Source organism: Tasmannia lanceolata, unplaced genomic scaffold (assembly GCF_043159265.1).
Source record: "Tasmannia lanceolata isolate RefF3 unplaced genomic scaffold, GAP_Taslan_0.1 ptg000007l, whole genome shotgun sequence".
Classification (NCBI taxonomy): Eukaryota; Viridiplantae; Streptophyta; class Magnoliopsida; order Canellales; family Winteraceae; genus Tasmannia; species Tasmannia lanceolata.
This window is the reverse complement of record NW_027518684.1, coordinates 7250290-7533177: the sequence shown is the minus strand read 5'-3', so window position 1 is coordinate 7533177 and position 282888 is coordinate 7250290. Positions and strand designations below refer to the sequence as shown.

At 38.6% G+C, this 282888-nt stretch overlaps 21 protein-coding genes, 1 long non-coding RNA gene, 1 other non-coding gene and 1 pseudogene across 55 annotated transcripts in view; 11 read left to right on the top strand and 13 right to left on the bottom strand.

Annotated features, from left to right (window-relative positions):
- Positions 1–6315, bottom strand: part of LOC143881686 (uncharacterized) — an 8313-nt gene extending 1998 nt beyond the window's left edge. The window contains exons 1-4 of one of the 2 annotated variants that reach the window (XM_077384936.1): positions 6099–6315; positions 5324–5474; positions 4153–4374; positions 1–312 (exon numbers count right to left, since the gene is read on the bottom strand). The exon at positions 1–312 is cut by the window's left edge and continues 109 nt beyond it. In XM_077384936.1, the coding sequence (XP_077241051.1) occupies positions 1–128 (128 nt within the window). In that variant the 5' untranslated portion in view covers positions 129–312; positions 4153–4374; positions 5324–5474; positions 6099–6315. The remainder of the gene's footprint in view (positions 313–4152; positions 4375–5323; positions 5475–6098) is intronic. The other variant, XM_077384935.1, reaches the window with a different exon arrangement.
- A 4556-nt stretch (positions 6316–10871) lies between these two features.
- Positions 10872–13796, top strand: LOC143880892 (patatin-like protein 2). Of its 3 annotated transcripts, XM_077383873.1 has the most exons (7): positions 10872–11045; positions 11289–11470; positions 11569–11752; positions 12074–12235; positions 12351–12653; positions 13246–13476; positions 13773–13796. In XM_077383873.1, the coding sequence occupies exons 1-7, from the start codon at positions 10899–10901 to the stop codon at positions 13794–13796; spliced, it is 1233 nt and encodes a 410-aa protein (XP_077239988.1). In that variant the 5' UTR covers positions 10872–10898. The 3 variants fall into 3 exon arrangements, with proteins under 3 accessions (XP_077239988.1, XP_077239987.1, XP_077239986.1); XM_077383872.1 differs by lacking the exon at positions 13773–13796 and having other exon boundaries at positions 11578–11752; positions 13246–13595; XM_077383871.1 differs by lacking the exon at positions 13773–13796 and having other exon boundaries at positions 13246–13595.
- Positions 13797–26954: 13158 nt separating this feature from the next.
- Positions 26955–30859, top strand: LOC143881684 (patatin-like protein 2). The gene is made up of 6 exons (XM_077384933.1): positions 26955–27178; positions 27375–27556; positions 27655–27838; positions 29199–29360; positions 29487–29789; positions 30320–30859. The coding sequence occupies exons 1-6, from the start codon at positions 27032–27034 to the stop codon at positions 30563–30565; spliced, it is 1224 nt and encodes a 407-aa protein (XP_077241048.1). The 5' UTR covers positions 26955–27031; the 3' UTR covers positions 30566–30859.
- A 10787-nt stretch (positions 30860–41646) lies between these two features.
- On the top strand, positions 41647–44925 carry LOC143881685 (patatin-like protein 2). The gene is made up of 6 exons (XM_077384934.1): positions 41647–41860; positions 42108–42289; positions 42387–42570; positions 42923–43084; positions 43227–43529; positions 44594–44925. Exons 1-6 carry the CDS (start codon positions 41714–41716, stop codon positions 44837–44839), a joined length of 1224 nt encoding a protein of 407 aa, XP_077241049.1. The 5' UTR covers positions 41647–41713; the 3' UTR covers positions 44840–44925.
- A 2981-nt stretch (positions 44926–47906) lies between these two features.
- LOC143881285 (uncharacterized) lies at positions 47907–49276 on the top strand. The gene is made up of 3 exons (XM_077384271.1): positions 47907–48247; positions 48581–48698; positions 48782–49276. Exons 1-3 carry the CDS (start codon positions 47907–47909, stop codon positions 49274–49276), a joined length of 954 nt encoding a protein of 317 aa, XP_077240386.1.
- A 5437-nt stretch (positions 49277–54713) lies between these two features.
- On the top strand, positions 54714–58502 carry LOC143881683 (patatin-like protein 2). Its single transcript, XM_077384931.1, has 6 exons — positions 54714–55078; positions 55323–55504; positions 55603–55786; positions 56139–56300; positions 56427–56729; positions 57941–58502. Exons 1-6 carry the CDS (start codon positions 54932–54934, stop codon positions 58184–58186), a joined length of 1224 nt encoding a protein of 407 aa, XP_077241046.1. The 5' UTR covers positions 54714–54931; the 3' UTR covers positions 58187–58502.
- A 269-nt stretch (positions 58503–58771) lies between these two features.
- Positions 58772–83647, bottom strand: LOC143881682 (protein CASP). The gene is made up of 19 exons (XM_077384930.1): positions 83325–83647; positions 80165–80275; positions 79694–79872; positions 79206–79355; positions 72529–72617; positions 72266–72375; positions 72000–72094; positions 71559–71614; positions 70024–70189; positions 69234–69326; positions 66395–66523; positions 66051–66170; positions 65872–65952; positions 61189–61296; positions 60812–60955; positions 60639–60740; positions 60204–60283; positions 59207–59299; positions 58772–59082 (listed from the first exon to the last, which is right to left on the bottom strand). Exons 1-19 carry the CDS (start codon positions 83410–83412, stop codon positions 59025–59027), a joined length of 2052 nt encoding a protein of 683 aa, XP_077241045.1. The 5' UTR covers positions 83413–83647; the 3' UTR covers positions 58772–59024.
- Positions 83648–85548: 1901 nt separating this feature from the next.
- Positions 85549–88508, bottom strand: LOC143881680 (pentatricopeptide repeat-containing protein At5g44230-like). Its single transcript, XM_077384926.1, has one exon. It carries the CDS (start codon positions 88303–88305, stop codon positions 86362–86364), a length of 1944 nt encoding a protein of 647 aa, XP_077241041.1. The 5' UTR covers positions 88306–88508; the 3' UTR covers positions 85549–86361.
- Positions 88509–89984: 1476 nt separating this feature from the next.
- LOC143881681 (uncharacterized) lies at positions 89985–99917 on the bottom strand. Of its 3 annotated transcripts, none has more exons than XM_077384929.1 (7): positions 99506–99917; positions 96197–96355; positions 96057–96075; positions 95906–95983; positions 95625–95743; positions 93162–93253; positions 89985–91116 (listed from the first exon to the last, which is right to left on the bottom strand). In XM_077384929.1, the coding sequence occupies exons 1-7, from the start codon at positions 99637–99639 to the stop codon at positions 90308–90310; spliced, it is 1410 nt and encodes a 469-aa protein (XP_077241044.1). In that variant the 5' UTR covers positions 99640–99917; the 3' UTR covers positions 89985–90307. The 3 variants fall into 3 exon arrangements, with proteins under 3 accessions (XP_077241044.1, XP_077241042.1, XP_077241043.1); XM_077384927.1 differs by having other exon boundaries at positions 96057–96123; positions 99506–99912; XM_077384928.1 differs by having other exon boundaries at positions 89985–91118; positions 93176–93253; positions 96057–96123; positions 99506–99912.
- Positions 99918–102104: 2187 nt separating this feature from the next.
- On the bottom strand, positions 102105–119692 carry LOC143881678 (ubiquitin receptor RAD23d-like). 2 transcript variants are annotated; one of them, XM_077384922.1, is made up of 12 exons: positions 119533–119692; positions 116345–116506; positions 112214–112267; positions 109797–109879; positions 109598–109687; positions 106445–106622; positions 103745–103894; positions 103600–103665; positions 103472–103519; positions 103153–103262; positions 102675–102753; positions 102105–102415 (listed from the first exon to the last, which is right to left on the bottom strand). In XM_077384922.1, the coding sequence occupies exons 1-12, from the start codon at positions 119596–119598 to the stop codon at positions 102299–102301; spliced, it is 1203 nt and encodes a 400-aa protein (XP_077241037.1). In that variant the 5' UTR covers positions 119599–119692; the 3' UTR covers positions 102105–102298. The 2 variants fall into 2 exon arrangements, with proteins under 2 accessions (XP_077241037.1, XP_077241038.1); XM_077384923.1 differs by lacking the exons at positions 102105–102415; positions 102675–102753 and having other exon boundaries at positions 103242–103378.
- Positions 119693–124586: 4894 nt separating this feature from the next.
- On the bottom strand, positions 124587–126255 carry LOC143881679 (zinc finger protein CONSTANS-LIKE 16-like). Its single transcript, XM_077384925.1, has 2 exons — positions 125165–126255; positions 124587–124955 (listed from the first exon to the last, which is right to left on the bottom strand). The coding sequence occupies exons 1-2, from the start codon at positions 126182–126184 to the stop codon at positions 124716–124718; spliced, it is 1260 nt and encodes a 419-aa protein (XP_077241040.1). The 5' UTR covers positions 126185–126255; the 3' UTR covers positions 124587–124715.
- Positions 126256–136706: 10451 nt separating this feature from the next.
- Positions 136707–142904, top strand: LOC143881677 (protein FLX-like 3). Of its 4 annotated transcripts, none has more exons than XM_077384919.1 (5): positions 136752–136864; positions 141176–141386; positions 141505–142039; positions 142319–142464; positions 142570–142904. In XM_077384919.1, the coding sequence occupies exons 3-5, from the start codon at positions 141513–141515 to the stop codon at positions 142710–142712; spliced, it is 816 nt and encodes a 271-aa protein (XP_077241034.1). In that variant the 5' UTR covers positions 136752–136864; positions 141176–141386; positions 141505–141512; the 3' UTR covers positions 142713–142904. The 4 variants fall into 4 exon arrangements, with proteins under 4 accessions (XP_077241036.1, XP_077241033.1, XP_077241034.1 ...); XM_077384920.1 differs by having other exon boundaries at positions 136759–136864; positions 141179–141386; XM_077384921.1 differs by lacking the exon at positions 141176–141386 and having other exon boundaries at positions 136707–136864; positions 142573–142904.
- Positions 142905–146260: 3356 nt separating this feature from the next.
- HMT-1 (Homocysteine S-methyltransferase family protein) lies at positions 146261–152727 on the top strand. Its single transcript, XM_077384917.1, has 7 exons — positions 146261–146496; positions 148470–148526; positions 148799–149004; positions 149177–149306; positions 151704–151907; positions 152030–152101; positions 152266–152727. The coding sequence occupies exons 1-7, from the start codon at positions 146326–146328 to the stop codon at positions 152407–152409; spliced, it is 984 nt and encodes a 327-aa protein (XP_077241032.1). The 5' UTR covers positions 146261–146325; the 3' UTR covers positions 152410–152727.
- Positions 152728–154357: 1630 nt separating this feature from the next.
- On the bottom strand, positions 154358–162735 carry LOC143881675 (histidine kinase CRE1-like). Of its 7 annotated transcripts, XM_077384912.1 has the most exons (13): positions 162366–162734; positions 161970–162136; positions 161731–161892; positions 160841–161074; positions 160577–160746; positions 159438–159656; positions 158617–158803; positions 158476–158527; positions 157483–157712; positions 157096–157194; positions 156201–156892; positions 155214–155720; positions 154358–154977 (listed from the first exon to the last, which is right to left on the bottom strand). In XM_077384912.1, exons 3-13 carry the CDS (start codon positions 161881–161883, stop codon positions 154713–154715), a joined length of 2808 nt encoding a protein of 935 aa, XP_077241027.1. In that variant the 5' UTR covers positions 161884–161892; positions 161970–162136; positions 162366–162734; the 3' UTR covers positions 154358–154712. The 7 variants fall into 7 exon arrangements, with proteins under 7 accessions (XP_077241027.1, XP_077241026.1, XP_077241024.1 ...); XM_077384911.1 differs by having other exon boundaries at positions 160841–161071; positions 161731–162136; positions 162366–162735; XM_077384909.1 differs by having other exon boundaries at positions 161731–162136.
- Positions 162736–171230: 8495 nt separating this feature from the next.
- On the top strand, positions 171231–180213 carry LOC143880890 (zinc finger protein 7-like). Of its 3 annotated transcripts, none has more exons than XM_077383870.1 (2): positions 171231–171461; positions 179088–180213. In XM_077383870.1, exon 2 carries the CDS (start codon positions 179273–179275, stop codon positions 180020–180022), a length of 750 nt encoding a protein of 249 aa, XP_077239985.1. In that variant the 5' UTR covers positions 171231–171461; positions 179088–179272; the 3' UTR covers positions 180023–180213. The 3 variants fall into 3 exon arrangements, with proteins under 3 accessions (XP_077239985.1, XP_077239984.1, XP_077239983.1); XM_077383869.1 differs by having other exon boundaries at positions 179051–180213; XM_077383868.1 differs by having other exon boundaries at positions 171232–171461; positions 179178–180213.
- An 8946-nt stretch (positions 180214–189159) lies between these two features.
- On the top strand, positions 189160–191871 carry LOC143881674 (putative xyloglucan endotransglucosylase/hydrolase protein 27). The gene is made up of 4 exons (XM_077384908.1): positions 189160–189448; positions 189550–189650; positions 190222–190430; positions 191185–191871. The coding sequence occupies exons 1-4, from the start codon at positions 189271–189273 to the stop codon at positions 191690–191692; spliced, it is 996 nt and encodes a 331-aa protein (XP_077241023.1). The 5' UTR covers positions 189160–189270; the 3' UTR covers positions 191693–191871.
- Positions 191872–193638: 1767 nt separating this feature from the next.
- On the bottom strand, positions 193639–199043 carry LOC143881673 (uncharacterized). 4 transcript variants are annotated; one of them, XR_013251981.1, is made up of 6 exons: positions 198927–199043; positions 198528–198645; positions 195261–198438; positions 194599–194782; positions 194397–194508; positions 193639–193889 (listed from the first exon to the last, which is right to left on the bottom strand). It is a non-coding gene; the product is annotated as an uncharacterized LOC143881673 (long non-coding RNA). The 4 variants fall into 4 exon arrangements; XR_013251982.1 differs by having other exon boundaries at positions 194599–195446; positions 197119–198438; XR_013251983.1 differs by having other exon boundaries at positions 194599–195446; positions 198366–198438.
- On the top strand, positions 197205–198336 carry LOC143881672 (cell division control protein 2 homolog A-like; annotated as a pseudogene).
- Positions 199044–203759: 4716 nt separating the features above from the next.
- LOC143881671 (transcription repressor KAN1-like) lies at positions 203760–212039 on the bottom strand. 2 transcript variants are annotated; one of them, XM_077384906.1, is made up of 6 exons: positions 210569–212039; positions 210236–210312; positions 209678–209723; positions 209288–209459; positions 204890–204977; positions 203760–204053 (listed from the first exon to the last, which is right to left on the bottom strand). In XM_077384906.1, exons 1-6 carry the CDS (start codon positions 211404–211406, stop codon positions 203940–203942), a joined length of 1335 nt encoding a protein of 444 aa, XP_077241021.1. In that variant the 5' UTR covers positions 211407–212039; the 3' UTR covers positions 203760–203939. The 2 variants fall into 2 exon arrangements, with proteins under 2 accessions (XP_077241021.1, XP_077241020.1); XM_077384905.1 differs by having other exon boundaries at positions 204890–204980; positions 210569–212038.
- A 5353-nt stretch (positions 212040–217392) lies between these two features.
- Positions 217393–217498, bottom strand: LOC143882369 (U6 spliceosomal RNA). The gene has a single exon (XR_013252209.1). It is a non-coding gene; the product is annotated as a U6 spliceosomal RNA (small nuclear RNA).
- A 17954-nt stretch (positions 217499–235452) lies between these two features.
- Positions 235453–245779, bottom strand: LOC143881669 (inactive poly [ADP-ribose] polymerase RCD1-like). 9 transcript variants are annotated; one of them, XM_077384903.1, is made up of 9 exons: positions 245622–245779; positions 243824–244926; positions 243459–243700; positions 243272–243357; positions 242793–242945; positions 242596–242691; positions 238358–238459; positions 237439–237551; positions 235453–236487 (listed from the first exon to the last, which is right to left on the bottom strand). In XM_077384903.1, the coding sequence occupies exons 2-7, from the start codon at positions 244822–244824 to the stop codon at positions 238451–238453; spliced, it is 1587 nt and encodes a 528-aa protein (XP_077241018.1). In that variant the 5' UTR covers positions 244825–244926; positions 245622–245779; the 3' UTR covers positions 235453–236487; positions 237439–237551; positions 238358–238450. The 9 variants fall into 9 exon arrangements, with proteins under 9 accessions (XP_077241018.1, XP_077241014.1, XP_077241016.1 ...); XM_077384902.1 differs by lacking the exon at positions 235453–236487 and adding an exon at positions 236800–237036; XM_077384899.1 differs by lacking the exon at positions 238358–238459 and having other exon boundaries at positions 237439–237554.
- A 1310-nt stretch (positions 245780–247089) lies between these two features.
- On the bottom strand, positions 247090–270660 carry LOC143880889 (gamma-tubulin complex component 2-like). 4 transcript variants are annotated; one of them, XM_077383867.1, is made up of 22 exons: positions 270389–270660; positions 270231–270283; positions 269958–270006; positions 269300–269434; positions 269071–269202; positions 264173–264256; positions 263985–264083; positions 263700–263791; positions 263380–263452; positions 263147–263299; positions 262815–262934; positions 262587–262640; positions 251698–251781; positions 251514–251588; positions 251243–251413; positions 251028–251153; positions 250816–250923; positions 250644–250706; positions 250456–250530; positions 249035–249237; positions 248776–248936; positions 247090–247806 (listed from the first exon to the last, which is right to left on the bottom strand). In XM_077383867.1, exons 1-21 carry the CDS (start codon positions 270461–270463, stop codon positions 248810–248812), a joined length of 2151 nt encoding a protein of 716 aa, XP_077239982.1. In that variant the 5' UTR covers positions 270464–270660; the 3' UTR covers positions 247090–247806; positions 248776–248809. The 4 variants fall into 4 exon arrangements, 3 of the variants coding, with proteins under 3 accessions (XP_077239982.1, XP_077239981.1, XP_077239980.1); XM_077383866.1 differs by lacking the exon at positions 247090–247806 and adding an exon at positions 247822–247989; XR_013251811.1 differs by lacking the exon at positions 247090–247806 and adding an exon at positions 248550–248679 and having other exon boundaries at positions 248726–248936; positions 270389–270659.
- A 1152-nt stretch (positions 270661–271812) lies between these two features.
- On the top strand, positions 271813–277539 carry LOC143881668 (Formyl transferase). The gene is made up of 5 exons (XM_077384895.1): positions 271813–272344; positions 274452–274563; positions 274798–274974; positions 276456–276582; positions 277238–277539. Exons 1-5 carry the CDS (start codon positions 271960–271962, stop codon positions 277352–277354), a joined length of 918 nt encoding a protein of 305 aa, XP_077241010.1. The 5' UTR covers positions 271813–271959; the 3' UTR covers positions 277355–277539.
- A 1372-nt stretch (positions 277540–278911) lies between these two features.
- Positions 278912–280971, bottom strand: LOC143880888 (uncharacterized). The gene is made up of 2 exons (XM_077383864.1): positions 280441–280971; positions 278912–279594 (listed from the first exon to the last, which is right to left on the bottom strand). Exons 1-2 carry the CDS (start codon positions 280832–280834, stop codon positions 279089–279091), a joined length of 900 nt encoding a protein of 299 aa, XP_077239979.1. The 5' UTR covers positions 280835–280971; the 3' UTR covers positions 278912–279088.
- Positions 280972–282888: the final 1917 nt, after the last annotated feature.

Genomic DNA, 282888 nt, shown 5'->3' with positions numbered 1-282888 from the left:
GTGAATTTTTTCCCTATTTTTCCTATGGGCTGGCCAAATTTATTAAACACTACTCTCTTCCTTTGACTCCTAGGGCATCCCCATGTATCTTTGCAGTAAGTGGGACCACGTCTCTTCCAAGACCTCATCGACGAGGAGGCAACATCCTGTGTCTCAGGAACAGAGGAGGGCTATGTATGCAAGTGCCCGACCTGGTCATCCAGATCCTCGGTCTGCTCATCCCCCTGTCCTACCTGGGAATCATCATGTGTATCTTGGGCCTGAGAATGTGAGGGTGGCATAGTGAGATTGCGTTTCCTCATGTCTGATCACCTGTACATGATTAACAATTGAGATTGATATCTTAAATAATAAGCATACAACTATTGCAAATTGATAACAATTTAACGATTTGACATTTAAGTGGAGATGATCATGTATCCATCAAATTTCAAAAGATAGCAGGTGTAAGTATTTTAGTAAACAAAGCCTATAAGTTTAAGAACATTAAGAATAGAGCAACATTTAATGATTCAAAACTCCCAAATATGATACCCCCTCAACCATTTCTTAGAAAAAGAACAGGTACAAGTGTTCCACTACACAAAGTCTACAAATGTAAGAACATTAAGAAAAGAGCGACATTTTGTCAAAATTCAAACAAATCAACCATCAAAGCAGTACACCAAATAGAGAAAGAGATATGATCCCGTTTATTTATCGTTGGCAAAGGGACTCTCATCGCCGTCACTAGCATCTGAATCTGTATCACATTCTTCATCATCTGGTATTGCCTGGGTCAATTGTTCCAACGGTTCATCAATTTCTGTCCTTACTATATTTATTCGTTCCCAGCTATTTACGTCTTCCAAATTTTGGATTTCTGCTGCCTCGGTCTGGACATCTCCCTCATCATTGTTCCCATGTACCTCATACAAGTCCCTACGTTTTGTCTTCACAACCACATGCCAGTCTTTGTTACCGGGGTGATCTTGCACTTAGAATACTTGCTCAGCTTGAGATGCAAAGACAAAAGGCTCATTTTTATAAATATGACGTGTCATATTTACAACTGTATAACCGAACGCATCTATTTTTATTCCCCTGTTCGGCGTTACAACATCAAACCAATCACATTTTAAAAGCAACGCCTTCAGGCGTCCAAAGTAGTTAAGTTCAATAATATCTGTTAAAACACCGTAATAACTAATATCTCCGGCTATTGGATTCTGATCCCTGGCACAAACTTTTTGTATTTGCAGTGACAACAGCTCCACAATTCTGTGTTTTCCTTTTCTGTTCGCGAGCCTTCATGTGAAAGCGGAAACCTTTACTAATAAACCCTTTGTATTTCCTAGCGACGGGCGCTGGCCCCCCAGCTAACCATCTAAGCTTTTCTGATATATGCTCACTCCTTGTCCGCTGCAAATTTTGAACCTATTCAAAATTTGATAATGATTAGCAAAGACCAACGTGTATGCTAAATAGTGGGAAAATATTCTTCTAATGATACTGCGGCTAACGAGGTAGTGGGAAAATATTCTTCTAATGATACTCCTCCCCTTTCCAAGCATCCCTCACTCCTACGGTTCTACCACCGACTGCTGCCATAGTTCAATCACGAGTCAAGATAAAGGTTCTAAATTTCAGTTTCGATCGCCACGAATACGGAAAAGAGACAAAAAATGAAAGCTCGGATCTCCGTCATAGAGATCAATCATCAAAACCTTGTCTAGGCAAGTAGTTTAAGAGAAAGAACTAACCCGATATGGAGGGGGAGAATTCCACACCCTCCTAGCAGGTGAGGAGGTAGAAGGAATGAGTAACTGCCGGGAAAGGGATCAGACCAAGACACGCTTGTGATCTCCTTGCCTCCTAATAAAAATCGAGTCCCAGCCTCTTATGACAGAAACTGCCATGTCGAGCTCCTGATCAAACAAGTTCCAGCAAAAAGAACCTTTCCAGATCACCATGTCCTCCTAGCGAACATAGGACTTACCAACACTAGCCTCACAGTCAAAGACCACTCTGAAGAGACTAGGGAATTCAGCCTTCAATGGGCGATCCTCGCATCAAAGATCATGCCAAAAGCGAATGCACGAGCCAAATCGCACCCCAATCTTATACTTTTTTTTAAATTAAGTCCATGGATCTCATAACGTCTTTTACACAGAGTCATGCCTTGGGACCTAAAAGTGTCCTCTGACTCTCAAACTGTAAAATCCAGAACCAAACTTCCCAACAATCATCTCCCTCCAATGTTCTCCCTCAAACCCCCAAATCCGCTTACCAAAAAGGCAATGTTCACATCACTGAGACTACGGATATTGAGATCCCTCTCTTCCTTAGTGTTCCAAAGGAAGTTCTTCTAAAGCTGATCCAGTCTGTTAATGACACTCACTACTCACAAGGATATAATAGAGAGATAAGGGGCATATTAGCTAAAATTGATTTGATAAGCATAATCCACCCCACAAAGGTAGCCGACTTTTCTTCCAAGGGGAGAGCTTCTTCTCAACCCTCTCAATCATCGGACCCAAAGACCCTTAAGTAAATGACAAAGGGGCAACCATATATAGGAGTTAGGGATCGAAGTAACCTTGCATTCAAAGATTCGAGCAAACTTTTCAACCTCTCCACTGCTCAACCATACGCACATCACAGAAGACCCGGGGAAATTTATTCTTTGATCCAATGCTGATTCTCTGACCTGATATTGCCTCGTAATACCTCATAATAGCCTTAAGGTGAAAAACTTTCTCGTCAACGCTACTTAAGAGAAGAGAGTGATTAGCATACTGCAAGTGGGTAAATCTCAACGACCCAAAGGACTCACAGGTGATCATCATATCAGTATACTTATCTGACAAGATGAACATGTTCAAAGACACGTTACCGTGTGAAGGGGAGTGTTAAAGATAACACATATGTTGACATGGTGCATACACAAGGGATCTTATAGTGACAAATTCACATAACTTCTTTAGACAGTAGAAGAGATGGTTATCATCAGTCATTCAATAATTCCTCTGCAGAAAAATAGGGGCCTAATCCGCCTCACTATTTTCAGTAAGAGTTGAGCACCATTATTAGTTTCATCATTATGATGTCAATCTACGTATCTTGATGCAAATGAACTTGCTCATCTCAATGTATTCAAGCATGCTTTCGATGACATGAGAACCAAGCACATGTTTCTCATGAGGGTTTGACTCAACTCAAATGACACATGGCTAAGTGCTGGCCGTGCAAACTAAATAACTATTTTGGCCATTAACATAGGCGCAAAAGGGCCAAAACAAGGACAAAATAGACGATCTGAGAATTTGATTTTTGTTTCCTTTCTAGTTTAAAATTTTTTAAGTCAGGTTTTGTAAGCACGCACTAAACCTGCCAGAGTACCCAAGAATCCAGTTTGACCCCCAATTAAGTTTGTAACTAACATTATTTAATTAAACAAATTTTCAATAATAATTAGACAGCGATGAAAGAACTTATAACTCAAGTCAGCATCATTAGTTCTAGATAGATACTTAAAAAATGCAGTTACAAGCTCCTTGCCACTAACACAAAATCTCTCTTGCTATATGAGACAAATCCTGCCTTGGGTTTTGGAAAGTGAATGGTCCAAAATGGATCTGAATTTCTTTTTTGTTTTGTTTTTTTGAATGGAAAATGGATCTGAATTTCTTGTTACTTCCATTATACTAAATTGAGACCAATCAATGAAGGTCACAAGATAACACAGCGATGCAAGTACTTAGAACTCACGTCAGCATCATTAGTTCTAGACAGATACTTATCAAATTCAGCCACAAGCTCCTTGCCAGTAACAAACGAATGCTTATTACGCAACTCAACTAAGCCTTTGTCCCAAACTAGTTGGGGTCGGCAAACTATTGCTTATTACTATTTCTTATTATTATTTGGTCAAAACTGAAAATCTCTACAAAAATAAAAAATAAAAAACTAGACCTCGTTTTATCCTTTCTTCAAAACAAGGCAGGTGCTCTTGGGGGCATCGTTTCTTATTTTAGAAACATGTCCCGGGAGAAACAAATAATCCTCCAAAAAGCATATTAAATTTATCATGCTCATTTATGTCATGTAGATGCACAAATTGCCTTTTAATGCAAATTATCAATTGCTGAAAAGAACTTAGATATGACGTACCTCAGTATACACAAAGTAAATAAGTTCTTCCACTCAAGGTCCACCAATTGTCCATTCTCTACCTCCCAAGTCATAAAAAATGATGAAAATAAATTTAAAACTCACCAACAAGAGTCTCCTCAAAACATCGATTCTTGTCGTGATGTGCAGTGAAAACATGAACATTGTGCCCATGGGATGCAAGTTGAACTGCAGCATCGACAATCAACCTTTCAGCACCGCCTATGTATAAACATCATACATTTTAGCACCAGAACGACAAGTCTTTTCACAACAAAATTTTATCAGAGCGAAAAAAGTATCCTGTCTAAATCCAAAATGACTATCTTCTTATCATAATCCCCAAGGGTCCATTTGGATGCACACAATATACAAGGGAAAGGAATATATATTCACATTTCTTTACTTTCCTTCCTCCTAATTAGAGAGGAAAGTCAAAACGTGCAAAACGGATTGGATTTGGAAAATATACAGTCAACAAGGACTGTCACGTGAACAAGGTTTTAAATTTTGGTTTCGGGGTTAATTTTGGTCCCCACCGAAACCGAAATTTCAGCAGAAATCCCAAAATTTGGTAAAGGGACTTGAAATGTCTGTTTTTTGGGCCGAAATTTCAGGTAATTTCGGCTGAAATTTGGTAAAGGATTAAAAAATTAATATTTTTTCCGAAAATTCGACTGAAATTTGGTACATTTCACCAATTTCGGATTTCGGCCACTTCGGTTTTGGTCTAGACTGAAGTCCGAAATTTCAGATTTCGGCCAAAATTTAAAACATTGCATGTGAATATTAAATGGCAAGCAAAAAATGCTAAGAAATGGAAAATGTGTCCATTAAACCACTTTTTGGTGCATCCAAGGCATATAAAGATGAAAATTCCAATCTGAATTCAGATAATCTAATCCCTATCAATCTCTAAATTAGAAGGGTCACATGTCACGACTGTCTTATCAATAATTAAAGCGTCATAGCTAAGCATTTGTTTGAATGTACACTCAAATTACACTTTGGGCCTCTTCAAATTGCATTTTACCCATCAATGTAATCTAAAAAGTCTAATTTTACTCTGGAACCAGATATGTTTCAAAGTACAATCATACAAATATACCATAATCCAAAATCAGTAAATCACAAGACCAACATAGAGAGAGGAATAGGAAGGAGATTAAACCTATTCCCAGATCTGGATGGATGATAGCAATCTTTAGCTTTGAACTTGCCATTTTCCCCATTATTTTGCTTTTCTTTCTTTCCACGTGCTAACTTTCTAGGTTTGCTGAAATAGCCTCATCGATATAATTTCCTTTGCCAACATTTCTTACCTGAGAAAGAGAGAGAGACCAAATAATTGAAAACCCTAACCCTAACCAAAAGGTGGTCATTCATGCAAATTCAAGACACAGGATCCCGTCTTCGTTAAGATAAGAAAAATCATACAAGAGACTCGATTCTCATTTTGCAATCAAGATTCAGAATGCATATTTTTTCGTGCTTGAGCTCGATCAAATTCGAGCTCTGTGTTTATCTTGATTTCGACACAGATTTTGGGTGAGCTATTGCTCTGTTTTTAGCTTGATTTCAACACACATTTCAGCACAGTTACTGCCCAATTTTCACTTGGTTTTTAGGGTTTAGGGGTTTAAAACTATGCATATATCACTTTTTTAAAGTAGGCCCAGATTTCAGTTTGTATTAAACCAGTTGTTCCTACTCATTTTGATCATGTTTCTGCAACCATGTTAGCTTTTCCCCTGTTTTTAATCGTGTTTCGTCATATACATTTTTTTACACATTTCTCCAACAAGTCGTGACACAACTTGTGTTTGAATACAATAGGCGTCTTAGTATTTAATGGGTTTGTAACTTAGGGTTTCAAAATAGAAAACCAGATAACACCAAAAAAGAAAAAAACAGACTACAAATGAAATAAACAGAGAAGCAATTACCACTTTGAAGAGAGATCTCGGGTTTCACATCTCAATCAAAAAAGCAAAGAAAAACAAAAGGAGAAGAAGATGGAGAAGATCTAGGGTTTCGCGAACCCGATGATGATAAAGAAGACGCGCTCGCTGGTGCGAACATAAACCCTCGACTTGGAAGAGAAACCTAGGATGCGTTAAGTCGAATTCGACTATAATTTTTTCACCCCCGTTTAGGATTATGCGCCCCCCCCGCCCCCCTCCGTTTCACGTGGTTTGACGTTAAAAAGCAATAAAGTTTGCCACATTTTCACGCGAACAGCGGGGCGCAAGGCAACCCAACTGCGCTCGAGGCAGAAACTCTTTCCTTAGAGAATTTATATGATGAAGGGCCACGTAAAGGTGGTACAATGGAAGTATCACCCTTAGAAAGAAGCTGTTGTTGTTGGATACAATATCGAGGATGGGATGATGAGTACTGTTAGTCCGGGCCTTTCATCATATAATCTCTATTCTTACAATCATTTACCCTAATTTTCTTATGCATTTCGGTTTGATTGATTGAAAAAATATGTTAGCCTTAAATTGGTTCTTTGAGAGTTTTGCTAAGCTATCCACCTTAAGTGCCACACAAATCTACAAATGAATGATTGGGGATAGGCATGTGTGGCTCAATGATTTTGAGGCTTTGTTTCTCAACCTTGAGGTCACAAGTTCAATCCCAGCTTACCCATAAAAAAAAAATCTACCAAGATGGAAGGCCGAAAAATCAAGGGCATTGAATTTATTATTTATTCAATCACGAGACTAAAATTAAAAAGACAAGTTGAATGAAAATATATAAAACATGCCACAGGTGTCGTGGGATGTCGCCTGCGTGCAACAACACATGCTAGTATTTTAATAGCATTTTAAATTATTTTTAAGATGACTTGACTTAAGTAATTATCAAATCATAAATTATGTTAACAAATTGTAAAAAACACACCGTTCCTTTTCGACAAAAATACATTCATTTAGGCTATGTTTGGCAACCATGAAAAATTATTTCACGGAGCATTTGTAGGCCCGATTATGTGAGAGTGGCAGAGGAGGGAGAGGAAGAGAATTGAGTTGGCACAAGTAGGCAGCGTCAAGAATTCTTAACAACTAGTGAAACATTACCTATTAAGGGCACGTTTGGCTATCATGAATTATTTTTCATGATAAACTAGTGTCTCGAGAGGAGTATGGCAGGTGAAGTGGCTAAAAATAGTGTCTCCTAGTTGAGAAGTGGCTAAAAATAAGGAAAATAGTGTCTCCAAGTTGATAAGTGGCTAAAAATTAGAAAACAAAAAACTCTACACAAAATTGGATCTGAATTTTTCCTCATTTTTTGCTACTTCTCCCTCTAATCTCAATCGTGCCCCTCAAATCTATGGGGAAAAAAAATCCTACCGGACATGGCCTTAGGAATTGATTTCTTATTTTCCTAATTTTTAGAAGCTTTTCATGACCTCCTCACTCCCACACTTTTTGACGTCAAACACATTAAAAGTGGGGCCTATCATCCCAGCCATCATCACTCTAAAATTATTGCAAAATTAAGTTTCCAATACATCTTAACGAGTGCCTTAAGGGCATGAAATTCTTCTCATTTTCTTTGTGAATGTAAATGGAAAATCACGTAAATCTTGTCATGTTCTGTGTTTATGCTTTATTCTTTTTTATCGGGTTCGTATTCAAAAAAAAGAAACACAAATAGTAAAAGGGTTTTGCTAACGAGTGCCCTAAGGGCACCGGTTAAGGTGCATTGGAAAAGAAATTTTCCAATCATTTTACACATACTTTCACACTTTTACACCTGTTTTGAGATTTCTTTATAAAACATGTGTAAAATTTCTTTCCCAATGCACCTTAACCGGTGCCCTTAGGGCACTTGTTAGCAAAACCCTTTTAGGAATTTCTAGTTAGTCAATTAAAGTCAACCTCAGTATTATAAAAGTAGAACGTGTGTGATGCATGCTATTATTTTAATAGCATTTTCCACACAAAAAATAATGCGAAAATGCTCACCGATCTTAAATTTTTTTTAAGATACATGATTTACATAATTAACAATTTTTTTTATAGGTAAACTGGGCGACTTGAAGGTTGAGAAACTAAGCTTCAACCATTGAGATAAGACCAGCCCTATACATAATTAACAAATTATAAAATATATGAGCAAGTAGTCTATATATAAAATTCCACTTGCCATCCACTTTTAAGAAAAATGTATTTGTTTAAATAGTTAGATTCCACTCCATTCATATTGAAGGAGCTTTTTGGGAACCGCAATAGCCTTTGACCGCTGCTTAAATAATAAAAGTCAATATAATCTAGTGCAATTATCAAATCATAAATAGATGCTTATGTTCACTAACAAAACAAGGGATGCATTCAAGGATTAATTTTCAGACGAATGTCATAGTTAGGCTGGCAGTTGACCTGATTACATCGGCAAATTCTGCCCCATGGCCTTTTTTTAGCGAAACTTTTCTTCTCCCGGAAAACGGGGCCTTTTCACTTTCCACTACACTTTTAAAAAACTCACCTCCTGTTTTTTCTGGCCTGACTTTTCTTCTACCGCTTGGAAAACGTGGCTTTCGTAGAGCCTTTGCTCTTTGAATGTGAATTATTGTATATTTCTATTTTAACAACTGTTAAGGAACGTACGCCTAGGGCTGCAACTCGGGTCTGGTCGGGTCCGGTTTTTTTTCCGAAAACCCACGATTCCCAAACCTGGCCCTACCCATGATAAATCTCGGGTCGGTTCGGGTCAGGTCGGGTTTTTTCACGTTGACACAATTTTTTAAGGAAAATTTTTGTTTCGCAAGGCAACTCAACTCATAGAAGCAGAAATTACACTCACATTACACTTGAATCAAACAATGATGTAATTACACTCACATTACACTTGATCGAATCAAACAATGCTGTAATCAAACAATGTTGTAATTACAATCAAACAATGCTGAATCAAACACTTGAATCAACTCAACTCATAGAAGCAGAAATTACACTCACATACAATAACAGTGGGTGCGTGGGTTTTCACTTTTAACTTTTAACTAATAATAGAAAAAAATGTACATACTATAGGGGTGGACATGGTTCCGGTTCGAACCGAGGAACCGAACCGAACCGGCACATTTGGTTCGGTTCGGTTCGGTTCCATTTCTATATGGTTCGGTTCCGGGTTTGGGATCCCGGAACCGAGAACCGAATTGGTGTGGGCCTCACTGTATTTTTTTTAAGGTGTTCTTGCATGTAGCGTAAACACCATATAAAAGAGCATTATTTTTTATCAAGATACTGATAACAGCTTAAGGATAAAGGATCATCCAACAATGATTAACCAGGAAAGTTGAATAGGGCGGTTCTTTCTAGGGAAATGATATTTCCAACCCTTTTTGTTTTTCCTTTTTTTCCCTAGAAATGAATACACGTTCATGGCATTGGGCTACTCTTTTTCTGAGAAAAATAGTGATTTTCAGGAAAAGACAAACAAAAGGTGGTGGAACTTCTGAGAAAGAGGGGTCTCTTTTTATGTCTTGTTTCCTCCCATTGGTGGATTGGTGTAATACATGGGACCAATTCCAATGCAGGGTGGGTCACCTTGCTCCCTCCAATAGTAATGTACGTCTTGGATGGTTAGTGAAGGGTGGCCCACTTGACATTTAGCGTTAATTGAAATCGATTGGGTCCGCCCACGCTGATAGGATTCGCCTATAAAAGAGATCAACGGTAACGATCAATTTTTAAGTCCCATACATTTATGTGCAATCAAGACCGTTGATCTTGTAGAACATCGTGCCCACATGATCTTGTTCTCATGCCAAGTAAGCACCCCTTGTATACGAAAATCAATGTTCTAGATTTTGTTGGTGGAGCCTTAAGCAAGGCATGATTGATCAAGGGCCTACAATCATCCAGTTAAGGTGTTTGGATCAACGGATCAGATTGTTTTCATTGGTACAAGGAATGTGAACCATTTATCTTCAATTGATATCACCTATCATTTTAAATGGCCCCTACAGCCTCTACCTGTACGGATCCATAGTCAATGCAAACCATCTCTTATGGTCCTTCCCAACCGAACCGAACCGAACCGATTATATATGGTTCTGGTTCGGTTCGGTTCCACACATATATGGTTCGGTTCTGGTTCCAATTTCAGGGAACCGATTATTCATGGTTCAGTTCTGGGTTTAGCCCAAAACCGAACCGAACCGAACCATGTCCACCCCTACATACTATAACTTATGTAACTCGGGTCGGGTCGGGCCCCTTCAAACCCGGCTTGACCCGAGATTCATGCGGGCTTTTGAATGCTCAACCGGGCTCAACCCGAAACCCATGAAACCTGAACCCAACCCAGGCTATTTTCGGGTCGGGTCAATGCGGGTCGGGTAAAACCCGGCTCGAGTTGCAGCCCTACGTACGCCCCTAGTCACGTCCGGGTCGATGCTGAGTTCTCATTCGAGTGTCCAAGTTTTGTCCTCCAAGTCCTTCGTAACTCCTTTGACACATTAAAATAGAAAATTGACTCAGCAACATTTAGCCATAAATTATCAAAAGAAGTGAACTCGCACGATGTACAATTCATTTAACTTATCCCATTTTTGGACCAAAAGAAAAAAGAAAAAAAAATGAGATTATGGATTTATAGGTCATCATGACAAGTTCTATTTTATTTTTAGCTGAGATACTTCTCTATATAAAGAGTAGGTTGATGCACCATTTTACACAGACCAATCTTGAGAGAGAGAGAGAGAGAGAGAGAGAGAGAGAGAGAGAGAGAGAATGGGCAGCTTAGCGAATCTCCCACCGGCCGTAGAGAATCCCCCACCCGCTGTCGGGGAGATGGTGACTGTGCTTAGCATAGACGGAGGTGGTGTGAGAGGCATAATCCCTGGAACCATCCTTGCTTTCCTCGAATCCAAATTACAAGTAACTAGCAATCTATATTTCTCTTATTCTTTTTTTTTCAATGATCGACGATCAAAGATGATGATTTGTTCGGTCTCATTCGTCTATTTTATAAAGCCTTGTTCTGTTTCATCTTTGGTTCTAAGTAGATAAACTTTAGTATACCTAGAGTAATCATCTATAAAGGTAATATAATACATTTTCCCACATCTAGATTCAAGTGATTTAAAGTTTCATAAATGGCATGATTTGTTGTTATTATAGGAACTTGATGGACCGGACGTTCGGCTCGCCGACTACTTTGACGTGATTGCCGGAACGAGCACTGGCGGCTTGGTGACCGCCATGCTTACCGCCCCGGACAAAAACAACCGCCCGCTCTATGCTGCTAAAGACATTAATAACTTCTACTTAGAACACTGCCCCAAGATATTTCCTCAGAAGCGGTGCGTTTATCAATACACCCTCCCTTTAATTCACGTGTTTGCATGTATTTATTTCTACCTAGTTTTACAAGGATTTTGATTGAAAATCTTGGGTGCAGCTTCTTGAGTTCAGCTAGAAACTTGTTGGGTGCACTCTCTGGACCTAAATATGATGGCAAGTACTTGCACTCTTTGGTTAGAGAGATTCTAGGGGAGACTAAGTTGCACCAAACCTTAGCAAATATTGTAATTCCAGCTTTTGATATTAAGTATCTTCAGCCAGTCATCTTCTCCACCTACAAGGTACTAATATACATTCCAACCTTCATATTTCAGTGTTTGATTTTGAATCTCAAATTCTCTCCCGTGTCTATTCCTATGTCCCCATAGGAAGGCTCTGAAAATTCTACGATTTTGGTATTTAGGATATATAAGGTCTTGTTTGCCCACCTTTTGGGTGTCATTCACTAGAACCAATAGTCATTTCGGTGTCCCACATGGGGCCTATTTCCTCACCAATAACAGACTCTCTCTATTGGTTATCCCACAGTTGATTTCTTTCTTTTTTTTGTCTCAATGCCACATATGTTCAACTCTAATGTTAGCTTGTTATATAAATTTCAGGCAAAAAATGAAGTGTCTAATGACTTGTACCTCTCCGACGTATGCATCGGTACATCGGCGGCCCCAACATATCTTCCAGCTTACTTCTTCCAAACCCATGATGCCAAAGGAAATGTGAAGGATTTCAATCTAATTGATGGAGGAGTCGCCGCAAATAATCCTGTACTTAAAATCATGTTTGCTATGTTATCATGGCTTTCTTCCATTCGATGTACAATTTTAAGTCATTGCAATAAAGACAATATGGAAATTTATGTATATTTTTCTGTTTATGTAGGCATTAACGGCAATATCGGAAGTAAGCAAAGAAATATTAATGAATAACCAAGATTTCTTAGACATAAAGGCTACGGATTATGGGAAGTTCCTAGTGTTATCTTTGGGGACGGGGTCAGCAAAGCAGGAAGAGAAGTATAGTGCAAATATGGCGGCCAAATGGGGATTTTTTGGATGGCTTTATAACATTGGGGCTACTCCTTTGATTGACTCTTTCTCACAGGCAAGCGGAGACATGGTTGACATTCATATCTCTGTTCTCATCCAAGCTCTCCACTCCGAGTGCAACTATCTTAGAATCCAGGTCTCTCTCTCTCTCTCTCTCTCTCTCTCTCTCTCTCTCTCTCTCTCTCTCTCTTGTTTTGTGTCTGACTTTTCAGCCAATTTTTTTCCACAGTCATTAAATTTATCTAATGTGGCTCTTCTCTTGGGAAAAAGTTGGCCGCGAAATGGCTTTCCATCGAAATTGCTTAGCAAATCCCAAAAAAGTTTTATATATGGCTTCCACGAAATTGCGTAGCAAATCCCCTTTCTGAATAATCAAAGTTTCAAAGTTTTGAGTTTTATAAACCTTTATGGCAATGTCTAAGCCATTTTGAGGCCCCTCTTTTGCTGAATTTGTCTTAGAAGTTTAATTCAAATGAAGTAGCACTTCTCTTCTTAAAAAGAGGTGCTGCGGAATTGCTTTATGCGAAATTGCCTTTATCGAAGAAAAGCCAATAATATGTTTTCAAGAAGAAATAAATTAAACGTATAACATGAAAAAAAAATGCAAATTTTTGCTGACATAAGTTCTATCATTTGGGTATATAATGCTGTCTTTAGCTCGAATGATGCTATTTATTTTCTAATTAATTCATACTTAATTAGTCAATGAATCTTTGCTCGAATAACAGGATGACACATTGGTTGGCAATGCATCATCGGTCGATATATCCACGACAGAGAACCTATTAAATTTGGTGGAGGTGGGCAAAAATCTTCTGAAGAAACCAGTGTCTAGAGTGAACTTGGAGACAGGCATTTTCGAAGAAGCAGGAGGACTGATTGGAAATGGAACCAACGAAAAGGCCTTGATTGGTTTCGCAAAGCTTCTATCCAAGGAACGCAGGCTCAGGCAAAAAAATGTGTCTCCTGCCTGATTCCAACGTTCTAAAGATTGCATTATATGCTTAAATAAAATGTATGAGAGAAAATCCATGGATCATTGAAGATTGACCATTCATTAGTAGGTGCGATATGATTATTGTAAGAGAATAACATCAGATCATCATTTGATTGATTAGCTTGTAGTTCATAAAACCAGATTTCGTTTGGTGGTTAGGTTCAAGGTTATCTTTTTCAAATATTATTATTTTTATCTATCTCCTTGAGTGTTCTGTTCTGTATTAACTCATAAGAGATAATTGCATGGTAATCCAAGATTGTTGAGAAATTATTTTCTTAACAATTATAGTCAATTCTCAGTTTTTTAGCACTATACTTGTGCCACATGTCTTGTGTGATTTGTTAATGATTATAAGAATTTTGGGAAGAAACTTATTTCCCTTAGCTTCGTGTCGGGTCTAGATAAAATGGGCACATAACAATTTTTACGCCCATTTTTGCCACATAGAATCGGGCATAAAATTTGTCTTGCACCCATTTTACCCATTTTACGGCCGGCAGAACACGTTATTGCTGAGAATGGTTGAAGAAGACTGAGTTATTCTCGACCATGCATTACAGACATTGAAGGAAAAGAAGGAGAAGCCAAATGAAAAAGGAACTCACTGATTCTGTCTAGGGGAGAGAAAGGTTCCTTAACGTGCAAAAGATTTAAAAGAGTGTCCTTCCCCCACAGGGAAGCAGTAAATACCACTTAATAAAGGAATGAGCTGTATCCTTCATCGTTATTTACATGACTATGAGGAGCTCTGCTCAAAGCACATTATCACCATTCTCACTTGAATTAGTTGACTTAAGTAATTCACAAATCATAAAATATGTTAACAAATTGTAAAAAACACACAGTTCCCTTTCGACAAAAATACATTCATTTAGGCCATGTTTGGCAAACCATGAAAAATTATTTCACGGAACATTTGTCGGCCCGATTGTGTGAGAGTGGCAAAGGAGGGAGAGGAAGAGAATTGAGTTGGCACAAGTAGGCAGCGTCAAGACTTCTTAAAAACTAGTGAAACATTACCTATTAAGGGCACGTTTGGCTACCATGAATTGTTTTTCATGATAAACTAGTGTCTCCAGACATGGCCTTAGAATTGATTACTTATTTTCCTAATTTTTAGGAGCTTTTCACTCCCATCCTCACCGGGCCCAACAAATGTTCTAGGGAATATTTTTTTTCATGCTGGCCAAACATGGTAAATAGTTTTCCTCTGCTTGGGAGAGGTCTCCATTCCTTTTTGTCAGCATTAACAAGAGGACCGGTTCATTCTCTCAACGTGTCTAATAGAAGAGAAGCAACGCGAAGCAAGACTGACTGGTTTGGTAGCTAGCTATATTATAGAAAATAACTAAAGTATCCCTATTTGAAGGGTCAATTTTCAAAAGAATGCCATGACATTCACTGGAAATTTGTGAAATAGGGGCATTTTGATAATTTCAAATGAAAGCAAATAGAGGCAGCTAATGCCTGTTGCTCTAGCCTAATTACTTCTTTTCTTGGAAAACGTGGCTTGCAAGGAGGTGGCCTACAAAAGAAATGAGAGGTATACACATGTTTTTTGAGACTTTTTTTTTTATCAAAATATGTGCAAAAGTCTCAAAACATGTGTAAAATTAAGGGGATGTTTTTTTCGCCCCCTATTGAATGATACACCCCACTGTTAACGTGAATTGTGGGCAGAATTTAACATTTTTTGACGTCAAATCATGTTAACAGTTGGGCCTATCATCCCAGGGGATCATAACCCTAAAATTATTGCAAAATTAAGTTTCCAATGCACATCTTAAGGAGTGCCCTAAGGGCATGAAATTCTTCTCATTTTCTTTGTGAATGTAAATGGAAAATCACATAAATCTTGTCATGTTCTGTGTTTATGCTTTATTCTTTTCTATCCGGGTTCGTATGAAAAAAAAAAAGAAAGACGAATAGTAAAAGGGTTTTACTCACGAGTGCCCTAAGGGCACCGGTTAAGGTGCATTGGAAAAGAACTTTTCCAATCATTTTACACATACTTTCACACTTTTACACCCATTTTGAGATTTCTTTATAAAACATGTGTAAAATTTCTTTCCCAATGCACCTTAACTGATGCCCTAAGGGCAGTCGTTAGCAAAACCCATACTAAAATACTGTTTTTAATATCTCCCATTTGTTCTTAAGTGCTTTAACCAAACATTTGGTATCCTCCTAATTGAAGGATGTTTGAGATGGGGCTCATCCTTTTACAATATTTCTCAAGATTCATCTTCCTGTCATATCTTCAAAATCATCTCCACTGCTGTATATAGAACGAGTTGGTGGATAGTTCCTAAGCATTCAAGATAAAAAGTTGGGGGTAAGATACCTCGGACCATTACCGGAGTTTCGTGGTATGATACGGTCGATTGAATTAAGGGATATGGTTGGGGGAGAGATTAACGAGTCTCACAGGAGTGAATCTTCGAAGAAGTCACTCTGAGAGTTGGCTAGATTGAAATCGGGGGCTAACTATGGGGATAAGAAGAGTGAGGGAGGTAAGAAGGGTTCTCCATTGAGTAGTGTCAAGTTAGGGAGAAAGGGGAGAAAGTACGTGAAAATTAGTTCCTTATGAAGACGTTATCATGGAATGTAAATGGATTGGGCTCTTTGGCGAAGAGAGCTCAAGTGAAGGAAATGGTTAAAAGATGTAAACCGAGTCTTGTACGTCTACAAGAAACCAAATTAGAGGTTATAGATAAGGTTACTGTTCGGAATATTGGTCTCAGAGGTTAGTGGAGCTTTTCTTTTGTGGGATCAATAGGCCTTTCTGGGGGGATTTTGGTTGCTTGGGAGGAGTCTTATTGGAAGGTGGTCGAGGAATGGAAGCGTAGTTTCTCCTTGTCTGTCGTTCTGGAAAGGGTGGAAGACGCCGTGAGGGTTGTTTTCTCTGGGGTCTATGGGCCTTCTCTAAGGGTGGAGAAAAAGGTTGTTATGGGGGGAGTTAGATAGGATTAGGGTGCGATGGTCCCATCCTTGGTGTCTAGGTGGAGACTTTAATGAAATTAGAGTTGTGTGTGAAAGGGTGGCTTGCACGAGGTCCAATAGAAATATGGTCTTGTTCGCTGATTTCATTTCTAGGCATGAGTTAATCGACCTTCCATTATCTGGGGCTTGGTTCACGTGGAATAGAGGGGAGAGTCATAGTAGGATTGACCGCTTCCTTGTGGATGAGCTTGGCTCCTGAGGTGATACAAAAAACCTTGGTTCATTCGGTTTCGGATCACTGTCCTATTCTTATGGATCCGAGGTTAGAATCTTAGGGCGCCCCGCCTTTTCGATTTGAGATAGCATGGCTCCAGGACCCGAACATGGAAGAAAGGTTGGGAAAATGGTGAGCCTCTGAAAATTTTGAGGGGCCTGCAGACGTAAGAATAGGAAGAAAATTGAGATTTGTTAAGAAGATGTTGAAGGAATGGATTAAGGAGAAAAGAGTGTCTGACTCTTGCAGAAAGAATTGGTTGGAAAGTAGGATTGTAGATCTAGGCGCTTTAGAGGAAGAGGGATTGGGGAACATGGTTTCTAGGGAGGAGCTGGGGCTTTTTCGGGAAGAACATAAAAGTATTCTTCTACATGAAGAGATATTCTGGAGGCAAAAGTCAAGGGTCAAGTGGCTGAAGGAAGGTGATAAAAATACTGCTTACTTTCATGCTATTGCAAGTGCTAGAAGGGGTAATAGGATTGTCTCATTGATGGTGGATGGGGAGGTGGTTTTCGGAAAGGAAGATATTTCGAGTGCTATATTGAGCTTTTATAATGCCATATATACATCAGATGGTATATCGAAGCCTATTCCGAAGGGTGTGGATTTTAACCATTTAGAATGTGACCAGAGTAGGTAATTGGAGGATCCGTTCGAGATCGAAGAGATTGAGAGGGCTGCTTTTTCTTTGGGTAGAGATAAGGCTCCCGAGCCTGATGGCTTTTGTTTGGCATTTTTCCAATCTTGTTGGGAATATGTCAAGGGAGACCTTGTGGTGTTTTTTCATGAGTTCCATCAGGGTATGGAGTTGGATAGAGGTACGGGGGCTACTTTCATAGCTCTAATTCTTATGGTGGAAGGTGCTAGTATGATAGCGGAGTTTAGGCCTATCATTCTTGTGGGATGCCTTTATAAGGTTTTGGCTAAAGTTTTAGCGGAACACTTAAAGAGGGTACTTCCATCAATCATATCGGATTATCAATGTACTTTCATAGAAAAAAGACAAATCTTGGATTGCTCCTTGATTGCAAATGAGGCTATTGACTCGTATTGCAAACTTTGTAAGAAAGGCATACTGTGTAAGTTGGGCATGGAGACAGCTTATGATAGAGTGGATTGGAGATGTCTGGATTACTCCCTTGAGCGTATGGGTTTCGGATGTCTATGGCGTTCGTGGATGAAGAGTTGTGTGTCATTTGCTTGGTTTTCTATTCTCATTAATGGATCTCCAAAGGGTTTCTTCAAGTCGTCTAGAGAGCTTAGACAAGGGGATCCTTTATCCCCTTTCTTGTTTGTCATTGTGGCGGAAATCCTTAGTAGGTTACTGGCGATGGGAAGTGGCCTTGATCTTTTTAGAGGGTTCAGGATCGGCTTGGAGGAGGTGGAGGTTTCCCACTTGCAATTTGCTGATGATACATTATTATTTTGTGAGCAGGAGACTGGGCAAGTGAGAAACTTTAAAGCCATTTTGAGATGCTATGAGCTCATTTCGGGCCAAAAATCTAATTTCCACAAGTGTAAAATTTTTGCTTTGAATATTCCTGAGGAGAGGGCTCAGGAAATTGCTGTGATTCTGGGAGGTCAGTTGGACTCGTTGCCTTCCTTGTATCTGGGCCTTCCGTTAGGGGTTCGTAGACCGAATAAAGATCTGTGGGATCCTATAGTTGAGAGGATTAAGAGAAGATTGGGTTCACGAAAAATGAATCTTGTTTCTCGTGGTGGTAGGCTTGTGCTGGTTAAGGCGGTATTGTCCAATATACCTATATACTTCATGTCTTTATTTAAATGCCCTGTGAGTGTCTCCCTTAGGATTGAATAGATCCAGAGGAGATTTTTGTGGGGTGGGAATGAGAATAAGAGAGGTATTGCTTTGGTCAAATGGGAGGAGGTTTGTGTCCCCATTAAATTGGGTGGTTTGGGTTTAAGGAGAGTTAGAGATTTTAGTCATGCGCTCTTGGATAAATGGTTATGGAGATTTGGGGAGGAGCATGATTGTTGGTGGGTCAAGGTCATCAGTAGTAAGTATGGATGCGATATGGGGAGATGGGAATCCTTGGACTTGTTTGCAAAAAAAGGGTTGTCGGTTTGGAGAGACATTCTAAAAATGTCTTTTCTTTTCAAGTCAAAGGTTAGATTTAGAGTGTATAGAGGTGATAGAATATCATTCTAGCAGGATGTGTGGTGTGGGGATGTGTAATATGGCTTCAAATAGCGAGGCCTTTGTTAGCGATTGCTTTGAGTTGAATGAGGGTGTTCTTGTGTGGAACCCGGGGTTTAGAAGATCATTTTTTGAGTGGGAGATAGAATTGGTCTCTAGCCTGCGAGCCCTTCTTGAGGGATGTTATATTAAAAGGAATGGGGAGGATAAAAGACTTTGGACTGAGGAACCTTCTGGGACTTTCTCGGTTAAATCTTTCTATGAAAGTATTATGCAAATTTCTAACCCTTCATGTTTGACAAAGGTATGAAAATTTCATTGCCCACCTAAAGTTTGTATCTTTGGTTGGGCGGTTTGTCGTGATATAATACAAACCATTAATTTTCTGAGAAACCGTGGTATGTGGCTTATTATCATTGCCCACTATGTCTGCAAGATGGGGATATGTGGATCATTTGTTTATGCATTGTTCGTTCACTAGGATCATATGACGATTCATCTTCATGAGATTTGGGATTTGTTGGGTTTTTTCTAAATCTATTCCGTCGCTATTGCACCTTTGGGGAGGGGTTCCTTGGAAGGAAAAAGGAAAAACCTTGTGGAATTTTTGTTTACTAGCCATGTGGTGGTCTATATGGAAGGAGAGGAACTCTAGAGTCTTTGAGGGGAAAGCCATGAATCCTCATTGGATTGACTTGAAGATCAACGCCTTGGTTATATCTTGGGTGAGATGCCTCCCCTCCTTTCGGTTTGTATCGGCTTTTGATCTTTGGGAAGGATGGAGGGAGGTGTGCTTTAGTGTTGAGGGGAGAGATCTTATTTTGCAAAGATGGGAGCCCCTGCTCAAAACATGTACGAGGTTAATTTCGATGGTGCTAGTTCCGGCAATCCAGGAGTGGGAGGGGTTTGTCACAATGATAAGGGGGATGTTGTGTGGGCATACTATGGATCTATTGGTGTGTCTGATTCCTCAGAAGCGGGAGTGAGGGCAGCACATTTTGGCATTTTGGATATTGATAGAAGGTTGATGGATCTGACCATTGTTGAGGGAGATTCATTAAATGTGATTCTGTGGACCCCGATCCGAGAGAGAGGTGGGGGACAAACCCCCAGCGGCCTCTGGATCATCCACGCGTGGAGGAGATCTCTACCAAGGAACTCTCGAAACGGATGCCACCCTCATAGCATAGCACGAGTGACGATATAAAAAGAATGAGATACCTCTTGATCCAAAGATAAATCCTCAAACCAAAACGTACTTGAAATAAACTCAGAGTCGCCATCCATGGATAGGCCATGGAACCCAAAAAACAAATCCTCTGTGTAATGGATAACCGGAAATATATATGGGCCCATGCCTGATTACGAATGGAGAAGGTCCGAAGAGCACCCTAAATTCGTCCGAGTGCAAGCACTTGGTCCCTTATGCCATTTATTATTAACCTTGAAGAGTTTTCGGCGAAAATCATGTGAAATTGGAACAAATATCCCCAAGAAAATGTCTACCTAATCATGCATGACTTGGGGATGGAATAATAAGCATACACAAAATAAATGAAAGAAGTGTCACCTAAGCATAGCTAGGTTATGAGTGTCATGCCCAATGAGTGTTTAAGTTCTGGTGAACAAACACATGCATGCTACAGCTAAAGGTATAAGGTCTGCACAGGAAAGTAAGAAAACACAACAAAATACACAACATGACAAAACAACAAATCCTAGGACTCTAAACGATTTAACCCGAGTCTTCGGATGGTCTGATGTTCATCCAAAGAAGCTTACGTATCCCCGCCTCCCCAAGAATCAGAGTCACTTAGTTCTTCGCACCTATTCTAAACTATGATGCCTAAGACATCTAGACCTCTATCCTAGACTCGATCTAAAAGACCGAACTAGTTATTAAAGCTTCTTATGTGATTATTTAAATTCCAATGGATTGTGAATTTTAGGACACCCTATATGCCCTAACTAAATGCAGGTTAGCCCTAAGCTAATGCAGGTGGTTCCTACAACCTATGTGTAACTAGGTTGTGTTTCCTACGAAAAACAAAGGGCGGACTAACCCATCCTATTCTAGTCATCAGTCGGCGATGTGGATCGCCAACTGACCGGATGGAGGCGTTCCTATAACTCTAGGACAAACCCCTAACTCTAAAACAAGCACATAACAAACAAACAAACACCAAGGACAAACCCCTAACTCTAAAACTCTCTATCTAGGACAAACCCCTAACTCTAGAGGAAGAGCTTCTTGAAAACAAGGTTTTAAAGTTTTACTCAAAAAGAAGATTTTCGATACTATTTACAAAAGTCTGGTTAGACTTGGGATGAAGATCCGAAGCTGCACTACGTACCTCGTGAAAGAGGATTAAGCCAACGTAGTTCGAAACGAACTTTCCTAAACTACTCCAAAACATAACACATTACACTTTTTTAAGGTTTTTGATGTTTTCAAATGTTTTTGATGTTTTAAATTTATGTTGTTTTTGAGTTTTCAAATATTCCAATGTTTTTGGATTTTAAAGCTTGTTCAATATTTTTGGATTTCGAATTTCAGATGTTTTGGATTTTTAAAATGTTTTAAGTGTTTTTGGATTTTAAAGTATTTTCACCCTTTTGGTCAAAAATCTAAGGAAATACACAAAACAACACCCTGGGCCAAACCCTAGGGCTAACAGGGGAAACCCCTAAACCTGGTAAACTAATGCCAAAGACAAGGAATTAATAGAATCTCAGGAGGCAAATCTCTAATGAGACTATGCTAGTTTCTAATAAAGTAGAGTGACAACAGCTTCAAGGAGAAACTCCTAACTAATGCTACTAAAGAAGGGGGCAAATGAGTCAGAGACTCTCTAATAGCACTATTAGAAATGGAAGTAAATGAGTCAAGGACTCTCTAATAACACTACCAAAGCGATAAATCAGTCAAAGACTCTCTAATGATCCTACCAAAATAGGGCTACCGAGACAATGTATGTCTCTTAGTGTAACTCATTATGAGACCACAATGGTCTCCTAAATGAAGGGCTCTTCTATCTAAAAGATATCTAAAAAGACTGTGTTAGTCTACTAAATAAAGAGGGGAGCACTACTTGGACTGAGCAAGTCCCCTAAGAAAATGGGCTTGGGCTAACGCCTTCATCGCCATTATATTCCACGGATTAAATGAAAGGGTAATAGGACAATGAATGCAATCCCATTAATAATTATGATATAATAAACACATCTGATGCACAACATGTCAACAAATCTTGATGAAAGAAAATAGTAATTCATATTATAAGAGAAATTATGTATACGACCATAACCATTAAACACAGGTGAACTCAGAAATTGAGATTTTCTATTGACTTTAAGCTAAAAAAATGGACTCTAAGAACCCTTAACATTTCAACACTTGAATAAGCATTACAAAATTTAACAGGTTACAATACATGCTGTAATATGGCACACCATCTATCACCAACAAGAAACTGAAATTTTATGCCTCAAATTCAACTCAATATTCTTAAAATTCTTTGTGACTGGAATCAGTTTGAGGAACAACAGATCATAAACAAAAATTGAGACCTAAACAAGCATTTTACATGCTCATAGAGTATCACTGCTGCCCTGTTTCTTTAAGCAGGAAGAATATATAGGGAAAATTACAGCACAAAAAAATCATGTCCACACTTCAATTCAATTGTAATATATCATCAACCTTTCAGGCATTCTCACACATTATGCACCAAAGACAACACCACAAAGAATCCCCGAACAAACCATTGTCCATATCATGAATCATATGACAAAATTATTTATTCATACGAGGTGGGGATTATATATTTATGCAAGGTTGTAGTTCAAACCAAAATTCATCCACAACAGAAATATCCCAACCACTTCTCCTTATTTTCTCCTATGAAGCACTGACCCTACAATCGGCCCTTGCAATTTATTTTGAAATAACCAAAGCATAAACTCCCACCCCGTAGCCATTTGAGCAAAAGAAATGAATTATTGGTCAAGAATTCCACACAAAGCTCATATGTGCTCATTCACATCTCAGAAGTTTACATTCAAGCAAAACCTTCCTTCGAAATGCATCATAAACTAGTAAAACTTTTGTAGTGATGAAAGAAAATCACACAGATTTGATTTCGGAAATCTAAAACAATAAGTTCATCATTCAATATAAAATCAAGAAGAAGTACTTTCCTGAACTGTCTGGATATGCCAAAACATTGCAGGCCAATATCTGCTGAAATGTATGAACTGAATAGGGAAGGAGATTGTCACTCTACTCATGCTACTTTCACACAAATATTCCATCTTTCCTTTATGGGAATTTCTCATTTAAAATTAGTGTTCAAACTTAATTAACCTTTTCAAAACAGAATATTAAGCCTTCTCTATTTAAATGAATTGCAATACCTCTATGCTCTTATTTTAAGATAGCTAAACATGATTTCCATATGATTACCTTTGATATTCACAAGGCTATCAAGAAGACTTAACAGTTCTCACAAATTTCATAAGGAAATGAATGGGTCCAACACTCACATTTTAATATTCTATGAACCATTCATACATTATCACATTCCACAAGAGTTTCTCAGAAGTCATTCTGAAAAAGAAATACAAACAGGTTGTGTAATAGCTGCAACAAAGTTAAATTGATAACCACATATTTAGTTTTTTACAGAGTTGCATCAGGTTATTAATCAAGAAAAATGAAGGGGAATCACAAAAGTATTATTATAAATGACAATTAAGGGTGTTAGTCTCCAAGGGAAAAACTCTAAGGAACAAACCCACAGATCACTGAAATAACATAAGAAAGACCAGCTAAAAGAAACATGCCATTCTTGGACTTGCTAAGGATTAGCTTTCCAATTGAAAATCTACATTTAGACTACAAACAACTGACATCCACTACATTCTTAACAGACTATGAGATCATGAATATATGACACACGTATTAACTTTATTAAAAATGTGAGCAAACATGAGAACAACACATATTATGGATAAACACATACCAAATGAACTCGGCATGGACATTACCATTACATACACATACATACATAAGCACAGGCTCACAGATATATACACACGTACTTACACACGGTCTCGTACACCTTGAAAGCTAAATGTAGATCACCAGGTAATCTGATGATGCGTTGAATGCTATATTAGATCTGTACGATTTAATGAATAGAGATAACAGAAAAGGTTTAAATCATGGAATTTTTTTAATAAAAATTAAATAAATCCCGAAAGGAAATGATAAGATCTTACAGAGACATAGCTAGATCTACTCAAATACGATCAAATTCGAAGATTCATAAATCCCCAGGAAGTAACAGAAAACAAATCCTATTATGAACAAACTAGATCTACATTTATTTAATAGAGGAAAAGAAAGAAAAAAAAATGAAAAATTAATTGGACTTACAGACGATGAAGAAGCCGAAGATTTGATCAATCTAGCTGAAGAAGAAAATGTAATGACTCCTTTTCTTCACCTTTTCTTAGAACCGATGAACACTCCTGATCTCTTTGCTTGAGAAGGTAATGATCTAGGGCTTGGTGTCACACATCATAAGATCCAGAAGAAATTCTCAAATTAAAACCAAATCTATCTAGGCAACAAGCAGATTTGAGTGTAGAACAACCAGATATGCATATAGCAAAAATTAAAACCAGCTGAAATGATCAGATGCTAATGAAATTATTGGAATCTGGAAGAGGTCATGTTCAACTCCAATAGAAAATAAGTTCAATTTTAACAGAGTTGAGCTGGTTTGAACGACGAAGAAATGCTCCAATCTAGACCGAGAATAGCAAATTTAGCCCATCACAAACAAATTGATACTCAAGGGCATTTAGATCTGAAATTTGATGCTATCAGAGGGACAGATCTAGGGTTCTAATGGATAAGGATTTGAAGGTTTGAGAGTTCAAGGGTTTGAAGGAAATAAAGAAGAATAGGATGGCTGTGAAATTAAGATGGTGGCTAAGGAAGGTTGAAGACGATGGTGGATGAAAGTATAAGCTGGAAAATGGCCAGATTCCGGCAAATGTCACCGGATTTGTAATGAATTTGGCCAGATCTGAGCCAAATCCGAACGGAGAAGAAGGTATGAAAGGGGAAAAATGAAAAATGCTATTTCTAGAAAAACTTACACAGATTTAAGGTGATAGGATTGAAGCGTAAATGATCTAGGAAGATGATCGGAACATGGCCCGAGCTCCGGTCAAACACCTTGGAGAAGAAGATCAGAAATCTCTCTCTCTCTCTCTCTCTCTCTCTCTCTCTCTCTCTCTCTCTCGCTCTCTCTCTCTCTCTTTCTGTAAAAATGAGAAAATGAGCTCCTCCTCTTATTTTTATTTTATTTTCTGCTTTTATATAAAGAGGGGCACTGACCGATATTAGCACTACCATTTTTAATAGGCTCACCACAAAATTTATGAGCGCATGATTACGCATATTGTGATAGGCGCACAAACGAGTCGCGTCTTATTCCAAATTTGCTCTGCACCGCTCCAGGATAATTCACCCTCCTTATATATTTACACCGCGATGCCGCTCAAGGTTTGTTCACTGGAAAAACGTGCTCGGATCTCGACGAAATTTTGCAGGGACTCGGGTGGGACCCTAACCTAGCTTAGGGTGCAATTTGGAGTTCCAATTCCATGATTTGATAGGGTTTTTGCTTGATAATGTTAATTAGGGCTCGGTCAAAATGGGGTGTCTACAGATTCGTTGGCTGAAAGGTGGGGTGGCTCCTCCGTGGAGATTTCTTTCCATTTTTGATGAGATTGAGGACCTAACTGCGGGGTCCACTACCAGCTTTTAGCATGTTAGAAGATCGGCAAATGATAAGGCGGATGCGCTAGCTAGGCGTTGTGTTTCCGGTGGTTCTATTATGTGGTTCGACCACCTTCTTCCATGAGGAGGGGTTTTCTCTGTATTTTGTTTTTTCTTCATTCCTGTTTATTTCTTGCTTCTTTTTGTATATATGGGTGGTCCATCTCAGCCTCCATTTTTTTGCTATGATATATATTTATTGCCATTCCAAAAAAAAGGCATTCAAGATATAAACGCACAAGGGGTTAAAACATGTTTTGAGGCTTTTGATTTCATTCTTTTTTTTACGAATTTCTAGTTAGTCAATTAAAGTCAAACTAAGTATTATAATTGTGTTCAGATGTTTTTTGTCTTCGGGAGAATTTATTATCTAGGATTTTTTCATCTTGATGCATGATAACTTTTTGGTAATTTTAATAGCTTCTTTAGAGCTGGTTAAATACTATGTTGGACAAAACTTGCCCTTAATAAAACATGACCCATGTCTATGTTGTTTAGAGTTGTCTAGGATCATAAGATGGATGGCCAAAAAGTCAAGGGATTGGACTAAATAAAAGTAGAACACGTGGGATGCATGCAATTATCCTGGAAAACGTGGCATTCATGGGGCCTTTGCACTTTAAATGTGAAATATCTATATTCATGTTTTACACTATACTTTTAAAAAACTCACCTCCTGTTTTTTCTGGCCTGACTTTTCTTCTTCCGCTTGGAAAACGTGGCTTTCATAGAGCCTTTGCTCTTTGAATGTGAATTATTGTATATTTCTATTTTAATAACTGTTGAGGAACGTCCGCCCCGAGTCACGTCCGGGTCGATTCTAGTTTACCTTGGCTGAGTTCTCATTCGAGTGTCCAAGTTTTGTCCCTTTGACACATAAAATTGACTATGTCACTCGTTGACACGCGTTCAGAGAAAAATTGACTCAACAACATTTAGCCAAAAATTATCAAAAGAAGCGCAACTCGCACGATGGACCATTCATTTAACTTATCCCAGTTTTGGGCAAATCCCCACTTTCTACTACCAAAAGAAAAAAGAAAAAAGAAAAAATGAGATTATGGATTTATAGGTCAACATGACAAGTTCTATTTTATTTTTAGCTGAGATACTTCTCTATATAAAGAGTAGGTTGATGCACCATTTTACACAGACCAATCTTGAGAGAGAGAGAGAGAGAGAGAGAGAGAGAGAGTTTTTTCTTGTGGTAAGAGAGAGAAAGAGTTCTAAGAGGTTTTTCTTGGAGAGAGAGAGAGAGAGAGAGAGAGAGAGAGAGAGAGAGAATGGGCAGCTTAGCGAATCTCCCACCGGCCATAGAGAATCCCCCACCCGCTGTCGGGGAGATGGTGACTGTGCTTAGCATAGACGGAGGTGGTGTGAGAGGCATAATCCCTGGAACCATCCTTGCTTTCCTCGAATCCAAATTACAAGTAACTAGCAATCTATATTTCTCTTATTCTTTTTTTTTCGATGATCGACGATCAAAGATGATGATTTGTTCTGTTTCATCTTTGGTTCTAAGTAGATAAACTTAAGTATCTATAAAGGTAATATAATACATTTTCCCACATCTAGATTCAAGTGATTTAAAGTTTCATTAAATGGCATGATTTGTTATTTTTATAGGAACTTGATGGACCGGACGTTCGGCTCGCCGACTACTTTGACGTGATTGCCGGAACAAGCACTGGCGGCTTGGTGACCGCCATGCTTACCGCCCCGGACAAAAACAACCGCCCGCTCTATGCTGCTAAAGACATTAATAACTTCTACTTAGAACAGTGCCCCAAGATATTCCCCCAGAAGGGGTGCGTTTATCAATACACCCGCCCTTTAATTCACGTATTTGCATGTATATATTTCTACCTAGTGTTATAAGGATTCTGATTGAAAATCTTGGGTGCAGCTTCTTGAGTTCAGCTAGAAACTTGTTGGGTGCAGTCACTGGACCTAAATATGACGGCAAGTACTTGCACTCTTTGGTTAGAGAGATTCTAGGGGAGACTAAGTTGCACCAAACCTTAGCAAATATTGTAGTTCCAGCTTTTGATATTAAGTATCTTCAGCCAGTCATCTTCTCCACCTACAAGGTACAAATATACATTCCAACCTTCATATTTCAGTGTCTGATTTTGAATTCCAATACTTTGAATATACCTTATATTTGTATCTCAAATTCTCTTCCGTGTATATTCCTATGCCCCCATAGGAAGGGTCTGAAAATTCTATGATTTTGGTATTTAGGATATATAAGGTCTTGTTTGCCCACCTTTTGGGTGTCATTCACTAGAACCAATAGTCATTTCGGTGTCCCACATGGTAGGGGTGGTTATTCGGTTAAAACCGAACCGAAATAACCGAGAAGGTGGAACCGAACATATTTCGGTTACTCGGATTTTGGAACCGAAACCGAAACCGAATTTGTGAGAACCGAACAGAACCGAGTAACCGATTAAAAGCAAAAAACTAGATGAAAAAAAAAAACATAAAACCCTAAAGCATGGTTATTAACATTTGTCAGAGGTTTCAAAGAAAATATATGAAAGCCTTAACCTCTAATAGATGAAAACCATAATAGATTGAAAACCTAAACCAAAATAGATGAGATGCATGCCCCTAAACCCTAAACCCCTAAACCTATAAACCATAAAACGAAAAAAATAGCTTCACAAATAGATGAAAATAGATGAAACCCTAAACAGATGAAAAATAGATGAACACTACTAACCTATGAGAGAGAGACAGAGAGGCGACAGGGAGAGTCGAGGGATGTTGATCCACACTTCTTCTTTTTCCTCTTCTTCTTCTTCTTTTTCTTGCCGATGGTTGTCATATGGATGAACTGGTGGAGACGGCGGTCCGGCGGAGTCGAAGATGAGGCCGTCCGGCGGTAGAGAGGAGAGTCAGAGAGGAGAAAAAACCCTAGCTGCTTTTGGGTTTGGTCTTTTGACTCTTTTGCACTACGATGATAAAAGGGAAAATCGAAATTAGGTTTTGATTTTTGAAAGACTAAAAATTAGGATCGTTATTTTTACAAGGGACAACCTCCTTGCATTGAATGATATGTACTGTATCATAAACAGGGGCTGTCCCAAGTGAAAATGGGGTTAGTGGATATCAAGTTAAGCAACTCATTAATTTCGGTTTTAGGTTAAACAGAATTTTTTTCCTCCGGTAACCGAAACCGAAAACCGAAAACCGAAATTTGGATTTTTTATAACCGAAACTGAACCGAACCACTCTGAAACCAAACCGAATTGACCGACCGAATTCGGTTCGGTCGGTTAATTCGGTTTTAACCGATTAATGCGCACCCCTACCACATGGGGCCTATTTCCTCACCAATAACAGACTCTCTCTATTGGCTATCCCACAGTTGAATTTTTTTTTTTTTTTGTCTCAATGCCACATATGTTCAACTCTAATGTTAGCTTGTTATTTAAATTTCAGGCAAAAAATGAAGTGTCTAATGACCCGTACCTCTCCGACGTATGCATCGGTACATCGGCGGCCCCAACATATCTTCCAGCTCACTACTTCCAAACCCATGATGCCAAAGGAAATGTGAAGGATTTCAATCTAATTGATGGAGGAGTCGCCGCAAATAATCCTGTACTTAAAATCATGTTTGCTATGTTATCATGGCTTTCTTTCTTTCGACGTACAATTTTACGCCCATTTTAAGTCATTGCAATAAAGACAATATGGAAATTTATGTATATTTTTCTGTTTATGTAGGCATTAACGGCAATATCGGAAGTAACCAAAGAAATATTAATGGAAAACCAAGATTTCTTAGACATAAAGGCTACGGATTATGGGAAGTTGCTAGTGATATCTTTGGGGACGGGGTCAGCAAAGCAGGAAGAGAAGTATAGTGCAAATATGGCGGCCAAATGGGGAGTTTTGGGATGGCTTTATAACAGTGGGGCTACTCCTTTGATTGACTCTTTCTCACAGGCAAGCGCAGACATGGTTGACATTCATAACTCTGTTCTCTTCCAAGCTCTCCACTCCGAGTGCAACTATCTTAGAATCCAGGTCTCTCTCTCTCTCTCTCTCTCTCTCTCTCTCTCTCTCTCTCTCTCTCTGACTTTCAGCCGATTTTTTTTCATAGTCATTAAATTTAATCTAATGTGGCTCATCTCTTGTGAAAAAGTTGGCCGCAAAATGGCTTTCCATCGAAATTGCTTAGCAAATCCCAAAAAAGTTTTATATATGCATACTATAATGCAACTATACATGTAGGCTTCAAAGCTTTATTTTCAAAGTCTTTTTGAAGGGATTTTTTCGGCAATCTAGAGTAGAGAAAATACATTTTGCAGCTGACTTTTGCAGGAGAGAAAAGCCACGCAGGCTCACTTCTAGCATATTTTTTCTTATTCATTTAATTGATCTGAGGAGGGGGTTCTCCCATGCAAAACTCGGTGCAAAATGGCTTCCACGAAATTGCCTAGCAAATCCCCTTTCTATCATTTGGGTATAGAAGGCTGTCTTTTGCTCTAATGATGCTATTTATTTTCTAATTAATGCATGCTTACTTACTAAATAGATCTTTGCGTGAATACCAGGATGACACATTGGTTGGCAATGCATCATCGGTCGATATATCCACGAAAGAGAATCTATTAAATTTGGTGGAGGTGGGCAAAAATCTTCTGCAGAAACCAGTGTCTAGAGTGAACTTGGAGACAGGCCTTTTCGAAGAAGCAGGAGGACCGATTGGAGATGGAACCAACGGAAACGCCTTGATTCGTTTCGCAAAGCTTCTATCCAACGAACGCAGGCTCAGGCAAAAGAATGTGTCTCCTGCCTGATTCCAACGTTCTAATGTTACATTATATGCTTAAATAAAATGTACGCGAGAAAATCCATGGATCATTGAAGATCGACCATTCGTTAGTTGGTGTGATATGGTTATTGTAAGAGAATAAAATGAGATCATCATTTGATTGATTAGCTTGTAGTTTAGTAAACCAGATTTGATTTGGTAGTTAGGAACTTAGGATTAAGATTATATCTTTTTCAAATTTTATTAGTATCTATCTCCTTGAGTGTTCTGTGTTAACTCATTAGAGCTTATTGCATGCTAATCCAAGATTATTGAGAAATTCTTTTCTTAACAACTATAGTCAATTAAATGATTGCACAACAATTAAAAATAATTTTTTTATTTTTATTTCCCTTAGCTTCGTGTCGGGTCTAGATAAAATGGACACATAACAAATTTTACGCCCATTTTTGCCACATAGAATCGGGCATAAAATTTGTCTTGCACCCATTTTACGACCCTTACATCAAAAGAAACATGGGAAGTGTTCTTGAATCAATTCCTATTCGTTGATTTCTACTGTTTTAAAGTGAATATTTCAAGAAACGGCCGGCAGAACAGGTTATTGCTGAGAATGGTTGAAGAACACTGAGACTTATTCTCGACCATGCATTACAGACATTGAAGGAAAAGAATGAGCAGCCAAATGAAAAAGGAACTCACTGATTCTGTCTAGGGGAGAGAAAGGTTCCTTAACGTGCAAAAGATTTAAAAGAGTGTCCTTCCCCCACAGGGAAGCAGTAAATACCACTTAATAAAGGAATGAGCTGTATCCTTCAACGTTATTTACATGACTATGAGGAGCTCTGCTCATAGCACATTATCACCATTCTCACTTGAATTAGTTGACTTAAGTAATTCACAAATCATAAAATATGTTAACAAATTGTAAAAAACACATTCATTTAGGCCATGTTTGGCAAACCATGAAAAATTATGTCACGGAACATTTGTTGGCCCGAGTGTGAGAGAGTGGCAAAGGAGGGAGAGGAAGAGAATTGAGTTGGCACAAGTAGGCAGCGTCAAGAATTCTTAAAAACTAGTGAAACATTACCTATTAAGGGCACGTTTGGCTACCATGAATTGTTTTTCATGATAAACTAGTGTCCCGAGAGAGGTATGGCAGGTGAAGTGGCTAAATATAGTGTCTCCGGGTTGAGAAGTGGCTAAAAATAAGGAAAATAGTGTCTCTAAGTTGGCTAAAAATCAGAAAACAAAATACTCTACACAAAATTGGATCTGAATTTTTCCTCATTTTTTGCTACTTCTCCCCCTAATCTCAATCGTGCCCCTCAAATCTATTGGGAAAAAAATCCTACCAGACATGGCCTTAGAATTGGTTACTTATTTTCCTAATTTTTAGGAGCTTTCCATGACCTCCTCACTCCCACCCTCTAAAGTCTCCAACTCCTCACCTGGCCCAACAAATCTTTTAGCGAATATTTTTTTCATGCTGGCCAAACATGTCTGCAAGATGGGGATCTGTGGATCATTTGTTTATGCATTGTTCGTTCACTAGGATCATATGGCGATTCATCTTCATGAGATTTGGGATTTGTTGGGTTTTTCCAAAATCTATTCCGTCATTATTGCACCATTGGGGAGGGGTTCCTTGGAAGGAAAAAGGAAAAACCTTGTGGAATTTTTGTTTACTAGCCACGTGGTGGTCTCTATGGAAGGAGAGAAACTCTAGAGTCTTTGAGGGGAAAGCCATGAATCCTCATTGGATTTACTTGAAGACCATCGCCTTGGTTATATCTTGGGTGAGATGCCTCCCCTCCTTCCGGTTTGTATCGGCTTTTGGTCTTTGGGAAGGATGGAGGGAGGTGTGCTTTAGTGTTGAGGGGAGATATCATATTTTGCAAAGATGGGAGCCCCTTGCTCAAAACATGTATAAGGTTAACTTTGATGGTGCGAGTTCCGGCAATCCGGGTCCAGCAGGAGTGGGAGGGGTTTGTCACAATGATAAGGGGGATGTTGTGTGGGCATACTACGGATCTATTGGTGTGTCTGATTCTTCAGAAGCGGAAGTGAGGGTGGCACATTTTGGCCTTTTGAATATTGATAGACGGTTGATGGATCTACAATTGTTGAGGGAGATTCGTTAAATGTGATTCGTTGGCTGAAAGGTGGGGTGGCTCATCCGTGGAGATTTCTTTCCATTTTTATGAGATTGAGGACCTAACTGCGAGGTCCGCTATCGGCTTTTAGTATTTAACCAGCTCTAAGTATTATAATTGTGTTCAGATTTTTTTTGTCTTCGGGAGAATTTACTATCTACGCATGATATTTTTTGGTAATTTTAATAGCTTTTTTAGAGCTGGTTAAATACTAAAAGACAAGGAGAGTTTGTATCAACATCGAAATAGAGCAGTGCAAATATCAGGAGCCTGTATATAATACAAGGGATTCGCTAGGCAATTTTGTGGAAACCCATTCCATGGGATTCGCTAGGCAATTCCGGTGGTTCTATTATGTGGTTCGACCACCTTCCTCCCTGAGGAGGGGTTTTCTCTGTATTTTGTTTTTTCTTCGTTCCTGTTTCTTTCTTGCTTCTTTTTGTATATATGGGTGGTCCATCTCGGCTTCCTTTTTTTTTGCTATGATATATATTTATTGTCATTCCAAAAAAAAAGGCATTCAAGACATAAACGCGCAAACGGTTAAAACATGTTTTGAGGCTTTTGAGTTCATTCTTTTTTTTTAGGAATTTCTAGTTAGTCAATTAAAGTCAAACTAAGTATTATAATTGTGTTCAGAGATTTTTTGTCTTCGGGAGAATTTACTATCTAGGATTTTTTCTTCTTGATGCATGATATCTTTCTGGTAATTTTAATAGCTTTTTTAGAGCTGGTTAAATACTAAAAGACAAGGGGAGTTTGTATCATCATCGAAATAGAGCAGTGCAAATATCAGTAGCCTGTATATACTACAAGGGATTCGCTAGGCAATTTTGTGGAAACCCATTCCACGGGATCAATTTTTTTGTTAGAATACAATCCGTTTAATTATCCTGTTTTTCTACTTAATTAGAACCGTTCTTTGCGATTTTCACTATGGTATCCGCCCCTAATAAAACATTACCTGTGTCTCCGCCCCTAATAACACCAATGGATCACAAGATGGATGGCCAAAAAGTCAAGGGATCAGACTATATTATTTATTAATTAGATAAATGACCTAGAATTGAAAAGGAAGATATAAAAACATTGAAAGAAAGTAAAACGGTGCCACAAACAAAAACTACATTCGGCGAGTTAAGATCGTTCATTGCCTCAGTGTAGAACACGTGCTATGCATGCTATTATTTTAATAGCATTTTCCACACACAAAAAAAATGCAAAAAACTCACCGATCTTAAATTATTTTTAAGATAGATGATTTGCAAAAATCAGTAGGCTGTGGTTCTTGAAAAAGGTGATAGATTATAGCCTTGGAATATAGGTTCCCCTTCTCTTGTTGTAGAAGAGAGCAAAAAAAAAAAAAAAAACATGAGCATTGAACACAAAAGTGAGAAGACGAGAGAGGAGTAGCAGATCTAACGGAAGATTTCTGGGAGACTGGCAGTGTTTCCATTGCCATTACAACAACTTTGAATGGAGGCAAAGATGCAGAAGATGCCCGCTATTTAGATCGACTCGGTGCCCTTCACTAAGTACATCCCGGAATGTGGGGATTAGTTCCCCTGGGGAGCGGAGTTCCAGGGGGATTGCCGGACAAGTCTCGGATTTTAGACACCAAAACTGGCTCTGCCCTCCCTGTCAATACCTTAACTTCAGTTGGCAGAAGGAATGTCGTTGGTGTCATGAGTGTAAATCCTCCCTGAAGTGGCTTCCTAGGTCCAGTTTCCATTAGGAGGCTTACATTAATGATGAGAACGATCTCTGGCCCGACTCGGGTAAAATATCTTGCAACAACAACTCGGGGTTTCAATCTTTATCTATTTCAGGCAAGGAAGTGGAGAATCGTATGGGTTCCCTAAGGGCTTGCTTGTTAGGGAAAAAAAGAACCGTAACGAATCGTTGCAGGATCTCTGGACTTGGGCGCAAATGTCTAGGGATATCCCCTCTTTAAATTGCCCTTCTATTTCGTTGCCAACTGAGGTTCTTTTTATGTTTGAATCTGAGTCTCAAGCCCTACATATTCTTGCTATGGGATTTGTATCCCTGGGCAATCATTTGCTCTGCCTCTCACCGTGGAAACAGGATTACATCCACGGAGAGGAGGCCTCTTGGGCTCACTACCATGGAATCCCACTGCACATCTGGGCTGTTTCAACGGTGGAGGCGCTAGGGGCTCTCTATGGTAGAGTTGTAGAAATTAAAATGGAAGGTAGCCATCAGAACTGTATGAGTTTTGTTTTGGCTAAAATTATAGCCCCCCGTTGGCATTTTCTTCCCTCCTGTATTAAGCTTAAAGTCTCAGATCAGATCTACACTGTGGGGATCGAGCTTTCGAAAGCGGTCCCTGATTGAATCTTCCCTGGGTCAGATCGTTATCTGTAGGAGGAACAGTCTCGGGTGATTGGGGGTTGCCTGTCTTTTGAGCCGTTGAACACTGGGATTTCAAATTTCAAATGTCCAGATCTGCAGGGTGGGGTTCATGAGAAAGACCTTTTCGTCTGCCCCGAAAAGTCGCTGCTTTGTCTGGTAGCTCCTAAACCCAGAATTTCTGCTCATAAGCGACAAGTAGCCTGGTTGAGCACGTCTACATAGTCAACTGACATGCACCCAAGATCCAAGAAAATGTTTGGCTATAAAAGGCCTGCTAGAGTCTATAATGGTTTAAAGTCGGCGGCAAAGTGGCCTCAGTCCCATCACAATAGAAAGATGAATCACATGGTGAATGCACTGGCTTCGATCTCTAGATCAAGGACGAATAGGTTGCTTAAGATCCTAAGATCTTTTGCTAAATCGGGTAGGATTGGCCCATCCCACGATTAATCTTCCGTGGTCATAAGTGAAAGGTCAAGGAAATGTTACCTCTTTTGATGTTCCTGCCTTTAACTCCCATCTTGGGAAGGTACGCAGGTTTCCCTGGATGGGATGGCTCGAATAAATGTAATTATTACTAGTCTCTATTAAAGTTTCTTTGGGATACTTGGTTTGGCTGTATCCAAGTTACTAAAGAGGGAGGGTCAGGAGTTTATGCGCTAGGAATTATCCTCTTGTCCAGGGGGGGAGGAAGAGGAGTCTTTACATGGAAATCATGGTGCTGAATTTAGTACTTCATAAGATAAGAAGAATGGTTTTTGATGAAGAGTTAGCAATCACTAACATGTTCATGATATCTCTGGAACTTTGCTGGAGGATAGGAGACGGCGGAGTAGACTATGGGAGGCTTCAAGAGAGGCGGCCATCTCTTACCTTGACGCAGGGAGCATGAGAGCGGCAACACAAGATGAAAGATCAACACAACAAGCGACTAAAATAATCTCGTGGGGGCTTGAAAACCCATGCCACGGTTTGGAGAAAAACTCCAATATAAAACGTGAAAGGAGCGAAGCTCCTTCACCCACGTGAACAAGCCAATGCTCTCTTCACAAGAGATGTCCCAAAAATAAACTTTATTCAAATCTCCCTTATTTCCTCATGCCATTACATTATATAAAAAAGGCCAAAACCTAAAAATAGCAACCCTAAATTCTTACCTAACTATTATTCTCAATCTTCTAACTAAAGCAACATAAATAAAAGGAAGAAATATCTCTAAGATAATACTAAAATAGTAATCCCGTATTAGACACTTACCATATCCTAAAACTGGCTATAACTTAGCCAAATCAAGTCCAAATAGCGTAATCTTAGGCTCTTTAGATAGGTAATCGGAAAACCTTTCTAAAAACACAAAAAATAAGCTAAATAGACAAGGTTTGACGTCCTAAAAAAATACTAAAAATAAAATGACAAAAATAAGAAATAAAAAAAATAAAAGATTTGATCAACGCCGCGCGTTCTGCATCATACCTAGAGGGAGAAATTGAAATTCGATCATCCCCTGGCCTACTGGAAAGAAATCCGGATGCAATTCGCATGGGTTTGTCGTCTCCCCTCTTTCAAAGCTTTCTGAATGATCTTTGGAAATGTTCCTATTAATTGACTTTGGGGGTATGGAGGTGGTGATGCAGAATGTGCGGCGTGGATCAAATCTTTTATTTTTTATTTCTTATTTTCGTCATTTTATTTGTGGTATTTTTTTGGGACGTCAAATCTTGTTCTTTTAGCATGATTTTGGTGTTTTTAAAAAGGTTTTTCGATTACCTATCTAAAGAGCCCAAGATTACGCTATTTGGAGTTGATTTGGCTAAGTTAAAGGCAGTTTTAGGAAATGATATAGTTATATTGCGGGATTACCATTTTAGGAAAGTTTTAGTCATGTTTCTTCTTTTTATTTATGTTGCTTTAGTTAGAAGATTGAGAATAATAGTTGGGCAAGAATTTAGGGTTGCTATTATTAGGTTTTGGATCTTTATATTATGTAATGGCATGAGGAAAGAAAGATAGATTTGAATAAAGTTTATTTTTGGGATATCACTTGTGAAGAGAGCATTAGCTCTTTCACGTGGTGAAGGAGCTTCGCTCCTTTCACGTTTTATGTTGAAGTTTTTCTCCAAACCGTGGCATGGGTTTTTATTAGAGAATAAAATCAAATCAAGATCAAATCTTCTTGGGCTATATTGAGTGGTTGGATTGGATTAGGCAAGTGAATTTGATTAGGTTAATCTCGATCTTTCCCTAGTTATCTTATTTTCTTGCTATGTTTATCATTTGAGTGTTCTATAAAAAAAAATGCTCCTTTGCTTATTCTAAGTCATTCAAGAATAATAGAAATTCTCTGATTTTATCATGGTATCAAAGCCAACGATCCTGCGCTGACCACAACGCTAGCGAATCCGTCCTCCGGCGGACGGCAGATCTAGCCGTCTGCATGGCCACCATCCATCGAATGCTCTCCGCTGCAAACCTCCATTTAGTTTTCTCCAAATCAGCAACCCTCTATTTTCCCCCTTTCTTCTCATAGTTCTCATCATTTTTTTTTCACTTGTTGCTGTCGACTCTAATAGGCTTTTCATCAAGCACCTTCAATGCAAAAACCATCATCCAACATTGATGGCCGGCAGCCTAGTTTCTTCAACCTTTGGCAGAATGGCTGCGGTGCCTTAAATCTGAACCCTTAAAATTCTCACCAGTTTCTTCTCCTCCACCATCCCTCACAATTTGTAGAGCTATTCTATAGCCCTTTACACCCATGGTTTTCACTTGGTCTTTGGTGTGTTTGCTCATTCAGTCAGAGAAGAAGAGGAGATAATGGCGGTGATTTCCATCCCCAACTTTGCTTCGAACATTCCTTTCGTTTGTGTTTTTCAAACCGCACACCACAACATTGATAATGGCACCCCTATATTCCATTTTCTTATAGTCTTGTGTGCCAATGCTTTCAAAAAAAAAAAAAAAGGCCTCATCACCCTATTTTGTTCCAACAACACTTTCTCTAGTTGCCACCCCTTTTACAATTCTTTAGAATGCCTCTCACAAATCTTATGTGACAGAACCCCAAATTGATAACCACACTATTATATCTACACTTTATCTCTGCATTGTCCAAATGACAAGAAGTTTCCCGTTGTTATTTGCTGTCCTCCATCTTAAGTCACTAGTTGTCGCTTCTCATCCTTCTTCCTTAACTTTTTGAGTCGTCCCCTTAATCTAGATTTCCATTTTCTTGTTTTGTCTTATTTCAGTTGAGGTGCTGAAGTGCGTATTTGAATTGAGAATTTCAACTCCTTTCGGTTGAGGTGCTTCATTTCTTTTGAAGTGCGTGTATGAAAGAGAGTTTCCAATACCATGAGGATCGATAAAAATCGACCCATGTTGTCTCCTATCAAGGCCCATTCTTGCCAATTCCGGCATTGTATGGTCCATGGTGACCATTTCCAGAAGGTTCGGTATTCAAAACCGTAGATTCAGGTGTATCATCAAACTCTTTCATCATCAGAGGATCTTCATCAGTGTTCAGTACATCAGAAGATTTGATGGCGTGCATCAAATGTCCAATTTCATTTTTTTTATATTGGGGAATTTCTTTGTAATTAAACGTATGTCGATTTTTCAATCCACATACGTTTGAGGGGGGCATATTAGAGAATAAAATCAAATCGATCTAATTGGGCTATATTGAGTGGTTGGATTGGATTAGGCAAGTGAGTTTGATTAGGTTAATCTCCTTCCCTAGTTATCTGATTTTATCAGTTTTCAAGTCCCCACGAGATTATTTTAGTTGCTACATGTGTTGATCTCCATCTTGTGTTGCCACTCTCACGCTCCCTGCGTCAGTTGGTATCAGAGCTCAAGGGATCTCCAACGAATGCACGACGGGATGAAGAAGTCGTTGCGCCTAACGTCGCCCAGCCTGATCTAGTCGCGGAGAACGAAGAACAACTGGTGAAGACTTTCACACAATTAGCACTACTCGAAGCCTGCATCCATGAGAAGACGGACGTGGATTTGAGAGTGCCTTCGACAGCCCTTTTCATTGCACTATGCTTAATGTAAGGGATTAGAAAAAAATAATAATAATAAAGGGGGAATGAAGAATAGAAGATTGATGCGGTGCCGAAAATCAGATTTGGAGAACGATGGCCAAAACTCGAGGTCGAGTTTCTTCAAGCGGGCGTGAATGATGCAGAACGTGCGGCGTGGATCAAATCTTTTATTTCTTATTTCTTATTTTCGTCATTTTTTTGGGACGTCAAATCTTGTTCTTTTAGCATGATTTTGGTGTTTTTAGAGAGGTTTTCCGATTATCTATCTAAAGAGCCCAAGATTACGCTATTTGGAGTTGGTTTGGCTAAGTTATAGGCAGTTTTAGGATATGGAATAGTTATATTGCGGGATTACCATTTTAGGAAAGTTTTAGCCATGTTTCTTCTTTTTATTTATGTTGCTTTACTTAGAAGATTGAGAATAATAGTTAGGCAAGAATTTAGGGTTGCTATTCTTAGGTTTTTGATATTTATATTATGTAAGTGCATTAGGAAAGAAAGATAGATTTGAATAAAGTTTATTTTTGGGATAGCATTTGTGAAGAGAGCATTGGCTCTTTCACATGGGTGAAGGAGCTTCGCTCCTTTCACGTTTTATGTTAGAGTTTTTCTCTAAACCGTGGCATGGGTTTTCAAGCCCCCACGAGATTATTTTAGTTGTTACTTGTGTTGATCTCCATCTTGTGTTGCCACTCTCACGCTCCATGCGTCAGGTGGAGACAGCTGATGGATGAAGGCTAAAATGACTATATTATTTGGCGTGATTGGGGAAGTCAGGCGGGATTCCTGGTCCCTAATGTAATTATTATAGTATCAATAAAAATATGTCATCTTTCAAAAAAAAAAATATCAGTAGCCTGCATATACTACAAGGGATTCGCTAGGCAATTTTGTGGAAAGCCATTTCACGGGTGACTTTTGCACGAGAGAAAACACAGGATCAATTTTTTTTTGTTATAATACAGTCAGTTTAATTATCCTGTTCTTTTACTTAATTAGAACCTTTCTTTGCGATTTTCACTATGGTATCTGCCCCCAATAAAACATGACCCATGTCTATGTTGTTTAGAGTTGTCTACCACCAATGGATCACAAGATGGATGGCCAAAAAGTCAAGGGATTGGACTAAATAAAAGTAGAACACGTGGGATGCATGCTATTATTTTAATAGCATTTTCCACACACAAAAAATGTGAAAATGCACACCGATCTTAAATTGTTTTTAAGATAGTTGATTAACATAATTAACAATTTTTAATAGGTAAAGTGGGATCGAACCGGCGGCTTCAAGGTGGTTGAGAAACAAAGCCTCAACCATTGAGATAGGACCAACCCTATACATAATTAACAAATTATAGAATATATGAGCAAGTAGTCTATATATAAAATTCCACTTGCCATCCTCTTTTAAAGTCCTTTAAATACTACACGACAAACAAGTGAGCGCATGTTTATCAAAAAGTTGGAGCGCTGAAATCATTTCCCATTATAAAATATATGAGCAAGTAGTATATATATAAAATTTCACTTGCCATCCTCTTTCAAGAAAAATATATTTGTTTAAATAGTTTTGTCCTACCTTCCCGAGATCCTTTCACCTTACAACTCCATTCATCTTGAAGGATAACATCCTCCAATCTTATCTAAGGAGATGTTCTTCTTTTTTTCTCTCTTCTTGTATTGTAATGGGTTAGAGGTAAGGTTTTATGCCCTACTATAATAATAATAATTATTATTATTATTATTTTCTTACTAATAAATTTAAGATTAAATTTTGGGTTTAGAAAGGCAAAATATATATAGGCTAACGGATTTTATAATTGCAGAAACTCATATAGTCCTTTCCTTTTTAGTTGGCTTCCGGGAGCTTTTGGGAACCACAATAGCCTTTGACGCTGCTTAAATAATAAAAGTCAATATAATTTAGTGCAATTATCAATAATAAAAGTCAAGTTAAATAGATGCTTATCTTCATTAACAAAACTAGGGATGCATTCAAATATTAATTTTCAAACGAATGCCATGATTACATCGACAAATTCTTCTCCTGGAAAACGTGGCTTTCATGGGGCCTTTGCACTTTAAATGTGAATTGTCTTATATTCATGTTTTACTCTACACTTTGAAAAAACACCCCTCCTGTTTTTTTCTGCCCTAACTTTTCTTCTCCTGGAATGTGAATTAAAATTGACTCAGCAACATTTAGACATAAATTCGCAAAATTAAAGAAGTACTCCATTTAACCTATCCCATTTTTGGGCCAATTCCCCCTTAGTAGTACTACCAAAAAATGAGATTATGGATTTACTGGTCAGCATGACAAGTTCTTTTTTATTTTTTAGCTGATAAATATTGACAACGAATAAGAAAAGAATGGGAATGTCTACTATTCTCAATAGAGCCTTGAGATACTTCTCTATATAAACAGCAGGTTGATGTACCATTTTACACAGACCAATCTTGAGAGAGAGAGAGAGAGAGAGAGAGAGAGAGAGAGAGAGAGAGAGAGTTGTAAGAGTTTTTTCTTGTGGTAAGAGAGAAAGAGAGAGTTGTAAGAGGTTTTTCTTGTCGTGAGAGAGTGAGAGAGAGAGAATGGGCAGCTTAACAAATCCCCCACCGGCCTTAGAGAATCCCTCACCCGCCGTCGGAAAGATGGTGACTGTGCTTAGCATAGACGGAGGTGGTGTGAGAGGCATAATCCCTGGAACCATCCTTGCTTTCCTCGAATCCAAATTACAAGTAACTAGCAATCTATATAAATTTCTCTTATTCTTTTTTTTCGATGATCGACGATCAAAGATGATGATTTGTTCGGTCTCATTCGTGTATTTTATAAAGGCTTGTTCTGTTTCATCTTTGGTTCTAAGTAGATAAACTTTAGTTTACCTAGAGTAATCATCTATAAAGGTAATATAATACCTTTTCCCACATCTAGATTCAAGTGATTTAAAGTTTCATTAAATGGCATGATTTGTTGTTATTATAGGAACTTGATGGACCGGACGTTCGGCTCGCCGACTACTTTGACGTGATTGCCGGAACGAGCACTGGGGGCTTGGTGACCGCCATGCTTACCGCCCCCGACAAAAACAACCGCCCCCTCTATGCTGCTAAAGACATTAATAACTTCTACTTAGAACAGTGCCCCAAGATATTTCCTCAGAAGGGGTGCGTCTATCAATACACCCTCCCCTTAATTCACGTATTTGCATGTATTTATTTCTACCTATTTTATAAGGATTCTGATTGAAAATCTTGGGTGCAGCTTATTGAGTTCAGCTAGAAACTTGTTGGGTGCACTCTCTGGACCTAAATATGACGGCAAGTACTTGCACTCTTTGGTTAGAGAGATTCTTGGGGAGACTAAGTTGCACCAAACCTTAGCAAATATTGTAATTCCAGCTTTTGATATTAAGTACCTTCAGCCGGTCATCTTCTCCACCTACAAGGTACTAATATACATTCCCACCTTCATATTTCACAGTGTCTGATTTTGAATTCCAATACTTTGAATATACCTTATATTTATATCTCAAAGTCTCTCCCATGTATGTTCCTATGGCCCAAGGAAGGGTCTGAAAATTCTATGATTTTGGTATTTAGGATATATAAGGTCGTGTTTTCCCACCTTTTGGGTGTCATTCACTAGAACCAATAGTCAATTCGGTGTCCCACATGGGGCCTATTTCCTCACCAATAACAGACTCTCTCTATTGGGTGTCCCACAGTTGATTTTTTTTTTTTTTTTTCTCACTGCCACATATGTTCAACTCTAATGTTAGCTTGTTATATAAATTTCAGGCAAAAATTGAAGTGTCTAATGACCCGTACCTCTCCGACGTATGCATCGGTACATCGGCGGCCCCAACATATCTTCCAGCTCACAACTTCCAAACCCATGATGCCAAAGGAAATGTCAAGGATTTCAATCTAATTGACGGAGGAGTCGCCGCAAATAATCCTGTACTTAAAATCATGTTTGCTATGTTATCATGGATTTCTTTCTTTCGACGTACAACGGGCGTAAAACAAATTTTACGCCCATTTTTAAGTCATTGCAATAAAGACAATATGGAAATTTATGTATATTTTTCTGTTTATGTAGGCATTAACGGCAATATCGGAAGTAACCAAAGAAATATTAATGAAAAACCAAGATTTCTTAGACATAAAGGCTACGGATTATGGGAAGTTGCTAGTGATATCTTTGGGGACGGGGTCAGCAAAGCAGGAAGAGAAGTATAATGCAAATATGGCGGCCAAATGGGGAGTTTTGGGATGGCTTTATAGCAGTGGGGCTACTCCTTTGATTGACTCTTTCTCACAGGCAAGCGCAGACATGGTTGACATTCATATCTCTGTTCTCTTCCAAGCTCTCCACTCCGAGTGCAACTATCTTAGAATCCAGGTCTCTCTCTCTCTCTCTCTCTCGTTTGGTAAGTAAGCAATGAGATACTAAATTAATGAAAAGTCGTCATGGCTGTTTAAAACGTCTCTATCTCAAATGAAAGAAAAGTCCAAAAACCGATAATAGCAAAAAAGCCGTACGATATAAAAAATTATAGGTTTTAAAATGCGTTGTAGCATGGGATTTATAGTAGCTTTTGACAGCTGCATAAATGATAAGAGACAAGGAGAGTTTGTGTCATTATCAAAACATGCTAGTGGAAAAATCAGTGGCCTTTATAAAATGTTATATAAAAAGTTTTAGGGATTTGCTAGCCAATTTGGGAGAAGGCAATTTCGCGGCTGGATTTTGCATTTGAGAAGAGCCACCTCAGATGAATTTAATGAATAGGACAAAATCTGCCAAAAGTCAACCTATGTGGCTATTCTCAAATGCAAAAGCTAGCCGCGAAATGGCCTTTCTGCGAAATTGGCTAGCAAAGCTTTATTTTCAAAGTGTTTTTGAAGGTATTTGCTGGGCAATTTCGAGAAAAGCCATTTTGTAGCTGACTTTTGCAGGAGAGAAGCTCACTTTTTAGGAGATTTTGTCTTATTGATTTAATTGAGCTGAGGTGGTTGTTCTCTCCTGAAAAATTCAGCTGCGAAATGGCTCTCGTGAAATTGCTTAGCAAATACCCTTTTTGAATAATCAAAGTTTCAAGTCTTGAATTTTATAATGTTACATGTGAATGTCTAAGCAATTTCGAACAAAGCCATTTTAGTACCCCTCTATGGAAAGAGAGAAAAGTCACCTCATATCTGAATTTGTCTTGTTCAGTTAGTTCGTACCAAGTAGCACTTCTCTCCTTAAAAAGAGGTGCTGCAAAATTGCTTTTACGAAATTGCCAAGAAAATCCCAAACTTGATGGAAGAAAAGCCAGTAATATGTTTTCATAAAGAAATAAATTAAACGTATAAAATGAAAAAAAAAATGACAAATTTTTGCTGTCTTTAGCTCGAATGATGCTATTAATTTCCTAATTAATTCATGCTTAATTACTAAATGAATCATTGTGCGAATAACAGGATGACACATTGGTTGGCAATGCATCATCGGTCGATATATCCACGAAAGAGAACCTATTAAATTTGGTGGAGGTGGGGAAGAGTCTTCTGAAGAAACCAGTGTCTAGAGTGAACTTGGAGACAGGCCTTTTCGAAGAAGCAGGAGGACCGATTGGAGATGGAACCAACGACAAGGCCTTGATTCGTTTCGACAAGCTTCTATCCAACGAACGCAGGCTCAGGCAAAACAATGTGTCTCCTGCCTGATTCCAACGTTCTAAAGATTACATTATATGCTTAAATAAAATGTATGAGAGAAAATCCATGGATGATTGAAGATTGACCATTCATTAGTAGGTTCGATATGATTATTGGAAGAGAAAAAAATCAGATCAGCATTTGATTGATTAGCTTGTAGTTCATAAAACTAGATGACTAGTGAAACCTTTTCTGTATTAAGTATTAACTCATTAGAGATAATTGCGTGGTACTCCTAGATATTTGAGAAATTCTTTTCTTAACAATTATAGTCAATTAAATGATTGCACAACAATTTAGAATAAAAAAATTATATCAATTGCGAGAGTAACTTTATTTTTTGCTCTCTCAATTCTCAGTTTTTAGCACTATACTTGTGCCACATGTGTTGTGTGATTTTTAATGGTTATAAGAATTTTGGGAAGAAACTTATTTCCCTTAGCTTCGCGTCGGGTCTAGATAAAATGGGGACATAACAAATTTTACGCCCATGTTTGCCACATAGAATTGGGCATAAAATTTGTCTTGCACCCATTTAACGACCCTGCATTACAGACATTGAAGGAAAAGAATGCGAAGCCAAACGAAAAAAGGAACTCACTGATTCTGTCTAGGAGAGAGAAAGGTTCCTTAACGTGCAAAAGATTTAACAAATTGTAAAAAACACACCGTTCCCTTTCGGCAAAAATACATTCATTTAGGCCATGTTTGGGAACCATGAAAAATTATTTCACGGAACATTTGTTGGCCCGATTATGTGAGAGTGGCAGAGGAGGGAAGGAAGAGAATTGAGTCGGCACAAGTAGGCAGCGTCAAGAATTCTTAACAACTAGTGAAACATTACGGGCACGTTTGGCTATCATGAATTGTTTTTCATGATAAACATAGTGTCTTCAAGTTGAGAAGTGGCTAAAAATAAGGAAAATAGTGTTTCCAAGCTGAAAAGTGGCTAAAATTCAGAAAACAAAAACTCTACACAAAATTGGATCTGAATTTTTTCTCATTTTTTGCTACTTCTCCCTCTAATCTCAATCGTGCCCCACAAACCTTCTAGGGAATATTTTTTTCATGCTGGCCAAACATGGTAAATAGTTTTCCTCAGCTTGGGAGAGGTCTCCATTCTTTTTTGTCATCATTAACAAGAGGACCGGCTCATTCTCTCAACGTGTCTAATAGAAGAGAGGCAACGCGAAGCAAGACTGACTGGTTTGGTAGCTAGCTATATTATAGAAAATGACTAAAGTATCCCTATTTGAAGGGTCAATTTTCAAAAGAATGCCATGACATTCATTGGAAATTTGTGAAATAGGGGCATTTTGATCATTTCAAATGAAAGCAAATAGAGGCAGCTACTGCCTGTTGCTCTAGCCTAATTACTTCTTTTCTTGGAAAACATGGCTTGCATGGAGGTGGCCTCCAAAAGAAATCAGAGGTATACACATGTTTTTTGAGACTTTTTTTTATCAAAATATGTGCAAAAGTCTCAAAACATGTGTAAAATTAAGGAGATGATTTTTTTCGCCCCCTATTGAATGATACACCCCACTTTTAACGTGAATTGTGGGCAGATTTTAACACTTTTTGACGTCAAATTTAAAAGTTGGGCCTATCATCCTAGGGGATCATAACCCTAAAATTATTGCAAAATTAAGTTTCCAATGCATCTTAAGGAGTGCCCTAAGGGCATGAAATTCTTCTCATTTCTTTGTGAATGTAAATGGAAAATCACATAAATCTTGTCATGTTCTGTGTTTATGCTTTATTCTTTTTTATCGGGGTTCGTATGAAAAAAAAAGTAAGACAAATAGTAAAACGGTTTTGCTCACGGGTGCCCTAAGGGCACTGGTTAAGGTGCATTGGAAAAGAACTTTTCCAATTATTTTTCACATACTTTCACACTTTTACACCCGTTTTGAGATTTCTTTATAAAACATGTGTAAAATTTCTTTCCCAATGCACCTTAACTGGTGCCCTAAGGGCAGTCGTTAGCAAAACCCATACTAAAATACTGTTTTTAATATCTCCCATTTGTTCTTAAGTGCTTTAACCAAACATTTGGTATCCTCCTATTTGAAGGATGTTTGAGATCGGCTCATCCTTTTACAATATTTCTCAAGATTCATCTCCCTGTCATATCTTCAAAATCATATCCACTGCTGTATGTAGAACGAGTTGGTGGAGAGTTCCTAAGCATTCAAGACGAGCATTCAAGATAAAAAGTTGGGGGTAAGATACCCCGGACCATTATCGGAGTTTCGTGGTATGATACGGTCGACTGAATTAAGGGATATGGTTGGGGGAGAGGTTAACGAGTCTCACAGGAGTGAATCTGACGCAGGGAGCGTGAGAGCGGCAACACCGAGATAGAGATCAACACAAGCAGCAACTAAGATAATCTCGTGGGGGTATGAAAACCCATGCCACGGTTTGGAGGAAAACTCCAATATCACGTGAAAGGAGCGAAGCTCCTTCACCCACTTGAAAGAGCCAATGCTCTCTTCACAAGTGATATCCCAAAAATAAACTTTATTCAAATCTATCTTTCTTTCCTCATGCCATTACATTATATAAAAAGCCAAAACCTAAGAATAACAACCATAAATTCTTGCCTAACTATTATTCTCAATCTTTTAACTAAAGCAAGATAAATAAAAAGAAGAAACATGACTAAAACTTTCCTAAAATAGTAATCCCGTAATATAACTATACCATATCCTAAAACTGCCTATAACTTAGCCAAATCAACTCCAAATAGCGTAATCTTGGGCTCTTTAGATAGGTAATCGAAAACCTTTCTAAAAACACCAAAATCATGCTAAAAGAACAAGATTTGACGTCCCAAAAAAATACTACAAATAAAATGACGAAAATAAGAAATTAAAAATAAAATATTTGATCCACGCCGCACGTTCTGCATCAGAATCTTCGAAGAAATCACTCTGAGAGTTGGCTAAATTGAAATCGGGGGTTAACTATAGGGATAAGAAGAGTGAGGGAGGTAAGAAGGGTTCTCCATTGAGTAGTGTCAAGGTGGGGAGAAAGTACGTGAAAATTGGTTCCTTATGAAGACGTTATCATGGAATGTAATGGATTGAGCTCTTTGGCGAAGAGAGCTCAAGTGAAGGAAATGGTTAAAAGATGTAAAACGAGTCTTGTATGTCTACAAGAAACCAAATTAGAGGTTATAAATAAGGTTACTGTTCGGAGTATTGGTCTCAGAGGTCAGTGGAGCTTTTCTTTTGTGGGTTCAATAGGCCTTTCTGGGGGAATTTTGGTTGCTTGGGAGGAGTCTTATTGGAAGGTGGCCCAGGAATGGAAGGGTAGGTTCTCCTTGTCTGTCGTTCTCGAAAGGGTGGAAGACGTGGTGAGGGTTGTTTTCTCTGGGGTCTATGGGCCTTCTCTAAGGGTGGAGAAAAGGTTGTTATGGGGGGAGTTAGATGGGATTAGGGTGCGATGGTCCCATCCTCGGTGTCTAGGTGGGGACTTTAATGAGATTAGATTTGTGTGTGAAAGGGTGGCTTGAACGAGGTCCAATAGAAATATGGTCTTGTTCGCTGATTTCATTTCTAAGCATGAGTTAATCGACCTTTCATTATCTGGGACTCGGTTCACGTGGAATAGAGGGGAGAGTCATAGTAGGATTGACCACTTCCTTGTATGTCCGCTGTGGATGAGCTTGGCTCCCGAGGTGATACCAAAAACCTTGGTTCATTCAGTTTCAAATCACTATCCTATTCTTATGGATCCAAGGTTAGAATCTTGGGGCACCCCGCCTTTTCGATTTGAGATAGCATGGCTCCAGGACTCGAATATGGAAGAAAGGTTGGGAAAATGGTGGGCCTCTGAAAATTTTGAGGGGCCTGCAGACGTAAGAATAGGGAGAAAATTGAGATTTGTTAAGAAGATGTTGAAGGAATGGATTAAGGAGAAAAGAGTGTCTGACTCTTGCAGAAAGAATTGTTGGAAAGTAGGATTGCAGATCTAGGCGCTTTAGAGGAAGAGGGATTGGGGAACATGGTTTCTAGGGAGAAACTGGGGCATTTTCGGGAAGAACATAAAAGTATTCTTCTACATGAAGAGATATTCTGGAGGCAAAATTCAACGGTCAAGTGGCTGAAGGAAGGTGATAAAAATACTGCTTACTTTCATGCTATTGCAAGTGTTAGAAGAAGGGGTAATAGGATTGTCTCATTGATGGTTGACGAGGAGGTGGTTTCCGGAAAGGAAGAAATTTCGAGTGCTATATTGAGCTTTTATAATGCCATATATACATCAGATGGTATATCGAAGCCTATTCCGGATGGTGTGGATTTTAACCATTTAGAATGTGACCAGAGTAGGAAATTGGAGGATCCGTTGAGGATCAAAGAGATTGAGAGGGCTGCTTTCTCTTTGGGTAGAGATAAGGCTCCCGGGCCGAATGGCTTTCGTTTGGCATTTTTCTAATCTTGTTGGGAATATGTCAAGGGCAACCTAGTGGTGTTTTTTCATGAGTTCCATCAGGGTATGGAGTTGGATAGAGGTACGGGGGCTACTTTCATAGCTCTAATTCTTAAGGTGGAAGGTTCTAGTATGATAGCGGACTTTAGGCCTATCAGTCTTGTGGGATGCCTTTATAAGGTTTTGGCTAAAGTTTTAGCGGAACGCTTAAAGAGGGTACTTCCATCAATCATATCGGATTATCAATGTGCTTTCATAGAAAAAAGACAAGTGAGGCTATTGACTCATATCGCAAACTTTGTAAGAAAGGCATCCTGTGTAAGTTGGACATGGAGAAAGCTTATGATAAAGTGGATTAACGATGTCTGGATTACTTCCTTGAGCGTATGGGTTTCGGATGTCTATGGCGTTCGTGGATGAAGAGTGGTGTGTCATCTGCTTGGTTTTCTATTCTCATTAATGGATTTCCAAAGGGTTTCTTCAAGTCGTCTAGAGGGCTTAGACAAGGGGATCCTTTATCCCTTTTCTTGTTTGTCATTGTGGCGGAAATCCTTAGTAGGTTACTGGCGATGGGAAGTGGCCTTGATCTTTTTAGAGGGTTCAGGATTGGCTTGGAGGAGGTGGAGGTTTCCCACTTGCAATTTGCTGATGATACATTATTATTTTGTGAGCAGGAGACTGGGCAAGTGAGAAACTTAAAAGGCATTTTGAGATGCTATAAGCTCATTTCGGGCAAAGAATCTAATTTCCACAAGTCTAAACTTTTTGCTTTGAATATTCCTGAGGAGAGGGCTCAGGAAATTGCAGTGATTCTGGGATGTCAGTTGGACTCGTTGCCTTCCTCGTATCTGAGCCTTCGTTTAGGGGTTGGTAGACCGAATAAAGATCTGTGGGATCCTATAGTTGAGAGGATTAAGAGAAGATTGGGTACGTGGAAAAGGAATCTTGTTTCTCGTGGTGGTAGGCTTGTGCTGGTTAAGGCGGTATTGTCCAATATACCTATATACTTCATGTCTTTATTTAAATGCCCTGTGAGTGTCTCCCTTAGGATTGAACAGATCAAGAGGAGATTTTTCTGGGGTGGGAATGAGGATAAGAGAGCTATTGCTTTGGTCAAATGGGACGAGGTTTGTGTCCCCATTAAGTTGGATGGTTTGGGTTTCAGGAGAGTTAGAGATTTTAATCATGCGCTCTTGAGTAAATGGTTATGGAGATTTGGGGAGGAGCATGATCGTTGTTGGGTCAAGGTTATCAGTAGTAAGTATGGATGCGATATGGGGAGATGGGAATCCTTGGAATTGTTTTCAAAAAAAGGGTTGTCGGTTTGGAGAGACATTCTAAAAATGTCTTTTCTTTTCAAGTCAAAGGTTAGATTTAGAGTGTATAGGGGTGATAGAATATCATTCTGGCAGGATGTGTGGTGTTGGGATGTGTCCTTCAAGTGTAGATTTTCAAGATTATTCAATATGGCTTCAAATAGCGAGGCCTTTGTTATTGATTGCTTTGAGTGGAATGAGGGTGTTCATGTGTGGAACCCAGGGTTTAGAAGATCATTTTTTGAGTGGGAGGTGGAATTGGTCTCTAGCCTGCTGGCCCTTCTTGAGGGATGTTATATTAAAAGGAATGGGGAGGATAAAAGACTTTGGACTGAGGAACCTTCTGGGACTTTCTCGGTTAAATCATTCTATGAAAGTATTATGCCAATTTCTAACCCTTCATGTTCGGCAAAGGTATGGAAATTTCATTGCCCACCTAGAGTTTGTATCTTTGGTTGGGCGATTTGTCATGATAGAATACAAACCATTAATTTTCTGAGAAACCGTGGTATGTGGCTTATTGATCATTGCCCACTATGTCTGCAAGATGGGGATCTGTGGATCATTTGTTTATGTATTTTTCGTTCACTAGGATCATATGGCGATTCAACTTCATGAGATTTGGGATTTGTTGGGTTTTTTCAAAATTATTCCGTCGCTATTGCACCTTTGGGGAGGGGTTCCTTGGAAGGAAAAAGGAAAAACCTTGTGGAATTTTTGTTTACTAGCCACGTGGTGGTCTATATGGAAGGAGAGGAACTCTAGAGTCTTTGAGGGGAAAGCCATGAATCCTCATTGGATTTACTTGAAGATCATCGCCTTGGTTATATCTTGGGTGAGATGCCTCCCCTCCTTCCGGTTTGTATCGGCTTTTGATCTTTGGGAAGGATGGAGGGAGGTGTACTTTAGTGTTGAGGGGAGAGATCTTATTTTGCAAAGATGGGAGCCCCCTGCTTAAAACATGTATAAGGTTAACTTTGATGGTGCGAGTTCCGGCAATCCGAGTCCCGCAGGAGTGGGAGGGGTTTGCCACAATGATAAGGGGGATGTTGTGTGGGCATACTACGGATCTATTGGTGTGTCTGATTCCTCAGAAGCGGAAGTGAGGGCGGCACATTTTGGCATTTTGAATATTAATAGAAGGTTGATGGATCTGACAATTGTTGAGGGAGATTCGTTAAATGTGATTCGTTGGCTGAAAGGTGGGGTGGCTCCTCCGTGGAGATTTCTTTCCATTTTTGATGAGATTGAGGACCTAACTGCGTGGGCTGCTATCGGCTTTCAGCATGTTAGAAGATCGGCAAATGATAAGGCGGATGCGCTAGCTAAGCGTGGTGTTTCCTGTGGTTCTATTATCTGGTTTGACCACCTTCGTCCCTGAGGAGGGGTTTTCTCTGTATTTTTTTTTTTTTTTCGTTCATGTTTCTTTCTTGCTTCTTTTTGTATATATGGGTGGTCCATCTCGGCCTCCTTTATTTTGCTATGATATATATTTATTGCCATTCTAAGAAAAAAAAAGGCATTCAAGATAAAAACGTGCAAGGGGTTAAAACATGTTTGAGGCTAATTTTTTTTTTTTTAAGAAAATTATAAGATTTAGGTTAATTTAGGATGTTATTGTATATTAACAGTTCCACTAGGTACTTGAATAGAGTTGATTGTCTAAAAAAGGGATTTGCTCGGGCATTTTGGGGCTGACTTTTGCACGAGAAAACAGCCACCTCTAATGAATTAAATGAATAAGACAAAATCTGTTCGAAAGTGAGCTTATGTAGGCGTTCTCTAGTGCAAAAGTCAGCAAATATCTGAATTATTTGACCTTTCATCTAGAGGGCCTTGCTTAGGATTCAGCCAAGGAAAGCCAGACTTTTGATTTTTGTAATCCTTCATCATGATTTCTTTTGAGACATGAGTAAGGGACGGTTTGGATACGCGGATTTTAGAATCTTGGATTCCTCAAAATCCTGGATGGGACACAAATGAAGAAGGATACCGTCCGTTTCCCTTCTATTGATTGTTGATGCGTAAAAGTAGACCATATTTTTACAGGTAAGCTATGATCAAGCCTTGACCAATTGAACTAGTGGCTTGACCTGTGAAAAGTAACTTTCTGACCCATTCTATTTTGATTGGTTTTTATACAACTTATCATTAAGAAAGGTATAAGTCGAGGCTATTTATTGAATGATCCAAGCCAACTATGGGGTCGTGCATCAAAATCCACTTCCATGGGACAATTCTAACTCTCTAATTTGTGGGTGCAAGTACAAATTACTAAGGAAACCATCTTAGATAAAAATAGCCAGCCGAGCATTAGCGTTTGCTAAGAGATTTGAGTGGTTTAGAGTGACGACGGACTTATCTCCGGTGTCAAGACATATGCTACGATCTCTTGTGTACTCTGTAGCCTCTCCTTGATTTTCAAAGATAAAGCTAATCATCATGTCTATCGTTTAGCGGCCTTCAAACGGTCTATCCGTTGCCTATTGATTCAAAGCCTCATCATGATCTATTTTTCTACACGCCCCAACTCTCGTAAACTCAGATTACCGAGTCCCGAGTTAACTCTTTCTTTATCTTTCTTTCCTTGGCTTTTGTTCTGTTTGGGCCAACTCAAAGCAGCTACTCCCGGCGGCACCCACCCGCCGGGTACTCTCCAGTGCGAGTACCTTTGTTCCTCTTCCTGAAGGGAAGCAAAGGATGTCGATGGGGTCAAAACCAAAGCAGATGGGCCCATTGATAGATACAAAGCCAGGTTCCCACCAATCAATAGCCATAAATTAAATGGTGAAAATCATCCAAACGAGGTTTATGGAGGGGTTAAAACATTTTTTTGTTAGAATACAATCAGTTTAATTCCTGTTCTTCTACTTAATTAGAGCCTTTCTTTGCGATTTTCACTATGGTATCTGCCCCTAATAAAACATGACCCATGTCTATGTTGTTTAGAGTTGTCTAGGATCACAAGATGGATGGCCAAAAAGTCAAGGGATTGGACTAAATAAAAGTAGAACACGTGGGATGCATGCAATTATTTTAATAGCATTTTCCACACAAAAAAAATGCGAAATTTTTTGCTAATTAACAATTTTTTGTAGGTAAACTGGACCCTTTTCTCATGTGGCATAATTAACAAATTATAGAATATATGAGCAAGTAGTCTATATATAAAATTTCAAGAAAAATATATTTGTTATATATATATATATATATATATATATATATATATATATATATATATATATATATATATATATTAAACTACACCTGCTAGGCCCCTTTTCTCATGTGGCATTTTTGGTAACTGCACCCAATCCCTACTCAATCGGACCCACCAAAACTACCTCCTTCCACCAATCTTGCCGAGCACTTCCACGTGGCAGAGCTCCAGCTCAGCTCCACGTCAGCCCTTACCCGCCTCTCTGCTCTCAACCTTATAAATTCTTCTCCTGGAAAACGTGGCTTTCATGGGGCCTATGCACTTTGAATGTGAAATATCATATATTCATGTTTTACACTACACTTTTAAAAAACTCACCTCCTGTTTTTGTCTGGCCTAACTTTTCTTCTCCTGGAAAACGTGGATTTCATGTGGCCTTTGCACTTTAAATGTGAAATATCGTATATTCATGTTTTACACTACACTTTTAAAAAACTCACCTCCTGTTTTTTCTGGCCTGACTTTTCTTCTTCCGCTTGGAAAACGTGGCTTTAATTTCATAGAGCCTTTGCTCTTTGAATGTGAATTATTGTATATTTCTATTTTAACAACTGTTGAGGAACGTACGCCCCGAGTCACGTCCGGGTCGATTCTAGTTTACCTTGGCTGAGTTCTCATTCGAGTGTCCAAGTTTTGTCCCTTTCACACATAAAATTGACTATGTCACTCGTTGACACGCGTTCATAGAAAAATTGACTCAGCAACATTTAACCAAAAATTATCAAAAGAAGTGCAACTCGCACGATGGACCATTCATTTAACTTATCCCATTTTTGGGCCAATCCCCACTTTGTACTACCAAAAGAAAAAAGAAAAAAAATGAGATTATGGATTTATAGGTCAAAATGAGAAGTTCTATTTTATTTTTAGCTGAGATACTTCTCTATATAAAGAGTAGGTTGATGCACCATTTTACACAGACCAATCTTGAGAGAGAGAGAGAGAGAGTTGTAAGAGTTTTTTCTTGTGGTAAGAGAGAGAGAGAGAGAGTTCTAAGAGTTTTTTCTTGGAGAGAGAGAGAGAGAGAGAGTTGTAAGAATTTTTTCTTGTGGTAAGAGAGAGAGAGAGTTCTAAGAGGTTTTTCTTGGAGAGAGAGAGAGAGAGAGAGAGAGAGAGAGAGAGAGAATGGGCAGCTTAGCGAACCCCCCACCGGCCGTACAGAATCCCCCACCCGCTGTCGGGGAGATGGTGACTGTGCTTAGCATAGACGGAGGTGGTGTGAGAGGCATAATCCCTGGAACCATCCTCGCTTTCCTCGAATCCAAATTACAAGTAACTAGCAAAATATATTTCTCTTATTCTTTTTTTTTCGATGATCGACGATAAAAGATGATGATTTGTTCGGTCTCATTCAAGTATTTGTTAAAAACTTGTTCTGTTTCATCTTTGGTTCTAAGTAGATAAACTTTAGTATATCTAGAGTAATCATCTATAAAGGTAATATAAGACATTTTCCCACATCTAGATTCAAGTGATTTAAAGTTTCATTAAATGGCATGATTTGTTGTTATTATAGGAACTTGATGGACCGGACGTTCGGCTCGCCGACTACTTTGACGTGATTGCCGGAACAAGCACTGGCGGCTTGGTGACCGCCATGCTTACCGCCCCGGACAAAAACAACCGCCCCCTCTATGCTGCTAAAGACATTAATAACTTCTACTTAGAACAGTGCCCCAAGATATTTCCTCAGAAGGGGTGCGTTTATCAATACTCCCTCCCTTTAATTCACGTATTTGCATGTATTTATTTCTACCTAGTTTTATAAGGATTCTGATTGAAAATCTTGGGTGCAGCTTCTTGAGTTCAGCTAGAAACTTGTTGGGTGCAGTCTCTGGACCTAAATATGACGGCAAGTACTTGCACTCTTTGGTTAGAGAGATTCTAGGGGAGACTAAGTTGCACCAAACCTTAGCAAATATTGTAGTTCCAGCTTTTGATATTAAGTATCTTCAGCCAGTCATCTTCTCCACCTACAAGGTACTAATATACATTCCAACCTTCATATTTCAGTGTCTGATTTTGAATTCCAATACTTTGAATATTCCTTATATTTATTTCTCAAATTCTCTCCCGTGTATATTCCTATGCCCCCTAGGAAGGGTCTGAAAATTCTATGATTTTGGTATTTAGGATATATAAGGTCTTGTTTGCCCACCTTTTGGGTGTCTTTCACTAGAACCAATAGTCATTTCGGTGTCCCACATGGGGCCTATTTCCTCACCAATAACAGACTCTCTCTACTGGGAGTCCCACAGTTGATTTTTTTTTTTTTTTTGTCTCAATGCCACATATGTTCAACTCTAATGTTAGCTTGTTATATAAATTTCAGGCAAAAATTGAAGTGTCTAATGACCCGTACCTCTCCGACGTATGCATCAGTACATCGGCGGCCCCAACATATCTTCCAGCTCACAACTTCCAAACCCATGATGCCAAAGGAAATGTGAAGGATTTCAATCTAATTGATGGAGGAGTCGCCGCAAATAATCCTGTACTTAAAATCATGTTTGCTATGTTATCATGCCTTTGTTTCTTTCGACGTACAATTTTACGCCCATTTTAAGTCATTGCAATAAAGACAATATGGAAATTTATGTATATTTTTCTGTTTATGTAGGCATTAACGGCAATATCGGAAGTAACCAAAGAAATAGTAATGAAAAACCAAGATTTCTTAGACATAAAGGCTACGGATTATGGGAAGTTGCTAGTGATATCCTTGGGGACGGGGTCAGCAAAGCAGGAAGAGAAGTATAGTGCAAATATGGCGGCCAAATGGGGAGTTTTGGGATGGCTTTATAACAGTGGGTCTACTCCTTTGATTGACTCTTTCTCACAGGCAAGCGCAGACATGGTTGACATTCATCTCTCTGTTCTCTTCCAAGCTCTCCACTCTGAGTGCAACTATCTTAGAATCCAGGTCTCTCTCTCTCTCTCTCTCTCTCTCTCTCTCTCTCTCTCTCGTTTGGTAAGTAAGCAATGAGATACTAAAACAACGAAAAGTCGTAATGGCTGCATCAAACGTCTCTATCTCAATTGAAAGAAAAGTCCAAAAACCGATAATAGCAAAAGGCCGTACGATAAAATATTAATAAATTTACTCTTATTTGCAATACCATGTTTTGATATTGACACGAATTCACCTTGTCTTTTCCTTTTTAATGACTGAGAGCTTTATGGGATTTGTAATAGCAGCTCACTGTCGGATCAAATGTAAAAAAAAAACATATAAAAAAACGCTTAATTCTATTTCTAAATCATTGCAAGCTTCTAGTGGACAATAATAAATCATTGTATTTAAGGACTAAACATCTCAACTAACAAAAGCCTCTAATAATATGGGATCTGCTAGGGACCATCCCAGAAGGCATTTCGCAGGCCAACTGTTGCATGAGAGAGCAGCCACATAGGCACACTTTGAATAGATTTTGTCTTATTTATTCAATTCATGCAAAAGCCGGTCCCTGAAATATCTTCTGTACACACCGAGGCAGTTGGCTCTTCGGCATAAAGCCACGGGTATGCTCCCTGTTGACGAGTGTTCGAATCCCGCCTCCGACTTACCTGATACACGTGGTGTGTGTGTCATTGCATGTATCCGTAGGGACTAGTCCTACTTCCGAAGGGGGTGGGGACATCCTACGTCATCAAAAAAAAAAATATCTTCCGTAAAGGTCCCATATTGGAAATTGTTAGCGTCCATCCAGAAGGCATTTCACAGCTGGGGTGGTCTGACATGTGAGAGACCAGCCTTGAAATGCCTTTTGCGATGGACCCTAGCAAATCTCAATTAGATAATAGATATTATTAACTTTGTCTCTCTATCCGACTTCCACTGTGTGGGGTAGGGTTGGTATATAATGTGGACCGCTTGCCAACCAACAAAACAACCTAACCCTTATCAGAAAGAAAAGGGGGAATGATATATTCGTAGCTTTGTCCCATCTTATGCCACGTGTAGTATACAAGATCAACGGTCTCGATTGCTAATTTCCATATGTGGGACCAATAATTTTGCTAACTTAAGTTCTATGATTTGGGTATAGAAGGCTGTCTTTTGCTCGAATGATGCTATTTATTTTCTAATTAATGCATGCTTAATTACTAAATAGATCTTTGCGTGAATACCAGGATGACACATTGGTTGGCAATGCATCATCGGTCGATATATCCACGAAAGAGAATCTATTAAATTTGGTGGAGGTGGGCAAAAGTCTTCTGCAGAAACCAGTGTCTAGAGTGAACTTGGAGACAGGCCTTTTCGAAGAAGCAGGAGGACCGATTGGAGATGGAACCAACGGAAACGCCTTGATTCGTTTCGCAAAGCTTCTATCCGACGAACGCAGGCTCAGGCAAAAGAATGTGTCTCCTGCCTGATTCCAACGTTCTAATGTTACATTATATGCTTAAATAAAATGTATGCGAGAAAATCCATGGATCGTTGAAGATCGACCATTCGTTAGTTGGTGTGATATGGTTATTGTAAGAGAATAAAATGAGATCATCATTTGATTGATTAGCTTGTAGTTTAGTAAACCAGATTTGATTTGGTAGTTAGGAACTTAGGATTAAGATTATATCTTTTTCAAATTTTATTATTATCTATCTTCTTGAGTGTTAACTCATTAGAGCTTATTGTGTGATTTGTTAATGATTATAAGAATTTTGGGAAGAAATTTATTTCCCTTAGCTTCGTGTCGAGTCTACATAAAATGGGCATATAACAAATTTTGCCACATAGAATTGAGCATAAAATTTGTGTTGCACCCAACATCAAAAGAAACTTGGGGAGTGTTCTTCAATCGATTCCTATTCGTTGATTCTTACTGTTTGAAAGTGAATATTTCAAGAAACGGGCAGAACAGGTTATTGCTGAGAATGGTTGAAGAAGACTGAGACTTATTCTCGACCATGCATTACAGACATTGAAGGAAAAGAATGAGAAGCCATATGAAAAAGGAACTAGGAGAGAAAAAGGTTCTTTACCGTGCAAAAGATTTAAAAGAGTGTCCTTCCCCACAGGGAAGTAGTAAATACCACAAGATAAAGGAAAGAGCTGTATCCTTCATCGTTATTTACATGACTATGAGGAGCTCTGCTCAGAGCACATTATCACCATTCTCACTTGAATTAGCTGTTCCTATATAAAGTATAAACAAATAAAAAATCTTCGAGGTATAATCAGAACTTTTGTAGATCAGTTTAAGTTACCGGACTACAACAAATTCGGCAACGTGATGTTTGCAGCTTTTTCCTCATGGACAGTGGTTGTGCTGCACAAAGGAAGGATGGGTAATGATATTTAAAATGACAAGATTTAAACTAAAATAAATGACAATGAGAAGAAAAAAAACTGACAAATTAGAATAAACAAATAGTTGCAACAGGTTCTTTTACCTGAGATAGCTCAAAGAAGACATTCTGTATAGACAAGTGAACACGAGGAGATGCAATCCAATGGAGTAAAAGAAGATGAAAGTCCGAGCATATCTGGAGCAAGACAGTGTTAACTCAGTCATCACAAGCCAAACCAATACTGTAATAGATTCATGCCTATAGCTGTCTCAGACTAAATAGGAGCGAAGGCAAGAAAAATTCGATTGACTGTTTCCTGATTTTTTGCCGCTTCTCATCAATGGAGACACTTGTTCCCTGTTTTTGGTTTCCTGATTTTTAGTAGTATTTTTATTTGAAGTAAAGGGTTTTCCCCAACCAACCACTGAAACATTTCTTACCTCTGGAAGCTCAAAGCTCATGCCATATTGGAAACTATCTTAACTTTTCCTTTATTTTTATAAATTCTTTGTATGGTCAATGATTTTTTCACTCCCCCTTAGGATTATGTGCCCCCCTTTTAACGTGATTTGACGTCAAAAAGCTTTAAGTCTGCCCACAATTCACTTTACATGATATATTAAGAATAGAACAGGCCCGGCAGCCACGATGGTCAGGGCTACAAGAGAAGCAATTAAGAAAATACCCTGAATACAAATTTGTGCTTCTAGATAAGATTGGGTAAACTACAACGACCTCATGTGTTGGAAATAATCTAAACTATGAAGACCTCATGCATTGGAAATAATCTCCCTTTAGGGTAGTGAGTCATTGTTTTTGTTTGTGTTTCTGAAGATACCTCAGCCTCTTGTGCTTTCTTTTTTCCTTCTCTTTTTCAATAATCTCCCTTTAGGGTAGTGAGTCATTGTTTGTGTTTGTGTTTCTGAAGAAATAAAATAGATAACATGCATGCAGACACGAATATTGGAATACATCTCAGCATCACATTTATTTTACCTTTAATCTCCTTAATCAGAGAAAGCTATAAAATAGATAACATGAGGGATGTATTCATACTGTCCAACTGTATTCACATAAAAGAAAGGCAGTGAACGCATACTTGTTGCCAAGAAGAAAACGACCGCTGCTGAGTGTGATTTTATCTCTAAAGCCGAGTTCCTTATACCTTTGATCCCTTTCCTGATTCAGATTATAACACTTGATAAGTCCAGAATTTCTAATCAATAAGCATAGAATGACACACTACATAGTAACAGTATCCATGCAAGAAGGGAGGTAGGGCAAGAATGCATCAAAACATTGAAGGTAACCACACAAACAAAGTGTTAATAAAATGAAGGAAAATTTTTTAAAATGGTATTATTAACACAGAGCTTGATTTTGAGAAAAAATGAAACTCATTTTTTTTTGGGTAGGTAAGCTAGGATTGAACTTCTGACCTCAGAGATGAAAAACAATTGAGCTAGAGGCTCAACCCTGGAAATTCAATTGAAGTGTAAAGCAGAAAACAAACACAGAGCTGTAGAATGAATACCTTCTTTGAGAAAGCAGCAAAAGGATTTATGTCATCCTCATATATTTTCTTGTACTTGGATTCAACATCGGAACTGAAGCCACTTTCAACATCTTCGGCATACTGAAAATGATCACAGTGTTGAAAAACCAGCACAAAGCGAAAATATAACCATAAGAGTTGCAAGAAGGCACCTTCTTTCGTCCTCTAGAAACTAGCTTTTCATTACTATAATCCTGGACATAACGGATCTTTTCATAAAGCTTCACATTATCAGCTTTAGTTTTTTCCAGTTCTACTGTTAGCGACCCTATCTTCTCTTTCAACCGCCGCACTTCCTGGTAAATTTGAAAAAATGAATAAAAATGAGAACCAAGGAGAGAAATTTCATAACCGAAATAATGGGGATGGAATTGAAAAGTAAGGATAAAAAAACCATTTCCCATCTATTTGATATGTAAAATAATATTGGCATTGAAGTTGAGCCTTTGCCCAAGTGATGCCCTCACGCATTTAGGAAGAGGTAAGGACTGGGGCCAAAGAAGAAAAGGCAATAATATTGAAGTTGTACCTCTTCTGCTTCACGTAAGCGTGCCCGGAACCGATCTCGTTGATTGCAAATCACCTTAAGCATTGAACTTTGATCATGATCTGTGGAAGCATGTTTCTGATCTGCATTCTGATAGGCAATGCAACAGAGAATGCATGAATTCAAACAATACCTGGGTAGAATAAATGTTTATAACCATTCACAAAAAAAAGTACAATAAATGTTTATAAATCTGTAGTAAACTTTGGATCATGCTTAAAACATAAAAAACTTTACATTGTACTGTACACATGAAGTGCTCTTGTGCATGGACATTATAACAAGTCAAGTACTGTAATCTCAATGTCAAATAAGCTAATCCTTTCTTTTCTTTTTCTTTTTAATTCTTTACTGGAAGAGATCTTCTCAGATCAATAGCCAGCACATTTATGCCCCTGACTGGAACCCTTAACTCTTAAGGTTCAGCTCATGGTATCAATACCACGGCATCACTAAATTCAGCTTAACCTCATTCTGTCTTACTTGAATTCCTTTAATTTTATGGAATATCGATAGTACTGGAAATATGAAACCTATAAAAATAATTCAATTGATTCTGCAGGATCATAAACTTCACATGCTCGTTCCATTTGAAAAAAGGAAGGATCCCAAAGAATCGATCTTTCTTTTAGTTGCTGAATCTCTAATGGACCATATACACTTACTCTCCCCTTCAACGAGCTCAACTCAACTAAGCCTTTGTCCCAAACTAGTTGAGGTCGGCTAAAGAATCCTTTAGAAAATTTTCATGAAGAAGGTGAAGCAGTCTACCTAGCTCAAATTGACTAGGTCTAATCCTGACACTAGTTGGGTTCGTTTATATGGATCATTTTCTTCCACTCTCTCCTATCCAAGGCCATGTTCTCTCTTATGTTCCTGGTCATCAAGTCTTTCCTCACTATTTCTACCCAAGTTGTTTTCGGTCTGCCCCTTCCTCTTTCTACTCCATCAACTTGGCACGAATCACTTCTTCCCACTAGAGCATCCAAAGGCCTACGCTGGCTATGTCCAAACCATCTTAAGCGGTGCTCTCTCATCTTCTCCTCAATTGGTGCCACTCCCACCTTTTTATGGATGTCTTCATTTTTAATTCTATCTAACCTTTTGTGGCCGCACATCCATCTAAGCATTCACATCTCCACTACACTCATCTTATGCACATGCTTGGTGGCCCAACATTATGAGCAGTAAAGCATGGCTGGCCTCACAGCTGTCTGATAAGTCTCCCTTCAACTTGGTAGGTATTTTACGGTCGCACAGAACTCATGAAGCATGCTTCTACTTCAACCAACCTGCTCTTATTCTGTGGTTAACATCCTCTTCAATCTTTCCTTCCTTTTGTAGGATTGAACCCAGATAGCGAAAGATATCCCTCTTAGGTATTTCCTGTCCAGTCATACTTACTACATCCTTGCCCCGCCTCCTTACATTACTAAAGTTGCACTCCATATGCTCTGTCTTAGTCCTACTCAGTCTAACAACCTTTGGATTCCAAAGTAATTCCCCATAACTCTAACTTAGCATTAGCTCATGCTTTGGTTTCGTCAATTAATACCATGTCATCTGCAAATAACATACACCACGGCACCTCATCCTGGATACCCTCTGTGAGTTCATCCATAACTAGCGTAAAAAGATAAGGGCTTAGAGCTAATCCTTGGTGCAATCCTACTGTAATTAGAAACTCATTAGACGTGCCATCCGTAGTTTTGACACTAGTGACTGGTCCATCGTACATATCCTTAATCACATCAACATATTTAGCAGGCACTTTTTCCTTTCAAGGACCCACCACATAACACTCCTGGGAACCCTATCATACGCTTTCTCTAAATCAATGAAAACCATATGAAGGTCCTTTTTATTTTCTCTAAATCTCTCTATTAACCGCCTAATGAAGAAGATAGCTTCCATAGTCGATAGTCCAGGCATGAAGCCAAACTGATTCTCTGACACCTTAGTCTCTTTTCTTAGTCTATGCTCAATTACCCTCTCCCAAAGCTTCATAGTGTGACTCATATGCTCAATTACCCTCTCCCCTTCAATCAACTATGGCCTAAAATATTATTCAAAGGAAATATGCAAGTCCCAACTCAATGTCAACTGCCCCTTAATCTCTATACTGTGTTCAGTACGCCCAAGAGCTATGTGGTAGCCGGCATCCAAGGCTGCACTTATTCAAAGAAAATATGCAAGTTCCAACTCAATGTCAACTGCCCCCTAATCTCTCTACTGTGTTCAAGTACGCCCAAGAGCTACGTGGTAGCCAGCATCCAAGGTTGCAATTATTCAAAGCAAATAGGCAAGTTGCAACCCAATGTTGACTGCCCCTTAATCTCTCTACTGTGTTCAAGTACGCCCAAGAGCTATGTGGTAAAATATCTAGAAAAATTTTACACCGGTAAAATTTGAAGTTTCTCATATTGGTTTCAGAAAAACTTTTCCCAGAAATAAGTTAAAGATCCACACAATTTCAAAGGGCAAAGTACTTCATGAAAAATAAATTGAAAAATATAAAAATAAAATTCTAAAGGGCAACTTTTTGCACACTTTACGTCAGATAGATATATTTATAAAAAATGCCCAAACAAGGAAACAAAGTGATTTGGATGTGCAATTCCAACACTCAATCATAGGGTGAACTAGTTGAAGTTTCTCAATATATATATATATATATATATATATATATATATATATATATATACGCTACTCGGTCTTGTAGCTAAACTTATCTACGCGGTCGGGTTAATAGGGAAAAGTGTTGCTACTCGGTCTTGTTGTTAAGCTTATCTACTCGGTCGGGTTAAATACAGTGGGGTCCCACATTGTTTGGGTGATCCAAACCATTCATTTGAAAGCCCCTTACCTAGATAGGGTGTCCACAAAAAATCAGACCCATAGGATGATCCTAGCCCATCCAATAGTGGAGGGAAAATGGGCAGATTTGTGGACAAATTGTGTCTGTCCATTTTTTCCCATTCTTCCCTCCACTGTTGGATGGGTTAGGATGATCCTATGGATCTGATTATTTGTGGACACCCTATCTAGGTAAGGGGCTTTCAAATGAATGGTTTGGATCACCCAAACAATGTGGGCCCCCACTGTATTTAACCCGACCGAGTAGATAAGCTTAGCTACAAGACCGAGTAGCAACACTTTTCCCTATATATATATATATATATATATATATATATATATATATATATATATGAGGAAAAGGATTGTACGCTCGAGTGTACCTAACATTAGGTACGCTCGAGTGCCAAATCACATGGGTCCCACATTTTTTTTGGTCATCTAAATCATTAATTTGCAAGGCCCCATCATAGATAGGGTGCATACCAAAAATTAGCTCCATAGGATCATCCTAACGCATCCATTTGTGGAGGTCAAAATGGACAGACACTGTTTGTCCACAAATCTGCCCATTTTGCCCTCCATTTTTGGAAGGGTTAGGATGATTCAATGGTGCTGATTTTTGGTACACACCCTATCTATGATGGGGGCCTTGCAAATGAATGGTTTAGATGACCAAAAAAAATGTGGGACCCATGTGATTTGGCACTCGAGCGTACCTAAGGTTAGATACACTCGAGCATACAATCCTTTTCCTCTCTCTCTCTCTCTCTCTCTCTCTCTCTCTCTCTCTCTCTCTATATATATATATATATATATATATATATATATATATATATATATATATATATATATATATATATATGTATGTATGTAACCGAATTCAATTTCTCAACCAACTTTGAAAATGTTGAGAAATTGAATTCGGTTACATTTGATGATGTGGATCTATTCAGGGCCCTTCTCCCGCCCTTCCATAAAGAGGGCCCTTGCATTTATCATTCCTCATATATATATATATATATATGGGAAATGATAAATGCACCCCTTTTCATCACTTGGGACACCCAGCTGCATTGTACGTGGCAATCAGGTCACTTCATTCCTTAAATGAGAAATACATCATCCACTTTGTAGTCCCAAGGAATGAAAATGGGCGCATTTATCATTTCCCTATATATATATATATATATATATATATATATATATATATATATATATATATATATATAAGTATAAATATGTATGTATGTACATATGGACATGTGGTTATATGTCATTGAGGTTTACTATACTGATTTTTTTTAATCTGAGGTGTTACTATACTGATAATGCAGTGTTACTATACTGATAAAGTGATAATGCAGTGTTATCAGTTCCCTATTCTACAATACATAATACATTACTTGCATTGCAAAATAATTTATATTGTGGCTGTAAGTGAAGACGTACTCAATCAAGTATCCACATAATGCACAATTTGGAAAAGCTACCGTGGATGCTCAGTAACCGCGTCAAAAAATGACACATGTATAGTCATTAGGCTGTTAAAAGTATAAGCAACCGCGTCCAAAAATGACACGTGTATAGTCATTAGGGTGTCAAAAGTTGGTTGTTCTTGCATAAGATTATAAGTTGAAGCTTACAAAGCAAATGTATAATGCAACATACTAACAAAAAAAAGCAGTGTAATTTTTTAAAGCATCAATTAGCACGTATATTTAGAAAGGTTGGGAAAAGAAATGTACAAGAACTTTCTTATTGACATGTGAGAATTTAGAAAGGAAGTAGGAGAAGAAAGAAGAATACCTCTGACATTTCAGATACCCCCACTTCTTGAAGATCCCAGTCATCCAATAGAGTACCTTTTCGATCAGAAGAGCTGTAGCCCTTTATCAGAAGAAAAAACACATATGAGGCAGGTAAATGATGATGAAACCAGATTTCTTAAACAATGTTTAACTACTCAGACAGTCATGCGTCCAAACCTTTAATATATCATCTTCAAGCTTTGCAATTAACCTTTGCTGCTCATCCACTTTAGCAATTAGTTCTGATTCCTTAGTTTCAGCAGCCTCTAGAAAACATGTTTTCTCTGAAATTTGAACCTTAACAAAGGAAGTAGAAATTTTACATTAAGACCAGTAAATGTTCAGCGACCCATAAAGGGGGGAAAATGCAGCCCCCAAAAATGATACGTGGTATAGTATCTAAAGCTCCTGTTTCCTTGTAGTTGTATCTCTATGGAAATTCAGTTATGCATAGTAGAGAATAAAATGATAGATAAACAGAGGTCAAAAGGGACATTCAAGGATCAAAACCTGCTCCATACCTTCAACTGTGTTAGCTCGTGTTCCATTTTCCGGTTCTTGTTGAGAAGAAGCGACTCTAGTTTGCTCATTTCTTCTTCACTAGAAGCTAGCTCCCAATCTTCAGCCTCGATAGAATTATATCCCACAGCCTATGGATATGGACATTGGATAAATCAATATGAATATATAAAAAATAATAATAGGCAGCTTAAGAAGCAATAATAGAATCATCACGCATTTAGAATAGCAGGCACGAGATTATATTTAAGCTTAAAGTTCAATTTTATTAGAGCATTGGCCTTGGAAATAGGTAGTAATATCATCAAGCTAAAGCATAAAATAAAAAGACTTTCAATCTGTGATATTCAACAAGAGTCCCACATATCCTAAGCATGATATTCAATTTTTAAAAAATGGAAGTATCCATGCATTATCCTGTAGTGTCAGTATCACATCGTGCTGGACACCGACACGCGGTACCTTGGGTCTATCAATGTATTTTAGCTTTCAAAGTTGAATTGATTAAATTGATCAACTTTATAAAAGATAAGACAACACAGGACACCCATATACGTAGATAAAATTTTTAGAAAGAATATATGAAGAGAGAGTATGATAGGGTTCCCAGGAGTGTTATGTGGTGGGTCCTTGAAAGGAAAAAAGTGCCTACTAAATATGTTGGTGTGATAAAGAATATGTACGATGGAGCAGCGACTAGTGTCAAAACTACGGACGGCACGTCTAGGGAGTTTCCAATTACAATAGGACTGCGCTAAGGATCAACTCTAAGCCCTTATCTTTTTACACTAGTTATGGATGAACTCACAGAAGGTATCCAGGATGAGGTGCCGTGGTGTATGTTATTTGCAAATGACATAGTATTAATGGGCAAAACCAAAGCAGGAGTTAATGCTAAGTTAGAGTTATGGAGAGCTACTTTAGAATCCAAAGGTTTTAGACTGAGTAGGAATAAGACAGAGTATATGGAGTGCAACTTTAGTAATGTAAAGAGGCGGGGCGAGGATGTAGTAAGGACAGGAGGTACCTATGAGGGATATCTTTTGCTATCTTGGTTCAATACTACATAAGGAATGAGAGATTGAAGAGGATGTTAACCACAAAATAAGAACAGGTTGGTTGAACTGGAAGCATGCTTCAGGAGTTCTGTGCGACCGTAAAATACCTACAAAGTTGAAGGGAAAGTTTTATAAGATCGTTGTGAGTCCAGCGATGTTGTACGGCTCATAATGTTGGGCCACCAAGAAGCAACCTTTGCATAAGATGAGTGTAGCGGAGATGCAAATGCTTAGATGGATGTGCAGCCACACAAGGTTAGATAGAATTAAAAATGAAGACATCCGTAAAAAGATGAGGATGGCACCAATTGAGGAGAAGATGAGAGAGCATTGCTTAAGATGGTTTGGACATATCCAACGTAGGCCTTTGGATGTTCCAGTGAGAAGAAGTGACTCGTGCCAAGTTAATGAAGTAAAAAGAGGTAGGGGCAGACCGAAAACAACTTGGACAGAAACAACGAGGAAAGACTTGATGGCTAGGAACATAACAGAGAATATGACCTTGGATAGGAGAGAATGGAAGAAAATGATCCATGCAGACGAACCCAACTAGTGTCAGGATTAGACTCAGTCAATTTGAGCCGGGTCGATTCTTTCACCTTCTTCATGAAAATTTTCTTAAGGATTCATTAGCCGACTGAACTAGTTTGGGACAAAGAATGAGTTGAGTTGAGTTGAGAATATATGAAGAGAGCATAAGCTATTTAAAATGCATGGAAAATGTTCTAGAGAACTGAAATGATGGTCCTGGCTGACTTTTTGGCCTCCAAGTGGAGGGAAGAACGATAAATGAGGATGTGTAAAACTCCAGGGTTATCTTGATTTTGAACCCTAGTCGTGGATGGGCCATCTTCTATTGGCCTAGTAGACTGATACTTCTGTGTTGCTCTCTTGTAGAAAATTTTTAAAGTCTAGTGCCTCCCCATGGTTTTCCTCTTCATGATGGTTTATTCTCTCCCACCACGACCATGAGGTCTTTTGCAACCTTGGGAGATCAATGCAGTTGTTCCATCATAGTCCATATCTCAAACATTGCTAATTTTTCTCAAATTCCCATATGTTAGGGTTTGGGTGATCACCATTTCATATACATCTAGAAGGTTTTGCAAAGAGGGAAAGAGAGATTGATTCCACAGGAAAAGGAGTAGAATTTGAGAAACAGAAACTGTAGGTAGGTTATAGATTGTTTACATAGACTGATTAATAACTAAAAAAAATACCAAACTATGAAGGAACTGGTATAAATGTAAGGTAATCGAGTAACAGAGCAAACCCGAACCACCCACTTAAATAAAATAAAATAATTATATGACATATGTATGTATGTATCAATCAATGCCGCGACCTGGCAGTTCTCTAATGCACAACAAATCACCAAAACATATAGAAAAGATATTCATAACTCAAAACTCAAAAGACGGTTGGAAGTGGAAGGAATGAGATTGCTTGGACCTCACACCCCATTATACAGCATGAAGTGATGATTTGCCCATGTGTAATTCCTATACATTTTCTCTTAGCCTGCTCTTAAAGACATAATTTTGCCTTTAATTAACAAATCTATACATTTCATTTGTGCAAAAACAAAGAAATGTCTACTATGTGCAATCACCATGGAAAACATTCTTATTCTCAGTACAATAGTAGCAAGATGCATTAAGAGATGTTGAACTTCCATTGACATCTACAGCGTTAGAAATATTCAGGAAGTGGGGACACAAAACTGATGCATTAAGGCAAGCTATTTCAGGAGTTGATAACAGACTATAAGGGAGGAATGAACCTGCATAATTTTGACTTTTTTACGCAGGTCCTCAACTAATTTTGTGGTTGGCCTTGCCAGGAGCTCTTTCTTGATGTCCTCAAGAGCAACATCCTGTAAATTAAAAGATAAAGAAAGAGTAAGGAATCTGCGATCAGTAACAAACTATTATGACCAGATGCAGATACATGGATAGGAGAGCAGAGACATAATTCACATATTTTTAATCCAGGACTACGGATAGGCAAATATGTGTGTTAGTTGACTTAGTTCTAGGTGAAGCGAACAATTAGACACTGGGGTACACTTAAAACTTCTGAGTTTCGACAAATTTCTATTATGTTGCTATTTTATAGAGGTTTCATCCATGTCATCTCCAGTCATAACCACGTATCAAGTGAGATGTACAGATGTGCAGTGAAACGGCTTTTGAAAAATGCTGAATTTCACTGGATGCATCCACACGTGAGTAGTACAATGGGTATTGGATATAAGTGCTTAGTCAAATTGTACCACTCCATTGCCGTCAAATTCTAGGTTACTAAGTTACTGTAAAAATGAGTAAGAGATCAACATCCTATAAAAACAGACACAGAATAGGGCAGTGATAAATCAACCCCCAAATATCTTAAATCGACCCCCTATGTGTCTTTCTCTCTCCTCTGGGTTAGAGAGAGAAAGAGGAGAGAGAGACACATAGGAGGTCGATTTAAGATATATGGGGGTCAATTTATCACTCCTCACAGAATATTGTACTATTATATCCCAATTCAGTAAATGCATGATAAAGCAGCGAAGATAAATATGGCACCTTTTCATTGAGCAATGCATTCAACTTCTTGATATCATTCACGTGTTGCTCTCGCTCATTTGACAAAGTTGTTTCCATATTATGAAGTTCCATGTTCAACTCCGAGATGATTTTCTCTTTGGCGCTCAAAGAATTCTCAAGGACATTATTCGAATCCAAATTATCACTGTAATAGATGCAGCCCATAATTAGCTAAAAAACAATAACTCTGATTTATCAATGGCAGAAAAAAAAAGTTGTCTAGTATCTCCAAAGTTGGCAAAACAACAAAAACAGTTAGGGCGGCCGAGTCCATGAAGCTCCCGCCAAAACAAGAAAAACAGTTAATGAAGAAAAATGCTTGCATACAGTCAGGTGGTAGAAACATCATAATTTTAACACTGCTGATCTATAGATCAGTGTTTCAAAATGCGTATGCGGGTCAGAAAGCAGCCAAAGAAAATCCTAGTCGATTCGGCAACGTGGTTGAGTACTCAGTTGACGCGATCTTAACTTGGGAGAGTCAAAGGAGTTTTGATTGACGTTGGGGGAGTCCACAGTGGCACGGAGGAGTTTTGAAACTATGTTATAGATCTTGGCGAAATAGACTCTCTTTTTTTAACTGTATCTTGGCGAAATAGATGATAGCAATGAAAGGTTGGTTGAAAATTTTGAGAATTCAATATTTGAGGATGATGCGAATTCAAAGGTTGGGCCACCAAGAAGCAGTATGTGCATAAGATGAGTGTAGCGGAGATGTGAATGCTTAGATGGATGTGCGGCCACACAAGGCTAGATAGAATTAAAAATGAAGACATTCGTAAAAAGGTGGGGGTGGCTCCAATTGGGGAGAAGATGAGAGAGCACCGCTTAAGATGGTTTGGACATATCAAATGTAGACCTTTGGATGCTCCGGTGAGAAGAGGCGACTCGTGCCAAATTGATGGAGTAAAAAGAGGTAGGGGCAGACCGAAAACAACTTGGGTAGAAACCGTGAGGAAAGACTTGATAGCTAGGAACATAATAGAAAACATGACCTTGGATAGGATAGAATGGAAGAAAATGATCCACGTAGAAGAACCCAACTAGAACCAAGATTAGAGCTGGGTAGATTCCTTTTACCTTCTTCATGAATTTTTTCTAAAGGATTCATTTAGCCGACCCCAACTAGTTTGGGACAAAGGCTTTGTTGAGTTGAGAATATTAGAGGATAATGGCCTCACCTTAGAAGATACTGACGTTGCATAGAGACCTCGCAAGTTGAGAGCTCAAAAGGCCAAGAAGATGTAGAATGTGTGGCCCATCAAGAAATGGTTCAAAACAAGGAGGATGAGAAGGTCGACTCTAAAGAAACAAAAGAGGATGACACATATGTAATAGAACTAGGCAAAAGTCTCTGCTTCTGATTCTTTGAAGAGAAAAAGCTACAGTATACATAAATCAAATTTGTACTCAAATAGATTTAATAAAACTAGATACCAAATATAGAGCCAGGCAGATCTAGATACCAAATATAGAGCCAGGCAGATATACACCATTACAATGGAGTACTTCACCTTTTATTACTACCATTTTCTTCATTTGTCGACTGTAATTGCGAGCGAAGGAGACCCTGGACAGAAAGTTTAATGTAAAGTGAGAGCACCAAATTGCCAATAAGTCACTTATTAGTTATTACGTAAGCTTTAGGATGAACAAAATAGGCACCAAATGACTAATGTACTTGAAGTCTATACTAAAAACATGTAATGTTCGTAGTCACTAAAATTGAACTATTAAAATTGTAACATGCAGTATGAAAGAGTTGCCCTGCTCAACAACATAAAAATTAACATTCAATGAGAAGTTTGGGGTAGATACACAACTGTAAAAAAATGTCAGGATTCACGAATCATGACCCCTTATAAAAATTATCAAATATAGGGAGAATGACTAAGCCAAATGCGTGAAAGCATGACGGGACCCTATTAAAATAAAATATGGATTCCGGTACACACCTTCTCCCTTTCTAGACTAAGTAGCCTTGTCTGAGCTCGTTCGACCTCATCCATAAGGAGATTGACTTCTGTTTGCTTTGATGCTCTTTCCTCGTCTGAAATGGATAAAAATCAAATCAAGTTATACAAGAAATGTTTTGAAAATTGAAACTTCTCCAAGAGAATGTACTGTATAGACTACGGATCACTGCCACTGTCAGTACCTGGAATGACAAGTGCCAATATGAAGTAGTAAACTACATTTACATTCAAAATTAATACACCACCTGATTGAGCACGAACTTCAAACAACTGACTCTGGGCAAATTCATGTAACTTTTGCATGTTTGACACACTTTCTTTAGCTTGTCGCAGTTGATCCTGCAAGGATTGCTCCCTGTGGCACATAGATACCAGTTCTATAACAGGAAAAAAAGGATGGCATATAATATGAAACAGGTTTTTCTCTCTTGCTCATGTGTACACAAAAGGATATTAAGGCATGAAGGATTTTTTTTTTTAAATCAATGTTATCAAGGAAGAAGAACACCTCTCTTTTAGGACCTCCAGTGTTTTCTGATTCTCTTCTGCCAAACTCCGTTGCTTGATCTCCACAATCTCCCTCACTTTTTCTTCCATCTAAAACTCATTGAGAAAAGGATACACATTAAAAAAGGACAAATGGTTGCAGATCTCGAAGGAGTGGATTGGAATTGGAATTTTCATTTTGAATATATATGAATGGCATACATGAGGTTTTTTATTTTGTTTATTAAATTTATGCACTATGGAATATGGATTGGAATGATATTATAGTGAGCTCGAGCACAAATAAGCTTATCTGAGCTCAAGCGTCAAAAACTGATGTGATGTGGGCCCACATTAGGGTGATCCAAAGCATTCATTTGAAAGGCCCTTACATAGATAGGGTGTGTACCAAAAATAAGGTTCATAGGATCATCCTAACCCATCCAAAAGTGGAGGGAAAATGGACAGATATTGTTTCCCTCAACAAATAGAAGGGTAATGATGATCCTAAGCACCTGATTTTTTGTGGACACCGTATCTATGTAAGGGCCTTTCAAATGAATCCTTTGGATCACTCCAAAAATGTGGGCCCACACTGTTTTTGAGCTCGAGCTCAGATAGCTTATCTGAGCTCTAGCTTATCTGAGCTCCAGCTCAGAAACAGTTTTCCCTACATATATATATATATATAGTGAAAGAGAGAGAAAGAGCGGCGGCCCAGTGCACGAGGCTCCCGCCATTGCGAGTTCTGGGGAGGGCTAGATGTACGCAGCCTTACCCCTGCTTTGCAAAGATGCTATTTCCGTGACTCGAAGCCGTGACCACCAGGTCACAATGGAGCAACCTTACCGTAACACCAAGGCTCGCTCTTATATATATATATATATATATATATATATATATATATATATATATATATATATATATATATATATATATATATGAGGAAACTGTTGGTGAGCTTAAGCTCACCAAACTTATGGTGAGCTAGCTTGCCCAATCACATGGGTCCCACATTTTGGGGAGTGATCCAAACCATTCATTTGCAAGGCCTTATCATAGATAGGGGGTGTACCAAAAATCAGCTCCATAGGATCATCCTAGCCCCTCCATTTGTGGAGGACAAAAATGGGGCAGATTTGTGTCTGTCCATTTTTGTCCTCCACAAATGAAGGGGTTAGGATGATCCTATGGAGCTGATTTTTGGTACACCCCTCATCTATGTAAGGGACTTTCAAATGAATGGTTTGGATCATCCTAACAAAGTGGGCCCCCATGTGATTGGGCAAGCTAGCTCACCATAAGTTTGGTGAGCTTAAGCTCACCAACAGTTTCCTCTATATATATATATATATATATATATATATGTATATATATATATAGAGAGAGAGAGAGAGAGAGAGAGGAAAATGATTGTGAGCTTGAAGCTCATATAGCTTATATGAGCTTGAGGGCCCAAACACATGGGTCCCACATTTTTTGTGGTGATCCAAACCATTCATTTGCAAGGCCCCATCATAGATAGGGTGTGTACCAAAAACCAGCTCCATATGATCATCCTAACCCCTCCATTTGTGGAGGACAAAAATGGACAGACACAAATCTGCCCCATTTTTGTCCTCCACAAATGGAGGGGCTAGGATGATCCTATGGAGCTGGATTTTTGGTACACCCCCTATCTATGATAAGGCCTTGCAAATGAATGGTTTGGATCACTCCCCAAAATGTGGGACCCATGTGATTGGGCAAGCTAGCTCACCAACAGTTTCCTCTATATATATATATAGAGAGAGAGAGAGAGAGAGGAAAATGATTGTGAGCTTGAAGCTCATATAGCTTATATGAGCTTGAGGGCCCAAACACATGGGTCCCACATTTTTTGTGGTGATCCAAACCATTCATTTGCAAGGCCCCATCATAGATAGGGTGTGTACCAAAAACCAGCTCCATTGGATCATCCTATCCCCTCCAAAAGCGGAGGGCAAAAATGGGCAGATTTGTTGCAAACGGTGTCTGTCCATTTTGCCCTCCACTTTTGGATGGGTTAGGATGATCCTATGGAGCCGATTTTTTGTACACACCCTATCTATGTAAGGGCCTTTCAAATGAATGCTTTGGATCATCCTAACAATGTGGGCCCACATGTGTTTGGGCCCTCAAGCTCATATAAGCTATATGAGCTTCAAGCTCACAATCATTTTCCTCATATATATATATATATATATATATATATATATATACACGAAAAAGTGTTGCAACTCGGTCTTGTAGCTAAGCTTATCTACTCGGTCGGGTTAAATGCAGTGGGGGCCCACATTGTTTGGGTGATCCAAACCATTCATTTGAAAGCCCCTTACCTAGATAGGGTGTCCACAAAAAATCAGACCCATAGGATGATCCTAACCCATCCAACAGTGGAGGGGAAAATGGGAAAAAATGAACAGACACAGTTTGTCCACAAATCTGCCCATTTTTTCCTACATTGTTGGATGGGTTAGGATCATCCTATGGGTCTGATTTGTGGACAAACTGTGTCTGTCCATTTTTTTTCCCATTTTCCCCTCCACTGTTGGATGGGTTAGGATCATCCTATGGGTCTGATTTTTTGTGGACACCCTATCTAGGTAAGGGGCTTTCCAATGAATTGGTTGGATCACCCAAACAATGTGGGCCCCCACTGTATTTAACCCGACCGAGTAGATAAGCTTAGCTATAAGACCGAGTAGCAACACTTTCCGATATATATATATATATATATATATATATATATATATATATATATATATATATATATATATATATATATAGAGAGAGAGAGAGAGAGAGAGAGAACAGTTCCTGCGCTCGAGCGCAGGAAACATCGCGGGCCCACATTTTTGGGGTGATCCTAAGCATTCATTTGAAAGGCCATCATGGATGAGGTGTGTACAAAAATTCAGCTCCATTGGATCATCCTAACCCTTCCATTTGTGGGGTGAAAAAAAGGGCAGATTTGTGGACAAACAATATCTGTCCACCCCCCCCACCCCACAACAAACCCTAAGATGATCCAATGGAGCTGATTTTTGGACACACCCCATCCATGATGGGGCCTTTCAAACGAATGCTTAGGATCACCCAAAAAATGTGGGCCCACCCTTGTTTCCCGCACTCGAGCGTAGATAAGCGCAAGAACTGTTTACTTACCCATATATATATATATATATATATATATATATATAAAGTGAGCGTACTCGGTCGAGTAGATAAGCTTATCTACTCGGTCGGCTAAAAACAATGGGGGGGGGCACATTTTGGGTGATCCAAACCATTCATTTGAAAGGTCCTCCTTACCTAGATAGGGTGTCCGCTAAAAATCAGCCTCATAGGATCATCCTAACCCATCCAACAGTGGAGGGAAAAATGGGCAGATTTGTGGACAAACTGTGTCTGTCCATTTTTCCCTCAACATTTGGATGGGTTAGGATGATCCTACGGATCTGATTTTTTGTGGACACCCTATGTAGGTAACGGCCTTTCAAATGTATGGTTTGGATCACCCAAAAAAATGAGCCCCCACTGTTTTTAGCTCGACCGAGTAGATAAGCTTATCTACTCGACCGAGTACAGTCACTTTTCCGTGTGTGTGTGTGTGTGTGTGTGTGTGTGTGTGTGTGTGTAGAGAGAGAGAGAGAGAGGAAAAGGAGTGTGCGCTCGAGCGCGTATAAGGTTATATGAGAACCCAAACACATGGGTCCCACATTTTCTGTGGTGATCAAAACCATTCATTTGCAAGGCCCCATCATAGATAGTGTGTGTACAAAAAATCAGCTCCATTGGATCATCCTAACCCCTCCAAAAGTAGAGGGTAAAAATGGGCTGATTTGTGGCAAACGGTGTCTGTCCATTTTGCCCTCCACTTTTGGATGGGTTAGGATGATCCTATGGAGCTGATTTTTTGTACACACCCTATCTATGTAAGGGCCTTGCAAATAAATGCTTTGGATCATCCTAACAATGTGGGCCCACATGAGTTTTGGGCCCTCGACCGCACCTAAGCTTGGTGCGGTCGAGCGCACAATCTTATTCCTCATATATATATATATATATATATATATATAGAGAGAGAGAGAGAGAGAGAGAGAGAGAGAGAAAAGTTTCTCTAGTCGGCCGACTAGAGAACCTTCTCTAGTCCGCCAACCCAAAACACAGTGGGCCCACAATGTTTGGATGATCCAAAGCATTCATTTGATAGGCCCTGACATAGATAGGGTGTGCCCAAAAAATCAGTTCCATAGGATCATCTTAACCCTTCGATTTGTGGAGCTAAAAATTGGACAAATTAGTGAAGTTTTATACCCATCCATTTTAACCTCCACAAATCGTAGGGTTGGGATGATCCTATGGAGCTGATTTTTTGGGCACACCCTATCCATGTCAGGGCCTATTAAATGAATGCTTCAGATCACACAAAAACTGTGGGCCCGCACTGATTTTTTGGCGGATGGACTAGAAAACTTTTCTAGTCGGCCGACTAGAAAAATCAACCCCATTATGAGGAAAGTGTTTCTAGTCCGGCCGACTAGAGATCATTCTCTAGTCAGCCACCCAAAAACACATGGGTCCCACATATTTTGTGGTGATCTAAAGCATTCATTTGATAGGTCTCATCATAGATAGGATGTCCACAAAAATTCAGCTTCATAAGATCTTCTTAACCCTTCGATTTGTGGAGTTAAAAAATGGACAGATTTGTGGCGGTTTATAGCCGTCCATTTTAAGCTCCACAAATCATAGGGTTGGGATGATCCTATGAAGCTAATTTCTTGTGGACACCGTCTCTATGATTTGTGGAGCTTAAAATGGACGGCTATAAACCGCCACAAATCTGTCCATTTTTTAACTCCACAAATCGAAGGGTTAAGAAGATCCTATGAAGCTGAATTTTTGTGGACATCCTATCTATGATGAGACCTATCAAATGAATGCTTTAGATCACCACAAAATATGTGGGACCCATGTGTTTTTGGGTGGCGGACTAGAGAATGATCTCTAGTCGGCCGGACTAGAAACACTTTCCTCTATATATATATATATATAGTACTAGATCGACCCAGATTGGCGCTCCAAACCGACCCGCGACCCCAAATAGCAAACCGATTTAGCCCACACTCATCGTACCACGTACCGGACTTGATTGCTACAAAAAAGGTTGCCTTAGGCATGTTACAAGTCAACACAGGAAGCTTTACAACTTCCTCTACAGTTGATGGGGACCTTGTGCTCAAATGCCTAATGGTGAAGTTGGCTTGATACCATCTTAATAGCCCAAACCACAGATTGGCTGTTAAGGACTTAATTACTTGAATGGGTCTAAAACTGGATATCCTGCTTGTATAGGAACTGAAAGTGGAGATAGAAGTTAAGGGTGTTTCCAAACCATACTGTTGGAGTCTACAGTGATGATTATTTACAACGGACAGTAAGTACATATGGAATGTGGAACAATACGAATTAAGGGAAACCAAGTTTTGCAAACACCCAATCCATTTTTTTATTTCAATAGGCAAATTATAACGGCTAAGTCTCTATCATCCTTGCAATGGAGTGATAGAGAACTTGTAGGAGTAGCTGCAAGATGTAACAGATAAGTTCGACAATCCCATGCGTCGTAGGCTATTAAAGAAAATACGAGTGGAATAGAATGGCAAGACATTTATATGTTCATCTCCATAATGGAATTGGTAAATATCCCCTTGCAAGGGAGCAAATTCATGAAGCCCAATGGTCAAATCCCACCCCTTCTATTCAGAATTGATCAGTTTCTTCTTCAAATATACTAGGAAGCACTTGCAGAATCTTGTCAAAGGATCCTCACTAGATCTATCTCTGGTCACTCATTGATCCTTCTGGAATCTAAAAGGATTAAGGAAAGAAGCGTCATTCTGTTTAAATTCGTGTAGCGTTTTCACCTGTCATTTAAGGCATGTATGTCTAGTTAATGAGCCGGAAAAAATTTCAGCACTAGTTTAGATTTTGCGTCATTATGCAACTCGAGGACCTTATGTGGGAGCTACCTAAAATGGCAAAAAATAAGTTTTTGGTAAACTTAGTGAGGAAAGTGATGATATACTATAAATTTTTTAGTCCATACTCTCATAAGGAATTGTCTTGACTCTCCCTGTAGAGTGTGAGTCCAGCTTAGAAGCAGTTTATTTAGCCGTCAATAGTTGCAGTGATGAAAAAACGGATGCTTAAAAAAATGTGACGGAACAACTAAAGTAAAATAATTGCAGGCCTTTAACATGTTCTTTTTTGAAATTATTATTCTGCAAAAAAAAAAAAAAAAAAATAGTTGCAATTTCAAACTTTCAATACTTACATTTATTCCTTGTTTATTACTTTATAAATACGAGCTATGATATGCATTACCTTTTCCAATTTTCAGAAAATTTATCTATTCATCGCCATTATCATCTTTTTTTCCAATATTCACTAATTTCTATTGAATATTTTTCTTTCAATTCAAATGCATGCGAAGGCCAGTACTACCAGTCGTATTAACAGACCAGTAAAATCAAATCCCAGGTGCTACAGCGAAGGTCACAATTCGTGTAAATGGTAACTAAAGAAGCAACAATCATATTAAGATCACTCTAAGTATCAGAGCAATGCAAGAAACACAAAACTTGAAATGAATGGTTATTGTGCCATGCTAACCTGTTGTTCAAGCTGGCGGTTGCGGTCTTCCAGTCTTCTTATTGTAGCCTGTTGATTCTTTAAATGGGCAGCTTCGGTCCTGAACTCTTCAAGTTCAACCTTCATCTTTCGGTTCTCAGATTCCAGTTCGGACAATTTCAAATCTTGCTCCTACATCAAAAATAATAAATAAAAAACAGCACAGAAAGTGAACAAGAAAAATGAACACTTGTCACATGAACTACGTATGAACTATGAAGTGAACACCAAACCAGGTCAGTTTCACTTTCTTGATAGAAATACTATAATTAGACAAATCCAAGGAAAGGGACATGGCAGAGGCAGAGCAAAGAGTCTCTCGCCTCCAAATTTAACTCAGATGGAGCAAAAGGTGATTGTATTAAAAAAAATGAGAAACAGCTAAGGCTTAGATTAAACACAAGACCAAAAAGTAAATGCAAGACCTTTTAGTGCAACCTCCTAAATGCAGCCTGATGGCCGGTACTTACAGAAATTGAAGCAATAGCCGGATAAGGATCTGGAGCCTCGTAAAGCTTTTGGTAGATATTGAGAAAAGCATTCTCTCCAAACTTTGCTCTCTTTGTAAGATTGTCAACCTCCTCTTGATAACCCTTGAGCAAAGAATTAAGTAGATTTAATTTCTCATCTGCAGAAGCTTTCTTGAAATCTGTCCACAAGAAAATAATAGATCTCATAGGCATGCCTTGCTTTTCACTATGACAATCATAACTTTGAGAAACAACACTAAATAAAATAAATTAAATGCTGCTTTTGGTTAAAAATATTACTCAAAACCATTCAAAAATAAATAATTCAATGCCACAAATCTATGTGGCGCGATACCACGCTTAACAAAGAAACTACTGACACATTTACACGCAAATGGTAGTAAGTCACACACACAATGGCTTGCTAAAAGTCAAGCCCAGAGTCCAAAGAGTATAGTGCATGTAACATACCTCGAGTACTCTCTGCAAGCTTCCGCCTGTTTTTCTGGCTGTTTTCCTGATTTTCAGCTATCTTAAGCCCTTGCTCATCCAACCCACTCCTTTCCTTCTCTAAATCAAAGTCTGTAAACAATGAACAGGAGCAAATTCATTACGCATTTAACAGAGTTGATCTTTCCTGGAAAGAAACACTACATAACCATTAGCACGCAGTATCACCCGGAAAGGTTTGATGTTGTTAGTGGAATCTCAAATAAATCATAGGAGATTCTACAAAGAAAAAGTAAACTGGAAGGGGACACAAATCAGCATACATCCATATATAAGTTGGCTCCAAACAAGAAACTTTTTGGTTTTTTTGAATGGTAACATTATTATGCTCCAAACATAGGACATTATCAGATGTGGAAGACCTATAGCCAAAAGTTCATATGGGAGAATCCTCTCCCGGTCCAATTAAGTTTGCTAAGATGGGAATTAGGCACCACTTGCTTTAACTCCTTAGGAGGTGGTAGTATTTGTAAAATCTCCCTTGACCATAGTAGATTCTAACGATAGAGTCTAACGATAGAGAAGCAGTCAAAGAGACAAATCGTGGAGTTCAAGCTCAAAATTCAGTTCCTTGCATTTGATTAATAAAAAAATACAGGTTACACACACATATCAAAACACGGATGCGGACGAAGAAAATCCTAGTCGACTCGGCACAACGCGGTCGAGTACTTGGTTGAAGCAGTCATAATTCGAAGAGTCAAAGGAGTTTTTACTAAGGACAATGTGGAACGTGGCGGCAAAATGCGGAACGCGGCGGCAAAACGCAGAATGTGGCCAAGGTAAAAGTGAGTCGACTCGGGGGAGTCCACGATGATGCAAGGGAGTTTTAAAACTATTAAAGTATAAAAGATTGAATAACACCATCTCCAGCGGCTTAAGATTTTGGAGTAACTGGTGGTTTCACATGGTATCAGAGCAAAGGTCCTCAGTTCAAACCTCCTTGATAGTAAAAAAAATCTGCATGCAATGGCCAAACTCAAAAAAGAGTAGGCCAACCCTGAGAAGAGGGTCCACACAGAGGGGGAGTGTTAAAGTATAAAAGATTGAATAACACCATCTCAAACGGCTTAAGCTTTTGGAGTAAATGGTTGCTCTCTCTCTCTCTCTCTCTCTCTCTCTCTCTCTCTCTCTCTCTCTCTCTCTCTCTCTCTCTCTCTCTCTCTCTATATATATATATATATATATATATATATATATATATATATATATATATATATATATATATATGTATGTATGAGATGCTCTTACTCCCATTACAATTATCATAGACAAATGTCAACAGCCAATAAAACTGGATAAGGGTAGGGCTGCAACTCGGGACGGGTTGGGTCGGGTTGAGGCCAACCCGACCCGATTTCCAACCCGACCCGAGGAACCCTTTTTTCCAACCTGAACCCGATCCGAGTTCAACCCGACCCAACCCGAATTTTAAGCTTAGAAAAAAAAATTCATAAAAATGTCGGGCTGCCCAAACCCTCAACCCGACCCAGCCCGGATTTTTTTTCGAGTTGAACCCGACCCGAGTTGCACCCCTAGATAAGGGTAAACATTGCCAAGGTATACAAGCAATTCTCTAACTTTTGATGTTGGCTAAATAACAGATTCCATAAATCCAGCTTCCACTAGCAAAAATGGTTTCTACGCGTATGGCCAATGTAAACATGGTTTTAAATTTTCACTGAAACGACATAAATTTTTCTATTTCCATCCTCGGCCCTCGCTGAAATGTATATCAAAACTGAAACGCATACAAAAACCAAAACCGGAAGTGTATTAGTGGTATACTATATTCATGTGTTACATAATTATATTTATAAGAATTGCATGTGAAATGTGATTTTTGTATGACTATGATGCATATATATTTATATAAATTACATGTGAAATGTGGTATGTACTGAATTATCAGGCATGCATGACATCGTATATCACAGGTGTTTGATTTTGTTAAACTATTATGGATGATTGTCTTGCTTATGTGATGGTTTCTAAGTCAGTATTTGTGCTTATTTTAGTATCTTCTTAAGTATCATCTTAAAATTCTATCATTTACATATGTTTTCATAATTTAATGAAATTTCCAACCAAAATGGAAACATTTCCGTTTCTGCAGTGACCTAAACTAAAATCGAAACCGATATTTAAAACCGTGGATGTAAACACTGCTACCATTTTTTTTATTTTTTATTTTTTAATGGCTTAAACACTACTACCATTGGAACTCCTATACGTTTGAAGGCTAGTGAACAATGGACCACAAATCCTACTTCCACCCACATTACCATCACATGGGAGGTCAAAGGCCTTCCCACCTAACCCCCCGAATAACTTGGAATCAGCACAAGGAATAGGTTTCGTCTTAGTCCATTGGAGAAGAATAACATCAGAGGCTACATGTCTAATAGTTCAGAGGCAGAGCATTCATACCTCTACCATCCAATAGACAAACTTCATTGAAATCCAAGAGAGAAAGAATATAGAGAGAGACCCTTCACCAATTCCCACTTCCTATCAGCCTAGTGGGGTTTAACATTATTAACCCACAATAACATTTACAGAGAGAGAGAGAGAGAGAGAGAGAGAGAGAGAGAGAGAGAGAGAGAGAGAGGACCCCTGTTCATCCCAAATAAAGACCGCTCTGCCAAACTAGTCAAGGAAATTCTGAAAAATCAGGATCAATCCTTGCTCATAAACCCTAATTCTCCACTAAATTCGTCTAAATTTTGCCAATAGATAGAACTTTCCATCCTCTCGCTACCGACATATTTTTTGGAGAATGAACTCTACAACAAAAGGAATTGGAACCTTACAAATAGTTCGAAAAAAAAAAAAAGTTTAAACTAATTATGATCTGGGATAATGAGATATATTTCAAATCAATCCCTCTTCTTTTCATCTGATTATGCTCTCAACAGCCAGATATCACTTTGCCACCAGATTAAAATAATATCACTTCTGGCATTGAATTTGTAGCATCATTCACATATTGACTAGGTTTCGGATTAAATTTCCAATACATTATGAATGTCCAATAGCAATTTCGAAATTTAAGGAGATCCAAAAATAGGGATGATTACTGGAAAAAGATAAAGAAGAAGAGAGATAAGAGAATGAATACCTCTCCAGAAATTCTCCACAACAGCGATTGGAGAAACAGAGGTACCTTTCTCTCTTTCGGATCCAACAACACCTTGACCGGCCTCCATGGCTGAGACGTATGGATCTGCAACAACTGAGTTGCAAAATTTATGAAAAATAATATGTGGAGATAGACGTGTTCGATTTCTAGGGTTTTATTTAACCTAGAAATCAACCTCGCACAGATATATATGCGCTATGCGAAAATGAAGTAGAGTGAATTCGAGAGTCTCTGCTCGTTTTTAGATCTCTGGCCCTTAAAAGTCGAGGAAATGAAAGAGAGGGGTTCCGTTCCATCAGTCGCGACAGAAAGGCTATATATATGGAGGAACGTGACGCGCGCATCTTGTCTTACGACTGGCCGTTTGAGTGATATGGAACGTCGGCTAGGTTGGGGCCCAGAGCGAACTGGCTCGATTATCGGTGAGGAGAATAATGACCCTCGATTAATGGACTTTTGCCATAGATGCTCTATTTGTATGCCCTTATCCGGGCCGAGTGGACCCACGGATCAAATTGAAACTGGTCGCTACTTTGGGACCCGGACCTAGAAATTACGGGTGGGCCGGGTCAACCCGTGGGTCCGGGTCACTTCTTGCCGGGTCTAGCCATCAGCCATCATGCTTTCACATCTGCCATCCTCAACACCCACTCTGTGAGTGCTTTCACTCTAATCATTTTTTCAGGTAGCCCTTTTCCACATGGCACCCATTCCGTGACATGCGTGGTGGGTGGTTTTGATACCAAATGTAAGGTACTTTAACCAACATGCCAAAGGCTCCAAAGCTGATGGAACACAATGGGCTAAGCCCTTTAAATCTGTTCCACACTAGACTGGGTCCCACCTAGTCTCGTACTTAGGCTGACCCCACTCAGGACAAAAACAAAATATGATCTACGGCCATCGGGAAATAGATCTTAGATCTAAATAGATTTTGCATTGGTTCCGTGCAACAAACCACCTCTCTCACATCGAACTATTCTTTTGCGCCGTATCTACCGAGGAGAGAGCTTCCAGCTGGTATTAGTGATTAGTGGCTCTCAATCGCCAAAAGTCCATCACTAGTAATAAAAAACTTAATCCTACACTGTAGGCCCTGATTGGATTGCAAAAAATTCCGGAAAGGAATAACTTTTTTGAAATTTCATGCTTTTCCAATTTTTATTGCACATGAAAAATTGACTTGAACCACCTCAGTTAGAGTTTTATGTACAGAGACATTTAGTTGATAATGATATCCCTAAAATTTATCATTTTTTCTTTGAATTATAGAAATTAAAAAATCCTAAGAAAAAGTTTTCCTCGGGAAATGATTTTCTTGCAATCCAATCAAAGCCTTAGGGACTCACAATCGGTTCTCAACATCCAAAACGAGAAGGGCCTAAGCCGGCTAACTTTTATTTTCTTTCCATTCTTTCCAACAAATTTCTAAAGATGTTATTTTAATTTGCTCATCTTTTTTCTCTTAATAAATCATCACAGTTAAATTTCAAAAAGAAAATGAAGAAGATATTGACGAAAGGAGAAAGCGGATAGAGTAAAAGCAAGGATGTGGGGTCTTTACTTTCGTGTGAAACCCCAACAATCTCCCCCTCCACACGGGAGCAATGTGAGTGATTTTCTCCATCCTCAAAGGTAAACCAAAGTTATCACACCTCGGCTCTGATACCACTCATCGCGATCTAAGTAAGTTACAAGCCCTTCCACATCCATTCACTTTTCCAATGTGGGATCTTTGCTTTCCTATGGAATCCCAACATTTCTCACTTTTATAATGGGGAGAAGAGGCTCGTTTTGTTGTCTATTGAAGACTAAAAGGAGCAGAGCCCTTTTGCCTTAAAACACCTGTCTGTTCAAAACCTCAAACATTAGACGGCTAATCAGGGTTTATGAAGACTAAGTTTTTTGTACATTTTTTTTGAACGGTAGCCAATTTTATTGCAGAAAAAAAGGGGACTGGGAGGTCAAGATACAAAATATAGAGATACAAAAGAAAGAAAAGACAATGCAAGAGGCAACAATAGGAGTTACGGAGGAAGAGATCAAACAAAGCCAAAGCTTCTTTAGATACTCCATCTCGAGCAAGACTATCCGCCACCTTATTGGCATAACAACAAACATGCTTGAACAAAATGGAAGAGGACCCATCCAATCAAACATCGCATCAAATGCCCTTCAAACAATTATTAGATAAAGCTAAATGAGGAAAAATAAAAATTTCCATAAAATGGAGAATCTGGAGTCTTTTCGATTTTTTCGATAGATTTCACCCGAATCATCGTTCTAACAGGATGAAACGGAATGGAATTATGGTATATATGTTCCGTTCAATTCCTTTGTACTGTTTTGCAAAATGGTGTGAAATGTTTCAACCGTTCTGGACAAAATATAACTAAGCTAACAGATGTAAAGCCGTAGCACAAGTACAGATAGCAAATGGAAGCCAGTAAAATGCTCTCAAATCTATCCTCTAGGTTAGAGGAAAAGAATTACTAATATTCAGTGATAGCACTCCTTCTCTACCTAATGTAAGTGCTCATAGGAATACATGGACCCAGAGATGATCTCTTCGCCAAAGCAACTGCATTCGACGAATCTCTTTACACCAGCAAATTCCTGATTAAGTTTCCCTCACAAATGAGAACAGTCCCACCTTCTGTTTTGTTCCATTCTTAACTCCAATCGGTCCCAAATACGTGTTTATAATTCCATCTTGTTGATTTCTAAACAACATCACTATACCCATGGGACCCTCTTGAATTTTCATCAAAATTAAGATTTCTGAGTGATGTGAAGAATGATTTGTATCATAATGTAATGATGCTTTCTTCTATATCCCCTCATTGTGATTGATTACACTTTCTTTAAAGTGGTAACCAATTTCATTAGAAAGAGAATAAAGTAGTTCTTGATTACTCATTCTCAATAATGTGATAGAAGGCCAGTTGAGAATGATGACACAGCTTTCGTAAGAATGCTACGCAAGAGTTGATTGTTTCTTCTCTTCCTTTCACTATCATTCAATGATGAAATTTGAGTATATAGCATCTCCAGACACGTTCATATCTTCAAAGAGCAAATGCAAAACAGCGTAGATTTTGTTGAAATCTTTATGTGACATGTCTCCCATGACAAACTCATGAACTACAAAATCCAACTCCATCCAGCTAGAACCTCGATTTTTCCTCACTCTGCTCTCTCTTATCATTGCTCTCACTTTAGCAACATCATCCCATCTCTTTGCATCAGCATATATGTTGGAGAGAAGAATATAGTTACCAGAATTATCGGGCTCGGTCTCAAATAAATGCCCGGCTGCAATTTCAGCCAGCTCCACATTGCAATGAACTCTACATGTAGCTAAAAGAGCTCCCCACACACTTGAATGAGGTTTGATTGCCATATTGCATATAACCTTATGTGCCTCTTCAAGGAAGCCCGCACGGCCAAGAAGGCTGACCATGCAAGCATAGTGTCTTTCTGAAGGTTGAATACCAAAATCTTCAATCATAAGTTCAAAGAACCTCTTGCCCTCATCCACAAGGCCCACATGGCTACAAGCACTCAACACACCAATAAAAGCTACCCCATCAGGTTTTATATCCGCCCTTAGCATTTCGTCGAAAAGAGCAATTGCCTCTTGACCCATACCATGATTGGCGAAAGCCGTGATCATAGTACTGTAACAAACCAAGTCCTTCGTATTAGCTTCTTGAAACGTTTGAAAGGCCTTTTCAACACTCCCACACTTCGCATACATGTCTATCAAACTAGTGGCTAGTCGTGGATTGTACAACTGAGCATGTTCCACATATTCACGAAATATCCCTTCGGCACTACCTAGAACTCCTAGTTGTGCACAAGTTGAGGCAATCACTAAGATAAAAGTCTCATCGGGCTCAATACCAGTCTCCTTGAAATGCTCAAACAACTTCAAAGCATGACTGGGCTGTCCATGTTTAGCATAACCAGAAATCATGGCAGACCAAGAGACCAAATTCCTCTCTGGCATATGATCAAATAAACACCTTGCATTCTCAATATCTCCAATTTTAATGTACCCATCTAACATCATAATCCATGACGTGGCATTTCTCTCGGGCATCCTATTAAACAAATCTCTAGCCGAATTCAATTCCCCAGCTTTACATAAACCAGAAATCATTGCATTCCAAGACCCAATATCATGTTTAGGCATTTCTTCAAAAACACGAAAAGCAGAGGCAATATCCCCCACGTCCAAGTACCCAGAAATCATCACATTCCATGACGCCAAGTCTCGGACAGGCATTCTATCAAACAATGCCCGTGCAACCTCCATATTGTTAACCTTCACGTACCCACAAATCATCGCAGTCCAAGAAACCACATTCCTCTCAGGCATTTCATCAAACAACTCACGTGCAACATCTACTTTACCATTATTACAATAACCCGAAATCATAGAATTCCAAGAAACAACATCTTTCAAACACATTCTATCAAACACTTGGCGGGCAATATCAACTTCCCCACATCTTGAGTATAAATCAAGTACTGAATTATTCACCGTCGGATCAGAATCAAACCCAGATTTTAACACGAGCGCATAAACAGATTCCCCGTCTCGTAATCTCAATTGTCGAGCCAAGGCCTTGAGAAGGGACGAGAGAGTGAAGTTCAAAGGTGGGATGGATTGACTCTGCATAAGGCGGAAAAGGGCAAAAGCGTCATCGTAGAGACGATTTTCGACGTGGCCATGAATCAATGCCGTCCATAGAAAGGCATTTGGTTGGGGAATTTCGTCGAACAATTTGCGGGCGTGATCTATGGCGCCAAGACGAGCGTAGATTCGAATGATTTTGTTGAGGATAATGTCGGAGGAGGAGATCGAACCGTCGATTAGTAGGGAGGCGTGGATAGATTTTAAGGAACTGAGGGTCTTGCAGGTGTGGAGAAGAGACGTGACAGATCGATTCATCTCATGGCGTCAACAGATCTGAGGGTCTTGCAGTTTAACAGCTTTTTGTTGGATTTCGAAAACGTGGTTCGGTCATTTCTTTTCCCTGGAACGCTAATTTGGTCATTGAGGATTTCTTCAAGGCAAGGACAGTTAGGATGGCTGATACTGGCACTACCATATTTTGATAAATAGCACCATTTACATTGTTTTACACTGATAGGCTTTTAATGGCTTGTTACTAATAGGGGTTCAACTCCGGCCAGGTAAAATTTTAAAAATATACGGTGGAACCCACATTGAAAAAAGATCCAAACTAGGGGTGCAAGTTTGGCCATGTGAGCCCTGACCTGCCCTGGCCCTCCCTGAGCCCGAACAGGTTCTAGGCTGGATTTTCCAACCCTGAAGGTGGGCCAGGGTTCATGTTTTAGGCCTGACTCAGGATCGGTCGGGTTCAGGGTTGATACCACGGGTCAGGCCAGGGTCGGGCTGACCCGACCCTAAGTTTTCTATTATAGAATTGAGCCATCTGTGCATGTTTCTTTTGTTAATGTTTTCTATTATCTTGGATTGATGTTTCTGTAGATTATTATTATTAATTGTCTCTGCTGCCGGTCATGTTGTTGAATTTATATTGTCTTATTTTGTTCCCTCTCTGTTTATTGATCATTTGGTTCTATATGATATGTGGATGCTTTATTTTTGGCATTCTTAATAGGTATTTGAACTAGGGTCAATCAGGGCCAGCCCCACCTGGCCTGGGCCAATCAGGGCAGGCCAGGGATGCACTGAGCCCTCCAGGGCAAGCATTGGGTTGAGGTTTCTTTGGCCCTGACTTAGGATTAGGGCGGGTCAGGGCCATGATAATGGGGTCCAGGGTTGGGCTAGGATTTTGAAAAACCCGGCCCTCTTGCAGCCCTAATCCAAACCATTCATTTTTACGGCCATAAATCGTAAGTAGGTTGTGCTCCAAAAACCATCTCCTAGCACTCCTATCTATAAAAGGGGAGCACCACTAGACCCTTGTTTTAAGAATGGATCAAACCGGCCTTTTCAACCTAACTCGATCAGAACCGGCTACTTTCTTGGTCCGGTTTGATCAAGCCTCCTTTAGAAAAAACCAATTGAAACCGCGAGGCGGTTTCACCTCCAACCCCTCAACCAGAAATCAGCCTTTCAGTCTTTTAAAGGTTTTTAGAATTTGGGTTGAGCTTTTACCATAAAATCAGGTTGGGTTTGGGTTGATTCTACTTCATTTTTTAGCATAGCTCAACCTGACCCGGGCCAAGTTGCACCCCTACTGAGACTAGATGGCATGTAGGCCATGTTTGGATTGCAGGAATTTTTTGGAAAAGAAAAACTTCACCAAAATCTCATGCTTTCTCATTGTTTGATTACACATTAAAAAAGCCACTTCAATTCAGTGACCTTTAATTTATAATCATATTCCTAAAAGTTATCATTTCCCACTAAATTGTGGAAATAAACAGAAAATCCTCGAGAAATGTTTTGTGTGCAATCCAAAAACGGGACCTAAGGAACGCTTCTGATCAGTTATAGTTGAGGAAGTTAAAGGGGGCTAAAACCATAAAGTGCCCAATGTCTCTGGATCTACTGATCAAATCTTGACTTGCATGCAATTGATCCAAATAGTATGGTAAAGAGAGCTTTGAATCAGCCCTAAAGCAGACAATGAAAAATCTCACAAAATTACCCATCACCATTTCAACATTCATACTCAAAAGCAACCTTCAGTATGTCCTGTTGAGATGAGTCTTTGCAACAAAGCTTCTAGTGAATGCTTCATCAGATCAGCCCAACAGTAGGAAACAAAACTTTCAAAAATTTAACATCACCATTTTTAGCATCCCTATTCATTACAGCAACAACAAAAAATAAATAAAAATACCTGAGATATTTGAACACATCCCTCATTCTTCCTCTGTTTCCTTGGTCCTCCCAGTCACATGTATGGTTTCAGTTGTGTATGACTTGAATATCATCAGAAACAAACTTAAACTGATCAGCTATCAGAGATGTCAACAATATTGTCTCTATCGGATCCTTCAAAACAACCCCCAATACTTCTTTTTCCATACCCATCTGAAACATCTGGCGAGTCTTGAGAAGTCGCAGAATAATTAATGCTTGCGTCTGCCACACACACTTGGGGCCTCTGGCATGTACTTGGATGCTCAATTTCACAAGCTATGTAACCTATAGCAGATCTATCCTCCCCTTCAGTGTTCAGCGTGTGGCTCACAGGTGTTGAAATATTTTTGAAGTTACAACTTGTATGTGAGGCATTGTTCATAGCTTCAACCTTGGGGGCATCACCTGTTGGATTCTTCAGTAGCTTTTGATTTCTTCTCCTTTCCGTCCTCTTGTTGCGTAATGGCTCCATTTCTTCCTCTTCCTCTTCATTTGCATACCATTCTTTCCACTCAATTATCACGGTGTAACTGTTCTCTTGTTTTCTCCGTACATTACGTCCTATACGAGTATATCTCCTTTCTATACGAGTAGATCCTCGCTTCTTCCTAGGAACATGCATTTTCTCAAGATCGGGTGTTTGTACATGATCCTGTGTTTTTCCTTTGGTAGCCTTCAAACTATCGAGGGCACGCCTGTTTTGAATGCCATCCCCGGATGGAGAACTGCTGCCCGAATTCCTATTTACACCACTCTTAATTGGGTACACGTCATCCACTTTTTTTGATTTCTGGGTATCCGATTTATCCTCAATATGTAATGTTTTAGAAGCTTGTCGAGCACTCCTCCTAACTGTATGGGTTGACTCTTTTGACTTGGCCCCATCAAACTCTTGCTTACCTGAATCATGAAGCAAATTAATTAGAAGCCACCAGGAAACAAAGACAACTAATTTTGGGGGAATGCTTCAATAGTGCGTGCTTGTTCCAGTGCCTGTCCTATTGGTGAGCGATGTGAAATCCATACCAATAACAGGGATTTCCTATATCATTTCGCAAGGACCCATCCCGCTTCCACCAATAGAATGGACGCTCTCGAATTGCAACAACCACGTGTTATGTTATCTGCCTTTTCCCCCTGATTTGTATGTTAGGAGTTTTTTCAATTAAAAAGATACATGTGCCTTCCAGTCCATCATTTGGCAACATCCTATAATATTAAAGTCAAAGAATTCTGGCTTTATCTTGGGGACTCTACTACAAGAATGACGAAAACTTTGGACCCAGACTGGAATAATTTTAATTTTTCATATCTTAGGTTACTGTCCAATATGAGCCCAAAGAATATCAAGAAGAAAATTCCAATCCTATGCTTTATTTGTCCTGGAATAGTAAATGGCAGCATTAAGTACAGTTCTCGTAACTAATCAATACTAAAATTGAAACAAAATGCTTCAGATAATCAGAGATACTATGAATTATATATCTTTGCAGATCCAACAGATACTTTATATAGATGACATGCATTGATACGATTTGATCAGTCCATTGAAGATGATTAAGAGAATCAACGCTTTCCTCGGTTCCTAAAAAACATGTTAGGCTTAGGCCCATATCTCAATTGAAAAATGTTGTGTTACAACCATAAAATTGTGGGTTCAAGCTCACTTACCAACCAAAAAAAATATTAAAAAAAACATGCGGCTGGATGTTTTCCCAATAACCAGCCCACCTTGACTTAGATGATATTAAAGAGGGTAATCAAACTGGATTTTGCTTAATGATGACATCCAGGGATAACATTGTGAAGAACATTTATTTTTGAAGAACATATTTTATGTATGCAGAATTCAACAGAGATGGTGAGCTGGTTAATCATGGAAGCAAAACACTCCAGAAGTCGGTAGTACAGCCATGCAGACCATAGTCAGATCTAAATAGTTTATTTTGGGTAAACTTAAAATAATCAGGATGAGTGCTCATATTCAGATCACAAAGACTTGTTTAATGGTTACGTAGATGAGTTTAAGAGAGAAAATTTTAAATCAATTCCATCTAAAATTATAACATATTTTGATAGTAGATATCCAGGGAACAATTGATCTATATCGATAAATTTCTGGCATGGAAACTGATTGGGGAAATTAAATAATTCAAAGCATGTTCTTCAGCCCTTTTCCAGTTTCCATGGATATCCACAAATTTCCATGCACACATTAAGTTGCTTATGGCATGCATGGTCCAAGTCCAAATGGGCGAGACAGCTGATAAGTGGTCTTATTCCTTGTCCTAGTTCTGTTAACTTTAATTTCGGCAATAGGTGGATATAAACTGCACTTGAGCATGAGCTCATTTCATACATGAGAAGGTTAGTAAAAGCCTGATCAATATACCAGATCTTAAAAACAGGGCAAGTTAGAATTCCGGCCAAGCCACAAGGAAAAGATAGAATTGATGTTGTAACTAACAAATAAATGACATAACTTTTCTATACACAACCCCATTTCTACAGTTTTGGGGGATTCAATTGAGAAGTAGCATAATTTTTCAATCATTCGAAGCTAACTATAGAGAGAATTGGATATCAGTAAGACAATGCAGAGGATCTTTTACGTATCTCAAGTTAGAATTCCTGCCAAGCCACAAGGAAAAGATAGAATTGATGCTGTAACTAACAAATAAATGACATAACTTTTCTATACACAACCCTATTTCTACAGTTTTGGGGGATTCAATTGAGAAGTAGCATAACTTTTCAATCATCCTAAGCTAACTATAGAGAGAATTGGATATCAGTAAGATAATGCAGAGGATCTTTTACGTATCATTAACTGATTTTAAAAAAATACATAGTGAATAACCATGTCTCAGGGCTGAAGGTTGAAGCAACAAAATATATAGAAACGGAGGAAATGGATAGCACTCATAAGGTATAAGACTTTAAACCATGGTTTTCATCTTTTGTACTCCTGCTGCTGTCTTTATACCCAGGTGGCTCCACTATCTTCTCGTAACTACCAGTGCATGACATCTCGTGTCTGTAAGAAACAAATGCAAAAACACCAAGCTTGAAGTTTATAATTCAGCAAATATTTTTTGGGAAAAGAAGAGGGGCAATTCTAAACCCAGTTGTAGTAACCCAAAAGAAGTATGATACAACATGCTAACGTCAATAGTGGGCCATATAGGGCTCCATTCATTGCAAAAAACTGTCAAGTTGGGCCACTATATCTTGCAGCCAAAATATCTTGGTCACTGAAATGCATTTCCACTTGAAGATTTACATGAATAAGTCTACATGATGACCCCTTCTTGATTCAGTCATGTTGACAATGAAGAGAAAGTATATAAGCTAAAGTAAGCCCTTTATGGATTGAAACAGTCCACAAGAGCTTGCTTTGATAAGTTTAGTGGAGCTCTTAAGAGAGTTAGGCACTTGTGGATCCAAGCTGACTACACTTTATTTATCAAGCGTAAGTTTGGCAAGATCATTGCTCTCATCGTGTACGTGGATCAAATAATGGTCACAACCACAGGTAATGATAGCGAGGAAGTGCAGATTTGAAAAAATAACAAGGAACATAGTTTGAGGTGAGACATCTTGGTTACTTGAAGTATTTTATTAGAATTGAGGTAGCTCAATCTTAAAAAAGGATCTTTACGCTTCAAAGAAAGTATGTTAATGATCTATTGCGTGAAACATGTATGCATGGGTCTAAGCCGTCAATAATTGGTGGTTACATTATTATTATTTATGATAATTCTCAGTGTTTTTTATTTAAGTTTCAGTGGCCATGTGATAGGAAATATAAATAGCATTGAGGGGTAGAACTCAGAACGATTCAAATTTCGAAAGTTTCTAAGAGCTGAAATGGGTGTCTTTGGTTTTGTTTGGTAACTTAAGATGGGTTTAGAGTTTAAAAAAGCTAAGAAAGCTATTTTGTAGGTACCTTAATAATGTTTAGAAGTATATAAGTAGAGCAAAGTGATACAGAAGAAACATGTATCACACTTCCCTTTTTTTCGTGAGGCCGAGAGCGCATCGATCAAATAGGGCAACCAGTCGCAAGGCTAAAATGAAAGCTGAAAGCATCCAAAGCTTAAAGCGTAGGCTGAGCGAGTGGAGGTGCAAGTGTCAGGTTGTTCTTTTCCAACAAAGCTATGAGTTTTATCAATTTATGCCCGGCAAGGAAACAGACATTTAGACAATGAGCAGGCATTTTGACAATGGCGCGGAAGGCAAGAGAGGCACTATGGCATGAACAAGGCCCTATTAGTAAGGAGGAGGGGATCTATGGTTTATAAGAACACTAAGATTTACTGCCACCAAAATCATGCTCCCTTCATCCATTGGTGTTCCTTGTTGGAGGCAGGGTTTTAAATTTCAGTTTTGGTTTCGACCGGGCACAGAAAACATATTTCGGTGGAAATCTTGTAAAATCACGAAAACATAGGGAAACAAATGCAAATTTTAAGATGAAACATTGAGAAATGCTATAAAAGTACAAATACATACTTAGAAACCATCACGTAAGCAATAAAGCCATCCATAATGGCTTAACCACATTGAACACCTAGTGACATGCGTTGTCACACATGTCTAAAAGACTGGAGCAGTAAAGGCAATAAAGAAGTACAATGTAATGAAGTATAAGAAAGTACAATGACCACACCCCTCAAAAGACCCTAACTCTGTGTCAATACCAGATAGATTTAAGGAAATAATGACATGGTCAAATTTCGGTAGAATTTTGTCATTCCATTTCAGTCGTTTCGGGGAAATTTAAAACCATGGTTTGAGGCTTATCGATTATACAAGACATGTAGACTGTTGTAATCCCCCATATGGGCGGGGGGGGGGGGGGGGGGGGGGGGGGGGGGGGGGGGGGCGGAGGGAGGAGAGGGGGGACTACTCCCATCGATCGAAGCATCTTATAATCTTGCACCTGTGGTCGAATGAGGGCGTGGGGCGGAGGGTGCTCTAAAATAGAAAGTAGGATTTATTTGGGTTGCTTAAGGGCTGAAATTGATCCTAAACCGAAAGGCAGGAATAAAGTAGGGTTTAAGATGTTGTAGGCCCACATAGATAAAGTTTATAAATGAATTTGGATTAGCTGATGAATACTTACAATTTTATTTATTATATTTTGGTTTTTTTCCTAGTTTGATCAAATCTATTCTGATTTTATCTATCTCTAGCACTGGTTTGAATACTTATTGAATTGTTTTGTGACTTCAATTCCTTACCATAATTTCTATCTTTAGTGGAGTCCTTAATATTTTTTTTTTTGTTTTGTTTTTTGAAATGGGTCCTTAGTAATTTATTTGCATCAATATTTTAGAAGAATGGCTAAAGAATTTTGCAGATCAACAGTAAATGTATGATTTAATTCCCTAAATGTTTCTTACCGATGCCAATGACAAGAAGGGTTTCCACAAAACCCATCGTGCGTAACCTTTTCAATACAGTCACTAGCCGAAGGTTTTCTGTTCATGGCCCTCTCAATCAAATCTCCACAAGATTGGCACTGCAAGAGAGAAAATTAATTGCAAAAATAAGCAGTTGCAGCTCCACCATGGTACTGCATTCATAAAGTTCCTTAAATTCGCTTAGTAACATTTATATAAGATATAAGAAGCTACGTGATTCATTAAATATGCAAAAAGAACAAAAAAGATCACTAAATTACCATCCAGTGGTAAACTCTGTTGTTAACTTCATCATGAAATGAATGATAAATGGTAACATTGTAGCCACCATTTGGTCTCTACAGGAAAGGTAAAACTATTAATAAACAAGTAAAACTCCTAAATCCTTTAAAATGATTCGATAAAACTAACCTGACAATCAATCGCTGAGCTGGAATTAATTTTTTTCATCAGTTTCTGGAAGTCTGGGCCATGATCGCTGCTTGACCACGATATGCACCTTAATCGTATGTAAAAATTTCAAGATCTATCAAAACAAACAGCACATTTACCTGTGGTTTTGGTTCTTATTCTTAATCCACAAGTATGCATGAATCATCTCATGTAATAAGGTGTTCTTCAGGTCAGCACTTGAGCGTACTTTTAACAAAGGCTCAGAGAGGAAAATTTCACAGCCACCATCATTTAGATAGCGACAAATACCTGTACACCTGTTTTAAGCGAACATCGTATGAGAAATCATCCTGATCATTCTTTTATGACACTATGTTTGCCTGCAGGTAGTTACCTTGTAGATTAGTGATAAAAGTAGTCAATATGGAGGAGACAAAAAATTGATTTACGTAGAATTTGCCTCGTAGAATAGTGATAAGTAGTGTTTGGTTGCCAGACTCGTAGAGTAGTGGGAGGAGGTGTCATTTCCAAGATAGAAAGAGAAGAGAGGGAAGGAAGAGAGAGAAAGAGAAAAGGCAACATTCTCCAAGCCAAATTCCACCTTTTTTGAGAAATTTGGCTTGGAAGGTATAAAGAGGGGACATGGATGCCATGTCACCGGACGTGCAATAATTACCTATGAAACTTTTATGGTAGTCTCCAGGGATTTTGATGCACATTGGCAACCAAAGAAGGGATTTTGCTGACGTGGCACCCAAATGCAAAGCAAAACCCCTAAACTATCCTGGCTTTTGTGCAACCAAACACACGCTGATGGAAAATATGCAGCAAATGGAATCAATCTACCATCGGCAGATAGAATATAACGTCATGTAAATTTCTATAAAATTATCCTCACAATTACTAGGAAGCCATGGTGTTTTTCATGAATTTTAATGGAAGGGAAGAATGTTCAAGCGAACCAAGTTGCCTAGTACACACAATTTTTTTTTAAATTGAGATATCAGGAAAGAACGTTTCTGAACCAAGTTATATCGGAAGCAATAGAAAGAGAAGAGATATTAGAACCTATAAAAGCTATAACAGTAAAACACGTGATTTTTAATAGAAGTAAAGAAATTAAAAGTCAGTAAACCATCGTACAAGATCTGTGTTTCAAATTGTATCATTTATACACATGATTATCAAATTTGAAAAATGAGGGACGGAAGCAATAGAAAGAAGTGGACCATCAAATAATGTGGCAGCTGTGATGGGGAACACTACCAAAAAAAAGGACAGTAGAGCAAGGCAAAATGTGTTTACAGGCATTTATTTTTCCAACGTGTGTCATGCATCAACAACACGTACCCAAAAACAAGTACTCAAGACGAGGACACGAAAGAGGTTTTCAAACACGGCCACAGTGTCAAAGATGAAGAGGACTTAACAGAAGTTTACAAGGTAATTAAATATTATCCTTCCATATGTCAAAGATAGCCTATTTAATACTGAGTTTGCTTCCAAAAATAAGAGAAATTGTGGTTTGAAGGTAGAAGCCAATGAATGCCTACACAACTGGCCCGTGCAAGGCCTCATTGCAGGCTTTGCAACACTCTCTGAGAGTGGGGAGAAAATACAAAAATAATGAGTACCGCATAGAATCTGGGGTATAAGTTCCAACATTTTCTGCAATAGAAGACATTGTTATAACTTATAAGCCACACAATGCGAAACGAGAATGAATGACTGAGTTGTTACACAAACCATTTTGAACCTTCATCATCAGGTCATCCACTTTTTTTTTTGAATGGCAAAGTTTTATCATAAAGAAAGGAAAGACATCAGTCGACTACCATTAAATAAATAAAAAATAAAGACATCAGTCGACCAAGATGGTCGAGGGTCATATTCAAAGAAGCAAACTGAAATGCAACGACCCCTCGAGGAGGGAGAGATTAGAAGCCAAAAAACTCATCTCACTCCACACTATTCCACTCTAACAAGTTCGCATTATCGTTGGCTGAGCAAGGAACATGCTGAAACGAGATTGAATGCCCCTCTGCATTGTCCAAATCCAAAATCCCCTCGAGAACATCAGCAGAACAGCAAGGGTAGCAATCACCATCCTTTGCCTAGTGAATGACGTTAAGAGAGTCCCCCACACCACAAGCAAGTCCAGAAGGGCATGATCAACCAAATGGATCCTATTCATGAGCGTAAAGATCTTTGCCTCGGTGGAATCAGCAACACCAATAGGCTCAGAAAAAGCTCATGTAACCATGTTGTCCGCACTATAAAGAAGCCTCCAAATGCCAACGAGGCTCGGGTTCCCTAAACAAGAGCCATCAAAGTTTAGCTTAAAGAACCCAGGTTGTGGGAGGAGACCACCTGGAGGCGGACAATCCTAGTGGGCTATGCTCCAGATGATCACATCTCAAGAGAAGCATATGGCTGACATGTATCTGATTCCCTTGAGGAACGAGTCCTTTTGATTTAGATTGCCTCTCCACATTGTGACTCCACTAGATCTATACTTGTAACACGATACCCGCCGGTCAAAGCCAGACCAATACTTGTATTTACCCCTGGAGAACCATCCAAAATTTACTGTTATATGAGCCAATCTTGTCTCCTCAATGTGAAAAACCGAAAACTCCCTCCCTCCTCACTCTCCATACCATTCTCGATCTCACTGTGGGAGAACACCACCTTCACCAGTTCTTTCTTGATTTCTCTCTTTCTCTCCTTCCCCACCGCCCTCTCCTTCCGTGTCTGTTTTACCCTGCGTATAAGCAACAGGGATGTGAGATCGTTGCAGCTATGTCGTCGTCGCTGCTTCAGTCCTTCCTCAACCCCTCTCAAAACTGGTGCGCCAAACAGCACTGCAAGGCCTTTTCCAAACCCCTCCAAAAATACTGCCCTCTCTCTCTCTCTCTCTCTCTCTCTCTCTCTCTCTCTCTCTCTCTCTCTCTCTCTCTCTCTCTCTCTCTCTCTACGATCTAAACCAATATCTGAATATCAAGGAAGCACCCACCCGCCTCCCTCTCAAAATTGTTGATGCTAGACACAAGAGCCTGAAATGCGACATGGATTTATCCATGACGAAAGAGTAGTTGCCCGAAGATTTGCAGGTTTCTATAAATGTGCATTTTCTTCATTTCTGTCGGATTACATTGGACGATGACTTAATTTCTTTTGAATTGTTTTCCCCTAATTTAATGTGTTCGGAGATGAATTCATTTCTTTGGCTATTCTCTATTGAATAAGTTCAATCAGTTAATATGTGAAAATCTTTTGTTTTAACTTCAGAGGGCTTTGTAAAATTCATAATTTCCCCAGTCTCCGACTATCTAATATTAGGGAGAACAATTTTAAGACAGCAAACGAAAGAAAAAAAAAAAAAACCCTAATGTTCCTTTCTTCTATTTCGATAAGAGCAAAAAATTAAGGAAAGAAAGAGAGAGAGGGGATTTGAACGGACTTACAAGTTCATGCGCTTAGTAGTCCAGGAAAGGATGCAGGTTCCGAGAGAGTCGGCAAAGTAGAGGGTGTTGTAATGGCAGAAAAGGACGTGGATATCTGGATTAGCCTCCTTCATTTCTGTATCCCCCGATTCCATTGCCTTGCCCTAAGTCTCTCTATCTCTGATACTCGGGACAGAAACTGGAAAAAACAGAGTAAGTTTCGTCCCACTTCCTCTGCCTCTTGGAGGGTTTCACTCGGTTCGCGACTCTATTTCACAATAAATTCCTGGAATGGGTTTTACACGAAGGGCACTTAAAATCGAGATGATTGAAAAGTGGGCCTAAATAAATGCCACAAAAATGTCATCTTCTCTTCCTCATTTCAATTTTTTCCAGCCTTTCTTCAGCATGAAGAAAAATAAGAAAAAAATATATATATAGGATGAGGAAGGGGACGTTGAAGAATTAGCAAGAAAAAAAAAAGAAACAGAAAAGGAATTCGGGAAAAAATTAATAATCGGCGCCGAAAAAAATGAAAAAGAAGAAGAACTTGGTATCATCTTAATCACTCAAGGTCATTTCAGTCGGACGCCTCGTGATCATCTTGGTATGATCTGTATGATCTGACGTCATCTCGATATAACTCGGGGTCATCCCAGTCCAATTCAAGGTCATCTTAGTCTGATTTGTGGTTATCAGGTTTGACTCGGGCTCATCTCGGAGGTCCATATTTTCAAACTCAGGGTTGTTCCTAAGTCTCGCCAAGATGACCCCAATTTCTTCTTCTTTTCTATTTTTTTTCAGCAACTTCCATTTTTTTTGGCATTTAGGCATTTTTCTGTTGTTCTTCATCTTTTTTTATGTTGATTTTCTTTTCCTATCCTGTTTTCTTTTTCTTCTTCTTCTCCCTCTGCTTCTTTCAGCTCATTTAAGTTGCATAGATGAAAAAACTAAAAAAAAAGTAAGAGGAGAAGACGACGACATGAGTTTATACTTTATTTGCACTTGAGGGCAAAATTATATTTTGAACTGAGGCCACTTTTAAATCACCTTGATTTTCGGTGTCACTTATTGAAAATTTCAGAATTTTTTTACTCAACCCCAATCATCTTTTCGGCATTTTTCCATTCTTTCAGTGTTTTCCATTTTTTTTTTTTATGCTGATTCTTCTTTTTCCTTCTTTATCCTTATCCTGTTTTCATATAGGATTAATTTGCCCCATTTTCTTCCCCCGGCTTCCCCTGGTACTATGAGAAGAGCAATCAAGGGAAACGATATCAGCACAACTATATTTTGATATTTTCACAAACCATCTTGCCTTTTAGTATTTAAACAGCTGTGAAAATGTTATTACATTTCCCAAAAAGCCCTAACGAGCCAATTACAGAAGAAAAGACAGATGGGTTTGTGAATCAAACTATGGTCCTGCTGATAACATTTCCTGTCTCATAATATCACTGCTGATTGGAAGTAGATATTCAAACCCCTTTCCTTTATTACCGGCAGCCTCCATTTTTATCTTCGACCTCTCTTATTGGTTGTTGGAATTTCAACAAATTATCACCAACAAGAAGAGAAGTCTAAAATTAGAGAGGGTCGCCAATTTCAAAACAAATGAAATGCGGATGCCGGATAGGATATAATCATCCATTGGCGAAATCAAATACCTATAGTATAGCTACTACAAGGGTATGGAAAGGGAGGAAAACTTTCTGCGGTTTTAGCATCTCAAGGTGCGGGCCTCACGGAGTGGGTCTAGCACAGTTAGTACTGATGGAAAACAAAACCGGGGAGGATGAAAACCCACAACGGGACAATATTTACACAGTGTGGTCGGTGGTATCAAGGACGCTGGGCCGCAAGGGAGTGGATTGTGAGATCCCACATCGGAAAGGGAGGAAAAGTTCTTAGGCTATATATGCAGATTCTTCCTCTCAGTATAGACACATTTTTCAACATCTCCAAGGGGTGGGCCTTGCGGAGTGGGTAGCGCACAGTTAGTGCTACGGAAAACACTAGAAAACAAAACCGAGAAGGATGAAAAACCTAGAACCGGACAATATTTACAGAGTGTGCTCGGGGCATGACAGGTATGCTATGAATTCACAATTTGGCCATGCAGGTGGAATACCATAAAAGATTTCATTGAAATGCTCATCCTGATTATTTAATTAACTCTAAACAATTCATTAACTCATTTTTCTTGTTTGGTTTGAGGATGGTTGAACTGGGACAGGGATCTCGCTTAACCACTGTTCCTGCTTACTCCATAAATGGAGAGAAACCTAGAGCAAGGTAGCATTCATCTACTTTTTGGGGATAAGCTGAAAACAGGGAAATGCGGATCCCCATTCTGATTTTTCTAAATGCAGAACCTTACATCATATAAAGTGGCAATCCAGGAGTCTTCGCCATTCTGACTCCTCTATCAACAAACCAAACACCCCAAATGGGCTGTTCATCATGGGTATTGACATCCTTGGATAAGCTGTTCCTGGGATTGGCTATCCTGCTTGGGGGTATTTCCCATCACTTTAACGGGATGAACATCCCTTCTTTACTTGGGCACTTGGACACAAGCATTTGCAGTACAAAAAATGTATAGAAATGGTGTCAACACTGCATGCATCACCGGTGAAATAATCCGGTGCAAACATTATAAACAATTAAGGATTCCCAACACCTACTATGCAAATATATATATTGAAAAAAAAAAAAAGAAAAAAAAAAAGAATCTTTTCTATAGTTTCCCATCTAGTCCAGTATATGAACCACATTAGAATGGCTAAGGACTGGAAGAGGATGAACTCCTAATCATTCCTCAAACTCATGGATATGATCCAAAAGGTAATTTGCGGCTAGCTCTTCATTTTTGTTGCAGGCGAAGAAAACTTCCAACACAATCGCTCGATCAAACCCCATTGCCTCCAGCTGCGAAAATACATAACAAACCCCATAATCAAGATGACCAGATCAATCAGATAGAGAGTTAAAAAGTACCAATCTATAACATAGACAAGTAATTTGGACCCACAGAAAAAAGAAACAACAAAGGATGAGAAGAGGGCTACTAACACTTAAATGCATTAACCAACAGAGGAAATAAAAAGAAATTTACAGACATTATCAGTTACAAAGGGGAGATAATGTCATCACAACTTTGCAATTAGGTACATGTAAGGGGACTCACACGTTCAATAGCTTCCCGCTCCTCAGGAGTAACTGTCACTGCCTGCGGCATTGATGATTCAAGCTGACCCAATATATTGCTGTGGAGTACACAAAGTTAGGAACCATTATTACGAGCACCTATTTCACAAATATCTCTAATATTTTCAAAATATTGCCTTTTTATCGCGACATTTTGATAAAACGACAAAATCCCCGAAATGATCCCAAGATTTTTAAAAAAATGACATTTTCATTTTTATCATAAAATATCACGATATTATCCCGATATTTTTACGATATTTTTAATTTATATTTTTTCTTAAATTTTATATATTTTTTAAATACTTTTAATTTTATCGTTTTTTTTCCGATAAAAATTCAAAAAAAAAAAATTAAAAAAATTAATATATCCCGAGATTTTTCTTTGCCAAGAAATTCCCGAGAACAATGTTTGTAACAGAGCCGAGCACTAACGTAAAAGCATAACACAGGCTCACCCCTCTGCTCCCTCGACAGGTTCATTGATCAGGTGAAGAAAGTCAGCTTGGTGATCTTGAATGAGTCTCATGAGTTGAGGATTTTGTTTCCCTAGTTCTTGAAGCATTGGCTGTCGACCAGAAAAAAAAAGCTTCACAAACACAGCTCAAAGAAGAAAATAAACAGATTAACAAGATGCAAGCGCATGAGTTGAGGATTTTGTTTCCCTAGTTCTTGAAGCATTGGCTGTCGACCAGAAAAAAAAAAAAAAAGGCTTCACAAACGCAGCTCAAAGAAGAAAATAAACAGATTAACAAGATGCAAGAAATAAGAGAAAACCTGCAAGATTTGGGGGTTTGCCTGCACCATAGCTCGCAAGGCTTGGAACTGCATTGGGACAAAAGGATGTTAATTTGTAAGCTGTTGGAAAGTTGGTCTACATCTCTAGCTACGGCATTGATAGGTACCTGTGGGCTGTTGCGTAGAAAATCCAGGGTGCCAGCACCAGCGTTAGAACCCACATTCGGAAGGCCCTGTTGGCAGGATAATAAAGGTTATTAGCAAGTCGAGAAGCTCAAAATAAGGTAAAACCAATGCTCGTATTGTTCCAACCTGAGGAAAAAGATCCAAGGGATTTGCATTGGGTCCACTGGGAGGAGCTGCTGGCTGCACTGGTTGGGGAGTCTGGGCTGGAGGGTTTACAGCTTGTTCGCTTGGAGGGGTTTGAGCCACAGGAGGGACTTCCGCTTGTTCAGGAATACCCTAATACATGTAAGAATAATAGTGTAAATTATAAATGATAAAGCTCATACAGTTCACATGATTATATTGGAATACTTTAGAACCAAATGGGAAACGGCGACGATACAAAAGAAGCAAACATTTTGAATATGGATGTGCATGCAGAACTGAGCAAATGGCAAAATATTTGCCTACTTGCCTAGTATGAAGTATGTTGCACATGCATGGATAACATCTTGGTGAATTACATTTAATGAGCATGGAAGGGTAGACTAAGGGACTCTTTCGATACTCAACTCAACTCAACTAAGCCTGTGTCCCAAACTAGTTGGGGTCGGCTAATGAATCCTTTAGAAAATTTTCATGAAGAAGGTGAAAGAGCCTCTTTCGATACAGCTAAAAATTATTTGCATAAAATATTATAATCTTAGAGGTCTTATAATATTATAAAATATTGCGCATGTGGTTTGGAGGTTAAATAAATTATAAAATATTACAGTTCAACTCAACTCGACTAATCCTTTGTCCCAAACTAGTTGGGGTCGGCTAATGAATCCTTTAGAAAATTTTCATGAAGAACGTGAAAGGATCTACCCGGCTCAAATTGACTAAGTCTAATCCTTATACTAGTTGGGTTCGTCTACATGGATCATTTTCTTCCATTCTCTCCTATCCAAGGTCATATTCTATGTTATGATACTAGCCCTCAAGTCTTTCCTCACTGTTTCTACGGTTCTACCAAAGTTGTTTTCGGTCTGCCCCTACCTCTTTTTACTCCATCAACTTGGCACGAGTCACTTCTTCTCACTGGAGCATCCAAAGGCCTACGTTGCATATGCCTAAACCATCTTAAGCGGTGTTCTCTCATCTTCTCCTCAATTGGTGTCACCCCCACCTTTTTACGGATGCCTTCATTTTTAATTCGATCTAACCTTGTGTGGCCACACATCCATTTAAGCATTCGCATCTCCGCTACACTCATCTTATGCACATGCTACTTCTTGGTGGCCCAACATTCTGAGCCGTACAGCACGGCTGGCCTCATAGCTGTATTATAAAACTTTCCCTTCAACTTGGTAGGTATTTTATGGTCGCACAAAACACCTGAAGCATGCTTCCACTTCAACCAACCTGCTCTTATTATGTGGTTAACATCCTCTTCAATCACTCCTTCCTTATGTCGGATTGAACCAAGATAGCGAAAGATATCCCTCTTAGGTATATCTTGTCCAGTCATATTTACTACATCCTCGCCCCGCCTCCTTACTTTACTAAAGTTGCACTCCATACACTCTGTCACAGTTAATATTATAAAATATTACGCATGCGGTTTTGAGGTTAAATAAATTATTTGCAGACGATGGTTATAATAGTTTTAGAAAGGATACAGTTAATAGCTTCCAAAGTGGCCTTCATGATCCATTTCCAAATAAGATCAGATTAAAATAATCTTACATGTAAATTAGGACCGATTCTAGCAGGCATCCAAAGAGGCCCTAAGCCAACTTGTCAGTCCAAAAAAAAATACAAACAAAACATAAACTCCCTAAGCAAAATATACTTTAAAGTTAAAAAGAGCTACAAAAACATTAAAATTTTCAAACCTCCACACAACATCCTGTCAATACCTAATCTAGGAATACATGGATAGAAGAACAAGGTGATGAAAAACACAACAAGCACAAGAGGAAGTGCAATGGGAAACACCTTTCTTATTATTAGAGAGCTAGTGTACTCTTCAAATAACATGGAATTGTGGTACACACTTACAACATAATAAAAAATAAAATAAAAGATTAACATAAAAACTATAAACTTCAAATATATTGACTTATATTTTCACGAAGTTCCCTTAAGCAAAATGCAAATGGAACTCAACCTAATCATCCTTCGGTTTACATTGTCCTTGATCTCCCCCCTAGTTAAAAAAGAGCAGGCATACGGCAAGGTGTTCAAGCCTCCTTAGAAGGCGAGGGCAAAAGCCTCTTTTTTTAAAGTTCGAGGGCATAAGCCTCTTGACACATTAAAAAGGAAAAAGGAGAAGGAAAATTGGGATGACTAAGAAAATTATAGAAAAGATCATGAACAAACCATACATAATCAATACAATAGTCAATACGCTTACATATTGTGAGTACAAACATACACTATATTATTTATTTTTTTGAAATGGAACATACACTATATCATATACACTTATATTATATACAGTAAGTAGGTCCAGATTTTGAATAATTAATATATATACATACAAGATAGTTCAACACTAGTGCATTAAGAGTAAATAAAATAAAAGAAAGAAAATTCCATCATTCAGCTCCTTATTGATCAGAGAAACTCTTTGCAACTAGTGGTTATCGGATTTGTTGAACAATCTTAAATATAGGAGAAAATGGTGGCACACAAACTGTGTACAAAGGTGAAAAAAGTCTCAAATAAGGACAAAATAAAGATATCAAATCTCAAACACCAAGAACCCCACCCACACCCCCATTCATCCTCTCCTCCCCACCCACACACCCACCCAGACAAACATACACACATAACTAAAGAAAGAAGAAGCACACTTACAGAATATAAATATTCAACAGCTCTCTCTGGGTTATTGTAAGCAGCACGAAGAGCACGAACAACAGTGTCCCTGTCCCAACTTCCGCCACCAATGTCAAGAATATGCTGAATGGCGTCCTCAAAGTTATTGCCTGCAACAAGATTTGATGCTGCTTGACCATAGACATTTGCTTCGGTACTGTTTCCACAAAACATTAAAAAGACAATACCAACAGGTGACCCAACCGAAACCACAATGATTTAGAGTAAAGAAAATAGGAAATCGATATTAGACGATAAAAGAAACCAAGAAATAAAAAGTACCACTAGAGAAGAATGTGCAAAACAAATGATACAAAGAATAGACAGTCATCACTCATCGTACACTGATTTGCAAGAAAAAAATAGACAGTCATCACTCATCATACACTGATTTGCAAGGAAAATAGACCATACTTTATGTAGTCGAGAAAATGGACAGGGAAAATAAGAAAAAGGTAGCATGAGACCATGGAGAAATTTATAAATAGAAATTATTAAGTTATATGAATATATATAGACACACATACTAAAGAGAGAAATCAGATATACTTTAACAATAGAGAGAGAGAGAGAGAGGGGGAGAGAGAGAGAGAGAGAGAGAGAGAGAGAGAGAGAGATGTTTCCCCAAAGAAGGCGTGTCTTTTTTTTCCTTTCAGCAAGACGTATTTGGTGATATCACTACGATAGATATGCATTCATAGTTGCATACACAAACAAAAGATCAGACGATGTCATCATATCCTCTAGTTGACTACAGCCAATCACCACACATACCCTTATAAATCTAAATTGACATGTACTAATATAAACATAAAGGAAATAAAGTGAGCCAGACTTTAGATTTGGAATTAAGGCAAACAACATATATTCACGAATGTGTGACTGGTACATGGGAAAAAAGCCTAATATAACAAAAAGTAAATAGTTATTGTTTCATTTTAAGTAAAAATATGTAACACGATACAGAATTATATTTGCATATAAAAACTAAAAGAGGTTCAATGATGAATCTCCCAGCACAAGACATCCCCAAACAAGACAAAAATAATAATTATAAATCTTAACATCATCATAAACATTTTTCATTTCCTTACCAAATCTGTGTGAGGCTACCAATACAAACTCACGGGTTCAATAAATGAGATTAAAGAAATTATAAAAACTGATTCATTAGTAAGTCAAGCTATGCTCCAGAGATTAGATTCGTGAACTGGGACAGCATTGCCTAGTTAAAAGAATTAGGCTTATGATGCCATAACTATATATTCTACATACAATTCAAGAGACAGATTTCACTTGCTCAGAAGCCTCAAGTCATTGACAACTTCCAAGTTCCAAAGTACTCTTGAAAGAGTATAAGTCTATAGTGAATACATCTACAAGGTTACCGTCAACTCACTGATCCAAGAGATTTGTAAGGATGATTATGTGCTTCACCCTTACTAGAAGAAAGGATGTGGTGCATCCAAGAAGGGCTCAATGATCTTATCCAAGTTCTTTAGGTGTGAAAAGGTTCAACCTTATACTACTTTCTGCTAAAAAATGAAGCTTTCCGACGAAGAATTTGAGATATGGATTTAAGGAAAGAGACCTTTTGTAACTAATTTGTTGCTCAAAAGACCACCAAAATGGAGGAAATCTCCACTTTGGACTCTTTTCAACAAAATGTGAAAGAGGAACTTTCGAGCAGAGTTTGAAATATGGAACAACTAAAGTGGAAACAACGTGCATAAATGACATGGCTTAAATATGCAAAAAAAATAAAAAAATTGCAAATTCACAAGGATAAAAAATCAAATCAGCAACAATCAAAATTTTGTTGAAGCCTTCATTGAGCATTCCTCTACCTTATCTACCAAAAAATAAAGTATGGTTAGCCACACCAATACGCATACATGGCATGCAAGAAAAGGATGAGTTAATGGTCCGAGAGATTCATGTCAGTGATAGCTGGAGGAGATATGAGCACAATGATGCCCTCCCAAATAGGAGCTCAAGTGAGACTTTGAAGCAAAGGTAGCACCTTGGATAAAAGATTTATGTTACCAAGGCACGAGATTTGGAAATACGTTTCTACTGTTATTACTTCTCCATTATTCTTTCTACTGAATTTTAGAGAAAAAGAATAGAACCAAAATAACTCTCCTGAGCTTCGTAAGTCAACAACAAGGACCATCAATACCTTTTACCCTTTTAGCCTAATAGTTGAATCTTTTGGTAATGCGATGAAATTGGCAGATCGAGATGGTTGAGGCATTTAGGTTTTCTGCGGGGTTGAGCAAGAATGATGCATGTGGATGGTGCTATCTTCTTTTTGAATCTCAATTCATGAACGTTCACTTAAAAATTGACAAAATCTAACAATCAGGATACTCTCCCCTCACTTAATTAATCATGATTCAAATGCACTTCGAAAACTAAAAGGGCTTAAGAATTCAATACATGTGTCCCTCAGAATAAGAAATAGTTTTTGGCCAGCCAACCAGCAGGACCAAGGAATGACTATGAATCGGGTTGCTTTGTTATCAATGTGTAGCAATTCTGATGACCTTTATAATGATCAAGAAACTGCGATATAGGCCATTCAGCCTCATAACTTGATAAATACAACCATTTTTAGTATCATTCAAAAAAAATAAAAAATACAACCATTCTTAGCCTGGCCACACCTCTGATTGTGGTAATCAAGCAAAACTAACAGTTTTCATGGGTTGGCTCAATGAAAAAAAAAACTCCATCTAAAATTACGGCAACAAAAATTCATGATCATGTTAGTTCAACATTACAGAAAATAAAAGGTTTCATTTGACTAAATATCAAAGGTGGACTACGAGAGAAATAAGAGCTTTACAAAACGTATAAAGCATGGGTTTATAATTGAAAAGTATTAAATAAAACAAGAAAATCTCAAGAACCCAAAGCAGGCCTATCTTTTTCCCGTTGGCAAAACTGAGAAACAAGTTTGAAAGAAAATATGCTCCACACTCCCTGACATTATTAATGGACCCATACACACTTGGATGAGCTGTACTAAAATGCCCACATAAGGTAGCACTACAACAAAGTGACAAACATACTGTCTCCATCGGCAGTTAAGATAGTTAAAATCAGAGTGTACAGAAAACTACTTACGGTTCAGTAACCATCGTAGAAGCTGGTGCAGTGGTGGCGGGAAGAGGTGCAGGAGTGGCAGGTGGAGGGGGCGCAGAAACAGAAGGCGGACTGCACAATGAGAAAGAATCGCAGCTCTTACATCAGATGTAAAAAGTTGGATAGATAAAAAGTTAAACATGTTACTCACAGGGTGAATATGTAGTGAAAACAAACTCACGGAGCCAAATTTGCCGCTGGAACTTGAGGTGTTGCTGATGCGGGTATCGGAGGATTAGCAGCCGAAAGACTTGTTGGCGGTGTCTACGTACAGAAGCAATGGCATTGTGTGGATTCCTTTTAATAATTTATCTGAAGCTAATGAATTATTCCGTACAAGACGTAGTAAAATTCCAGAGTTGGAATGTTTTAGAGGATTTTTGGGAGTTTCAAGAGATCTTGAAGCCATCCTACATCTAAGAATTGAAGTTTCGGTGGAAATCTTACAATTTCAGCCAAAATTTTTAAATTTCAGTTTCGGTTTTTTAATATTTCAGTCCCGGTCGAAATTTCGATATTTCGGCCGTAATTTAAAACCACGCCTACATCCCAAGCATGGAATAATGATACAGTCGTATAATTAAAAGTGTGAATATAGAAGACAGCATGATTAGATTGGTCAAGCAACTATCAACTCAACTCAACTCAACAAAGCCTTTGTCCCAAACTAGTTGGGGTCGGCTAATGTATCCTTTAGAAAATTTTCATGAAGAAGGTGAAAATATCTACCCGGCTCAAATTGACCAAGTCTAATCCTGTCACTAATTGGGTTTGTCTACATGGATCATTTTCTTCCATTCTCTCCTATCCAAGGTCATGTTCTCTGTTGTGTTCCTAGCAGTGGTTCATAATATCTTACATGCTCGGTTAGAAATTCAAGATATAATATTGCAAGTGGATCAGTGGGTAAACAAAAAACTCTCATTCGGACAAATATGTCTTCTGAACATGGAGATACTTCCACAAACCTCCCTCATTTGCTAGTAAAGTTATAGTCCGTAACCATTACAAAAATTTCCCAGAAAAAAAAGTGCTAAAAGTCTACTGAATTGGAAATTTTCAGACATGTGGAGGACAAATTGGAAATAAATTCAAGAAGATGATTTTTCAGTACACTATAGTAATTAATTAATTATAAAAAAATGTAGTTGATGTGGTAGACTGCAGGCCATTCTCCAACACTTCCTTATGATTCTGATGTTACTCTCGTGTCCTTTAGGTCCAGCTTGAATGGGAATTTACCAATGTTTTCAAGCAACAACAATAACCGGACACATGGTAGCCTAGGCTCCTTTCAAAGACATGATAAAGTTATATTGAAGGAATCGCTAAAGGCAACCCTAGTTCTAGTGGGTTTCAGCAAGGTGTTCCATGACAATATTGATAAAGAAATTATGGCTTATATTAGGCTGTCTAGCACAAGAGGTTCCCAATAAAATAGTTGAAAACATGGTGTGATTATAAGAAATTTTAGACTGATGCCATTCGATGTCACTGAAAATCTCAATCCCCTCAAAGACAGCATTGTCCAATTTGATGAAATTTTTATTAATTTTAAGTTAAGTGTCAGTGAGCCTAATCATATCCAGTCAAATGCATAGTAAATTGCAGCAGACTAGAGTGTAAGTTACATGTTCAATTGAACCAAAATAACAATCATTCAAAAAAAATTGAACCAAAATAACAAAATAGATAAAAGGCAAAAGCAAGTTATAAGATAAAATACAAACAATGAACATAATGTAGATGTTGAATTAATAAATGCGAGAGAAAGCTATGATTTACTGAAGCTGATACGGCAACCCCTAGAAATCAAGAAATGGGGCAACACACATACACGCAGGGGTGGAGCTACATTGAGCATAAGGGGGGCAGTTGCCCCTGTTGAGTTGGACCAAATCCTCAATAGGCCCAACTCAATTGGGCCCAGCCCCATTTAAAATTTGAAGGCCTGCCCCCTTATGTATAAGCATGTGTAAGCTTGCTCCCCTTGTGCATAAATCCTGGCTCTGCCACTGCATACACGTACTTTTTATTATTATTTTGAAATGGGATAATCAAATGACAATGCATTCATCAATCTAATCTAGCTATCTTCAGTCTTCATTATGCATAGAGAAAGAAAGAGACCAATCGGATAAAATGAATATAATATTGGAAGAAGTGTTTGTTTAGTATTATAGGTTTAGGGGAGGGGATAACAACAAATATTAGTTAAAGAAGAGTTAAAAGTTAATAATAAAATAAGAGTCAACAATAAATGAGGGGGTAAGCATTGTATTCGATAATAAATAATATTTCACTTGAAACGGTACAATAACAAAAAAAAACGGCTTGACGCACACACATTAAGTATGATAGTTCTAGCAGTATGTTCACAAGTGTTGAAAGGAGTGTCAATATGTGTAGACATGTGTCGGTGTCAACATGTGTTGACACGAGTCTCTTGAAAATTTGAAGTGTCGGCTAAATCATAAAGAAAAAGTAAAATAGAAAAAGGAAAAAAATGAAAACAAATAAGAAACATATGGAAATCGAAATAGTATAAATTCAGTGCTAAAACATCACTTATCATTCAGAAAAAAAAAAACATTGTACCTGACTTGTAGGCGCAGCTGCGGTTGTTGAGGCTCCACTTGACGAAGCCTTAGGCTAAAAATATATGAGAGAGTGTCATGCAAAGAATTTGATACAGGCAAGACTAACTATTAATATGAGAATATACCAATTTAATGTGCAGCGATAATATCAATTAAGCAGAGCAAAAAGATGAAGAAAGAAGGCGAAGAACAATTCCTAAAAAAAATCCAAACCAAATTAGAGATTGACGTTCTTTTCCAAGTGTGCCACATAAAGTACAAGGTTTGCAAAATTGCCAATCCAAATCACAGTTGACCAAATCAAACTAGATTTGCCATTGCTACTCATCAATTGACCAACCCAATAAGTGTAACTTTGAAATTGAAAATTCCAGGATCATAAGTATTCTTTGCAAGGAAATTTTGGGTAGAAAATGTACGGGATGTTTGGCAAAGGTTTTGCTTCTTAACCAAAATTGAAATTTATGGTAACAGATTCTGCTGGCTTTGAAAACTACGAAGTGCTGTTTTCGTTAATCTTAATTTCCTATGCGACCGCATATCACATCAAGAAAGGTTCCAAAGAAAGAGTCCTTTTTTATCACTTTCTGCAGCTAGAAATTTCCTTTAGTAAAGATTTCTAGCAATATACTGTTTATATAAATATATATATATATATATATGTGTGTGTGTGTGTGTGTGTGTGTGTGTGTGTGTGTGTGTGTCAACAAGTGATAAAATATGGGAGCTCATTGGAAACAAAGCCCAAACCCCAAAGACAACTCTACGCAGGAGGCATATGATGCCAATTCCTTAATTATTTAAAATGCACTTCAAAAGTAGAAAGGGTATCGGCTCGAAAATTAGCTTCCAAGTGTGGAAAGTTTGTCCTGTTGAAATGGAAGAGAAGATAAGCTGGAGCTCATAGGAAACAAAGCCCAAAGACAACTAAGCAGGAGGAATATGATGCCAATTCCTTAATAATTTAAAATGCACTCCATAATTAGAAAGGGTATCAGCTAGAAATTTAGCTTGCAAGAGTGGAAAGTCTATCCTGCTGAAACGGACGGGAAGCTAAAAAGAATGGAAGGGAAGATAAGCTTCACTTTCTGGGCTCTTGTTATCAAAATGCCAACAAGGACCATCTAATTGCATCCACAGAGTTGCCTTAATCCAAATAGCCTACGGTTCTACCATAAAAAAATAACTTAACTCTATTGCATAATGCTAAAAGCTCACACAATCCTTCCGCAACACTATTGATGTGCTGAAGCGGAAAAACTTTCACATGCCAAACGGATGGCGTTATGCAAGAAGAAGAGAAGATGGATCGCAGATTCGCATCTTTATCTTTGTCAGAAGGCACCACAACGACTGAAATGCATATACTAAAGTCGTAAGTGTAATTATATTTATATGAATTGCATGTGAAATGTGGTGCATGTATTATATGTAAATATTTAAATGAATTACATGTGAAATTTGATATGTAATAAATTATTAGGTACGTGTGACGTTGCATGGGTGTTGGATGTTTTTAAACCATTAGGGATGGATTCTTGCTTATGTGAAGGTTTCTAAGTATGTAATAGGGCTTATTCTAACATTTCCAGAAGTTTCACCTTTAAATCCTATCATTTGCACATGTTTCCATGATTTTACAGGATTTCCACCTGAATTTCCATCGAAAACCGAAAGGTTTCCGTGGCAACCAGAACCGAAACAGAACCCGAAATTTAAAACTTTGCTTAGATATTATGATAGTGTTGGTGCAATGGATTAATTTTACCAAATCTACAATAATGGGAGATAGCACATGTACTTGAGCGTGGTGGAACTAATCTTTTGCTCTCTTGTCTGGGACTATTTCTGCATATGAAAGCCATCAAAAGCACTGTAGGACCTAATGGTAGATAAGTTCAAGAATAAGCTAAAAAGGGGTTTGCCATTCCTTAGAGGATAGTGTGAATTGTGACCTTATTACTATGCCAAGTTAGAGAGATTGTGTGGCTTGATCGCCTTAGGGGGGGGGGGGGGAATCCATCGCTCACTCCTCCCAGCAAGGTGCCGAAAGAATTCACTAGCACTAGGAAAGGAAAGAGCTAACTTCTGCTTCATCTCCTTAACCATTCATTCTATAGGGCGAGTGTCCTAACTAATTCAATGATTAGAATAATGGAGAAGGGAGAGGTCTTCCAAAAAGCCTATACTCCGACTTCCCTTTATTTGAGATTTCCAAAAGGTTAGGGATGAATTTTCATATGCCGATCTGGCCTGGGGGGATAGAGGCAGGAATGGGAGGAGGAGTGAGCGAGGAAGAGAGAGCTGAAGAAAAAACCAAGAGATGGATGGCTTCCCTTCCTTCGTTCAGAGTGGCATTCCCATCCACGATATTAGGGAATTGTAAAAAAAAAAGAGAGAGATCGAAAAGATCTTTTTCCCTAAGATTCCCATTTGGTCCATTCAAGTCATACCTCTCCAATCGATATTCTATTTATATCAGTCAATTACTATTACAGTACTACGATTCATAATTTGAATAAGAAAGAATTGTTATGTAGACACGTCTAGGTAAGTAGTTGTCGAGGTTTAGAGAGAAGAAAGGGAATTTGTGGAGAGAAGTCATCGCAAGTAAGTATGGTGAGGAATTGGGAGGACGAAAACCTAAGAGCGTGAGCAGATCAAAAGCATATGGGCATGGACATTAAGGGCTCCCAGCAAGGTGCCGAAAGAATTCGCTAAAAGCATTCAATTAGGAGTGGGTTAGGGGAACAGAGTCAAATTGTGGATACAGTCATGATGCAGTGACCAATCCTTGGAGGTTCTCGGGGTTGTGCTGGTTAAGGAAAAGTAACTATAGCAAACTACTGTGTTAGATATCATGTTGCTATTTCATGAAAGCCAGCATCCCGAAGGAATTTTCTACAGGGAGTTTGATTCAATGTCTTTGATGAGATTGTTGGACGATGAGTATATTAGAGAAATGGGCAAAACAAAGGAGTTTGGAAGTGGTTTTTGAACGTCTTCTTAATTAGTTCCTTTTACCTGCGACTATCAGGTCATAATGACAGTTGAGCTTAGATAGTGAGTTTATGGTATATTTGCTAAGATTAGAGATAGAGTGGAAGGTTCCTAAATGGAATTGCAGATAGGTTAGCAGAGGAAGGAGTTAACAGGCAGGATTTACAGATGTTTGATGTTTTGCTCCCATAGGAGGTGTTGCCTGGTTGTATTTTCAGTTGTTTATTTCTTTTATTGCCTGCTACTTGTTTCTGTATTTGGGTCAGTCTCCCCTTTATTATTAATGAAAGTTACTACCGTTCAAAAAGTGAATTTATGGTCTACTTCAGGCCCCTGAGGATGTCGCATTTGTTGAACAGTGGGTTGGAGAATTCCAAACAGTTGTGATGTGTTACAGGCAAAGGAATCAGTTAGTCACCTTCTTACTGATTACTTGGTTACTTGGTACCAAGTAATGGGGCATGTTATTATCTCCTTCTTACTGTAGTTGGACAATGCTGGAGTGCCTTGAGAATTCAATAGAGAATTGGGAATTCGCCACATGACCAGGGAGAGGGAAAAATATGTGGAAGCATTGTAAATTAGCTATTGTATGGACTCTTTATAAGGAGCGCAAAAAGAGAATTCTCATAGGTAAAAGAAAAGCAGTAATAAGCTTTCAAGAAGTTATGTTATCCTTAGTCTCTCAAATGAATGGGCGTAACTAAGTAACTAACCCATTCCAAGGAATGGCAAGAGAAGAGATGAAGAGATTTCCATGCAGTGATCTTTAGTTATTAGATATCATTCTCCCCTAGATTTTGGCAGTAGTAAATAAAATTGTTATTTGTTATTTTTCCTCGTGAAAATCATAGTCATTTGGGTTGAGGTAATATCTTGCGCTAATAAAAAAAATATTGGCATTCAAAAATAAATAAATATTTAATATTGAAATTAACATACAAGGTAGTATAGTACGTCCTAATAAGAAAATGTTGCAGATTGGTTGTAAATAAACATATTTTGAAAATTAAACTAAAGTAACAAACTACACCAACTAGAATGATGTTTTAGCTACCTCCTTTACAAACTAGAAACAGAAATAGGACAAAAAATTACCTCAAAGAACATAGAACACTTGCGATCTTACCTTAGACAACATAATGACCAGAAAACTATTATCAGAAACATTGTTCTCTTCCACTGTTGTGGTATCTTTAAGGACTTTCCCTTGATGTATAAGCATTTGCTGTGCACTAGGGTAAACGTCTGGACCTTGGACTATTTCTATATGCTTTTTGACATCAGCAATCTGCATAACACAGATTTTCAAGCTTGAGTTGGCCTGGGTACATACAGCCAAAACAGAGAAACCAAAGAGAAAAAGGAAATGCTGGAACATGAACGTGGTGAACCAGATGCCTAATATACATGTCTACATGTGTGTACGAAGAGCATAAACTACAAGTAATGTGGCAATACAATCAAAAAAGAAAAGGTCACAAAAATAAGGAAAAAGATTTTTTTTAATTATTGTGAAATTTATGAGAAATAAAAGAAACCATGGAAATAAGGAATGCGAAATGAGAAACCATTAAAGATTGTGAATAAAAAAAACTCCCCCATGGTAGTTATTATCAAGGTTTTAAATTTCGGTTTCGATACCGGTTTCGGACCCCACCAAAACCGAAATTTCGAAATTTCGGCCGAAATCCGGCGAAATAAGAAAGAGAGTATTTTATTTGATACAAAATTTCGGTCGAAATTTTGGTAAAATATTAAAAAAATTAAAAAAAAAAAAAAAAACAGGTTTTTTGGGTGAAATTTCAGGGAAAACGAAATTTCAGCCGAAATAAAATACCATTTCGGGTAATAGCGATTTCGGTGTCGGTCTCCACCGAAATCTGACATTTCAGTCCGAAATTTTGGATTTCGGTCGAAATTTAAAATTTCGGAAAAAAAATCACATAATTTGGAAAAAAAAAATACACGCAAAATCAAAGGAAACGGCAATATTCCAATTTGAGTAACCTCAATTGTCTCTTTTGATTGCAAGGAAAACAATTCAAAAAACAAAAGTTCTGCGTAAACCAAATCTCCATCTTGTATGCCATGTCCGATCCACTATCCAACTTACATTACCAACCTAGTAGGAGATGGTGACTGAGATGGTTGAAAACCCCAAAATGCAAGATGCATGGATAGAAACATTTGCGTGTGCGTGATAGAATGGTATTTCTTATCTAGCAAACTGACAGAAGCGCATGAGTAGTCTCAAATCAAATAAATAAAGTAAATTGCCAACAAAAAAAAAAAATGTTACCCTCCAAACAGCTAGGGATTATTGCCACAAATATAGCTCAAATTGCAAATTACTAAATTACCACAACAAGAAGTTACCCTCCAAGCAGCTAGAGTTTTTGTTTTTTTTTTTTTTTTGAATGATAAAGCAGCTAGAGATTATTGCCACAAATATAGCTCCAATTACAAATTACTTAGCCATGATTCAGATACTCGTCTGTGGAAGCATCCAAAAGTACAATATACCTAACGATACATAATGTGCATCCAATACAAACATGCAAATCCAACAAATGACAATGTAAAAGTTTTCCTCAGAAAAGTGTTCTACGATAGTTTTGCTGTACATTAAAATTTGAAGGATACAAAGAAGAAGTATGAACCCTAATGGTCCAAAAATATTGGACATCAACGAACATATCATGGTATAAAGATCATATCAATCCACCACCACACATGAGAATAGTGATCGCAAGAGTAAGTGGGCAGATATGGATAATTGCCTATAAGAGAAAAATACTGCACACCAATCGTGACTACACAGTATCACATATTAACATGCCAACACCATAGACTTCCCATATACTATAAAATTTTCCAGGTTTCTTAACTGCACTGTAAGCATCCAGGATTCTGCCGCATATAAACATCTCAAGGTTTATTGCTTGATTGGCTTAAGCCCTCAACATTTTGTTTTGTTGAATTTTGATGATCATTGCATAAGAGAAAAATAATTAACAAAAGATAATCAAGAACAATTGAAAGGTAGCTAACTCTGCATCAAATTATCAATCCCAAATCAATGAGTACCAGCAATATTACATCAATCATAAATAATAATGTGCAAAATGTTACCAGACAATAATAAGCTTTCACAAGGAATCAAAGAGGACTATCCTGTCCTCGTAACCCAGACATGGTCTTCTCCCAACAATATAAAGGGAATAGAGGTTAAAGAGATTGGCCTCGCTACACACACAAAATATTAAAAGAACTGAAAAACAGTAAAACACTTTGTCAATTAATTATGAACTATCGCTATTTATTAGGGTGTGAATCATTCCCCACGAAAGCACGAATATGAATTGCAAATGGAAAAAGAACCAACAAGACAATAAGAAACGTACGAAAGACATCACTCCAAAAGGCGCGATTTGGATCAAGATGCACAGATTTTTACACAAACAATTATTTCAACAATAATATGACTTACCGAAACGCACTCTAGACGTCAATTAAAGGGCATGGAACGTTAGGAAACCATACATATCACCAGACATACCGCATGCAAAATAAAATTTGACAGAAAAAAAAAAAGATACCACGACTGAAAAAAAAAAAAAAAGAACAGTTCAAAAGGAAAATTGCAATGCCGTGCATCAGGACAAGGAAAATCATCTCAATCAACTGGGTAAACCTAGCAGGCACAAACTCAGAGCACTCCCACATAAACACAAAAGAAATAACAATAAATAACCCTAATCGATCTACTCCACCGATTAAATAAAGCAAACCCTTCAAAAGAAAATTCAGAATATAACGACCCAGTATAACAAAAAATCCATCAATCCTAGTGCTTTCTACCCAATAGCTATGAAGTATTCTACCAAAAAGTCCCTAGCTTCATTCCAACAACTAGGGACTTTTAACGAATCTGGATATACAGAATCGACATAACGAATCTCAATCCAATAGCTAACAACAAATCCCCGATACCTGGATACGGATAACGTGAAATCCCAATTAAAATCACCATCTTTTAAGTTAATTCTACAGTGTAGATGTGATATACGGCCTCATGCCCTTGCGTATAAATAAGAGAAATTGCTAGGGTTTCTGGAAATTGACCTAATATAGATATTCAAAACATGAAACAGATGAAGAAGATAAAATCCCCATCCAAGGCAGATGCAACTACTCTTAAAATCAAGAAAACTGAACAAAAAGAGTTCCAAAAAACCCTAATTCTCAACAAGCAGTTGATAGTAACATGAGGAAACGAGAATCAAGGAGAAAAAATATGAGAGAGAAAAGTACCGCGTCTTGGGGTTTAACTTCGATCTCGAAGTGAGTACCCTTCAATGTCTTCACAAAAATCTTCATCTTCTTTGGGTTTAGGTCTTGAATCTGCGAAGAGGAAGATAAAAAGTTAAATACCAAAGAAACAGAGAGATAGAGAGAGAGAGAGTCGTATTTATAGGAGGTTACTATACTTGTATCTATCTCTTTTGGGAAGTAATACATTCGCCCCTTTTTCTTCCACGGGCCACCCCTCTTTAGTGTATTTAATTATTTATGAGTCATGACGCCTCTTTTAGTCTTTTCACCCTACAAGAGGTTGGAGGCGCAGATATGATTTTGAAAGAGGTGAACACTAGTGGGGGCTGTCCCAAGTAAAAAAAAGGAAAATGGTATGTTCCACCCATCTTTTTTTTTACCAGGGACAGCCCCATCTAGTCTAAAAGAGTAGCCATAATTCATAAACATACTAGTGTGGGGTGTCCCTGAAAATCATCTCTGTAGGATGATCTGACAAACTGATCTTGTAGAGGGACGGCGGGCCAATAATTGTAACTACTACATATTGGGGGGTCCCAACAAATTAATGGCTTGGATCATCGAGTAAAGTGGGTCCCATTATATTTTTAGAAACTCACATGGAACACACGAGCCCACATGGTTTGATGGTCCAAAGCATTCATTGTTGGACCCTGACTGAGAAAGGTTGTGCTGTAAGATTCATCTTATTTGAATGAGAGGTTACCGGTCCATCTTTACAGGGACGGCACCATTTAGGATACTGCAACAAAGTGTGCCTCACTGTATTTTTATTAATATGCACAACTACTTTCAAACACCATATAAAACTCGTGTAGATATATAATATTGTGTATAATTAACGTCTCTTCGAATCCATTGTGCCATGCAGAGCATTTGCATATATTTAAAGGGTAATTTATGAAAAAATTGTCTTTTGTTTCCGAAATGACAGGTGGGTGGTGTTTTATTTGATTTCACGTCAATCTAGCCCATAAAAAGGAGGAAAATGCCGTCTTCTTCTTCTCTAATTTTTTTCGATACCACTGCCGAGCATCATTGCAACTCGGAAGAGGAAGAACCGATCGAGTCTTCTTATTCTCCTTCGTCTTTCTTCTTCATCTTTTTCTGCTTCTTCTTCATTTTGAAGCATATTGGCTGAGTCTTCAAATATATGAATTATCACTGTTCATTAAAAAGGAAGAATACATTAAGAGCTAATTTTAATAATATACTGTTGGAAATAGAGCAAAAAGAAAAAACATAAATAAAAATAGAAAACCTAAACCAAATGGTGGTAAAGAAGATGACGAATAAGAGAAACAAAGAAGATCAGAAAGAAGAAGAACAGAGAGGACCAAAACGAAAACGAAGATAGACAAAATAAAATATTTATCATTTTTATATACCTTTTGCCATTCTTAAAAATTATAAACATGTATTGCCAATAAAAATAACAAATTTACTGCTCTTAATTGCATTTTAACTGGGAAAAACTTTTTAGCGCTTCTGTATATCCTTTACCTATCTTAAAAACCATTGTACATATTACAACTAAAAGAACAAATTTATTGCTCTTAATTACTCTTTCGCTGCACAAACTTTTTTACCGCTATTATCTTTCTTTTACCGTTCTTAAAAACAACATACACGTAATGCCAATGAAAGAGAAAATTTAACGCTCCTGATTAGTTTTTTTACTGTATTAAAAATTTTATAGCATTGATTTTTTTTTTTCGCCATGATAAAATCTATTCCACGCTAACCGTCCTAAAAAATCTAAATATATTTTCAACACTCTATTTTTTACTATAAAACTTTTTTTCCGCATAAACTCATTTTCACCATCGAAACTCATTTTTTATGTTTTCTATTCTTTTTTGTTTTTTCTTCTTATTCTACTTGGATAGAAATAGTGAGAAAAGACTTGAGGGCTAGAAACATAACAAAGAACATGACCTTGGAAAGGAGAGAATGGAAGAAAATGATCCATGTAGACTAACCCAACTAGTGTCGGAATTAGACTTAGTTGATTTGAGTCTAGTAGATCCTTTGACCTTCTTCAGGAAAATTTTCTAAAGGATTCATTAGTTGACCCCAACTACTTTGGGACAAAGGCTTAGTTGAGTTGAGTTGAGTATTCTTCCTCTTCTGTTTTTCATTTCTCTATGTTTTCATAATGTTCTTCTTCGTATTCTTGTTCTTCCTTCAATAATCCAAATCATTACTTCTCTTTGAAGACTTTAGCCACTATAGTTCACAAAACCATAGGAATACAAAGAAGAAGAAGACGAAGAGCATAAAAATTTGATAACAACCCTTAAACAAGGAAAAGAAAGAAGAAAAACTTAGCATGTTGGCCTTAGAAATTCTTTGGGCCATTAATCTTTTTTTTCCTTCACTCTTTCCCATAAGCACAAGCATTCAGTTTTATGGGTTGTAGTCAGCCACAGGTCTAGTAGATCGATCGATCTGATACCATGAAAAAATTAAGTATTTATGGTTACAACAGGAGCAAGATCGAGGACTTGTTCTCTCTAATTTTTTGGGGTTCGGATCCCTTGTACATAAAACCTTCTCATAATATCTATGCCGTGAAGCCTCTCTTGTCTCTTTGTCCCCTTCTCTCTTCGAGATAGGGGTACTTATATTGTTTTTATACAAAAGGGTTTGTACCGTGTCTATTGGATGAAGCTAATTGATAGCCCTTGGATCGCCATATCGCATGAAGTGATGTCTAACTACAAGTTATCTCTGTTATTGGCTTCTCCGGCCCGTTATTTTCCAGATCGATGGTCTGTGTGTGTCCACTAATATAGCGGTGCAGGTTCATCCACGTCGAACCGAATGCCATTGTGATGCATTGACGGATTGTCATTGTCACATAGTCGGGCCACATTAGTGTGCATCTTGTTTCAAGGGGATGGGCCTTGCATTAGTGGGTGTGAAAAGTGCACTTTTGTTTAGGCTCCGTTCACTTGTGTTTTCGGGAAAGCAAATCCCTGGAAAACAGCCTCTTTTTTCCTTGACAAGACAGAATTATGGAGTTCACCTGCTTTCCCGGGAAAATAGAATTACACATGTGGAATTTCTACAATAAGTCAAAAAATGACATGGAAAACCCATTTTCTCCTCCTCTGCTATGTTTGGTTGCCGGGTTTTTTTTCGTTCCTGGGATTTATGCGGGAGAAAAAAAATCCCAGGAGATTGGTGGGAAAAAAAATAGTCCTAGAAGTATCCAAGTAAAATAAAAATCCCATGTTAAGTTGACCGGACTATGGTGGGAAAAAAAAACCTTTGTTTGGTTGCTTGAACTGTTGGGAAGAAAAAAAATTCTTCTCAAGCTTATTTTTGGTTCCTGGGATTATTTTGGGATGGGATGAAAAGGCAATCATTACAAAAGTGGGATTAAAAAATTCACCACACAGGCAATCATTACAAGAGTGGGATTAAAAAAATTCTAGTGCTAAAAGGCAATCAAACATGGGATGGGACCAAAATTTTACTAAAACTTTCAGGGACAAAAATTTTTCTGGCAACCATACGGAGTATAATACTTTATTTGGTTGCTGGGTTTTTTTTTTTTGTTCCTGGGATTTATGTGGGAGAAAAAAATCAAAGGAGATTGGTGGGGAAAAAAAAGTCCTAGAAGTATCCCGGTAAAATAAAAATCCTATGTTTAGTTGACCGGACTATGGTGGGAGAAAAACACACTTTGTTTGGTTGCTTGAATTGTTGGGAAGAAAAAAAATTCTTCTCAAGCTTATTTTTGGTTCCTGGGATTATTTTGGAATGGGATGGAAAGGCAATCATTACAAGAGTGGGATTAAAAAAATTCACCACACAAGCAATCATTACAAGAGTGGGATTAAAAAAATTATAGTGCTAAAAGGCAACCAAACATGGGATGGGACCAAAATTTTACTAAAACTTCCTAGGACAAAAATTTTACTGGCAACCAAATGGATCAGGGATTTAATTTCCGACCAAAAACACTCTGATTTCGTTTCCCTGGAAAACTAGTGCAAAAAGAAGGGCAAGCAGTTTCCCTGGAAACCTTTTCCTGCGCAAGTGAACAGTCTAGAAACAGTCCGGTGACATCGTTTCCTGCACAGATTCCCTGGATTTCTTTTCCTAATGTCACGTCAAATTCCCGGGAAACATTTTCTTTTCATTTTCTGGGAAAACATTTTCTTTTCACATTCTTTCTTCTTTTTTAGAAAGATTACCATCAAACTTTTTTTTCTCTCTCAATGATCAATTATTTGTCGCAAACTAATGGTGTATCAAGGGAAAAGGAGCCTTTTGGGGATGTGTGTAAAGGATCTAGTCAAGTGTCAGCATGTAAAGTTATTCAAAAGCTTTATTTTGTTCAACCAATGAAAGACTATTTATAGGGTATTGTGATTTAGTCCCTTAAGAGTAGACTTTTCAAGCTGAATTTATATTAGGAAAGGAAAATCTGCGCACAATATTCCCTGACAGACTATTTACTTATTTAGTGTTGATACTTTCCCAATATTTCTTGACATAATATTTTTGCCAACCCGCCTTAATATTTTGTGACAATAAGGCTGCCTCCGCCCGATCTTTCATGAACGATCTAAGCATATCGAGATTGAGTGCCACATCATTCGACAAAAAATTCGTGAAGAGAGAGAGAGAGAGAGAGAGAGAGAGAGAGAGATAATGAATTTAAGCATGGAAAGCCGTTGGAAAGGTGCTTCCAAAACAATGGAAGGACTCCTTGTGGACTATTAGATATCTTAATTAACCTAAAATTCTTTTTTTTTTTGGGTAAGTTGGGGTTTGGCGGGGACCCCTATCGGTTTATTTGATATAGAGAACCTTAAACCCTGTTTGTAGATTTTGAGAATCGATTATGAGTCCAAAACCGATTATTTGACTCAAAATTACAAGTAAATTTCACTTCAACAAACAGACTTGGACTCCCAATCAATTCTCAAAATCTATAACTCAGACCTTGAGCCGAGCATTGTATAATCCTCTTTTCACATGAGTAGATTAGAGATAGATAATGGAGGTAAGAGACAAAGAGTCAAGAGGTAGTTAGTTTTATTTATGGTAGAGGCACTAAAAAGGCCCATCTCTTCCCATCCTTTTTGACCCAGATATGCAAACTTCTTATTTGCAGAGTTGTCAAGGTCACTTACATCTAAGATTTAGAACGGAAAACTAGTGCCGGTGAAAGACACCCTCTTCACGAATCGACCTTTCATCCTCGGTCTTTTCTCGGCGTTCAATTTCCGGACCTCATACCTGATCTTCTTTGCGAAGAGCCGTGTTCTACGCTTCTCTCTGTATCTAGTCACTCTTGCTTCCCTTCCTCCATCTCCGGCCGCCATGTGTCCTCCTAGGCCTCCCATGCCGCTGTACTGATGAAAGTCCGGGGTACATGTATCCTGAAAATTTGAAAATAATTGATAAGATTCACCCATAGCAAAGTTTTGCTCGACTGGAATTAGAAGAGAAAATAATATTTAATTATAGTGAACTTTGGCTTAATTACAGTGAAATAAGAGTCACATGTAATGAATTATCATTTAATCGACAAAGTAATAAAATCATACAATTTTTGCTTAGTCATATGGACAAAATAATGGCAACTTACCAGGTAATCAGGCCATCCATCCTCAGGGTTGAAGTGGGGCCGGTCTCCGGTCGTCCACGGCGATCCCTGACTCGCCCAAGCGGCCATGACCGCTGTGTAATTGAGCCTTAGAGAGACCCTTTTGCCCTCTGCGTAACCATTATTTACCGCCACCACACCCGCACCTGCCTTTTCCTCCTCCTCCTCCTCCTCGCGGGTGGTCGGCGTATCATAGTCGAAATTCAAGTCCAGTGTCTCCCTGGAGAGATCCATGTCAGCATCCACGTGGCAAGCAACAGCTCCCTCCACGTCATCCTCCTCCACTTTCACCCTTCCACTATCAAAACAACAAGCCATCTCATCTTCCTTGGAATCCAACAAACCCAACCCTTCTATACAAAATGAGTCCTCATCTAGACCCCTGCCAAGTAAACTTTCCACGTCAGCAGCAAATTCCAACAAATCCACGTCGGACGGGAGAAAGCCCGGTAAGGTGTCAGATCCGTCAGCTGTCACCTCCGTGAAATTATGTAAGATCAACGGCTTGGATTCTTCTACCGCGATAGATGAATTATTCCCAGCGAGTGCAGCAGAAGAGGTGCAGAATTCTGCAACAAGTGGGTCGAAAATTGGGACTCGGTATAGAAGATGCTCTTCCGAGTCATCATCGATGGATGGGTCATCGGACCCGAGTTCGGGAACGAGTAGTGGGATTGGAGCTGACTCGACCTTCGGGGGAGGTAAGACCGAGTTGGGTTTGGATTGGCGAGGAGTGCGAGCTTTGCGTCGGAACCCCTGGTGCCAAGCGGGCAAAGTCTCAGTGGGATCAGAGTCTTCAGGCTTGAGAGAAGCGGTTTTGAGTCTGACTCGGTTGTGCCGACTCGCTAGCGGGTTGGCCGAGTGGATGGACGAGTCACACCCTTGGCAAAGGAACGCGTCGTCCGCGGCGCAGTACCAACGCGCCCGCCTCCTCATGCACCCGTCGCAGGCTCGTGCGGTCTTGCCACCCACCGCGTTTGCGACTCGTTTTTCCGAGTTCATCTCTCTCTTTCTCTTCCACCGAGTCGTGACCGAGTTCAATTCAAATCAAATGTAGCAGAGAAATATCGAGGCTCCTTATTTAGAGGCGAAGAGCAATAATTGCATGCGGAGTGGGGCCCACGTCGCACTTTTACTCTGCATTTCTCTGACAAGAACTCTTTTGGGATGTTTTAGGGTTGGAGATTTCGCTTTGGGGCCCACAACTCGGCCTTATCTCGTTGCTGATTGGCTGAATGGGAAATGTGCATCTTAATCTTGGCCTTTCTATTGGCTAGCCTGTTGTAATATAGGATTTCTTGTGGGACCCACAAATATAGGGTGGGATTTCCACGTCAACATCTCTAGCAGTGAGGGTGACTGTGCTTTGTACGTTTTGTTCTCGCGGTCCCCATTTTTTATTTTCACTTTCAAGTCCGGACGTAGATTCGTAAGGTGGGCATCATCACCACCATACACGTGGCACAGCGGTCTGCCGATGTGGACGTTACATCTGGGTCGGCTCCCCCACGGTATAAAATTGGTACAGGTTTGGACAGTACTGGTCACTTGATTGCTGAGCAGGAAATGGATTGCTTGTGCGTTTCTAGAGTGGCCCACCTATGGTGGGGCCTATCAGGGTGATCTATAAACGCGTGTAAGGTGGAGATAAGGAATGACTTTCGCTAGTCATGGGTCTAATTCGGAATCTTGTACATTGGTAGGGACATTAATCTCCATATAACAATTTAATAATTCAACGTAGAACAAGGGAGTGTCGATATCACTTCCCATGTCTCTTTATCTCCTGCACTCTCGGTCACCCTCTCAAGTTGGAGAAAGAATATTCCATGATTTTTTTTCCTTGGTCGACAAACATGCCCTGAGTTTTACGACCTTTCCATCGTTTGAAAATTCACGGAAGAAGATCTCTAGTGATATACAAAGATTCAAAGACGACATTTACCCATTTACAGGGAGTTTCCTATCTAAATATTACAACGGTGTACTGTGGCCTCACTGAGGTATTTTGTAATGAAATTTAGTATAAGCATAAAAAACTTATTTCGAATTTATAGAAATTTTCCATTTTTCAATTAGTTAACATAAGTTGTCAAATAATTAAAATAAGGTGATCGAGACATAGGGGTGCCAATATCCAATAAGGTGATTTTAATACTATTATGCCAAAAAAACAAAATTAAAATCCTGTTGCTCTCTACCGATATAAAACAAGATTAAAATCCTGCTGCTCTCTACCAATATAAAACAAGATTAGCATCTTGCTGCTCTCTACCATATATTGGTACCATAGATCCTAATATTCATGAAACTCCTGATTATAGGGGAAATGATATGTTATTCTTATATTTTGATAATGACACTCCTTAGCTCTCATTATTAATTAAACTATTTTTTTAAGCAGGAATTTATCTCGGAACCCAGCACAGTACCTTTAATTTTATTCATAAGAAAAAATAATTAGTAGAGGACATAAAACCTTGGCTCTAGTCCAACAAGATACATGAAGAGGGGAAAAGAAAACTTCTTTATCCCTTTACACATTATTTATGAAACTTGAATAATGAAAGGAAAATGATATACTGCAGTGTGCACTCCAATACTATGACGACTACTGTACTTTATTTGTACACTTCTCTATTTGAAGAAGCCTAACAGATGTTAAACTCAACAATAAGATAAGGTTTGATACCATGCAATCCAAACATGGTCTTGTGTCATTCGTATTGATTTTCCAATGAAGTTTTAGTACATAGAAAAAATTTCATTACAAAATACCTTAGTTTTGATAGGTATACAATACTTTTTTTTTAATAGGGAGTGTAAGAAATATTTTTTAGTTTGCTAGCTTTGTCACAAAAATGTAGCGAATATTTTACGGCCTACACCATAGGATGATCCAAACCGTCCATTTGATCATTCCCATCTGATGATTGCATCCCTACAATCTATAGAGGAATGATATATTTTGGAAACGTCGTCACTGTGTTGGGATCATCCTATGGAAATGATTTTTGGCATACAACCTATGGTGTAAGTCCGTACAGTGAAGTATTTTTTAAAAGTATTGTGCGCCTTGTACCATAGGATGATCCAAACCGTCCATTTAATGGGCCATAATATACATTGGTTGTTCCCAAAAAATCATTTCCATATGATGATCCTAGCCCTACAATCTATAGATGAAGGGCATATTTTGGAAACTCCTATAGATTGAAGGGTTGGGATCATCCTGTGGAAAATGATATTTGAAACACAACCTATTTACATTGTGGCCCATCAAATGGAAGGTTTGGATCATCTTCTTATGAGGTAAGCCGTAAGGTACATGTAGACCTGGCAAAAGCGACCCGTGCCCGCGGGTCGACCCGACCCACCTGCAAATTTGCGGGCACGGGTCTAAGTTTTAGTGACCTGTCAAAAACTAACCCGCGGGTGACCCAACCCGCAAAAACACGGGTCGGGTCGGGTCAACCCGCAGGCACCCGCATTTTTACAGTATTTTTTTTTTTTTTTTGAGAATGTTATCAGCACTTACTGTTTTTTATGAGGGAACTCCTCAGTTTATAAAAAGTACGGTATGGCCCGCACCATAGGATTATCCAAACCGTCCATTTAGATGGGCCATAGCCTAAATAGGTTATGCCCCAAAATTATTTCCATTGGTTGATTCTAACCCTCCGATCTATAGAGGGTTAGGATCAACCCTCTAACATTCAGATTGGAGGGTTAGGATCATCCTATGGAAATGATTTTTGGAGCATAACCTATTTAGGCTATAGCTCATCTAATGGACGGTTTGGATTATCCTATGGTGTGGGTCATACCATACTTTTAATAAAGTGAGAGTGCGCTAATAAGAAAACAACAGTGTTGATAACATTTCCTTCTGTTTTTTATTTTCTAAGAATTTGCTACCAAACTTCTCTTATGGCAACTTCTCGGCATGTGGTCATCGTGGTGCAAAGATGCGCACATGGCAAATGTTGCTAGCAAACAAAAAAAAACAAAAAAAAGTAATCATTACACAAAAAAAAGTAACATAGCTAAAGTTGTAAAGTTTTAAATGAAAAATTACCTAGAAATGGTTATAAAGTTGTAAAATTACGAAAAAAAATACCAATAAAATATAGAAAGTTATGACAATTACAGAAAAAACAGATGCGGTCAAATTGGAAGAATTATTACAATCTCATATATGCGCGGGTTGACCCGGCCCACCCGCGGGCAGCTCGGGTCACCTAAATTCTGACCTGCAAAAATGCGGGTCATTTCCTCACCCGACCCGTGGACCCGCACCCGCATCACCCGTGTGTTGACCCGGCCCGATCCACCCGTTTGCCAGGTCTACATGTGAGTGGGGGGCAGAAACATCTGCTTGTGTGGCTGTTCTCACGTGCCAAACCCAGCCACGAAATGATTATCTGTGAAATTGCGCAGCAAAGGAGATTGTACTCTTAATATTAATATTTTATAAAGATAAAGTAGCCTTGTAGAGATTTTTTGGGGAGGGAGAATCTTCTCTGATGTATTTTTAGGAAGGAAATTAATGATTTTTGGACGATTATTGAACACAAGTGGCGGTAATAGAAAGGAGACATTTGGCCTTTTTTGTCATATTTGTAGGGGTTAGAGGGGCATTGAAATGACCAAAAAAGAATAGCAACGAAGGAAGTAAGGATTATCTTTTCTTTTGTTAGTTACTATTAAGACGTAATCAATATCAGCAACCATAACTTTGGATGTTCACCCGTGAAGTTTGTAACGGATTTAGAAGTAAAGTCACATAACTATATGAGATTTACCAGTCAATTTCGCATAAAGCCATTTCTCAGCTCACTTTTGCACAGAGAACAGCCACATAGGCTCACTTTTTAGCCCTCTATGTTTATTTATTTCATTCATCTGAGGCCACTGTTCGCTCCAACAAAAGTGATCTTAGAAATGGCTTTACCTGAAATTGCCTAGCAAATCCCTAATTTATTTAAGGGGGCAATCTCATTTGCGTACTTAACCTCTTATAAAGAATCTGCTAAGGTCCATCGCAAAAGGCTTTTCGCGGCTGGTCTGTCACCCGTCAGACCAGCCGCCTCGTGAATAGAGGCAAAAGCTGTTGTCTAGCAATTCCCCTCTTATAATATTGGCATCGTAAAAGGGTCGGTCTCCCCCACCATACAACCAAAACTGTTAAACTTTAGGTGGGTGGGCCGTACTGCACCCCAACAATAAAGTGCACTAATTGTTCTTCAATAAGAGGGATCTGACCTCTGAGATGGTCATTCAAGTTGACACGATTCCTACCTAAACGAGTTGACTCGTTAACAACTCAAACAACCACTCAATGTAAACTAGCAGTATCCACAAGTTTTTATTGAGTCCGCAATGACTCATTCAATTTGACTCAAGTTTTTAGTACTATGCTAATGAGTAAGCACTTCCGTCTACATTATACCAAGCATTTCATTTCTAGTGAAAAATGCGATGCATGAGACTTCCTCCGGCGGATGATCTTTTACCGGCCGCACTTCCCTCCGACCAAGTAATAGCCGGGTGGGCTACTCTGGCCCACTTTTATTGCTGGTGGCCACTGGTGTTAGGTTTCCTTTAGATGGCATTTATTTGAAAATTTAACCCAGTAAGAAGGGTAATCGGCTCTCTTATAGTATATAAGATGAATCAATGCAATCAACAAAATTTTTTTTTTTTTTTTTTTTTTTTGGAGATGATGTAGGGTGTCCCCACCCCACTTTGTAGAGTGGGACTAATTCCCTCCAGATGCGCACATTCACCCGTGAACCACGCGCATCGGGTAAGCCCAAGGGGATTCGAACTCTCGTCTCTGGAGAGCAAACTCAAGACTTTAAGCCAAAGAGCTAGACCTGTACGGGTTTGCCATCAACAACGTACTTAAGCTTTAATTGGTTGTTTTTACATGGTATCAGGGTTGTTGAAAACTCTTTGATATTAAAAATCCACATGAAATAGCCAACCCAAAAAGAGGGCCTCATGCCATGTACATGCCAACTCTAAAAATAGGGGCCACACGTGAGGGAGAGTGTCAGAGTATAAAAGATTAAATAATTCCTTCTCCAACAGCTTAAGCTTTTGCAGTAATTAGTTGTTTTCAAAGGGTAACTATGCATCGTCTTTATTTCCAGAACTGAGTCCCATCTTGGAAGTGAAAACCCTTTGAAAAAACAAAGAAAGTGGGTCAGATAGGTTGTCGTCCCCAACCACCAAAACGTCAGTTTCAAACCTATTCCTGGCTCTCTAAGAAGTTGACAAACCCCATTAAAAAGGTTACAGACTCAAGTTGTTCGGTCATTTTTTTAAGATAGATAAGATTTTGTTGCTAGTGTAGGACTCTCGCATCCCTAACGCAATCCTATTTGTTCCCATATGAGATTTTCTACTTCCTAATTGACGTAGTCTATAAACACTTATCTTCTCTACAGTAGAAAGATAAGATCTCTCTCTGTCCGAGTCATTTGGTGTAATCCACAACCTTTTAATTTTCTTGTCAACACCGCTCCGTGATGGTTGTTTACTCTTCCATAAATTGACCTTGGTAGGAGTAGATAAGGCAGAGAAATGGAAAGGTAGAGAATAAAAAGGATTTCACGGCAATAGACGATGAAATGGGAAGAGTTACAAATTGGGAAAGGATTCCTTGGCTTGTTAATAGACAACACTTTGGATGAACGTAATGTAGAAGTAGAAGGAAAGGAAAAATAAGGGAACTGATATTTCCGCCCCCTTTTTTTTACTTGGGACTGTCAGCAGCAGTGTATCAATGACTGGAGAGGGGCTGTAGGTGCTCCAAGTGGGAAGGATTCGACGGGCCTGATTGCCACGTACACTGGAAAATGGGTGAATTCATCATTTCCTGGAAAATAAATTCCCATTTGTTTACTTTCCTTTTCCTCTTTATTTGATAGGAAGTCAAACAGTAAAAAACAGCTTTCATTAGAGAAGTTAAAGCCAACGAGGACTCGTGTTAATAGTAAATGGCAACCAAACAATGATGAGAATATGTCGTTTTAAGTTTCCTAATTTTGGGTGCAACAGAAGGCTCCGTTCAATTGCAATCCTTGGATCGGACACCCTTGGAAATGACGTGTCAAAAAGAAAAGGAAAAGAAACGGTAGAAAAACGATAAGAGAGAGAGAAGGTTGTTATGAACATGGTTTTAAATTTCGACCGAAATCGGTCCGAAATTTCGGATTTCGGTGGAGACCGACACCGATAGGGGTGTAAACGAGCCGAGCCGAGCCAAGCTTGGCCAGGCTCGGCTCGGCTCGTTAAGATCAAAAGCTTGGCTCGGGCTCGAACCAGGCTCAGCTCGCGAGCCTTACCGAGCTCGGGTTATATTAAGTTCACACCCCTCATCTTCCCTGGACAGCCCTACTAGTGTAATTTGACTACTTTTTTTACACTGTGTGGGGTGGTCCTAGTAACAAATGGGGTTCCAAAAATGAAGTGACATATTTTGCCCCCTCCTCCCCCCCCCCACTTTCACTCCCTGGACAACCCTTTTAATGTATATATTAATATATAATATATATTTAAATATTTTAAATTCTTAACGAGCCTTAACGAGCCGGCTCGGCTCGGCTCGTTAAGGATTCCAGCCGAGCTTTTTTTGAGCCGAGCTCGAGCGAGCTTCCGAGCCCGAGCCAAAATTGACACCCTTAGACACCGAAATCGATCAAAACCGAAACGGTCATTTATTTCGGCCGAAATTTCGGTTTTTTCGAAATTTGACCAAAAAAATCTGTTTTTTTTATATTAATTTAATATTTCACCGAAATTACCAAAATTACCGAAATTTCAGCCGAAATTTAATATTGAATAAAATATTGGTTTCGGGTTTTGTACCAGATTTCGACCGAAATTTTGAAATTTCAGGGTCCGAAACTGGTACCGAAACCGAAATTTTAAACCTTAGTTATTAATGATAGAAAACCAACGGAAGCCATGCCACCGTATTAAAAAAGGGGAAGTGATATATCAGCCTCTTTTGATTACATGGCACACCCAGCAGCAGTGTACGTTGCAATCAGCTCCATTGAATCCTTCCGACGTGAAGTACATCAGACCCTATGCAGTCATTGATACACTGCTGCTGGGTGTCCCAAGTAATCAAAAGAGCCGGGTATATCACTTACTAAAAAGTGGAAAGGAATATCAATACAATACATAACAATAAGATGATGGCAACTGAGCGCACTATCAAAGTGGTTTAGACAGAAAAAGGTTCCTCTTTTCCTGACCTTTTCCGCGGCAAGTGTGTCGACTGAATGGGCGCTTAGCAAAACCCTATTTTAGTGGGCCTAGCAGATTTTTAACATTAACCTGACATAAATAAGCATGACATTTTATCAACTTAAGAGAAGAGCGGGGTCTACCCTAGTCCTGTCAATTAACAGCTCTCTTCAAAGTAGGACTACATACAGATTCAAAATAGAATTTAGAAGCATAGTTTTAAAACTACGCCGCGCCACCGCGGACTTCCCCGAGTCGACTCTCTTTTACCTTGGCTGTGTTCTCGTGCCGCATACTGCGTTTTGCCCTATATATAGAGACAATAAAAACTCATTTGATGTCTCTTCCGAATTATAACCGCATCAACTGAGGACTCTGCTGCGTCAACCAAGTATTTGACCGTGTGCTGAGTCGACTAGGATTTTCTTTGGTTACGTTCCACACGGCATCCTCATTTTGAAATAATGAGGTTAGAAGAATAAAGGACAGTGATCCATGTTTTGTAGTCAAAGATGAACCACCCGTTTTTTGTGGTTTTCACCCAATTAAGTCTCGTAACAAAATATTAGGTCCCTGTGCATATTCAAATGAACCCAAGAATCCTTGTAAAAAGTTTGACTGCTTTTGTCTCTTCTTGACCTTCTCAAAAAGTAGAAACAAGCTGGGCACCATTTTGTGAATTTGGGGATAACTAGTCACATATGGTCCATATGGAGAATCATTAATCCCATTTACTCTGTCCTCATCGTTACTAAAGAAAAGTCCAAAACGAACAGGGCTTTATCGTGCACACCTTTAAACCCACTTCTCGTTGGGCCTAAGTTATTAAAACACCAACTCGTGTCCATGTAGGTCTTGATTAATTGCCTTCAATGCCCACTTTACTAGCCTATGCAATGCTCCAATTTCCTGGCCTAGCATGGCTCTCCATTACACCACGATATGCCCACACACCTATTATATACGTAGTTGTGGCACAATTGTTTGACAATCAATTTTTTTATCTAACCAGCCACCGCCAAACATTATTCTGAATCTTGGTCTAATGCTAACTGAAAACATTTTCCATAAATACAAGAATTACCAACCCAGTCTCCACGAAACTTTAAAAGGATGCTTTCGGGTCAAGGCGCTTGATCATCCCAAATAATGGGACCAACCAACAAAATCAATAGAGCTATCACGTAACAAATTATTAAACATGGCAATTGGCCCACCCAAATGCCCCCAGGATCTTTTTCTTTTCCTATAAAAATTTGGAAGGAGTTCCTCATAGATCCCTTATTAGATGGGTCCAACCTATGTTACTTGGTTTCGTTAAAATCAATGCCTACAGAGTACTGCAAATTGGCATGGAAGTTATGCGGTTTGATGCCTAATTATAATTTGCCTATAGATTTTCATTTTACTAACTCTCAAATAGAATTCCATTGTAAACGTGCATGTGCTTATCAAATAGCAAAAGGATAAAGGATAAGCGTGATAGCTCCTTCCCGAAATGACCCAGAGTTCCTCCACAATGAACCCTAGTTAGATAAAGATAAGCAACGAACGCGAGGCAGGCTGAGATGACCCCAAAGTCTCAGGGTGACCCCGAGTCAGACCAAGATGATTCCAAGTTTGACCGAGAAGATCATGAGTTCTTCTTTTTCTTTTTCTTTTTCATTTTTTCATGTGTTTTCTATTTTTTCCGGTGTCACTTCTTTTTTTTCCTTCTTCCTCTTATTTTTCATTTTTTTCCAGCGTTGCTTTTTCTTTTTTTCCTTCTTCCTCCTCTTTTCCATTTTTTTCGGGTGCCAATTCTTCTTTTTCCTTTTTCTTTATCCTCCTCTCTTCCTCTTCAAAGCTCTTCCCATTCCTCATCTTCTTTCTCTTATTTTTCTTCCTCTTATTGGTTCTTTCGAGTTGTAGTGATGAAAAAATCGAAATAAAAAAATAAATAAAAGAAGGAGAAGATGTCATTTTTCAAAGGGCGGCGATAAATTCAACCCCTATAGGATAAATTCACCCACAGCCAGTACTCTCTCTCTCTCTCTCTCTCTCTCTCTCTCAACCAGTACTCACCCTCCACCACAACCCACCTCTCTCTCTCCAACATGAACCATTGGTGGGCCCAACAATTGATTTGTTTAAATTTAGGGCCCATCCATACTTATTCTTGTAACCAATATTCTCTCTTCCACTTCTCTCTTTGAAAAGGGCACAATAGTGCATTTTTTTTAAAGTCATCTGGGCTTACTTTGTTCGTTCATTTGTTGCATACAAGGCTTTAAATTTCGACCAAAATCCGAAATTTCGGTTTTCGGTCGAAAATGAAACCGAAATCGGGTATACACGAATGGTATAAATATCTAGTCGAAATTTCGTTTCCCCGTAAATTTCGGCTGAAATTTTAGGGATTTCACCCAAAAAGTAGATATTTTCCCGTTAAATAATACTTTCCCGAAATTTGAGTAATTTCATCCGAAATTTTCTACGTAATAAAATATGCGTTAATTTGGTTTCATGGATTTGGCTCGAAATTTCAGGATTTTGGCTGAAAATTTCAGTTTCGGTTTTCACCGAAATGCTCTCCGAAACATAAATTTAAGACCTTGGTTGCGTATAGGCCTTTTCCCAAAAAACATCTCCCTTGGATTGTCCTAACTCTTCGATCCACGGAGATCTGTATACAGTGTTGTGGTTTTAGAACGGAGGGTTAGGATCATCGGGATGATTTTTGGGCCGTAGCCTTTTTTACGACAAATGGATGAATTGGATCTTCAAACAAAGTGGCCTAGAGAATTTTCTAAAAAAAGTACGCATGATATGATGTATGCTCGTCGGTGAGATGGTTCTAGTATAGTGTGTGTGTTTGTAGGTGAGCATACATTATAAAAATACAATGAAGTCCAGTTTGTTCAAAGATCCAAACCATTCACTTGTTGGGCCTTAATGTTACTAGACTGTGCCCACAAAATCAACTCTATTGGATGATCCTAACCCTCTACTTCGTTGATAAACTACACCATATAGAGATTTGTATTTATCGAAGAGGTAGGATCATAAAACGGAGATGAATTTGGTGGTAAGATGTAATTACATTGGGGCCTACCAACTTAATGGTTTAGATCTTTGAACAAGGTTGGCCCCACATTATTTAAAAAAAAAAAAAAAAAAAAAAAAACATGCACCACCGTAAATGCAGCACATAACGCATATTTATTAGAATATTCATTGTGGCCCTTATTCCTTTATCAAAGCCGTTCATTTGATGGGCCCAATATGTAGAAGCTGATCGGAGGGTTTGGATCTTCCTATGGAGATGATTTTATGGGCAAGGCGTACAAAAGGCACAACCGGTAGAAAGAGTAACGGGAGGAGCGAAACTTGGCTCAGGTCGGGGTAGGAAGGCCACCACGCAAACGGAAATTTTCTGTAAGGATTCTCTCTCTCTCTCTCTCTCTCTCTCTCTCTCTCTCTCTCTGTTGTTTTTTCATTTCTTTTATTTTCTCTGTCTTCTCTTCTTTTATCCCATTCTTGATTGATATAGGGCTTTGTTTCACTGTTGAATATCTCTATTTTGATTTGCCCTTTTTGCTACTCCTTTACGTTTCTTTCATCTTATGCCTATAATAATCTTTATGGTTGTCTACTTAGTGGTGATTCTTTGTATTTCTTATCTAGGGTTTCCATATACTATTGAAGCTTCTTTCATGTGGCTCACCCCTCAATCTCATACTTTTTCTGGGTAGCTCACCCATCTTCTATTTTGCCCTTTTTGTTGTTTTTAGTCATTATTTTGTTTACAGTTGAAGGCTGTCAAGTCAAGTTGATATTAATGGGATTGCAAATGCACGATCCAATTAAGCTTAATGGTCAGGATTAAGAAAAAAAGCTAGGACATGGACATTCCGTAATTTCATTAAGGCCATGTTTGGAAACCATTGGAATTGGCTGGCATGTTTAGATGTAGTGCCACAAAAATTACCTTGCCAGTCGGCACACCAGTTGTGATTTTTTTTTTTTTTTTAACATAATGGCTAATCAATAAGCATCAGTCATTAGGTTGGAGCCCTAAATGCTAACTTCTGTTGGATTCACAAACATGTAACCCATTGAGATATCAGGGTATCATTTGCTCTTTCTCCATAATGTATGCTCGAGAAGTCAGTATAAAACTCATCCTTGTACCCTTGTACATTCGTTTCTCGTTGTAGAAGATTTTTGGCAACATTAATAGAGGTAAAGAACATATGTGATGGGTGGGAACTTTTTGTTCCTACTCCATTTTCTCCCATGATCTGATTTTCTCTTTTCCAAACTGTATCTGATTGTTTTGGATATCATCCTACTAAATCAAGGTGTAACCGAATAATTTAGTGGCTACAAGCTTCACTTTCTTATTGGCGGGCATTTCCTCGTATTCAAAGAGCTTTTCTACTTTGGAAAGATGGTTGATGAAGTCTTCCGCATGAATGTTTTCTCGAAATTCAGGTACCTCCACCCTTATTACGGAGTTCCAACTACATTCCCAAAAAAATTGAATGAGTCATTCCTCATACACTGCCCATGATCCATGCGATAAAGAACCGGAGCCCCACATCACACGGGAAAGCGTGCTTGGTACGAGCCCCAATGGCATCGTCCTCGTTGCGTGTATTTATGTTTCTCGGATCCCCTCCGCGGGTTAAGTCCATAGCCTTGTTCGTTGATCTTGACGTCGTCGCACCTAGCGTAGCACTTCTTCTATGCGGTCAATCTTCTTCATATGTGGCATCTCGTCTACAACGATCCAAACTAATACTAGCGAGGGTTGTAAACTAAATTCACGGTCTCAAACCTACTAAATAAAATCCCAAGAAAACCTACTAAATAAAATCCCAAGAAAATCACAGACACCCTCTTGGGTATTCGCAATAAAAATTAAGAATGCTGAACCTTCAAAGGCCTCTGAAATATCTGAAAAATGCAACCCCAACACTTGGGCTCTGTTTGGATGCTTAAGCATTCTTAAAGGAAGTGGAGTCTATGGAAAGGGGCAGGATTTTGGATGTCATGTAAACCTTGGGAAAACCATGAGCTTTATTATCTTTGGATGCAAGCTAACCGAGAGAGAGAGAGAGAGAGAGAGAGAGAGAGAGAGAGAGAGAGAGAGAGAGAGAGAGAGAGAGAGAGAGAGAGAGAGAGAGAGAGAGAGAGAGGATTACCTATGAAATCTTGTCTTTTTTGAGATATTGCATATGGAAAAAAGTGACGCCACATTACCAGACATGCAATGATTACAACTTTTTGTTGTCTGGTAATCTCTAAGGATTCCGGTGTTACTTTGGCAAACAAGCATACCAAGTAATCCAAAAAGTGCATTTTTTGCTTAGAGAATGCTTGAGGATCCCTTGCAATTGGCATTCATACAGAGCCTTGAGCTTTTGGTTCCCTTAGTCGTTCTGTTGTTCTCCTGGGCTGGAATTTCGATTGGCATGGTAGGGCAAACCGGGACTCAAACGAGAACTCAGCCAAGGTAAAAGGGAGCGGCCTTGGGGCAACCAGGGAGTCGATGATTGGCTTGGAAAGGTTTAAATAGAGGCAGTAACAACAGATGAACTGAAATAGAAGATGCAAGAACAGCCAAGATATTTCAAGTTCTGAAATCTCATCAACCTGAAAAGAATATAGCCAAACTGAAAATCATCCCCCCCCCCCCCCCCCCAAAAAAAAAAAAAAAAACAAAAACAAAAAAAGAAACCAATTCAAAGAACCCTCTCATTATTTAGAGAAAAACTTCACCTAATAACTGTCATAAATCATAATACAGCCCTTCGACTAAACACTAAACTTGCTGTTTAAAACTCAGAAATTACAGTCCCATGCTTTGATAATGGGACAAATCACCTTGTTTTAGACTTCTCTACTTAGCTGCTGAGCTGATGAGAGGTTTTTGAGAATTGTAATAGCTTTTGACAGCTGGTTAAGAAAATGACCCAAAATGGGAATAGGCTGGGGTTTTGAACTTATAATCATGGAATCGACTCGATCGTCATATTATAAGTTCACTCCATAATGGATCAGACTGGAATAGGTTTATGCATATTCTCATTATGAGTCGGGGTTATTCGAGTGTATGTAAATAGAGAGAATTTATATGATGGGTGGCCGTGAAAACACGTGAAGTCTAAGAAAGTAGGTACGGCCCACCTTTTTTGATGATCCAAACCGTTCATCAGTTTGGGCACAACGTAAATAGGTTGTGCCCCAAAAATCATTTCCATAGGATGATCCTAACCCTCCGATCTGAACTGATCTGAATATGGAGATTTTCAAAAATCATTTATAGAATCTTCTACAGATTAGAGGGTTAGGATCATCCTATGGAAATGATTTTTGGGGCACAACCTATTTACGTTGTGCCCCAACAGATGAACGGTTTGGATCATCAAAATAAGTGGGCCGTACCTACTTTCTTAGACTTCACGTGTTTTCACGGCCACCCATCATATAAATTCTCGTAAATAGATACTATGTTTACATATGGATCCCTATATAATTACATTTCATTTAGGATTTGGAATAGGTGTAATTGGCTTCTCTAATTGGCTTCTGAGCTGCTGAGAGGTTTTTGGGAATTGTAACAGCTTTTGCCAGCTGGTTAAGAAAGTGTTAAACAAGGTGATTTGTCCCATTTTTCTGGGAAGACCCATATCAAACCAAATCTATACAATAACTTACTCCATACCTCTGTAGCAACCTTGCAGTAATCTAATGGCTATCATTCCCAAAAAAAAAAGGTGATTCGTCCCATTATCAAAGCATTGTCATGGAGATATCAGCGGTCCCCCCCCCCCCCCCCCCCCCCCTCCCCCAAAAAAAAAAAAAAAAAAAAAAAACACACACACACACATGAATAACATGAAATTACAGTTAGCTCATTACTTATGATAGGCCATATCCTAACCTGGACTGTTATACCTGAATAACATAAATTATTAATTTATAAGTATCCCATTTCTTAACTGTATCCAGGAAGCACCGAAAACTGTTGAGATTTAGAGTGTGGCAATTCCTTCACCTATATAAATGTTCAGTTGTGCTAGGCTCAGTAGTTCAAAACTTAATTAGGAGCGAGATTGTTGGGACTTAATCTGGTTTGAATCATTGAGAGATAAAAAGAGAGAGTTGATATAAGGAAAATGTTATATTCTTGACTGTTCACTGCGTGCAAGTTCCTTGTACTGTTACATGAGTTTCGTCATGCTAATTGTGGCTAACTTGGTGGTTGGACCTGTATCTCAATGGTTGAGGCTTTGTACCTCGATCTAGAGGTCGTAGGTTTGATCCCAGTTTGCCTACCAAAAAATATTTTTGTGGCTAACTTGGCTTATTGGTTAGTTTCATGTCAATCTAAGATGGCTTGCCTTGCTATCAGTTACATCAAGATTGGCTGTTCACTGTTAATTATAGGTTTTGTGTTGTAAGATTAGTGTAACTGTGTCAGATTGAACAATTTTTTGTTGTTGCTCATTTACCATTATTTAATTTTCATTTTATCTATATATGGACTTCTCAAGATAAAAGGCATATAGTTAACCCAGTATTGGAGCTTTTTAAGTTCCCTGTTAGCACATTTGTGGGTAATTTGTTTTGGTGTTTTTCAACACAGGCATGTATCTTATGATGAATCTACTGTTTTAATGTGGATAACAGCAAATTTTTGTTGTACTTCGTTTATCGTTTTTAATTTTCTCAATGAAGTAGAAGGTGAAGATCGAAGGCTTGAAACTGGGAAGTTGTGGCAAATGCTGCCCAGGATGTGGGCTCCATGATGTTAGATGGTGCAGGTTGTGATGTCTTTGTATAGAGAGCTCATTCCATTCATCATTTGTTCGGACTTTTATCATCGGAATGCAGTAACTTTTGAGATACTATTGCTGAGAATTCCGTGCAAGCCAAATTTCAGATAAAGGTGTTGGCTAGTGGACATCTAGCTTAATGGCAATCTTTGCAGCCTTATTACTTGTAGCTTTGCACTGGCGGTTTCTATTCTATTTTGGTGATCAGATAATTGATAATTCCTTATGCAGGATATACCATGGCAGGGAGGAACCGTATGCCTCGTCACCCCATGGATGATGGCCTGCGAGGCTTTCTCGATGGCCCTCCACCTCCTTTAAGAGGTGGGCCCCTGCCTCTTCACCCTGCAGCAATGGAGGAGGAACTTGCGATCCAGCATGATGAAATCCGGAGGCTTCTTGGTGAGAACAGGCACCTGGCCGAAGATCATTTGGGTCTACAGAGGGAGCTCACGGCCGCAAGGGACGAGATTCGTAGGCTAAGTCAGGTCATACAAAAAATCCGTGCAGATAAAGAGGGTCATGCCAGGGAATTGATTGAGAGAGGTTTGAACCTAGAAGCTGAACTCCGTGCAACCGAGCCTCTGAAGACGGAGGTCATGCAGTTACGGGCTGAAGCTCAGAAACTCAATGCTCTACGGCAAGAGATGTCTGCTCAGATTCAGAGTGTCTCAAAGGAGCTGCCTCGATTACAGGCCGAGAACCAGCAAATACCTGCCATGAGATCTGAGATTGATGTCCTATGTCAGGAGCTAGTGAGAGCCAGGTTTTTAATATTCTGATTTGGTTTCTTCGCCCATTTTTTTCTTTATATTTTCTCTATTGAGGTTTAGTTTGGATGAACCAAAACCTACTCTAGGTGTCACTAACCCATGGTTGGGGATTTAGAAGTACAAATAACTCTCTAGCTTTGCAGAGCAGTCTCGGAACTTCATCACTAAAAAAAAACATTCTTGGAACTAAAAGACAGCAGATGAGTTGGCCAATCATCCAATCGAATTACGTTTAACTGATTTAGTGATTTTGCTGTGGACTGTGTTTCTAGGACTGCTATTGAGTATGAGAAGAAAGCAAAAACAGAGCAGATGGAACAGAAACAATCGATGGAGAGCAACCTCGTATCCATGGCTCGGGAAGTTGAAAAGTTACGAGCAGAGCTCATGAGCAGGGAGAAGAGAGCACTCGGGCGTGGTAAGTATTTCTAGTTATTCTTGCTGTGCTTGTTTGCCAGAGTAAAGAGTATTGGATGGTTGTGAGTCACTCGAAATGAGTTGCATTCATGTTTTTTTGGCTTAGGAGCCGGGGGCTATGGATTTTTGAAGGGCAGTCCTGAGAGGGGATATCCAAGTGCATTTGGAGATGTTTATGGTGGTGAGAAGAGCCTTTTTGGTTCGGGTTCGTGGTCTGCTTATGAGAAGCCTGGACTTCATCGTCGCTGAGAAATTTTGGTATGTGTTCTTCCAGCATGTTGATCTTTTATATTAGTTGATTACTGGGATTTTAGCACATGACATGGGCATAGATATGGCAGATGCTTTAAAGATAGAAGTTATATTGAACATGGCCTACTCTTTCTTGCATATTTCAAGTTACTCTGTTGCTTAGTTATACTGGAATAAGCGTTTCCAACCTATTTTGATAATTTGGACCAGCTTGGACTTTGGCATGACAGATAGTTTACTTCATCTAATCAACGTGGGGCCAATTGGAAATCGGCAGATGAGATCTTATGTTTGCCTTTAGAAGGATTAGTCTAAGTTGAGTAAGGCTTTTCATGGTCATTCCTCTTTGTTGTGTTATAAAACAGTGAAGAGACCACCAACATACACACCTATGGAGGGATGCTTCAGTGGGAAATGAACTCATTGTAATACAATGAGGTGCACCCCCCACTATGGCATGGTTGGGCCCATCTTTAATTGATCTGAACCTTCTATTTGATATTCCTTGCTTTGAATCTCCATTGGCCCTCAACTCATACAAATCATATCATTGTAATTTGCACTAATTTGTATTCTTATTGTTTAATGTGATCTGCACCTGGGGGTTTGATCGTCCAGTTTTTGAACCATAGGAGATCCAAAGCAAGACCTATCAAGTGGAGGGTTTAGATCGATCAAAGGTGGGTTCCGCTAAGAAAATCAAGTAGAAAGGAGTAGTAGGGATGTTAGACTACAGAGAATGGTTTAGATCAATCAAAGGTGCAGTCAGGGTTGATGTGAGGGAGCTGTAATCTTCTTCCAATTAGAAGCTCAATGTTTGAGCTACAGTGGCAGGAGGCTTTGTCCTCCTTAAAAGGGGATTTCATTTTCTAATAATCTTCATGAAAGATGTGAGCGTTTTTCTTTAATGGCTTTTCATCACATCTCTTCACTGTCTAAACTAACTCATGGAATTCATTAAAATAAAAATAAAAATGCATCTGTATGCAAAGAGATGAATGAGAGAGGGGAAAGGAGATAATGTTTCCTTTGGATGTTGATCTTGATCTTCTTGCTTGGGTAAAGCTTTGCTTTTAGTATTCTTGGACGTGGGTCCTTGCTTCTGCTGCTGACTTGGAGTGAGGTGGATGTGGGGCCGAGTTAAGCTAAGCGGCCGATGGGGAAGGTAAAGCCATGTTCATTTTGGATTTTGAGTCCAATAATTAGTTTGGGTCTCAAAATTGATTCTTAAAATCCAAATTAACAGGACCTAAGTGGCTTTGGTTGGGGAATTAAGAGGTTAAGTGGTGTCCGGCCGGTTTGATAGGATCTATGAGGCTAGTTGAGTAGAGTCTTGGTAATCAAGGAGAGGTCCTTGTAAAGCGAATGGTGATAGGGTACTTATAGAGGGGTACTTTGGGATAAAAAGAGGGAAAGATGAGGTGTCACTATGCAATTGGCAGTGTATAAGGGTACTTTGGTCTTTAGAGTGGATAAATCCTAACCCTTTGATCAAGATCCAAGGAGGGTTTGGATTTATACTCTTTGAAAAGAACACAAAAAATCAGTAACTGGTCATTTTCACATTCTCTAGTTATTTTCCAAAAAGACCCGTTCTTTCTGATTAGTGATTGATAACAACATACTTAGGCCCTGTTTGTTTTGGATTTTGATAACTGATCGGAAGTCCAAAACTGATTATTGGACTCAAATATACGTCTAGGCCCTGTTTCTTTTAAATTTTGAGTCAAAACAGTTTATTCTACTCAAAATTGTGTTTAATTTTGAGTCAAATAATCAGCTTTGGACTCAGAATCAATTCTCAAAATCTAAAATAAACATGGCCTTAATTTTTAATTATTCATACTCACAATCGGTTCTCAAAATAAAAAACAAACAGGGCCTTAATATATCATTGGAATATTTAATTTTCATACTTGTCAGATAATGGACATTTCAGATTTGATCATCACCACGCAGATTAAATGTACGGTGGAGATGGGCGCAATGTCATTGCTTCACGTATATTTGGATGGTTGGTAGGAAGAGTAAAAAAGGGTTGTTTACTTGCCAAAGGAAAAATAACAGAGCTTGACATGTGGACTCTCTTTCTCTCTCTCTCTCTCTCTCTCTCTCTCTCTCTCTCTCTCTCACACACACACACACACACACACACACACACACACACACACACACCTACTTTGTACTTTTATTTCTAAACACCCCAACATCATTTTCCTCAACTTTAGAAGTATCCGATTTGGACTTTCAGTCTGCCACAAGTTAAAGATTTAGTGGTTGGTAATTGTCGCGTACGCGTAATGCATGGGAGAGAAAAAATATGATAAAATATCAAAAGGCCAAATGCTAGTAGCATCCTTCGTGGGAATGAAAACTTTGGTAAATTGCATATCCCATTGTACATGTGGCACATGAGAGTGGCAATCAGGACCGTTCATTTTGTTGGTCATAGGAAATCAATCCCACATGCATGGCCCTACAATGATGGATGAACATGGAAAAGAAAAACATATTGGTTTTTTTTTTTTTTTTTGTGGAATGCTAAACTGAAGGGCACCCGTTCAAAAAAAGCTGTAAGAGTGCTCCATTGGATTCAAGTCACTGAACACATTTAAGACTGGGGACCATCATTATAATTGTTAGGGATTTCTCATGCTCTCTCCACTTCCTTCTTCTTAAATTACTCATTTTCAGCTCCTCTCTTACAATTTTCATAAATTAGGTTCATGAAATATTTTTATTTGGGAAAACTACTAAAAATGCCCACATCCAAACGAATCTACAAGAATCCTAAAAAAATTTCTTCATTTCTTCATGCCTTAAATAACTTTCAAGTTTTTCATTACGGATTTTACCTTTATTTACTTACCATATATTATAGAAAAAGTTACACGGGTAGCAAAAGACAAATCCCTAAATTCTCCCCAGTGAAAAATAACATGGTAAGAAAAGTAAGTCGCCCACACTCATCAGTCATCACCCTCATCCCTGGAATATAAAAGCAGCAGATAGGTAATTATAATATTCTTAGGATCTATTTGGATGCACTGAAAATTAGGAAATTGGAAATAAAATAACACATTTTCATTCTTTTAGCATTCCTTAGTTGCCAACTTGCCATTTGCACTCGTCCCGTGTACATTTTCCAAAAGCCAGCCGTACAGTATTGTTTTAACTCTACTCTCAAATCAACAGAATAAGAAAACCCATTAACATTCCATTACTTCTATTTTTATATCCCATTCCTTCTACTTATACATGAGCGGCCATATCAGTAAATGATATATTGATATATGTCCTCCCTCTCTTCGTTCCGGGCCACCCCTTGTAGTGTAAGAAGACCAGTCGAACACATTAAAAGGGGCAGTCCGGGGAAAAATGGATCATTATTATATAAATGTGGGACCCATTCTGCATTTGATTTCCAGAAATGAACGCCGATTCCTTTTTAACGTCCTCAATTCATACGTTGAATAAGGCTGGGAACTAGTCTATGTTCAAACCTCTCTCTCTAAATCTTTACATATTATATATTATCTAACTTTGTTAGATCTCTTTGAGTTGGGTTTTTTGTTTTTGTAGTGTGGGTGGGAGAGAGAGAGAGAGAGAGATGGGGCTAGGAGGAGGGAGATCAACGGTGGAGGATCTGATTGAAAGAGCTGGGGGATGTGCAGTGATCGACGGTGGATTCGCGACCCAGCTGGAGAGTCATGGTGCAGCCATTAACGACCCTCTCTGGAGTGCCCTTTGCTTGATCACTGATCCTCATCTCATCAAAAAGGTGTCTAAATTCAATCTGATACCACCTCCTCCTTTTCTTTTCTTTTTTTCTTTCTTCTAACATTTAGAGTTTTAGAGAGATGGATATGGAGTTTTTTCAAGAGATTTTTGTGTATATGGGTACGTTTGGATGTACACCCAAGTTGCAATTTTGGTGCAATTTTCTGGGCTTTTTAGAATAGATAGCAATCTATAAGACGCCGAAGATTAGATTTGATATCATGATTGTCTGTTATCCAACATGATATCCATTTATTCATTGTGTACTATATGTCTTTAGAAGGTATATAGATTGCATTTCTAGTGTAATGTTTTAGGAAATATTAATCAGATTGTTTATCCTGTTTTTGATGATTAATCATTATATTAGATCAATTAAAAGGCTCACTCAGACACCATTCTGAATGATTTCAGCCATTGTGAATTTGCTTTTCTTAGATTGATAGATAGATGCGATCCAGTTTTGGCCATTGAGCGAATTTAACAGTGACATTTTCTCTACCTTCCTCTTCTTTTAAAAGCGATTTGATGAAATTTGGTTGGATTTTATGTAGGATATATCTCTTCTTGTAAAGGGGATTTGATAAAATTAGGTTGGATTTTTAGTAGGATATCAGATCTGATTCCATCATCTTGTTGGGTTTTGTCTCTTGTATTGGTTCACCAACTTGTACAAACTCGATGCATAACATAAAGCTCAATTGCTTATTGCCTTAGTATTTGTTCTTCTTGTGTAACGTTGTCAGAAACATGTTTCCTGAAACATGCTTTCAGGAAACATGATACTTGAATTTCTCCCTGATTATAGACCACCTATACTTCAGCTGTGAGAATCTTTGATGAGATTCTGCAAAGCATAAGATACTTGAATCACTATGAGAGCAGAAAATTTCTTGCCAACTATGGGTGCACTCTCACCTGTAAGCCAAAAGAAATCAGACTGCTAGTCTACTACTGTTCAAAACCACCCAATGGGATCTTATCTTAGTGAAGAGTTTGGTTCCATTTGGGATATTACTAGAGATTCAAATGGAGCCCTCCAATTTGCCTACACCCAACTACACCCTAAAGAAATCTACCTTCTTGAATTACAAGCCATCCTTGTTTGGATCAAGATTGCTATGGATAAAAGAGTTCACCTGGTATGGATCGAGTTCAAGTCCTAAATGGCGATGGATATTAATCTGGATACTAAATGCTGCCTCTGTCGCAACAACATCAAAACCTACACTTGCATCATGTTTATCCTTGACAATTTTCTATCTTGGCAGATACACCTGTTACAGACCCGAATCGGTTCGTAAGTGATTGATCTTCTTATTGAAGACCAGTCTCTTGATTCACTTCGAGGGAAGGATCAATCCTCCTTTGTCCAAAAAGATACAATTTCTAAGATGATTTATTCATTGATGGAATAGAAGATTTCAACTTATTTATATCCCATAGATACTATGCAACTTTCTTACTTAATAAGAATCCTACCCAAATTTACTTACTAATTAAATAATAACTTACTATTCTAAGAGTAGCCAATATGCTAAGAGTCATATCAAATCTCCATATCCTACTAAATATAGACAAGTACTAAAAATATTGCCAGCAGCCACATTAATATCAAAAGTCAATTTAGATATTGCTAAATCCTAATTTATTCCACTCTAAGTGGGACCCATCTATCTAGGCAAATATCATCTTCTCCTGGACACAAGCAGCGAAGTATCCCACATCAAATTCGACCAGCATATTCCTACAATTGAAATAGAACAAGTAGATTTTTTTTTTGAAACAAGAATGGGTAACTTACCAAGCATTGTTTGATAGCTCTCCTTGTAAACTCTAATTGACTGTTTACTTTTATTGCAATCAGGCATACTTAGTAACTGTACTAGTAAAAAGAAGCTATAATTTTCTTTCTTTCTTTTGAATGGATCTCTGATTTATAATTAATTATTTTTGAACTTTATTCATGTGCAGGTTCATTCGGAATATCTTGAGGCAGGTGCAGATATATTAGTAACCTCATCCTATCAGGTTTGGTGCCCAATTCACCCAAACATATGTTCATCTTGTATTTGGGAGACCCATTGCATCATAAATAGTCAGTCTATAAGAATGTGGAAAAATCCAAGGAGCACCCATCTGACACTGAAACACCACTAGAATTTTCGCGCAAACTAATGTCTAGGAGTACTTCCATTGGAGTTCTCCACAATACACATTCAAACATAGGATATCCTGGGATGACTCATGTCACCCTTTAATTATTCAACCTAACAATGCTTTTTTCCCTTATGATTCTACAGGCAACCCTCCCAAGCTTTTTGTCCAGAGGACTGTCCATTGAGGAAGGGGAGTCATTACTTCGAAGAAGCGTCAAATTGGCTCTTGAAGCCAGAGATCATTTCTGGGAAGTCGTGCAAGAGCTTCCTGAACATAGTTACAACCGTGCTTTGGTTGCCGCTTCCATTGGAAGCTATGGAGCATATCTTGCCGATGGTTCAGAATACAGGTGCATATTAATTATCAGTTGCTCTTATTGGCCATTCTATGGAATGCATAAAATCAATTGCAATTGATTCTCAATAATCATATTGAACAACCTCTTAAATATAAGTACCTATATTTGTATAATTGGAGTTGCATCTGAGCATGTGTGATGGGATTATGCCTTATGCATCCAGTGGGCATTATGGAGCGGATGTGAGTATAGACAAGTTGAAGGATTTTCATAGGCGGCGGTTGCAAGTCCTCGTGGAGGCTGGTCCAGATATGCTAGCCTTTGAGACTATCCCCAACAAACTTGAAGCCCAGGTTTGCTCTTCTTGATAGCTTTGTATATTTATCTATTAAATTTTAATGAATCTATTGCGAATGAGCAACCATTTACTTCTAATTACTCAAATATAGAATTCTCTGAAAGTGTAAAAATATAGAAATAACAGTTTGGCACTAAAGATCAAATTCCTTTGTCATCCATATTTGGGACCATGACCAGTTTTTTGACTAAGAACAGTACCAGGGACACTGAGAACAGTACCAGTTTTTTTTTTTTTTTGAATGATCACAGTTCCAGATTTATGAATAACTGGTTGAACTTTATTTCTTTCTTGAAGACATAAGGTGAACCTGATTTATATAGCCAATATAAAAAGGTAAATAATTGGATCTAATATACAGTCTTGATAAAAAAAAAACATTTTCCAACCCGAGCATATTTCGAATTTGATGAGTTGATTAATCTGGTTGCATTTTGTGAAATGAAAATTAGTAATGTCCTATTTTTCATTAATCAATCTGGTATTTTTCATTAATTTTGTAGGGCGGATTGGTAAGTGGAATGATGTAGAGATCAACTGCATTAAGTCATAGTTTAACCTTCATTATCTTCTGTTATTCTATAATACCCTGTTTCTTGTTGGTGTTGATAATGAATGAAACTGACCATTTTTTTTTTCTCATTTACTTTCTTAAATACAGTATTGTAACCCATAGTTTCGGGCTTTTGATATTTGAGTGTTTGTTTGATTTTGGAGGTCTTTCTTTTCTTTTGTTTTATTTTTTTGCTTAACATCTTCAAATTTGGTCGACTTGTGTGTGGGATCTGATACGATAACATTTGATCTTTGAAGCTTTGGATTGTAGACTCAGATTTCTTGCATAAGTTTTTTATTCTGATCACTGCAAGGTCCCTTTGCAATCTGTGGGCGTTTTGAACACCTTTGGTAAACTATGGGGCATGTTATTGGCGTGCCGAGTATGGTCACAAATATCACTGATATTTTTGAAACTATCACAATATTTTATGATTTTTTATTAAAAAAATCCCAAAATTTTTCCGAGATTCAGGAAAATATTGTGGTGGTATCTTCCTATTATATTTTTATCACGAAAAATTCCGATAAATTCATGTCATACTGCCATCCTGCTTTCAGAAGTTATTGTTTTTACTTGTAAATGATTTGTGTTTAGCTTTTCAACATGTTATGTGATTATTGTCACAGCTCTGTATGTTTTGGTTGCATGATCTAGATTATAGAAACCAAAGAATCTATCTGTTGAGTGCATTCACAGAGGAAACTTGCTGGATCTTAAGTCCAAGGCAACTATCACTTCTTATGTGGTGCTTCAAACCTTTCTGTTTGGAGAATTGTGGCTTAAGATGTATTTCTTTTGATTGATGAGCAGTCTTATGCTGTTGCATCTAATTTTGCTGCTCTGTTGTTAATGTATTGCTGCTGAGCAGGATGATTGAGAAGTGAATTGCATGTGTTGTTGAATATCTAGCCTATATAAAATCAACATTGATGTAAGATTTCCTATAGCTACTAGGTAAAGTTTTTAATGGTGTAATTATTTATTCAGACATCACCATTCTCATACATTCTAGCTGAAGAAAATAGTAGAAGGGAAATAGTTTACTCTTGGAAATGATTTCTTAATTTTTGCCGCCTAAATAAAAAACATTTGACACGGATTTTGTGAGTTCATTAAAGTGTGTCTTTTCTAAATATTTGATCATCAATAGATTGAAGATGGCGTGCTTTCCCTTTACATGATTAAGATGAAAAGCTGCTAAGAAAAAAGTTTTTATTAAGTGCTTAAAATTGAGTGCTACTTTCATCAACATAGATTATGTACCAATGTTCTTATGATGAAAATGTCCTTTAGGTAGCTACACGCCCATACAGCCCCGTTCTTTTGCCTAAAAAGATTTTGTTTCTATACTATTGTGAAAGCTGGTATCATTTATAAGGGAATTGCTAGCGTCCTTTGCAAAAGGCATTTCGCTGGTGGTCTGTCGCATATCAGACTACCCACCTCGTGAATGGAGACAAAAGCTGTTGTCTTCATTCACGAGGTGGCTGGTCTGACATGCAACAGACCAGCTGCGAAATGCCTTTTGCGATGGACCGTAGCAAATCCCCATTTATAAAATAAGAACTGTAAGACTTTAGAAGTTTTTCAGCAAAATATCACAATTTTATAATTACTTAAGGGCATTTATGTCAATAATAGTCTGCTGCCCAACTGAAATGATGCTTTGGGATTTTTTGCAAATATTTTTCAAATGGTTAAACTTTTTGGTTAATCATGACTTTTGATGGCTATTTAGGATATGCTTTGCAAAGCAGGGATTTAATACCAGAATCTCTCACGTTTTAAGTTATTACTTGTTATTCTCTTGGCATCTAACTAAACTATCTACAGGCTTGCGTTGAACTGCTTGATGAAGAAAAGGTCCAAATTCCATCTTGGATCTGCTTTAGCTCTGTAGACGGTGAGCATGCTTCCTCGGGCGAGAGCTTTAACGAATGCCTTGATATACTGAACAAGAGTGCCAGAGTGAATGTGATAGGAATAAATTGCACGCCACCACAGTTCATGGAAAACCTCATTTGTAAATTTAGAGAGGTAAGACATTTCAATCAGCTGGAAATGACAACCATTGTTATTAATTTTTTACATGTTTCCTTTATTTACATTGTGATAATTTAGAGTAATTAAGACTTACAGTCAGTTATTCTGTTTTCCAGTTGACTGAAAAAGCAATAGCTGTTTATCCAAATAGTGGTGAAGTATGGGATGGCAGAGCTAAGAGATGGATGGTGAGTGCTGATTTATTGTATTACTTCTTTTATTGTATATCTAAATTAATCTTGGAAGTAATCCCTGAAGAGTCGTTATTTACATTCTTTTGAAGAATGAGGGATTTTGGTCTTCAAAAATACCTTGGGTATTATATTCATTCACATTTTGTCTTGTTTGACAGCCGTCCAAATGTTTTGATGGCGAGAAGTTCGAGCTCTCTGTAAAGAGATGGCATGAGGCAGGTGCTAGTCTTATTGGAGGATGTTGCAGGACGACACCTTCTACCATACGAACAATTTCCAAGGTTCTCAAAGAGAAGTTCTGATTCACAGTTCTGAGGAAGAACATAACCCCCCAAATGCCCATTTTTAACATGATAGCTAAGCTGAGCTATCAGGAGTTCTGTTGTTGTTTTTTAAGAAACAGTTAGTAGTAGGACCTGTTGTTAGTGGCGGTCTTATTTCGTTTAGAATATTAGGAGTTCAGTTGTTGTTTTTTAATTGTATTAGGAGTTCAGTTGTTAGTGGAGTCCTTTCGGAATAGGTCAAGTTAGTAGTGGGTAATGTGAAATGTTGGGAGCTTGAGATGTACTTTAAAAGTTGTAATAATCAGTGAATGGCTAAGAAGAAACTAGTTTCTTATTTGTCTAGGGAGGTTGACCTCCTCAAAGTGGTTACATGTTCTCTTTAGTGTGCCATCCAAAAGGGGTTCATATCAATTTATGGTTCATATATTCAAGAAAACACTCATCATACTGGTTTATGAGGACCTTCGGGTTATCAAATGCTAAGATCTACCGGTGTTCTAATTTCAGAGCTGATTTTAGATTTTAAATCTAGCTCAAAAACCAAGAATATGAAATTTAACAACTAAAAAGGTTTTCTTGTGACAATAGATTAAATAATCACGGGTCTTTTGTGCAGTTCGGTTCAAGTTCAAAACATTTAGCACAGTTCTGGTGATCAGAGCTGTTTTGATTTGATGAGCAACACTTAGATGAGTTGTAGCCCAAGAAAAATGGCCATATTTATTGGCCCTGAAACAGGATTAGCAGGTCCAATCCCTATACTTATGCCATGCATATCATAGGAAGAGCAATTTTGTTCAGTTAATCACTATATTTATGACATGTGCATATCAGAGATTGGGGCATACTGCAATTCAACTGGTTCCAGGACTGCTATTTCTCCAAAAATTAATAATGATGGCCTTGACATCATTGTTAAACCTTTGCCTACTAGGTGATTAGTTCAAGTTAATAAGATTTTAATATGAAAATGCAGAGGATGAGTAAGCCAATAAAAATGCCAGTTTATAGGCATGTTTATCCTATTACCTATATATATCATAAAGCATTTTATTATGTTATATTGCTATTTTTTTAGTAAAATTCTAATTTAACAAATATTTTTTAACAATTTTTTTAATACTACTCTGTTGATTTAATTGTTTATTTTTATATTAACTATAATATTTTTCCAATAAATTGTCCATTGAAAACCAATAAAATCAATTTACGGGGGCGAAACATGTTGCCCATAAATTCCCCATATACTTTTTTGTGATTTTGGGTTATGCTCTCTTTGATCAATGATGAACTCTCAGTTGTAAATAATGATAAAAATGAAAAGGAACTGAGATAATGAACAATAATGGCAAAGGTTTAACAATAACAATCATCAAAAGTGTCTGTGATAAAAAGAAGAGTACCATTATCAAAACTGGAAAGAGGATCTTCATGATGCAAAGAAAAGTTACACCAATATATTTTGATAATGGCACTACTTGCTTTTTTCACATTTTTCTATTACTTTTTTACACTCACATATTCGGCTGTTGATAGCACCTTGACTATCGTAGCAGCATTGAAGAGCTAATTAAAAAGTGTAAAAAAATGAGTAGTGCTATTATCAAAATATGATAGCATGGATACAGTATTAATAATAAAGGCTACTGTTATGGCAATACAGTGTTTTGATAATTTGACAAACTCAACTTATCTTTCATCAGCCGTCAAAAGGTTATTAAATTCCCCAAAGCTCTTGGAACAATTTTTTTTTTTAAAACAAAAAGGAAAAGACAAGGCGTGTTCGTCTCAATATCAAAACATGGTAGTGCCAATATCAATGTCCATAATAAATAGTAACCATTTTCTACCTCAATCACTAAATTGTCTGTTTTCTATAGGTAGCTACCAATTATGTTAATTCTCGTGGTTCTCTTGGGTCCTTTCCCTTCTAACAAGCAACTACAAACAAAACAACTTCAACAAATAGAGGAAAATAAGAGAGGCATATATTATATAAATATTTAGCATACAACATATTTCCAGAGCGCAGGGAAACCCAAGCCACCCTTTTACACCTGATTCTGATAAAGATGCATACATAAAATAGGCAAGTTTAGAAGTATAAATATACTCAGGACACCGTTCGTCATCTCGCTCACAAAGTCGATCCCTTGAGACCCAATCTGTTGTCGGATACTTAAACCAGAGACAAAACAGCAAACAACACCCAAGGAATAGGAAAATTGCCAGAATTGTTCAGCAATGTCTCTCTTGCAACCACTCCTTGAGTCAAGGAGATTACCGATTCAAATTCTTCGATTACTTGAAACTCTGTTCTGTTATGTGTCCAACACGGGTTTCGATTCAAAGAACTTTGTGACTGCCTGGTAAAGCTGTTCGTCCTCAAAAGGCTTCGAGACGTAACCGTCCATTCCACATTTCAGGCACTCCTCGGATGTTGCCTGTATGACATCAGCTGTCATGGCTAATATGGGGACATGCCACTTGGCCTTTTCGGACACTTTGTCCACCATGGCTCCTCCGTTCATGATCTGGGAGTTTCCATTGCTCTCCATCGTTCGAATCTGCCGTGTTGCCTCAAACCTGCAATGGGCACATAGCTTCTTATTGAGGTTTCTTCCTATAATAACGTAGAAAGCAAAAGGAAGGAAATGGAGATCAGGAAGCATACAAATTCAGAAAGTATATTAGATTGAAGAGGAAGTTTTGGAAAACCAGACAAACTATGTATCAAAGCTCTGGAAAAGCGACGAAGCATACACAAAAAGCAATAGTAAACCTGCATTTTAAGAACAAGTAGAGAATTCTGTAAACTGTACCCGTCCATTTCCGGCATCTGAACATCCATGAAGCAAGCATCAAACTTGTGGGGAATCTGAAGCATCGTGAGTGCAGCTTTCCCACTTTGAGCACACTCCACATTAGCCCCATACTTTTTCAATGCACCGGCGGCAACTCTACGGTTTACTACATTGTCATCAACCACCAATATATTCTTCCCAAACAGTAGGCTGTGAAGCAAAGCTGAACCTTTGAGCATTTGATTTCCTTGCTGCCTTCTGCTTTCCAAACCTAGCACCTGTTGAAGGCATGCTGCTATCATGCTTGCCCTTAGAGGTTTCGTGATCAGAGTGTCAACAAAACCTGTAGCCTTTGCTTTTTTTGATTCCACAACAGTAATAGAGGTCGCGAGAAGGATCATCTTAGGCACTTCAAGAATTTGACCATTTCGTTTCCGGTCCAGTAACCATTCAGGAAAGCCAACAGCCACCTCGGAAATCCACGATTCCTTCTCGACCAGAATCATATCTGTTTGTTTTCCAATTCTGTGGAAACAGTATGGTCCAATTCAATAAGCTGATGTGGAGCATTCATAAATTAGTGAACAAGATAGAAGAGAAAAGGGTGATATAGCTTTTTATGTGAAATTCTGGTCATCTTTGCAAGAGCTTGTTTGATGTGGATGGAAAGAAAACAATCTTAATAGTTATCAATTTTAATAAATCAAGAGCAATTTAGTAATTTTAGGAAAAGAAGATGGGTAGTTCTGGTTGTTTCCACGAACAATGTACAAGCACACACCCACACAGAAATTATAACATGCATTTTTCACAGGCAAATAAAAAAGCTAGTCAGGCTTTATTTAAAGGGCCAAAAGAATGAACTGTTTAAGAGTTACAGATGGAAATTTTACATCTCAACACATGAAAATAAGTAACAGCAATAAATTCCAAAAAGTTCTATACGTAAAAATAGATAGGAAAGAAAATGGGCTGTATAAAAGTTGAACTAAAATGGACTCTTACCCAGGTCTGAAACAGCCATTTTGTCTAGATACTGCATCAAATGCTTTCTTGATACTACTCGCAATCTCAACTGTAATACCAAGTCTCTGTAGATGGTATGTTGTTACAGCACCTCTAATAGGTCGCCTATCAACCACAATTGCTCTCATCCCTTTGAAATCGATGGGAAGAGCCTCGGAAAGATGTCGCTTTAGATCATTAAATGATGTTTTCCCACTTCTTTCGAAGACAGCAGTGAATGTGAATGTGCTTCCAACTTGAGGACGGCTTATGAAGCTTATTTGTCCTCCCATGAGCTCAACCAGACACTTACTAATGCTCAAGCCGATACCTGTTCCTCCATAGTTTCTGGAAGTTGAGCTGTCTGCTTGCATGAAGGGTGTGAAAACCCGGTCTTGGGCATGGAATGGGATCCCAATCCCTGTATCCTCAACACTAACCATCAAAGTTATATTATTAGCTTCATCCATGGAGGTCCATTTCACGGAAGCATCGGGTTGGAATTCCCGGCCTGCGAGTAGCACTTGAGAGGTTTTCCAACAGTTACTTTTGTCAGTAGTTTCATAACCACTTAAGGTATTGAATGGACTGCCACCTGACATAAATTCCACTTCTTCAATTTTTGTGTCCATCGCTAACTTCATGTTTTCAGCTAGATGAACTTGGACAAATATATGGCCTCGTTCAATAAACTGTCAAGAGCCACAAATAAACAAATGCATGAATAATTAAAGAAGCCAAATGAGAGAAGGGATTATTATTTTTTTATATTGTATCCATGACCAGTTGACATTGGATTTCTGGGTTAAATTTTATGATGCCTTGTCCAAATTTTTTTATATCAGTTAATGAGAAAATAAATGCACTTCACTAATACACTGGATGGAATACTTACTTTAACTGAATTTCCCACAAGATTCGTGAGAACCTGGCGGAGTCTCACTGGATCTCCTATAAGAATTTCTGGAACTTTATCAGAGACGAGCACAGCTAGCTACACTTTGCCAATTGATTATGTGATATCACAATGAACAAATTGGAGAACAGAGAATGTAGTGTCGGCCACCAACCACAGGAATCACAACAGAATTACAAGTCAGTGCCATAGATGCAAAGAAACATGGCAATCTATCAAATAAGGAATTAAGACGAAATGTACATACTGACAAGGAATTCAAGAACTAACAAAGGTAATCATACTAAAACTATCCCACTATTCTTAGCCAATTGATCCAAAGATGAATGCAGTGATTTGCTCTTGTTGCTTCATAATGAAACTTACTTCAATACCCTTGTCTCTGGACTTCCCGGAAAACAAAGAAAGAACATCATCTAGAATGGATCGGAGGTCAAAGGGCACTGCCTCTAGCTCTAACTTGCCGGCTTCAATTTTTGCCCTGTCAAGCACTTCATTTATTAATGTTATCAGTACCTTCCCACAGGATTGAGCAGTTTGAGCATAATCCTTTTGGGTTGAACCTAGATCTGTATCTAGAAGCATTGCCAGCATCCCTGCATTTAAAAATATAAGATGGTAATCACCTCTTTGGTGACAGGCCTGCCATCTCTCAACCACATATGTATAATGTCTGTACTTATGAATACAGTTGAGGCTCTAATAATTAATATTGCTCGTAGCCAAATTTTATATGGTATTAGAGAGTTTTAATTATCGGTCAGGTGTTGTCTATCACCCCCGCCCCTTACCCTTAGATACGTGGCACTTCATCCGACTATTTGCCCTTGCTCTGCACAAATATTTGGTGCATCAGATTTTAAACTTGTCTATCTGGCAAAACAGAACCTGGCAACCTCCTACTCTACTTGCGCGCTAGTCTTTCACCTTATTGCGAATCGAGATTCGGATGGCGGAGCTCCGTAAGCTACACTCGTACGCTAAACAGGAGAGTGAGTGCGTGATACCAGTGGAATGATCGGCTTGGCCAAAGGCTAGGGCTGCTTCCTTCCCACTGTGTCAGAGATATAGTGATTGAAGGAGTCTACCTGCCTGCATCTGCAATTGGTGTCACCGCCATTGCCATGCCAAAGTCCATAGCTGCTGCGACCACCCCATTGAAGAGACTGGAGAACATTTCCTATGTACCTATATATAGTATGTACTTACATACAATATGTACTTTGAATAGCATTAATGTTCACCTGTGTGTACTTTGAACAACTTTTCCTAAGAAGGCACTTTCTTATATCTTATATCACTGGATTTTTGTATTAATATTAGAAATAAGAGTATAAAGATTGTGTATCTTGAACATACCAAGGACGCCATTCATGGGCGTTCTGATTTCATGAGAAACAGTTGCCAGAAACTGCCACGATGAAAACAGAAAAGACTTCTAGTCAGGAACAAGACACAGAATCATAGATCTGTAAACATGATATTGGTTTGGTGTGGGACCTGAGATTTGGCAACATCAGCAGCTTCTGCTTGGACTTTAAGTTCTTCCATCTTACGGAAATCTTCCTCAACTTTGGCAATGTGAATAACTGCAGCATACAAGATATAACCGACCAATACAGCAATCACAAAGCATCCAATTGAGGAAGTGATTGCCCACCATGGAATGGGAGGCTTCAAATGGTATCTGCACAAGATCCCCAAATAATTACCCCCCAAAAGTCATGCCTCATGCCCGTTAGTTCTCTAATGCTCTGTTTGGTTGCTCAAAGGTGGCTGGGATAGTAGTGGAAAAAGAAGTCAAAAGGGAGTAGACAAGCATGGAAGATGTCTAGAATAGTACTGGAAGAGTGGTAAGTGGTGTTTGGTTGCGCCTGGCACCTCTAGAAGAGCAGTACAAAATGTAGGGGAGTCATTACAAATATAGAGTGTGGTAGAGAGAGATAGGGAAGAGAGGGAAATAGAGAAGACAAGACCTTTTCTACTCTTCTTCCACCCAAGTTTCTCCATTTTGGTGAAATTTGGTTAGAAGATGAGGAGAGGTAACATTAGTGCCACATAAGCGCCACGTAGGAAAAAAGGCAATGATGATGCCGCAAACATGTCCGGAAGTCAAATGGAGTTTCAATGCAAATTTGGCAACCAAACATGAATCGGAAGATGTCTAGAAGTTCATTGGAGTTTTGAAACACCAATGAATGCCGAGCATTTGGCAACCAAACAGAGGAAGGGTGATATTGTGATAGGAATGTTCCTCTTGCATTCTCTGTTCACCTAGAAAAGAATAAAAGAAATCTAGCAATAGGAGTGGATGTGCATACCTGCAGCTCATTTGATGCTTTCTGAATGGATCGCCAAAATCGAGCATGCTGACATGCGAGAGGGATATGTCACCATCTGGATACCAGGGTCCATACATTATCAATGGTGTGGAAGTGTTTGTGACATCATAAACATTCACCATAATGGCCTGGTTCCCAGCAAGTTTCCTCAGCAAATTTTCAACAAGTGATTCAACATCAAAAGCTCCACCAACATATCTGTATGGCATCAGTAAATAATTTACCGCAAAGAAGCAACAGGAAAATAATATTCTTGCCAGAAAAAACTTGTTCGAAAAAAATAAAAGCAATATATTTACTGTTTACCAGACCATTGAAATAGAGGATACGAATCTAAGAAGGCAATTGGCTCGGTCATGTAGACCTACCCGTAAGACTTGTGTTCTATAAATTTTGGGTCCTGGGCTCTACATTATATATCAAAAAACACATGAGAGGTGGTGCACGCGCGAGCACATACTCATAGAAGTTTCCATCTCCTTTATGGTAGATTAAGAATTACTTAACCTTTTGGAAATAACACAACCAAGTAGAAGGTTAAGTACAAGTATAAACATAGGGTAAGTATCGGCAGTCAAGAAAATCGGAAAACTGAAACAATATCAATGTTTTTCAAAGTAGCTACAAACTATGATTGACCTTCAGGGATGAGACCATTTAAAAGGTACATGACACTATAACAAAGGTCCAGTTCATGCTATCACCTTTCCTTGAGGTATTGACCATCTCAGTTACGGGGTTCCCCCTTGCTTTCTCCCTTTTATATAATTCTTTACCATTCAAAATAAGTAATTAGTTATTTTATATGGAAGAAACGAACACCATGATGTTAGTTTTGATTGGTCTATTATATACTATGATCTTAAAATTTGGAGTCCATTCACACTCAATAATTGTTTGACACATTGATGAAATTCAAATATGTGACTCATTTAATGACTATAAATTACCTAGACTGATGATGAACATTCTCTCCAAACATGAATTCTATTCCACAGCTAAAATCCGTGCCAAAAATATTGCTTACTTAAAACAATTAGAAGACCCACTCAAAAGGAAAAAAAAAGAAACAAGTAGAAGATAAGTTACAGAAGAGAAACATACAAGGTGAAGCTTACCCAGCAGTTGCATCAATGCGTTCTTGCACCGTTGCATCAGCAGGGAGACTAGAGCTATAGACAGGGAAAGTCAAAACAACACCAAGATGATTGGATTCAAGTAGCCTGAAGGGTCTTGTAAGAACAGCTTTCCCAGAAGCCCTAGCCCTCAGAATGTTCTCTCTGTCCTCCTGTATTGAAAGGGAATATATAGTTAGACACAAGAACCACAAAAAAAAAAAAACATAACAAAACGAAAATTTCATAACTAAAGATCGAATCTACCTCGCCAGACATCATATCAAGGGATTCAATGTAGGAAACAGTCTCCTGGGAGAATATCACAGGAGCATATTCATCTTGCACAGGCGATGGCTCCTTCTTCATGGTCTTAATCATCCACCCTTGCTGCTTCTCGAATTTCTCCCTCTCCGAATGCATAACCCTCTTCGCGTAAGCCACTCCGTTCAACAAGGGCCGCTCGAAAGCTGTCCTCACCGTGTACTCTGCAAATGTCTTCTGCATTTTCCGGCACCAATCCAAATCAGGAATGTGAAACAACCAATTACTCCAAAAGCTTAAGCTGTTAGAGTTGGTGTTATTTAATCAGTTATACTTCAACACTCCCCCTCACGCGTGGCCCCTCTTTTTTCAAATTATGAACTGTCGTGAGGCAATAGCTATATCAGGTGAAACAACCAATTACTCAAAAAGCTTAAGCTGACAGAGTTGGTGTTATTTAATCATTTATACTTCAAGAAGGAAAAGCACTATGAAACCCGAAGGCTTTGTCTGGATACCACATGCAAGGGATCCTCAAGCAATCTCTAAGCAAAAAAATGTACTTTTTGGATTACTTGGTGGTGTTTGTTTGCAAATGTAACATCCAAATCCCTAGAGATTACAAACAAGAAATGAGTAATTATTGCATGTTTGGTGACGGGGCATCACTAGCATTTACATATGAAATATCTGAGAAAAAAGAAGAGATTTTTAGGCAATCCTCTCTCTCTCTCTCTCTCTCTCTCTCTCTCTCGGTTAACTTGCATCCAAACAGGAAAAAGCACATGGCTTTACCAGGGTTTACAACGCATCTAAAATCCTACCCCCTCCATAGACTTTACTTTTCTAAGCATCCAAACAGAGCCAAAAGGATAAATGCAAGAAAAAAAGACCTGATCAATGGCGGAAGGGGTCTGGTGGTGGTGGAAGATGGAGACTAGAATGGCAAGGGCATTGACATCATTGACGCTAAAGCCAAACTGGTCCTGTAGCATCCTCGCTCTCTCATCGCACATACAAACGAGAACCTCCTTCCTTCTCTCCATGCCATCAACCTTCATTTTGAAATAGACAAACTTAGCAACGACCGCAAAGGCCACTACCCAAAGAACCAGTAGCTTCAAAGCCCAACCTCTTCTCACTTGAATTGGTCTCATCCCTCTTTCCCCTGCTGACCCTTCTGTTAACCTCGCCGCCACCGCATGATGGCTCTGCATCTTCGAACCCATTAACAAAACCACCATTCTCCTCTCCTTTCCTCATTCTTCTTCCTCTCCTTTTACCCAATTCATCTCTCACCTAAATAACAAACACACACACACACAAAACAGTTTTCTTCATTATCACATTCCCCCTCTCCTCCTCTCCTCCATTATAGGTCTCAACTAAATTTGAAAAAAATAATACAACATAAACGTTCTCTATTATTAAAACTCCTAAGCAATTGACCTAGAGAGAGAGAGAGAGAGAGAGAGAGAGAGAGAGAGAGAGAGGAGGAGGAGGGAGTTAGTATAACAGTTCCGTTTACCTGTTTGCTGATGAAATGTATTTGTTCATATCTATCACCCTCAATCTACTTTTCTATTGAAATATTCGCTCTATCTCCCATTTTCAAAGCAAACTGAATCAAATTTCTGGATTTTTTAAGATACGCAACTATCTCTTCTAACGCATCGTAACCATGAAAAATTCTTCCCCTTCCAACACTATTCTATGTTCTCTCTCTCTATTATACATGTCGCTTTTGAAAAAAAAAATCTCTTTCAATATTCTCATTGTAGTACAAAGATGCGATTTCTACAGTTCTTGAATGTATTTTTTTAGGGTTCATCGACAGATTCGCCCAATTTAGAAGCCAATCTCTTGTTTTGAGCTCTGATTCTGCGCTTCTTAAGTGGTATGGTATGAGTTCCTAAAGATTCGCACAATTTAGAAGCCAATCTCTTGTTTGGATTCGGGTATGGGTTTGGGCCCACTACCAAAAACACAGTGGGCCCACATTGTTTGGATGATCCAAAGCGTTCATTTGATGGGCCCTGACATAGATAGGGTGTGCCCAAAAAATCAGCTCCATAGGATCATCCTAACCCTTTTGTGGATGAACCGTCAACTGAGGGGTCTACCTTTCACAAATTGAAACCACAGGGGTCTACTTGTAACTTTTTAAACATTAGGGCTTACGTTGAATGTGTATTTTTCCCTAATTAAAAATGGGTCTAAACGAGTGGTTTTCTTTTAATAAAACATGACAAAAACTTCTTCTATCCTCCCAAAACTCTAAAATAATAACTCCTGATTCATCTATTCCTCATTATATTTTGCTGACTATATTTTGCTGGTACGAGTGGTTAGCTCAGCACCAATCAAGAATCCCCACGGCTCTATTCTTATAATTCCTATGATGCATTTGGAGTTTATTCACATATAATCAAATAATCTAACAATATTTGTTATCTAGATTCAACACTAGAACTTTGTACAACATTTCTTAAGTTTCAAGAGTTTTTATATGATGAAAGGCCTTATATTGTCTTCTTTCGACATAAAAATGGACGTATCGAAAGACACGGAGCCTTAATGACATAATTTTCTATGTATTTTACGTCGATCGCCAGACGTGCTGGAACTTAATATCATGGCCCTGGTATCTTCTCTTTAGCATCTGCAAATTTTCATGCAAAGTGTTCCCATGTAACCCATCTAACTATGTTGATGGAGTCAGCCTGGATTATAATCTGGTCTATCTGAGGTTAGTCGGTCGTATAATCACATGAAGAAGATCCTTCTCTCATGTAGAGTGAGGGCCCAGCGAATGTATGCAACATCAAGACCTTTGATCTTGTAAAACATTATGAAAGCGACCTACACAGTGGTCTTGGACCCATATAGGACTACGGATATTACAAAAATTAAAGATTTAGTGTTTTTTTTCTTTTTTTTTTTACATAGAACACCAAACGAAAACTCAAGGACATGTGATCAAGTTGTTCTCGCATCAGGCCAGACATATGGTTGCCTTTTGGATCAACAAATCTGATCACGCAGACAAGGTAGGAGTAGGGCTGGTGTCTTCGAAATTTCGGCCAAAATCTGGTACCGTTTCGGGCTTAGGCAATTTCAGTTTCGCTGTTGTCGGTGGAAATTTAAAACCTTGGTTATGCACTGTAAGTCATGTCATATGGGGATATGTATACGTATAGGTTTAAAAGTTTTAGGCCCTGCTGTTTTAGATTATGACAAGCCATCCGATTATTGGACCGAAAATTGCAATAAATTTGAGTCCAATAATTGATTCGGAGACTGCACAATCAGTTGTCATAATCTAAAACAAACAGGCCCTTAAATGCAACCAATGGCAATTGAATAACAACCGCTCGATTTCGTGGTAAGCAGATATAGGCAGTAAGGTGAGCGGTCGTCTCCCCAGCTCAGGCTTTATAGCTAGCCTAATCTCCCCACCTAAACTCGAAGAGTTTTGACTGGCAAAAGGTGGCCCACCTATCATAGATCCCGACAGTGATCAGTCCCCCTAGTTTTTCTCCTTTCCCTTTCATCTATATATCCTCCGATTGCTAGCCTCTCTTCTCCCACTGGAAAGGAAAATGAAACAGATACAGTAGGGCCCACATTATAGGGTGATCAAAGCCATTCATTTATTATATCTTCAAGTAGATAAGCTTTGTCTCGAAAATCTTCTCTATAAGATGATTATAGCCCTCCAATTTGAGTTGGTTTCTATACCCTGCCATTCATTTTAAATCTCTAGAAATCAGAGGGTTACAATCATCCTATGGAGAAGATTTTCTCGGCACATGTAGTCCAATAAATGAATGGTTTAGACAAGTCGCATACAACAATGAATTGATTTTTATATATTTTTCTACAATGCTATTAGCTGTATAAAAATTCAAATTAGTCGGCACGCTACATTAAGGCCCTGTTTGATTTGGATTTTGAGAACAGATTGAGGATTATTGGACTCAAAAGTTAAACTTAAGGCCCTGTTTGTTTTAATTTGAGTCCGATAATTGGTTTTGGACCCACAATCTGTTGTCAAAATCCAAAACAAACAGGCCCAAAATTTGAGTCCAAAAATAAGTTTTGGAGTCACATTCGCTTCGTCAAAATCCAAAACAAACAGGGCCAAGATATCATAATAAGTGATTCTAATTTTAGCTGACATGAAGCACTACTAGTGGTATCACTTGGCTCCTTTTGTATTTCTAATGCACGCTGATATGTGCACTCCCATAGTCCCATGGTTGATAGATACACCCTTCCTCTTTATCTTAAGCTGATCTCATCCACTATACTGTTTTCATCAATTTCTCAGTGGTCAATGAGAAGTTATATAAACAAAAGAAAAAGGGGTATACCTTTGGCAAACCATCCATCAATTAGATTGATTGCTCTGTTTTTATGGGCTGTAGTTAATAGATTGCCTAACACAAAAGGGTCTTAGTCGATGGAGTGTCCATATTATAAATCCCATCAATAATGTATACGGTGGTGATAAGAGTCTGATCTTTCTCACTCTTTCCAATAAAAGTTTTCTATCAAAATAAAAAGAAAAGGGCAGTGACACCCCCCCCCCCCCCCCCCCCCCCCCTGTTTTTAAGTGGGTACGTAACTGAACGAGAAATTTCTTTACCTGTCCAAGATCTAAGGGATCAAGATTTCTATTCGCCCCAGTATAAATAGTAAGTATTTGTTCTTCCACCGTGAGAGGGGCTGATTGAGATTGTTTGAGCGGTCAGTAACTACAAATCATAACTATTGATTGGTGAGAATCGCGGCTTGATTTGGATTTAGAATATATGAATATAATCATGATGATTTCGGAATATCAAATTCCGAACTACTCTTTCGGATACAAAAGTGTACTCTAATCCCGGTTTTTGCAACAGTTGCGTTCTTCTATGCAAGAAGAAGGCTTAGAAAGAACAAAGAAGTTTGGATCTGAAAAAGTATGCTTAGGCAGTTCATTCGCGGAGCACAACAGGGGGCCTATGACAGCCTAAAACAAATTGTAACTGAAATATAGTATGAGAAAAGTGTTTCTAGTCTGCCGACTAGAGATCATTCTCTAGTCTGGCGACCAAAAACCATGGGTCCCACCTTATTTGGGTGATGCAAAGCATTCATTTGATGGGCCCTGATATAGAGAGAGTGTCCACAAAAAATCAGCTACATAGGATCATCCCAACCCTATGATTTGTGGAGCTTAAAATGGACGGCTATAAATCGGCACAAATCTGTCCATATTTTAGCTCCACAAATGGAAAGGTTAAGATGATCCTATGAAGCTGATTTTTTGTGGACACCCTATCTATGATGGGGCCTATCAAATGAATGCTTTAGATCACCACAAAAAATGTGGGACCCAAGTTTTTTTGGTCGCCGGACTAGAGAATGATCTCTAGTCGGCATACTAGAAACACTTTTCTCATATAGTATATATTAAAAAAAAAATTAAATATAGTACGTATTATAGAGGAATGATAAATTGAAGGGCACTCTTGCAAAAACCAGCCACAGGGACACCCCATTGGATTCAAGTCACAAGGTACATTAATTATTATATTATTTCTACATTTTCCATTGCTATGATTAATGCACTTTGATTGGTTGAAACCAATAGATCAGGTAAGAAGTGACCCGAACCAGCAAGTCGACCCGGCCCACCCATACTTTCCGGGTCCGGGTCTTAAAGCAGTGACTCATTTCAATTTGATCAGCGGGTTCACCCGGCTAGTCAAAATTGGTCCGGGCTGGGTGGACCCGCGGGTGCCCGTTAAAGGGGAATGTATATGTATTTTTTTACGTGTAACTTTTAAGGAATGCTACCGTTTTGTCTGCGGACCAGAGAATCGAAGGAAAGAGTGCTGTCAGGTTCATGCTGAAAAAGCTGATAAACAAACAAACAAACAAAGAAACATGTGAAGTATTATACTCTATTCCAAAGGTCGTCTCCATGTCTTGTCGCCACCCACTTTGGTCACTTTACCTTTTCTGTAAATTTATTTTTCTTTCCCCTCATATCAGTCCAGCGCAGGCAACCTCAAATCCTCTTAATTTTTTTCATTTTTCTATTCTCTCTCCTCTCCTCTCCTCTCCTCCCAACCCACCATCTTCTCGAGACGACAGTTCTTCTACAAATAGGAAAACACAACGGGGTTTTGGTGGGCAAGAGACAGATAGATGGCTGTTGAGAGACAGAGAAATGGGGAAAAAAAAGGGTTAGAATAAATAAGAATTTTTTCCTGCAACTATTTTGTAAAACCAAGAGGCCAATGAAAGTTCGGTGGCGATAGGTGGAAGGAGAGAGAGATAGAGACCAGAGGAGGTTGGAGCTTCCCGGTTGCTGGGTCGTCAGAAAGACAGGAAGAACAACTTTCCAAACTTGTTAGAAGGAGGTGGGATGCATGTTTTCAGGACATGCCAGAGAGGTTTAAAAAATAAAAAGAAGGAAAAAATACACTTAACCCCCTCTGGTTTCTGACGCATTCAACTTAACCTCTAATGTTTAAAAAGTCACAAGTAGACCTCCTGTGGTTTCAATTTGTATAAGGTAGCCCCCTCTTTTGAAACACTATCAGTGCTAATGAAGACCTCATACACCCCTCCAAATTCAATATCCGAATCCAAACACTACCAAAAACAAAGTGGGCCCACATTGTTTGGATGGTCTAAAGCGTTCATTTGATGGGCCTTGACATAGATAGGGTGTGCCCAAAAATTTAGCTCCATAGGATCATTCTAACCCTTCAATATCTGCGGACAAACCCTCAACTGAGGGGGTCTACCTTACACAAATTGAAACCACATCTTTTTAAACATTAGGGGTTAAGTTGAATGTGTCAGAAACCCCAGGGGTCTAAGTGTATTTTTTCAAAAAAAAAAAAAAAAGAGTGACCAGCCCGTGCGGGTCCACCAAGTGTTACACATAAATATTCAATATGACCGGGATCCGTATGGCTCGGGTGAAACCCGGCCTAGCCCACCCGTTTGCCAGGTCTAGGAACCAATGGGGGCACTCCTGTTGCTGATTTTTGCAAGGGCACTCTTCATTTTAGCAGTCATTATATGCGGAGTACTAAATTGAAGGGCACCCTTATAAAAACCCAATTAATACGGTGTCATCCAACGCATATAATGTGTTAGAGTATAAAAGATTAAATAACACCATTTTCAACAGCCTAAGGTTTTGGAGTAATTGGTTGTCTGACATAATGCAGAGAAAAAATATAAAATTTAAGAAATGACAAATGAGATTGCGTGAGGTGGATCCAATAGAATGCCGTTGTAATTGGGCTTTTGTATAGGATTCCTCATAGGGAATTGATAAATTGTCATGATCTCGACCACGTGATCGGGGTATAAGGAGTAGATGAATCCGGGCAATCAAGGTTGTGATCTTGAGCCAAATAACTTAGCTCTCGATTTTCCTTCTTGTTCCTCTGTTTACCTATTTTGAGAAACTCAAATTAGGAAGCTAAGAAAATGAAGGGAAGACAACAGTTTCTTTGAGGGAAACTAGCCTCCATAAGCAATTGCAGTAACTCATCATAATCCTTCATTACAATGCCTTTTGCCATTATAACCACAACACTGAAACGGTTAAAACCACAACACCTACTCTTCTATTACCCATTTACCCACTACTGAACTAGCAGTCACCCACTACTTTCACCCGCTAACTAGACTAGCATTTACACACTACCTGTACCCACTAACTAGACTAGAAACCTCCCAACAAGGATGGCCTCACTTGACTCCAACTAACTCTAACTCAAGACTCCCATGACTCACCATGTTACTGCAAGTTACACCCACTCCTCTTGCATACATGTACATTTAATTATTTAAAATCATGTCACATAACATTATTTACAGACAGATAACATGAATCGACTCCCTAATACCTTAAATCGACTCCCCTTAAGGTATTAGGGAGTCGATTTATCACTGCCCTTCCTCATATTATAAATACCATCCTTTTTTTTCTTCTTAGTATTATAACAGCCTTAAAGAGAGCAACTTAAAAAAGTGTTAAAAAAACATAGTGAGCAGGCCATCATCAAAACATAGTGGTGCTGAAATCAATTGCGTTTGTAATAAAATATGGAGTTAGAGGCTCAAAGAAATCTCTGTCTCCGTATTATATGAATGTTGTGGAGAAAGGCTACCGTGGGGACCATTAAGCTCTCTCTTTCTTTATCGGTGCTAGCACCACACGCTCCAGTTCCCGGTGAGAAGCGACGGGATCAGCCGCTTCTCCTGAGCCGAGATGGAGAGACAGGAGAAAGGCGCGGTTGGACACTCTGTCACTAATTGGGCACTTTTTATCCCTAAAAAACTGGTCTATTTTTATTCATTTTCCTTTTTTAGTTTTTGCTATTTACGGCTGTTGGTCGCTTTCCGATAAATCGGTTTTTGGTTCGTCCCGACCCAACAAATCGGCCACTTGTGTTATATGTCTTTTTTCTCTTTTGGTAAATATTAATGCTTGGAAAAACGTCAGACATTCTGTTTTTTTTTTTTTTTTTTTTTCGTTCAAACAAAATAGCCTCGGTAGCAAACTTTTTTAATTAGTTTATGTATTTTAATTTTTGAAAGGAAAATCATATTTCCACTCCCTTTTATGATGAATGATAGATGCAAGGGCCGGGGAGAACTAGGGGTGGCAAAATTGGCCAAATCGAATTCGGTTTCGGTTTGGTAAAACCACCAAACCGATTCAAATTTTTGTTCGGTTTCGATTTCGGTAGAATCAAACCGATTCAAATTTCAATTCGGTTAGGTTTGGGGGTCAAACCGGACCGAAACTGAAGATTTTCAATGATTATAAGTAAGGGGTGGCAAAATTGGTGGAATTAACCGAAATCGAGCCGTAACCGAACTGAAAATTCAGTTTAACTGATTCAAATTTCGGTTCGGGTTGGTTTGGGGGTCAAACCGAACCGAAACCGAACCATTGCCTCCCCTAGGGGGAACGGCCTTTGAATGCATCGCGTCATTTTAAAATCGGCTGAGAAACTGAATTCGGTTGCACTTAATGACGTGGATCTATTCAGGGGCCTTCTTTAGCCCTTGCATCTATCATTCCTCCCCTTTTTTATTTGCCATTTTTAAAAATAAAAACAGAGATTGGGCAGAGGAAAGAGGAAAGCTTGATGACTTCATTGATGACTTTTATGCTACACATGAAACGGGGCATAATAAAAAGATGAAATCCGCTTTCATACATATGGGTGCCCAGTTGAAATCAGCGTGATCTAAATCGTTCATTTAGATGGTCCCCATTACTCTAAAATTGCACTTGTCTGAACAATTGAGGTAGGCAGATAGTTGTTTCCCGCACCCCCACAATTTATTAATCACCCTTTTAATGGCTGTTTTCAGCTTTCGGGAGCAGAGAGTGCCATTATTAAAAAATGTAGTGTGGATATCAACTCCCGTTAAAAAATCCAACCACAAGACTAAAGGGTGCACGAGAGAAGTATCGAGTATAGGTGTTGTATCTAACTTTACGAAGGTCCAAAATAAGAATAGAAAAGAAAAATGTGAAATGGAGATCCGAGAAAAGGAAAAAATGGAACCCATGCGTTGAAAAACAGCACCGTCCCCTCATCAAGTACTTTACCCCTCTCATGTTCACATTCTTTTCCCTCATCAACTACTTTACCCCTCTCATGTTCATATTCTTTTCTTTTCCCCGTGCTTTGGAATTTGGAAAGGAAACCCCACCCACATCGATGCCCATTGATTTAAATGACAAGAATAGCCCTAAGATCATAGAGAAAGTAGGGTAAAGACTGGTACGGCGGTTCGGGTTGGATCGGGTTGAGTCCAACCCTAAGTCAATCCGAGATAGCATTAATTACCACAACCCATCTACCGGAAATCGGGCCGGGCTGAGTTGAGTCGGGTTGGTTCGGGTTCAACTTGGGCAAAACAGAAAAATACAGAATCCAAAGAAAATTAAGATAAACTTATAGGATGGATGTCGGGTTGGGTTGCTAAGGCATCAACCCTAACCCAACCGTAGCCAACCCGAGGAAATGCCAACCCAACAAGAGCCAAAATTTGAACCCGTCGGTTTGGGTTCGGGTTCAGCCCTACCAAAGCTGCACCACTAGACTGGAGAGGATTAAAGGAAGGGCAATTGGGTCTTTTCAGGAGAGAGATTTGAATTCTGACACATTCATGCATGGTCCATGACATGCAAGATGGGTGAGTCTGAAAGAGCCCATGCAGAGTGGTCTAAATCCTTTGGCAGTATGATAAGAGAGTATCTCTGAAAAATTACTGCTCTCTATTTCAATCTCCTTTTGAGCCCAAAATTCAACTGACATTGTTATCATCTATTTTCTTAATTTTGTCCCACCTCTTTTTCCTGACGACTCTGACGTCCCACCATCGTCTACAACCTTTGCTTTCCATAATTAAACATCACTACCCACCTCTCTCTTTCTCTCTATGATCTCATCTTTTTCCTTTTTTTGCTCACTCTTGTATGAAGTAAAAGTAATGCCACCCACAAACTCTTTTCTCATTTCTGCCTTGTGATGGAAGGAAGCCCAGAAAGCAGCGCCATTGAAATGTCTTCAATTCACATATGGTATGTAGGCAAATCTCAATTTGTTTACCTTCTATTATCTGATGGTTTGTTGCACTAGATTTTGATTATGTTTTGAGCCTAGTTGGTTTGATGCTTTGGGTGGTTTTGTGCAATGATAAATGGGTGTTTGATGATGTTTCTGATCGGTTGGGTTGTGTTTCTGTGATTCTGGGAGTTGGGTACTTCTTGGTTTTCTTTGATTATGGCAATATGTGACATTTGTGTTTTTTATAGTGTTGGTTTTATGTGGCTTTTGATGGATTTCTTAGTTTTGGATGATTTGGGCTTCTTCTTATTTATTTTGTCCGATTGTTTGGTTTCTTTTCCTTTCTGTCAGTACCTGTTTTGGGTATATATTTGATTTTAAATCCAGGTGTTTCTAGAGCATTGGTGATGCGTGTAGTGAATCATTCAGAGAAATTAACAAGAAGATGGCTGGTTAGAATCCTTATCAATAATCCATATGGGATCTAATGATGATTGCATTTATTTGTGTTTGATAGGGATTTTTTTTTTTGAAGATTCTTGTGCCATTTAGAAATTTGTTGATTTTCCTATTTTTTACTTTCTATTTGGCATTCGAAGAATCATTTGTCTTCTTGATATTTGATAAATATCTGATTGGGATCAGATGATGTGTCCTTGCATGATGGACTCTTTTTTTTTCTTTCTAGGAGCTCTTCTGTCTTATGATTTGTTTGATGTGTAGTTCTTCCTTGATGCATTTGAGAAATAATTTCTCTTCTTGCTTATATGGATTTTATGGATTTCCTATAGGAAGATAATATGACCCTTCCATAGATACTTCCATTTTTGTTTCCTAGGAATTACTCTTTATGACTTCCTTTCACATGTTTTCTGTATTAGTTTGATGCTTAGGAAGAATGGATGTTATACATTCTTAAACTTTAATTCTTTGGATAAATTATAAGCTCTTGATCCATCATTCATCTATGTATGGTTTTGTGAATGATGTTCTGAAAGCAATTTTGAGTTGTGGAATCTTCAGACTTATTTATCAGTTCTTTGAGTCTGTCTCTATTGGTATACTGGCAACAATCAGTAATTGTAATTGCACACATGCTTTCCAAATCAAGAGGGATTCCTCGTGGGAAAGAAACTCCCAAGGGAGCTCTATTTAAAGGGACTGTGGGTGGAGGAAATTGGCACTCCACTCTCTTCGCATCCCTAGAGAAATTCGTCCAACCGTCTAATCTATCATAACTACTAAATATTATCTTATTCTCTAAAATACCGAACTACTTTATTCCACTCTAAGTGGGACCCAGGTACGTAACAGATTTTCTATTAATGAAGTTATCTTTGAAAAAGAAAGAAAGAAAAAGAATTATTAGTTCATTAATTTGATTAAATCGGGTTCGAGAGTTGAATCCACTTCCTTTTGTTTTCGTTATCTCAGAAAAGCTTGGGATTGTTTTCAGCAGTTTCTCAAACGGTTGATTTGAAGAATGGATGCCTTATTAACTGGCAGGAGCAGATTTTTTTAACCAAAAAATCACTTTTGTAGTCACAGTTTTTGGTTCTTACATTGCTAACATGTGTGTATCAATACATCGCCCTTGACTGCAGAGAGAAAACTATCACTGGTTTGAACATTCGTGCCCGTACTAATTTGCCCCTAATCCCATGGACCTCTAATTGGTTGAAGCACAAACATTCAAGAATTTAGGTTCTCTCTCTTAATTTCACCCAGAACATACAAATTGCTAATCTTGAAAGTAAAAATGGAGCAGGTGATTACAAATTACGTGTGAGGGTACCCTGTATTTTCCTCTCTATGGGATTATGATAGTTATCAAAATTCTTTAGGCCCTGAAAGCTAAAGCATGTATTCATGAAGACATTATAAGGCAAACTACCATAAGCATGAATGCCCTACCAATCATACCTTGATTCTCAGTTATATATTCAATTTTCAGTTCAGAATATGCTCCATTTCATGTGAGTTCACTGGACTAATTAGAAGCCCAAATGCTATTAAGTTTGGTTATTTTACATGGTATGGTATGTTCATGCTAAATATTATAAACTAGAAAGCAGTAAATAAAATTTGAATAGTGTTCCTGGAGTTGGGACATTGCCGCTGAAAATTTTGCCGTGTATCTAGAGCTTGCTAGTATCCTTTCATCACAGAAGAAAAAGAAGAAATAATTAATCATATACAGATTTTTAACCAGGTTTTTATGGTGATAAAACATTTTAATAGAAATTTTGTAAGAGATAATGCTGAAAATGTGTAATTCATAATTGTCAGCTCCAAAAGCATTGCACATCATTTTTTATTGATGTCTGATTTTTTCTCTCTCTCATATAAATTCCATAAAATATGAAGATGTATGTTTTTGACCCAGTTTGCATTTCGTTGCTGAATGATATTTTGAAACTATTTTCAGCTTTCATTTATTCTTCAAGCTTATTAGACAGCCTTATTTCAATTTGGAGACACATGACAACTCTATTGTGGTAGTGTGGGTTAATCTTTCGTTTTGTCTCTCTGAAGCTTACAACTACAGAAGAGAAAATTACTTATTTGTTTTTCTGGTTCTTTGTGTGTACTACTTTCCTTTAATTGGGTTTGATATCTGAATTCATTTTTCTCTGTTTTCATGATCTCACCAGAGTTTGTCCTAACTCTTGATTTGAAGAATGGATTTTCTTTGGTGCTTAATCAAGCAGTGGGAGTTTGTGATCATTTGATCAAAAGGAATTTCTTAAGGTCATGGTTTTTAGTTTTTTTTGTTTGCATGGTTATGTATCAACATTTATTTCAGAACTGTTCAACACAGGTTTAAAATCATTGTTGGTCCAAGCATTTGTGCCTATGCTTACTAAATTGTCACTTCCCACGTACCACAATCTGGTTTGAGCAATGATTTAGGCTGTTTCTATTTTGTTTTTTGTTTTAATTTCCTTACTGAAACCATAACAAACTGCATATGCTGGATTGTGAGCAATGATTTAGGCTGTTTCTATTTTGTTTTTTGTTTTAATTTCCTCACTGAAACCATAACAAACTGCATATGCTGAAGAGTGAACGAAGCAAAAACTAGATGACTATTCTTTTGCATGCGAATCAGCGAATCTATTCTGATATCCGTAAGAATATCCTATGTATCAACTGCTTTTGGCACTGGAAGTTCAAGTATCTACTAGTGCAGAAAATGATTAACGCAAACACTCTTCATAGCGAAAAATTGTGCAGGTTCTGATCGGTCTCTGTATTTCCCCTGTGAAAATAAAATGTCGATTTCTAAATTTAACCATTAGAATATGATAAGACATTAAAAGACTTTTTTTTTTTAATTCTGCTAATTTTCTTCTCATCTTTCATCTCTTATTTTTACTCTTCTTATACACCTCCACTGGATTCAGCTGGCTCAAGAGATAGAGCTGGCTTAACAGATTGAGCTTGCACAACAGATATTATATGTATTTGTCCTAAAATTTTCAACCTTTTCTTAATCTCATCTATACCCAGCCTGGACATTATCGTCATCTCTTGTGTCTCAGGATCTGCCGCATACCAGTTGACACCTGCATAAAAAATTAAGGATCAAATAAATATTATCACCATTTTATTAGATGCAGCGGAAATTTCCCTTCGTCCCAATCGATTGCGGGAAATTTCTGGAAAAGATTAGAAAAATATTTCTGAACTTTTAAGTTTTTTTAACACCAAGAAAGATAACTTGAACCAACCCTAATCAATATTTAATTTAAAGCTCTAAAGTAATCATAAATATACCGATTCCTTCTATATCATATGAGTAATTTTATAAATTAAGCCAGTAATTACAATTATCATATGGGTAATCTGAACCAAACAATTTTTACAATGAACTTATGAAATTCAATAAATTTTCATTTGGATGGATAGTATTTGTTTCCAATTATCATGATTCATGAGGACAACAACAACGGTCACGTTCACCATACATAGGGTCACATTCACCATACATAGGGCTGCAACGGGGTCGGGTTGGGTCGGGTTTTTCAAAATCCTAGCCCAATAAACAGAGAAAAGGAACAAAATAAGACAATATGAATTCAACAACATGCGGGCAACAAAGACAATTAATAATAATAATCTAAAGAAACATCAATCCAAGATAATAGAAAACATTAGCAAAAGAAACATGCACAGATGATTCAATTCTATAATAGAAAACTCGGGGTCGGGCCGGGTCAGAGTACCCGAGGCATTAACCCAAAACCCGCCCGACCTGAGTCAGGGTAAAAAAAAATGAACCCTGACCCGCCCTCAGGGTTAGAAAATCCAACCCTAACCCTGTTCGGGGTCAGGGCGGCTCACGGCTGACAGGGCCAAACTTGCACCCCTAACCATACATATGTGCGATTTGTACTGGAATCATCAATAAACAGTCTCTGTGGCTTGAGAAATCCATACTAGTAATTTTCAGTTTCAAATAACCAAGATAACAATTTTCATTTTTCCTTAAAATAAAAGGCACAACAAAAGGGAAAAAATTCTATCCATACGGGGATCATCAAGGAATGGTGCTTCAGCTTTTTCCCTCGTCCGCTCGCTGGTCATGGCGGGGATTTTTATCACAACCTTTGCCTTGACATTCAAATTCAAAAGAATAAGAAAAAAATTGATATCTCACTTCGGTAAACTTTATAAGATCTACCAATAGTTAAAAGGGGATCATAGACAAGATATAATCAGAAAGGTTTCATTTCTTTCATCATAAAACGAGAGTGAGCATAAAATTTGTTTTACAGAAGAACTTAACATACCCATGACATCTCAGAAGGTTGTACTTTTGCCGTAAGAGGAGAAGTTGAATAAAATTCAATCAAAAGAGAAGAAGATAAAAAGCTTGCAAACCAAAAGTACATGAATTATAGAGATGAATGGGTAAGTATTTATAGGAGTCGAGGCAAGGACCGAGGCTTGAAAATTCTCAAAAAATGAAAAAAAATAATGGGCCATTTGGATATCCCTGGATTCTGATTTGTATTTATATTTAGAAACAAAAATCTAGATCTTACCAAAAAAAATGAGAATAATAATTCTTTTCTCCATTCAAAAGTTGCCATTTGAGTTACTCAATACAGCAAATTGAAGGATGCCAAAAGGGAAAAAAAAATGGTTGGATCACAATAAGAAAGGAGAAAATGGGAGAAAATGGCAGTGCAGGAAACTAGAAAAGAAGGTCTTTATTTCAGAATTGGAAACATTTATCTCCAGAAAAAGTTTAAAAAGGGCAAGAAATTAAAGATGTTACTACACTTAATTTAGACATTGGAAACAAAAATGGCAACAGGAATATGGCGCAATCTATGGATTGGGCGCTAAACAAGAAAATCCTTATGGGGTCTTGCTAACCTTATCTCCCAGATTAGAGATCCTTGCCGAAAATTTACATATCTTACACGTACATTACTTGGTTTCGGCTGACACTGAGATTGATATGTGCCTAGATGGGTCCCATTTAGAATGAAATAAATAAATTTGTTATTTTAGAGAATAAGATCAGATATTACTAGATCTGATATACTTAGTAGCTTGATAGATTAGAATACTAATTTAGATTAGTATAATCTTTATTTAGTTATTTTTATATTTATCATAAGATCTTTCTATGTTTATCTTGGAGTGCATTATATCATGGTTTTAAATTTCGACTGAAATTTGAAATTTCGGTGGAGACTGAAACCGAAATTTCGGATTTCGGTGGAGACTGAAACCGAAATTTCCCGAAATTCCATTTTTCGCCATTTACCAAATTTTGGACCGAAATTTCGATTACATGCCATTATTTATTTATAAAAAAAAACGTTACAAAATTTCAGAATTTCGGTCCAAAATTTTGAACCAAATTACAAAGAAATCAATGAATGAAGAAATTATCTTAGAATTGTGTCGTCTTGCACAAAGGAGGATTGATCCTTCCCTCAAAGTGGATCAAGAAGCTGATCTTCCCTCTAAGAAGATCGAATCACGTTATGAACCGATTCAGGTTTGTAACAATTGGTATCAGAGCAGCACGATCCCGTAATATTCAAAGGAACAATGGATCGTTGGGAGGAGGATATACGAGAGATCAAAAGGCTTCTCGTTTCATTAATTGCCGGCTACGATCGTATGGCGTCGGCATTAATCCTAAAGCTAGAGGAACCTCCATGTCTGAAGAAGAGCGAAAATTTTAATTCGTGCAGTAGGAGCAATGTCGGAAAAGTTTCCACGGAGAAAAAAAGAAGAAACAAAAGAAGGAAAGAAAAGAAGAGAGCGAGAAATCAGAAAGAAGAAAAAGAGAAAAAGCCTCAAAAGAAAAGTGTGGATGATTATCAGCGTCATCGATTCCGACAAGATTGTAGGCGGAAATTTTATCGTTTTGCTGCATTTGCTCATTGTCATCGAAAAGATCCTCACCCACGGCCATCCGTTCGTCAACATTCCGTTCATTTCAAAAAGACACAACAAAGGAGCTTGGATGAACGACGGGATAAGATTGATTTGAAAGGGAAGCTGCCTCAACCCCTTGCGACAACGTACAAAATGATGACTAATCACAGTACGAAGAGAATGAGAAAGGGAAAGAGAACAAAAAAGGAAACGAGAATAAAGACTTTCGAAAAATGCGGATTTTTCACAAATTGGTCCTCTCTCTTCAACCTTGAGGATAAGGTTGATTTCAAGGAGGAGGAATGTTACGTGACTGAATGGGTCCCACGTGGGCTGAGTTGTTGATACTTGGGTTTCATGCTTTTGAATAGGAGTCTTTCACTATGAAAATAAAGATGTGTTAGTGTTTGGTAGGAGTCCTCTATGTTTAGGAGTCTTTTGAAATTATGTATATTAGTTGTGATATGAACAGTTGAGTAATCATAGGAGTGAATCGTGAGTTACCTATTTGTATTTAAGGAGATAGCAATGAATAAAAAGCATGAAGAAATTTATCTCCAATTTTTTGTTTTTGCACAGAAAGGAGGAACGACCCTTCCCTCGAAGTGGGTCAAGAGGCTGATCTTCCCTCTGAGAAGATCAAATTCGTTACGAACCGATTTAGGTTCATAACAGAGATGATACGTATAAAGAGGTCTTATGTGTAGGAGATAGTTTCCCTCCGTTGTAATTTGCTGATGGTTGTGTTTTTCTTTCTGTTATCTTGGTTTCACTGATTTATAATTTGCTGATGTTTTTGTGTTTCTTGTTGCTATCTTGGTTCTTCTGTTGAGGGTTCACCTCCTTGATTCCTCTTTTCTTCTGGATTTTATTATGTGCGTAGATGGGTCCCACTACAAAGTAATTTGGTATTTTAGAGAATAAGATTGGATCTCACCAGATCTGATTTATTTAGTAAAACTCATCTTGAGTGGAGTTCATGCATATGATGAAGTTTGGAAGATGTATGAGGTTTGGAAGATGAAATTACTGAAAACAAGAACATCAGTATGTATGAAATAGTCCATATTTTGTGAAGTTTGGAAGACACATCAGACCAAATGGCATCACATTCAATTCAGTCTTACAGGACAGTAAAAGCAGTCTTTTTCAGTTCTTATGTAATTCTTATGCTGAACTTTTTTATTTGTTGAAGCTACCAATCATTGAAACGTCGGCCTTGTCTTATAAAGGGAATTTATTACTGGTGAAGGAGTAGCCTAAATTCAGGTCTTATAAACGTCGGCCATGATTCAATTATGCAATGTCTTCGCTAAATTCAGGTGAAGGAGTAGCCTAATGCAGTTATCACCTGTTGGGATCAACCCTTTCCATTGGTCATTGAAGCCCTTGACAAATCTCAATCTACGATCCAAAAATGAGAACAACTAACTCATGTTTCAAAGTGGAAGCCACCTCTGAAGATGAATCTGATGTTAGCAGCAAAGTTGCTTCCAACATCTCCATGCAAGAAACCTCCCCAGATCCCTCCAAGGCTACCACCATCCCCTCACCTACAAATCTCATCAACCTTCAGCCAATTCCGGGAACAATCTCGCTTGACTTAACACTTAGCCGCAACACCAATTATAACGAATTGGGCATGAATGAATCAATGGGATTTTCATTGTCAAGCACTAGCGAGAGCAGTAGTGAAGCCCGCCCTTCCACTTCGCTTCCTAGAGTCTTCTCTTGCCACTATTGCCAACGCAAGTTCTTTAGTTCTCAGGCTTTGGGTGGCCACCAAAATGCACACAAGAGGGAGAGAACACTGGTGAAGAGGGCCCTGAGGATGGGTGGTTTCTCTGAGAGGTATGGTAGTCTGGCATCACTTCCTCTTCATGGGTCTACATGTATGTCTCTAGGAATAAAAGCTCATTCCATGGTGCATAATGGCTCATTAGAGAGGCCAGAGACGAGGGCCGGTGCAAGATTTGAACACAGCTGCCTTGGGTTGCCAGTTTTCGCAGGTGAGGATATGGACTTGTTCTGGCCTGGAAGTTTTAGGCAGATGGAGAATGCAGGTCCAGGTTTTGAAGTTGAAGGGAATTCAAATTTGAATTTTATAGCTGTTGCTCCGCCATCAGATGAGGATTCATCGATCCCGGATCTTACACTAAGACTTTGAGAGGCTTTTTCCTACCTGTAACTCTCCTCATTGTTAATTGCAATATTGTTTTCTCTGTAAGGTTAGATATATGAGGGAACATGAACCATGGATTGAAATATCTTGCTATCTTTGTTGCTTATATGTAGCTTTCCAGTGGCAATATCTTACTATCTTTAAATGCAGCTTCAAGCATTTTATTGGGTTTCTAATTGCTTTTGTTATTTCATGAATTCCCAGCCATTAAACCATTCCCCTAATAAGCTTTCTAAGAGACTGCATCCAATGAAGGGTTCTTTCGATCCTGATTTAGCCATATACAAAGAAAAAAGAGGGAAAAATAAGAAAAAGAAAGCATTCAATGGCATTGAAAAGACAACAACCAATTTTAGTTTCCACTTAAAAATGTGTGTAAAATTTGGTTGAAACCTTAGCTTGAAAACCATTTGTATATAAGATTATATGCAAATAATTATTAGAGGGGTATCCAAAAGGCCTTTTTTTTTTTAATGGCAAAGAATTGGATTAAAAAGAACAGAGCTTGTATATAAGATTATATAAGTTGTACTCACCCCCGATCAAGTACAAGACAACCAAGAAATGAAACATGAAAGAAAAATAACAATAAAAGACTCGTCAAGAATTTTTAGAGGTATCAAAAGAGGCCATTAATTCCCGATGTTTAATAGAGTCCACAGACAAACAGTTTATCATCTTATGATGGGTATCTCTGGTGCATGGTAGAAGTTCTTATGCATGAACAGCAATACCCACCTATTTCCTTGGGTAGACAATGAGCTAGCAGAGAACATAGACAACAAAAGCAATCCCAATACTAATAGATTTCCTGAGGAAGTTGCAGAGAATTCAGTTACAACAACTTCAATCTCAAGAAAATATGATCTCGGTCGTCGTTGCCGCAGAACAATGAGTTTTGAACCTCAAAAAATTGGTTAAGTGTTGATGAGCATGTATTTTTTTCAAAGATGAAAAGGATTGTACGCTCGAGTGGGCTCACTTTGTTAGGATGATCCAAAGCATTCATTTGAAAGGCCCTTACATAGATGGGATGTGTACAAAAAATCAGCTCCATAGGATCATCCTAACCCATCCATTTGTGGAGGTCAAAATGGACAGACACTGTTTGTCCACAAATCTGCTCATTTTTGCCCTCCACTTTTGGAGGGGTTAGGATGATTCAATGGAGCTGATTTTTGGTACACACCCTATCTATGATAGGGCCTAGCAAATGAATGCTTTGGATCACCACAAAAAATGTGGGACCCATGTGATTGGGCACTCGAGCGTACCATAAGCCCTGTTTTTCAAATAGGGGAACATATTAATATATAGATCCAGAGTCCCAGAAGGAGAAGAAGCCGAACAACCACTGAAACATAAATCATAAGATGCTTTAGACTAGAAGTACTAAGGACAGCAACAAAAACAGAGGAATAATCAATTTGAATTGATCATGTGCACAAACTATACACCAGATTTTGGTGTATAATATCATCTGTACCGAAATTCCAAATCAATTTTTGGAGTTTAATCCATAGATTAGCATCCAAAGGCACGATTCAATGGTAGAAATGGTTTATACATTGAGTTTTGGTCTATAGTTTACACAAAGGATCATTCCTCTAATTAAGAACAATAATTCTGACTTAACAGCAAACCAAAAATAAGCAGATGGTACCCATGCCCACCCAGGAATGCAAGGTATAGATATGGGGTGTTTCGAGCTTACTGGGGCTTCCACGTGAATGCAAAGATCCCACATCGGAAGATTGATAGGATGTTGAAGGGCTTATATGGGAATGGGCACCCTCCCCTTAACGGCTAGCTTTTGAGGGTGGGTTCTACCCGGGGTTCTTACAAGTGGTATCAGAGCCGGACCGTGGTAACCCCGGTGTGCCTCCGAAGACGAATAAATGATGCTGATGGGCTTATATGAGAATAGGCACCCTCCCCTTATCGGCTAGCTTTTGAGGGTGAGTTCTACCCGGGTCCCTAAAGCGCTCACTATGAAAGTTGCATAAATCCCAAGGATTCTGAGGAGAAAAGCGATTAGATACAGCGTCATGTAAACAATTTCTGCCTCTTCTTGCAATTACAATGCACAAATTACATATGAGTTAGACTTCTAAAGATTGGTTTAGAAGAGCTTGTTTTTTATCTAATACTTGGCTAGGGTTACCAAGCCGAATTAACTTATTTGATATGATAAATAGTTGGATGTGTGGATCAAAAATTAGAGTGCAATTTACATTTTTTATTTTGCAGAACTTCTCCTTCAACAGTTTTGAGCATCTCAGGCTTGTTTGTTTTATCTCTTTTCGTACTCCATTATCTCTACCTTGTTAAATCCAATAATATTCTTCTTCGAGTTAGTTAATGTGAGGTTCTGCATCGGTACTCGACCGCATCGTGTCGAGTTAACTGGGATTTGCTTTGCCCACATTTTAACCTGAATCTACGTTCTGAAACACCGGAACAAATTAACAAAGAAAGGGTCCAAAATTATCATATATATATATATATATATATAGAGGAAAGTGTTTCTACTCGGTCCCCTAGATAAGCTTATCTACTCCTCCCTTTAAAAAAATACAGTGGGCCCACGCTGTTTGGATGATCCAAAGCATTCATTTGATAGGTCTTAATATAGATAGGGTGTGCCCAAAAAATCAGCACCAAAGGGTCATCCTAGCCCTTCGTTTTGTTGGGCACACCGTGTCCAAAATGGACGCATATAAACGTGGACGTTTATATGTGTCCATTCTGGGCACCACAAGGCACTACAAAACGAAGGGCTAGGATGACCCTTTGGTGCTGATTTTTTGGGCACACCCTATCTATGTTAAGACCTATCAAATGAATGCTTTGGATCATCCAAACAGCGTGGGCCCACTGTATTTTTTTAAAGGGAGGAGTAGATAAGCTTATCTAGGGGACCGAGTAGAAACACTTTCCTCATATATATATATATATATATATATATATATAGGGAAAGGTGTGCGTACTCGGTCGAGTAGATAAGCTTATCTACTCGGTCGGGTTAAAAACAGTGGGGGCCCACATTTTTGGGGTGATCCAAACCATTCATTTGAAAGGCCCTTACTTAGATAGGGTGTCCACAAAAAAATCAGCGCCATAGGATCATCCTAACCCATCCAACAGTGGAGGGAAAAATGGGCAGATTTGTGGACAAGCTGTGTTTGTCCATTTTTTCCCATTTTTCCCTCCACTGTTGCATGGGTTAGGATGATCCTATGGGGCTGATTTTTTGTAGACACCCTATCTAGGTAAGGGCCTTTCAAATGAATGGTTTGGATCACCCCAAAAATGTGGGCCCCTACTGTTTTTAACCCGACCGAGTAGATAAGCTTATCTACTCGACCGAGTACACACACCTTTCCCATATATATATATATATATATATAGAGGAAAGTGTCTCTAGTCTCTCCCTTAGATAAGCTTATCTACTCCTCCCTTTAAAAAAACACAGTGGGCCCACGCTGTTTGGATGATCCAAAGCATTCATTTGATAGGTCCTAACATAGATAGGGTGTGCCCAAAAAATCAGCACCAAAGGGTCATCCTAGAACTTCATTTTGTGGGGCACATCGTGTCCAAAATGGACGCATATAAACGTGGACGTTTATATGTGTCCATTCTGGGTACCACAAGGCCCCACAAAACGAAGTTCTAGGATGACTCTTTGGTGCTGATTTTTTGGGCACACCCTATCTATGTTAGGACCTATCAAATGAATGCTTTGGATCATCCAAACAGCGTGGGCCCACTGTGTTTTTTTAAAGGGAGGAGTAGATAAGCTTATCTAGGGGAGAGACTAGAGACACTTTCCTCATATATATATATATATACACATTGAAAAACTTTTGCTACGCTGAGTTAAAATTGGGACCGCAGACCCGGCGGATCGGTTTTGATCCTATGCCAAACTGACATCTCGTCCGTAAGATTATGGCCTACAAAAATAAATAGTTTAGCTTTTCTTGGCGGACTCAATGGTCTAGGATCATCAAATCAAGGCAGGCCGGGGCAAGACTAAAGTGCGAGTAACTAAAATTTGAATCCTCATTAATCAATTGAATTATAGATGAAACAGATATGAAAATGTGGAGAAAATACAATACGATCCTTAGGTGCCATTTGCATATATTTATAGAGGGTTTTACAAGTAGTTAACAGGATAAACATGCTCTAATTAACTGCATATAACTACTTGAATATTCAAGATATGTAACTAAAATAACTTCCTAATCTACCTCTATAATGATCCAATGGTTAGATCCTCCTATATCTGATCTAATAACTTTTTCAGCTAATTTGGATTTGCAGGCCATTTTGCAAAATCTAGAAGAAGCTTGCGCACAAACAAAAAGAGCACTGCCAAAGTCCAAAGGGGTATTTCCGTAAATTGGTGTTTCTCGCCAACTTATCCTAAAATTAAAGTTCAAAAAAGCTTCTCTACGCACTTGTGAAAAAAAAGCAAAAAACACTTATCGTGATGCAAACTTAACTTTTGGAAAAAAAGCGAAAAACATCTATCGTCATCAGACTCTTCTCTTGTCTTCTCTATACATATAAGAATAAAAATATAAATAGCACCTTCTATATAGGCATGGTTTTAAATTTCGACCGAAATCAGAAATTTCGGTCTGCACCTTCTATAGAGGCATGGCTTTAAATTTCGACGGGGGAGACCGACACCGAAATCACCCAAAACCGAAACGGTCATTTATTTCGGCCAAAATTTCGGTTTTTCCGAAATTTGACCCAAAAAATCTATTTTTTAAATATTAATTTAATATTTCACCAAAATTTAATATTGAATTAGGGTTTGGTACCAGATTTCGGTCGAAAATTTGAAATTTCAGGGTCTAAAACCGGTACCGAAACTGAAATTTTAAACCTTGTATATAGGTATTCCATACCAATTCCTTTTTTATTTTATATTTTATGACATGGTTGCTATTTTAAACTATGGAGTATGACCATCGCAGACCGATGTTGCATGAGAGAGCAGCCACATATGCTCACTTTTCAAGAAATTTTGTCTTATTCATCTAATCATCAGAGGTGGCTCTCTAATGCAACAGTCGGCCTGCAAAATGCCTTACTCTATGGTTGCTAGCAAATCTCTTAACTAATTTGTATTTTATTTTTATTTTTCTGATATGGCTGCTATTTTAATCTTGGAAATATTCTCTACCAATTCTACAGGTGGCAAAATTGGCCGAACTGAACCGGAACCGAACCGAAAATTCGGTTTCGGTTTGGTTAAACTAAACCGATTCAAATTTCGGTTTTGTTCGGTTTGGGAATCAAACCGAACTGAAACCGAATATTTCTAATTATTATGAGTAAGGGGTGGCAAAATTGGTGGAACCGAACCGAAAATTCGGTTTTGGTTCGGTTTTAGTTTGGTAAAACCAAACCGATTCAAATTTCGGTTCGGTTTGGGGGTCGAACCGAACCGAGACCGAACCATTGCCACCCCTACCCACCATGTGTGTTGGATGATGATTTCTCCTTTCTCAAGGCAGCACCGAAAATCTAGTTGGTGGGTCCCAAACAAAAATAGATAAGCCCAGAAAATCTAGTTTGTGGGTTCTCCTTTTTCTCCTGATTTTTCCTTTTTTAAAGGCATGAAATAATTAGCTCTAAAAAAAAATCATAGAAAACTGAAGAAAAGGGGCACCACCGAAAAATACATGTAACCGTGTAATCATCGGTTCACGCAAATCACGCCTCTCCTGATCTTTACGTGTGGGACCCACACGGAATCCTATTTCCCCAATTAGTCTGACGTGGAAGGGCCACGTGTAGCTAAGCTGGCAGTCTGATTGGTAGAGAACCTTCTCTTATCCAACAGCACCAGTTTACGGAAATGACCCTTTGGACTTCTGGAGTTGCCTCTCGTTTTCAGCTTTTCTCCACTGGTTAATGTTGACAATCACCCATCGCCCTCTCTCTCTCTCTCTCTCTCTCTGCTTTTCCTAACGAATATTTTGCATATATTTATGGACCATATTTGACAGCTCAATGAGATGGACTAATATTTTGCATCAAAGGGTATAACAAAATTGTTCCCCTTATATGATTATTGGCATTCATGGCCCATGCACAGCATGGGTGTAAAATAGTAGCCCCACCCTATGCATAGGTTTGGGTTAAGATGGTGGACCGCATCCAATATAAAATCTTGGGCCCCACCCATGCTAGGAATGGTCACAAAATGCCGGGTCCCATTCCATAATAATATGGTGTAAAATAGGTGGGACCCATCTTATGCATGAGTTTGTGGAAATGGAGCACCCACCAAATCAAAACATGAGGTGTAAAGCGATAGCCCCATCCCATATTAATTGGTGTAAATGGGTGATCCCACACGTCAGAAAATGGAGCAACTAAGTGGGAGTGGGCCTTCTCGGGGCTGATAAGAATTAAGGACTCTAATGAGGCAGAAGTTAGAGCTATTCTTGAGAGTACTAAATTATTGATAGGTAGAGACCTTGACAACCTTATCGTTGAGGGAGATTGGCTCAATGTAATAAGTTGGTTGGATAGAAGCTAGTTCACCCCACCTTTGAAGATTGGCAAACGGAGAGGTGGACCGTCTAGCTCAGGAAGAAGCATCTAGACCGTCGCTAGAGTTATTCAATTTTTTACAGCCTTGAGCATCTGTATAGATTTTTCTTTACGTCTCTGTATGTTATGATTCCTCGACCGCCTTGTCCATGGTCTTTCTAATAAAATCCCACAATTTACAAAAAAGAGAAAATAAAAAGAAAAAGAAAAAAGGGACATGTCTTGCTCCATTGACACCCCTAGATAAAATACAACACCTGCAAGCCATGATTAAGTAAATATATTTTTCTTTCCTAAAATGCCCCCAACTATACCAAATCAAGTTTTACTCATGCGATTCACATTCTTTCTAACCAATATAAAAGTGTTTCTCGTTATTCACCTGGATTCTTAAAAATTTTCTACAGTGCTTTTTTGAGTAAACAATGAAAACTAACTCTTACATTAGACATGAGACCACTGTCAGTTTGTGTTAAAAGCAAATCAAATAAAATAAACCGACATGTTGGGAAATACCCAAATTTAGACTCTGTTTGTTATGGATTTTGAGAACCGATTGTGAATCCAAAACTAATGACTGATTATTGAAATTATACGGTGCCCAACTGTGAAGTTAGGTGTAGGTAGTACTATAAAAGTACCACCCTTGATATTTGATCCAACCGCAGATGTATGCTTTTCTGCTGTTGGATCAAATATCAAGGGCCGTAGGGATTGAGTCTCTAGCTCAATGGTAAAGCCCGGCCTTCCACCTTGAGGTGAGAGGTTCGATCTCAGCTTACCCACCAAAAAAAATATAAAGGGACACCGCCCAAGCTCTTCACGTCAGGTTTCGTAGTATAAAATCTCCAAAATTAAACATAATTTTGAGTCCAATAATCAGTTTTCGACTCATAATCAGTTCTCATGCTCCAAAGCAAACAGATTCCCAGTCGGAGTTGCAAAATTAAAATTAAAATCAAAATACAGTATAAAAGTATAAAACCATGGTTCCAAACCGCGGGCCCCACTCTTTCTCCCTGAAATGAGAAACGAAACGACGCAGTCTTGGACCGACGTTTGAGATTGTTCCCTTTTTTCCACTTTAACGGCATTGACCGCAAGATTAACGGCGTTAACTCCGCAGTAATTACGGCCCGGCCCATAAATTATGCTACAAGCCCGAACTCAGCCTCTTCTGGCCCCGACAGTAGGGACCATCTCGACCCCCAACGGCTACTTTATGCTGACGTGGCGGAGCAGCTCAGTCACGGACGCTAGCAAATATTCCCTTCCATGTCTTGTCTCGGGCCCATTTTGGATCCACGCGTACTCGGCGATTAATTTGCTGCCTGTTTTCCGGGCCCAAGGCTGCCACCTTGTCCATTCCCGTTGTTGCCGTTAAAAATGCTTAACAGAAAGTCAGACTTTTATGTCCCTAGTTAAAGACAGTAATTGGGCAACACTTCTCCCACTCTTTATGTGACTGAGATTCATATTGATCAGATGATCCTAGGCCCTATAAAGCTCAGCTCACACTGATCGGATTATCACAGGCCACTGATTCATTAAGCTCATTGATTAGATGATCATAAAGCTCACATTGATGGGATGATCCTATGATCTTGATCGTAGCTCAACGGTTGACGCATTGTTTCTCAACCTTTAGGTCTCAGGTTCGATTACGTGTGGAAAGTCATTTATGGATGAGACCAATATCATTTTGGCTATCTCTTGATGCTCTACAAGATCAACGGTCTTGATCTCACGTACAAGCTCTCGCCCTATCCCTATTCTGCCTGTAGGACCCAACTCAACTTTCCTCCTAGTCGTTACATTGTGAGTTCAAGTAGGCCAGCCATTCAGATGAACCTCACTGATATCAACACTATTATATATTTTGATAATGGCCCTACTTTTTTACGTTTCTTTATTGCATGTTGATAGCACGTTGAGTATTGTAACAGCTGTATAAAGATAATTTACAAAGTGTAAAACAGTGAGTAAAGCTTAGTGTATATATCAATCAAATATTGAATTAAATCATCTTAATTTGCTTTTCATTTTTTTCTCTAAATTTCTATAGGTTTGCTAGCGTCCATAGCAAAAGCCATTTCGAAGATGGTACATACTATAACTTATGTAACTCGGGTCGGGCCCCTTCAAATCCGGCTCGACCCGAGATTCATGCGGGCTTTTGAATGCTCAACCCGGCTCGACCCGAAACCCATGAAACCTGAACCCAACCCAGGCTATTTTCGGGTCGGGTCGGGTCGATGCGGGTCGGGTAAAACCCGGCTCGAGTTGCAGGCCATTCAATTTCAATTTTGTAGGGTACGGTTGGTAATTTAAAGATAGAGTAGGGGTTGTTGATATGACTCTCCACTAGCAAAAGCCAAAAAGGAACGGTGTGCGGGGCCGTTACCTAAATCGGCACTTCTACTAGCTTCCCCATTTCTTCTCCGATTTTCTTAATTTTCTTAATTATTATTTGCTAAACAATTAATTTTCATTTAATTTTTGGTATTAATATTAAAAAACACTGTCTCCACCAATTAAAAGGCCTTCGCCTGACTCTATAGATTCGAGCTCTACTTCAACAGAAGAAAAGGATAACAGAAGACTTGAGAAAAGTCCAGAAGAAAAGTTGAAGAAAGAAACAAGAAAAAATGATGGGTTATTTGAGATTTCTAATGGTTTTTGCAACCTTTGTTCTTTCATCTGCAATTCCTCAAAACATGCCAGTTTTATCTTTTGAAGAGGGTTATACCCAACTCTTTGGTGACAGCAATCTCATGCTTCATAGAGATGGAGAAACAGTTCATATCTCCCTTGATGAAAAAACAGGTTCTTTCTTTATTTCTACCCGTCTTTCTTGTTTTCCCTTCATCCTCTTTGCTTCTTTCTTGCATTTCAATTAATTTTATTGAGTTTCTTTTAATACCCAGGTGCTGGATTTGTCTCTCAAGACCTTTACCTTCATGGATTCTTTAGTGCTTCAATAAAATTACCAGCAGATTACACGGCCGGGGTCGTTGTTGCCTTTTATGTGAGCCAATAGTTTTTATACTCAATCTTTTACTAACCCAAATCTTTATTTACTTATTTCCATTCTTATCATAACATCTTTCGAATTCCACTTGTTAGCTTAATGAAGAATTCCAAACTAAGGTTTTAAATTTTCGTTTTGGTCACCACCGAAATCGAAATATTTTGGTTTTGGAAGAAATCTCAGCTGAAATCTTGTAAAATTCCCTGGAAAAATTCGGTATTTTTAAAATTTTGGTAGAAATATCTAAAATTTCGGTGGGAATCTTGTAAATAGGCATGAAAACGAAATTTCGGTTGAAATTCAGCTAAATCTTGTAAAAAAAACAGTTCAATGTGTATTTAATTTGTTTCGGTCTTGGCTGAAACTGAAATATATCCGCTGATTGTTCCAGACCAAATTTTAAACCATGTTCAAAACTCGAAATTGTGTCTTTGCACTCGAAGGAGTACTGACCCTTCCCTCGAAGTGGGTCAAGAGGCCTATCTTTACTCTAAGAAAATCAATCATGCACGTTGCAAACCGTTTTGGGTTAGTAATACAATTCCATGTCCCTTTTTTTTTCACACAGATGTCTAATGGTGATATATTTGAAAAGACTCACGACGAATTAGATTTTGAATTTTTGGGGAATATTCGAGGGAAGGAATGGCGGATACAAACGAATGTTTATGGCAACGGCAGTATTGGGATTGGAAGGGAAGAGAGATATGGCCTATGGTTTGACCCTTCTGAAGATTTTCATAAGTACAGCATCCTCTGGACTGATAATCAGATCATGTAAGATTTATAAACGAATTAGGCTCTTTTGAATTTTTTTTTTTTTTTTTTTTTCCATTTTCTGTTTTTTTATTTGGAGAAATGATTTGCATGGTTTTGGGGCTCTTTGAAAAAAAATATCCCTCTTAAGTAGAAATAGATTGTTTCTTTGATTTCAACCAAAGTTTAGCTCTATTTTTTATTATATATCTCAACTACAGGCTACAGCTATGCTTTTTCCTTTCTTGTCAATGCTTATTATTTCAGAGAATAAAGAAGAAAACCTTTTGTGGTCTTTTAAATAAATAAATGGGTTCTCCTTTTTAATATTTTATTGGATTTTTTGTCCGAAATCAGAGCTTTCTTTTTGTCCTTTGGAAGAATTTAGCTTACAAAGTTAAGAAGTAATATTCAGAAATGTATTTTTTTTCCCTCTACCCTTTGGTTTATCCTATTGATGGATTCTAAATACAAGTATTAAATACTATTTGTAACTGTTGTTTTTTTCCTCTACACTTTACTGTTGAATGTATACAGAAGTAATAGCTCTGTTTAGTTAGGAGTTAGATTACTTCGATTTCTGTTAAAAATGTCAGTTTCCAATTTTTTGGTTTCAATGGTAAACAGAGGTAGCTATAGCTTCCATCTTTAGAGAATTGCCTCTGTTTGATGCTGCAACATACCCTTTTCTTCTTCTTATCTCACAAATTAAGAGGTGATTTTTCCCATCTATTAATGCAATTCACTGACTTTTGTTCTTTTTTATTTTTTGCAGATTTTATGTTGATGATATCCCCATTAGAGAAATCATAAGAACAGAAGCAATGGGTGGTGACTTCCCCTCTAAGCCCATGTCATTGTATGCCACAATATGGGATGGTTCCAATTGGGCCACTTCAGGTGGTCGATATAAGGTCAATTACAAATATGCCCCTTACATTGCTGAATTTTCCAATCTTGTCCTGCACGGCTGTGCCGTCGATCCCCTAGAACAGTCTCCAAAATGTGACAATGGTGACATCCAAGCCATCAATTCCTTATCCAAAAGCGCCGAAATATCACCAGATCAAAGATCAAAGATGGAGAAATTCAGGAAGAAATACATGACATATACGTACTGTTATGATCGCGCCCGTTACCCCACGCCCCAACCCGAATGTGTCATCGACCCACATGAAGCTGAACAGTTCCAAGGCACCGGCACAGTGAAATTTGGCGGTCACCGCCACCATGGAAAGCGGCACCACCGGAGTCCCGGCCGGGGAGCAGAGGCCACCCTCTGAGGTTTAATCTGTGATTTCACTATATCCACATGGACTTTTGTTATTTATTTTGATTTTTTTTTTCTATTTTTATATTTTGTTGAGGTGGTGTGGTGTGTAGATAAATTGTTGGTTGGTGATGTACACATGTATTAGGTATATAGACTTTTATGTGGGTATAATAATTCGTTCCTTGTCCAGTGATGTTTCTTTTCCTCGTATAATTGACACTTTGCTAGGGCCATGTTTCTACACATGCCATGGATTCTTTAATGCAGGGGTGAGACTGTTAGAGAGAGGCTTTCTTGATTCTGTTGTGGAGATGGGTGGCAGGATATAGGCCTTTGATTAGACTTGACGGGATATGGATGAAGTTAGTGGTGGTGGAGGTGATGAGGGGCAGTTGGAACTTGAGAGAGGATGAGGTTGTCGGGGTTTTATTTTATGTGGAGTAGTGAGATGGCATGCATGTGGGGAGAGAGAAAAAGATAAATAGAAAATTGGATTTTGTAGAGACAGGAGATCTTCATAATTTCAATTTTTTTTAAAAAATGAGGTCACAAGGCTCGCTTTATATAATCAAGTTGGATTCTTGAAAGTAAATAGGTAAATGAACTCAATAATACAGAAGGCCCCACAAAATGATGAACACTGGTTTAGTGTCATGTGGAATTGTGTCTGGTGCAATCTGCAGCATGCAAAGAGTTATTATGAGTGTTTGGATTTGGACACTTGTAATAATATTTTAATCAATTCTCAAATTTTAAATTTTTACATTTATGACAAGTAATATATTAAAAATTTCAACAAATTTAGTAGATATAAAGTTTTATTTTTATTTAAGAAACTAATTACTATGATGGGTAAAACTCAAAACATGAATATAAAGTTAGGGCGGTTATAAATCGACTCCCCAAATGGATAAATTGACTCCCCATGTGTCTATCTCTCCTCTTTCTCTCTCTAACCTAGAGGAGAGAGAAAGACATATGGGGAGTCGATTTATCACTCCCCTAAAGGTATGGTGGTACTAATAGAAAAACAGATAAAAAGAGATCTATTTTGAAGGATTCATGTAAAAAGGTCGATATGTTACAAACATAACTCATGGTCATGTTGACACATGGCTTGTTTCCGAATTTTCATACTACGGGTTTCTCATGGTAGCATTTCCTTTTGAAACATTTAGTAGGCAACTTAACACAAATCTAATTGATACCCCAGATAGTGTCATGTAGTGACGGCAGGAACATGGCATGGTTTACACTCCAGGCAATGAAATCGACCTTTGCCCTCCATTTCGAAGAGAAATTTCCACTTGCAGAACCTTTTATCAAATAATTTTTGCAACATGCATACAGAAATGGGTTTCCCAAGGAAGATTTGGATCTTACGGGAGTTTACTAATCAATCCATATCAGTAGTTACTGATACGTAAATGGCCGAATACATCTTCTCGTAGGCTGATCAAAATTTGCTCTCTTTTCTCACTCTTGCTAATGGGGTCCTAACTAGAAGTCTAGAATAGAAGCATGTCTCGGACTCAAGAGGCAAAGAATACTATTTTAGTCAGAGTTGTTGCAATCTTATGAATAGTCTTCAGTTTTCTTCTCTTGATCAATCTTTATCTCAGATATGGACTACAGAAGTTAGACTTGTTGAAAAGAGCAAGGGATTTAAATAATTCAAACCCATTTGTTGCTAGTTCTATATGGGTTATGTCAACATGAACATGTGATTCCATGCTGAAGAACATGGTAATTGGAAATGATCAAAGCAACTTATTTTTCATGATATATAAAAGATTACATATGTTGACTGTCAGCCCGTGCATAACATTAAAGAATACAAAGACATTAAAGTGAAGAGGTAATTGCTAGGGTCCATCGCAAAAGGCATTTCGCAGCTGGTCTGTCGCATTTCAAACCAGCCACCTCGTGAATGGAGACAACAGCTTTTGTCTCCACTCACGAGGTGGCTGGTCTGATATGTGACAGACCAGCCGTGAAATGCCTTTTGCGATGGACCCTAGCAAATCCCAAGTGAATAACTATGAATTCAATTTATGTTCTAAACAACAATAAATATGTCCACAGCATGATAAATAATTAAATCGGAGATTTCTTGGAATTGTAGTACTTTTTAGTATCCAACCTTCACCACATTACTGAAATTTTGCCTCCATTCATTCAATTACGTTGATAAAGAACTGACTTCCCTGCAATTGAAGGAAATATAGATTAACCAACATGGAGAAGTGGCAGAGACCTAATGACAAGGTAAACAGACATGATTGACCAACAATCCAAGTCATCCGATGACTGATGAATAATCAACATGACATGAAGCTACACAAAAATATTCAAACGGGAAGATAAATTCCATCTGCACTAAATGCCTAGTGATCCATTTATCCACAGTGAATCTAAAATAGGAAGACTCAAACATCTTTCACATTGCAAGGATGACAAAGAATTATTATTATTATTATTTTGAATGGTCAAGGGTGAGAAAGAACTAGTGTCAAATAAGCAGAAATGATGAAATTCCAAACAAACAAAAAAGCATCAACATATGTTCTCTCTCTAAGTGAATTGTTGCACATCATGTCATGTTGGCAAAGTTAAGTGTCCTTCAGAAATTTGCTTTGATGCCAATAATAGGGTTCAAGTGGATAAAATACACTGAAACTAGTGCAAGATAAATGCGAGCACCAAGGATCCACCTGTAAAGATACAGTTACACATCTCGATTTGCGTTTAGCAATTTATGGCAAAGATGGGCCTGCTCCTAGATCAATTTGTAAAGATTGATAACATTCAGGAAGCGAACGAGTTCTGCACACAAAAAGAAGGCGTAATTTTTTTATGGTAAAAAAAGAAGGCATAATTGCGTAAAGCATATGTGAAGAACAAAAAAAACTGTGCCTGAGTCACTGGTTGAAAGTTTCAGAAAATGAGGACAGAAGCGTAATGTGTCAAAATGTAAGCATATACACCGCACTACTGACAATCCCGACCAGAAAGCCTCAAGTCCAACTTTTTCTTTTTAGTTCCTCACAAAGCGGTCTAACGACAACCAGTCCACACTCCACACCATCAACATACAACCCTGTTCACACCATCAACATGAAACAGTTGGCATTGCAACATAAAACAATTCACCCATCAATCATCAGAGCCTGACTGAAATATTGTTTGGAACCAAAATATACTAAGGTCTTCCCCTCTTACTATATCACAAACATCACCTTCCAGGCATTAAAACAAAACTTCACACATTGTAGAAGTTTTTGATAAGTCAAAACAAGAACAAAGAATCCTAGATTGACATTGATCCAACTAGCAAGAACAATAAGGAAACTCAACTAATCATAATGTACAATCTAAAAGATCGCACACGTCAACTCCATGAGAGAAAGAGGATCCGCACGGATACAATGAATAGAATTACAGGTAGAAAGATGCCCAATACTGGTATTCTTCTTACATGTCCATCGATTGAACAGGATTAATCTCCAACAATCGAACAAGAGGGAAACCCATTATTATTAATATATCTGGTAGGGGTCTGCCTAACCCCAGCTTACCAATCAAAAAAAAGAAGAAGAGGGAAATCCATTGATTGCTTCACAGCTTTGGCACCGTCGACCAACAATCCAAGATGTCAAGTAGTTTTGATGGGAACACCCAAGCCATTCCAAACCTACCCAATATTCTACTCCACAACTCCTGAGCCAGTCTGCAAAGTATGAATATGTGATCCACTGATTCCCCTGCCAAAGTACCCATAAGGGTTGATTTTTAAAGGATGCTTATTCAGCATGCTATCTACAAATGTCTCATAAATAAACGTAAGTAAAGGTCGATACAGAAATTTCAAGGGAGAAGACAAGCACTTCTAGAGCCCTCTTATGCATGGTTAAGATTATTGTGTGTTTTGCAGCCATTGTATCAAGAAATGCTGAAAGACTAGGTAAGAGCAACTACTCGGTGAGACATTGTACTGGCCACTTGCGGGAACAATCAAGCATACATTAAGCATAACCACAAAATATGAAGAATTGATGTTGAGAAACAGCGAGAAAAGTGGATAGCAGCTACACGTTATTCCACTATTATAGCTGATTGGCAATGTTAGGTTTTATTTTTCTATTACTGGTGGGATGCCACTGTACATATAAATATTTTTTTTCCTCTCTCGCAAAATAACCAAAAGACACCAGCTTGTCACGGGTTTGGAACTCAACTAGTTCGCTTCCTTCACAACATAAATTCTGAAGTTCCCAAAGAAAACAGATAGCACTCAAAAAACAGTTAGACTCTAATAATGTGAAGAGTTAGGGGAGAAGAAAATCATGAAATAAAGGAAAATACATTACGCAATTGATTATATAGCTAATCATGAAAGTACAGGAGCTTGACATTAAGCATCACATAAGCATACTATGACAAAAGGTGTTAAACCAGAAATAGTTGAAGGAATAAAGCCTTACTTTGACAAACCTGAAAACAAACCATCTTCCCTAAGCCCTGGATTTTCAAGGTTTCTGATTTGTTGTTGTTGTTTTTTCAATGACAGCAAATTTCATTATATAAAAGGACCGAGGTGGTTGAGTACAATTAAAAAGACAACAAAAAGATGGATAAATCTACAACGAGAGAAAGAAATCATGGAGGGAGAGAATCAAACAAAGCGAAGACTTCTTTAGAAACTCCTTCTCTAGCTAGGCTATCGACACCTTGTTGGTAGAGCGACGAACATATTGAAATTCCATAGAAAGAGAAGCCTTCTAATCAAATATTTCATCGAAGAGTCTATCGAACCTCCGGGGGTGTTTCTATGATACATTGTGCCACCTTATAACGTTCAAGGAATCCCCTTCAACTACCACGTTTTCCACCCGATCCCACACCAAAATTTTAAGAACTTGGTGGACAGCTCGTACCTCGGCCTCCGTAGCATCCGCTACATCAATGTGGCCTGCAGCCCTCCCCAAACTCATTTCTAAGAACTCTGCCAATCCTAGCCAGACCGGGGTTTCCCAAGCTAGATCCATCATAATTAAACTTGACATAACCCAATTGTGGGAGAGCCCACTCTTGAGCAACTTTTTGCTTATTCTCTGAATAGAAACACACTTCTCTCCAACCTGCCAAAGATCATAGGCAGATACAAAATTCAAGCAAGGGATAGCTTTCACCTATGAAATCGTCAACACGATTACTTTGATAAATAGGAAAGCAGAGCTTTTAGAGATCCATTTAAAAACTCTAGCATTCCTTTCTTTCCAAAGTACCTAAATGATGGCTAAGAAAGAGACATTCCATAAGATTTTTACTTTTTTCCTCCATGGAACTAGAGACCAACCCTGAAATAGATCAATAAGCTTTTCTGGGAAATCCCCACAAATATCAAATCTGTTTAGAAGTTTAGTCCATACTTACCTGCAACTTTGCAGTGCATAAGTAAATGTTTCACAGTTTCTCCTGCCTCAATGCATAGAGAGAAATGCTCTACAATGAGAATCTCCCTCCTTCGAAGGAAATCCACCGTTTGAATCCTTTGACGCAAAGCCGCCCAAGCAAAGGTATGTGCTCTTGGTGGAGCCAATATGAGAAAGTTGAGAAGATTGGAGAAGGGAGTTATGGTGTTGTCTACAAGGCTCGTGATCGCGTGACAAATGAGACAATTGCATTGAAGAAGATCTGCCCGGAGCAGGAGGATGAGGGAGTGCCAAGCACGGCGATTAGAGATCTCTCTCTCTCTTGAAGGAGATGTAGCATGGCAACATAGTCAGGTTGCAAGATGTTTTTGTTGTTGTTGTTAAGTCAGGTTGCAAGATGTGGTGCACGGTGATAAACGCTTGTATTTGGTTTTTGAGTATTTGGACCTGGACTTGAAGAAGCACATGGATTCTTGTCCAGAATTTGCCTAGGATCCAGAATAATAATAAAAACATTTCTGTATCAGATTCTTCGTGGTATCGCTTACTGCCATTCTCATTCACCGAGATTTGAAGCCTCAGAATTTGCTGATAGATCGCCGCACAAACGCATTGAAGCTTGCAGACTTTGGGCTGGCCAGGGCATTTGGTATTCCAGTTCAGACATTTACTCATGAGGTGGTAACGCTATAGTACAGAGCACCTGAAATCCTCCTTGGATCCCGGCATTATTCCACTCGAATTGATGTCTGGCCAGTTGGCTGTGTTTTTGCTGAAATGGTTAGCCAGCAACCACTGTTTCCAGGGGATTCCAAGATTTATCAGTTGTTTATGATTTTCAGAATTTTGGGTACACCAAATGAAGAAACTTGTCTAGGGGTGACTTCCTAACCCGATTTTAAGTCCGCCTTTCCCAAGTGGCCTCCTAAGGCTTTGGCAACTGTCGTCCCAAATCTTGATCTTCTTTCTAAAATGCTTTGCTTGAAACCAAGTAGAAGAATTACGGCCAAGAACGCACTTAAGCACGAATACTTGAGGGATCTTGGCGGAGTACATGGATGAGAAGCAGCTCATGGGTTTGAATATGTCTGAAAGGTGATGTGATTTTTGTGTGTTCTTTTTTTTTTCCTGTCTTGATCTGGTTCTTGTGGGAATTGGTGGTTGGGTTTGCTACTTTAAGATTGCTTGAAAATGACTCTCTTTCATGTCTTCAAAAAAAGAAAAAAAAAGAAGAAAAAGGAAACAAACCATCTTCCCCCTTTTCATCATAACACGGTAACTTTTTCCATGCATAACAGCAAAGGAGAACACACAATTTTTCCTGTAAACCAATAAGGCACTTCATTAAAGGTATACCAAGGCCGAGCTCCAAAACGGATTGTAATGAAAATCCAGAATCTTGAAGCGTACCTAGAAATAGGAGGCATAAGACACTCAATAGTTCTGATTGATACAAAGAAGTAATCAGAAGCTGCAGAGAAAACTCTCACCATGCCCTTGGGAGATAAGTATTCCTCTTGGACTTCTCCTGGAAACAAACAGCATAATTAAGTAAATGTAGAGAGTAATGCAACTCTAATAAACACCGCGATTGATGTAAAAAAAGAAAAGAAAGATTAGAAGCTCATACATTTCTCCCTTTTTTTCTCATTTTAACAATGCTTCAAAAAAACAAAAAAAAAACACACACACACGCACACACAGGACCTAGGAAAGCATCAAAAGAATAAATGAGGAAAAATAAAGCAACAAACGAGGAAAAATCTGATTCGAATTTGATAGGTGAAAACAAAACAAAAAAACTCTCACACAATATTGTGATTTCCGAATCCGAGCACATGATCTTGTTAGGGTTAGGTGACATAAAACCTTGTTTCGAACTCGTTATACAAGAAAAATGTGTGAACATTGAGAAATCTATCTATCTATCGATGGGGTTTTTACTATTCATGAGGCACGTATGTAGACCTGGCAAACGGGTGGGTCGGGCCGGGTCAACCCGCGGGTGATGCGGGTGCGGGTCACACGGTGCGGGTCAGAATTTAGGTGGCCTGCGGGTGGGCCCGGTCAACTTGCGGGTCACCCGCAAATTCAAACAGTTGTTTATTTTGGGAAATGTTATCACTGGATTTTGATGAGGGCGGTATGGCCAGCACCGTGGGATGATCCAAACCGTCCATTAGATGGCCCACAGGCTAAATAGGTGTTGCCCCGAAAATCATTTCAATAGGTTGATCCTAACCCTCCGATCTATAGAGGGTTAAGATCAAGTGATCAACCCTCTAACATTCAAATCAGAGGGTTAGGATCAACCTATGGTGCTAGCCATAACCTATTCAGGCATCAAACCCTTAAAAAATAGATTAGCATGACAAAATCATCATCTTTTGCATTAGAAAAAAAAGACATCTAACTAGATTAGCATAACAAAATCACCACCCTTAAAAAAGCCAAGTGACCAGCCGGTGCCCGCGGGTGGACCCGACCCGACCCGACCTGTGTTTTTGCGGGTTGGGTCACCCACGGGTTAGTTTTGACGGGTCACTAAAACTCAGACCTGTGCCCGCAAATTTGCGGGCGGGTTGGGTCGACCCGCGGGCACGGGTCGCGTTTGCCAGGTCTACACGTATGTGAGTAAAAAAGGGAAATAATATCACCACGGATAAAATCACCCCCCTCCTTCGTTAAATTTTAAAGGCACTGAAAACGTTATAGGGGATAAATTTATCCTCAAGCAAAAAAACGTTGGGGGATGATTTAACCTATGCAGGATGGGACATGAGGCCTACATTTCGAGATATGATGATCCAAACCGTCCATTTTATGAGCCACGTTGTAAATGGGTTTGTTCCCCAAAAATCATTTCCATAGGTTATTACTAGCCATCCGATCTATAGAGGAACCGCTTATTTTGGAAACATATATAGATCGCACTGGTTGGGATCATCCTATGGAGATGAATTTTGGGGCACAACCTATTTACGTTTTGCCACATGAAATGTATGGTTTGGATCATCCTATGGTGTACACCGTACAATACATTTTGGTACAATACATTTTGAAAAATACTAGACTATACGTGCTTTCACCATATAAAAACAACCTCTTACATTTCGGATGGAAATCTCCTTGCTTGATTCACCCACCGTTAGGGTGCAACTCGGGTCGGGTTCAACCCGAAAAAGGTTAGGTCGGGTTGGGTGTCTTTTGAGTCGGGTTTAGGTGGGGTGTTCTCAACCCGAGTTGAGTTTGGGTCGGGTTCAGGTTGACGCCTTGGGCAACCTGACCCGAGTGAAACCCGACTTTTTTTTTTTTTTTTTTTATCATTTTTTGTGGAAAATTTTATCAGCACAACGATATTTTGATATTTGCACAAACCAAGGTGTCTTTCCTTCTTTAATTGGATTGTGATCACTTTTCAGGAAATGTAATAACCTTTTGATGGCCCTTTAAATACTAAAAGACATGATGGTTTGTGAAAATATCAAAATATGGATGTGATGATACCATTTCCTTTTTTAAAAAAAATTTCAGTAAGCTTAAAAACTCGGATTGGGTCTGGGTCAGGTTGGGAAAAAGGGTTCCTTGGGTTGGATCACGTTGAACCTCATCGAGTCGGAACTCAGGTTGAGTCGGGACGGGTCGAGTCAGGTTCGGGTTGAGTAAGTGGTTCCTCGGTTTGGGTTCAAGTTGGCCTCAACCCGACCTAACCCAATCCGTGCTGCACCAATAGCCACCGTATTCAATAGAGTTACATAGAAAAGCTAGAAATGGAAAGAGTGACATGGGACTCTGCGACACTTTGTGATGGATGTTTGTTTTTTTCTTCAGTTTTTTGTTGATTGGTTTCCTGCAATTCAAAGGGATATTATAGTATTATAAAAAGAAAGAAAACTTGTAAAACAGGAGATTTTATAGGATGTGTGGGCGTATGATCCCGCATTTTTCAAAATTGACTGTACAGCACACTCCATAGTATATGATCCAATCTGTATATTTGTTGGGCGACAATCTATATAGGTTGTGCCCCAAAAATCATTTTCATAGGATGATCCTAATCCTTCGATTTACAGAGGGACTGAACATTATGGAAACCTTTATACATCAGAGGGTCCTAATGGACGGATTTGATCATCCTATGCAGACAGTACTTTTCCAAAAATACGAATTTATACTTTCCCAAAACATAGGTGGATCCAATCCCTACTGACACCCTTAAAACAAATCCTAAAATGGCAAAAGATGGTCTGTTGGTCTTCAAAAATAGATCAATGGTAGTTGCATCCGACCACCACAAATCGCAAACAATTATTTGGAAAATCTCTTCCCAATTAGGGGTATTTTGGTCATTTCGCTAAAAGCCTAGATTGGGCCCGATGAACATGGGCCTCTCTCTTTCTTGTTGTTCCATCGAAACTTTTTCTTTCTTCTTTTTCTTTTTCTTTTTTCTCACTGTTGTACCCTGTAGAGATTTTTGTGAAGTGTTAAGGTTCGTTTCTGCATATTAAGCCCAGACCTAGATGAAACCATAATGAAGTTGAAGAAGGGCGGTTCACGGCCCAGCCATGTCTAAAACATTTAAGTACAATTCCAATTAAGCAATATACATAGCTGGTTGTTGTGTGTTTAATTGGGCCTCAATGATAAGATCCGAGATTAGCCCCCAACTGGACGTGCGGGTGTCTTGTATTCTGAGAGCGATTTATCACCCACGAGAAAAACTATTCTTCGAAGAGAAAAGAGGTTTTTTTTTTTTTTTGAAATGGCAAGATTGTATAAGATAAAAATGGGAGCCCGAGATGAGCCACCCCAAGAATACAAGATATAAAATCAAAAGAAAGAGAGAGAAAATACAGATATGCGCATAATCCTCAATGCGGCAGATAATCAAACTACTCTAGCAATTCGGTAGAAACCCCCCTCCGAGCAAGTAAATCCGCCATCTCATTAGCCGACCTTCTGACATGATTAAACACAATAGATGATCCCATGATTAAATCCTCTATTTCATCAAAAGCGGCGAGAAATCTCCAAGCAAGAGCCACTCTACCCTTAAGCCACCGAATCACATTCAAAGAATCTCCTTCCACAATAGCTTTATCCAACATGACTATGCTAAGACTCTTAATACCATGGTAAGCAGCCCTAACTTCGGCTTCCGATGCATCACAAAAACCAATTGGACCGGAGAATGCCCAAAGAACGTCTCCACAATCATCAAGGCAAGCACCTCTCACCCCGGCCGGACCCGGATTACCAAAACTTGCACCATCTCCTCTCCTTAGCTATGCTCGCTATGCAGGGATTGCTAAGAGCAAATGCTCAAAAAATTACCAGCAATTGCATGAAAATGCCTCGGGAGGCACCTAGGCTTACCCATTTATTTATGCAAACACGCACACGCCATATGGGATTTCATCACCCGCTTGCATACCTATATACCCTCGGGAGTGACTAGCACTTGGAACGGATTCGGTATCACTTAGGATTTCATCACCCGAAGTGCAGCTGATCTTGCCTCCATTTGATATGAAAGCACCACATCTTTGCATGTCACCCTTGTGGTAGAGTTAAAACAAAGCTGTATTAACTTTCCGCCGAGCTGGGGCACACCTAGCAAGGGTTGTTTAACCACTTCGGCGAGAAGAACCTTCAAGCGTTCATCCCCTTCATAAGCCCAGCATACGCACGTAAATGTCACCATGCCCGCATAGGGCATATTGAGCTTAGAGTTGGGCAAAGCCTAGCAGTTGCTCTTGATAGATGTGAGCGTCTTCCAAAATAGAAATACACTAAACCTTTGGCCCACCTCGGGCATGTCGAGCGAGTCTAGAAAGGTGTCCCCGGGTTGCCATTTCTTGTTAGGGATATCATTACCCTACCCCGATGAGCAAACGGTCGTAGTTTACTTTTACCCCGAAGGTCTATCTCTATGTGAGAAAACAACTCCAAAAAGGATTTGATCAAGGTGGTAGGGATAAGTCTAAGGAGAGAGAGACTTTATTCAAACAACGCTCTGTTGTCTTAACTATAATGATAGTTAGGACGGATGGAAGCACGAAAAAAGCAGTAGAGCCTAACGCGACTGAGACCAAGACGGTCTAGATAAGAAGATGATTGAGGGATTGTAATAACCCTTTGAAAGATGGGACCAGAATGAGGGTCTTTTGGTTAAGCGTATTAACCGTAAGACAGACATTCCTCCGGGTACAATGGTTGCTTATCCAAAGAATGTGATGATATGGGTTTGCAAATACGACTCTGGACAAAATTAAACCTCCCTCCACCCTTCCCAAAGGTCAAAAGCCGAAACAAACCGAAACAAAAGTAGACATCTTTCCCAGGAGATGACCTCAGAACTAGGGCAGCGGCAATTGTGATGAGAACAGTGAGGAACACTGCTACCTCAGGACTACTAGATGAGAAACGAGTTTCTACACACTAGTGTAGTATCTATATGTATAAGCCACAAATTGGGTTTTCAGGTTAAGGGGAGAGAGAGAGAGAGAGAAAGCATCCCAGTGATTTGATTTCTTTTCATCTCTTTTCTCTCTCGATTTGGTATACGGTAAGCTTCAACTCAAAAAGAAGTTCAGATTTAGTCACTTGAACTTCCACTCTCTCATGGCTATACTATAGCCATAAATATATATACCCAAAACTTGCATGCTAAATAAAAGTGAGAATTACACCCGTGGAACTTATAAGACATTGCTTCTTCTTCTCCAGTTTGATATACATATATTCTCTCACCTACAAAGATATTAGAGCAATGAAGGAATTTTCCAACACAACATCATGGGTCATAAGAACCCAAGTTTATCAATCTTGATCTTTGCATTGCCAATCTGGTCTCCCTAAGGTGAACTCCAGGATAGGATTTTTGAGGTCCAAATGGAGACAAGGTGAACCCTTCGACTGCGTAGAATCGCTTTCCTGTAACAACAGAAACATTTCACTCAATTACACGCTAGCTCTTATTAATGACACATACAAATCAGAAAATTCTGCGTGCATGCACAATACCTATCCAATGTCTGTTGCACCTAAAAAACATAAATTAGGCGTGCAATTAGGATCGGATTGGGTTGTGCTATTGCTAAAAAAGAATTGGAATCAACCCCAACCCAACCAATTTTATGGTAAAATCTCAGCCTGAATTCCCAAAATCGACCGCCGTAGTTACATCCCTAACATAAAAATGTGTATACATCTATACATGCACATACAAACATAAATTACGTGCAATTTGGTTCAGGTCGGGGGAGCTTTTGCTAAATAATGAATTGGAATCAAGCCGATCCCGACCGGATTTTATGGAAAAAGCTCAACTCGAATTCCCAAAAAATCGACCATAGTTGCACCCCTAACATAAAAATGTCTATACATGCACATAGAAAAGGTGAAATGCAGCACATACAAAAGGTGAAATGCACTATACGTGGGAAGGGATCACCCCTCTCTTTATCAGCATTTCATCCCATTGTGCTTACTTTTTTAAAATAACTTTATTTTTAGGAAAAGAAGAACAAAAGGTGAAATGAAGCAATTTTTAGGGAAAAGCAAACATGAAGGAGTGGAAATGCTTGGGTGGGGCGGGGGGAGAGATGGGATATCGATTTCCCAATACACACTCATGCATGTGTGCGTCCAACGTATCGACATGTGATACATGCACCAAAACATACATAAAACATACAGCATGCATAACATACAACATAAGCATCATTTAAGTGACACATAATTTTAATATGTGGAAAGTAAGTGAGTACCTCAAATGGGTAACCAGGTCTTAGTTGAGAGAAATTTGATGGTCTTAGCCCGTCGATGTCACAAGAGTTATTTTGCAGCCAAGAACCTCTACTGAATATTTCAACAAAAAGCAGTCTCAGTCATGGTAAGTTCACAAAATGAAGAATATGTGCAAACTTCCTACCTCAATCTCAAAACTAAAGATAAATAAAAAAAGCATGAAAAAAAGGGCAGCCTTCACAAGAGCATAAACTGTGTACGGAGAGATAGAAATTGAAGATTCAAAGAAATATACATCCAAAATACTTTCGAAGATGAAAATAAGCAACACCAACTACAAAGAAGGTTGTCTGGTCATTAGTGACATCTAGTTCCATCTGCACCATAATAGTGTTTCTAAAATCCATCAACTGGGCTTGAACCAGAATCATCAGCATGTTTAAGTCTACTACTTTTGGAAGCATGGAAGTAATAATAGAGATTGAGTATCATTTGGAGATTTTGGTTTGCTTTGGTGAAATGATATATTCGACCCTTTTTTTTTACTTGGGACAGCCCCCCTCTTAGAGTAGTCATAAATACATTAGAGCCTTAGAGGGGTCTGTCCCAAGTAAAAAAAAGGGTCAGATATATCACTTCCCTTGCTATGAAACAAAAGCCTGCGACTTGAGATGGAACTCAGGGCTCTAATAAGGGAGTTTTTATATGGTGCCCGACCTTCATGTACCGTGCTAGCGGTACCGCCCTTGATATTTGATCCAACAGCAGACTACTTTTTAAGAGGCTGCTGTTGCATCAAATATCAAGGATGGTACTTCCATCATACCACCAACAAGGGACTTGACTGTCGGCCACCAAACAATTTCTCCTAATATTGCACCATATGATGCCACCTTACTTAACATTCCCATTTACTACCTCTCCATGTTTAAGAGCTTTGCAACATACTGGGACGGGTTAGAGTGTTTTCCTTTTGAACAAGGTGGAGATGTAGTGTTAATCTTATAGCTTGGAAGGAAGTATACTTATGATAACAAAATGATCTATTGACTGGATGCTTAGGACACACGATCGAAGCAATGTCCGAGCAGGGGGGACAATTCAAATGCACAGTGAGATGGATGTTGCATCATATTATAATGTAGTCGTGTTACATTGGCATTGGATCAATTCTCTTAGCAAGTATTTGTTTCATGCTATTCTATGTATGTAACTGGCGCATTCTACTATAGCTAGCAAGGGTTGGTGCTAAGCATATTTGTAGAGGATATTTCTTGATCTCCATACACCCTCGATTTTCAGGTGGAATTCTAAACTATCTCTTTTAAGTCTAAATGGTAATGTTGAAATTCTAATCTAGCCCTATAATTACCACCATGCGGCATTGATCCATCAGGCTTTTCCCCATTGCAGAAAATTCCCCATTACACAAAATAGCTCATTTTATTCAATATCTATATGAGAGAAAGAAAGTTAGAAAATGAAAGTGCACTGAATTATATTAAATTTGGATTTGTAATGTAGGATCTAAGAAAGGCTTGCAGTCATTTGAGTAGCATAACAAGTTAGCCTTTATGTTTTGTGCTTGGTAGCTTGAGAACAATCCTTTTTCCCTTGCCCCTCCATCCAGTTGGTTTCATTCTAAGAAAGTAGTATCATATTCTTATTCAAGGTGAATCATGGTTGCTAATATATAATATGTTACAACCCCAACTTCCTTGATTCAATGGAAAAATTGTGGCTAAGGGAGCATTCAAATCAAGGTGTTATATGAGTCTTAAGATCTATGGGATATCACTGAGACCGAATTTGTCGAGCTGGAAGATCAAGCTACTCTCACTCCACAACTCATTGAGTTGAACGAAAATCACATGAATGGCAAGAAGGCCTTGTTCTTCATCTATTAAGAGGTCAATGAAGTCATTAATGATAGAATTTCATCAAAGACACTGGCAAAGCATGCACGTGACACACTCTATGAATTATATATGTATATATAAGGGGGAGATAAGGTAAAATTGGTAAGATTAAAAGGCCTTAGATGCGAGTTTGTATTATTAACAATATAGCATTTAGAAACACTTGAAGACTTTTTCAATCATGTACTTTCTCTTATTAATGAATTGAGAGAAAATTGTAAATAAATTAAAGATCAAAGAGTTGTAGAAAGATGCTTAGAAATTTGAATATATTATTGCAGCAATTGAGAAATAAAAGGATTATCTGCCTAAAACAAGCTTTCAGAAACTAACACTTTTTTAGGAAAGGTTCTAGAGAAAGAGGAAGAGGAAGAGATTCTTTCTATGAAAGATGAAGAAATAGTGAAGGAAGAAATCAAAATAAGAAAAAAGATGAATATTAGTTTTCTTCTACTAGAGGAAGAGGGAGAGGAAGATCATCTATATCTCAAGTTCATTATTACAATTGTAAAAAATTTGTTCATCTGGTAAAGCATTGCACAAAGAAGTTGGTGAAGAAAAACCAAAAAGAATCTACTTTCATGGATGACAAAGATGAAATCAAAGAAGAATGTACTCTCTTCCTTACTAGTAATATGCAAGAAGTTGCTCTCCCTAACCAAAGGCTATGTGAGGCATTCAACCGAACAACAATGAGTGCATTACTTTAAATAGACCAGGCACATAAAGGTGCAATATATAATATTCCTTAACGAGAATGTTTGCGCAAATAAACTGGATCTATGGATATTACAACATAACAACAAATGGTAGATGACACTAACGAATTATCTTTTTGCGAGTTTGCTCATTTCGGTGGTTTATTCAACTTATTGGTTTTCATTACACAAAAGGAGTTTCCATCATTCACTCTAGCACACCAATCTATGTACATAAAGTGATTTATCTCTAGATATTGGCACAAAAGCCTAAGTTTCAGCTTTCAGCTGAAGCCAACATTTTTTTTGTTTCATACAGATACAGTATGTATAAAACATCAGTAAATTTTTTTTCTACAATTTGATTTAAGGACACGACATGAAAAGTCCAACATAGACGTTTCTATCATTGCATTCTAAATTGAACTTATGACGCCTATTTTTATTACTTCAATAATCCATCTCTGGTCATGACTGTTTTGAATCATTCTTTGCCTTCATTCTTCCGAACTGTTTCACTTATTTAGAGTATTATAGAAGACTGAAGACTAACACAATCTCCAATAATAGGGCCACTCAATATCTTCATAGAAATTAAGTTACCATGCTTTATCACATTTTAGTGAAACCAACTATGATTATTACTTTCAATGACATAAATATTTCATTCTAGTCAAACCACTCAATATCTTCGTAGCAAGGTATGCCCATAACTTGCATTTTTATCTCTAAACATGGATACACTGAATTAATCACCAAGACCACAAGGGACAGGTTTAGAAGTCAATATGCAGTCCTCACAATGTGTTTTCATTTATGAGGAGCTGCATGAGGCATATCTAGTGTAACAAATGGATTTAAACAACTAATGGGCTTGGGTACAGTTTTGTTTCTATTTATCTAGTGTAACAAAGAATATTAATTAGGTCTAACACACGTGTGCACACATATCGACCAACTTCATAGTATATTTATTGCATTAGTCAAGAAAGGAGAGAATGATTCTTGGTGAAAATGCACGCAAATAAGCATAACTTTAGTGCAAGCAATCTAGAAAAAGATTTTCTTCTTTTTCCCATACATGCATTCCATTACACCACACTATTACCACATTCCTAGTGTACAAATTCACCATAATATTTTGCACTCAAGGCCCCTAAATTTCTCGTCTTCCATTAACATGGAAGTGAAAGCGAAGAAGAGTTTTTTAAGACTAGAGAGAAGTAGGAAAGTGGGATTCAAGTCACGTGAGGATTTGGAACGAAAGATGCTTATGGTTTTTAAAATGTCGAGAGAAAATTTGGAAAAAGAAGAGGAGAGAAAAGAAGAAAAGAAGGAAAAAGGACGAGGGAGCTGCCTTGGAAGAAAAGTGATGCGAACAATGGACTATAGTATATAATATGTGTAGCATATGATACTAAAAAGAGGAGAGCACTCAAGTCAAGAGGTGGTCTCTGTGATCACAGTGAGAAATTTCTCCTGGTCAAGAGAATAAGAACCTAGTTATAAACATAATCATAGATAAAAGAAGCAGTGGTTGCTTTTTTCCTCATTAGACTTTCATGTTTTCTAGCTTTACTTTGAACACTTGGAACCTAATTAGCGCATCTCCATAGGAAATCTCAAAAAAACAAAAAAGCAAAAGGTGCCAGAGAAACCCTTTTCTTCTTCAAAACTGGAGGACGTGGGGGTGGATTTTTCTATGCTAGTAAGCTACACATGCAAAAACAAAAGAAGAAAGCATACAACTCCACTGGAAAGAGCACGTGGAGAGAAAGAGAGAGAGAGAGAGAGAGCTTACCTTGATGAGTTACTCCATAGAGTAGTAGTACTAGAAGGGTAATCCAAGTCAAGTTGTATAGACCCGTCTGAACCTCTATGATCCATGAATCTTCTAAAACTGAGGTCACTTGCCGTGCCCGCTGCGGCGGTCACCGGAGAGAAATCTTCTTCACCTGAGCCATCAGATTGCCCTTCAAAGAAATGAGAAAAAACCCATATCAACTTTGTGAGGAAACACTGACAAACTAGCTTTGTGTTTGTAGTTTAGACATGATGGTAGTGAGAAATAGAAAAGAAATTTCCATTTGGGCAGTGAAGATTCCGATAAAAATCGGGGGGGGGGGGGGGGGGGGGGGCGGGGTTGTCAAAGTTGCTGAAAAAAAGCTGAAGTTTAAGCAATACGAATTACCTGAGGAAGCTGCAGGTTTGTCAGTGGTCTTAACAGTTCGATACATCTGTAAAGGCAAAGGAAAATAAGGACTGGTAAAGAGAAAGAGGAGAGAAAAAGGAAAGGAAGGGGGCAGCATAGAAGAATAAGACCCTCGTTTCACTAAAAATAAAAGAAAAAAAAAAAACCCACTAAATTAAATGGGTCTTAGCTTACTTTTTTTGGGTTTTTCTTGTTTTTTCATTAACCACGAGGTTGATGTTTGGTGAAGTTAGTAATGGCATGTATTATTATGAAATGATGGCGTCTTTTCTCTATCATTCTTGTTTTATCTCTCTCTCTCTCTCTCTCCACCATTTGTTCCTGTTTCTCTTTCTCTCTCTAAAAGAAGAATCTGTCGTTTGTCTCAGAAAGCCAGACTCATCTATTCATTCATTCATTCATTCACTCATTCACTGCATCCATCGGCTAATGTGCCGGGCTGTGAAAGGAATAGATGAGTCTTGATTAGAAGAGAGAGAGAGAGAGAGAGAGAGAGAGAGAGAGAGACAGAGTTTGACATTATCTTTCTACCCATACCTGCAAATGGCTCTTAACATGAGCTAGTGTGAGATCTTTGACATCCATGAGCTCTAGAACTGACTTTGGAGTAGCCCCTAGTATCCAAACATACATATAGAAAATAAAGATCAAAACCCAAAAACACAAGACTAAAATATGATAATTAGGGTTATTCAAAAAATTAAAATCTAGAACTGACTTTGGAGTAGCCCCTAATACCCAAACATATATACATGTAGAAAATAAAGATCAAAACCCCAAAACCCAAGACACAAAATCTGATAATTAGGGTTAATCAAAAAAATTAAAAAGGAGAGGAAGATGGATAGTGAGAAAGATGAAATGTGTTACTTTCATGGCCGCCGAGAAGCTCAACGGCGTGAACAAAGCGAGCATGAAGGGTGCTCGTCCACCTCATCCTTGGCGCTCTCATGCTCCGTTTTGTCGGTAGCTTCGGCATGAATCTAGACCTAATCACCCCATCAAACGGGTTGTGATGATGGTTAAACTCGTGTGGCTTCAATGTATCCAACGGAAACCCGTTAAATCTCGTGGCCGCCATCCTGTAAGCCGATGAAGACGAAGAACTCGGGAGTATCGCCACCGGATTTAGCCCACCACCGATGAAAGGCGAAGAAGAAGCCGAAGAAGAACAAGGAGACGGCGACTGTGAAGAACACATAGAAGATGACCATGAAGGAAATGGCATTTGATAGAAACCCATTTTGGGCTCTTTCTCTCTTGAATGATCTAAAGAAATTAAGGGAAAGCCGCAATTTTGGTACACCGGGATCCCTTTTATCGGCCGCAGGCTATCGGAGACTTCAAGAATTGAAACACCATGATTTAGGTGATTCAATTTGTGGGTGTTAAGATATTGGTGATCATAGGGTGGTATACGTCTAGCCTCGATTTCTTTAGCTTCTCTTGTTGAATTTTTCTTCCACGGGCTCTCAGCTTCTAAGGTGTTTGTTGGGTTAGCGAGTGATAGCTCGGTGTAAGCTTGCGAGATGGGCCGGATGTTAGATTTGAGAGTTTCGTGGCGACGCCAAAGATCGAAGCCGGTGTCGTGTTCACTGTTGCTATTATTGCACATGGATGATGGGGTGCTGTTTGGAGGACTAATGTGTAAGGATAGATCCGGGGTCGGCGCCGAAGAGGGTTCCATGAACACACCTTGTAGGGGCATTTTGAATGAATCTTCAACTGTATAATTACTGTTTCTCTCTTCCTCTCCTAACCCTATGAAGGAAATGCAATTTTGGTTGTTTTTCTTCCTTTTTCCTCTCTGTTTATTCTAAGAGGAGAGGAGAGGAGAGGAGAGGAGAGGGTTCCTTGGTATTGTCAAGGATTGAAAGGAGAGCCCAAGGAAAGGCAAAGAAAATTGAAAGAAATGTCAAAGAGAGACTTCTCTACCTCAACAAACAGACATGCTCGAGAGAGAGAGAGAGAGAGAGAGAGAGAGAGAGAGAGAGAGAGAGAGAGAGAAGAGAGAGAGAGAGAGAGAGAGAGAAAGAGAGAGAGTTAGATATGTATGTTGTAACACGCAAAGCAAAAAAATGGAAAGAAGAAGAGATAGATTAAAGAAAAGAGAAAGCCATTGAAAGGAAGGGGATTTGGGTCTCTTCCTCGATAGTATCTCCTTAATAATAGTCAAAACAACACACAAAGCAGCAAAAACGGAGAACTCCACTATTCGTTCTTCTTCTCCCGGAGTCAGCGGGTTAAAAAAGAAGGCTCTTGTGCTCAGATTCCTTTTCCCCCACCCCTTTCGCTTCTGTGTTGTTCTTCCTTCTAACAAAAATTAGCAAATGAACGAAAATACCCCTCTCACTCTCTCATGAATTTCTTAATTACATAATGTCATTTTATCTGGGTTACCATGAGAAAATTTACTTTCGAGTTTTTACATAGAGAAAGTGGTTCCTACAGACTTGTGTAGATACTACACACTAGATTAAAATACAATGGGGGCCCACATTATTTGAGTGATCCAAGCCATTCATTTTAAAGGCCCTCACATAGATAGGGTGTCCACAAAAAATCAGATCCATATGATCATCCCAACACTACGATTTGTGGAGGAAAAATGGACGTCTTTAAACCTTCACAAATTAGTCAATTTTTTGCCTCCACAGTTCAAATGGTTAGGATGATCCTATGGATTTGATTTTTTGTGGACACCTAAGGGTGTCAATTTTGGCTCGGGCTCGGAAGCTCGCTCGAGCTCGGCTCAAATCCTTAACGAGCCGAGCCCGATTTAGGCCTGGCTCGGCTCGGCTCGGCTCGACTCGTTAAGAATTTAATATATTTAAATATATATATTATATATTAATATATACAACTAAAAGGGTTGTCCAGGGAGTGAAAGGGGGAGGCAAAATATGTCACTTCATTTTTTGAACCCCATTTGTTACTTGGACCACCCCCCATAGTGTAAAAAAAGTAGTCAAATTACACTAGATAGGGCTGTCCAGGGAAGATGAGGGATGTGAACTTAATATAACCCGAGCTCGGTAAGGCTCGCAAGCCGCTCGCGAGCTTGACCGAGCCGAGCTTTTGAGCTTAACGAGCCGAGCCGAGCCGAGCTTGGCCAAGCTCGGCTCGGCTGTTTACACCCCTATGGACACCCTATCTATGTGAGGGCCTTAAAAATGAATGGTTTGGATCACCCAAATAATGTTGGCTCCCACTGTATTTTAAGCTAGTGTGTAGATACTTATCTACACAAGTGTGTAGGAACCGTTTTCTCACATAGAGACATAATGTCTGGTGTGAATTTTTCAAAACACAAATATAGTGAGGCCTATGTTGTTCGACGATCGAAACCGTTCATTTGGATCGCCCCAACTTAAATAGGATGGGTCCCAAAAATCATCCCCAACGCAAGACCCTAACCCTCCAATCTGTAGATGAGTTTTTGTCAATGAGACAGTTAGGATCATCCTTTGGAGATGATTACTTTTGGACCTATGTTGTTCGACGATCCAAACCATTCATTTGGATTGCCTTAGAGTAAATAGGTTGGGCCCCAAAAATCATTTCCAAAGGATGATCCTATCCATCTTGTTGACAAAAATCATATACAGATTGGAGGGTTAGTATCATCCTTTGGGGATGATTTTTGGGACCCATCCTATTTATTTTGGATCAATGCAAATGAAGGGTTTGGATTTTTGAATAAGGCAGGACCCACTAAATTTATCAAACTTCTACCCATAATTTCCCTATTTATACTATTTTTCCACTGATGAAGTTTTTTTGAGACATGCAACTTATCTTTAGTGTTTTAAAAAGAGGAATGCCCAACCGTACGTTTGATATGGACAATCCATGTGATGGACCCCACTTGGATTACATGTGGTCCAAATATCACTCTAATTGTGGTATCCCACCATCCAATCAAGAGCCTTAAAATGTTCATTAAAAAATCCATAGGTAAACGTCTACATCCGACAGCGACAAAAGGCCACCCATTGGACGGTTAGGATTATCTGATCATAACAATTTTTGATTCATGAATGGACGGATGGATCATAAACGCCCGAAAAAATCTAATGAATTCCTGAATAAATTATCATGAAAAGTCTGGGTTTCTTACCTAATTTCCAAAAGAATGATATTTATTTTCTTCATTTACTTACTTATTTTGGGTGATTAGGGGTTAATCACCTTCATCTCAACTTTACAATCATAAAAAAGGATTTTAAAATTGCGAATCTACATTTCCTTGAAAAAATCTACCACATGGATTGGATGGGTATTGAATAGAAGGCTAGAAAAGTAGCCTCTTTGACTCAAAAGGGGGGGTGTTGTCTCCCTTTAATTATTGTAAAACCCTAATTCCACATACTCCTTCTAATTCCCTTTCACCCTCTCAAATATTCCCTTCTAAAATCTCCACAACCTTCTCTAAGCATTTTAGGGTTTTATTATGTCATCTTCACATGATCTTCCTCCTACCTCCATCACACATGGTTGACCACCCCCATGAATACTAGATTTCAAAACCCTAGGTTGAATCAAAACAAAAGAGAACGGGATTTTTTTTTTATTGGGAAGTGCCCTAGCTTTTAATGCTCTCACCGGAGCCAAAATAAACATTCGGACTCGGGTGACTTGAGAGAGTGAACCCTAACCCTAGACACCCAAAACCCTACATAAACACTTTCAAAATGACCAAGCTCGATTTCCCAAGCTTTGTGTACGCCAATGCCATTAGAATATAAAATATTTTAACTACCCTTTGTCACCTGTGACCTGAACCCTATGCATTGCATTAATGGCACATAAAATTAAAGTCCAATCCACACATCTTCAATTTAACAACACAGGCAAGATAGATCCAAATGCTTCTTTCCCTGATATATAACCCTACCCCTTTATTTTCATACTGCCACCCTTCTCTTTATTTTAAACTTCTTCTCTACCCTGTTGATATGGTTTTGGAAATTGCACTAGGTAATTAAAAAGTGTCAAGTGAGGAGTGCCAATATAAAAACCAGGTGTGCACTTACCATATTCCTATTAGACAAATTTTCTTATGCATAAATTGTTTCCCAAAGATAAATGTACTTACTTCTTCTATGTTCAGTCAGTTTACATGCTCATTTGCCGTTCATCTGATGGATACTCCTAATCACCAGATCAATGGACAAATTAGTAAACGGAACACTACCAATGGCCCACAAAAACAGTACATTGGGTTCACAGGATGGTTAGAATCATCCGATATGGGTGTGATTTCCAACTGTGGTTCATACAAGCAGAGTTGTCAATGGACCTAGATGGTTTGATGGATCCAAAAGATCGGAACGTTAATGGGAGGGCGCCAATGTACAAAAAAGGCCCTTCATTTTATTCAAATATTTCCTTTCGTGGGAGGTATTTTGATAACATTAAAAACCATACTCTGAAGGACAAACAATGTTTCATTCCACTCTTCCTTTCGAAGATGATTCTCTTCTCTCTTTCTCTCCAAGAGTTCTTCTCTCTTCCCTCCCTAACCCAATGCCCTTGGATTCATTGAGTCCCCTACACTCAGCATTGCTAATTTTTGTGGCATGTGTCAGTCGAGTGGCATACGTCTTGGCAGTTGATGCGGGCTTTGGGCATCCAGTCATACTCGACTTTTTAAAAGTGAACCCCATAGGAGTGGTGGGTTTGAGGGTATTTGGGAGGTCCTTATGGGCATCAATCTCTACGCAAAACCTTGCGTAGCTTAGCCATGACATCTTTGCTGTAGGGGTATCCATATAGAGAGGCTTCCGGATTTTAGTAGCTATTTTGTTGAGATTGTGGGGTGTCCAAAACTGGAGATGAAGGGAGCCGAACCCAAATTGCAATCGCTATTAGGCTTAGACGCTCAAGGGAGATCTCCTAGGACCATTGGTCACCAAGAATGTTGAAACTTAATGGCTAATGCAAATGGGGTCACCTGGTTTTACCTATATTTAGAAGAAGAAAAATTACTGATTTTCTTCCCATTGAGTTTTGACCACATATTTCTTTCAAGCATGTTCAGAATCTACCAAACATTTATAGTTCCAATGCAACTGTTGTGGTAAATACTTATAAATGAAGGAAACAAAGATAAGCCTTGAGTGAATAGTAAAACAGTTGTATGCCCTCCAACTAATCGTGTACTATGGTTTTGCCAGGCAATTTTGTGGAAAGCCATTTCGCAACTCACTTTTGCATGAGAGACAGACACATAGGCTCACTTTTGAGGTGCCTTTTCTCTACTGCGAAAGCCAGCCCCAAAATGGCTTTCTGCAAATTGCTAGCGAATCCCCATGTACGTACTATACTATAAAATTAAAAGGGACGAGAATAATCAATCGTCTATAAAGAAGTTAGATGGTCTGTAAATGTCATAGACCACTAGAGAAGACAGAAAGATTTATGACGTTTTACCAAGCAATAATATTGAGAGTTTGAAAGTGTGGGGCTAGTAATATTTAGGGTTTGAAATTGGGGGTCTATCTTGGTTTGCAATCTTGTGGGGTAGTTAATGTCTAATTATGGCTTTTGCACGCATTAAGAGCTTGTATTGTAGCCTTTTGCACGCATTAAGAGCTTGGATTGTACATTCTTCCGCTTTCAGATTTGGCATAGTGTAAAAGAAGATTTATTGAAGACATTTGGTTCATAGAAGCCTGAATCTATAATTTAGTGAGTTCTTCAGGGCTTCTCATCCTCTGTTTTTTAGAATGGGTAAAATAGCCGGGCGGAAGAGAATCACTTGGAGCTTCCTCTTCGCTTCTAGAATTTGTTGCAAATTACTACCAAATGCTGCTTGAGGGTCAGAAATTATAGATGCGGGGAGAAAGGTCGGATAGGGGGCACCTTTTTTTTTTTTAGATAGGTAATCAGCTTATGGGGCATTTTCCCTCTAATTCTTTCAGCATTGAAGCACAATTGATACTTTGATACTTGCAAACCTTGATCCAACACAATAGATTTTTTTTAGGTACCTAACCAATATCCCAAAAGCTCCAGAGTTATTAGAATGTGTTAGGCTAGGCCCTTTTAAACTTGTCCCATACCAGGTTGGGTCCCACCTAGTCCGATACATAAAATGGCCCCCACATTTCACTACGCTTCCTCATTTGCTGTCCTCAAGCACCCACTCCGTGGTGGCTTTCACTCTAGACTTTTTGCAATCTAGTCATTTCCTCAATCACCCCTATCAACGCGGTAGTAACTTTCATTCTAGTTTTTTAACCAAGTAACCCTTTTCAGGTAGTTTTCTACACAGATCACCCCTTCTGTGACTCGAACATGTGACATGATGACTACTTTGATACCAAATGTTAGGTACCTAACTAACCAATGCACCAAAAGCTACAGAGATGATGATAGAACGTGATAAACTAGGCCCTTTAAACCTGACCCTTATCTGGTTCCCACCTAGTTCCATCCCTAGGCAAGCCCCTACTTAGGACCACAACAATCACTCTCTAAACTAAAACACCAATTTTAGGTTAGTCATTCTTTTGGACAAAAAAAGCTTCATAATTAATATTAATTACTATTTATATTAATATATACTACATCCCATTCCTCGGGTTGGGTTCGGGTTGGCTTCAACCTGACTAGAGTTGCATCCCTAGTAAGTAAGGAGTAAAACATGCGTTTACCTCTCAGCTGAAAACTATGCCTATTCAAGTCGGAGTAAACTCCTGCATTTCTTGATTTGTACATGTCATCCTTGCACTGGGGCTATGCTAATCTTCTTTGTATCGTTCCAATTTTATCAGATAATCGACTCGTGCACTTACCCCCCACCCCCCGTGCAAAACCCTTTAGCTCATAAATGGATTCCCTTCACTCTGTTCATCTACCGCTAAACCCCTGAAGGCAACTCACCACAAAATCATAGAAATACAAAGCAGGTAGCAATTGGATTAATGTGCATATCAAAAAAAAAAAAGAAGGGAAAAAATTGAAAAACAAATCTTAGAAAAAGGTAAATGGCACCAGGAGATAATTAACATGTGTTGGGGGTTAAAATCCGACGTCCAATGTGAAGCTGACATATGGCATTTGGTTAAGCGTAAGAGGGTAATTTCATAACCTTTCCAGAAGATTCGCCCAATTAGGCAAGAGTTCGTAAAAGGCCACATTCCTAATGCCTATGGCCCCAATTATAGAAGGGGAAAAACTTCGAGGTAAGCAACACACAAGTTACATCATAATCCCACCCCTCCGCCCCCCCCCCCCCCTCAAAAAAAAAAAAAAAAAGTTAAACGGGTAGCCCTCTTAATTTCCGACGTGTTTTGTGCCAGCGTAAGATTTCAGATAGGGCAATTAACTAATTGTGGTTAGAACTAATTAATTTTCACTTAGACCAAACATTAACAATCTATATTACCTGTAGCCATCACTCAATATGAGCACGAGGGAAGTAAAATCGATCATTATCAAATCAAAGCTTGGGTGGGAGAAACGAAACTTGCTAATAGGGCTGCACACAGTTCGGTCTAGCTCGGTTTAGGGAGGTTTTTTGAGCCGAACCAATCCCATCTGTTTGGAGAAAATCTAAACCGTAACCGAATCGATGGGGGTATAATCAAACCAATTTTGACCGGTTCAGTTTCGTTCGGTTCACGGTTTATCCGGAATGTTGCATTTATTTCTAGGATTGATACCCTTAGGGTGACTACAATGACAAAATTACCCCTACAATACCCAAAATGTCAAAAATGTGCTCTAATAAGAAGACAAAAGAAAGGAGGTGCAATTTTGAGTTAAGGGGGGCGACCAAAAATGGGCGTCTACAGGGGGTGGCCAAAATGTGGTGTCTACAGTTTCCCATTGGTTCGGTTCGGTTCATTTTTAGATTAAAACTCAAAAACCGTCAACCAAACCGATGGGATCGGTTCGGCAAAAGTCTTAACCGTAACCGAACCAATGCTTAGAAAAATCGAACCGGACCAATCAAAAGGCCTGGTTCAGTTCGGCTTATCATTTTGGTCAGTTTTTTGTGCAGCCCTACATGCTAATGTGAAAAGAGAGGGAGGTCATCTTTTCTTAGCATTTCTCATCTTACCACGTGCAAAGCTAGTGGAGAAAGTACATCTCTCAAAAGAAAAGAGAAGAGAGAAAAGAAAAGGAAGCAAAAACAAAAGAAAGAATGAGGTGAATGGTATAAAGCAAGCAAAAGCCAAAGGGTATGTGGGTGGGTGTGTACGGAACCCATGTCGTCCAATCACAAAATGCAACTTGTCAAATGTGTTTACATGTCCTTTTAGCCAATAATTGAAGTAATGATGTGTGTGTGTGAGAGAGAGAGAGAGATGGTGGTTGTTTGATTTTGAAGAAAGGAATATGTATATGTGAGGAAGGAAAGAGAGCCGAGAAGAACGGGGGTTTTGTAGTGGTAAATTCTATGAGAAGAGGAGAAGCTAGATTCCCGGAGCCCATGTGAGACAAAGATGTCGTCACGCCCACTTGTCGATCTCCAATCACAATCTCATTCCCACAAAACCATGCTCTTGATATGTATATAAATAGCTATAGCTATATTCTAATGTGGTATTAACAACATCAACTGATCTCCTCTTTACTATCAAATCCTTTGGAAACTTGCAAGCAAACACATCTCAAGAATATATCGGAGAATGAAAAGCTCCGTAGATTCTGCATTGTCTTTTGTCCTGTTGACTCTCTCTCTCTCTCTCTCTCTCTCTCTCTCTCTCTCTCTCTCTCTCTCTCTCTCTCACACACACACACACACACACACACACACTGTAGTAAAATCGGCCGCCACTGTTAGCTTTCTTAATCAAGTCTTAATGCGAAAATCAATTGTAGCTCCGACCATGATGATCAGATTGTGATGTTATGGGATTTCTGATCTGACTGTAAGAGATGTTCCCGAATCCCAATAAATACCAACCGTTTATCACTGGAGAGATCTTCCAATCTAAGCAAGTCTGGATGCTCAGGTTAATGGAAACTTGGGCTTAACCAGGTCAATTGTTTATAAGTAAGGGTGCGACACCCTTACTTATAAACAACTGACCAGGTTACTTCTCCCCATGTACCACCTTGATGTCTAGTAGGAGTTAACTTTAATTGTCTTACCTTTATTTAGAAAATACTAATCCTAATTAGTCTAAGATGTCAATGTCGGCCACCGTATGGGAACCTTTCTATCAGCCCCAACAAAAGAGTGGATTAGCACCTGCTTAAACCTGTGGGACTTTTCCATGGCGTTTATAAAAATATTTGGTAATAAATAAAATCAATTGTGGAGAAAACCCATTTTTCAGAATAAGGTTTTTGTTAACTTTAGTTCATCCTATTAAGTATTAACATTCTTGTTGGATAAAAATGAGAGAAAAGACGTCTCCAAAAAAACTAATTTTCAAATTGATGTAGAGAGGGTACCAAAGTGAAAACGATACTACGAGATACACTAATCTCCAAGTTCTCATCGAGAGTGTGATAGTGATTTTACTTAGCCACATGACAATTCACCTGGTGGGCCCCAGCATAAAACCTAAAAAGACTCCAATCTGAATGATAGAATGTACCAATGGTGGGGCCCACGAGATACAATTATCATGCAGTGGGCCCAATCACAATTGCATGCAAACGTTCATTTATAAGTGCACCACATAGTACAATCGGCTAGTATTACTTGAAGAGAACAAATATGCAGAAAGTCACTTTCTGGATGGTAATAAACAATTTCATGGTCCCGCTGAAATCGAGACCAATGATCTGGTAGAACATCATGAGGAGACCCAGATGGTCTTAGTTCAATCCAGAATACACACCAAAGTAAAAATTAGTTTAGCTATTCGGTCTTGTTGTAACCCTAAATGAGGCTTGATAAATCAAGGGCCAATATCATCCAACCAAGATGTTTTCGGATCAATCAACGGATCTGATCATGTACACTACACAAGCCACAAGTGGGGCCTACACTTGCTTAAATTTCAAATAAGCATTAGGGTGTATTCTCTCTATTTTGATCTGTAGATTTTATTTAGAAAAACAAGGCCGTTAACGGGGAAGTTAAGGTATGGAATATTTATGTGCGTGGTGTTGTCTTAATCCAAAGATGTTTAGAATTTCAGGTGAAGAATATGGAGGAAATGGAAGGATGGGCTGATTAGGATGTATCCGACTGAACCCTAGATTCGTTAGGAGAGTGCTAGCCGTGGGCAAAGTACAAAAAAGGTATATTATTTAGTTGGGAAGAGGAGGTTGTTTCACGTCGGATATTTTCTTTTCTCGGAGAGAGATAGAGGAGGAGGGAGGAGGGAGGAGGGAGGAGGGGGGGATGGAAAAGATGGTAAATACGGGGCATAATTGGCATGTTCTAATTACATTTCATAATTGAAAATTTCTATTTAATCAAACATATGCTCATTTCCAAGGTCTATAGGGGGCATAATTGAATCCAAGCTCATTCACACTCTTGTGGCAACTAGTCACAATCTTGTTTCTTCTGAGACCTCTTACCAAACCCAACTCTATATTAAGAACTTGTCGATTCCCTTCAATATTTGACGATCGTGTGTTCCAATATTTCCCACATAATCAATGTTGGTTTGTGACTTTGTGGATACATGACGTTTCCAACGAATTTTCATCTTCAAATGGTCAAGTGGATACTCCATTAACAATGGACTCGCACTCACCGCAATTGGTACACGCCTTTTCTGTGAAACAACCAATTAGTACAAAAGCTTAAACTGCAAGAGTTGGTGTTGTTTAATCATTTATACTTCAACACTCCCCCTAACGTGTGGCCCCTCTCTTGGGTTGGTCGCACAAGTGGATATTTTATGTATATTGTATATCAAGGAATTTGGGTTTAGAATCCAAGACTACCAAGGTGAGGCAATAGCTCCAGTACCATGTGAAATGGTCAATTACACCGAAAGCTTAAGCTATTAGAATTGGTGTTATTTCGACACTTTCAATTGTTACACTGATCTAGATTGGGATGGTTGTCTATCTACATGGTCTATAGGGGGCTATGTGAAGAAGTCTAATATGTTTTTGCTACAATGATTCACAGGGGTATTTTTTGGAGTGCCAAGAAACAACCAAATAAGAGCTCATAAAAGTATGGATATATCTAAAGGGGAGTGATATCCCCCCCCCCCCCCCCCCCCTCTAACTTTTAAGCCTTTTGGAGTTAACGGTGGCTCCTCCACCCCTTTGTATATCCAAACGGTATCTGTTAAGAGGGGGGGGGGGGGGGGGGGATTTATCACTGCCCTATATAAATTCCTCTTCAAAAGACTAAAAAATTTTAAATGAGGCCCGCACTTAGAGCCAAGAGACACTATTTATAATCGATTCAAATGTAAATCATATATATTTTTATTACAACTTAGTATGAAATATGGTGAAGAAGGTAAACGTTAGAAGATTCCAAACTTGCCCGGGAACGGAGCTCTGAGCCATTCCTACGATCGATGATGTGCTGTTGTCCTAAAGAGAAGGTCCTTGGAATTATGTAGACTCTAAGGGTGAGGGGAGTGAACATAGGTTAAAAGAGGTGGTTGGGAAATGAAGAAAGAACGTGGATAAAAGCAAGAAAGAGAGGAGGAATTTCATGTGGGTGACAGTGTTACAGGCATAATTTAACTGTGGCACTTTTAGCTACAGACATGTCCCTTGAGATGAATAAATTAATGATGATTACTCCATCATTCATTCATTCACTTTTACCATTACATTACTGACTGTCAGCCAACCCCTTTGACTCAATGGAGTCCAGACAAAGAGTCTACCTTTTAATAGTCTTTCTCTCTCTACCCGACTATCGAGATCTACCCACATTCCTTATTCAATCCCATGAATATTTTATACTCATTTTATAAGCAACTCTATTCATTAGTATAATTTATATAGAGAGAGAGAGAGACCATGAAAAATGTTTAATCATTGGAGTTTTAAGTAAGGGCAAGGAGAGTAACAAATGCAGTTCAATCTTCTTTTTCTATTTTTTACATGATAGGTTAGAAGGTGGGACAAATGCACTTTATTCTTCCTATGGTCTAGCTTTATGCATTTTCATGAATAATGATTTCGAAGAGTAAGTTATTGCATATTAAGTATACTAGTAACTAAGATTAGTTAGATTGTGTTATATTTCTAGGTTTAGATTACAATCTACATCTTACCTAGGGGTGCAACTCGGGTCGGGTTGAGGCCAACCAGAACCCGACCCGAGCAACCATTTGGTCAACCCGAACCCGACCAACCGAGTTCCAACCCAACAAGGTTCAACCCGACCCGACCCGAGGAACCCTTTTTGCCAACCCGACTTCAACCCGAACCCAACATGGGTTGAGAAAACCCAACCCAACCTGACTTTTTCTTGGGTTGAACCAGTCGGGTTCGGGTTGAGCCCACCCAAGTTGCACTCCTAATCTTACCCTATCAATGAATTATTAGATAGTTAATTAATCAGAGCTACTGATATTTGCACCACCCTGTTTTTAGAATTGCACAAACTCACATTGTCTTTTATTATTTAACCAGCTGTCAATAGTTATTGCAATTCCCCAAAAGCTCCGACAATCTAATTAAAAAAAGAAAAGACAAGGCTAGTTGGTACAATTATCAAAACATTGTAGTGCCAATATAAGTTGCCTTAATCAGTTTTAGTTTCAATCTCTGTTGTGCAATGGGGAATTATACTATGAGTTGTCGTATTGCGGGTCCCCACATGACCTTTGTATGGTACTAAACTCCATTAGAGAGGTTGTGGAGAGATGACATGACCAGAAAACGGCACTTATTTGGAAAATCGTAACTTTTCTAAGGGATTGCAGATGGACAACATTGTTTGAAAAATAGTGATTTCCATTTTTTTCGACTACATGTGGATGCCTTGGGATGAAAGATACTGACCATGGTGACATAATGTGAGTGGGCCAAAGTCAATCTTCTCCTGTGCTGCTCAGATTACAGGTTCAACTCAAAAGCTTGTCCGAGTTGACTCACTAATCATAAGAAGTGAAAATAACACATTAAATATTTCAAACGTCATGATTTTATTTTTTTTCATGATAAACTAGTGTCTCCCAAGTGGTAGTCTGCAATAAAAAGGTGTGTGTGTGTAAGCGCGCGTGTATTTCTTAAATTCCTGCATGGAAATAGAGAAATGCCTTCAATTTTTTATCTAGTCAGCAAACATGGCCGAGTTGATTCAACTCAACCCATTTCGTTGGATATTTTCAAAATATTTTATTTTTAAAATTAGAAAAAAATGAGTTTTTCAAAGAGACTTTTTTTTTCGTTAAACGATATTTCCATTCAAAAGACACTTTTGTTGTGAAATATTATCTTGTTTATTTAAAAGACACTTGTTGTGAAAGGGTGCCATCGTGTCTTTTGATCTTCTATAAAAGAGGCTTAGGCTCTCATTTTAAGCAACATTTAGGCAATAGTGTTTTTATTCTCGCTTTTTTATATTGACACTCATCTTTCATTCTTCTCTCTTTTTTTCTCTCTAAGTACGAGCATCCTAGTTGGAATTGACTTTGGGTGCTGCCTTTGATCATAGCATAAGCATTGTTTCTTTGGCACGGAGAAATTAAAAGCCTTAATTATTGGTCTTACCTTCCCTTATCTCCCATTTCTATATATCTTCTCTTTTTATTTTTTACTTTGATTATTTGGGTATCCACGATTTGTGTTAAAGTATAAAAGATAAATAACGCCTTTCTCTAACAGCTTAAGCTTTTGAAGAAGTTGTTAAGTTAACATGGTATCAAAGCCAAAGGTCCCGAGTTTAAACCTCCCGGATAGCAAAAATCCACATGCAATGGACGGCCTAAAGTAGAACCACATGTGTCACGTGTTTGTCAAGTGGGCCACACGTGCGGGAGAGTGTTAAAGTATAAAAGATAAATAACACCTTTCTCTAATAGCTTAAGCTTTTGGAGAAGTTGATAAGTTAACAATTTGATCATTCATTGTACCAATTTATCCCAAATCCAATTTCTAATCTTATCAAGTCAACCCATGTCATCTATTACTTTAGTTGGCCATGTGACGGGGTGCAAAGGTGTATACGGAGTCACGTAAATGAAATGGGAAATAAAGTGAGAGTGGGTTCGATCCTTTTAAATGGGTTGCTTCTCTAGTAAATTTTCAGTTCATTAGTACACAGGATTCTATAAATTCCCCCAGCAAAAGAAAGTTAGTACCACTTGAACAGTCGTTGTAAAACAAGAAAAAGGAGAAGAAAATGGCATGGCCCCAGTTTACTCAGAGATCGCACAATAAATAGTCATGTCCACATCCTTCGTAACAAAAGACAGAGAATTAAATGCCACCGTCTTTTCAAACCCATTTCCATGGGGAATATCTGTGTGCAAACCTGATAGAATTAATAGAGAGAGAGAGAGAGGGAGAGAGTTGAATAGTCTTCCGCTGTAATTACTAAAGTTAAGCATTTCTTTCCCTAATCTAATCAAGTGAGGACATGTGCAAGGAAGGTTGTACCCATGAATTGGACGAGAGAGAGAGAGAGAGTCTAGCTATTTCCATCTGGGGTTTTTTGGAAAAGTTGTCTTCTACTTTTGTTTATTGGCAAAACCGTCTTGTGGTTTGACAATTTGCGAGTAAAGCCATCAAATTTGAGTGAAATTTGCAAATCAGGTCATAAAAGACCAAAATGCTCATGAAAATTACCTTGTAAAAAGACCAAAATGCCCATGATGCCTGGTGAAATATATGTTCTGATACTATGGGTCCCACCAACTCAACTCAAACCCATGCATCAGGTGGGGCCACCATTTTGTCCCATATTTTGATGGGATGAGTCCCCTGATCTCCACCCGAGTCTATGTATCCGGTGGCGCCCGCAATTTTACACTATGTTTTGATGGGCAGGCCCATCTTTTTTACACCCATGCATCAAGAATCTACTATATATAGAAATGATATTCCGGTACCCTTGATTCAAAAACGTATCATCAACGGTCACATATATTTTAGTTTTTTTTACAACTTCATGTTTTTTATTTTCACATGTAAGGAATTTTGGTCCTTATATAAGTTTTTTTTTTTAAAAAAAAAAACTTTCATGGGCATTTTGGTCACAAATTTATGGCATTGATCTCATTTGCAAAAATCACTCGACTCAATCTGCAAATTGTCAAACTAGAAGACTCTGTTTTGCAAATAAAGCGAAGTAGAAGACTGTTTTTCATGTGGAGGGTAGAAAAGTAAAAGAAGGGTTGTGGTAAGTGGTAAGTGGTAAGTGGTAAGTGGTAACCCAAGATGGGGGCAATGAAGAAGAAAGGTCGGCGTTAAAGTGAAGCATTGAATGCGAGGACAGAAGGTTTTCAGGATATTATTTTCCTTCCTCTTTTCTCTCGTCTCGTCAGTAATAAAAGAAGAGAGAAGATGTTGAAATGATTTTGCAATCCATTGCTTTATGATTGACTCTTTTTCTTTTTAGCTTTTTTTCTGACAAAAAAATGGTATGATAGCCTTATGATGGGCATAATCTCCAATACTCGCTTTTTACTCTTTTTTGTTTTTGGTCTGGTATTGCCCGAGGAGGACGGGCAAGGGTCAGCTCTCGCCTCTCGTGCTTTCACATCCGACACCTACTTTTTTCAAATAATAGCCCTCCGCTTTGGGCTGCCCGTCCTGATCGAGACAGACCCAAACCCTCTCTGCTCACATCTCCTCCACCAACGTCGCTGACCGCCCGGCTTTTATACCGGGGAGGAAATGAGGAAATCCAATTAAGCTACGAGTCAAAACCCCGCACCAATAACCATGAACAAAAATAGTACCCTAAGGACCACCTTTTGGTGAGGGTGCAACATGAACCAGGTGGGTTCGACCCCATTTTGTCTCAAAATGGACTGGCCTTTCGGCTCAATTTTGTACAGGATTATGACAACTGATTGTGAGTCCAAAATCACTTATTGGACTCTGAGCCGGGGAAAGGCCAACCCAATTTAATTTCGAGTTAGGTTGAGGTTGTATTTTTTTTTATTTTTTTTTTTCCTGTTTGTATTTTTTTATTTGGTTTTTGCATATGGGCAACCCCAACACAATCAAGCTCGATCCGATTTGAAATATCAAGTTAGATGGCCGGTTGGATTTGGACACCATTTTCAAAGGGAAGTGATATTTACGTCCCTTTTGATCAGTAGGGACACCCAGCGTCAGTGGCAAAAAGGGAGGTAATGTACTTTATGTTTGAAAAATCTAGTGGCTTTGATTGCAAAGTACACTGACAAATGGGTGTCCCTGGTGATAAAAGGGGCGTAAATATCATTTCCCTTTTCAAATTAGATTAACATCAAATAGTCTTATTTTCAAATAAGGACCAACTTTATTGGCGCCCAAGCATCTTTGGATGTATCTAAAAATTATTTGCATGTAATCTTATATGAAAATGGCTTTGAAGTTGAATATGATTTTATTTTTTTTCATAATAATGGTCAAAATAGTTTTGGAAATGATATGGTTAAGGGCTCCAAAAGAGACCTCCTACCATATATTGATAATGACACTTTTCATCTTGTTCTATATTTTTGAATTTGCTTTTCAGGCTGTTACAGTACTCAAGATGATAATACCCTTAAAATATTCATATTTGAAAATAATGACCAATTCAGGTTGCATAGAAAGAGGCTCTAAGTCTCCAAGACATATGGATCCCATCACATCCCCCAATGAGATGTCTTGAGAATGAATTTCTACAGAGCGTAGACCCTTACCTTCCCAATCAAGATTCTTGGAAGCCCCCCACGACCAAGTGGTTCAATGTGAAACACCCACGCACAGTCTCAGTCTAAAAGTTTACTATATGCGAATCTTGTCACCATTTGATAAATATGAGACATGATGTGAAATTGACTCTATTTGACCCCACGAAAACCTAAAATGTCAAAGCAGTGCATCCATCAAATTCTTAAATTAGATACCCTTTACACATTCTTCTCATCCCCTCTTTTCCTATCTCTGTTAATGGGAATTGTCAAGGCAATTTCACAAAAGCAATTACAGCCCTCTCTTCTTAAGCTATGAGTTGGCTCTACTCTCTTGTAATAGAGCAGCCGCAAAATCACTTTGTGCAAAATTTCCTAGACGCTCCCTATTTTGGGGCAACCGGTCGATTTTTAGGAATTCGGGTTGAGATTTTCAGGATTAGACTTGGTCAATTTGAGCCGGGTAGATCCTTTCACCTTCTTCATGAAGATTTTCTAAAAGATTCATTAGCCGACCCCAACTAGTTTGGAACAAAGTCTTAGTTGAGTTGAGTTGGGTTGGGTTGAGTTGAGTTGAGTTCAGTTTTTACCAAAAATTGGGTGGGATTCAAGTTGATTCCAAGTTATTTTTTAGCAAAAGCTCAACCCGACCCAACCCAAGTTTACCGAATATTATTACCAGGTTACCAGGTTACCATGTTTGCTCCTCTTATCCCTTCATGTGTATGTCCACGCCCATCCCCACATGCCTTCCTTCACTTGATTTGACCCAACATAAAGCACATATACACACAGATTTACGATATATACGTGTATGTATTTAAGATTCAAAGAGAGAGAGAGAGAGGGGGCCGGGGGGGTGATAAGGAGAGTACACGAATTTCTTTTGTCTATACACTACCCATGGTTTTGGAATTCCTCATTAGATGATTTGTCTTCTACAAGAGCTCCAGTCTCTCTCATTCATCTTTATACCGAATATATAAAGGCAGCGAGGGCATGGAATGAAAGTGGCTTTACGTAGAAAAAAGGAAAGAGACCCCCTTTTCTGAAACCTGTACAACTGTTCCTAACATAAGTGACAACTCAATTCTCTTTGGGAGGACCACAACGCAAAAGGATGATATGGGCCTTGGACGACAAAGTCAAAAAAGTCATCACAACACAGGAAACAAAATTGCTAAATTAGATTCATGGCTAATCACTTCTTCTTTTTTTTTATTGAATAAAAGCTTCATGTTTAAGCTACCACACGTCATATAAAGCCAATTAGTGAACAAAACATAGCTTCCATGGCTACTCCAAAACACACCCATTTCTATCATCATCCATCAGTAGCACCATCTGGGCTTTTGGATGATTGATGTGGTGAGCCCAAGAATAAATTTAACCCCCGGATGTGTTTCTTGATGCCTTACCTTATTCTAATCACCCATATACTTTTATAATTGGATCTCAAATTCCATATTAAAGGACCCACTGACCATTCATTCATATATGGCTTTTTTTTTCAGTGATTGGCGTTTCACGAGGAAAAAAATAGGTAAAGTGATTACATTAAAAGATGGGTTTGCATGAAAAAGAGGGTCCCTAACTTGGTACCTTTCATGGGAAAATTAGGGTTGGTTTCCTTTTTCATTTTAGCTTTTGATATCACTTTTCCCAAAAAAAGCATGGTTAAAATTACAAATGGAGAAGAAAGTGGGGTAACTTTGAAGAATGCTGTGAAAAGAAGAAGCATATCAAGATCTTGCTTGCCTCAAGAGAATCGAAGTCGGTGAATTTTTTTGAATGGAGGGTAATAATTGGATGGGAGTTGGCCGTAAAAGTACTGGACTTCCTTTTGCCCGCCACCGCCACACTCATTCTATTTCTATATTCATGCTTAAGAGCTAAGGGAGATGTGAGCCCACCACCAAAAAGACAATCCTAAAAGAATGGACACAATTCCCAAGAACAATATCTCTTTGGGTTTGATTATTTTCCACGGAAAATGTTTTTCCTGCAATCCAAACAGGGCCAAATCTTTCTTTCTTTAAATTGGTCCCATAATTTCCATGTGATATGATTTATTAGTAGACAGCTTTCTAAGAATGTGTGTAATCAACAGTTGATCAGCACCATTGATCTTCTAGACCATCAGGAAGCGGCCCACACGATCTTAGTCCCATGCAGAGTGGAGATCCCATCCATCAGATTAAGGCCTACAAAAATCAATGCTTTGATTAAAAAATGGTCACCACCCACCAGACATGTGGCACGTGTTTCGTGATCTACAGCATTGATCTGATGGGGCCATCAGAGGGCAACATTAGGGGCCTAGCCCCTTGCAAAGCCAAAATCTCATCTACAACGAATCAATGGCTTGACTTGGAAAGACATCTTTTTCATCACCCATGATTAAGGGTTTACAATCATCAGATGAGAAGGCAATAGACAAATCATGGCCAATGGAGATAAATAAACCCAATCACCATTCACATCGAAGTGGATTCATGCCGTACGATGAACCCGTCCCTTAAGGCCCTGTTTGGATTGCAGGAATTTTCCAGACAATTTTGGGACGGAAAAACTTTTCCAAAATTCCTTGCCTTTCCATTGCATGATTACACACGAAAGAAAATAAGAAGTTTTATTCAGAGTGACCATAAATTTATCACTGAGATCGACCAAGCCATTACTGTAACATTTCCCACTAAATTATAGAAAAGAGAGAAAAAATCTATTAGAAATGTTTTTCCTGCAATCCAAAGAGGAGCTAGCGGAAAGGGTGCGCGTTCAATATTTTCTGAAATGGATATTCAAGATGACTACCTTAATGATGGTAAGAGAGCTTACAACAAACAGTAAGGCCAAAACTTTCATGAATTAATGAATCACATTTACCTAAGACTTAATCAGGTTCGATAGCATAGACATGATATCGTTAAAACCACTTTGAAGTAGACCTTTTCTTCTTTTTTCCCTTTTGTCTCTTGATGCCATTTTCTTATAGTAAACCTCCAAAATTGGCAGAGTAATTGAATTCTAAAAGGTGAAAAACTCTTCCTTAGAAAGCATCTGTCATAATTTCCCGGTAGATTGATCAAAGTTGGAAACCAGTCAGTAGTAACAAGTGAAGGCAAAAAACCATCTGACGGAGACCAATTTGCATTGTCGACAAAGAGTGGTTGGGCTGTCAAAGAAAGAAGAGCATTGTGCTCGATGGGGTGTCTATATCAGTTTCGATGAGTGAGCAGAGTCTTCATCAACTCCAATTGTAAATTGCCCATGGTATCACCCTAAGAACTTTAGCTCATAATCAGCACACAACCCAAACCCTGTCATGCTCAAACCTCCAAAAAACAATGACAGGAACAACCTACCTTGAACATGCTTCAAGTTAAATACTCTTTAACACTTATTTACATCTACATTAACCAAATAAAGCTATTCCAATGATTAAGAAAAGCCTAGAATGAATAAATTATAGACTAAATTCTCCTATCTCATGCTTCTTCAAGTATCTAAGGATTGATAAAAGGAATCATGAAAATGATTGATAAAAGACATCATTATGATTAATTGAAACAGGTTTTCCTGTAATGATTGAATTTGATCATCATAAGCGAAATCCATACTCATATTCCAATTGAATCATTAATGATCTAAAGCAGGTAGGCGGATCACTGACTTCACAACTCTTGGAGCCCCATTGATCAAGGAGTTCAATCCCAGTCCCCAACTCATCCTCAATTCCTCAAGAACAAATAATGATTCCAAATATTAATGGGCTCCGAATATGACTAGTATAGTTCTTGGGTTAACACTTGCAACAAACACAACTTGCAGATCTTTAAGCCCGTCTCTCTTTAGACAGTTGAGATGCCAAAGGGTAACAGTTCCCATCATGCATATATAAGCTTACAACAAAAGGCATGCCCTATCACTAACTTCAGTTGTTGCCATTAATAAGGCTAAGTCTAAAAGTGTAATAGCAGGAGCTTCTCATGTATTTTCAAAGGTGAGAAAACCGGTTCTTGTGGACATCAATGAAATTTTGAACACAGCCAAAAGAGCCAACAGCATTGTTAACTTGGTTAACTTGGAGGCTCATAGGAATCTCATTATGGATAAATGATTTTTACTCCAAGAGTTTTTTTAGAACAAAGATCAGGCACACTCAAAGCACGGGGATGTTCGCCCTCAACATAAACATACTTGGAAAATTACAGATATAACTAAGAACAACAAAACAATGGAAGCAAGATCTCCACTAGCAATGACAAATTCATTCTATGACATATCCAAAAAAACCTAAAAGAATGTTCGGTCAAAGTTTCCTGTATTCAAGACTCAGTTTTCATTAAATTATTCGTCATGTGAGATCTATTTGCAATAGGCCAACTAATGTCTTACATGTCTTATTATTAGTAAACAGTAGCTATTGAACATAGTAATAATAAGGCATACAACGACAGCCTCTGAAAAAGTGAGCTGTCGTTGGATCAGATATCAAGGGCAGCCCCTGATCTCTCTCTCTCTCTCTCTCTCTCTCTCTCTCTCTCTCTCTCACACACACACACACACACACCGTATAAAAACTCTAGGGACTAATAAGGGTGTTAATAGCGAAAGTAAGGGCTAACAGTCAAGAGTAGCTATCTTGGACAATGGCTGAAGCTACAGTCGCAAGTATTATACTCGTAAGGGCTAATAGGAACCTCAACAATATAAGAAAGTAATATAGATCAAAGCAATTTTATAATGGCAATAAAATGGGATAAGAGAAGGCAAGATCAAAATAGCTTTTTGCAATTCAAATCACTGATGAGGTCAACTTTCAAGTTTCTTAAGAAAGCAAAATCAGAACCATTGAAAAAAAAAGGCAAAATCAGAAAATTTGCGAGAAATGCGGTGAACTGATATGAGAAAAAGATAAAATGTCTAAGAAGCAAGGGAAAGTTGATTCAATGTGAACAGGTATGGGAAAAATCCCAAACAAATAGCTAGCAATAGACCATTCAAATCCTGCAAACAAAGGCAAACGTCTCAGGTGAACTGATATGAGAAAAAGATAACATATCTAAGAAGCAAGGGAAAGTTGATTCAACGTGAACAAGTATGGGAAAAATCCCAAACAAATAGCTAGCAAGAGACCATTCAAATCCCACAAACAAAGGCAAACGTCTCACAGACCCTGCTGGGGAACCAGCAACCAAAGAATCTTCAAAATGTTGCATTCTTCCAAATCAAGGCGAAAATGGCAGAACTGGAGGTGGGAAGTGGGGTTGGAGTTCAGAAAACTCAAAAAAAAGAAAAGAGAGTTAAGCCTTTGGAAATAAAGAACGCATACGGAGGGGGGAATTTGGGTTTGAACTTCATGGGGTAAGGGGCTTTTGGTTTTAAATTACTCAAGACTAGGAAAAATCGTAGTTGTCTCGAAGTTGAAACAATCCATCTTATAGTAATTAGCAGATCACAAAATCATTGTCTAAAGCTAAAAATTAGAACTGTTGTAACAAACATAGGATCCCAAAATCATTATCTAAGGTGTATGATAGAGTGGACTGGGATTACCTGGAGTATGTTTTGCAAAGAATGGGCTTTGGTAGAAGATGGAGAGGTGGGATTAGCAGGTGTGTAGTAAACAAACATAGGATCCCAAAATCATTATCTAAGGCATATGATAGGGTGGAGTGGGATTACCTGGAGTATGTTTTGCAAAGAATGGGCTTTGGTAGAAGATGGAGAGGTGGGATTAGCAGGTGTGTATCGTCAGCGTGGTTCGCATGGTTCTTAGTACTGATACGGTTCACCGAGGGGGTTCTTCAAATCTACCAGGGGAAGGCAGGGTGACAGTTTATCACCGTTCTTATTTGTGATCGTGTTAGAGATGTTCACCAGATTGATTGACAGGGGTAAGGCCATAGGGCTTGTGAAACAACCAGTTACTCCAAAAGCAAGCTGTTGGAGAAGGCGTTATTTAATCTATTCTACTTTAACACTCCCCGTCACGTGTGGCCCCTCTTTCTAGGGTTGGCCTACACGTGCAATATGTGGCCCCTCTTTTCGGTTTGGCCATTGAAAGTGGATTTTTGTGATCTGGGAGGTTTGAACTCATGACCTTTGCTCTGATACCATGTGAAACAAGTTACTCCAAAAGCTTAAGCTGTTGGAAAGGCGTTATTTAATCTTTTATACTTTAACAGGGCTGATAGAAGGATTTAGGCTGGGCAATCAACGAGTCGAGATATCCCATCTTCAATTTGCAGATGACTCTCTCATCTTTAGTTCACCTGAAGAGAAGGTGCTAAAGCTGAAGGTTATACTGAGATGTTATGAGTTGGTAACAAGACAAAGGTCAAACTTCCACAAGTCTCGGGTCCTAGGCACTCGCATTCCCCTTAGGTGCTAGAAGGTTTGGCGAGTCTATTGGGGTCCAATGTGTATCATTTTCCCACCTCTTATCGCAGGCTTCCATAAGGAGGGGTAGGGGCACACCCTCGAAGAATCAGTGGAGCCAAATAGTAGAAATGGTGGAAAAAAGACTAGATACTTGGAAGCGGAACTTGGTCTCCTTGGATGAAGAATAATTGCCAGCATCCCTATCTACCAATTATCGGTGTTTCGGTGCCCAATGAGTGTGGTAAATAGGAATAAACAAATCCAATGAAGATTTTTGTGTGGAGGGGCAGATGATAAGAAGTTTCATTTGGTGAGTTGGAAGGAATTTTGTAAAGCAATCAAAGCAGGAGGGCAAGGAATTAGAAGGGTAAAGAATGTAAACATGGCACCTGCTAGGCAACTAGTTATGGAGGTCTGGGGAAGAAGGGCACCACCTGTGGGTGAGGGTTATTGAGAAGAAGTATGGAGCACTACCAGGAAGATAAATATTAGACGATAGATGTCGACTTGGGTGTGTCCGCGTGGAGGGATATCCTAACCCAAAAACGCAAGTTCAAAGAGGGTGTCAGATTCCGAGTATGCTCAGGTGACAACATAAAACTTTGGTTTCATAAGTGGCGTGTAGAGACCCCCTTGAAAGAAGCTTTTCCAGAATTGTTTAAGGTGGTGGAGAATCGAGAGGGATGGGTCAAGGATTGTTTTGAATGAAGGGATGAAGGGATAGTGTGGCGGCTATCCTTCAAAAGGAACCTGTTTGATAGGGAGATGGAGAGGGTAGCGAGTCTACTCCAAGTGTTGGCGTCCTGCTACGTTAAAAGATCGGGTGAAGCCAAAAGGGTTTGGATCCAGTGTTCCTCTGGTAATTTCAATGTCAAATCATTCTGAAAATTGATTGCATCCAATGCTGCAGTCTCACCGGTGGCTAAGGTATGGACAGTGCCGGCTCCACAGAGGGTGTGTGCCTTTGCTTGGATGACGGCCTTGGATAAGATCCTCATTGTTGATCATCTTCCTAATCGGCACATGTGGATTATAGATCATTGTCCCTTATGTGTGGAGGCTCGAGAAACAGTTGACCACATAATCCTTCACTGCAAAACCGTCGGGTACGTGTGGCATAAAATCATGTGCAGGTTTGGCATATCATGGGTTTTCCCATGCGAGTTATTTGAGCTCATAGAAGGATGGTCTTTGGTCCCATGGCGCAAAAGAGGTGAAATCCTATGGAATGTGATATTACTAACGAGGATATGGGTGATATGGAAAGAAATGAACACTAGGGTTTTTAAGGCTTAGTGAAGTCCCATCACTTCCTCGTAGTCAAGATTCTAGCTCTAACCATCGCTCGGGTAAGAGCGTTGCCGAGCTTTCGGTTTGTATCAACGCATGATTTATGGCAAGGATGATCAGAGGTATGTAATAGTAGAGAAATGAGGTCGACCATAAATCAAGTGGGAGTTGCCTAGCAGAGGGTATCTAATGTCGGACGTCAGACAACTACTCTAACGGCAAAGAGAATACACAAAGAAAAAGCTAGAAGGTTTGTGAAGGTTGAAGAACACTTCACGGATTTGGAGGAAACTCCAACAGTGAGAGCAAAACTCTTCACAAGAAAAACTTTATTCAATGTCCAAAACTAAAACTCCCATCCGTTCACCTTTTCTTTCAATAGTCCTTGTCATACAATATAATAGAAATAGCAAGAATTGAAAAAAACAGTAGCTAATTAATTAAAGCTAAGACTAAAAATGTAAAGATGGCAACTTCTATCTCTCACGTTCAAGAATACAGCTGGTGTCTTCTTGGAATAGCAAGTGGCAGCAGCAATAATTCCTCCCTTTAGAAATCTTCCATATTTCTAACAATGAAAAGCAACAGCTTGGTTTCTACTATTTTGAAGAGATGCACTTGCCGATTTCAGCACCATTGAATTGGACAAGTTCCCATACCAGTGTAATTGCTGAAATGAGATTATTTGTGGGCCCTCTTTGGATGATCCATCCACATCGTGTAGGCCTCGGCAATCCGATCATACGGTCCTGCATGAGTATCTAAAGTTGAACTTCGATGGCTTCAACTTGGGGAACTCTGGCCTGCAGGAGGAGGCGGCCTTCTAAGAGATAAAAGCGGAAATATATTATGGCCCTATTCGGGTCCCTATTGGGATCGCCGACTCTAATGAGGCGGAGATTAGATCAGTCTAAGAAGGAATTAAGTTGATTGTCATAAAAAAAAGGAAGTAAATTGACCAACCAATAGCTCCTATACTAGTTATACTGCCATTCTGAAAAAATTAAAAAAAAAAAAAAAACAAGAAAAACAACAAGAGCAGGTCATAGTAGAGGGTGACTCTTTGAACGTGATAAGATGGTTGAAAGGAAGCGAGGCACATCCATGGTGGTTTGCGCGGTGGATTGATGAGATCTCGGACCGAGTGATGGGATCCTCCATTGCATTTCAACATGTAAGAAGATCGGCTAATAGTGAGGCCGACAGGCTAGCTCAAGCGGGGGCTTCATGGGCGGAGTTCGAAGCTTTCGATTTTCTCCCTCTCCTTGATCTATTTATGCTTCTTGTATGGTTTTTATTTGATTTTTTGTACGGTTCGATCTTCTCGATCGTTGGAGTTCTCCCCCCATTTCGTTTCTCTATTAATTTAATTCTCTACCATTCAAAAAAACATAGAATTCAGTTCACACAAATAATAGAGTTGTATGTGCAATCAGTATGTACAGTGCATATATGATGGTGGGCCATCCATGATAACAATACTACTAGGATAATGGAGCCAACACGGGAGCAGTACTGATGGCTAAAGAAAAGAAAACTATAATGATATGCCCATGGATCACAATTTAACATGCACATCCATTCAACAGAGGGTCTCATAGAGAAGCACAACCGAAGGCATCACTTCTGAACAGATTTCAAGATTAAATCAACTTTTACGACATAAGCTTTCAACTTCACCACTAATAGAGAAGCCACTACTATGGTCTATTATGATAAAGACAAGCTTAAAGTTCTCAAACGACAAAACTATTGTGCTTAGAGTCGACAAATTCCACACATGGGTTTTCAAATTATGTGTTGCACACACAACATACAAGCAGTGAATTTCATCCCCTAACACAACAAACAGAAAAAACAGAGCTTTAAGGATTTCATTCTCCATGTATCCATCACTGCTTGAAACCCTAAAAAGCTACCACACTGTTCAAAAAATCATGATTCAAATCTTAGAAATTAAATGAAATAGACTAAGGGCACATTTGGCTGCCGGAATTTTTTTTCATGACAAATTGGGCGTCTCCAAGTGGAGATGAGGGTGAAGTCGGCAAAGAACCCGGAAATAAAATCCCGGAACTAGTGCCTCTGGCGAGGAGAAGTTGCTAAAAAATCGGAAAAGGAAGATCCGGCTACCGATTTTTTAGCAACTTCTCCTCGCCAGAGGCACTAGTTCCGGGATTTTATTTCCGGATTCTTTGCCGACTTCACCCTCATCTCCACTTGGAGACGCCCAATTTATCATGAAAAACAATTCCGGCAGCCAAACGTGCCCTAAAATTAAGAAACAGACTTGAATGCTCTGAAAGTTGAGAATGGACAGAATACCGGTATAGTGAGCCTTGCACCCACAATGTTGCGATTCAAATTTCCAGATTCAATCAGCTCTGAGCGAACCGGCGCATAAGCTTCTCCTGTGTGACCCGGGGAATCAGGGGTGGCTGCTAGTACAAGAATGGAAAAAAGGAATCAAACCATCTGTTAGTTAGGGCGTATATCTCTGAAAAATAGATGTGTCAAACATGAGGGCGATCAGCATCTATTACAATGTCTGCAGGTTCCAGATAATATTTTTCTTCTTGTTCCTTCTATAAAGTGGTTAGATGTCAAAATATCAGCACAAGTGGAGGTATGCATATTAAACGGGTACTCAAAAAAAACATTTCTTGTAGAGAAGTGAACTAAAATGAACCCGCAAACAACATCCATTGAAAAGCCTGCCTTGATTTATTTTTATTTTTTTTTATGAAAAAAAAGCCTGCCTTGATTAATTGTGTATTTACTAGAAAAAAAAACACTAAACCACAGAGAAATTTAGATTTTGTCTTCGTTCTCTGTCCATTTTCCCCGCCGCAGGGGGGGAGGTGACAAGGTACAAGGCAACACAAACAGGAGCAACTCGCGTGCGAGCATAAAGGAATGGTGCCAGAAATCTGAGAAGCAGTAGGACTTCAACAAAGCCATCCTACGTTCTAGGAGTGCTAACATATGGTCATATACCTCAGATGAATAGGTAAAACCGTAAAAGTATCAAAACCAAGGCATTTGCTCATAACCATCTTTCAGAAAGAACGGTTCTACCTCTTGGATGATAGTCCAAGGTGGATAGGTGGACCAACAGATACTATCAATAACAAAAGATCCACCATGACTGATCCAAGGTCATCATGGGTGACTGCAATCTGAAATGCCCACAAATGTTTTGTCATAGTAGTAGTGTATGCATTAAGAAAGAGGGTATACTTACCAATATGACTTGCAGTTCCAAACTATATGAGGTGTGATATGACGTTTAAAATTCCAGGAGTTTCGAGATGGGTAAAGGTGAAAGCATGAAAGATCACATAACCTGGGAATTAAAGTATAGAAATAGTGTCGAAAATGAGAACCGATTCCTACAGATTCAACACTAAGAAGCATACAAAGAAATTGAACTTTATATCAAAGCAGGATCAAAGATGGCTAATGCGATCACTAATTTCTTAAGTTTGGGAAGGCATGTGTTATGACAGAAAAGTGCGTATCCATAAAATTTTGCTTGGACTAGTTAGGCTCAGTGCAGAAAACAGCACTGTAAATTCACAAGTGTTGAGAAAATTCTGTCAGCGTTTCAGGCAATAGCACATAAATGATCAATCAGTTAAATGTGTACCATATGGTTTCACATTAGCAATCAATAAGAGGTTGGTTCGAATCTACAGTCGAGTAGAGGCACATGCCTCGTATCGTTCATAAGTACAACTAGCTTCAACTGAAATATCAAAACATAAATGTGTGTGTGTGTATATAGCCTTAAAGTGAGATGTTGAACTACCCTTGAAATTGAGATGTAAGCAAAGTAATCATATGGGAGATAAAAGCGTAGTAGTAATTTTAATACCATATTAAATTTAAATGGTTAAGAAAAACAAAGATCTCTGACAAAACTGGGTTTGAGTCAAATGACTTGTTTATTCCAACGTTTAAAATAATTATGGCCCTAAAATGAATAAGAAAACAACTAAAAATAATTTCAAATGTATCCTACAAAAGGATAATTGTTTGGAAGGTCTTAGGCTCTCTTTAAAATTCCTATTTCAAAAGATAAGGTCATAAAGCTGAAAAGATCTAATAGCAGTGAGTTAGATATTACAACAATTACGTACAAAAATCAGAAAGCATGGACAGAAAAAATGAGAATGTAAGCATTAAATAAATGGGATAAGGTTTAGTCCTTCCCTTTTGCAAGATTCTGAGAGGTCAACAAATCGGCGGACCACAAGAGGAGAACGAAGAAAGTTGCTGATGTGTAGGGCATGTTTGAAGGCTGTTGAGACGGCTTCCAAGCTGCTGCCCCGGTGTAAAATGGTGGAAAAAAGAAGAAAACAAATAAAGAAATTGCATAAAATGTAAAAGGGCTCAAGAAAGAAGAGAACTTGAGAGAGAGAGAGAGAGAGAGAGAGAGAGAGATTGTGGGAGCTTTTGCCCTTGAAATTATCGTTTCTAGGAAGGTTATGGAGTGGGCTATTTATATGTGAAATGGGAAAAGAAATAACATTTTGGGATAATCAATTAGGGTTGATTGGATTGGATTTTGTTGGATTTTTTGGAAGTGATAGGTAGGAAAACGGGTTGATTTGCCTTCAAATGAACTTGCAAACCCAGACCACTCTAATCTAAAAATGATTTTTTCTCCCATCCCAAACGTATTTCTCCCCCAAAATGGAAAACTAGCCTCATTCCTTCCCATTTCTCCACGCAAAATCTTCCTTAAAAGAGCCAAATCTTTGCCTTCAAAATCCCATTTCACGAAAAATCTATTTTTTCCGATAAAAAAACCTTCCCAAATAGGGAGATGATATTTTCACCCCCTCTGCAGTACGCATTCGCCCCCCATATAACGTGAACAGTGGGCAACTTTAACGCTTTTTGACGTCAAATCACGTTAAAAGGGGGGTGAATGCGTACTACCGGGTTCGGGCCGAGGGTTTGGCAACCCGACCAGAGTGAAACCAGACATTTTCATTATTTTATTTTTTTTTAGGCTTAAAAACTCGGGTCGGGTCGGGTCGGGTCGGGTTGGAAAAATGGGTTCCTCGGGTCGGCTCGGGTTGGCCTCAACCCGACCCGAGTTGCACCCCTACGCCCAAATAAGCCCAAATCCATTTCAAATCCTAAATCTCCATCTAAACCTTCCATCACCACATCAAATCTCATTCAATCAAACCGTTTCCACCCCTATAACTTCCAAAAAATTCAACCAAATCCAATACAATCAACCATAATTGATTCTCCCAAAATGGTATTTCTTGCCCAATTCACCTATCAATACCCCACTCCACAGCCTTCCTAGACACAAATATTTCAAGAGCAAAAGCTCTCACAAGCTCTCAAGATTTCTCTCCCTCTCAATCTCTCTTCACTCCTGAGCCCTTTTACTTTTTCTGCAATTTCTTTCTTTATTTTCTTCATTTTTCTACCATTTTACACTGGGGCAGCAACTTGGACACGGTCTCAATAGTCTCAAACATCCACTACACATCAGCAACTTCTTGCGCTCTTCTCTTGAGGTTCGCCAGTTCGTCAACCTCTCGGAATATTACAAAGGGGAAGGATTAAACCTTATCCAATTTATTTAATGCTTACAATATCATTTTTTCTGTGCATGCTCTATGATTTTTGCATGTAACTCCGCTATTAGATCTTTTATCTTTTTAGCTCTACGACCTTATCTCTTGAATAAGAATTTCAAACAAAGCCTAGGACCTTGTAAACAATTATCCTTCTGTAGGATTCGTTTGAAATTATTTTTCAGTTGTTTTCTTATTCATTTTACCATATTTATTGTAAACTTTAGAAATAGTAAGTTGACTCAAACACAATTTGTCACAACCATTTGTTTCTCTTGATCACTTAAATTTAATCCGGTATTAAAATTAATGCGCTTTTATCTCATAACTGATTACTTTGCCTACATCTCAATTTCAATGGCAGTTCAACATCTCACTTTAAGACTAGAAATATTTTGATATTTCAATTGAAGCTAGTTGCACTTATCAACGATAAAAGGCCTCTGTCTCCACCTCAACTTGACTGTAGATTTGAACCATCAAGTTCCCATATATTAATTTTCCACTAATGAATTCCTTTGTCTTCTAGAGCCATCCATGGGGTACTTTCATAACAAACATTGATGAAGAATTGATTCCCTATTTCTTACTTCCCTAACGTAGAATTTTACCTTAGCCCCAAGATCGGTTTTGATTAGGACTGCAACAACCCACGAGCTTCAGGGTTCCTCGTTTGTTACATCTCGTGTTTTAGCTAAAAAAAAAAAAAAAATTGCTACCCAGGATCCGCCTAATCACGAGCCGTAGGCACTCCAGGCCCTGTGGCTATATGAGCAGTAGGGCTGATAAGGCGAGTCTATTATCTCAGGGGTTTTAGTTTGCATTTGTATTATGAACCCCTGCTATTATCCCTACTAAAGGCAGAATATCCAATAGCTAAAGTTGTTATTGCCACAATCATTGCACGGCCAATTGCCTTCCTCCATGAAGCCCTATTTCTTATGTTCGATTGGTACCTACACTTTGGCCTCCGCCTTTGAGCGGTCTATCCCACCCACCCACCCACGCAAAAAAAAAGGAACACATGATTTTAGCCACACATAAGGCCTCAACAAGTCCTTTTGATTTTGGCTCAAAATGAAACACTATTTATAGCCCATAGTGAGTCACACTAAAACAGTATCCCTTAAAAAAGCCAAGGCTATCCTAAATAGGTTAAACTAGCCATAATGTTTGCCATTGTATTCTTCTTGTTGTGTCATTTAAGTAATAATACTATGTTAACCTGCTTACATCCTTAGCATATATACCTGTAGGATTTGTTATTTATTATTTGGGACAAAATAAGGTAAGATGGTATTTCCTAACTATGAATTTCACCAATGATTTTGATAACAACAAAAAACAATACAAGATGTGTACATTCATGCATAGAAGAGTGATGCATGTGTGTGTGTATTCTCGTCTTTTATAGGATACTTAAGCCAAAGCATATTTAATGACTTCCTATTCATTGTTGCATTCAAGAACATTTTATTTATCCAAATTAAACTGAGATCTATATATGTTGCCATATTTTAGAAGACCAAGAACAGAACAGTTAGAAGCAAAAGCAGCATAACTATGAGCTGAAGGCAGAGTTTGAAACCCTCACTACTCAACTTCAAAATACAAAACAATAAAATAGCCTATTATTCCTCATTATGAAATCAAATTACTGCCTATAAAAACTAATACCAACTTTAATATCATCCAAATTTCAGGGAACAACAAAATCTTACATGCATAAATTATTAGAACCTAAAGCTTAAGTTTGGGACAGTAATCAAAATAAAGGAACCAATTATATAAGATCTCTCAACAACGCCTTTGGCCTTGTCAGAAAGTGAAAAATCCTTGCAAAACTAAATGTAAATTGGTAGCAAAGCCATCTTACGTTGGATTGAAGTCTCTGTAAAGTAGATTTCAGCAACTTGTCTCCAACAATATATCTCACCTTCTTAATTAACTCTTCCCGTGTTATTTTTTTACTCTGGCACAAAATCCAACTGACGTATAAATGCTACAGCACAAGGAGACCAAAAGAACTTTACAACGTTCAAACACATCATCCAACTATTTTATCAAGAATACCTTGAAAGCATTATAATGGAGATCTAGTATATCTTTGGCTAAGGGAGATATGTTGTTTTGAATTGCAGCAAACAACATTGGAAATGGCATCCACGCTGAAGTGGGCATCTTCACACCCCCCGATGCAAGAGTATCATGTTGACTATCCCTTACCTATATATTAACCAGGTAAACATGAGAATAAATTCACTAGTATTTCAGACTCAAAAATGGCATGGGACGTAAGCATTTTTTAATATTTAGGAATCCGATCAACTCCCCAAAGATTAAAGCAAGAAAAATTAACAAGCGAGGCAAAGTTGAGCTGCAAAGTTGAACTTCTATGAATGATAGCTCCTGCTTCTTAAGCCGCCACCAACTGCTCAAATATAGGCTCATTAGCTATACTTGTTTAGATAGTAGCATCTCACTAAGAAGTAAACTAAATACTTCATACTTTTGGAGTAGGAAAAAAAAAAGGAGAAGAAAGATCATCTCACGGGATGAACAGTAAGAGTAGCCTGCTTATATTTTGCCATTATTCCATCAACTTCGCATTGAGTATTTTTTAGCCCAGCCAAGTACTCTGTCAAACAATATCCAATTAAACCAAAATAGAGTCAAGCCCATTACTTCATAAGATAACCACAACAACTAAGTTATCAGGTTTATGAACTCCCAAATTACCTCGAATAGAAAGAGGCAGCTTAAAACTGACGATGAACTCCGGATGAATATGGGTGTTCATGTGGGTATTCCATATTATATAATGATTTGGATTCTGAAGATCATCTACGCCACTGTCAAAATCATCACATGTGGGGTGGAATTGCTCAGATCCAGGTTGGATTTGTTCCATGCTCCCCATAATTATCCGACACAGTACCATGTGTTGTACACCATTTTCGTCAACATCACAATAGTTTGCACTATAGGAAACCAAAAGATACAGCATTACACTTCTAGAATTGATAAACATTTCACTTCTAGAATTGATAAAACATGCATAATAAGGAGAAAAAATGAAAGCAAAAGAATGATCTGAATGACACCTGAAATGAGAGGAATCCTCTGGGGAAAAATATATTCCAGTGCCATAAGCCACTCCATCTGATGGCTTTGAGCTCCTGTCAAAACCATGATGTAAAATGCCAGCTATGCCCTCTCTCGATGAACCATGCCATGCACGTCGAACATTGGCATGTCCACGGTACCTTTTGGTGATATCTACTTGTTTCTCAAATGTCTGCAATCGTGCTAGGGCAGAGCCAATCGTAGGAGAATGACGGTAAATTCCAATAATGCTACTCGGTTGAACAAACATACCCAAGCCCCTCAGAAAAACATTCTGCACACCAAGGTAGTCATTTCCGCCTCTTTCCAATCTAACTAGTTTATCATGCAAAGGCCCAAAACCTACATCTGTCAAATAGGGAACACCATTTTCTGCAATCACTTCTTTAACCTCTTCGTTCTCCTCACTCTCCTTTAAAGGAGAAGCCAAAACCTCAATACATTCGTCAGGCTTGGAACCATTTACGCCACTAATCCCAAGCTCAAGCTTTACCTCAATGTTACCACCACAACTTGGCACATCATCACAATCAAATAAAACCCTCGGGAAGAAACATTTCGAAGACTCATCGATCCATGCAACAGACTGTCGAACACCAGACCTCAGGTTAATCAGAACCATGTGGAGAAAATCGACAACATAGACACAGCTCCGTATTGACACCTCAACAGCTGATTTTCGAACCGTAAATGCCTCAATCAACGATTGGGTCACGTTATCCGGAAAGTCACTCCATTCACCATTAGAAAAAAACATAAGGCGCTGAGGCAATCCGCTCTTGAAAAAATTAGCATAATTGTAAACAATGGACTTCTGCGACCGGCAGCTATGGTCGCCTGGGCAGACTGACTCTCGGCTTTCCATATCAACACGTGCGAACTTAGCCCGTGAAGCACTAGCACCACAGAGATACGCAGCATAACGGGCTGCTCGCTTTCGTTTCAAACCCGAAACCCTATCTAAGTTAACGGTCTCCATACCGAACTGTACAGTATAAAGGCTAGTAATAAAGGAAAACCTATGTGTCTACAGATATTTACAGCTTCTCTCCATTTTCAGAACATGCATGCCTAGAAACCCCTGACGTAATAAGAAAAATCCCATGCTATCAAATCAAACCCTAAGAGAAAAATGAATGTACAGAAAAATTTTGTTTATTTTATCTCGAACAGAACAGCATATTCTTCCATCCAATCCCTCATGCAACAAAAAATTAAAAAAAATCCAAGATAAAACCCTAGCTTCAAAAGTTTCATGCCAAAAAAAAAGGAAACAATCCCATGCAACCAAATCAAACCCTAAGAGAAAAATGAATAATAAAAATTGAATGTACTAAAAAAATTTGTTTTTTTTTCTCAACAAAATAACAGCATATTCTTCGATCCAATCCCTCATGCAACCAAAAAATTAATAAATAAAAAATCCAAGAAAGAACCCTAGTTTCAAAAGCTTGATACAATAAAGGAAACAAAGGGAGATCTGCATACCAATAGAGAGCCCTGATCTCAATGATGGCAAAGGCAAGAACCGATCGAGAAAACTTCTAATATAAGTGAAAATATTACGAATCGAGAAATCGTATAGTCATATCAGAGGAAGGAATTGAAGAAAAAATTCCAACAGAAACGAAAAAAATAAAAGAAAAAACACAAGAACACACAGATAATTGCAGGTATGTAGATCTAAACGGCTATAAATTCAAAAAAAAAATGAGAAGAAGAAAAAGAAAATAAAGAATAATAGAGATTGATAAATGAAATGAATATTTTACTTACATTGGAGGATAATGATAGAAGTGAGAAACCCTTAAAAAAACCCTAATAGGAAGATTTCTGAGGCTATTCGATGATAGCTTAGAAGAACATTATAAAGAAGAAATACAGAGAATCCGATAAGATAATGAAACCAAAATGGATACCGCCTAGAATAGGAAGGTCTAGCCGCCAAAAGAGTGAGGCTTCGCTCGACTCGGCGCGGCTCATGATATTGGGGATAATACAAAGATAAAAAGGGCCATGATTTTTTCAACCCCCCCCCCCTGTAGGAATGATGCGCCCTCCGGGACGTCAAAAAGCGTTAAAGTTGCTCACAATCACTTTTAGAGGGCGGTGCATAATCCTAAAGGGGGGTGAAAAAATCATATATAAAAATCATGAACAATAGAGGTTAATTAGGAAATGACTACTATGCCCTTAAAATTAGTAACAGTAGGTTGGGTACATTGGGGGATTTGCTAGGGAAAGGCATTTCCTGGCTGACTTTTCATGACAGAACAGCCATCGGGGATGAATCAAAGTAATAAGACAGAAGCTGCTGAAAGTGAGCCACATGGCTGTTCTCTCATGCAGAAGTCAGTCGCGAAAATGTCTTTCTTCAAAATTCCCTAGCAAATCCCGGATATTGGTGAATGTATGAAGACATTTTTGTCATATCAATGGTCATTTTTGTCTAAATTCGCTTGGAATTCCTTTTTTTATGAGATAGTGTATCCCCGCTCTAATTTCTAGGGTAAGACTAGACCTGGCAAACGGGTGGGTCGGGCGGGTCAACCCGCGGGTGATGCAGGTGCGGGTCACACGGGTCGGATCAGGAAATGACCCACATTTTTGCACGTCAGAATTTAGGTGACCCGCGGACACGGGTCGCGTTTGCCAGGTCTAGGTAAAGACTATTCCCTACAAAAGCACGCAATCACCCGTATACCGCGCACAATCACCCGTATACCACGCGCATCAGATAAGCCCGGGCATTCGAGCTCGCGTCACTGGGGTAGCATACCCATGACTTTAAGCTGAAAAGCCACACCCGTACGGGTTTTGGAATTCCTTTCTGGCTCCATAGAGGCATTAGTGAGCCAATATATGAGAATATTAAGAAAATTAAGGAAAGAGATAATCTCAATATAATCTAGCTGCCTAATAAGCCAACCTACCTCAATTTACCATCAAATCAAATCAGAATCCCAATCTACTTTCCGATTTGCTACCAAGATGATTGGTGAGATTTATAATCAATCCAATGGCTAGATCTAACATAACCCCTCGCTCCCTTCCCCCCCCCCCCCCCCCCCCCCCCCCCACACACAAAAAAAACGAATATAGACTGAAAATAGGAGAAATTATATGGTGCTCAACCGTCAAGTTGTGGGTGGTACGATGAAGGCATCCCTTTATATTTGATCCAACAGCAGCCTCTTAAAAAGTGAGCTGCTGTTCGATCGAACATCAAGGGTGGTACTGCCCACAAGGGACTTGACAGTTGGGCACCATAAAAAAAACTCTGAACATCGATATACGTTTGATTATAACAGATATCCCCAGAAAGAAATGTGAAAATTTGCCAACAGTTGTTGTCAGCTAAATGTTGGCTGATGTATGGAAGATGAAGATTCTCACATGGTTCTAAAGAATGTGCCTCTTTAAAGAGGGGCGATGATATTTTCACCCCCCCGGTTCGCATGCGCCGCCCTTATGACTGATTTGATGTCAAAAAGCATTAAAGTGGCCCACTGTTGAACTCAAATCACATTATAAGGGGGCGCATACATACTTCAGGGGTGGGGGGTGAAAATATCATCTCCCTAGAAGAATCATGCACTTTGACTTAAAGTAGCCACTGTCGCATTAGCATCGACCAGCCTCTCCAACTGGACTAGAATAAAGGAGGGTCGCCCGGCCCATGAATGTAGCCTGATAGCTATTCCTGCCCCAACTTAACCAGGTCTGGTACTGGTACTGTAAGGAATTAATAATGAACAGAACTCTACTAACAAATCTCTCTTTGAAACCAAATGTCCGGATATGTTTGATTCCTAGAGCTACTCCTATGATCAAGGAAGATGAAGAGGAAGAGGAAGAGAACTGGACAACCAAGCAATAAGTTCTTTCATTGCCGCTGCTCCGAAATATTGCAATGCCACCTTATCCATCCAACACCGGAGATGGAAGCACCCAGCCACGTCTGGTAGAGAACCCAATTTTTAGCAGGTGTTCAAATTATTTAGTTATGTTTACAAATATTTCATAGGTTGGAAAGGGTGCAAAATCCCAACATCTCCAAGCAAAAGAAAACGCCAATGTGCATCATTTGAGTGCGTCACAGAAATTTGAAGAAGCCGCATCTCTCTTGTAAGCAGATCCCATTCTAATACAGAACATTTTTTGAAGAAAATAAAAAAATACATCCAATCATATCAAATGTTTCATAGGCCCTGATTTAGATCTCTTATAGCCCAAAACTCATGCCAATCATGCAATTCTAACTTGCAATAACATGCATTCTTTGATGAACTAGATGTTGTTGTTTTTACCATCCATTTTCAGTGAGGAAAAGTACATATTTTACATGTTAGAATGGCAAATTGGCATGATGTATTGGCATAGGAAATCCAAAGCAAGACCTGTCAAATGGACAGTTAAGATCATTCAAAGATGCGATCCACTAAGATAAAGTGGGTGCAGCTCATTTCGCTACAATGATTTCGCACCCTGCTAAATCATTCCCTCATAACTTAGTTATTCCGAGCATATTATTATATGGCAGGTTCCACCTCTCTCCTGTGCCAGGTCTTGACACGGATGCCATGTGTAAATGCATAGTCCGATCTGAATGTTAGAGGGTTGATCCTAACCCTCTATAGATCGGAGGGTTAGGATCAACCTATGGAAATGATTTTTGACCCACAACCTATTTAGGCTGTGGCCCATCTAATGGACGGTTTGGATCATCCTATGGTGCGGTCCGTACCGTACTTTTAATAAAGCGAGGAGTGCCCTCATCAAAATACAGTAGTGCTGATAATATTTCCCTATATATATATATATATATATATATATATATATATATATATATATATATATATATATATATATATATATATTCACAAACAGGTAAATATAATATAAAAAAATGATGCTTAGATCATACAACCTTGCATTGAGAGAACGGCATTGACTGCTAAGGCTCATTGATCATTTCCGATACCCAGAATACACTGTGCGAGATGTGTCAAATATGGCTCAGCTTGAGAACTGTTGCTTAAGATGGGCCTAAGACTCTGAAGTTCAGTATTGAATTCCTTCTCAAATTTCCTGCAATCATATAGAAATAAAACAAGTTCAATATAAATTTCTTGGACATTTATTTTTCATCATAATGATTTTTTCGTTGGCTCAAGTCAACAGCTTACATAACAGAATCGTTGACCGTTGTGTCTTCCACTGACAATTTTAATGCCTGGAATCTATTATGCATTGATCTCCTTGGTTTGGATTTTTCCAGTACAAAAGAACTATCGGTGGTAGTCTCAGGATTGGGAATGTGAATCGATGGTATCAACCATTGAATTGTTGCTGCGTATTGAAGGCATATTGATTTTAGCTTCTCCACCTTCTGCATATGGACAGTTTTAGCATTAGGAGCCTGAAACGAATGCAAGGTGGAAGGTGGGCAGTAAAATTGTAGAAACAATAAAGTTATTCCTGAACTTGAAAAACTAAAATGACTAATGACGCTCTGTTCAAGAACTCCCCGAGTCAATCATTGACTCACCAGAGTCGACTTGGTTTTACCTTGGTTGAGTTCTCGGCCGAGTCAGTTTCTCCCTACCAAGTTGATCCAAAAAAAAACCGCACCCAAGTTATAAAACATCAACCGCATCAATCATTGACTCACCCTAGTAGACTACTTTTTATCTTGGCCAACTTGTCCAAGTCCGAATATTAAAATATAGTATTAAGGAGCCCACTACGATGGAAACTTTAAGATGATGCTGAAAATATTATTTGATTTTCAACAGTTTGTACTAACTCTGCCCATGAGTGTATGGTTAAATGAGACCAATGGTACAAATTATGCACATAAACTAGGTTTTTCCAGTATTGATAACAGTTGGACTTAATCTAGCTTGAAATTAAGGCACATAACAGAAACATGAAAACAAAGGTTTCGGTTTCGGTCCCAACTGAAATCTGAAATTTTGGTATTTCGGCCGAAATCTGAAACCATGATTATAAGTGAACACACAATACATAGGAATTCACGTTGGCCTAATTTTGTGTGGCTGATATGCTGGCTTGGTATCAACATTCACCAATGGGTTCGACCGTTAGTTTTTTATCATCTTTAAATAAATAAAAAAAATTCCCCAATGGGTTCAACAGAAACAAGCACTGCAGAAAGATAAAAGAAAATTTCCATGTATTTGTGGTCCGAGAAATACTAACAAGACTAGAAAGTATTTGAATTAAACCACACAATACAAATGAACATTGAAATATGCTCGCTGAGGATCCATATGCACATTTGTGATGAATAGTGACTTTGGGTTCATAGCGTATACTTGACTTATATTACATAAATCTTACCAAGATGGCAATAAGTAGTGCAAGCAGCAAATAAAATATTGAGTTCCAAGTTCCAAACTTCACGGTACCCAGTTAACATGATGGACCTTTATCAAAAGAAACATTGTTCAAACTGATATAATGCATACACTTCCCTTGGTAATTGCATGTGATTTTGATTTTTCTCATGAGCAACATAAATCAACCCATAATGAAGTATTGTACAGTGTTCATGTCTGCTAGATAAGGTAAAAAGCTTACTGACCTCGAGAAGTTGAGGCAAAAGAAGCAAGCATTCTTCCAGACATTTTTCTAGGAAAAAATCATGGTATTGGATAACCTGTCATGCCTCATCCATCAACAAAAATTGTTCTTTTAGATACAAAAAAAATTCGTTGTTGATTTACAATAAGTATCGATAACATAGCAAGTCTAAAGGAATGCGGAGAAGACCTCATCTATGCTCTTTGCAGTTCGAAGTCTATCATTCATCACATGCCAATTGGGTTCAAGTACCTGAAAAGTTAGGCACAGAGGTACTGTTACAATAACTAAAAGAAGCACTTTGATACCCCAACCTTGTAATAAAATCAACATACTACAAAAATGAAGGACTAAAGCCTACCTCAAATGTTAAATAATGTAGAAGGCTATTAATAAATTTAAGCATGCTGCGGCAGAGCACTGACGATCGGGAGATGGGTGTTCCTAATATGTTAAGACCACGGACTCCCTTGAAATAAATTAGTTAATATAGATTGAGCAAATGCTCCAATAAGAGAGTAATTAATTTAGAACAGAACAAAAAATGTAAGTGAATGAAACACAAAACCATACTTGATGTACTTGCCATGCACTACAAAGTTGGCGGTTGACATGTTTACAATGAAACAAGAAGCGAAAAATCAACTGGTACTTTGTTAATGCCTTTCTTGAAATAACAAGGGAGAGTGGCCATTGTACCTATTCATATACCAAAGTTAGAACGGACTGATTACTGAGAAAGAACTACGATAGGAAATGACCCAAGGACCACCAGAATGCAAACAGACCTTGTAACTCAGACAGAATGTTTCCAGGCCAGTAATGCTTACAGACTCTGTCTGATCATTACCATCAGAATTAGACTTTTTGATATCGGAACGATTATTAGCAAGTAAATTTTTCATTCCATGTTCCAGATCTTTCATCATAGCCAATCTGTTAAGTAAAGAGGATCGCTCCTGTGGGGAAAGAGAAAGAAATACATAAAGAGAGAATCGAAAGATTCATTTTCACCAATTCTCTAACATAAATGTAAGAAGATAAAAGAAAGTTACTTACCACACAACAAATCAACTCCTCGTGACAAGGATCTGCTGCAGCAGTAGTGGTGCGCAAAGCAAGGTCCAAGAGAGACTTTTTTATTTTATTTTTGCAAAGGATCAAAGATAATATCAAAAGGAAAAAAAAGAGAGAGCTCAAGATTAGATCCAAAGAAAAAAAAAAGAAAAAAAAAGAGCCTAACCTGCAGCTTCTCCACAGATATGTCATCAGGTCTTTTAACAAGCTCATCCCGAGCTATATCCATAAAATGAACCAAGAAATCACCCTGTGACATGTTTACAACTCATGAATTCACTCTAAAAGCCCAACTGCTTCCATTTCCTTATAATAATACTACATTCAAAACAATAAAACACAAATCGCGTGCTAATTCATAATGGTAGTCCATGCACAAGGGCATTTACAACATAAAAGTGGAATACAATAACACAACTCCATGAGTCAATCTATATTTGTAAGATATGGCTTTGGTAAATTCAATACACCAAGAACTACTCATGCCACGTAAATTTCATATCTTGGGTAGGTAACTAGTTACAGAGGTATAAGGGGAATCTGATAAAAGAATCAGTTAGTAGCCTAGATGTCCGGAAGGCCACGTCAAAAACGAGGTGTAAGGGGAGGAGAAGCCTCTCTATTTTGATGGAATCCGTCAAGGAGGGCACAATTATGAAAATATCAGTTGAAAACTTGGTGAATGTATCTATGGTAGATATTATTGGTGTGGGTAGTCTCATCGCAGATTACTTTGGAAGGCTCAGTAGCATGAGTGGGTGTGTTCCTAGTGAAAGGGCAATTTCCCAGGAGGGAAGCATGTCGAGGGTTAATCACTTTTCACTGGTTAATGAGGTCAGTGAGGGGGTTTGTCTTGACACCCGGGTTGGGGGGGGTTGGAGATGATTTTCGGGATGGGGGTTTAGAGTCAGTGGTCAACTATACTTTAGGGGTTTTCAAGAACTTAGGGGTGGTGGGATCTGGGGGTGAGGAGAATATTAAGAACCAAATTAGGTCCACAGAGGCGAGGGATAGGGAAGCTCAAGACTATGCTAAGAGATCAGCTGAGTCAGCCAAGAAGAAGGAAAGAGAATTAAAAAGGTTAGAGTCTGGGATTAATTACAGTGGAGGCCAGTGTGAGGAGGGGCCCGGTCTGGAGCAGGGAGGAAGAACAAGTGAAGGCCGTAAGGGGAGGAATACATCTAAAAAAAGTTATCCATGAAGATTATGTCATGGAATTCAAATGGGTTGAGGTCGTAGGGGAAGAAATTGCAAGTTAAGGAGCTGGTAAAGAGTTTTAAACCGGATTTGATTTGTCTGCAAGAAACAAAGTTAAATGTGGTGGCGAGAAGGGTCATTGGGGGTATGGGTCTCAGGGAGGAGTGGGAGTTTGACTTTATTCCATCTCAGGGGGCTTCTGGAGGAATTGTAGTGGCATGGAAAGATAGCTGCTGGAAGAAAATTGACTTATGGAAGGGTAAGTATTCTCTCTCAGTGGCGCTTACGAAGGTTGAGGATGGATCCCTGTGGTTGTTTGCAGGTGTCTACGGTCCGTTTACCAGGGAGGCAAAGGAAGAATTTTGGGAGGAATTGGATCGAGTTAGAAATTCGTGCCCCTTTCCTTGGAGTATAGGTGGTGATTTCAATGAAATAAAGGCAGTGGAGGATAGGCTTGGATGTTCAAGAATTTCGCAGAACATGCAGCGATTTATCGATTTTATTGCAAATTCTGAGTTAAACGATCTGCCGTTGGCAGGTGGATCTTTTACTTGGGCCAGAGGTGAAAGTAGGAGCCGGTTAGATCGTTTCTTGATTTCTTCAGAGTGGTTGGAAATGGTCCCGGAGGTTTTTCAAAACACTTATACACTCAGTCTCGGATCACTGCCCCATTCTGCTTGATCCTAGATTGGAGTCGCGGGGTCCCAGCCCCTTTCGACTTGAGATCGCATGGCTTGATTACCCCCAAATGGAGGAGAAGATGGAAGAATGGTGGGAGATGTGTATGGCAGAAGGTCCGGCTGATGTGGTGATTGGCAAGAAATTAAGGTTTGTAAAGAAGAAACTAAAGGAGTTGGTAGCAGTAAACAAAGAAAGTTTGAATGAAAGGAAAAGTTGGCTGGAGCTTAGGCTAGTAGAGCTATCTGCTCTAGAAGAGAGTGGTTTGGGGGGCGAAGATGAGCTTCAAGAGATGGGGAGAGTGAAACAAGAACATCAGGCTATGTTGTTGCATGATGAGATTACGTGGAAGCAAAAGTCCAGAGTTAAATGGCTGGTTGAAGGGGACAAAAATACAGCGTATTTCCATGCAATGGCAAGTGCTAGGAGGAGGAGGAATAGAATTGTGGTACTAAATGACAATGGTAGGATGGTGTCATCAAAGGAAGGCATCTCTTCAGCCATTATATCTTTCTATTCCAAACTCTACTCTGAGAATTTGTTGCGTTCTATCCTGGAAGATGTGGCTTTTAATTGTCTTTCTTTGGAGGAAAGCTCAAAGCTGGAAGTTCCTTTCGGTGAGGAAGAGATTGAAAAAGCCCTTTTCTCTCTTTCCAAGGATAAGGCTTCTGGTCCGGATGGTTTTTGTTTGGCTATTTTTCAGTCTTGTTGGTCGGTGGTGAAATGTGACATTCTCAGATTCTTCAAAGAATTTCATGAGGGAATGCATCTTGATAAAGGAACGGGAGCCACTTTTATTACCCTGATCCCCAAGATAGAAGGAGCCTCCAAGATTTCCGACTTCCGGCCAATAAGTTTGGTGGGATGTCTGTATAAGGTGCCTGCAAAGGTGTTGGTGGATCAAATAAAAGTAGTGTTGCCTAGGCTTATTTCCAATAGCCAAAGTGCTTTTGTGGATCAGAGGCAGATTTTGGATTGTTCTTTGGTAGCAAACGAAGCCATTGATGATTATTTCAGACAAGGAAATAAAGGGGTGGTTTGTAAGTTGGACATGGAAAAGGCCTATGACAGGGTAGAGTGGGATTGTTTGGACTATCTACTGGGTAAAATGGGGTTTGGCAATGAATGGAGAGGTTGGATTAGAAGATGTATCTCGTCAGCGTGGTTCTCGGTTTTGATTAATGGCTCGGCAAAAGGATTCTTTAAATCATCGAGGGGTTTGAGGCAAGGGGATCCGTTATCTCCCTTTCTGTTTGTCATCGTGGCGGAAACTCTTAGCAAGCTTATTCAGAAAGGCAGTGAAATAGGGCTGATAGAAGGTTTTAAGATAGGAAAGAACAAAGTGGAAGTTTCAATCCTTCAATTTGCGGATGATACTTTACTTTTCGGTGAGCCGGATCAAGTTAAAGTGATGAGCCTCAAGGCAATCCTTCGATGCTACGAGATGATTACAGGTCAGCGATCTAATTTTGCGAAATCAAGCATGTTGGCAATCAATTTACCCCCTTTTGAAGCTAGCAGTTGTGCTGCTATTTTGGGCTGTAAGGTTGAAAAGCTTCCTTCTTCTTATCTTGGTCTTCCATTGGGAGTGGGGAGGCCTAATAAAGCTCTTTGGGATCCGATAATTGCTCGAATTGAGAGAAGGTTGGAGACTTGGAAAAGAAGATTAGTCTCAAAAGGGGGTCGATTGACCCTAGTTAAGGCAGTTATGGCAAATATTCCAGTTTATTTCCTATCGTTATTTAAATGCCCGGTAAGTGTGGGGTTGAGGATAGAGAAGATACAAAGAAGATTCCTTTGGGGGAGGGGTCGAATGAAAAGAAGGGTATTCCATTGGTTAAATGGGAGAAGGTTTGTGCTCCAATTAAAAAAGGTGGTTTGGGAATTAGGAAAATTAAGGGTTTCAATTCTGCATTGTTGTTGTTTAATAACATGTTGTAAGGTAGTTTAGTCATTACCTCTAGTATAGAGGGTATTGTAGTCTTTGTACTCACTTGCCCTATTTGGGCCTATATATACATCATATTCATGAGGAGCTCCCTAGTGGAGACTCTCCATCCTTCACTCCTCTTCTTCTTCCTCTCTTCTAACCCTAATCTCATTTCTAACATACACGAGCGCGAGAGAGATTTTCTTCAAAAAAAAAAAAAAAACAGCATTTCTGTACCCTAGAAATCTCACTCTTTCTCTTTCATTTAGTCAAACCCATTTCGTTTTTAACCCATTTTCCCTCTATCGTATATCTCAAAACAAAACAAAATTCATGTTTGTATTACTTGTGTAAACCCATTTTGGGTTCTCCTCCACTCCAAAGTTCTCTTTATTTTCTCTTCTCTATAGCTTTTTTGGCCTATGGCCTTTGTCTTTCTCATCTCATCGTCAAGGTGCACCCCAAGTGTTTGATGAAATGTCTCAAAGGGGTTTTGTGCCTTGAAAGTGTTATTTTTGTTTCAAGTTGAAGGCCTTTGGCCTCAACTTGAGGAGGAGAGTTGTCTTGTATTGTTTCTTGCTGTTCTCTTGTGCTTGTCTTGTTGTCGTCTTCTTATCAGCTCTTTCTTTCTATTACCTTCTATGTCTTTTATGTAGTTCTTCAAGGCGCGCACCAAATATTTGATAAAATATCTAAGAGAGGTGTGGTGCCTTGTTTGTCATCTTTCCTTTTTCTTCTTCTCTACGGCGCACACCAAGTGTTTGATCAAATGTCCGAAGCGGTGTAGTGCCTTGTTTGTCTTCTTTTGGTTGCAAGTAGAAGGTATTTGACCTTCAACTTGAGGTGGAGTGTTTTCATGTAGTTCTTTGTGTCTTTTCTTAGGAGTGTTGTCCACTTTGTTGTCTTTGCTTGAGGGGGAGTGTTGTTAGTGTTGTCTTTGTCTTCTTGAGGGAGTGTTGTCTTGTTTCATGTCTTGTTTTTCATGTCTCTTCGTGTTGTCCGGCTTTATGCCTTATCTTCACCGGGCGATGGTTTCTCCGTCGTTGGTCGGTTATCTTCTTCCCTGTCTTCTTCTTATCTCGAGGAAACTGTTTCTCCGTCGACCTCTCATTAGGCGACGATGTTCATGCCGTCGGCCTTCTTTCCAGACGATGGTTTCCCTATCGTTGTTCGGTTATCTTCTTCCTTTTATCTTGTTATCTTGAGGCGGCGGTTTCCCCGTCGACCTCTCATTAGGCGACGATGTTCATGCTGTCGACCTTCTTTCTAGACGATGGTTTCCCCATCGTTGGTTGGTTATCTTCTCCCTCCTTTTCCGGGCGATGGCTTCCATATCCAGCGTTGGTCGGCTCTCTTACAGGCGACGATCTTTTTCTCTCGACCTATCTTTTCCGGACAATGGTTTCCCCATCGTTGGTCGGCTCTTTTCAGGCGACGATGTTCATGCCGTCGACCTTGTCTCCAGGCGATGGTGTCCCCATCGTTGGTTGGTTATCTTCATCTTCTTATTTTCAGGCGACGATTTTCATGCCGTCGACCTTGTCTTCGATGGTTTCCCCATCGGTAGTTATCTTCTTCTCTTGGCATTAACTACTTAGCTGATGTTCTCGCTCGTGGTGCTTCGTCATTGTTTGTGTGCGCACCTTTGGTGTGACCCCTTTTTGCTCAATGGATCATTGTTATTCCCTTACCAAGGTGCCTCAGTTCGATCCTTCGTGGTTCCAGACTTATTGTCGAGTTCTCATTCAGGGGGAGACCCGGTTGCGACCGCTCTCGCCGTAGTGCTACTTCAGGAGGAGTTGTAACTTTTTGGTGGCCGCTGATCTCAACGACCGTACTCGCTTGGTGGTCGTTATCTCTTGTTATGCTTTCCTTATGTATTCACCGTACCAGCTTGAGGAGTGTTATACCAAGCTGGATGTGTGTATGAGCTTATTGTATTTTTTGTTATTTTTAGTTGTTTTTTGTAATCTCCTTTGTATCAAGCTGGAATTCCCTAGTATATACACTCCAGCTTGAGGGGGAGTGTTGAATAACATGTTGTAGGGTAGTTTAGTCATTACCTCTAGTATAGAGGGTATTGTAGTCTTTGTACTCACTTGCCCTATTTGGGCCTATATATACATCACATTCATGAGGAGCTCCCTAGTGGAGACTCTCCATCCTTCACTCCTCTTCTTCTTCCTCTCTTCTAACCCTAATCTCATTTCTAACAGTTGTGTAAGTGGTTATGGCGGTTTGGTGAGGAGGAACAAGCTCTGTGGGCTAGAGTAATTGGGAGTAAATACGGGGTGCTCGATGGTAAATGGGAGTCGGCAGATGCTTTTGAGAGAATAAGAGTTTCGATCTGGAGGGATGTGCTTCGTTTTTCAAATGTTTTTAATCAGGGCTATAAGTTCAGAGTGTATTCTGGAAGGCGTATTAGGTTCTGGCTTGATGTATGGTGCGCAAATGAGACCTTGGGATCGCTATTTCCAGATTTACTAAGAGTGGCTGCAGATAAGAATGTTTTCGTGTGCGACTGTTTTAAAAGAGTGGATCAGAAAGTGATTTGGTGTCCACGATTTAGAAGGAATGTTTTTGAAAGAGAACTAGAGGATTTATCTTCCTTGTTTGAGCTACTTGAGAAATGCTATATTAAGAAATCCGGTGAGGATAAAAGAATATGGATTTGGAATTCATCCGGAATCTTCTCCGTGAAATCTGCATATGCTAAGTTTATTCCGGACGTTGAGGATTCTTTTGTGGCTAAGGTTTGGTCCTTTCATTCCCCCCCTAGAGTGTCTTTTTTTGGTTGGTCTGTAAGTAGCGGGTGTATCCAAACCATTGACTTTCTGAGAAGAAGGGGTTTATGCTTGATTGATCATTGTCCGTTATGTCTGGAGGATGGCGAATCTATTGATCACTTGTTCATACATTGTAAAGTAGTAAGGGTGATATGGGGTTTAGTCTGGGAATTTATCCCTTGGAAAAAGAAAGGGAAGGTGCTGTGGAGGATTTGCCTTTTAGCTCTATGGTGGTCGGTCTGGAAAGAAAGAAATTGCAGGGTTTTCGAGGGCACAGCCACTTCATCAATCAGTATTTATCAGAGGATTATAGCTATGTCTATCCAATGGGCGAAGAGTCTTCCTATGTTCAAATTCGTGTCGGCTTATGATCTGTGGGTGTAATGACTGCCATCCAACTTTTCTTGGATACCTTAAGAATTGGGTCATTGGATCGTTTTGATCATATTTTCGAGGGTGGAGATCGTCGATCAGTATTTGATCAACCCTCGATCTCATAAATTTAATCACTTTTCGCACTATGATTAATTTAGATCTGTTGATCTTTGAATCGATGGTTATTGAAAGGTTATAATTAAATTTCCCTAAATAAAGGAACAATAGAAGAATTTTCATAAAAATAAATTTCCATGGAAAAAAATTTCACTTAAAGTATGGAAAACAAAAGGCTATAGTTAAGAGGAAGAGGCCCACGTATTCTCTTCCATGGGGATACATGCGCACACTCCAAAAAAGAGTGTGGGGCCACTTTCAATTGATTCAAACCCAAAAAGTGAGTTGTATTTCCAGTTGTTCCTTTTTAAGAATATGATCTAAAAATCTAAGTGTATTAAAATATTATTGGGAATATCTTTTGGCTAATGAAAAGGGAGTGATTGAGATATAAAATAGGAAATTTTTCCTAATGTTGTGAACCCTTGCACGATCTCCACTGATGGAGAACCGTGTGCACAACTTATTGTGAGCTATTAATTTTCCTTTCTATTTTTAAACAAAAATAAAATCCCCACTATTTAGTCACATTACCTTGTAGATAAAATCAAGGGCTTTGATTGTTAGCAACTGCCATATCTCTTTGATTCTCTTTAAGTAACCAACCAATCAAAAGAAAGAAAAAGGAAAGAATGCACGTATGCCCTTCCCATCTTCTCACGTCAACATAGAAAGTGAGACAATAAAATAAAAATAAGAAAATAAGTGTGTGTTTCCCTCTATCCCCATTCTCGCCTAGTTTTGAGAACGAGAGAGAGAGAGAGATCCATCAACAATATATATATATATATATATATATATATATATATATATATATATATAGATTGAAGAAGAAGAAGAGAAAAGTAAGAAGAAGAAGTGGAAGGCCTTTTTTTTCATCCTATTCATAATTCCAAGTATGTTCAGATTTAATTAAGTTGTTGATTTCTTTTGATAAATGAGGGATGTAATACTCATGATTTTTGGTAGATGAATTGATTTCCTCAATTTAAAATCATGATTTCCATATGAAATTTTATTACTCAAGTTTTACAGTGGATGAGGCAATGAAATCGTAAGGCTTGACTTTTATTTTATTACTCAAATATATTTTGGTCAATTTTAGGGTTTTATGTGTATTGTGAATAGGTATGTCTTACAATTGATTCTTTTTATTAGTATTAGTAAACCTTCCAAGTGACCATATATGTATGTCTTATAGACAGACTTCTAAAACCAAAAGATTTCTTTTATATGATATAATTAATTTCAATTGTTTTTTTTTTGGGTCCAATGAGTTTATACATGTAAGCATTTATTTCATATACCTTACGTATAGAGGTGTATCTAAATTTTGTTTATTTTCAAATAATGGGCATAAATCGAATTTTCTTCTTTCCAGGTAAGTATCCATTGTCTCCGCCAATTCTATGACAATGAATCGAACAAATAAAATTTTATCGTGCCTTCCTCTGTTGGTCAGTCCTACGTCTATATAAGAGTGGAATCACTGATTTTTTTTCAGATAAGTTTTATACCATAAGTACATGGAAAGTAAAATGAATTTCCTAGTAAAACTATTATTCATATGTACCTAGAATTAAAGAGAGAAAAATATTTCGTTTATAGGCCATTTTCAGTATCTTTTAGTAAAAAGGTATCATGTTTTTCCGTTTATATATATAAAAAAAATGATTTATTTGTATGTGATCTTATATAGTCTGTGCATGTACAAAACCATTGGTTTAAATGATTCGTTTGGGGTATTGCGACTCATTTTTTTTAGTTGCTAAATAGTCCAGACCTTAGGCTGTTTGTATACCACATTTTGGTATACGAAATAGTCCGGATTTAAGGCTGTATGTATGCCTCACTTTGGGACACGAAACCGTCCAAATCTAGGGGTTTGTGTGCCCTACTTTGGGGCACGAAAACAATTCAGATTCCAGAACTTTTTGTGTGTGATTTAAAACTATAAGAATATGTTCAAATGTAGGGCAAAATGTGTAATTGAAAAACTTAGGACATATAGGGATTTTCATTGTTCTGTTCATAAATTTGATTACAGGATCTGAATCTTTCACTTCACCAGCGGGGCCGCTTCAAAATCTTTAGCTTCATAAATCAAAGGCAGGTGATAGCTAGACTTCATTAGTATGGTAGTTCAATTGATGCAATAGTGGTAAAGACTTATGTATGTTGTTAGATATTATTACTTCTCGTTAAATTTCTTAAAAGTGTTCAATCGTTCGTCATCTCGATTTTTTATTACTTCTCAAGATGTGAACCCAATAACCACCCCTATGTAAGCATATGAAAAGATTAAGAAAATAAAAGAAAGAAATATATGAAAGAAGGGATGAAAATGGAAATGGGGAAGGGTGATGGGAGGCCGTAGAGTCATCCCCGTATAATTAAGAAAAGAAAGTAAATAAATATACAACTTGGGAGGGTCGCGCAACTCCCTTGTTGATGTTGGAATCCTATGAAGACTATAAGTCTCTAGGCGGTATGATCTATCGTAAAACGTCTCGGGGGAATGGACCGTCTGGGCAAAAGACAAGAAGCTCATGGGAGCTGGAGTGTCTTGGGTTAAAACAATAATGATAAATCGAAAATGGATTAAATAAGTTTCAGAATTCTTTATGATGATTAGTAGATTTTATTCCGTCCTTATAGTTTAATTATCTTTAAATTGATTCTTGTACTTTATTGATTCACTGTTCCAGCATGCCTATTCAGCATCAATTTATATCATTCATCTTCGTTTATTAATTCTAGCATATGCATAATTGTTTGAATCTATTGTCTTAATCGGTAACCAATACTGGTGTCGTCTTCACATCACAAACTGCTGTGTAACCCAATTTTTCCCTACCAGGTATGGAGAACGTGGAAGAAGGAGCGTTCGAAAATGAGAAAATCCAAGGAGTCGTCGAAAAATAAATAGTGATGAAGAGGGGGATGACGATATCCGTCAACTTCCCTAGATGTTATTTCTTATGTTAGAAGAGTGTCATATGTTTCTTTTGAGACTTTGAGTTATGTTTGAGTTTTAGATTATCTATGTTTTCTTTTATTAATTGTCGTTAAGAACATTTCTATTTGGAATAATATTGGAGTTGGCAGGGTTATGGTTTTCAAAAAAAAAAATGGTTCGTAGCGACTGCCAGAATGGGTCGTTACAGTGGGAAATATGGGATGTCATCTGTATGGAAGGGTTAAATAGGCAGAAGATCGTTCAGAAGTGGGTTCCGCCGCCTGTGGGTTTTAGTACACTGAATGTAGATGAAGAAACCCGGGGTCTTCAGGTGTTGGAGGTCTGATGAGGGACAATGTAGGGGCTGTGGAGTGGGCGTTCTCTGGGAATGGGATTTCAGATTCGTCGGAGGCGGAAGTAAAAGCAGTGTACTATGGTATCCTTCACATTGAAAGACATGTCTTGAATAAAGTTGTTGTGGAAGGGGATTCCTCTAATGTTATTAGATGGATTGCTGGTAAAGCTCCTCCCCCTTAGAGATTTCTCAGCCTTATTGAGGAGATTTTGGACTGGGTGGCAGGGTAGGAGATTTCTTTTGCCCATGTTAGAAGATCAGCCAATGAAGAAGCTGACGGACTAGCCCATGTTTAGAGTGGTTCGATTATCTACCACCTTAATTGTATTGTGTCTCGCTGATGTGTGTTTTTCTTCTTTCTGTTTTCCCTTTGTATTCTGAGGACCAACTCGGTTCCATTTAATCAATATATCTCGCCATTTCAAAAAAAAAAAAAAAAAAAAACTAGTTACAGAGGTATAGTTGCAATATTGTAGAGAAAGAACTACATTTACAACACCATAACAGCAGTAAAGGCAGCATACAAGGGGTAGATTAGTTAGCATATAGTGTAACCTAGAAAGCGACCAGCTGAATAATGTCAAGAAAATCTATGAAATGCCAGTAGATGCAATGACTTTGCACAACAAAAAAACCAGATGAAAATAAATAAAAGTACCTGATCGAGAAGAAAATATCGCTTCATAGAGTGCAGTTTTCCCATGAGATCGTACTGTACAAATAAACAAGGCCTTAAGAGAAATTCACTACTGACATAAGCATTTCATAAATAAATAAAAAAGAATGCATGCATATAGAAAGATGGTAAGATCATGGACTTTAGATGATTAATGAAAACCAAATGATTTTTTTTTTTTTTGGAATAGTAATGAAAACCATATGATACCTTTTCTTTTATAAGATTCAGAAGCTCCCCACTTGCAAAATCATAAGCAGCTTTGATACACTCAAGATAATGATGGTTTGATCCAAAGTTAATCAGTTTTGAACTTTCTGATACAGGAACCTGTCCATGAGAAGCAATTAGATAATTTCATTTTTATTGAGTTATTGATATAAGGGGGAAATTAAGAAAGAATAGAAAGAAAAAAATCCTTCTTTCTTTTTCTTTGAACTTCCCCCAATAAAAAATCCTCCAATTCTCAAATGATGTGTTGAATGCTAATGGTGCCATATTCATCAAGCTTATATTCTATCAGAATGGGAGAACTTAAAAACCTGGACATTGTGCCCACATTCTCTCATGACATTTAAGTATTTTCCGGTAGTCAAAATTGTCCCTGCAGCATTTGTAAGGAAGCTGGGAATGTCATCCTTGAGGCTATAACGTTGTTGCCAATACTTAGCATCATAGTCCTGAGTGAGACTCTCCTATCAAAGGAAAATCATAGAGCCTTCAGGGTCCAAGCCGAAGTGTTATGATGTCACACATCAGGATTAATCTTAAATACCTTCTGAAATAATTTGTTCTCAGCAATGAAAAATTCCCCATAAGGATCATCAATTACCCCTTCATATACCCACCTAAAAGAGTAACAATTTTCAATAAGAAGCGAAAGATAATATAAAAAAAAGAGTCAACAAAACACTTTAGAATCCCTTCCCTAAACAGGTTTATGTATGAAGTGAAACTAATTTTAAGTTAAGAAGCTTTCCAACATGAGAAGTATGTGAAGTCAAAGCTTAACATTGCAAGATACTGAAGTATTTGAAGTAGTTGATCATTCAACAGTAAGTAATTGTCACAGAAAGGCTGCCAATAACCAAATACCTTTCTAATATGCAGAGAAAAGCAGAACTAGCATGCTCTGTCATCTTCTCTAGCAATGACCTCACCGCATTATCACCAGCCATTGCCTTAGCCTGAAATACTCAAGCAAAGAGAACCACAAGTTCAACCATGGTGACTAGTTTTTCCTTTGGTAAGAATAACCTCGGGCAATTGATTGTAAAAAAGAAAAATCAGATGCACTAGTCCATAATGATTTCAATTACGAATATCTTCATGTTGAGGTATGAGCACCAAAAGACTTGAAGCCTTATGAATATAACTCACCTGGATTTGCAAGAGGTTAAGAACCGATGAGCCCGAACAATTGTCAGTCGAAGCCTTCTCTATCATGGTGGACAAAGCATGTAATGATCCCACCATTGGCTGGCACACAAAGTAAAACCAGCATAGCAGAGGTGAGCAGGTATACAAGACTGTTTGCATGGAAATGTAAATTCAAGACAAACTTTAACCTGACAGAAGAACCATAATCCTTGAATGGAAAGTCTTCCAAGCAGGAATTGGTGTTCCAACTGTGCCACCATGGCTTGGTAATCCTGATATAAAAAATTAAAAAAAATAATCAAATGTGACGTGAACCTGGAATTTTATGAAAGAATAACCATTTAACTCAACCTTCAAAAATTGCTCATAAGAAAGAAGTGTGAGATGGAGTAGAGTGATATGTTGTGCTCAAGCTATTGTGATATAATTGTAAAAGGCGTGGGGTCCATTTACCTTATTGGGTCTCCCCCTTGCATTATATTAAAATATGATGTAATGGGTGCGGGATCCATTTATGTTAAAAGGGTCTCCCCTCCCTTTTTGGTGTTAAGTGGGGTTTTCCCCTTTTTCATGATATGATAAAAAAGGTCGTGGGTTGTGCTTCTCAAATCTTCACGAAACCTTTCTTATTCTCCTCTCCTTTCACTCTTCCTCCTTTTCCTTCCTCCTCGTAGTTAGATCTCTCTAACCTATTTCAAGTTGCTATCAGAGCCGAAGGGATTAGATCTGCTATGCGCACCTCCAAGTTACGCGGGGAAATCCTACCACCATGTGAAGGTTTGTCCATTGCAGGATTCATCAAGAAGGATCAGATCTAATACAGGTTGAGCGGATCTAGTAATGGTTGGTAGGCTCTGTTTTTTTTCCCCTCAATTGTGTGATATATATAGACTATTTTTAAAGGTGTATGAGATGCTTTATTGCCAATCAATCAAAAATATTAGAAAAATGGAGAAATGTTGTTTGGAAGATGAGTATTTGAGCTCTTTCCCTTCCATATCAATGTTTATGAGTTAATGTATGGGCCTGTTTTTTCCTGCCGTAAAGCTATTTTTTGGTTCATCTAAGCACATAAAGGGTGTCGATTATAGTGCTGAAATGTGCAGAAAATTCTGGATGTATCAGTAGCCATATGGGATGCAGCATCCCAGACTTGCTAACTTTGCCCGGATATATCAGTTACAATAAGACATTACTTATCATTGTCAAGGGGAGAAACCTATAGTTACCTATTTTGCTTCTCTTCAGCGTATGTGATAGGAATTGGATTGCTATGATACATATTGGCCTGTGTGCATGACGGATGATGCGTCCTATAAAATGAAGGTGGAGCAAAGCCGCATTATTAAGTTCCTTAATGGACTCGGCCTGGATTTTGAGTTGAGTGTGGTTCGGATTCGGATTCTTGGACAAGAAGAACTCCCTACTTTGCATTAAGTCTGCCCATGTTCAAAGTGTTAGACATTGGTGTGGCCTTTTAGTCAATTTTACTTGGATATGGTGAATGCTAGCTATTTTAAGCATGATAATAATTGTGATTATTTTTGCTTAATCTGCGGAAGCTTGTTTTTGCTTATTATTGCATTATTGTGGAGATGCATGTTAAGTAACTAGATGGATTTAATTAATCGTTGAGATTGATTAATGATCGTCAACAGGTATGGTCTGCTACTCATACGGCATAGATCAGCCCGACATCTGAGATGTGCAGGATGAGGGCGATTACGAAGAGGTAATACATCGCCTCGACGTCTGGGATGTGCGAGGAGGTGACCGCCCTGATTCCATAGGAGATCAGGATGATTGACCTGTTTCAGAGCCAGGATAAGGTATTCCCGAGATGAGTCAGATGAGCCTTATAGTCGTTGAGGACTGACCCTGCATGGTGTAACCGCATGACGATATATCTAGTTCCGGATAGCTGAGAGCTTTCCAGATTTACACCATGGCGTGCGCACTGGGTACGACACGTGCTTGAGACCACTACCTACAGGTGCAAGATTAATCCCTTTTACCTAGCACCGTGTGTGAGGAGCCGGTTCTGTAGGTAACCCTTGTGCCCTTAGGACCCTTCGCTTTGCTATGAAGTTGAGGTTTGATGCTCGCTACTTTGGCATGCTAACCTGCGGTTGTGATCGATTCGACCTATTGGCGCATTGCTGGGAAAGCAGTTAGACCGATATGGGATAGCATTGTGGTTTGGGAAGATCTCATGATATTTACACTATGGCTGGGCTATGGCATGCACTTGTTTCTCTTTATCTGCCGCGGCATTTTAATCGGGTTTTTCTATCGGTCATTTTGCAAACTGTTTTCTAAATCTATTTATATAATTAGATATGCTTATTTTGGAAAATGGTTTTGCAAAGCATTGGTTTACTCGACAAATGAGTAAGTGCATGCTGAGGTGAATGTGGGCTCTTTGGGATTAGAGCAGTTCATCTCGGTGTATATCGTGTGGGTCTAGCGCAGGCTAGATGGGATTGTGATGTTTCCGTGCTGGTCAGATGGAGATTTGGTACGGTGCTCTCGTTGAGGAGATGATTGTTCCCTGAGGTCTCACCTGTTAGGTTTCAGTATTTGAGGTCAGGCTTGGATGGTTGTGATTACTAGAGGGTTGGTTTTGTGCCGTTGGTTTGACTGCCTCTATGGTTTGGCATGTTGGTAATTATCATTGAGCTTATAGGGCTTTTTGGTGATTTAAGTTACTAATTGCGCAACTGTAAAAAAGTCGAAGAAGGAGGTTTGTTTGTTTGCCCTTGAGAGAGTATAGAGATTTTGGGTGTAATTTGGGAATTCCCAAGTTTCCTCCCTCTATATAAGTGAGCATAGGGCAAATTCTACAGACGTGAGAGTTCTCTCCTCCTTCCTCTTCTTCTTCTCCCCTAGCATCTTTCCATCCACCCTCGATCTCACTCGTCCATCTTCATCGGACTGAGATCTAACGGGTGTATAGTTACAACCTCCGTAGTGGTGTACGTACAAACCCCCTCAGGGTTCGCAATCGTCTTCCATCTCATTGTTTGTAATCTCTTTCACGGCATTCTACATGATTACGCGCCCGGTTCGGAGATCCTGGAGAGAAGATATTTGAAGTTCACTTCTGCATCAACGAACACAAAGTGAGGAGAGTCAGCTATCAACTGTACAGAAGTATAATGCCTCTGTGGTTTAAAAATCAGCTGATGCCATAAGGTATCCATTTAGAGAGTTCATCTACCTCCGCATACATACACAGGTAAACATGCATCGGCCCTCCATTCCTCCAATCCAGACCATTAACGATTATTGATTCCCGATCTTCCGATCACATGACGGGTATTTCCACTGTTTTTACAAAATGTTCCCTCTGCTCTGGTAAAGAAAAAGTCAAAAGTAATGGATGGATCACTCTCATCCACTGTTGGGAAGGGAGATGTTTCTTTGCACGCCCAATTGTCACAACCTTTCCATATGCTCCTAATCTCAGTACAAATTTGCTATCCATTAGTTGCATTACCAAGTTTTTGAACCATAGCATGACATTTTTTTCAACCCTTTGTATTTTTCGGGACCTGGATTCGAGGAGAATGATTGGGAGTGGTTGGGAATCTAATGGCTTGTACCTTCTCGAGACACCTTCAGTTCTTCCACCAGTACACCAGTCTAGTAATATCAGTAGTTTATCGATAATAAAAACCAAGTAATGTGTTGGCATTGTAGGTTGGATCATTTATATTTCCAGTCTTTAAAGAAGTTATTTCCTAAATTTTATACCCATGATCATTTGATTCCTTGGTGTGAAACTTGTGAACTTTAGTAAAGCACTATAGCGCGTCTTATCCCTTCAGTTTGAATAAAAGTATTATTCCCCTTAATATTATTCATTCTGATGCTTCCACTACCCACCAATTCTCTCTTTGGTCATTATTTCTTTGTTACTGTTATGGATGATTATATTCAAATCACTTGGAATTATCATCTGAAATCTAAGGATGATGGGTTCACCATCTTCAAAAAATTTCATGTTCGATACTATTATAAAATCTCTCCAATCTGACAATGGTGGAGAATACATGTATTTTGGTCTTAATTCTTGAATCTCATTTGGGTGTGAAACTTTTGAACTTTGCAAAGCGCTATAGTGTCTTATCCTTTCAGTTTGAATAAAAGTATTATTCCCTTTAATATTATTCATTCTGATGCTTGGGGTCCAATACCCACCAATTCTCTCTTTGGTCATTATTTCCTTGTTATTGTTGTGGATGATTATATTCGAAGCACTTGGGTTCATCATATGAAATCTAACGATGATATATTCACCATCTTAAAAAATTTCATCAGATGATCATATTTATGTTTGGTGAATTTCCCTTAGTTTATGTTTGTTTTACATTAGTAAGATAGGACCGCCATGGATGGCTCCAATGGCATTCCATGCAGTTAAGTGACGAATGAATATTATTAAGCTTGCAGTCATGGGGGTTGGAAAGCCTACCTCCACGTAAATTCCCATCCCTATTCTTTTTTTTTCTTTCTTGCTTTCTTCCTCTTCTCCCATACAAATTGTACCTTATTAGTTTCTAAACACTAATAGATCCAAAGATGTTCATTGAATGATCCTGAGCTTTGGCTATGTTAATTTTGGAAGAAAGGAAGGCTAACAAATGGATATTGATTGGTTAAGGATTTTGGTACATACAATTATATCTAAATCAAGACATCTTGGGAAGGTGGTAATGATTGATCTGTTTATTCAATAAATTACAATAAATGTAGAAGGTGATTCTAAGGCAGTCAATTGAGGCCTATTGTGCAAAGCCGGTTGGCCGCTGAACCATTTCTTGTGCGAAGTTAAGCCTTTTTAGCTGTTTTTTTCTTTTTTAATCTATCTCCTGGTCCTTCCAAAAAATGTTTTTGTTTCTACATTAGTTTATAACGTGAACCAAAAATTAGCAAACAATCAAATAAAATTGCAGCTTCATATTTTCAATTTCATTGTGTTTTTATCAGTTACCAAAGTAAAGTTTCACAAACAGTTAAAAAGAGGACATAACAACCAAACAAAGGTACATGAAGAAATAATTCAGACCCAAGAAACACCAACCAGAAGGAGGGTCCGTAGTGCAGCAGCAAAGGCATGATTGACCAGGCCATTCTTGAAATATGACCTTGACTCAACAAATTCATTGATCGTCAAAAAGTTCTCACAAATAGGAAATATCCGCATTGCAAATTCCTGCATTAGAAACAATCAGTTCTTGCCATCATACGCCCAAATTCATTACCAAATGGCAAAACCATCGTATAGGTTTCATACAGCCTTTTTGTCTCACCTGGAGTGCTAAGTCCATAGATGAATCAACCTGAAAGGTAAAGTGGCCTTCCCTCCCACGAACTTTTCTTATTGAAATATATCGTCCCTCAATGCCGACCAAGGCGGAAAGCAAATCATCAATAACTAATAGCTCCTGAATTCTCATAAAACATGTGTAAAAATAAAACCCAGACTATGAAACATAAACATGGCAATGAAACATTTACAAGCTCAACTTAAAAATGAAAAAAAAAAAAAAATTAAAAATGAGCTCTCTAATCTTCAAAGGGAGTTGTCAGTAATAAATTTTCTTTATAATTGACCGACTCCCAATAATATTAAAGGGGTCATTTTCATGATCATCTGCAAAAGTGCTAGAGACAAGGACAATCGATGAAGCAGAGAGGCTTACTAAAATAACCTAATTATGCTAGAAGGGTTTTGCTAAAATAACCTAATTGTGCTAGAATAACTTAATTAGGGCACTCATCGAGGTGCATTGGAAACATGATTTTACACACATTTTGAGAACGTGTTGAGATTTTAACAAATGTTTTCGTACATTTTCATTGGAAACATCTGTAAAATTATACTTCCAATGCAACTTAACAATAAAAACCCATGCTATAGTACCACAAATTAAATGATATGTTTCCCATTATAACAAGAAAACATACCTGAATAGAAGCTGGATAAGAGCCAACTGGATTTCGTGAACCTCGGTAGCTACGAGAAGAAAAGAACGATAGATACAGAGAAAGAAAAAGAGTATAAACACAACCATATTATTTGAGCCAGATTCAACTGAAATATGTGAAAAAACAGTCACTGCAACATAAAGGAATTATAAAAATATATATATAACATGATTTGAAAAAGAAAAAAAAGGAATCAGTACTAGAGTAATTTCAGAGAAATTGAGAGCGGTGAGCATTAGATTAGATCGCTACCTAAAGGAGTCCGAAATAATCCCCTTCGTTCCTGCATTTTGAGGTCTTTTTTCCTGATTCGAAGAAAGGGGGAAAAAAACAGATGTTAAAGATTATTGATGGAATTTTAGGAAAAAACTTTTACAAATGCAATCAAGATAAGAAGAAGATGATCTTACCTGATGAAAACGGCCGGTGAGAAACGGTCGTTCGATGTTCCATCGAGGAGTTGTAGCGCACTGAGCAGAATCCATGAGGAACAAATCCAGAAATTTCTAGGGCATCATACGATCCGCACTCAGATGCATGTAGAAGAGAAAGTTCAGAAAAAAAAAAAACAGAGGGTTTTGAAACAGAAGGGAGGGAAGGAAACACCCCTCTTTAGTGCGTGTTTGGCGAACCGTTTAAAACACCGTTTGGCGTTTGCAACACTGTTTCGGGGTCAAACGGCCGTTTGGGAGTGTTTGGGCGCGCAGCCACCGTTTGAAACGCCGGGTGTTTCAAACCCTCAAAACGGTGTTTTTGGGCTATGGGTTTTTACATGTTTGCCCTCACCAAAACCCATTTTTACATATATGCGCACGATTTTATGCGTTACGTCAAATACCAAAAAAGTGGGGGTGTTAATATCATTCTTGAGGATACAAATTTGTTAAATTGTTAATATTTAATTCAAAACAAGGGGCTGCTAATATCATTATATGATCTCTTAATTTTGATTTTCTAAAGATAAAAGAATTAAAAGAAACCCTAGTTTCTTACTTTCTTCATCTACTTTGCAACATTGCAAACCCTCTCACACCTCATTGCCTCAGTGCTTCCACTCGTCCGTGAAATCCGACTGATGAGAAGAAGAAGGAGAAGAACCCCAAAGGTATAGCCATTTATTTTTTTAGCAATAATGTTTAATTTTAATAGTGTTTGAATGAGATCCTAATGACCTTTTAATATTGGGCTTAATGAGAGAGTAATTGAGTTACATTGAGGCCAACCAAACAATGCCCTTTTTGGTCATTTTACCACTAAAACTCTGTTTTGGAGCATTTGCAACCAAACACACAATACCTCCGTTTGCCGTTTAAAACGCCATTTTGATCTAGCCAACCAAACATGAAAACGCCGTTTTGTTTTCAACGCTACGCAAACACATCTTAGTCTTCAATGACTTACTCTTTATAAAAAAGGGTAATGATATATTTGCACCCTTGTAGGATAATTCGCACCTCTTAATCCTATACACTTTGATTCACCATATTTATGATAGGGGCCAATTACAATAATACCCTTCATATTTTCATCCATTTATGTTTGTTTGAGAGGGGTATTTTCTTAACATAATAAATCCTACTCAAAATCACAGACAACATTTCATTTTCTTGCTTTTCATTATGTGCCCCATATTATTTGTGCATATGGTCACATGCGGGCCCACATGATGTTTAGTACTTCAATAACTTGGTATTGTCCAGCCTCACTTAATTTTGGGGTATTGTGGGGTCTATGTTAGAGGGGTAGATATTAGATATGGGTGGGTAGGGTCCATTATACGTTCACTTAACCATTCTTTCGTTTATTTTCTATTCAGCTAAATACATAAAATTTTCTTTCACTTTTCTGTCAAGTGAACCAACTAAATCGAGCTCAGATCTTTGTTTCAAGTCTGAGATATGCGTTAGATAAAAAAAGGGATTTTTCCATCAACGAGAATATAGGGAGAACAAGGTTTTAGGGTTTATGGGTTCTAGGGTTTATGGGTTCAATGGAAGCTAAGAACTTGCTTTTAGGGTTCTCCACAACCCCAACTGCATCAATCCATAAACCCCAAAAATCACCCCACCTGAACTTATCGTATTCATATTCATATTGTCCCCTCATTCAATCTCAGAAACAGAGTTTCTACAAGAAGACCCATGTGGGTGTAAAGCTAGTTGTCCAAAGAACAGGAACTTGGAAGGGGTTAGAGTGTAGAAACAAGGTTGAAACCAGGGAGTTTGCTGATATTAGAGAGGAATCTAGAAGGAAAAAGCTTGCGGTTTTTGTATCGGGGCAAGGATCGAATTTTAGGTCGATTCAAGAGGCTTCCAATGAGGGGCAGATTCATGGGGAGATTGCTGTTTTGGTTACTGATAAGCCTGGTCTGTTTTCTCTCTCTACTCTTTTCATGATTTGTATTTTTTTTATTTTTTTATTTTGAATAGCAATTTTATGATTTGATTTTTCACTCATTATTTTAGCTCTATATGAAGAGCTGTACAAATTAGAAAGAGTTTATGTTTCTTAATATTAAGTAGATATTGGGCACTTGGGCTTTCTTAATCTTTCTATCTGTTTTATTGATATTATCCATGGTTATTCTGTTTCTTTGGCATTATTCTGCTTCTTTTGTTATACCACTCTCCCATTTCTTATAGATTCATAAAATTTAGATGATTCTTGATATTGATTTAGTAGATGTGACTTTTCTTATTTTGTCTTTATATTACTTTTTGGAAGTAAGTATTCATCTTTGTTTATGTTATAGCATCATGCAAATTTTTCTTAGATTAATTGCTTTTTAAGTCCAATTTCCAAGCATGAGAATTAGCTTATGATTTATATGCTGCTATTCAATTTTGATTACGCTGTGACATCGGCCAATATAATAGATTTATGCTCGCGTTCAATTTTAAGAAAGAGCTTATATCAGGGTATATATGTTTCTTAATATTAAGTAGATATTGGGCACTTGGGCTTTCTTAATCTTTCTATCTGTTTTATTGATACTATCCATGGTTATTCTGTTTCTTTGGCATTATTCTGCTTCTTTTGTTATACCACTCTCCCATTTCTTATAGATTCATAAAATTTAGATGATTCTTGATATTGATTTAGTAGATGTGACTTTTCTTATTTTGTCTTTATATTAGTTTTTGGAAGTAAGTATTCATCTTTGTTTATGTTATAGCATCATGCAAATTTTTCTTAGATTAATTGCTTTTTAAGTCCAATTTCCAAGCATGAGAATTAGCTTATGATTTATATACTGCTATTCAATTTTGATTACGCTGTGACATCGGCCAATATAATAGATTTATGCTTACGTTCAATTTTAAGAAAGAGCTTATATCAGGGTATATTTGTAATGGTGTCATGCATGGAGGTCTAGTTGGATTGCTTGTTTTTTAGACTGCTGCATGGACACTGGGAAATAGGTAGATGACTGCTTTTAAAGTTCAAACACTCCGTGAGGGACCTCAAAGGCCATTAAGAATATATGTGTAGATGCATTGTCTCTGAAATTTGGCTTACAAATCACTTAAGTTCATATCAGAGACGACAGGATGTGTTAAAGCATCATCATCATCATTATTTTTTGAAGAGGTAATTTACTCATAGATTACTAGGGGCAGAGGTTGCCTCGTGCATAGTATCCGATGGAGGTAATGCAGGAAAAAATATTTTGTATGCCTCGACAATTATTGAAAATATCATCAATAAAGAAGTCAAATCTCCACGGCCCCTTTTCCCTTCATCCCAACTTATTGGATTGGCCAAATCTCGGTCCACGACTAGAGGGGTGTTAAATGTTCTCTTAGGAATCCTACTTCGGAAAGAAAGGCCCTGATTTCTGCTTTGTTTGAATCAGTTCTTCCAATCAGACGAAAAAGGAATGCAAAATGATCTCATTCTTGCCTCAACACAACACCCACCCTGCTGGTCCTAGATTGCCCAGGAAAAACCCATCATTCTCTCTTTTCTAAACCCCTCCCATCCCGCATCACTTCTCACACTCACTTCCCATTCTGGAAACTATGGTCCAAACAGCCCCTAAACAGTTGTCGATTACATCCTCTCCCTAATTGGTTTGGTAATGCTTTCCCAATCATTACATGTCAACATGCAAATTCATCTCTAAATAAGAAAGTTACAAAAAATAAAATTGAGTTTACTGGTACGTGCATTAAATAATTTGAATTATTCCAACAATAATTTTTTCCTCTACTTCTAGGAGTCCCCTTCGATTTGAGTGTGTTGCTTTCTTAACCTGCTTTACCAGTTTAGTTAGTTTTGTGAGAATCTTTTTATTTTCTATAGTTCTTTCGCTTTCTTTTTATTGTCCTTTCTCCTTATATTGAATGCCTGGCAACAATGGGAAAAAGAAAATTGGTATTCATTTGTTTAAAATATCTTTCTCAGTTTTTCTGGTTATTTGAAATGTTGTTAATTACATCCCTCATTGAGTTTCAACATGTTATTTGGTAGGTTGTGGAGGTGCTGAATATGCAAGAGAGAAGGATATCCCAATTCTTTTGTTCCCCAAGAGTTCATCCTTGCCTGGGGGTCTTTCAACAAGTGACCTTGTAGCCGCTCTACAGTGGGGTTCCATTTTCCTTCATATATTTCCATTTTGTTTGTCATGACTTCCTTTCACATTGTAGTGCTGTTTTCAACTGAACATTCTTTGTTATTTTTATTTTTTTTACATTTTCCTGTCAATCATGTTGACATAGCTTGCTCTTTTAAAATTGGCTTGCCATGCTTTTCTCCCACACAGTAAATTTTTAGTTTCCAGCTGAATGTTTTGAATGGCCGTCTTAAACTTCAACAGGAGCTTTGAGGTTGACTTTCTTCTGCTAGCTGGTTACTTGAAGCTTATACCAGATGAGCTAGTGCGAGCATATCCAAGATCAATATTAAATATCCATCCTTCTCTTCTTCCAGCTTTTGGGGGCAGAGGATACTATGGTTTAAAGGTGCATAAAGCTGTTATTGCATCTGGTGCTAGGTAAGATTGAATTTGTGAAATTTATCATTTCAATTCAGACTTGTTTGTCTGTAAACAAAGATCCATATCAACTTTATCATTGCCTGTGACATCGTAATTTTATTGGATCAAGTCAATCACCTGCTTCCCGTAGAGGATCACCCATTTTCTGCGTAAATTTTTCTATCACATGCTTGCTAAGAGCTTAGATGTGTTTGGAATCCTCTGAAGTGATCCTCTACACCTTGTACAGTATGAAAATTATTATAGCTTCTAAATTCATTTACCTGTAAATGGCACTCCTGTGTTTTATAACTGTCAGGACTCTTACCTATGAAACCACATAAGATATTATAATCATAGTTGAGATTTCAACAAAACAACAAAATTCAAAGTCAATTAACTCAAACCAAAACATTGATTGAAATGTCTTGCTACAAAATTTTACTATGTAGCTCAGAAGAATTCTCCCACCATTCCTTCTTCGATTTATGGTAGGACAAGCACACCTAAAAGGAATAGTAGTTTTTTGTACCAGAAAATGGTGTCCTACACATGCACTAAAGAAAAGAAAAACTATTTAAAAATAAATAAATAATAATAAGTACTATCTTGAGCAGCAATATAAGATGAATTTGCCTGATAATAATCTCCTGATAAAGAACAGTTCACAGCAGCAATCAATTTCTTATAGTGGCTGTATAAGGCTTTGAATTTACTTGGGAAAGCTGAAATAAGTTGAGGAGCCAAAAGGCAAAAAATGAAGAGACAGAATCATATGAAAATCAGATATACTTGGTGAGTTTGCTTCTGACCATTGCAGGTGTACCCAAGAACAAAAGAAGAGTCATACACTCATGTGTTTTTTAAAATTTTATGTAGCACTATTTATGTACTGTTGCAGAGAAATCAGCAAAAAAAGAGGTGTTCAACTACAGAATGCAGAAAAATCGGAGAGATTGAAAACCCATATGAAGGAATGAAAATGATATACAGTTGGTCATACGTATGTTACACCTAGCTATACAACCCACATCATATTGATGTGTGCCTTCACTAACATCATCATCAATGATTTGACATCTTCTTCATAGGCAACTTTCCATCACGAATCATCAAAACAGCGTGGCCATCCAATATCATCCCCAGAATAAAACGGGAAAAAAAGAAGAGAAAAGCACTAATTTCATCATGAAAGCTCGAAATAGATGTGAAGGAAGAGGGAGAAGGAAAAAATTACATTGAATGAAGAGAGCAGTCTAGCCATTCAAAAAATGAAGAGAAACAGATATGGTTTCTCCATACATTTCTTTTTCTATCTTTAAATTTAGTTTGAAGTTATATGGAACTTTCAATTTTCCCTCTAGCTTTCTTTTTTAGTGCATTTTCACTTGGTCGGCCGGGAATGCCTGACTTATCAATTTTCCTTTTTTCATCTATATATCTGAAACATTAGGTTCCAATTTTTTCCTCCTCCAACTGATTTTCTCTTGTTTTGACAGATATTCAGGTCCTACGGTCCACTTCGTTGATGAACATTATGATACGGGCCGTATACTTGCTCAGAGGGTTGTACCTGTGTTAGTGAATGATACTGCGGAAGGATTAGCAGCAAGGGTCCTTCATGAGGTAATAGATATTTGAATTTACTTTTATCGGTCGATAAGAACTTCTATCTCGGAAAAGTGATTGTGGGGGCTCACATTGTTTGGGGGATCCAAAGCATTCATTTGATGAGCCATGACATAGATAGGGTGTGCCCCAAAAATCAACTTAATAGGATGAATTTGATTTGGGTTGGTTAAAATGGACGGGTATAATTTTCCACAAATCTGTCCATTTTTAACCTCCACAAATTGAAGGGTTAGGATGATCCTATGGAGCTGATTTTTTGGGGCCTATCTATGTCAGGTACCATCAAATGAATGCTTTGGATAACCCAAACAATGTGGGGCCCCATGGATTTTTGCCCGACCGAGTAGATAAGGTTATCACTTTTCCGCTTCTATATATTGACATTGTCCTTGTTAAAAGATCCCACAAATGTTTTTCAACGATTTTTGTTATGCTGGACACTTGAATTATAGCCAGACCAAGCTACTCCTAATTTTCATACTCGAGTTCTCTCCCTTTCACAAGTGACATCAACATATGTATAGCTATCTCTGGTTCGGAAAGGGGGTGCTTGATTTATTTGTTCATTCTAGTTTTTATCATTTTACTCTTTTATTGCCTCTATTTTCTGCGGCTTTTCTCTCTCTGAACATTTGAGTTTTTTTTTCAGGAGCACCAGCTGTATGTGGAGGCTGCTGCTGCATTATGTGAGGGGCGGGTAATTTGGAGGGAAGACGACGGTGTACCTATCATACAAAGCAAGGAAAATCCAATTGAGTACAGCTAATAAGAGTAGTGTGGTGGCTGGGAAAGCATATAAATCAACTTTTCTTGCTCAAAACAGACACAAGATTTTTATTTTTATTTTTGGGTAATTTTCATGCTTAATGTATCAGCATTAGCTTTATATTATCCTCAATTGAATGATTTTATTATACTTCAGCTTTATTATTTATGTTTGTGTTATGATCAGCCTACATTATTCTCTGTTCTTGTACATTTGGCCACCGAAAGGGGCAATTCTAGTCCATTGTACTTCAGGTGCTCAATCCTGCAAAGAATGTGTCACAATCCCTTGTTCCAAAAACCCCTAAATTTGTGTTGATTTAACACGAAATTGAATTTGTCGCTTGCATTAGGAAAATAAGTTAAAGAAAATTTTCTTTATTTTTGTTATTAAGGATGATCAAAGTGTGTCAACTCAAATTGATGAGTTTCAGTTTTTAGTTGGAGAATTGGCTGAGGATGGTTCTCTTATATAGAAGTTGCCAATTTGTCATTGTCTTGGAAAGATTTCAAAACATATGGACCTTAAAAGCAAGTTGTGATCTGAGTCAAGAATAGCCCCCTTGTCTTTTCCCTTTTTTATTTTCTTGCACTTTGCTCTGACTAATTGATTCACATGTAGTACTCACATTCATTGCTTTCAAAGTAATACGTGATGGGAAATGCTGTTTCTACCCTCATCCTTTCATACCATTTCTACCACCTTTTGTTTGCCTTGGGAAATACCACGTTTACAGTAAATGTATCCATGAATATTGTGGGCCACCACAAGTCGGGCATGTTGCCCTTGATTCCGTTGTCATCGGATGATTCTAGACCCTTGATCAAGCATGTGAAAAAGACCGTAAAGCTATATTTAAGCGGTTCATTCTTACACACCTCAGTCTTGTGAATGAGATCTGTGTTCGGCATCAGAACCGAACACGGCCTATTTACGACGGGAACCAGCAAATAAATGGTTTAGACATCATAACATGTAGACCCACTAAACTCTTTCTGCCCTGGCATTTCAACTTTCATACAATTTTAGGTCATGTTTGGCTGCCATGATTTTTTTTCCCATGGACAAGCAGTTTATCAAGTGATGAGAGACTGCCATTGCTCATTCATCCTCTCCACAGCATGCGATCTCAAGTCTCTTCATCTCCTACCCTCCTTAACCCTCCCTCACCACTTGAGAAACTAATATTTCTTGGGGGAAAAAAAATTCATGGTTGGCAAACATGGGCCTAGACTAGGGGAAACGAAACAGTCTTAATAACCACTATTTTTAGTATTTTTTTCTTCTTCTAGGAAATTCAATGATCCAGACTATTTACTCGTTGCTCATGCCAACTAAAAGTCTTGGTCATTGAATGGGTGATCAGAGAAGAAAAAGAGATGAGAGATGAAAAAAACAAGCAACCATCCACATCATCATGGAGCCTTCACAAATCAGAAGATTGAAACGGTCTTATAGGAAATGTTTTGAAGGAATAACAACCAGAGATGAAGATGAACAGTTTTTTTAATCATCAAAAAGGAGTTGAGAAGAAGGGAGGGCTGACACTTTGAGAGGTAGAGCATGGAGAAAAATAAAGATTATTTAAATTATCTTATAAACAAAAATTTCTCTATAGCTATTAAATAGCTTATGGACATAAATTTCAATGCCTAAAATAATAATAATATACACTAAAAAAAAAGGAATAATTACAATTTATTTTATTTTTTACTCAACTTCACAAAAAATCCTTCACCCATGCATGCCATTGAAAACTGCCGTAAGGTTTCCTGCCTTCAACCCCTCCTTCCGAAGCAACTCTCCCCGGCAAAACCTCGCCGTCGCCGGAACTCTAGCAAAACCAATCGACCGTTTCCCGGCCACAATCCCACCGGAATCCGACACCCTGTTCGATGGAACCAAATTCGTTGTCCTCTTGTATGAACCGAACCACTTTCCCTGCATATACCCATTCCGCCTCCATGGTGGCAAATGCATGCCTCTACTCTTCATTGACTCCTTTGCCCCGGAGCACATTAGCCGCACCACCTGCTTTAGCGCATCAGATTTTCCAACGAAAACCGCCGGAAAAAAATTGAGCAGGGAAAGGTAATGACTCGTTGGCCGGGCGATCTCGAATTCTCCGGCGAGGCCGATTTCCACTATGTAGCGGGCCCCACCTTTGACAATGACGTCGATGTACTCGTAATCCCCTGCCGGAAATCGGCCGGATTTGACCCACCTTGACTTGCAGAGACCTGAAAAATCAAATTTCCCGGTGATAAGCGCAAGAAAATAAGGCTACTGATATTGGCACTGCTATGTTTTGATAATTGCGCTAATTCAACTTGTTTTTTATAATATAAACAGCTGTCAAAGGTTATTACAGTTCGCAAAAAGCTCTCAAGACAGGCTGAGTTGTGTAATTATTAAAAAATAAATGGTAGTGCCAATATCAGTTACCCAGAAAAATAAAAACTTGTATTCGCCTCCGTATAGAAACTCCGTTATTCATATGAATCATATCACAATTTCTAGCTATTTCGTGGTGTAAGCCCGCACAGTCCAGTATTTTTCAAAAAAGTACTGTACGGCTCAAACCATAGGATGATCTAAACCGTCCGTCCATTTATAGGCCACGCTGCACCCAAAATAACATTTCCATGGGATGATCCTAGCCCTCAGATTTATGAATTATGATATGAAAACCTTACACATCGGAGGGTTGAATCATTATATGAAAATGATTTTCGGTGCACAACCTATTTATGTTGTGGCCCATCAAATGGACGGTTTGGATCATCCTATGGTATGACCCGTACAATACTTTTGGAAAATACTGAACTATACAGCCTTACACCATATAAAATCTCATTTTACAGTATTGTTCTAGAGAGAGAGAGAGAGAGAGAGAGAGAGAGAGAGAGAGAGAGAGAGAGAGAGAGGGTTTCCCATATTAAAAAAACAAGGGAATTGCTGGTTCCACATTTTCCGACAACCAAAACCCTCTGCCGCATGGTGCACGTTGTAAAAACTTAAAAGACGCATCCAAGGCGCACGATAGCAAACCAAAAAAAAAGAAAAAAAGAAAGAAAATTCCTTACCAGCGTCCAGACCTCTCTCCCGAAGCTGAATCATTAACCTGCGCTTAAAACCCTCCCCTCTCTCCGTTCCGATACTCAGGCACGCCATTTCCGTCTCGTCCGAAATCCTTCGCCGGAAAAAGTCATCGTCCGGCACAACTCCGAGCAAGCTCTCCAACATTCCCTTCGTATCAGAATCCACAAACTCATCTTCCAATTCCGCTCTCCTCCCTTCTATCTCTTTCTTCTCCTCATAATCTTCTTCTCCTTCCTCCATGAACAAATCTACGAGATCACCCAGCTCCGGCGAGTTTCCGGCAGAATGATCGCTGCCGCTGCTCTCGCAGAGTCTCGCCCTCGCCATCTGGTCGAACGGCGCCGTCACTCTCTTAAACCTCACCGGAATCCCTGCCATTGCCGACGGGAAGATTTTTCCTGAATGTTTTTTTTTAATATCGGCACCCTTTTCTTTTGCCCTTTCTGGTTAGTGTGTGATTTGATAGCTGTAGGGTGGTGAAAGGGGTAGTTATAGTAGAGAGGTTGGGTTTTGGTCCTTTTGGAACGGATAGGGATAGAGTTGAATGTGGTCATGTCATATTATTATGATGACACGGAGTGTAAGTATGTACTAAACGACAAAATGACGAGAAAAAAAGTTGAACTGAAACGGCGTTTACTTTGACGGAAAGGAGGTTTATAACTTTTCTCTTGCTTGAATTATGGCATGGGCCCACATGAATGTCGAATGATCCTTGCCCTTCGATTATATAGGCATCCCTTCAACGATTGATTCTTTTCTTGATTAAACCACACAGCTGATGATGAATGCTTCAGTGGGTACCACCATTGATAGATCTGAACCGAACATTTCAATTGAATGTGAACCGTTGGTGATATGTAATTTTTACTGTCCATTTTAACAACCGAAATTACATACTATTTGAGATTCGAAGCAATGCCAATCGATTGGACGGTTCGGATCAGTCAGAGATGGGACCCAATATGCCGTAATTCAGGCGCCATATTTTACAACAACGAGGTTGATCTGCTAGGCACCACCCATCCAACGGCGAGAAATTCATTGATTGAAAGATTTGGATCATCTCTTATGCCATTTAATTTGTTAAATCAGATGATTTCTAACGAACAATTCCACTGATCTGTCATCAAATGATCTCAACCATTCATCCAACGGGCTTTATGAAAATTTTTGACCTTCTGAATCTAATGAGGGGTGGAGATATCAACTCCGCTTCTACGATACTTAACGGCGCCGTTAGGCTTTTACTGAGATGGAGGACCACAAGGAAACTTGCACGTGTCGTGGAAGTAGGACCCACGTGAAGACGACAGGTCACTGTTCCTTTTGTGAAAGCCACGTGAAACTTTACGAAGCTTGTGGAACCCACATGAACACACTAGGACAGTACCTGGATGACACGTCATATAGGTAATAGAATTACGTGTATTCTTTTTTTCCCCCGAATTGAGAATAAGAAGGAGACCGTAATGACGTCTAGATTCTTCGAATTTTCTCAATTGTCTAGGTTCGTTGATTCAGATAATTAGCTCTAGAATGATACATGAATTACATTGATGGGGCCATCTGTGAGATACATTTCATTTCGTTGGGCCCACCATTGATATGCTATATCAAAACATCAATTTCATCCGTTGATCTTAGCAATAGCATTGATGGATTATCGATCAGATGGTATTTCGATGGTAGATCTCATCATATGAATGGTTTAGATCGGGCTAACATTGCAATATCTCATTTTTATCTATATTTTTAATGATTTTAACAGTGAATCAGGGGCATTAGGACCAAGACACTAGGCTGGATTTAGACCGGATTCATAAAAATTTCAATGTCTAGATTCATTGAATGTGACAATTATGTCTAAGTACAATGCACCTTAGTTTCCTTGGTCTCCGTACGAGGAACTTGTTTTTATTATGGTTAACAAATTCTAGTCTACTACGATGGTATTAATTGAAAAAATAGTAAATTAGTCATTCAAACAGAAACTCAAAAAACACGTTTAATGAATAAAACATGAGGATCACCTTGAGGTTTCTAAGGTAACATTCTTCAAAGTTATGGACCGCGGAGTTTTACAAGATTACTCCGGAAGTTTAACAAATGATACCTGCAAATATTATGGCAACGTCTTGGTTTTATAGAGGAGATACCCAAGATATGAACGTCTGCTACCCTTTAATAGCCTTTACCTTCGTTCAAAACTTTGAAGTAACTTGTGAACCAATAGACAATATTTTGGAAATTTAAAATACTAGTAAAAATGCACGTGAGTTGCACGCGCTATCCATTTAAAATTGTACAGGCCACATCATACATCATAGGTTGATCTAAACCGTCCATATGATGGAACACAACATCAATAGGTTGTGCCCGTAAAATCATTTCCACAGGCTGATCCTAGCCCTCCAATCTATAGAGGTTTT

What these genes read in the sequence shown, in the direction of transcription:
- LOC143880889 (XM_077383867.1), bottom strand. Translation starts at nt 270,463, where the DNA reads ATGGATTCTGCTCAGTGCGCTACAACTCCTCGATGGAACATCGAACGA. An exon ending in CACTACGGACCCTCCTTCTG is followed by an intron (nt 264,257 to 269,070) that starts GTTGGTGTTTCT and finishes TTTTTATATCAG; the next exon opens with GATTACCAAGCCATGGTGGC. An exon ending in TTAACCTCTTGCAAATCCAG is followed by an intron (nt 263,792 to 263,984) that starts GTGAGTTATATT and finishes TGAGTATTTCAG; the next exon opens with GCTAAGGCAATGGCTGGTGA.
- LOC143880888 (XM_077383864.1), bottom strand. Translation starts at nt 280,834, where the DNA reads ATGGCAGGGATTCCGGTGAGGTTTAAGAGAGTGACGGCGCCGTTCGAC. An exon ending in GGAGAGAGGTCTGGACGCTG is followed by an intron (nt 279,595 to 280,440) that starts GTAAGGAATTTT and finishes TTGATTTTTCAG; the next exon opens with GTCTCTGCAAGTCAAGGTGG.
- LOC143881681 (XM_077384927.1), bottom strand. Translation starts at nt 99,639, where the DNA reads ATGGAATCGGGGGATACAGAAATGAAGGAGGCTAATCCAGATATCCAC. An exon ending in AATAAGAACCAAAACCACAG is followed by an intron (nt 96,124 to 96,196) that starts GTAAATGTGCTG and finishes GTGGTCAAGCAG; the next exon opens with CGATCATGGCCCAGACTTCC. An exon ending in ACAGAGTTTACCACTGGATG is followed by an intron (nt 95,744 to 95,905) that starts GTAATTTAGTGA and finishes TCTCTCTTGCAG; the next exon opens with TGCCAATCTTGTGGAGATTT.
- LOC143881671 (XM_077384905.1), bottom strand. Translation starts at nt 211,406, where the DNA reads ATGCCCCTACAAGGTGTGTTCATGGAACCCTCTTCGGCGCCGACCCCG. An exon ending in GCTTCTCGGCGGCCATGAAA is followed by an intron (nt 210,313 to 210,568) that starts GTAACACATTTC and finishes TTTGGATACTAG; the next exon opens with GGGCTACTCCAAAGTCAGTT. An exon ending in CAAACCTGCAGCTTCCTCAG is followed by an intron (nt 209,460 to 209,677) that starts GTAATTCGTATT and finishes ATTTCTTTGAAG; the next exon opens with GGCAATCTGATGGCTCAGGT.
- LOC143880890 (XM_077383870.1), top strand. Translation starts at nt 179,273, where the DNA reads ATGAGAACAACTAACTCATGTTTCAAAGTGGAAGCCACCTCTGAAGAT.
- LOC143881674 (XM_077384908.1), top strand. Translation starts at nt 189,271, where the DNA reads ATGATGGGTTATTTGAGATTTCTAATGGTTTTTGCAACCTTTGTTCTT. An exon ending in CTCCCTTGATGAAAAAACAG is followed by an intron (nt 189,449 to 189,549) that starts GTTCTTTCTTTA and finishes TTTAATACCCAG; the next exon opens with GTGCTGGATTTGTCTCTCAA. An exon ending in GGGTCGTTGTTGCCTTTTAT is followed by an intron (nt 189,651 to 190,221) that starts GTGAGCCAATAG and finishes TTTTTCACACAG; the next exon opens with ATGTCTAATGGTGATATATT.
- LOC143881669 (XM_077384896.1), bottom strand. Translation starts at nt 244,824, where the DNA reads ATGGAGACCGTTAACTTAGATAGGGTTTCGGGTTTGAAACGAAAGCGA. An exon ending in GAGGATTCCTCTCATTTCAG is followed by an intron (nt 243,701 to 243,823) that starts GTGTCATTCAGA and finishes GGTTTCCTATAG; the next exon opens with TGCAAACTATTGTGATGTTG. An exon ending in CTACTCTTACTGTTCATCCC is followed by an intron (nt 242,946 to 243,271) that starts GTGAGATGATCT and finishes GTTAATATATAG; the next exon opens with GTAAGGGATAGTCAACATGA.
- LOC143881684 (XM_077384933.1), top strand. Translation starts at nt 27,032, where the DNA reads ATGGGCAGCTTAGCGAATCTCCCACCGGCCATAGAGAATCCCCCACCC. An exon ending in TCCTCGAATCCAAATTACAA is followed by an intron (nt 27,179 to 27,374) that starts GTAACTAGCAAT and finishes TTATTTTTATAG; the next exon opens with GAACTTGATGGACCGGACGT. An exon ending in GAGTCGCCGCAAATAATCCT is followed by an intron (nt 29,361 to 29,486) that starts GTACTTAAAATC and finishes CTGTTTATGTAG; the next exon opens with GCATTAACGGCAATATCGGA.
- LOC143881679 (XM_077384925.1), bottom strand. Translation starts at nt 126,184, where the DNA reads ATGAACTCGGAAAAACGAGTCGCAAACGCGGTGGGTGGCAAGACCGCA. An exon ending in ATGGATGGCCTGATTACCTG is followed by an intron (nt 124,956 to 125,164) that starts GTAAGTTGCCAT and finishes TCAAATTTTCAG; the next exon opens with GATACATGTACCCCGGACTT.
- LOC143881668 (XM_077384895.1), top strand. Translation starts at nt 271,960, where the DNA reads ATGGGTTCAATGGAAGCTAAGAACTTGCTTTTAGGGTTCTCCACAACC. An exon ending in TTTGGTTACTGATAAGCCTG is followed by an intron (nt 272,345 to 274,451) that starts GTCTGTTTTCTC and finishes GTTATTTGGTAG; the next exon opens with GTTGTGGAGGTGCTGAATAT. An exon ending in CAGCAAGGGTCCTTCATGAG is followed by an intron (nt 276,583 to 277,237) that starts GTAATAGATATT and finishes TTTTTTTTTCAG; the next exon opens with GAGCACCAGCTGTATGTGGA.
- LOC143881680 (XM_077384926.1), bottom strand. Translation starts at nt 88,305, where the DNA reads ATGAATCGATCTGTCACGTCTCTTCTCCACACCTGCAAGACCCTCAGT.
- LOC143881677 (XM_077384918.1), top strand. Translation starts at nt 141,513, where the DNA reads ATGGCAGGGAGGAACCGTATGCCTCGTCACCCCATGGATGATGGCCTG. An exon ending in CAGGAGCTAGTGAGAGCCAG is followed by an intron (nt 142,040 to 142,318) that starts GTTTTTAATATT and finishes CTGTGTTTCTAG; the next exon opens with GACTGCTATTGAGTATGAGA. An exon ending in GAAGAGAGCACTCGGGCGTG is followed by an intron (nt 142,465 to 142,569) that starts GTAAGTATTTCT and finishes TTTTTGGCTTAG; the next exon opens with GAGCCGGGGGCTATGGATTT.
- LOC143880892 (XM_077383873.1), top strand. Translation starts at nt 10,899, where the DNA reads ATGGGCAGCTTAGCGAATCTCCCACCGGCCGTAGAGAATCCCCCACCC. An exon ending in TCATCTTCTCCACCTACAAG is followed by an intron (nt 11,753 to 12,073) that starts GTACTAATATAC and finishes TATAAATTTCAG; the next exon opens with GCAAAAAATGAAGTGTCTAA. An exon ending in GCAGGCTCAGGCAAAAAAAT is followed by an intron (nt 13,477 to 13,772) that starts GTGTCTCCTGCC and finishes TGGTAATCCAAG; the next exon opens with ATTGTTGAGAAATTATTTTC.
- LOC143881285 (XM_077384271.1), top strand. Translation starts at nt 47,907, where the DNA reads ATGGAATGTAATGGATTGAGCTCTTTGGCGAAGAGAGCTCAAGTGAAG. An exon ending in TCTCTAAGGGTGGAGAAAAG is followed by an intron (nt 48,248 to 48,580) that starts GTTGTTATGGGG and finishes TATGGATCCAAG; the next exon opens with GTTAGAATCTTGGGGCACCC. An exon ending in ATTTTGAGGGGCCTGCAGAC is followed by an intron (nt 48,699 to 48,781) that starts GTAAGAATAGGG and finishes TGACTCTTGCAG; the next exon opens with AAAGAATTGTTGGAAAGTAG.
- LOC143881683 (XM_077384931.1), top strand. Translation starts at nt 54,932, where the DNA reads ATGGGCAGCTTAGCGAACCCCCCACCGGCCGTACAGAATCCCCCACCC. An exon ending in AAGATATTTCCTCAGAAGGG is followed by an intron (nt 55,505 to 55,602) that starts GTGCGTTTATCA and finishes TCTTGGGTGCAG; the next exon opens with CTTCTTGAGTTCAGCTAGAA. An exon ending in TCATCTTCTCCACCTACAAG is followed by an intron (nt 55,787 to 56,138) that starts GTACTAATATAC and finishes TATAAATTTCAG; the next exon opens with GCAAAAATTGAAGTGTCTAA.
- LOC143881685 (XM_077384934.1), top strand. Translation starts at nt 41,714, where the DNA reads ATGGGCAGCTTAACAAATCCCCCACCGGCCTTAGAGAATCCCTCACCC. An exon ending in GAGTCGCCGCAAATAATCCT is followed by an intron (nt 43,085 to 43,226) that starts GTACTTAAAATC and finishes CTGTTTATGTAG; the next exon opens with GCATTAACGGCAATATCGGA. An exon ending in GCAACTATCTTAGAATCCAG is followed by an intron (nt 43,530 to 44,593) that starts GTCTCTCTCTCT and finishes TGCGAATAACAG; the next exon opens with GATGACACATTGGTTGGCAA.
- LOC143881678 (XM_077384922.1), bottom strand. Translation starts at nt 119,598, where the DNA reads ATGAAGATTTTTGTGAAGACATTGAAGGGTACTCACTTCGAGATCGAA. An exon ending in TCTACGATGGTTACTGAACC is followed by an intron (nt 106,623 to 109,597) that starts GTAAGTAGTTTT and finishes TTGTGGAAACAG; the next exon opens with TACCGAAGCAAATGTCTATG. An exon ending in CTGTTGAATATTTATATTCT is followed by an intron (nt 103,895 to 106,444) that starts GTAAGTGTGCTT and finishes TACATGTATTAG; the next exon opens with GGTATTCCTGAACAAGCGGA.
- LOC143881675 (XM_077384909.1), bottom strand. Translation starts at nt 162,081, where the DNA reads ATGGTGGTTTTGTTAATGGGTTCGAAGATGCAGAGCCATCATGCGGTG. An exon ending in CCCCTTCCGCCATTGATCAG is followed by an intron (nt 161,075 to 161,730) that starts GTCTTTTTTTCT and finishes CGGAAAATGCAG; the next exon opens with AAGACATTTGCAGAGTACAC. An exon ending in TTGATATGATGTCTGGCGAG is followed by an intron (nt 160,747 to 160,840) that starts GTAGATTCGATC and finishes CTTTCAATACAG; the next exon opens with GAGGACAGAGAGAACATTCT.
- LOC143881682 (XM_077384930.1), bottom strand. Translation starts at nt 83,412, where the DNA reads ATGGAGGCCGGTCAAGGTGTTGTTGGATCCGAAAGAGAGAAAGGTACC. An exon ending in GGGTATCTGAAATGTCAGAG is followed by an intron (nt 61,297 to 65,871) that starts GTATTCTTCTTT and finishes ATTGCCTATCAG; the next exon opens with AATGCAGATCAGAAACATGC. An exon ending in CGTTTTCTTCTTGGCAACAA is followed by an intron (nt 59,300 to 60,203) that starts GTATGCGTTCAC and finishes GTCTTGCTCCAG; the next exon opens with ATATGCTCGGACTTTCATCT.
- HMT-1 (XM_077384917.1), top strand. Translation starts at nt 146,326, where the DNA reads ATGGGGCTAGGAGGAGGGAGATCAACGGTGGAGGATCTGATTGAAAGA. An exon ending in TCATTTGTAAATTTAGAGAG is followed by an intron (nt 151,908 to 152,029) that starts GTAAGACATTTC and finishes TCTGTTTTCCAG; the next exon opens with TTGACTGAAAAAGCAATAGC. An exon ending in GCAGAGCTAAGAGATGGATG is followed by an intron (nt 152,102 to 152,265) that starts GTGAGTGCTGAT and finishes CTTGTTTGACAG; the next exon opens with CCGTCCAAATGTTTTGATGG.